This window comes from Callionymus lyra, chromosome 1 (assembly GCF_982586985.1).
Source record: "Callionymus lyra chromosome 1, fCalLyr1.hap1.1, whole genome shotgun sequence".
Taxonomy (NCBI): Eukaryota; Metazoa; Chordata; class Actinopteri; order Syngnathiformes; family Callionymidae; genus Callionymus; species Callionymus lyra.
The window spans coordinates 29535845-29789354 of record NC_141818.1 but is presented as its reverse complement, the minus strand read 5'-3'; the positions used below and the strand labels follow the sequence as shown (position 1 = coordinate 29789354).

At 38.6% G+C, this 253510-nt stretch overlaps 12 protein-coding genes and 2 pseudogenes across 19 annotated transcripts; 12 read left to right on the top strand and 2 right to left on the bottom strand.

Moving 5' to 3' along the window:
* Positions 1–7329: 7329 nt before the first annotated feature.
* On the top strand, positions 7330–17811 carry LOC148088858 (SWI/SNF-related matrix-associated actin-dependent regulator of chromatin subfamily E member 1-like). Of its 2 annotated transcripts, XM_087800556.1 has the most exons (11): positions 7347–7480; positions 7868–7898; positions 8844–8887; positions 8979–9083; positions 12012–12092; positions 12401–12532; positions 12748–12919; positions 14208–14380; positions 14446–14547; positions 15217–15472; positions 16928–17811. In XM_087800556.1, exons 2-11 carry the CDS (start codon positions 7892–7894, stop codon positions 17131–17133), a joined length of 1278 nt encoding a protein of 425 aa, XP_087656682.1. In that variant the 5' UTR covers positions 7347–7480; positions 7868–7891; the 3' UTR covers positions 17134–17811. The 2 variants fall into 2 exon arrangements, with proteins under 2 accessions (XP_087656691.1, XP_087656682.1); XM_087800565.1 differs by lacking the exon at positions 12401–12532 and having other exon boundaries at positions 7330–7480.
* A 5732-nt stretch (positions 17812–23543) lies between these two features.
* Positions 23544–26406, top strand: ccr7 (chemokine (C-C motif) receptor 7). Its single transcript, XM_087800543.1, has 3 exons — positions 23544–23617; positions 24013–24062; positions 25212–26406. Exons 1-3 carry the CDS (start codon positions 23545–23547, stop codon positions 26277–26279), a joined length of 1191 nt encoding a protein of 396 aa, XP_087656669.1. The 5' UTR covers position 23544; the 3' UTR covers positions 26280–26406.
* Positions 26407–26551: 145 nt separating this feature from the next.
* On the top strand, positions 26552–36191 carry LOC148088856 (tensin-4-like). Its single transcript, XM_087800533.1, has 13 exons — positions 26552–27354; positions 27911–28156; positions 28841–29135; positions 29213–29514; positions 29588–29683; positions 30081–30212; positions 30521–30613; positions 31138–31215; positions 31287–31343; positions 33008–33179; positions 33360–33428; positions 33841–33870; positions 35683–36191. Exons 2-13 carry the CDS (start codon positions 27928–27930, stop codon positions 35801–35803), a joined length of 1674 nt encoding a protein of 557 aa, XP_087656659.1. The 5' UTR covers positions 26552–27354; positions 27911–27927; the 3' UTR covers positions 35804–36191.
* Positions 36192–38276: 2085 nt separating this feature from the next.
* Positions 38277–59348, bottom strand: krt222 (keratin 222). 2 transcript variants are annotated; one of them, XM_087800521.1, is made up of 10 exons: positions 59158–59348; positions 58801–58992; positions 54114–54196; positions 52187–52340; positions 50424–50684; positions 46529–46654; positions 44951–45171; positions 42795–43009; positions 42629–42731; positions 38277–39204 (listed from the first exon to the last, which is right to left on the bottom strand). In XM_087800521.1, the coding sequence occupies exons 2-10, from the start codon at positions 58984–58986 to the stop codon at positions 38991–38993; spliced, it is 1563 nt and encodes a 520-aa protein (XP_087656647.1). In that variant the 5' UTR covers positions 58987–58992; positions 59158–59348; the 3' UTR covers positions 38277–38990. The 2 variants fall into 2 exon arrangements, with proteins under 2 accessions (XP_087656647.1, XP_087656639.1); XM_087800513.1 differs by having other exon boundaries at positions 59168–59348.
* A 9112-nt stretch (positions 59349–68460) lies between these two features.
* krt97 (keratin 97) lies at positions 68461–73388 on the top strand. 2 transcript variants are annotated; one of them, XM_087800500.1, is made up of 8 exons: positions 68461–69096; positions 69592–69674; positions 69806–69962; positions 70858–71022; positions 71100–71225; positions 72067–72290; positions 72373–72413; positions 72502–73388. In XM_087800500.1, exons 1-8 carry the CDS (start codon positions 68692–68694, stop codon positions 72606–72608), a joined length of 1308 nt encoding a protein of 435 aa, XP_087656626.1. In that variant the 5' UTR covers positions 68461–68691; the 3' UTR covers positions 72609–73388. The 2 variants fall into 2 exon arrangements, with proteins under 2 accessions (XP_087656626.1, XP_087656618.1); XM_087800492.1 differs by having other exon boundaries at positions 68471–69096; positions 72361–72413.
* Positions 73389–75743: 2355 nt separating this feature from the next.
* Positions 75744–123530, top strand: rims1b (regulating synaptic membrane exocytosis 1b). 3 transcript variants are annotated; one of them, XM_087800462.1, is made up of 33 exons: positions 75744–75936; positions 86975–87188; positions 92221–92241; positions 99007–99296; positions 99643–100520; positions 104064–104104; positions 104184–104294; positions 104867–104966; positions 105610–105733; positions 106004–106050; positions 106125–106240; positions 106311–106441; positions 106525–106696; positions 107798–107951; positions 108093–108149; positions 109918–110068; positions 110183–110293; positions 110604–110666; positions 110897–110974; positions 111810–111929; positions 113016–113102; positions 114265–114330; positions 114599–114712; positions 114939–115045; positions 115777–115880; positions 116386–116546; positions 116719–116880; positions 118416–118633; positions 119602–119746; positions 119925–120037; positions 120188–120289; positions 120372–120511; positions 120577–123530. In XM_087800462.1, the coding sequence occupies exons 1-33, from the start codon at positions 75770–75772 to the stop codon at positions 120793–120795; spliced, it is 4884 nt and encodes a 1627-aa protein (XP_087656588.1). In that variant the 5' UTR covers positions 75744–75769; the 3' UTR covers positions 120796–123530. The 3 variants fall into 3 exon arrangements, with proteins under 3 accessions (XP_087656588.1, XP_087656596.1, XP_087656606.1); XM_087800470.1 differs by lacking the exon at positions 92221–92241; XM_087800480.1 differs by lacking the exons at positions 75744–75936; positions 86975–87188; positions 92221–92241 and adding an exon at positions 96521–96893.
* A 2063-nt stretch (positions 123531–125593) lies between these two features.
* On the top strand, positions 125594–191363 carry LOC148088852 (potassium voltage-gated channel subfamily KQT member 5-like). Of its 2 annotated transcripts, none has more exons than XM_087800627.1 (15): positions 125594–126008; positions 170450–170540; positions 170626–170752; positions 173799–173974; positions 174383–174508; positions 175667–175777; positions 176357–176452; positions 178189–178283; positions 179810–179836; positions 183837–184060; positions 184776–184881; positions 185813–185944; positions 186083–186187; positions 187079–187205; positions 187309–191363. In XM_087800627.1, the coding sequence occupies exons 1-15, from the start codon at positions 125683–125685 to the stop codon at positions 188545–188547; spliced, it is 3108 nt and encodes a 1035-aa protein (XP_087656753.1). In that variant the 5' UTR covers positions 125594–125682; the 3' UTR covers positions 188548–191363. The 2 variants fall into 2 exon arrangements, with proteins under 2 accessions (XP_087656753.1, XP_087656745.1); XM_087800619.1 differs by having other exon boundaries at positions 184773–184881.
* Positions 191364–192408: 1045 nt separating this feature from the next.
* Positions 192409–209725, bottom strand: LOC148088851 (ras and Rab interactor 2-like). 2 transcript variants are annotated; one of them, XM_087800639.1, is made up of 13 exons: positions 209616–209725; positions 207792–207941; positions 204677–204771; positions 204343–204532; positions 204140–204254; positions 203699–203771; positions 202624–202715; positions 199547–200938; positions 197178–197260; positions 196785–197010; positions 196578–196709; positions 195284–195447; positions 192409–194844 (listed from the first exon to the last, which is right to left on the bottom strand). In XM_087800639.1, exons 2-13 carry the CDS (start codon positions 207858–207860, stop codon positions 194515–194517), a joined length of 2961 nt encoding a protein of 986 aa, XP_087656765.1. In that variant the 5' UTR covers positions 207861–207941; positions 209616–209725; the 3' UTR covers positions 192409–194514. The 2 variants fall into 2 exon arrangements, with proteins under 2 accessions (XP_087656765.1, XP_087656773.1); XM_087800647.1 differs by having other exon boundaries at positions 194703–194844; positions 195245–195447.
* A 14665-nt stretch (positions 209726–224390) lies between these two features.
* LOC148088850 (GTPase IMAP family member 9-like) lies at positions 224391–225644 on the top strand. Its single transcript, XM_087811308.1, has 2 exons — positions 224391–224510; positions 224617–225644. Exons 1-2 carry the CDS (start codon positions 224391–224393, stop codon positions 225637–225639), a joined length of 1143 nt encoding a protein of 380 aa, XP_087667434.1. The 3' UTR covers positions 225640–225644.
* A 4296-nt stretch (positions 225645–229940) lies between these two features.
* LOC148088849 (histone H2B-like) lies at positions 229941–230320 on the top strand. Its single transcript, XM_087800442.1, has one exon. It carries the CDS (start codon positions 229946–229948, stop codon positions 230318–230320), a length of 375 nt encoding a protein of 124 aa, XP_087656568.1. The 5' UTR covers positions 229941–229945.
* A 3941-nt stretch (positions 230321–234261) lies between these two features.
* LOC148088848 (uncharacterized) lies at positions 234262–236707 on the top strand (annotated as a pseudogene).
* Positions 236708–236763: 56 nt separating this feature from the next.
* On the top strand, positions 236764–237242 carry LOC148088847 (histone H3). The gene has a single exon (XM_087800392.1). It carries the CDS (start codon positions 236791–236793, stop codon positions 237199–237201), a length of 411 nt encoding a protein of 136 aa, XP_087656518.1. The 5' UTR covers positions 236764–236790; the 3' UTR covers positions 237202–237242.
* Positions 237243–239134: 1892 nt separating this feature from the next.
* LOC148088846 (histone H1 pseudogene) lies at positions 239135–239737 on the top strand (annotated as a pseudogene).
* An 11136-nt stretch (positions 239738–250873) lies between these two features.
* Positions 250874–252719, top strand: LOC148088845 (uncharacterized). The gene is made up of 6 exons (XM_087800366.1): positions 250874–251049; positions 251132–251177; positions 251524–251615; positions 251781–251891; positions 252015–252259; positions 252547–252719. The coding sequence occupies exons 1-5, from the start codon at positions 250883–250885 to the stop codon at positions 252241–252243; spliced, it is 645 nt and encodes a 214-aa protein (XP_087656492.1). The 5' UTR covers positions 250874–250882; the 3' UTR covers positions 252244–252259; positions 252547–252719.
* The last annotated feature ends 791 nt before the right edge of the window (positions 252720–253510 follow it).

Genomic DNA, 253510 nt, shown 5'->3' with positions numbered 1-253510 from the left:
AACGAAAATCTCAGTCCTAGGTCACTCCCATGTCACCCACCTGTATGCATAACGAAAATCTTAGTCCTAGGTCACTCCCATGTCACCCACCATTATGCATAACGAAAAACTCAGTCCTATGTCACTCCCATGTCACCCACCTGTATGCATAACGAAAATCTCAGTCCTAGGTCACTCCCATGTCACCCACCTGTATGCATAACGAAAAGCTCAGTCCTAGGTCACTCCCATGTCACCCACCTGTATGCATAACGAAAATCTCAGTCTTAGGTCACTCCCATGTCACCCACCTGTATGCATAACGGAAATCTTAGTCCTAGGTCACTCCCATGTCACCCACCTTTATGCATAACGAAAAACTCAGTCCTATGTCACTCCCATGTCACCCACCTGTATGCATAACGAAAAACTCAGTCCTAGGTCACTCCCATGTTACCCACCTGTATGCATAACGAAAAGCTCAGTCCTAGGTCACTCCCATGTCACCCACCTGTATGCATAACGAAAATCTCAGTCTTAGGTCACTCCCATGTCACCCACCTGTATGCATAACGGAAATCTTAGTCCTAGGTCACTCCCATGTCACCCACCTTTATGCATAACGAAAAACTCAGTCCTATGTCACTCCCATGTCACCCACCTGTATGCACAATGAAAAACTCAGTCCTAGGTCACTCCCATGTTACCCACCTGTATGCATAACAACAAACTCAGTCATAGGTCACTCCCATGTTACCCACCTGTATGCATAACAAAAAACTCACTCCTAGGTCACTCCCATGTCACCCACCTGTATGCATAAAGAAGAACTCAGTCGTAGGTCACTCCCATGTCACCCACCTGTATGCATAACGAAAAACTCAGTCCTAGGTCACTCCCATGTCACCCACCTGTATGCATAACGAAAAACTCAGTCCTAGGTCACTCCCATGTCACCCACCTGTATGCATAACAAAGAACTCAGTCCTAGGTCACTCCCATGTCACCCACCTGTATGCATAACGAAAATCTCAGTCCTAGGTCACTCCCATGTCACCCACCTGTATGCATAACGAAAAACTCAGTCCTAGGTCACTCCCACGTCACCCACCTGTAAGCATAACGAAAATCTCAGTCCTAGGTCACTCCCATGACACCCACCTGTATGCATAACGAAAATCTCAGTCCTAGGTCACTCCCATGTCACCCACCTGTATGCATAACGAAAATCTTACTCCTAGGTCACTCCCATGTCACCCACCATTATGCATAACGAAAAACTCAGTCCTATGTCACTCCCATGTCACCTACCTGTATGCATAACGAAAATCTCAGTCCTAGGTCACTCCCATGTCACCCACCTGTATGCATAACGAAAAGCTCAGTCCTAGGTCACTCCCATGTCACCCACCTGTATGCATAACGAAAATCTCAGTCCTAGGTCACTCCCATGTCACCCACCTGTATGCATAACGAAAATCTCAGTCTTAGGTCACTCCCATGTCACCCACCTGTATGCATAACGGAAATCGTAGTCCTAGGTCACTCCCATGTCACCCACCTTTATGCATAACGAAAAACTCAGTCCTATGTCACTCCCATGTCACCCACCTGTATGCATAACGAAAAACTCAGTCCTAGGTCACTCCCATGTTACCCACCTGTATGCATAACGAAAAGCTCAGTCCTAGGTCACTCCCATGTCACCCACCTGTATGCATAACGAAAATCTCAGTCTTAGGTCACTCCCATGTCACCCACCTGTATGCATAACGGAAATCTTAGTCCTAGGTCACTCCCATGTCACCCACCTTTATGCATAACGAAAAACTCAGTCCTATGTCACTCCCATGTCACCCACCTGTATGCACAATGAAAAACTCAGTCCTAGGTCACTCCCATGTTACCCACCTGTATGCATAACAACAAACTCAGTCATAGGTCACTCCCATGTTACCCACCTGTATGCATAACAAAAAACTCACTCCTAGGTCACTCCCATGTCACCCACCTGTATGCATAAAGAAGAACTCAGTCGTAGGTCACTCCCATGTCACCCACCTGTATGCATAACGAAAAACTCAGTCCTAGGTCACTCCCATGTCACCCACCTGTATGCATAACGAAAAACTCAGTCCTAGGTCACTCCCATGTCACCCACCTGTATGCATAACAAAGAACTCAGTCCTAGGTCACTCCCATGTCACCCACCTGTATGCATAACGAAAATCTCAGTCCTAGGTCACTCCCATGTCACCCACCTGTATGCATAACGAAAAACTCAGTCCTAGGTCACTCCCACGTCACCCACCTGTAAGCATAACGAAAATCTCAGTCCTAGGTCACTCCCATGACACCCACCTGTATGCATAACGAAAATCTCAGTCCTAGGTCACTCCCATGTCACCCACCTGTATGCATAACGAAAATCTTACTCCTAGGTCACTCCCATGTCACCCACCATTATGCATAACGAAAAACTCAGTCCTATGTCACTCCCATGTCACCTACCTGTATGCATAACGAAAATCTCAGTCCTAGGTCACTCCCATGTCACCCACCTGTATGCATAACGAAAAGCTCAGTCCTAGGTCACTCCCATGTCACCCACCTGTATGCATAACGAAAATCTCAGTCCTAGGTCACTCCCATGTCACCCACCTGTATGCACAATGAAAAACTCAGTCCTAGGTCACTCCCATGTTACCCACCTGTATGCATAACAACAAACTCAGTCATAGGTCACTCCCATGTTACCCACCTGTATGCATAACAAAAAACTCACTCCTAGGTCACTCCCATGTCACCCACCTGTATGCATAAAGAAGAACTCAGTCGTAGGTCACTCCCATGTCACCCACCTGTATGCATAACGAAAAACTCAGTCCTAGGTCACTCCCATGTCACCCACCTGTATGCATAACGAAAAACTCAGTCCTAGGTCACTCCCATGTCACCCACCTGTATGCATAACGAAAATCTCAGTCCTAGGTCACTCCCATGTCACCCACCTGTATGCATAACGAAAAACTCAGTCCTAGGTCACTCCCATGTCACCCACCTGTATGCATAACGAAAATCTCAGTCCTAGGTCACTCCCATGTCACCCACCTGTATGCATAACGAAAATCTTAGTCCTAGGTCACTCCCATGTCACCCACCTGTAAGCATAACGAAAATCTCAGTCCTAGGTCACTCCCATGTCACCCACCTTTATGCATAACGAAAAACTCAGTCCTATGTCACTCCCATGTCACCCACCTGTATGCATAACGAAAATCTCAGTCCTAGGTCACTCCCATGTCACCCACCTGTATGCATAACGAAAAACTCAGTCCTAGGTCACTCCCATGTCACCCACCTGTATGCATAACGAAAAACTCAGTCCTAGGTCACTCCCATGTCACCCACCTGTATGCACAACGAAAAACTCACTCCCATGTCATCCACCTGTATGCATAACAAAAAACTCAGTCCTATGTCACTCCCATGTTACCCACCTGTATGCATAACGAAAAACTCAGTCCTAGGTCACTCCCATGTCACCCACCTGTATGCACAACGAAAAACTCACTCCTAGGTCACTCCCATGTCATCCACCTGTATACATAACGAAAAACTCAGTCCTAGGTCACTCCCATGTCACCCACCTGTATGCATAACGAAAAACTCAGTCCTAGGTCACTCCCATGTCACCCACCTGTATACACAATGAAAAACTCAGTCCTAGGTCACTCCCATGTCACCCACCTGTATACATAACGAAAAACTCAGTCCTAGGTCACTCCCATGTCACCCACCTGTATGCACAATGAAAAACTCAGTCCTAGGTCACTGCCATGTCACTCACCTGTATGCACAACGAAAAACTCACTCCTAGGTCACTCCCATGTCACCCACCTGTATGCACAACGAAAAACTCAGTCCTAGGTCACTCCCATGTCACCCACCTGTATACATAACGAAAAACTCAGTCCTAGGTCACTCCCATGTCATCCACCTGTATGCACAACGAAAAACTCACTCCTAGGTCACTCCCATGTCATCCACCTGTATGCATAACAAAAAACTCAGTCCTAGGTCACTCCCATGTCACCCACCTTTATGCACAACGAAAAACTCACTCCTAGGTCATTCCCATGTCACCCACCTGTATGCATAACGAAAAACTCACTCCTAGGTCACTCCCATGTCACCCACCTGTATGCACAATGAAAAACTCAGTCCTAGGTCACTCCCATGTCATCCACCTGTATGCACAACGAAAAACTCACTCCTAGGTCACTCCCATGTCATCCACCTGTATGCATAACAAAAAACTCAGTCCTAGGTCACTCCCATGTCACCCACCTTTATGCATAACGAAAAACTCACTCCTAGGTCATTCCCATGTCACCTACCTGTATGCATAACGAAAAACTCACTCCTAGGTCACTCCCATGTCATCCACCTGTATGCATAACAAAGAACTCAGTCCTAGGTCACTCCCATGTCACCTACCTGTATGCATAACGAAAATCTCAGTCCTAGGTCACTCCCATGTCACCCACCTGTATGCATAACGAAAATCTCAGTCCTAGGTCACTCCCATGTCACCCACCTGTATGCATAACGAAAAACTCAGTCCTAGGTCACTCCCATGTCACCCACCTGTAAGCATAACGAAAATCTCAGTCCTAGGTCACTCCCATGTCACCCACCTGTATGCATAACGAAAAACTCAGTCCTAGGTCACTCCCATGTCACCCACCTGTAAGCATAACGAAAATCTCAGTCCTAGGTCACTCCCATGTCACCTACCTGTATGCATAACGAAAAACTCAGTCCTAGGTCACTCCCATGTCACCCACCTGTAAGCATAACGAAAATCTCAGTCTTAGGTCACTCCCATGTCACCCACCTGTATGCATAACGGAAATCTTAGTCCTAGGTCACTCCCATGTCACCCACCTTTATGCATAACGAAAAACTCAGTCCTATGTCACTCCCATGTCACCCACCTGTATGCATAACGAAAATCTCAGTCCTTGGTCACTCCCGGGTCACCCACCTGTATGCATAACGAAAAACTCAGTCCTAGGTCACTCCCATGTCACCCACCTGTATACATAACGAAAAACTCAGTCCTAGGTCACTCCCATGTCACCCACCTGTATGCACAATGAAAAACTCAGTCCTAGGTCATTCCCATGTCACCCACCTGTATGCACAACGAAAAACTCAGTCCTAGGTCACTCCCATGTTATCCACCTGTATGCATAACGAAAAACTCAGTCCTAGGTCACTCCCATGTCACCCACCTTTATGCACAACGAAAAAACTCACTCCTAGGTCACTCCCATGTCACCCACCTGTATACATAACGAAAAACTCAGTCCTAGGTCACTCCCATGTCACCCACCTGTATGCACAACGAAAAACTCACTCCTAGGTCACTCCCATGTCATCCACCTGTATGCATAACAAAAAACTCAGTCCTAGGTCACTCCCATGTCACCCACCTTTATGCACAACGAAAAACTCACTCCTAGGTCACTCCCATGTCACCCACCTGTATGCACAACGAAAAACTCACTCCTAGGTCACTCCCATGTCATCCACCTGTATGCATAACAAAGAACTCAGTCTTAGGTCACTCCCATGTCACCCACCTGTATGCATAACGAAAAACTCAGTCCTAGGTCACTCCCATGTCACCCACCTGTATACATAACGAAAAACTCAGTCCTAGGTCACTCCCATGTCACCCACCTGTATGCATAACGAAAATCTCAGTCCTAGGTCACTCCCATGTCACCCACCTGTAAGCATAACGAAAATCTCAGTCCTAGGTCACTCCCATGTCACCTACCTGTATGCACAATGAAAAACTCAGTCCTAGGTCACTCCCATGTCACCCACCTGTATGCACAATGAAAAACTCAGTCCTAGGTCACTCCCATGTCACCCACCTGTATACATAACGAAAAACTCAGTCCTAGGTCACTCCCATGTCACCCACCTGTATGCACAATGAAAATCTCAGTCCTAGGTCACTCCCATGTCACCCACCTGTATGCACAACGAAAAACTCACTCCTAGGTCACTCCCATATCACCCACCTGTATGCACAACGAAAAACTCACTCCTAGGTCACTCCCATGTCATCCACCTGTATGCATAACAAAAAACTCAGTCCTAGGTCACTCCCATGTCACCCACCTTTATGCACAACGAAAAACTCACTCCTAGGTCACTCCCATGTCATCCACCTGTATGCATAACAAAAAACTCAGTCCTAGGTCACTCCCATGTCACCCACCTTTATGCACAACGAAAAACTCACTCCTAGGTCACTCCCATGTCACCCACCTGTATGCACAACGAAAAACTCACTCCTAGGTCACTCCCATGTCACCCACCTGTATGCATAATGAAAGTCTCAGTCTTAGGTCACTCCCATGTCACCCACCTGTATGCATAACGAAAAACTCAGTCCTAGGTCACTCCCATGTCACCCACCTGTATGCATAACGAAAATCTCAGTCCTAGGACACTCCCATGTCACCCACCTGTATGCATAACGAAATAGAGGATTGAAACAGTAAATTGATGTTTGTTTTGTAATGCAACATTTTACGCGTCACCCACCTGTATGCATAACGAAAAACTCAGTCCTAGGTCACTCCCATGTCACCCACCTGTAAGCATAACGAAAATCTCAGTCCTAGGTCACTCCCATGTCACCCACCTGTATACATAACGAAAAACTCAGTCCTAGGTCACTCCCATGTCACCCACCTTTATGCACAATGAAAAACTCAGTCCTAGGTCACTCCCATGTCACCCACCTGTATGCACAACGAAAAACTCACTCCTAGGTCACTCCCATGTCATCCACCTGTATGCATAACAAAAAACTCAGTCCTAGGTCACTCCCATGTCACCCACCTTTATGCACAACGAAAAACTCACTCCTAGGTCACTCCCATGTCATCCACCTGTATGCATAACAAAAAACTCAGTCCTAGGTCACTCCCATGTCACCCACCTGTATGCATAACGAAAATCTCAGTCTTAGGTCACTCCCATGTCACCCACCTGTATGCATAACGAAAAACTCAGTCCTAGGTCACTCCCATGTCACCCACCTGTATGCATAACGAAAATCTCAGTCCTAGGACACTCCCATGTCACCCACCTGTATGCATAACGAAATAGAGGATTGAAACAGTAAATTGATGTTTGTTTTGTAATGCAACATTTTACGCGTTAAACTGACATAAACCCAGCAAACACACGCACCATGACAACGTGACAGTTTTCTCTTCTGTTCTGCAGGACGCATGGAAGCAATGAGCGCATCATCGCGGGCAGTGGAGAGGAGAGGGTGGGGGTGCGATTCTGGAAGATTCTGTTGGAAACCTTGGACCCCAGATGGTTTATTGTTGGGGAGCCTTGCAGCGAGCTAGCGCGCAGTCTCGCGTCAAAAGCCACGACTGTGGTAATGACAGCTTCTAAGGTGAGCGTCGAGTCCATGCAAAAAACAGGGGAAATACACGCTTTTCTTTCAATGGTCGGCGGTTTATATTCGACACAGTTTGGCACAGCAGCGTTCTTCTCGCTCCTAGCTAGCATGCTAACCGCGCACGTCTGGTGTCACTCCGTCCCGCCGTCGAATGGGAATGTCACGTGTTCACGGTCAATAAACGGCACGTACGAGTGTTTATAAGGTGACACTCAGTCATATGTTGGGGATATATCAACGGACATCACTGGTGTGTCGGGGTTCGTACGTCGGAAGCTAACGTCGATGCTAAGCTAGCCGCTCACCGTCGGCATGTCTTTGTGTTCAGCTGTCAATCCCCACTGAATGACCCGTTATTGACCTTTACTTTTGGTGTTTCAGATCGACTGAGCCATCGCTGCTAACATGTCAAGTAAGACCATCCAGAAGCTTTAGATTCCAGAAATGTCTTATCAATAAATGAACGATCAGATATAACTTGGAAGTTGACTCTGATCGTTGCTTAAGATTAGAGTTATAACAATTGTCTTTTTATTGATCTGTTGTGATGTTCAAACACGCACAGGTACGTGCACGTCTTGTCTGCAATCCTACAGTCATAAAGTGTTTTATTACTCTATTGGACGTGTAATAAACTAGAGCTGAACTGATGCTTTTTCTTCTGGTAGCGAATCTTTTTTGTGCTTAAACAAGGGGTTATATCTAATGCTTATGAATTTCACCTTCAATAAGACCTAGTTGATCGATAGAAACGGACAAAATCAGAAAAGAAAAACGATAAAATATGTCACTAGAATTCATTCATTTCTAAATAATTAGAAGTGACCCTCCTTTTTAATTTTTTTTTACTTTTCTTCTTATCATTGTTCCTTATGAAAGGCTTTACATATTTTTCAGACGTATACAATACCATTCTTATTTCTACTCAAGAACGTGTGTTAATAAACGGATACTGCAGAACGGTCACCTTCTGTTATCTCGGTCATGACAGATCAGTTTTTGTTCAAGAATGTGCTTTCGCAGAGTTTTTTTTATGTGATTCAAGTTTAGTGTTGGTGGTTGTTGTTTTTTTAGTGAAATGCATAGAGTCAAACTCTACAGTAGAATTTTTTAATTTGCAAATTGAGATTTAGATCCAGTCAATTAGCCAAGTTTTTTTTTTGTCCAGTTTCAAGAAGTGCCGTCAACTTATCAGTTCGTAAAAATAAAATAATAATAAAATCTACTACTGTTAAATATTAGGAGTGTCGTTTACATTCTCAATGTGGTCATCCCAAACATGAAGATTATACAAAATAATTTTAAGAGGTCAAGGGTGGTGTGGTTGATGGTGTTTTTGTTTTTTTCCTAACATCAGAGAGGCCATCCTATGCTCCGCCCCCTCCCCCCGCCCCCACAACTGTAAGTTGACATTTCTCTAAATAAAGAATTCTGAAGATTTTCTCATGCCTTTATTGTATCTATTTTCTTTCTGTTGCTTTTAAACCATCAGCAAACACCCAATACTCCAGGGTTCGTGGGGTACAACCCGTACAGCCATCTGGCGTACAACAACTACCGGCTGGGGGGAAGCCAAAGCACCAACAGCCGGGCGACGGTATGAATCATTTGTGACGCACCATTCGGTGAATATCTATATTTCCACGTTGTGCAGGAGAATGTGCAAATTTTGTGAACCACATTTCATCACAGAAGACGAGCTTTGATTCCTAAGAAGTCTAGATGAGCACAACGGGCCGAGTTGATTAGTTAGTCATTTCCCGTTTCTTGTTTCCTTTGGGAATTTGATTTTGTAGTTTTGACTGCCTGCGTCAGAGTGCTCTGATGCAATCCTGTGCAATTGTTCTCCTTCAAGTTCATCAATCATACATTGCATATTTTAATTTGATTGAACATCCTTAAGTAGGTATCTTTTTTAATAATTCATCTAACTCTTATGTTATGTATCCTTATAGTGAAAAGAGCTTCTTTGGCAACGGGCCGCGTTGGAGGGAGCTTTGTATTTCTGATACAACTCAAGATTGGAAGAAATCTAAATTTTGCTGTGGAGAATTCTATTATTAGCCTGAGAAACAAATTCCAGAGTTACAGTTTTTATACGAATTTACTCTAATTTGGAACACTTGCTTGAAGCACTAACCCGATCAGGGCTTTCCGTTCCCTGCACCACCGGTTACAGACCTTGGTCCACATAGACTTTAGACTGGGATAAGCTGTGGAAGATGAGGAACGATCACTAATTTAATGTAACAAATAAAGCGAAATGTTGAAGTCAACTGAGTGCATACTCGCTCACCTCTTAAGTGCAAAAGCATAAAAATGGTTTTCCCTCCTCATCCAGGAGTCTACTAAAGTGCTGGATTTGATTTACCTCTGTGTGGTCTCCCACACAGCAAGAGACTCTGAGAAACATTTTTATCATGACTTGGAGAAAAAAAAAGAAAATTTATTGATCTTGTGTTGCCAACAAGTCCCTTTATCACCAAGAATTTTCCAAAAAATGTTTTCATATTTAATACTATTGATTAACATCAGTAACTCAAGAGCTCCTTTAATAAACTCAATATGCTGTTTGGAACATCAAATATTAGAGTTGTGCTATGCTTCAGTCTCCCAAAGAAGTGTCCGATTTTTTGTTAGAAAAAAATGGATCTAGCTGGCCCTTTGTCCTAGTAATGTGATTCATCAGCGGAAATATTTTTCTAAACTGTTTTGAAGGTACACCAAGTAACTTGCACAGAAAAATCTGAGTGGAGAAATATGAAAGTGGGTGAAGAGTTATTCATTTCTCCAGCTTTAAAACTGTTTCCTTCAACTCAAATTTGGCTATAAAGCCACCATTTTTTTTTTAAAGAGTTGTACTTTTGTTATTTCTCAAGAGCTAAGTTTATAGAGTTGGCTTCAGTGACCTTAAAGAGTCGGTCACAAATCATCAACTGTTGTTTCAAACATTGTTTACTTACAATTCTAGGAAAGTCACTTATATATAATAATATCTAATATATTATATAAGTAAGTAAGTAATATTTATTTATATAGCGCTTTTCCAGACCAGGGTCACAAAGCGCTTAAACAAACAAAAAAATACTCAAAAAAGTATGTACACTTTAAAGATCAAGATAATACTTAGAACAACACAGGAGTTCCAGAAAATCAAGGAAAAGCCTGAACAAATAGAAACGTCTTAAGATGTTTCTTAAAGGAGTCAGTAGATCCATCAAGCGCAAAGAGAGAGGAAGATTGTTCCAAAGCTTAGGAGCAACAGCCTGAAAAGATTTCTCTCCTCTGGTCCTGAACCGTGTTCAGGAACCATCAGTAGATTCTGATCCACAGACCTCAGAGCCCGAGCTGGGCTATGTCCATTCATTGCTCCAAAAATTAGTTAAACAAAAAACCCTTCGATATTTGAGATTTTCTCTGAAAATGTTTGCAATATATCTTATGGATGACATTAAACCTCCATAAGTTTGATCAGAAAGAAGTAAATTCTCAACGATTCTCGAGTTTTTTTGTTCTGCCAAAAGGCGTTAGTGAAAACGATACTTTTTTGTAATTAGTGGGCTGTGTTCACTATGGACACGTATAGGTGGGCTGTCCATGCCTCTTCTTATTATTCATTCTCCTCCAGAATAAAAACTGCGATACCTTTCCTAAGAATGAGGGAGGTCAAAAAAGTCCCAATCTTTTCAAACATCTCCTGCTCTGGCATACGTTGACGTAGAAACATCGTTCAAACTTTAAAATGTACATAAAAGTCTGAATTATCAGATTAACGGATTTTAGTCTTTTGTAGCTTTCATAGTTTTTCCGTCACGGAGCAAAGCACACAGCCCACTTTTGCGATTTCCCCGGTAGGGAATTGTATAGTTCTAGATACAAATTTGAGGATATTGTTGATGCATCATGAAGTAATTATGTTATATTTTAAGTGTTTATCGTTAGCTTTTATATGAACTTTATATTCTATAAATATTTGATTTTGCATTACAACTAAAAAAAAATATATATATAAAGAACATCTGTGGTGATAATAAAAAAAGATAAATGTGCATTGTAATGTAATGTAGTGTAAAAATAACACTACATAAGAGAAGAAATAAAAACGGGTCCCAGTGGCGGTGGCCAGGGAAAAGTTTAAACGGGCAGAAGCTTCAAGGCGAATGAGACTCGGTGTGAAGAGCCTTTTGCTTTCACCAGCTCGGGAGGGAGAAGAAGAGAAAAGGGACTGGGGGAGGCGATATGGGGTGAGAAGAGAGAACGGTGTTGGGTCCAGAGAGGGCCGTGGAGAGGTATCTGGATCCGTTGTCATGGCAGCGTGAAGGAGATTCTGGATCCAGCAGCATTCTCTGGGGTTGCTGGGAAAGTAGGTGGAGCATTGAAGAGATGGAGCGGAAGAGGACGCGTTAGATCCACACAGGGGTTGAGACATGACAAAACCAGATGTTGGTTTTATTTACAGTATACTGTACTAACAACCAACTTTAACTAAATGTATCTAAATGTAATTCTTTTCTATCTTAACTAGAATTCCTCTGGGATCAATATCCCAAAACCACCTAAACCTCCAGATAAGCCGCTGATGCCGTACATGAGATACAGCCGAAAGGTAAGTTTGCTGTATACAGTCGGTTCGTTGTGTTCCATCATCTGACATCATCCTGTGCTCTGTTAAAAGACAGTTTCAATTTCTTCTGTCTGTTCCGAGTAAATTGAAAGTTGTTTCTGTGGCATTCATGGTTAAATGGTGTAATAGTCTGGAGTCCACTTCTGGGTTCTTTTTTTTTTCCTTTTTAACTTTGAGATGGAGCTTAAAGCACTCGGCCTCCTCTGGTTTGTGATCTCTCTCTGCGAAGAGATAACCACTTATAGACCCTCCAACCCAACCCCACACCCATGTCTGGTTCTCATCACCAGGTTTGGGATCAAGTAAAAGCCTCCAATCCTGATCTGAAGCTATGGGAAATTGGGAAGATAATCGGTGGCATGTGGAGGGACCTCACTGATGAGGAGAAACAGGATTATTTGAATGACTACGAAGCAGAGAAGGTTGGTTGTTTTATAAGGGTGTCTTTTGTCTGGTGGGTAGATTTGTCTCCCAACAGTTGTGGGTCCCTCCAGTCATCATTCCCTCCTTTCTTAGTGTACCCCCCCCCCCCCCCACCCCCCCTTTCCTCATGTGGACCCTAGATATATTCAACCAACAAAAGATGTTGCTTGCCTTCTGTGTTTCCTCGTCATTCCTGTCATCTCCTCCGCTTTAGATTGAGTACAATGAGAGCATGAAGGCCTATCACAACTCACCAGCCTACCTGGCCTATGTCAATGCAAAGAGCCGCGCCGAGGCCGCTCTGGAGGAGGAGAGTCGCCAGAGGCAGTCCAGACTAGACAAGGGCGAGCCATTCATGAGTATTCAACCAGCCGAGGATCCGGATGGTGAGCACACGAACGTCTCACACGCCCTCCTGCATGCAGTCATCGACCACAGATTGCTCATATCTGCCTCCAGAGCGCGACCATGTTTACACACTCTCGGTCATCATAATGGTCAAATTAACATTCTTCTCATCGTATCCTTTGTTTGGAGAACTGACAGACCAGCAGACAGAATGGTTACACCCACTTCAAGGAAATTGTGTTTTTCAGGGTCAGTGGATGATGACGCAAAGGAAAAACTGTTGTTTAGAAACACCCAAGACTGAGTCGACAGGATTCTAGCTGATCCTTAAAAACCACAAGACAAATCTAAAACAAGGCCTTGATTGGCATTAAACTCCAATTTTCAAGTCTTAAAAATGTGAACACATGATAAGAAAGAGTGTATGTTGGTTAAAAGAAAATCGGTATAATTGTTTTATATATATTTTTAGCAGTGTGTACTCTAGCGATACATTAATCACACAAAACGATATATTCAGCTCATATGGTTTGATACAGTTTTTTGATGCACTTATGTAATTTTCGTAACATGTTACAATAACAATTTGACATTTATTTTTAGTGACGTCTTAGGATTGTACCACTCTCTTTTGGTTGAATAAATGGAACTGAAAGCCAAAATGCGTCCAAACATCACCTTTAAAAGCTGCTGGAGTCGACTCTTGTCCTCAGTCATCGCTTGGATTGAGCATGATTTCATAGTTACTTTAGTGACAGAATGACTGCATCGAGCAGACAATTTATATGCAACACCAAAATTAACATTAATAATATTTGCATGTTATTTCTAATAAAAAAAATGGAATCAAATTGTTTGATTTTACAATTTTTTTAATTGAATTAAAATAAAACATAAAAATATCTATGATAAAAGTAATATGATTTGAAACCCTCAACCACCAAAAGGGTTTTAATATAAGTAATAACCGATGCATTGCTGTTCAATATCAATATAGTTTGGTGAAAAAAATCTCAATATAAATCGGTGTATCGTTTTCTTTTTACCTCACCTCCCTAATCAACACGTTGGGGGTCAAGGAAAGTTTTTCTGTGGACTCAAATGTCATTTTTATTTTAAAGCAGGAAATTGGGTTAATATTTCCCTTAATTTTTTTCAAAAAGTCTTAAAAGGTCTTGAATTTAACTTGACGTAAGCTGACGGAACCCTGGTTGAAGGGCACTTCACTGGCTTTTTATTCTCACACAAACACTTTCTCTTCCTAGATTAAGGAGATGAAACGACGCTGCACACCGAGTTATGTTCCTTGATGGTGTCTCTCCACAGACTATGACGATGGGTTTTCCACCAAGCACTCTGCTGCCGCCCGCTTCCAACGCAACCACCGCCTGATCAGCGAGATCCTGAGCGAGAGCGTCGTCCCGGACGTGCGCTCGGTCGTCACGACGGCCCGGATGCAAGTCCTGAAGCGCCAGGTTCAGTCTCTCATGTTGCACCAGGTACGTTGGCAAACCGATGAGTCCAGGAGCTTCCACTAAAGTGACTCCTCTCTGGTGTGCGACAGCGCAAGTTAGAAGCCGAGCTGCTTCAAATAGAAGATCGTCACCAGGATAAGAAAAGGAAATTCATCGAAGCCACAGAATCATTTACAAACGAGCTGAAAAGGGTATGAAACTCTTAACTCATTTTGTTTAAAGTGATAATTCACCCAGAATTCATGCTTCACTCATTTTCTACTCACTGTCATGTTGACAAAGGGTTGATTATTTTCAAAATAGTCTGTTCTTTTTTAGAGTTAACATAGAGTCTATTGTCTACCCTGGAAGCTCTTGTGATATTTATCCAGATTATTCCTGTCTATATCGCTTGTTATTTTTTAAACTTCTGTCACAAACGATCTTAAAATATAGATTGATTAAGTTTTTGACGGAACAATTCCCCTCGTCGAGGCTTCAATATAGGATGGATCTTACATACGAGCAGTATGGTGATATTTGGATGTCTTTAAGTGCTTCATTTTGGAGGAAGATAAAGATGAAGAGCATGAAGACTGTCATTTGCTTCATTAAAAACTAAACTGAACTAAAATGAACTTACATTTTTGTCTATTACTCTAATAATGAACATATTAATAATCCCAACCCTTAGTTGACATGAGGGTGAGAAGAAAATAAATTGAATTTTTGATGATCTATGACTTTAAAGTTGTCTTTATAAATATTATTGTTGGAATAAGTACCGAAATTGTCCTGCAAGTGGCGCTATTTTTACACTAAAGGTTACTCGCATGCTAAAACTTGATACAGTAATGGAACTTTTCTCTCGTATATTTCAGCTGTGTTGCATGAAGGTGGAGGTGGACATGGAGAAGATCTCTTCAGAGATCTCTGCGGCCGAGGAGGCGTCTCGCAAGCGTCTGGCGGAGCGCGAGAAGGAAGTGTGCGAGCGCAGCAGCAAAGAGGCCCCTGCTTGTGTCCTGGCCGAAGAAGACAAACATGTCTGTTCAACGCACGGCAGCAAGTGCCAGCAGAGCTCTGAGGCCAACAACAAAGAAAGCGAGGACTCTGAGCCCAACCCCACAGATACAGCAGGTTAGAGCCAGCAGCAGTTCGCTGCCACAATGTTGCTCTTCTGGAGGAATGTAAAGACTAGCGAGTGAGTCTACAATGACCACCATGAAGCGCAAGATTCCCAATAATGATAGTGTAGTAACAAGGATATATGTGTTGTATTGTCGAGTACTTGACTCTGGTGTAGTGATAGTGTAGTAACAAGGATATATGTGTAGTATTGTCGAGTACTTGAGTCTTGTGTAGTGATAGTGTAGTAACAAGGACATATGTGTAGTATTGTCAAGTACTTGACTCTGGTGTAGTGATAGTGTAGTAACAAGGATATATGTGTAGTATTGTTGAGTACTTGAGTCTTGTGTAGTGATAGTGTAGTAACAAGGACATATGTGTAGTATTGTCGAGTACTTGACTCTGGTGTAGTGATAGTGTAGTAACAAGGATATATGTGTAGTATTGTCGAGTACTTGAGTCTTGTGTAGTGATAGTGTAGTAACAAGGATATATGTATAGTATTGTCGAGTACTTGACTCTGGTGTTGTGATAGTGTAGTAACAAGGATATATGTGTAGTATTATCGAGTACTTGACTCTGGTGTAGTGATAGTGTAGTAACAAGGATATACAGTATGTGTAGTATTGTCGAGTACTTACTTAACTGCTTTCATTCTTTTTCAAACCAAAATATGTCCAAACATAAGCTTTAAAAGCTGCTGGAGTCACTGTATCCTCTCGTCCTCAGTCATCTCTGGGATCTCAAAGGATTTCATTGTTTCTTTAGCTGTGGAGGATGATTGCCGCCATCTTAATCACAACACAAAGTCAATATATGCATTTTAACAGTAAATAAAATATTGAAGTGTTTTATTTTCATCAAACTTCTTTAAACTGTTAACCAAAAAAGAACTATGGTATAAAATCAAATTAAAAAAGCCAATAAATAATAAAACGATCTAGTGCTGTCAATTATCAATCGTATTATGGAAAGAAATATTGCTATATATCACCGTATCTATATATTCCTACACCTCTATACAGTACTGGATATTTAAACAAAATGTAAAGTTACCGACTGACAAGGCTACAAGTCTGTAGTTTTGGACAACTCGACCCTTGAACCTTGAACTTGACCATCGCCGAATAATTGAATCCTTGCTTCGCTATATATATATATATATATATATATATATATATATATATAAAAAGCAACCAGAATCAAAGGAGCTGTCAAATTTTATGGGGTAAGAAATCATTAAGAATTAATGTTGTTGTTTTTCAGAGAGTATTAACTGGGTGAGAATGCGGAAAGTATTAATGGGAGTTTTGGAAGGTTTATAAAGAATGCAAGGAGGTATTATGAGGCTTCAATATGTAATTGAATAGAGGAACAAAAATGATTGGATTTTGAGTTTATATTTGGGTGGAAGAGGCTTTGTGTTCCTCTGGTGGTTAAACCTGCTGATGTCCTACCATGCAGGGAAGCAGAAAGCCTCGGAGGAGCTGGAGGCTCACCCAGGAAGTTCAGAAGGAGGATCGGAGGACAAGGAGAGCGTCCTTGAGGGAGCCATGGAGGAGGGAACCAGTGACAGCAACACGGGCTCCGAAACCACTTCTGCTCAGACAGAAGATGCTCTGACCGGCGAGCCGTCCGAGGGCCCCATCAGAGCCCGCTCATCCCACTGACAAACCCTCCGGTGAAGAAAAAAAAAGCCACCGCGAGGTCCCACTAATTGCACATGATCATCTGTCAAAGCGTTGAACAAGCCTGACATCAAGATTATCAAAACAACTGCACTTGAAGCCGACAGAGCAAAGGTCCTGTGTAGTGTTGTGGGCTGCTACAAAGATCGATGGCCCTTTCGACCAATCTTACATATCAATACATATCTGCCATGTTGTTGCTGGCTACATGAAAAAAAAAGCTGCCATGTGAATCAAACTTTGCTCAGTGTTAATATTTATCTTCGAGTGTTGCTTTTATTGTGGTTTTTGCATGATGCAATAAGTTGTGAAGGAGATCGTCTGTTTACGTATCAGTATCTCAGTGGCTGTAATGTCTCAGGAGTTTTTAGTCACTAGTAGTAGCTGTTTTTATTTATTTATTACCTGCATTTTAATGCGTATTGTTTGTCTTTTGCCTACTCCCCGCCCTCTCACAAAAAACATCACAATGTTGTAAAATTCTCTACCACCAGTGTTCAAGTTTGCCAGCTGTCAATCAAATCAAAAGCGGTACACTTGTTACTAATATTTACAATTGAACATAGTGTGGTTTACCAGCGTTAAGAACACATTGTTAGTCTTAAAAATCAATTTCCTTTTTGCATATTTATATTAATAAACTTTTCTACGCTAACCAGGCTTTCGCTTGAACTCTTTTAATGTTCGGTTTGCATTTGCCGTGGTAGTTAATGATGATCATTTTAAAGCCAACAGCCATCTTTTTAGCTAAGAAAGTCACGACCTAGCTTGGTGAAGCTTCATAAGCACATCAGTGGTAGTAACTTGGCGGCAAAAGAGTATTCATTGCTGTGCACTGGAGCAGAAATGAAGGGACCTGGAAACATTTCTGAACACATACCAGCCATTTCCATCAGTCAGGGTTCAAATGTTTTTTCATCTGTTGTTGTGAAATAATGTCCGTATTTCCTTTATAGGTCTAACCGTCCTTAATTTGAGGGTGCAACCGGAGGGGCTTGAGTTTACAGGTGTGCACCCAGACCCCTCTCTATATTCAGGCCATGTAAAGTCTTAGAGCTGATCTGATCATATGTCAACATAAAGCTGCCGCAATTGTCCCATAATTCCACGGAAAACCCAGAGCATCTTTGACCTGAGGTGTCTTCTAATGTATTATTTGAAACCGGGTGATCAGGTGACCGGAATATCAGTCAATTTTTTTTAAATTCCTATCACATGTCATTTTCTATGGCAGATATTTGTACCTTCATTTTATCTAAAAACTACAGGTTACAAGTTTGCCGCTATGGTGGAAGTGGTTAAGATCGATTCAGATTTCCTGTTTTCTACATCGAAAGGGGGTCTATTGACTGTAGATGAAAATCTTGTCAAAGCAAAGCAACAAAAAAAAAGTAAATGCTCTCTCTGTAGGTATTTGCAGATGTTGTGGTCGAACTTGTTAAATGTGAAAGTAACCGCAGAGGCACAGGTGTACATATGTCCTTTTGAATGAAGTCAAAAACATTCTGAAAAGGTAGTACATGGTTTACTTTATTTTGTGTATTTCATTTTAATTTTGGATATAAAAAAAGGCATGTATAAGTCGGAGAACAATAGTGCAGGAAAAGATGTAAAACAAACAAAATGACTTTTTAAAATTGTAATATTCTATACTTGTTATGTTTTAAAAATATTGTTAAATAAGACAACATTTGAATGAAAATGACTGGCTTGACACTTCATGAAGCATTGTCCTTATCTTCAAAGCCAGCTAGATGGAACTCCTAGCTTTGAGCCTCTATTTTAATAAGGCCCCCAATAATTTTAAAGCTAACCGCGCCATCTACTGAACTCTGAAAATGATGCTTCATGAAGCTTCTTCGGCCCATCTCTATTGGTTACTGCTGTTCATCTAAAACAGCGAAACTTTATGTAGATTAAAACCAAATCATCCTTGACACCTTCAGCCTACAGTCAGAAAATAGGATGTTATGCTAGATCTACTTCTTATTCTTTTCTGGTTCATTTAATTATTTTAAAGAAGTTTGTGTTTGATGCAGTCCTTTCAGTGAGAAGGAAAAAAGAAGTGGTTACAAACGTAACACTTCACACCTCATGGCTTCAGACGACTTCCCCTAACCAACATGACTCCACTCAGAGGTGATTTCACTTGCTTCATTAAACTGTTTAATACAGGTCATTCTCAAAAAATTAGCATATTGTGATAAAGTTGATTATTTTCCATAATGTAATGATAATAATTGAACTTTCATATATTTTAGATTTCGCAGAAATGACTGCTTCAATGCGGCGTGGCATGGAGGCAATCAGCCTGTGGCACTGCTGAGGTGTTATGGAGGCCCAGGATGCTTCGGTAGCGGCCTTAAGCTCATCCACAGTGTTGGGTCTGGTGTCTCTCAACTTCCTCTTCACAATATCCCACACATTCTCTATGGGGTTCAGGTCAGGAGAGTTGGCAGGCCAATTGAGCACAGTAATACCATGGTCAGTAAACCATTTACTAGTGGTTTTGGCACTGTGAGCAGGTGCCAGGTCTTGTTGAAAAATGAAATCTTCATCTCCATAAAGCTTTTCAGCAGATGGAAGCATGAAGTGCTCCAAAATCTCCTGATAGCTAGCTGCATTGACCCTGCCTTTGATAAAACACAGTGGACCAACACCAGCAGCTGACATGGCACCCCAGACCATCACTGACTGTGGGTACTTGATACTGGACTTCAGGCATTTTGGCATTTCCTTCTCCCCAGTCTTCCTCCAGACTCTGGCACCTTGATTTCCGAATGACATGCAAAATTAGCTTTCATCCGAAAAAAATACTTTGGACCACTGAGCAACAGTCCAGTGCTGCTTCTCTGTAGCCCAGGTCAGACGCTTCTGCCGCTGTTTCTGGTTCAAAAGTGGCTTGACCTGGGGAATGCGGCACCTGTAGCCCATTTTCTGCACACGCCTGTTGAAACGAACTCGAATCTCTTTCCTGTCTAATGAGTTCTGCGCATTCGTTTGATCCAAGGAAGAGTAACATTTTAGAATTAAAACAGTCAATTTATTACTAGTAAAGTATGATTAAAAAAGTAGGCCTTACAAGACCTTAAATACAACAGTTAAACAAAGAAATGCAAATTATTCAAATTGTTCAGAAATACCACAAGTTCCAGCGCTTGGTCCAGTCTCTGTCAGACATCCTGGCTCACCCAGGTCCCTCCAGAGAGTGGCCACTAATCTTTAGGTCGTCCCTTATTTTATAGCCCTCAAGACACTCAAGACACTCCCAGAATTTGTTGAGTAAGTTCCCCAAATCTGACTCCATAATGAACAACAGATGTTGTTCGACCTGATCACTAACCTAAACAAAGAATCTCCAGACTTCCTTCACACCTGTTATCTCAAACCAGGTTCGTGGACCATAAATTCTGTGTCTTGATATTTTAAGAGTCGGGAACGTCCTTGTCTAAATAAGGACGGCATTTCCATTTTGCCGCATCCTTCCTTTCCCAATACATATGTTATTTTCACAGTCAGCACTTTTAAGCAACGGCACCAAGGCCCATAAAAGTTAAGTCACAAATGGCCAGAGCCCCTGAGCCCTGGACATTCGACCCCTGCTGTGGGAAGGGAGCGGTCGTAAAACACAATACATGATGTTTAAGATCTGAACAAGAGATGACATTATCAATGTTTAACAATTGAATACACAAAAGATGACATACATTCAACTCATCAATGGATACACATATAGGGAAGTAATTTAGAATATGTCTTTACTGTGCACGGTGGCTCTGGATGTTTCTACTCCAGACTCAGTCCACTGCTTCCGCAGGTCCCCCAAGGTCTGGAATCGGCCCTTCTCCACAATCCTCCTCAGGGTCTGGTCACCTCTTCTGGTTGTGCAGCGTTTTCTGCCACACTTTTTCCTTCCCACAGATTTCCCACTAAGGTGCCTTGATACAGCACTCTGGGAACAGCCTATTCTTTCTGTGTCTTACCCTCTTGCTTGAGGGTCAACGATGGTCTTCTGGACAGCAGTCAGGTCGGCAGTCTTACCCATGATTGCAGTTTTGAGTAATGAACCAGGCTGGGAGTTTTTAAAAGCCTCAGGAATCTTTTGCAGGTGTTTAGAGTTAATTAGTTGATTCAGATGATTAGGTTAAAAGCTTGTTTGGAATATCTTTTCATGATATGCTAATTTTTGGAGAATTTCTTGAGCTGTATGCCAAAATCATCAGTATTAAAACAACAAAAGACCTGAAATATTTCAGTTGGTGTGCAATGAATCTAAAATATATGAAAGTTCAATTATTATCATTACATTATGGAAAATAATCAACTTTATCACAATATGCTAATTTTTTGAGAAGGACCTGTATATATAAAAAAAGCAACCAGAATCAAAGGAGCTGTCATATTTTATGGGGTAAGAAATCATTAAGAATTAATGTTGTTGTTTTTCAGAGAATATTAACTGGTTGAGAATGCGGAAAGTATTAATGGGAGTTTTGGAAGGTTTATAAAGAATGCAAGGAGGTATTATGAGGCTTCAATATGTAATTGAATAGAGGAACAAAAATGATTGGATTTTGAGTTTATATTGGGGTGGGGGAGGCTTTGTGTTCCTCTGGTGGTTAAACCTGCTGATGTCCTACCATGCAGGGAAGCAGAAAGCCTCGGAGGAGCTGGAGGCTCACCCAGGAAGTTCAGAAGGAGGATCGGAGGACAAGGAGAGCGTCCTTGAGGGAGCCATGGAGGAGGGAACCAGTGACAGCAACACGGGCTCCGAAACCACTTCTGCTCAGACAGAAGATGCCCTGACAGGCGAGCCGTCCGAGAGCCCCGGCAGAGCCCGCTCATCCAACTGACAAACCCTCCGGTGAAGAAAAAAAAAGCCACCGCGAGGTCCCACTAATTGCACATGATCATCTGTCAAAGCGTTGAACAAGCCTGACATCAAGATTATCAAAACAACTGCACTTGAAGCCGACAGAGCAAAGGTCCTGTGTAGTGCCGTGCTACAAAGATCGATGGCCCTTTCGACCAATCGTACATATCGATACATATGTCATGTTGTTGCTGGCTACATGAAAAAAAAAAGCTGCCATGTGAATCAAACTTTGCTCAGTGTTAATATTTATCTTCGAGTGTTGCTTTTATTGTGGTTTTTGCATGATGCAATAAGTTGTGAAGGAGATCGTCTGTTTACGTATCAGTATCTCAGTGGCTGTAATGTCTCAGGAGTTTTTAGTCACTAGTAGTAGCTGTTTTTATTTATTTATTACCTGCATTTTAATGCGTATTGTTTGTCTTTTGCCTACTCCCCGCCCTCTCACAAAAAACATCACAATGTTGTAAAATTCTCAACCACCAGTGTTCAAGTTTGCCAGCTGTCAATCAAATCAAAAGCGGTACACTTGTTACTAATATTTACAATTGAATATAGTGTGGTTTACCAGCATTAAGAACACAGTGTTAGTCTTAGAAATCAATTTCCTTTTTGCATATTTATATTAATAAACTTTTCTACGCTAACCAGGCTTTCGTTTGAACTCTTTCAATGTTCGGTTTGCATTTGCCGTGGTAGTTAATGATGATCATTTTAAAGCCAACAGCCATCTTTTTAGCTAAGAAAGTCACAAACCTTCATAAGCACATCAATGCAAAGCAACAAAAAAAAGTAAATGCTCGTTTCTGTAGGTATTTGCAGATGTTGTGGTCGAACTTGTTAAATGTGAAAGTAACCGCAGAGGCACAGGTGTACATATGTTCTTTTGAATGAAGTCAAAAACATTCTGAAAATGTAGTACATGGTTTACTTTATTTGTGTATTTCATTTTAATTTTGGGTATAAAAAAAAGGCATGTATAAGTCGGAAAACAATAGTGCAGGAAAACATGTAAAACAAACAAAATGACTTTTAAAAATTGTAATATTCTATACTTGTTATGTTTTAAAAATATTGTTATATGGTAAGATAAGATTCTAATGAAAATGACTGGCTTGACACTTCATGAAGCATTGTCCTTATTTTCAAAGCCAACTAGATGGAACTCCTAGCTTTGAGCCTCTATTTTAATTAGGCCCCCAATAATTTTAAAGCTAACAGCGCCATCTACTGAGCTCTGAACATGATGCTTCATGAAGCTTCGTCGGCCCATCTCTATTGGTTACTGCTGTTCATCTAAAACAGCGAAACTTCATGGCGAGTCAAACCAAATCATCCTTGACACCTTCAGCCTACAGTCAGAAAATAGGATGTTATGCTAGATCTACTTCTTATTCTTATCTGGTTCATTTACTTATTTTAAAGAAGTTGGGGTTTGATGCAGTCTTTCAGTGAGAAGGAAAAAAGAAGTGGTTACAAACCTACGTGTGACATTGGTGCTTTTTTGAGGAGGGGGTAACATGCGTCAAACTTTACACTACACACCTCATGCCTTCAGACGACTTCCCCTAACCAACATGACTCCACTCAGAGGTGAGTTCACTTGCTTCATTAAAATGTTTAATGTGTGTTACGACAGGCAGATGAGATAAATGACGGTACTTTCCGAACTAGACAGTATGACTGAGCTTCATTTCGCAAACAAAGGGATTTCACAGTCTGAGTTTCTTTAGTCTGAGCCTCTGTCATTCAATAGCGAACCAGCCCGATCTTAAAAAAAACATTTATTTTTACCATGTCTAACGATGACTGTTAATCCTTATGTTGTAGTCAGCGTAATGTAGTTCTTCTTGATTGCAGAATAGAAACCAGTTTTATCACATTTGTTACAGTCAAACACGTCACGATCAGGAGGTAATGGAAAGTGAATTTGCATGTCTCTTTGACACTTCTGCCATTTTATTCAAAGTTCCGCTTCTTTCTTTTAGTCTTACTTGGATTTTCCCGGGCTTGCATGATATGCCTTGTTGTTTCAAAGGTAAGAGTAATGTACACAATGTACACAACATCATAATGATGGAGGGATTGGGAGTGGATGAGCAGGATTAATGAGGGAATTGTGCACTCGGCCTGATAAAAATATTCATTAAAAATAATTAATGAATTCGTTTTTCTCATAGACATGCCTACATTTGTCAGAAAAATGTATGCTATTGGGCTGTATTTTTATGTTATCAAATTCTTTAATAATAGAAACTTTACATTGTGTCTAATAAACCTAGCTACTCGTGTCTAGTTAATTTTTCCCTATAACTTTTTTTTAGTAGTACTATCTACTAGTCCAGTTTCCACAGCCGAGCTTTCACCTCAGCCAATTCTCCCCAAAACAAATATGAATAAAACTTTTCGCAAAAAGAAGCATACATCAACTTCAGAAAACATAAAGTATCCATCCAGTCAATCATCAATGGATTAGGAATTGTTCTTCCCTTTGTATTATTTGTGGTTCTTTGGCGAAAGGCTGCATTAAAGAACAATGTGAACTTTTTTCACTGCAATTTAAATCTCCCCCTCTAACCACTCTGCTGATTGTCCTTCCTTTGAGTGCGTAGAAAACCCCCTATGCCAGGGTCGGGCAATTATAATTCTTCAAGGGCCACATTAAATTCTGTGAATGTTGTTAGGGGCGGTCAAGCTAAAAGGAAGATGAAAAAATACCTAAAGAAAAGGAAATTCGTCAGTAGGCCTTGACATTTATTAAGCTAAATAAGCTGCAATTTTATTCTTGAATATGATTTTTTTTCAAAACATTTCTTCAACTAACTATGTTTTAAGTGATTAATATATACTCAAAAAATTACACACAAGAAAGGAGGGGGAGGAATTAATGTAATGAAATTGAATAATAAATGCAAAAAACATTTGTTAATGCATTAGAACCATTTATACATGATCAAACTTTGACATTACAGGGGCCGCATAAATACAGTCAAAGGTCTGCCCTATGCTGTGGTCAATAGTCTTAGAACTGTATGAGTTGATAAAGAGTAACGGACAGCTAAATCGTATTAATATAATGAATTAATGTAATTTGTATTATAGGATGTTAATACATTAAGTATTTGTGTGTGGTAGGACATAGAAATGGTCAAATTTAACAATCAAATACAAATCTATTTGTTTGCAGGTTGGCATGTGTCAGAATTCAGAGAATGTTACTTTGGCGAATGACACAGATTACAGCGCCACCACCTTTGATTACGACGACATCCCCGAAATGTGCGAGAAAAAAGACAACCGACAGTTCCGCTCCTGGTTCATGCCCGTCTTTTACTCACTCATCTGCTTGGTGGGGCTAACAGGAAACCTGCTGGTCATACTCACCTTCTCTTACTTCAACCGGCTTAAGACCATGACTGACGTTTACCTGCTAAACCTGGCGATTGCGGACTGGCTCTTTGCCCTGACCTTGCCCTTTTGGGCCACCAGCTTAATAGCAGAATGGATGCTCGGTCTGTTTCTTTGCAAAGTCATGCACACTGTCTACAAAGTCACCTCCTATTGCAGCATGTTCCTGCTGTCTTTAATCAGCGTTGACCGCTACTTTGCCATCGCCAAAGCCGTGTCGGCACATCGTCACCGTTCTCGGGTCGTGCTATTCAGCAAAGTGTCCTCAGCCGTAGCCTGGCTGGTAGCGTTCATGTTTTCGGTACCGGAGATGACATACACCACCGTCAACAACAAGACTTGCACACCGTTCTCAAGCAGAAGCGACTCACTCCGTGTAAGCATCCAAACCAGCCAAGTTGTTGTGGCGTTTCTTATCCCTCTGTTGATCATGATGGTTTGCTACAGCAACATCATCCAAACTCTCTACCAGGCACGCAGCTTTGAGCGGAACAAGGCTATCAAAGTCATCATTGCAGTGGTGGTTGTCTTCCTTGTATGTCAGGTGCCCTATAACATAGTCCTTTTCTGGTCCACTATAGTGATCGTGACAGACAACCTGACAGACTGTGGGTATGAAAACAACTTACTCTATGCTAGTGATGTCACCCAGTGCCTTGCCTTTCTCAGGTGCTGCCTCAACCCCTTCCTTTACGCCTTCATTGGTGTAAAGTTTCGCCATGACCTCCTTAAACTCCTGAAGAAACTGGGATGTCTGAGCCAGGAAACGTTCTTCAAGTACACAGGTAGCAGGAGACGCAGCTCCGGTGCCAATGAAACTGACACCACCACCACTTTCAGTCCATGAACATAGCATTGCCAAAGACACAAAACTTGCTTGGATATTGAAAACGATGCTTATTTCCTTTGAATGTATCTGTATGAAACTATAATGTGTAAATATGCTCATAAATAAACTTGTATTTTCCTTTTAATGTGACTTAATCAAATGTCCTCAATCACGTGATTTGTAAGATAAACATCACATTGTGGCAAAAATTGGTGAGAATCGTTTATACTTAATAATCCAACTTAATTATACTTAATGATTATACTTACTACATAAAATGCATAAATCCAAAGGGACATGCTATACATCTGTATTCCCTCTTTGTTTTGAGAGTGCTGCTTGATAGAGTCTACTGACTCCTTTAAGAAACATCTTAAGACGTTTCTATTTGTTCAGGCTTTTCCTTGATTTTCTGGAACTCCTGTTGTGTTATCAGTTTTATCTTGACCTTTAAAGTATATACATTATTGAATATTGTTTTAATTGTTTAAGCACTTTGTGACCCTGGTCTGGAAAAGCGCTATATAAATAAAAATGACTTACTTACTTACTTACTTGTGTTATATCGGGGTCAAGGTGACCCGAAGGTACTATATCTTGGCCCTGGGATAACACAAGGGTTAACACAAATTTACACCAGATGTTTGACATTTGTCCTCGTGTTGCATTCGTGGATCTGATTCCAATCAATTCTGCCAATTAAAAAATAATAAATATATATACTTTGAATTTAAAATATTAAAAAATAATAAGGGATACATTTTCATAGAATCCTCTTTTTTTCTCCCAAAAAAAAATAAACATAAAAACCCATTTCAAATAAAGTAAATGCATTTGTGATTTAACCTTTCTGGGAAAATGACTAAACTAGTAGGAGTTTAGCAAAGAAAGGAGAGGCATTTCTCCTTTTTTTTTTCCATTCGATGACATCATCAATAGGACTCCCTGGGATTGGTAATTTCTCCTCCTGTGTGGGGCTGGAAAAAGGGGTTGGGATTTAGGAAAAGAAAGCTTGCAGCACACATCAAAGTTAGAACGTCTCCTGCATGAAGCTGAGGAAGCTTTGGAACAGGCCTGATCAGAAGAACTCAAGGTAAAAAAGATTTTCACTTTTCAGCGAAAGAAAAACCTCATTGAAAACTGTTTTACACAAAATGTAACTGTATCCTAAATGTATTTTTTCAGAACTTAAAAACATATTTATTTGTTATTGAAAAAAAAAAACTTTAAATATTTTGAAATAGAAAGTTTTTTTTTCTGCCGTACTTATAGAATAGAATAGCGCTAGATGTTGTGCAGAAAACACTAGCGTTGCCACAGCGACTAGTGTCCACCTCATGACTCATGGAGCACCACGCCTGGCGTGAGACGGCATATAACGCACAAATCATCCCTCCACACCTTCTTTTCCAGACCTATTCATTCTGATATCACAAAAGTAATAGATTTACTAAGGCTGTGTGATTAATGTGTGACACAATCCTATGCACGAAGCCTCCAGCTACTCACCTTCACACAATTCACTGTTCTGGGTCTGAAATCGAGAGTCTGGGAAGTATGTTGTGTTCTCTGATACGGACAAAAGATTGTAATTTCAGTGAGGACCATGTAATTGAACCCCCTCTATTGTGTTTTGGTGTTCTCCAAAGGATAAAGGTGGACCGTTATGCCTGCAACCGAAGTCATGTCGCACACACTATCCAACCATGTTCTGCGAGTGGGTCAAACGGTCCGTCTGGACCAGGCACAGCAGACTATGGCTAAGGACGACAGAAGTCACCACGAGGACATCGACCTCAACATCTCCCTGGACAATCTCAACAAACTTATCTTGGAATTGGATCCAACATTTGAACCCATCCACAAAACCCCCTCAGACAGCGACTCGCCCACAGGTATGTGTCGATGCACTGATCATGACCCACTGCTGGACTTACTTTGATTTCCACTTTTTTAATGTTGACGGAGGTTTTTTTTCGAAGAGAAAACATCATACAAATATGCTTGATGACTGCTAGCATTCAACATTTTGGGGGTTATGATTGTAGCCATTAGCTATTTGTTGTTGTACATATATAGTTTCAATGTTATAAAAGATTGTGGTGCTGCCACAAGACTGAACATCCACATTGAAAACAAACACTGTTGTGTAACCAACAAAACTTCGCCCGAGGCAGCAGGAAGATACCTGCCCAAAATTATGTAATAATTTTTTTTTCTGGCATTAAGAAATGGCTCCCCTGCAGCTGTTAGGGGATTATGGCTCAGACAGCGCGTCCACACCCTGTACTCTACTTGAAACTCGTGAAATATCAGACTTGAAAGATGAGCACAGACACCCTGAACTGCCCGGAATGTGTCAATATTACTTACGATACGAACATTGTTGAGTGGAAAGGGTCACACTTGGTGTGTATCTTTCCAGTAATAACACAGGTATGGTGTACTTTTCAGGGGCAGAAAACACACCTCACTAACAAAGGAAAACTCTTAAATAAGTCAACAAGTCAAGACTCATGGAGTGGGAATTTGACATTAATAAAAAAAAAAAAAACTTTACTTTTTCCTTTGCTCTACAGATGAGTTAGATACTCAGTCTCGAGGCAGACTGGTCCCGAGAGGTCCTTCCCCTGGCTCCTCACCCAGTATCCCTATTCCAACACAAAGCTGTAGTCCTCATGGGTCCCTTGTTTTTTCCGGGTCTCCATCGTCCACGCTCCCACCGTTGCCATGTGGGATTTCACCACGTCGTTCATCTAAGAACGACGTCCGCTACTCTCAAGGATCCCTCCTATCTTCGCACTCCAACAGAAACAGCACCGTGTCTCTTCTCTCCACGTCCACATGCTCGGACACCAGCTACATCCTTGGAAGGTACATCTACTCCTCAGGTCTTTAAGCTGCGCCATTGAGGAATTAATTTGACATGTATTATTTTCATGTCCACACAGCAACTTGTCTCTAGCCAGTGAGGATGCAGACTCTCCAGAATCACTCATGCCCTGCCTGTCTGGGTCCTTCAGCGATGGTGCCAGACAGAGGCACTCTGGGTTCATCCCGGAAAAACCCTCACTGACCAAGCAGGAGCATCTAAAGGTACTCCCTGGCTTGGGTGCACAGAGCAGTCCGGCATCTCTGGCTGGCTCTCTGACCGACATTCCAGTGCTGCTGGTCAATGGAGCGCCTCAACTGGACCTGTCCTTCAACACATCGCCTGGACCAGAATGGGAACAATCAGAGACAAGACTTCACAGTGCGTCTCCAGTGTATCCATTGTGATGTCAAACAATAAAACCTTTTTCTTTTCTTCTTTTTCTTTTTAACAGGTCAAAATTGTCGATTCGATGGCAGCCAGCCATCAATGAAATTCGTCATGGACTCCTCAAAATATTGGTTTCGTCCAAATTTCAGTCGTGCAGATGGTAAAAGTTTTTTTTTTTCTATAAAATCTAAGATAAACTCCTTAATCAAAGGTTTTAAATTGCTTTTTTAAAGCTGAAAAAGATGAAACTGTACTCTGATAAAAGTAATATGACAAAAGTAGCATTAAAGAAAATAATTGTAGCTACCATAAAAAATCCCAAAAGTAGTGATCATCATGTTTGGAGCTCACTAGATGAAACTGTTGGCTTTAAAATGAAGGGTGTGTCATTGAACGTTGCTACGCTAAGAGTGCCATCTAGTTCGCTTTGAAAATGAAATGAAACAATGCTTCAGCAACTTAAAAGGCTAAACAGGATTTTTTCACTTTGATTTCATGTTTGGCTTTTTTTCAAAATGGTAAACGCACACCTAACAGTTTGTGTTTGGATGTTTTAGCGGAGGCCATCGTGAAGGACAAGGAAGCAGGAACTTTTGTGGTCAGAGAGAGCAGTTCATACAAGGGAAGTTTCGGTTTGGCCATGAAGGTGGAACAGATACCGTCAGCTTCCTGTCCGACTGCCTACCCAGGTATACGACAACAGACCCACCACTGATATTGATCTGAGGTCATACATCTTTGTTGTGAGATCGAGATGTCACTCCAGGGTTCCAACCGCAGCTCAAATGTGGGTTGAATGATTAACAAATGTGGTGCAGCGTGAAATTAAAGTAAAAAACAATTACCTCCCACAGTTATCACTCTTGAACATCAGTTGTGTTTAAATGCATATGACTCAAGTACCAACTTACAGTGTTGAAGGAGAAACTAAGACTGATTTTAAGAGTTTAAAATAACAGAATATATTTTTCTTTTCTTCCCATGTCCAATGAAACAGGAGAGAATGGCTCTTACTTGGTACGCCACTTTCTGATTGAGTCGTCGGCTAAAGGTGTCCGTATCAAAGGCTCTTCCAGAGAACCATATTTTGGTAAGTCCACTGCAGTGAGGGCGAACTCACACAAGCAACCAACATCTTTTAGCCGTGCAAGTTGTAGGTCGAACAAAACGTCAACAGAAATTAGGATTTTGATATTCCTTTTCCTTCTTTGATCTTATTTATATCCATTTGTTTTCCTCATTCAAATAAATTCCCCCTTCACTCGTATCATTGACATCCATAATCTCTGTCCATTATCTTATCTTAACACTGGCATACTCAACACCACCATATCAAAATGAACTTTAAAACACTTCTTAACAAACCATCCAGTGGGCCACATGGCGGTGATTCACCATGAAGTTTGACCTCTCCTGATATCAAGCTGGGCTAGATTTGGACTGTGTCTTGCAGAAGTGAAGATACTAGGCTACTTCAGAACTATGTGTAAAATCAAAAGAAAACTAACCTTTAAAAACAATTTTCCAAAAATAAAATCAGGAAAATAGTTTTATTTTTACATTAAAAAAGACAAGCTCACAAACATTTTTTTCCATGTGATTTCTTCACTACAGGAAGTCTTTCAGCTCTTGTGTACCAACACACCGTCTCTGCGTTCACACTCCCCTGCAAGTTACTTCTGCAGTCGCATGGTATGTCTGTGCGTGTGTGTGATAGTTGTGTTGGTAGAGATCGAAACCCGTTTTCTTTTTCACACTCACAGATGAGACCACAGGAAGACCAGGTTCAAACCATAAAGCAACGGAAAACACAGCAACAGGTGAGATGAGAAGCAATGTGTGAATTCAAAGTATATGTATTTATATATCAGGGCCTGCAAAGGCGTCTCCGCTGGCCTAAGAAATATACGCATTACAGACTTATTTTGATTATAATATTTACAAGTGTACTTTTATATTTTCCAAGGCCTTCTTTGCAGGCGTATGGTGTCGTCAGAGTATTCCCGTCCTTTGATTGGCTAATCATAGAGCGTGCTAACCATAGCGAAAAAAATAACTGTTGCTTGCTGGATGAAAAGAAATATAGCATACATGTGTTTATTTACAAAACCTACAATGGCTGAAGGAAGAGAAGAAATAACTTGGTTGCAGATTTGCTATTGAAGCCATTTAAAAAAAATTAACTAGGGCCTCATGTACTAAGAGGTCGTACACACAAAAAACGTGCGGAAATACTTTTCCATGTCAACGTTCATATGTATCAATAATGAATTATAAACAAGTTTGTAGGTTGCGTACGAGTGGATATTGAATTTTTCACAAACTTTATTACTAACTATTTTCTCACTCACCAAACTGATGATCTATACTGTATATTTTAATCCGCTATTTCATGCTAATTTAGAAAAGAATGTAAAGGAATTATGAGCTTGTTTTTATAATATAACGAACAAAGCGTTGGATCGCTTAAGGTCTTCCTCTACGAGCGTCACAGACGTTCTTGTGAATAACATCACGTCAGATAGATCAAAGTAAAGCTGCAGAATGAAAGCAGCTAAAGCCGGTTTACCTCATGTGATCACGTGATCGGAGCGATCTCCTTGAAAAACACACTTATATAAATACACCGTCACATGATTTGGTCATTTGTCATTTGGAAACAAAACACCTTGTTTGATAAATGTAACAAAAATGTGCGCGTGTTGCACAGTTGCGTCACACATTCATATGAAACCAAGACGATCAGACCATCTTCACATCGTCATCACTACTCATTTATTTAAGTTACTGATTTACAGTTTTATTCTTGTTAAACTTAGTAGACAAGCGGTCAAAGGACTTGTCTGCCATTTTTAGGTCATGAACTAAGTGAGTAGATGCAATTTGATATGAATAATGTTGCACTTCTATGAGGTTATGAGTGATGTTTCTGTGTGTGTCGCAACTGTAGCTGTAGTGAAAAGACACTTGTGCACTCGGATTTTGTTTCCTCACTAAAGGCTATTCTGGTCACACAAGTGTTCTGTCCATGATGCAACAGCTCTTTCTACTGCATTTCTGCATAATGGTTTCTTTAAATTGTCAACATGTAACTCTGAAAGGAAGATTGACACCACACGGTTCTCATTCCTGGGAGTCAAAGAGGCTGCTGGCAAACACTGCATTATTGTCATTAATATGATCGCGACTCTTATTGCGACGTGGCTCATTTGGTAAAGCTCTAAACGTCTTATTGACATATTACACAGTAGTAACACAGTCGGATTAACATAGTGTATAAAAAAAAACGTATACTAGTTGTATATAGTTTATATAAAGCTGTCACAGAAGCTCTCCACAGTTGGTTTTGGAGACAACCATTGCTCAAACAAAGGAGCCCTTATCAGACGACCTGCGACTGCATATTGTGGCCACTCATCTGAACATCCATAACTTCTGTCCTACGTGGTTTCGCTTCATATGTTTTCGATGTTTGTGGTCTCAGCCTCCAACTTCATCTACCTGAACGCTGTCCCCACTGAGACGCTGACCGGACCGTGCGCCGTGGAGAAGGCAGTGACCGCCACGCTCTTGAAGCCGTCCGGCACCTTCACGCCAACCATCGTCAACATGAAGGCGTCGCAGAAAGGTGTTACTCTGACAGACGTCAACAGGAAGTAAGAACACACATCCTGTCAACCTCTGTGCACCGTTTAAAAAAAAAGAAAATGACTTTAACACATTGTTATGACTTAACCACAATACACTTTTTCAGAAAGCCTCTTTGTTTCTGATAGTTTGAGGAAGATTAAATTGTTTCTTTGCTCAAAACTAGCGAATGCATTGTTGTCCCGCAGACTCTTCTTCAGGCGCCACTATCCTGCTCACCTGCTCAGCTACGGTGGACAAGATCAGCGCAAACGACTGTGAGTCAACGCTACAAAACCACAAGCGCCATCTACTGGCCGCTTAGTTCAACCACAAGCATTAAAAAGATGGCCTCCCGCCAAAAGTGTCCGGTTCTGACAATGAAACGTTTAAATGACCCGTCTGGACCGTTACTGCCATCTGCTGTCCTGTGGAGCTCAATACATCACACAACTAAAAACATAATATGACATTAACAAAAAAACGACATACTATTATTGGTTATTAAAATGTTGAACAAAATCTTGTTATGCGTGTTGACAGAGGTCTATTAAAAATGCTTTAAGTTGCTTATAGTGTGTTCAGGCGCTCAGTGTAAATATTTTAAAATAAACCAAAAGAAAAGAGAAGAAAACTGTTTAAAGTTTGATAACAAACTGCTTTTGTTGACATTTTCTTTTCTTTTTAAAGGTGGAGAAAAGGCACAACCTTTGACGCCAGGTGAGTTTAACCATTTTTAGATTTCCTTTTTAAGATGATGGTTTAATAAATTATATAACTTATGAAGTGTTTCCAGTTGACAATCCAGAATCTAGTATAATCTGCACTTATATTCTTATTTATACTTTTATTCTTGCTCTTTTTTCCTGTGTCAGCTGCTGTGTGGCGTTTGTAAGTTCCCAAAGAAACATTAAATAAAGAACTATCTTTCTAATAAACAAATAAGAAATAATATATTTTATGATGTTTAAAAAATAAATCAATGGTCATCAGAGTATTGAGTGAAATTCCAACACCACGCTTATCGTGTAAAAATAAAACATCTAAATATTTGTTTAGTTCTGATTCAATTTTTTTTGTTTTACTTTTATACATTTTAACTTTCAATATACAAATTGTTGAATTTAATTATTCACAGTGACGTGCTGTAGGGTTCATGGTTGGTGAAGCAATGACTCCTTTAGTGTCAGATTTACCACCCACAAGTATATAAACTTATTCAATTGACTACTGGTTATTAGAATAGAATAGAATAGAAAAGCTTTATTCATTCCCAGAGACGAAACACACTTTCACAACAGCGCAATTTAAAAAATAAAGTGCAAGGAAAAATAAATAATAAAAGAGATAATACAAAATAAAATAAAAACGATCTTAAGAATATACAATTATTTACAAAAATTAGAAATTTAACACTATTGTTATTTCCGGTCTCAACAGCATTCTTCACACACATATGAAGTTTAAAAAATATATGATTTAATTAATAATTTCTCAACAAGTCTATATTGAATTGTTATTATAGCTTGTCAGGTATTAGTTTACATCCTCTAGATCTATGGCAGTCAACAATTGTGGATAAATATTGATTTATAGCTTCGTAAACCTGTCATCTTTGACATTAAAATAATAATCACAGCTGAAATATTACGTTTTAATTATCAATTTATTTTAAGTTATATATTCAAAATCTGCCATATTTGCAATATTTTATTACACCTTTAAATTGGCTGAAAATCTTAATTCGTTTAACAATCAATGGATGTAGAAAAAGAAGAATGAACTAATAAATTATTCTTGTTCTTATTTTTATTTTTATTTTTATTTTTTTATGAAAAATTGCTGTATTTGCTGTGGCTATTGGAAAAAAACAATTTCTTTAATGAGATAACCTTGTTATCATAAGACACTTTAAATAAAATTTAATTTAATTAATTGGATAAAATTATTAAATGGGTCAATGTAAGCGTGAGAAAAACAAAGAATATTTCATTCAAGGCAAAAATTTAGTTTTTAAATAATCTATCATATTTTTCTTAGTAAGTTGCATGTTTCAACTCAGTGTGTGATGAATTGCACATTGAGAGGCACTGACTCACCTGACTTCCTTGACCGCACGTCCCTGACTAATCAATAATAATTAGACCATTTGATATAGAAACTTTAGAACTCCCTTTTCAAAAATAATGTGATGCTTAAAAAACAACACATTTTCATTAAAAAAAAAGTTTCAACTTTTTAATTGCTAAAAATAATAAAATAATAATCATTCATTTTAATTATAAGGCCTTTTAAAGTACACAAGGACGTCCTTCCATAGTGTCTTGCACATTTTACGTTGTCAGCTCTTTCTCACGTCACCGTCACACCATTATTCATCCGACACGTCCGGCAAACTATTTTCCATGATGTAATTGTAAAAAAGGCAAAATCACAATACAAATCAGTCACACATGTGAATTCACTCTGCATCACCTAGAAACATCTTGTATTAAAATGCTAACATCAACACAATTGAATCTGTTGTTTAAGGTTGTTTGGATTCGTGGCGAAAGGCGTCGAGGCCAACATGGAGAACGTGTGCCACGTCTTCGCCGAGTACGACCCACTGCAGCCGCTCGACTCTGTCCTCAAACATTTCAAGACGCTGTAATCGAGTTGTAGATTAAAATTTGTACTGCCACGTCAGAATACACTGAACACATGAACGCTCAAGACTGAATCATTTACTGTAAATGTATATTGTTGAAAATGTAATGTTTTTATTGTTTAATGTTTCACTTATGCTCTGTAAATCCCTGTCAGTCATAGAACTAATGCACCAAGATGTATACGATTATTTAGGAGGAATTCAAAATAAAAGAAATATGTTGGGGAAAATTCCTGTGCAAACAGTCAGAACAGACAGAACAGACGGAACAGACGGAACAGACGGAACAGACAGAATAGCACTGCAAGTTTTTGCCACCAACAATTGTAAACTATAATCATTGTTTTAAAATGTATTTATTTGACCAGAATGTTTTTATCTATTATCTATAAGTTTCTCAATAAACATGTTAAACGTTCACTTTGTACGTGTGTGATTTGTTGCTATTTTAAAGTCGAGGATACAAATTGTTTGTGAGAGCGTTTTTTAATTATTTTTAATTAAAGATTAATACAAGACATGCATACATTGTTCCTATACAAAATGAAAGATATGCACACACAAGGGATGAAAAACAAAGCCACACAATAAAAGATAATTAAATAATAAAAAATAAATGTAAAATAAATGGTAATAATAAGAGACTTTAATCAAATCAAATTAAAACGCAGAAAACTCAAAGCAATGCAGGATTATAAATTCATTTTAATACTTTCAATACACTTTTAAAATTTAAAGAGTATCATTTATATTATTTCAATTTCGTTTTGTGTTGTTGACATTTGCCGACAAACAAAAAGATTGGATCCATGTGTTGATAATGCAACTATTTTTAGTTAGTCTCGATTTCGTTTTTAATCGTTCATTCTTATGTCATCACACACACACACACAAAGAAAATAATAATCGTGTGTTGTGTTTATAACACTGGCAGTTAAAGTCGCAGATTCTGACATGTCCTTTATTTGGATATTTAGTGTTTATTTCAAAAGAGTTATGACGTTTAAGTATTAGTGAAATAAATGTTATGAATAATTTTTGAATGGCATCAACTTCATTTTAAAATGTGTATGTTTTAAAAGCCATGCATCAAACTAAATATATTTTATTATTGTATTGAGAATTCGGGCGAGTCCACCTTTGTAATGATGATGACGTCACACCCTTAAAAACAACAACTTCTATTTTTTTTTACGAGATAATAAAACTTAAAATGAAGCATTTAGAGTCTCTTTCTGTCGCAAACTCAATGTTTAAATGAAAAAAGACGATCGTTTTAAACCCCAAGCTTCAGTCTGTTCTCCACTTCCTGGTCTGACGCGCCGTGATTGGCTAACATATGCAGGATATTTATTTTCTTTTTAATCGCAGGAAAAAAAACGTATCCGGGATTTATATGGCAATTATTATTTTTTTATTTGAATGAACAATCTTAAGGTAAAAAGCAACATTTCTTCATCTTCAGTCTGAAGTTTTCTGAACAAATAACATGATATCAAGCCCAGAACTGCATAGACAACATTTCTTTACAGGATATTCTGCTCTGACGTCACTACAGCTGTCACTCTTAAAACCACAGTGATCACGTGTTCAATGAGCTGATGACGAACACTGCGACAAAATCATCCACAAAACTGTCAATGCTGGATATGACCTCGGGATCCGGAAGAGCATCTTTTATATCCTGAATATATAGTATGACAGAGCTTCAAGTAACAATACATGAGGTAAATTAAACAAAACATGATCATTAAAAATGAAATAAAACTAATGTAACTATAAAAATCTATCGTTATTCAACATAATCTAAACCTGATTAGATAGTGTGTAATGGGTATGAAATCCTTGATGTTAAATGTTGACATGTAAATATACCAGTTACTGACATATGCACATAGAGAGAGTGTTTTTGTCTGGGAATCTTTCTCCTCTAGGAAGTCCCAGATCTTTGGCATTTATTCTCGTTGCAGGTTGTAGAGGAGTTCAAGATGAGAACTATAGTGCTAACTCTATTGATTTAGCTTTAAAGTGTTAGTTTTCCTGCAGCACAAATGAAACGTGTTGCAACATCAACTGTCATTCGCTCCAGGAACACTGAGTAAAGGGTGATGAAAGAAAGATGGTCGCTGAGTCTACACGTCAACACAGTCATTTAAATCTAGGATTGTCTGACGTGATTTATGAAACGTCTAAAGAGTTGTGGGACTGAAAAAACAAAAACAAAAATCGCAACATCTAAAAGCCTGGCCCTGTTAAAAAAAGGCGAGAGGTAACTTTTACTTACAACACTCCCCTCTGCTGGCACATCTGAACACTACAACTTATAGAATCACTAGTAAAGAAGCGAATGCTGGGGTCTAATGTAAGTGTATAATTAAAAACACGTGTTTTCAAAAGTAAAATAGTTAGACAGTGAATGAGTGGAGGGACCTTAAGACAAAAATAAATTAAATTAAATAAACATAATTGGACGAAATACCTTTTATAAGCGCTGACTGTATAAGTCAGACATTTATATATGCAAACAGAAAAAACTCATAATCATATAAGTGAGTTGAACAAGTCTCCTGGTTTGCTCCACGGCAGTAGGTTGGAGCGGCAGTTCCATTCATTTCTATCGCGGCGGAAGTACTGAGTACTATCCAGGGAGAGAAAAACCACACAAGAGTTTTTTTTTTTTGTAAACAAATGCACATGCGGATTGTGGTAGCAGGGCTGGGGACGCTTCCGTTTTCACGACAATGCAATGAACACTTTTCTTACAGCAGAAAGATACGAAAAAAGTTCTATCTATCTGCATAAAAATTAAATTTGGCAACAGAAAAGTATTTTAACTGTGTGTGCAAACTTGATGGGACACATTTAATCACCAATAGCTCGGTCAAAAGTGCTTGGAGTCTTTCAGAAAACGTGTTCGGGTCAAAGGATGTTGAACCATGTGAACCTGTTACAGAAACGATTAGTCAAATAGTTCAAATTCTTGTTGGAGTACTAACTGCATCTTCAGCTAACAGTATTATGGGTTGTTGTTTGCTTTAGACAGACTTACACCTTTCGTGGCAAAACGGTCTCCACTACAAATCTAGAATTCTTCTACAAGCATCAAACAAATCACAAGAACATTTTAGATGTTTCTTCAACCTATAATATCAGAGAAATCCCGTCTTGAAGGAAGGATATGTTGAGACTCTTATGGCGTCATCGCTGAGATGCTTCTAGATCTTTTCATGATGAGACGCACTTCCACGTCGGGAAGGCTGTCCTGTCGAGTCTGGGCGCAGCCCTCGTCCGCCGCCGCCATGTGCAGGTCGAAACGCAGGGATACGGACTTCTTCCGGAGTTTGGGATTCCCTCTGAAGAAGGAGCCTTCCCACTGCTTGATCACCTTGTCGATGTTCTCCGTTCTGGTGGAGGAGCAAGAGATGACATCATGATAATGTTAAAGTAGATTATACCTTTAATCCCATTTAGCCATTTAGCCAAGCGTCAAAGGTTATGGAAATATTTGAATGACAAATATGAAGAATCAAGTTTCTTTCCTGGAGCATTATGGTCTCATGTGAAGGTCTTTTCTACTGATATCGTCGTCCAGTGGAACACATGACTTATTTTGGTTAAGAAGCTCAAGTATATTTAGAAAAAGAAAAAAACAAACTTGAATTCTATGTAAATATTTGTGACACTGACACAAGTTTTCTTTAGCGTTCATACACATGTCGAGAAAAGTATGGAGGTAAATTTATTTTCTTTATTATTAAAAACAAAGTTACTTCAATAAAAACAAAAAACATTTAAAAACATTTGCTATAATCTAATAAAAAGTTACTTATATTTTAACAGAAAAAGGTGGCTTTAATAAAAGTTACTTCAAAATTTGCTTAAATAAAAAAAAAAATTAAAATTGAAAACGTATTTTATGGATTTAAGACTTTATTCATTTTTTATTAAAGTCACATTTTTTGATTGAATCAACTTTTCTTTTGATTAAAAAAATATTTTTGGATCACAGTAACGTCTCATTTGATTAAAGCAACTTTTTCTATTGCATAATAAAGAAACATTCTACCTCCATAGAAACAACTGACTAAATCCCAACACCAGTGAAGGGTCGATTAAGCTTTTTGAATTTCCTGAGCCCACCAGATGGCGATACTTGCAGTTACATTTTTGGCAACCATATAGCCTGATCATTTCTAATCCTACTCAGAAAGTGATGCTTCATGAAGCTTGTTAGCCCAACACTGATGACATCATCCTCTGAACACTGTCATCAGTGAGCAGAGAAGTAGATGGAGCACGAATGCTCATCCCATGATGCAACACTAATAGACTCAGGGACTCATTCGTTCCTTGTGCTATTAGATTCTTTAATTTTGAGTTTGGGGGCAGGAGTGAAAAGATGATTCTATTCTATGTTAATCTTTGTATCCTTTAATTGTTCATTTCCTTTGATCTACAGTATGTTCTTTATCTTTAGACTGTGTCATCTTGCACCTTCTTGGGCCATTTTGAATTTTGAAAAAGGGATGTGAAAGTTCATGCTGTTGACACAATAGAAAATCAGCAGCTGTGTGCGGTGGACTTGTTTGGATCATAAACACAAGTTGTTTAGTGGGAGAGAACCATGTGAGTGCTTTTGTTTGAGCACCTGAAGCCAGAACAAAGATTCCACCCGAGTCTTGTCCTACAATTACGGCGGCCACACCCCGACGAGCTAGACGACGGGCGGCAGCATCAAACGTCAGTTGTTAGCGAGTCGCGTTCCCATGAAGAGTCGCCCATGGGAACCTGACACCGCAGGATTCTCTTGCTTTCTCTAAGTATTAAAGCGTCGTGTCTGTTAGAGCAGACGTCGCCGTGGCGACCTTCTGTGACTCACAGACATCAGTATGAACTAATAAAGCCGTAGAAATTCATTGGCGTCGCGTCTGAGAGGTGGCGCTCTTTAGTGTCACAGAGGTCTAATGAGCCTTGAAACATGTCATCACGTAACAGCTAAACAGACTCTTAAACGCATCGTCAGACGGTCATAACTTGTTGAAGATTGTGAGCTCACCGTTCCCGAGGAAACTAGCAAATACTATTATCGAATATCAAGTAAATATTTTGGTATTTTAGTCTCATAGTATTAAGTAAGTAAGTAAGTAAGTAATTTTTATTTGTATAGCGCTTTTCCAGACCAGGGTCATAAAGCGCTTAAACAATCAAAACAATACCCGATAAAATATATACTTAAAAGATCAAGATAACACCGAGAACAACACAGAAGTCTCAGAGAATCAAGGAAAAGGCTGCATGAAAAAAAATGTCTTCAGATGTTTCTTGAAGGAGTCAGTAGATCCATCAAACACAGAGGGAGAGGAAGATCGTTCCAAAAACCTGGAAGGATTTCTCTCCTCTGGTCCGGAAGCGTGTTCAGGAACCATCAGTAGATTCTGATCCACAGACCTTAAACCCCAAGCTGGGGTGTAAGGCTGGATCAGATCACTGATGGAAGGTCTGAACATGAATAGATCTGAAAGTAAGAACCATAATTTTAAAGTTGATCCTGAAAGAAATTGTAAGCCAGTGAAGAGTTTTAAGGATCGGAGAAATGTGAGTTCTTCTACTACAGCAGGTCAGAATTCTCGCTGCAGAGTTCTGTATTAACTGCAGGCAGCTCCTTCTTGTTAAGACACTTAAATAAACTGTAACAATAGTCCAGACAAGAAGACACAAAAACATGGATTACAAGCTTCAGATCGTGTTGTGAAAACATTTCCCTAAGTTAAGAGACACACGTGGGTGGTTTTACCCTATTTTAGTCTCTTTTTGCTTTTCTTTTTACAGCTAGAAAAAACATTTAGACCATTTCCCAAAAAAGGTTATCTTATTGTTGTGTTATTGTTACCTTACACTGTTACATTGTTACTCATGCATCCATTCTGCACATGAAAGAGACTTTCATTTTTAATGTCAACTATTTAAAACGAGATATTAGAGAAATTATATTTTCATTCCTTGAGGCTCAATTCACTGTAATTATCTTTGTGTTTGTTCGACCCTGAAGAAATTCCAGTTTTACTGGTCCAGTTGACGTTGATCAACTCAGTCTTATCTTAAACACTCACCATCGAGAACATGAGTCTTTGTTGATGTTGAGCAAACCACATGCAATGAATCGAACCCAGTCTGTGGCCTGAGGGGTCATGAATAATCTTAATTCCATCATCATTTGATGATGTTGCCCAACGTGAATGATCCGTAGTGAATCATGAACGGGTACCGAGTCACTCAGAAAGCTCTTTATGTAATAAGTGTAGATCTGATAATGATTCATGACTCACAGGTTAATCAGAGAGTCAGAAAACTACTAACACTTTTTAATGTCGCTTTGCAGAAGAAACAGCTAATCTGACTCACAAGATCTCAATAATGATTAAATCCCAACATTGATTAATTTATATTTTGACTCGTGAGTCATTAAAAAGTGAATCATCCAGAGTTGCTCTGAGAGTTGACCAGGTTTAACATCACACTCAGCAGCACAACAAAAAAAGATTTACTTTTCAACTCTCATTTTGGTTGTGAATTCAGTTTAATAATTATTAAAGCTCCTGATGGTTGAAGGTTTAAATCCCAAACAAATGGCTTCCACTATTAACTTGTTGATTGAGTTACACTGAGTAAATGTTTGTTTTTGTATAATATAATTTGTCCCATGCTGTTGAATGCATCATCGCTGTCCAAACATTACTGAATGCACCACACTCACTGGTAGCGATGGGATGATGAGGCTTTGTGAAGCTTCATGAAGCTCAAGAGACGTCAAGAGACGTTAACACCTACTCAATAGTTCCGTGACCCTCCGCACTCTCCCGGACCACGTTACCCTGGAGGATCTCCTGAGTCTTCACCGTGGCGATGGGCAAGTCCTTGTCCTGCTCGGGTTCTGTGGGGATGTGACCAGTCACTTTCAGGTCGAGGCGTTTTCTGTGCGTTGGTCAGATCTCACCTGTGAGTATCACGAGACTCTGGTGTCGGTACAGTCGGGACTTTCTCTTGAGGTCCAAGTCAACCGACGTTATCTCTGGCAGGGGTTCCGACTTGGGCTCGTCCGGAGTCACTGCCAGGTCACTGAAACCGTTTTCCTGGACGCTTGCGCTCGACTCAACCAAAGGGAATCTCCAGGGCCGCAGACTCAATGGTGGGCCACTCTGGTCCAAGTGTCTGAAGGTGTGAAGAAGTAATGACAGAAGTTTAGTATAAGTTAGTATATCTTTGTACAGATGGTCTGTGAGTAAACATCACTTTCTTTTTATATACCTTTGATTCTTTGGAATGAGATCATTCTTACCCCTTGTGTTATCTCAGGGTCAAGGTGACCCGGATGCAAATGTGTTTGTTTTATCCCTTGTGTTTTCTCAGGGTCAAGGTGACCCGAACCCAAATGTATTTGTTTTATCCTTTGTGTTGTCTCGTGGTCAAGGCGACCCGAACGCAAATTTATTTGTTTTATCCCTTGTGTTGTTTCAGGGTCAAGGTGACCCGAACGCAAATGTATTTGTTTTATCCCTTGTGTTGTCTCAGGGTCAAGTTGAATGACCTCCACCACCGCATATGTATTTCTGGAAGTCGGGGAGGTCGTTCACCTTCACCCAGAGACAACATAAGGGATACCTCAAACACATTTGTTTTCGGGCCTTTGGGTCACCTTTGTCCCCTGAGATAAAACAAGGGTTAAGTAAACACTAAATAAACCAAAAATAATGCTCTGTTTTCTAACTGTGTGCATAATTTGGAAATATCCATTATTTTTTTTCGTTGCAACACAAAAGTACACAAAATAGTACACAACAATATGTGAATCATAACAAGGTGTAAAAAAACAAATCAGTCCCAACAAGGGTTTGGATCATGCGACTCAATCTCTAGACATTCACATTATGTTTTACATGGTCTCTATCTATGAACCTCAATCTTTAAAAAATATTTCCAGAACTTATGTTGGATCCCGGTCGTAAAACCTGTTGCATTTCCAAAGATAATAATGACTGTTGAGCAAAGGAAACAATGACGCAATCGTCTGCAGCAGAAACCACAGAGTGAAATGTTTGTGTAACACAGGACCACCCACACACTCCGCTACAGGAACCTCACATCTCCCTTGCCAGAAGGTCCGCAACCTTTGGCCCGGCTGATGTGCGTGACTGAATCCTCGGCCTTTTGTTAGCAGAATAAAGGGTTATGAACGATCCTCACACACATAATTTATATTCAGGGCGTATCTGAAGAACACACACCCTCTCGCCTGCTTTTTGTCTGTCCGCTGTCTTTGAAGGTGTGTTTTCGTTCAGCCTCTACATTTAACCATCTCTTGGCTCAGCAATCGACTGTGGTCGATGGTCGTCTGCTTCACTATTTCTTACTTTATTAACAAATAAAATATAAGAAATACTAATTGTATAGTATAGAACATGAGCTATCAATTTACACTTTTCAAAGCAACTCTCTTCATGGTACTCAATATATTATATTTATGTATTTTGCTTTACACACAAACAATGAAACTTCAACTTTAATTATTTAATTAATAATTTCGATCATAGAAACATGTACCATTCTTATATGTTGCCTTTTTTTTACTCTTTTTTACTTGGTTAACAAATACAATATACTAAACATTTTACATTTTTTTCACTTTTATCAATATTTTATTTAAATAAAAAATAATTCCGATAGCTTTTTTGTTTTCCCCAATTCCTTCAATTTTTGAACAAATTACAATCAGTTCATTATAGCTATTATTATGTAGTTTAAACATTAGTCTGTATAGAACATTAACTATCAAGTACACTGTTTTAAAACAGCTCTATTCTTGTTACTCAATATTTTATATTTATGTATTTTGTTCACACACAAAGGACACTCAAACCTGAACTTAAATTAAATATGATTGTGGAAAGTGGGAATTCCAAAGCTGTCTGCGTCTCCTGCAAAGCGAATAAAATGTAATGATGATAACGTGGCGGCTGCTACGAAAATACGATGTATCTCAAACTCTGCCAGGTTCTGCCAGGACCTGAACGCACCGCCTCAATTTCCCCCCTTACGATCATGGTGGTTCTGTGGAAATGGACACGCTGGGACCTGAACCTCACATGAACTCACCTGCCCTCCTCGCGCTCCAGCAGTCGCCTGTAGGTGGCGATCTCTTGCTCCAGACGCATCTTGGTGTTGAGCAGCAGACTGTGGCGCTGACGCTGGGTGGACAGGCCGCTCCTCACCTGCTCCAGCTCCGTCTCCAGCCCCGCGATCACCTGCGAGAGGTCGTGGAGCTGGCTGGAGTAGAGGAGCTGGGTCTGTTGCAGGGAGTTCTCCAGACCTTGTTCCTGGACGTGAGACCAGTTCCATCACTTAGTTACACCTTTAATACTTTGGTGCCATTTTGCAACTATGCCAATAACACCTCTCTTTTACAAATATTGAAACAATGATTAATGAGGAAAACAAAACAAAAGGGTTTAGGAATTTGACAACTACACATAAAAACAGATTTCAAGGAAATATGTTGTTGAACTCAGCGAGGGTCCACCTTATAAATGTGTTGCCCAAACCCACTGAGAGCTGCTTACGGTGCTTCTTTGGCTTGACCTTGAGGTTCTAAGATGGCAGTAAAGAATGCTTTTTAGCACTCCTTCTTAGCTGAACACTTCTTAAGAGCCTTCTTGGTTCCTAAAAAACTTTTAAACCGGGGTTAACACTTGTATCTTAGCACTCCTTCTTAGCCGAACCCTTATTAAGACCCTTCTCACGTCCTCCAGAACTATTAAATCTGGGAAATGCTTGTTTCTAACCACTTCTTCTTAGCCAAACCCTTCTTAAGATTCTTTTTACGTCCTCAAGTACTATTAAATCTGTGAAACACTTGTATCTTGGCACTCCTTCTTAGCCGAACCCTTATTAAGAACCTTCTTACGTCCTTCAGAACTATTAAATCTGGGAACCACTTGTCTCTTAGCACTCCTTCTTAGCTGAACCCTGATTAAGAACCTTCTTACGTCCTTCAGAAATATTAAATCTGGGAAACACTTGTATCTTAGCACTCCTTCTTAGCCGAACCCTGATTAAGAACCTTCTTACGTCCTTCAATACTATTAAATCTGGGAATCACTTGTATTTTAGCACTCCTTCTTAGCCGAACCCTTATTAATACCCTTCTTACGCCCTCAAGAACTATTCAATCTGGGAAACACTTGTATCTTAGTACTCCTAGCCGAACCCTTATTAAGAGACTTGTTACATCCTCAAGTACGACTGAATCTTGGAAACAGTCGTTTCTTGTCTCTCCTTCTTAGCCAAGCACTTCTTAAGAGCCTTCTTACGTCATGAAAAATAAACAAATCTGGTCATTCTAAGTTCCCTCTTCTTAATTGAATTACCATCAATTACGTAAATATAATTATCAGTACAGCAGAAACTCTCAGATAGTCTTTCATCATCATCTCAGACTCGTTCTTCCACAAATCTAGAATTAATAACTGCTCTCAGAACAAACAGACAAGTTTGCTTGTCTTAAATTGTTTAAATAATGTTCCACGATGTGATTAAATGAAGAAACGACTGGGAGTGTTCGCCTTTGAAAAATCGTCTAACTTATATTTATGGACTCCAACTGATTTATTATCAAACATAAACCATAAACTTTTTGTTTCCATGGATACAAGAGAGGTGAGTGTGATTTATTACCAAAGCGTGGAGTGTTTGGATCTCCACCTGAAGGGTGTGCCACTGTTTCCTGGCCTCGGCCAGTTCCGTCCGGGCCTCCCTCAGAGCCTCGCCCCCCAGGCTCACCTGAGCCCACGCCGCCTCCTCCTGGAACGAATCCAGAGGAGAAATAACACACTTTCATCAACTCTGGCAAACACCGGTTATTAAACGCTGAGCAAGAGGAGGCGGGACATCAGTCGTCAAGTCAAGCAGTCACAACAGATGTGTGTTCAGCTGTTCCACGCATCCGCTTCCCAGACGATCACTGGTAAAAGGTGGTGGAAGTTTTCTGTAAATTTATGTCACAAAAAACTAAGGAAGAATCTAAACCAACAAATGAGCTCTTCAAATGATTTCTGGATCCAGATGGTAGTTAATAAACCCCTCCAAAATTCAATCTTATTTTAATTTTAATTTTCAACATTCATTGAATTTAATTTTTCAGTTATTTCTGAAGACAAGTCTCTATATTTGTCGGGTTCATCCAGTTCAGTCTGGGTTACTGTGGTAGATTTACCTACTTACCAAAGTGTTTTTTTTATTTTTTTATTTATTTTTTCATATATATATATATATATATATATATATATATATATATATATATATATATATATATACTGTATATATATGGCCCCATGATTTAATAATTTGTTTTATCAAATTTGCTTGAATTATTGTCCAATTATTTTTTGGTCCTGTTGCTCACTTTTTATATTTGAAACTTTATTTTCAAAAGCAGGTACAGCGTGATTGACAAGGTGTTCGTCGTTTTTAATATTTTTATTTATTTTATTATTATTTCATTTTTTAACTCAATTTTTTTTATGCAGAGTTGTCTTACAAGGATCACATAAATGTCTCAACATTTCAACATAGACATTGACCAGGGACGGATGATGAAAAACTAACAAGAGTACACAGAAGTGATTAAGATTGAGATGAAGAAATCTTGGATAGAAAATCAGTGGCTTTACTTCCTGTCGCTGGCAAATGACTGGCATTAAACTCCAAAAATCCAACAGTCTTAGAATCCAAGAGATTTGAAGACAGTCGAGCCGGAGGAATGTGGGTTGAAGCCAAAAACCTTTCCACAAATCAGCAGCTTCTTTATTATTGATCGCTGAGACAACATCGTCAATTGCGGCTGCGCTTGTTTTTCCCCCTTGGCACATCTTACACCATTTCGTGGCACCAGCTGTTTATGAAATGTTTGGCCACTTAAGGTTCCCAAAGGCAATAAAAAGGTTACCATTGCCTAGCCCGCCCCCATGCACTGTTTCTGTTTAAAATAAAAAAGGAATGGCATTAGCTATAAAATGAAGAAGCCGTTATATAAGCATTTTTAATCCCTAAAAATCTCTTTTAACAAAATATTCAATGTTCTAAGAATATTACATTACATTATGCATTACATCGCATACGTACATTTTCTAAAATGATTCTAGAAGTTTCCTTCGTCCCATACACTCAACCTCATGTCATACTTTTGACTTGATTTGGGGAATTATGTTTGGCATTAAAAAAAACATTCATTTATACGGTTTTAAATATGAAAACATTTGTTGACCCTTAGCACAGATAAAACCTGTGATTTGATATCAACACATTCTTATAACCACATAATAATGTCATTATCGTTAATTACATTTGAATGGACAGATTAACATGACTTGATCACAATAAATAAAGAAAACATTTTCAAATCTCAAGATCCCAGCATTACAGTCTTTTTAATTGCTTTGCAAAACTGGTGTGCGGTTAATATGTTAAGCCCGTAAATATATGCTTGTTCACAAGTTTGATCTGTTATTGTCAAAGCTCTTGCACACTTTCTGTATCTCAGAGATGCCTGGTATTCGCGCACATGCTGCTGTGAATGTAGCGTCATACCTGAATGTTGACCTGACAACATTCTTCTGCTCAACTATTTTACCTTCACTACAGTGTTCTTAAGTAGCAGCTTTCATGCCAACCTAAAGTATTTGCAGCTAAAAATAAAATACGATGCGTTAGTGTCATGAAGAGATTAAACATTTTTATTTATTTTTAATATCAATTAATAAATTTAATTCAGCTTTATTAAATCTTAGCTTAATAAAGCTGGTAAAGTCCTTAACTAACATGCAAAAAAAAAGTCTTTATAAAGTCATTTATTGTTTTAAAAAGACAATCCTGGAGGTTTTTCATTCGGGTGTTTACTGTAGAGATGGATGAAATGAAAATATATACTGTAGGGACGATAAAAAAATCACCTCATTTCTCTCAATAGTTTATATTTATTATACGATAATAAGATGTTTTTTTTATATACTTCTTCTCATCACCACTTCCACTACATCTATCAGAAAAAATGTTTCAACCACCACTTTTTAAATTTAAAATAACTCTCTGTAAAAAAAACTTTATTCACCAAAATTATGTGTTTTTTAATGAAGGCATTGAAAGATATCAAAGTTAAAAAAAATGTAAGTAAGTAAGTTAATGTTATTTGTAAAGCGCCTTTCTAGACCAGGGTCAGAAGGGCTTTAAAACCTGGAAGGATTTCTCTCCTCTGGTCCTGAACTGTGTTCAGGAACCATCAGTAGATTCTGATCCACAGACCTCAGAGCCCGAGCTGGGGTGTAAGGCTGGATCAGATCAGTGATGTAAGGAGGAGCCTGACCATGAATAGATCTGAAAGTAAGAACCAGAATTTTAAAGTTGATCCTGAAAGAAACTGGCAGCCAGTGAAGAGATTTAAGGATCAGAGAAATGTGAGTTTTCCAACTAGAGCGGGTCAGAATTCTGGCTGCAGAGTTTTGTATTGACTACAGAAGAGAGAGAGTAGTTGTATCTGTATTAACTGACATTCAGGTTACGTGACAGAATAGCTCTAGGAGGGAGAAAAAAGGAAGCAGCTTCCACAGTATGTAAGTACTTTTCAATTGTATTTAATATAAAAATACGTGGTCTATTCTTATATAAAATGGTCCTTATTGAAATAGATGAAGATAGATTTTTTATGCCTGCAACCTTTGGTTTACACCAGCAGGGCTGGTCGTTTTAACATCAACAACTCAAACACAGGGAGAATTGAGTTTACAAAAAATGTTTTTAAGGGCTGGTGGGCATTTAAAATTCTGGAGGGGTCTGTGCTAAAGGAACAGTTAAATAAGAGATAAAACTTTTTTTTTTTCATATTTTTCAAAAATAAAGAACCATATTTTATAAAATGGTTTTATAAAAATGCGATTAGAATACATTACATTACATTAGAGTGTCCAAAATAAAGACGCAAAAGGTTGATAAATAGGACATAATAAAAATAATCTTGCAACTAAGTGTGCACAAACAGTACTTACGTTAGTAAGTCTGATCCTAAATCTGGTTCTTTAGAGATTTTCAGAGCTTTTGTGACTCATTTTTACTGCCAGAACTGTATGACCATATCATGTTAGCAACTGGTAATCACTTTTTCCACTTTTTCCTCGACATAAGGAATTTTTGGGCAAAAATTCAACAACTCTTTATTTTCTATATTGTTTTTAAAGAAAGCTCCGAGTTTTTTTTACGTTAATTTTGCATCCACAACTTTCACTTAAGTGAGCCTGACCGTAAGTCTGGTTCTTTCAAGGTTTCTGTCCATATACTGTAAGTAATGTATAAGGTCTCACTGTTAGACACCTTTTATAGTGTGGATTAAGAAAACAAAGTTTAAAAGTGACAATAAAGGAAAGATATCATTTTTTCATCTTCATGTGTCATTTGTCATGTACCATAAAAGAGACTTTTGACCTCCATGCCAGGATTTCTGAAGCAGGGCTAGAGGGTGTGTCGGCGCTGCTACGGACCAAGAGTAAAAAAAAAAAAAAGGATAATGAAATAGAATGTTTACCTCAGCAAAAGCTGCACCCGGTACCCTGGCTGAGGCTCCGGAGCTGCAGGCCCCTGCGGAGCCTCCCGGCGGATGTGATCCACCGACCAGGCTGCGGCGTCCATCACCCGAGTCGGGGAGTCTGCTTAGGTCGCACTGCGCTCGCATGCGCTCAAGAAGATGGGTGAGCTCCATCCCTGTGCCATCCTTCTCTCCTCCTGCTGCTGTGGCTATCAGGGCATCGCAGGAGGTGGCTCGCTGCAGCTGCAGAGCCCGAGCTGTCTGCCAGCAGCCAACCAGAGTGGGCCGAGGAAGGGAGGGCGGGGGGAGAGGGAGGAAGAGGTAACAACACTCGGATACACATGAACATATCGGGGGAGTTGGAGCAAGGGACTAAAAATAGGTCCAGGATGGAGAAGATATATGGATAGGTCACTTTTTATTTGAGTTTCATTTAAACTGTGAATCAGGAACTACGGCATTTACAGCCCGATCCAACGATTAGTCAGCAAAAAATGATGAGGTCAAAATTGGACAAAAGAGGATCATCAACGAAACATAAAAGAAGAATATTTTTTCTTAACTAGATACAAATCAACCCCTAAACTTACAGAAAGTATTTCCCCAATGCCCCCCACCCCGTACCCAAATTGTTGTAAAATTAACTGTAAATGTCTATATAATGAAATACAGACATCCATGGCCTGTTAAAATTCTTCTTCTTTTTTTGACCAAGAAATAGGTCACAGTCTATGGACTAGGATCACTTATGTAAGTAAGTAAGTAAGTCATTTTTATTTGTATAGCGCTTTTCCAGACCAGGGTCACAAAGCGCTTAAACAATCAAAACAATACTCAATAAAGTATATATTTTAAAGATCAAGATAAAACTGATAACACAACAGGAGTTGCAGAAAATAAAGGAAAAGCCTGAACAAATAAACACTTCTTAAGATGTTTCTTGAAGGAGTCAGTAGACTATAACTCCAAAAAGAAACAGATTACTCTTAAAATAATCCCAATTTTAAATCGGCATGAGGGCGAGTAGAAAATAGATATTTAAAAATAGAGACTATTTTAATGGGAATTAAAACAAAAGTTAATTGAATACTATGGTTCTACAACAAACAAAAATTGGGAACCGGAAATGGGTATAAAAGTAAATGGAGACAAATGGAGAAATGTATGTTAAACCCAGAAAACAAATACATTCTTCTGTGGTGGGAAAAGAACACGGATGGACGAACATCATTCATCTAAGGAAATATCAGTTGTCAATGACCCGATCATGCTGGTGAAAATGTAAGACTAGATGTTGACCATTACCATCAACACTTTAGTTGAACTTTGAAGAAATGGTAACGTACTTTGATATCATTTTCCATGTACTTTCAAAAATATGTTTCATAGCAATCTTTCCCACCATACTGAAGTAGACACACTGTGGCTTGAACGAAAACCATCACTAAGAACTGAAAATGCTGCGAGAATTGGACAAGAAATAAATGTGTTTGACAAATGACAATTTGAACTGTGTTTACCCTTGTGTTATCTCAAAAACTTGCCCCTCTGGGTCACCTTGACCCTGAGATAACACAAGGTTTAAATAACCAATAAATTTTTTGCTTTTTGTAGTGTTAGAAAAACAAAAAGTATCAACTGTAAACTTTGTAAATTCTTTGTAGTCACACAATACTAAATTATTTAATTTTTTTGTTGTGTCTGTATGTGTTGCATTGAAAAAAACAACAATTTTCTGGTGACATGCATGAGAAACATGGTACCTCGAACTCCTGGTGAACATCCTGCAGCTCAGTCAAGGAGTGATGAACTTCTTCCTTCAGTATCACGTTGCTCTGCTCCACACTCTTCTTCGACTCTCGCAGAAAAGTAACATGTTTCTCAAGACGCAGCGTGTTTTCCTCCTCGGTCTCACACCTGTTCACACCAACAGATACATTCAGAAAACCGAAAATGTATCCCTGATACCATTGGCTATTGAATAACCGACCTCGAGAATGTTGGTCCCAAGATTGTGGCAACACTTTGCTAGCTTATCTTCCAAGTATAACAAATAAGACAAGCAAGTTATTAATAAATACACTTACAGTACATAAGAAATATGAACGACTAAAAACGTGCACTTCACACGTGATGACATGTGGCACAAGACTTTTTCATAATCATTACCAGAGCTGTGTCTCAAATAACATACTTCTCTTAGTGCACTGGAGGTAAGTATGCATCAGGATAGTGTACGTACTAACTAGTAACAAATTCTCGACAGATAGTATGTCTCAAATCAAACACTGCTGCTACACACTAACAGGAAATGACGCGACAGCTTCTTCTTCTACAACTATTTAACGATGATTTTAACCAGCTGTAGGAACACTATCGACACCTGCTGGCAGCACGTTTTGTTTGGATCAGGAAATATGAGAAACAAAATGCAACGAAGACGTGTCATCCTCCTACTAAGATGGCGGCCGTTTAATGAAGAAAGTGTCTCTAAGAAATGAGACGCACTTATGCACTAAAAATTCTAAGTTTAAGTACGTAAGTATGCGATTTGAGACACAGCTCAGGTATGAATATCTGCCAATAAATAATCCCCTCAAGGCCTCAGAGTGTGATCTAACATCAGTTGCTTCGGAGCAATTTTCTCGGTCATAAATCACAAACAAGAACATGTTCTGTTATCGTGCTAATGCTATTCTGTTGGCATTAAGTTTGACAGGTGTTTTTTGTTTCAGGGTGATGTTGACATTTGTTTTTGATGCACCGTTCAGAAGAGACAAAAACTGAATTTAAATGTGCAAGATCGCTATTCAGAATCAGAAGCTTTTATTGCCAGAGCTGAGAGAAAAACAAACTTTTTTTTTTTTGTGGTGACATTAAATAATTAAATAGTAAAAGAATATAAAGGAAAACATGAGTAAAATAAAGTATAAGCATAACCTAGCATATATAGAATTCATTTTTAATAAAAAATACATGACATTTTAAAGTCTATTAGCTTTTTACATGCAGTGACATTTATTTAGAGGAGTTAACTAGAATTTTCTCATAATCAAACACATTTTACTGATTCAGTTGTAGAAAAAGAACATTTTTGGCATTTTAAAAAACTTTTTTTTTAGAATACATTATCAAGGAGTTGATGATATGTCTACTTAAGTAGTAATGTCAATTATTTTTCCATTGTAAAATAGTCAAATAAAATGCTCTGAAGACAACTAGGCCTCTTTTTTATTACATTTTTTGCTGGCGAATGGAGTTCTTGAAGCCATTTTCTTTTGTCACAAACAGAAAAGGTTTAAAGAAGGTGCTTTCTCAATAAAATAACATTAATATTATCAAGTTACATGCAGCTCCTAAAACACTACAATCATGAATCAAACTGTTCTCCTGCAGTCGCACACAGAGCAGTGTGTAAGTGTGTGTATCTAGACACGTGTGTGTGTGTGTGCACAGTTGGTGTCACGCTGAATCCATTCTGACAGTGCTGATGCGGCACAACGCTCAGCATGACTCTGCGTGAACTTCGGCCGCAGTCTCTGCAACTAGCTTGCTCTTTGTGGCCGTGCAGGAGTTCTCTGGACGATTATGAATGACGGACCTGTTTATTGGACGAACAGTCAAACGTGTTTCTGGAAAGGGTTTAGTGTCTCACACACACACACGCACACGTACACACACGGTTCTGACCTGGCCTGGATGGCAGCAGCTCTGTACTTCATGCTGTCCGACTGTAGCGCCAACTGAGCATTCTCAAGCAGGAGTTTCCCGACCTGATAAAAACACATCTGTTAACTAAACAGGTTGATGGTTTAAATTACTTTCTAGTAAGAAGTGAAATTCTGTGTCTCTTAGTTTTTAGACGTTATCATGCATAACTTTGTCATGTCATTTGTGCTCTTCTGCAAAACTTCATGCTTGTGAACCGTTGAATTGCATTTGAAATCCTTTTAACTGGCAAAACAAAGTCACAAGGTTTGCTCCGTGCTATGATTTACTCAAATGAGCTAAAACTTTGCTTTATTTTGTGTCTCTATTATAAATTAACTCAACGTCTAACTACTACGGCTTTAATATAAGTATATCATGGAAGAATAATGTGTTTAATCCAATAAAACAAAGCAGCGAAAAATAATGTCATTAATTGTTAACTCACATTATTAAAGCAACTCTATGCGATTTGACGGGAGACCACATTTCCCATGAGCACACGCTAAACGTGGCAAAAGTTTCCATGTCCCCGTTTGTAGCAGTTGGACGAATTTTCTGTTTCCAGACTTTTATTGTCTGGATGAAGGATGGATATCGATGAGGTATGAATCAGATTGTGGATAATGAAATATGATATGACGGCTTTGTAAATAAAATAACTTTGACTTTGTTTGTACCGTAATTCACCCCCAACCACAACCAGCGTTATATGTAGCATGTTCACACCATCAAGAAGTTTTACAATGAAAATAAAAATCACACAAAACACCTCAAGTCACTGTATATGAGTCATTCAACTAGATTTAAGTTGGTGTGTCATCACAAGTTATTTTAGTACAAATATATTAAGGTACACAAAACTACCCAGTGTTGCTTTAACATTATTGAGATATTGACTTAAACTTTGTTTAATGACAGATTTCTGACAACTTAGATACCTAAATAATCAATCTTATATTTCAATTAAGAACAAATGGAGCCATCAGCTCAATTAACTTGCGATAGGCTGTGAGGCTTCGTGAAGCATCGTCCTCATACTCAGAGTCCACTAGATGGCACTCTTGGCTGTATAATCTTTGGCTATTTCAATGAAACCTCCCATCATTTTAAAGCAGACCGTGACATCTATAGAGCTGATGATGACACTGTTTCACGATGCTTCATCAACCGATAACTACAAGCTCATACATCGGCAGAAATAAAGAACCCAACTGACGATAGAACCAATATCACCACACGTGGTAAACAAGCTGCATTGATATCTAACAACTTGTTAACGTTATTAAGTTCAAGTAATACCAGTCATTTACTAGTTTAAGGATATTACATTAAAACAGTCAGTCGGGGCAAGTGTTAGCCAGTCGGGCCAAGTGTTAGCCATGTGGCTAACTAGCATGAAGCACTGGTATTCAAAGTAACCAAATCAAAGGATTAAAACAAAATCTCCTCTTATTAAATTCCTGGCAACTTAAGTCTAGTAGCTACGTCACCTTACGACTGTTGACAGATGAGCTTGAAAAACCATATCTGCTATTAACCATGGGTCTAGTATTTTAATCACAAGTTGATAGACGGTGATGATTAACCTTCAATGGGAAAACTTTAAAGTAAATACAGGTATTTGTCTCCATGTACTAAAAACACATACACACCCTTGTATTCCTTTGTTTTCTGATGAGTGCATCATTTCCACGAGCAGACACACCCTTGTTGAAGTAAAGCCAAAGAAAAACAAAATATTCCAGAACATTTGTTGAATAAACATGGAAACATGTAGTGTTGACTCTTTTCTTGTTTTTTTTATATACAGTTGAGCAGAAGATCTCTTAAAAGCTTTCTTCGCATTACAAGGTGTTAAAATCAAACGAACATGGCAGAGTAATCCCTAATAAATTGCGCCGAACAATTCCTGGGATTAACCCGTAATGATTTACTCAGACTATTGAAGAAAGAAATTGTCGAGGCGACGTGTTGACGTCAGTGTGAGTCACCGTCTCGTTCCTCTTTTGAAGAACACATAGTTCCGCATCGTAACCATATCTGAGAGACGTATGGTATTTTCCCGTTGACACGGCTCGTATGTAATTGCTGGTTGTAGTTCAAGCATCAGGTTATGTTAACTATCCCACTGTCCGTCTACTCTAACTAAATACCAAAGTTTACCAAAATTCTTCTGTTCTTAATGATTCAACCAACATTTTGTTGTTTTATTGATTATTACTGTTCAAGTTCAAAGTTGTTTTGGTTACACTTTTGAATGGGGAACACATATTAACTAGTAATAAGATACTTATTTGTATGTGTATTAGGAACAAATTAGCCACATATGAAAAGTTAATAATTAACTTTGTTTAAAACTTATTTATCTATATTTATCCCTTACTAGATTTATGTACCACGAGAGAAGTTATTCAATATTAACAATACTGTCTCTTTTAAAGGAAAAAAAGCCAAAATATACTAGTAGAAAAACATCCTAATTTCTCAAAAATAAGTCTCCGTAATTGAGAACATGATCCCTATTCTAACATGGCGGCATATTCATATTTAAGTCAAATTAATTATTATTAGTAAGTATTTAACAGTTACAAAAATGTTTATACATTGTCATGTCGAAACTACATATTCACATCAGATTTTTTAATTATAATGGTGATATTCATACTAAAATAATAATAATGATGATAATAAACATCATATTTATATAGTGCTTTTTTGGGACACACAAAGACACTTAATACTCATATATTTTGTTGTTTTATTTCCTTTAAAAGAGACTTTAGAGAGTATTATTAATAATGAATGACTTCTCTTGTGGTAAGGTTCATCTTTAATTACTATATTTCCTGTTTACCATAACCACATCAGTAATTAAGGTGTAAATATGATATTAAGGGTAGAATACAATCAAATGAACAAGGTTTAAGTTAGTACATTATAATTGTGAATAATAGGCTAATTTGCTGTTAATACACATTTGAATAAGTAGCTATTTAAAAATCAGATAAAATAAAACAAATATCAGAATCTACTGATGGTTCCTCGCACACGGTTCAGGACCAGAGGAGAGAAATCTTTTCAGGCTGTTGCTCCTAAGCTTTGGAACGATCTTCTCTCTCTTTGCGCTTGATGGATCTACTGACTCCTTTAAGAAACATCTTAAGACGTTTTTATTTATTCAGGCTTTTCCTTGATTTTCTGGAACTCGTATTGTGTTATCAGTTTTATCTTGATCTTTAAAATATATACTTTATTGAATATTGTTTTGATTGTTTAAGCGCTTTGTGCTATACAAATAAAAATTACTTACTTACTTACTTACTTACTATTTAATAGTTAATATGTGTTCCCCATTCTAAAGTTTTACTATTTTTGGTTAAATTTTGTTATGAGCCTGTGACTATTGACAATGAAAAACAAGACTGTCAACGAATGAAAACGAGTAGAACAAAAACCAAAACCATTGAGACCCCCAATTTAAAATAGAAAAATAAAGAAAACTAGCTCTGATTCACCTTTTTCTCAAGTTACCCAATTTATTTATAAAATATTTTCTTATCCCATTTCCTTGCCTATGCATGCATTTTTATTGTGATTTTAAAACTTCTTTGATCATAATCCAATGCGTATTTATTTATTTAATGTTTCGTGTCACTGTGAACTGTTTCATTTTAAATCGATTAAATGGAGCATTTCAGAATATCATCTCATAAAGCCGCACATATATAAAATAATTGCTAATCTATAATATACAAATCAGTGACGTATGGTGAGGTTCATGGTTGGTGAGGCACTGACTCCTCTAGTGTCAGATTTACAAGTATATAAACACAAAAGAGAAGCTTATTCAATTGGCTACTGGTTATTTCATATCTCATCAGCATTCCTTACACACATATTAAGATAAAAAATAAACATTATTTAATTGATAAATTCACAACAAATCTATTTTTAATTGTTGTGATATTTTGTGGGATGTTAGTCTACATCCTCTAGATCTATGGCAGTCATTGATTGTGGATAAATATTGATTTATAGCTTCATAAACCTGTCATTTTTGACATTGACATAAGAGCCAGAGCTAAAATATTATGTTTTAATTATAAATTTATTTAAAATTCTAAATTTAAAATCTTTAACTCATATATTTATTGATCTGAGTCTTTCAATTGGCTTAAAATCGAAGTTTGTTTTAAACAATCAATGAATATAGAAACAATAAATGAACTAAGAAATCATTTAAAAAAGGATTAGCAAACGTGGATTCAAACAGTATAGAGAACGACCGTCATAGTAAAGGATTACAAGGAAGACGCAACTGATTCAATGCTCTTAATTTGAAAGTTTATTTCCTCCTATTAAATGGCGTTTGGGGAATTTATAACATGAATAAAAAAACGTTTTATTTTGGAAAGCTGAAATCCAAACGCTTGACCGTGATTGGATGGAGAGTTTTTCTGCTCCTGGCTTCCTGGCTTAAAAGGTTCTAGCTATGAAAGACTTTTTAGCAATGTCAACATGTTAGTCATTGATCACGTTATGTGTAATCAGAGGATGTAAGACCTCATCTGACACTGTTGAGACTCCCTCACATCGCCGCTCGCCCAAATGACGTTCAAAAGAACCCCGTCCACATCCCATCACAGTGAGAACAGTGAAGGCCTACCTTAGCGCGGAGCTCACTGACGGTCCGCTCCTGGTGGGACCAATCCTGAGAGCGACAGCCGGCCCTGACCCCCCAGTCCGCTATTTGTGTTTCCAGCCTCCGGTTAGCCTCCTGCAGCCGGGTCACCTGCTCCATGAAGCTCTGTAACCGGACGTTCAGACGGCGCAACTCTTGACCGGAATCCATCGTGACCTGAATCGAAAGAGACTCACATTTCCATAAACATGAAAACTGGTCTTGCCGGTCATGTGCTCGACATTGACCCGCACGCTTACAGAAGCCTACTGAAGGAGACATATCGAGATTTTAAGAGCTCACACGTAGTCAGAGGCGTTAACTAGGTAAATGTTTACCCACCTCACCTCACCTTGAAAGGATAACTGCGAATGGAGTGTCAAGGAGGCGAGAGTCCCTCGGCTCAGCAGATCACACAAGGCCGGTCCACCTCTGTTTACTTGTCAGGGACATTCTGTCAGTCTTTCTGCTGCTCGCCCGCACAAGACACAGCACAGACACTAGTCATTAGCTGCTTAAGTCATCACTTCGTTGCTTACAGTGACTGACTTCACCCAGCGAGCAGCGTTTGGGACAGGTAGGAGGGTCAGTGGGGGATTACATCACCGGCACTCGGGGGCCCTTTGTCCCCTCTGATCCAGGATTACTGATGTGCTTTCAAAAACGCAGTAACACAAGCGAATATTCAGGGAGAGCAACAGTCTCTATGTGAGCGTCTTTTGTGCATCTGTGCAGTGACAGGTTGTTAATGTTGTCGTCATCATCGTTCCCTGTAACACTTCAGCGCGAGTGCCCGGGAAAATTGCGACTTTGTGGGTCAAAGTTCAATCATGTGAATGTTGACGCGAGGTCACATGATCGCTAAAGCCGAAAACGCTTAATGACACATATTTTGTAGCTTTGTTTATTTCACATTTTACATGAAGGGAATAAATCCTAATTTTCATGTCAAATATTATGACATTCCCATTTTGCCAAATCTATTTTTTATGTTATTTTAATTGCTTTGTTTTTTTTGTATTTATTTCCTTTTCCAAATTTCATGCTTAATTGTGAATATGCTATTTAAATATATGCAAAAATGGGTATGGCCCATTTTAAGCCTAAAAGGGGCCAGTATTAGCAATTATATTTCCTTTAAATTCATGCAAAAATGTCATATTCCATGTAGGTAAATATGGCATTTTAATTCTATTAACTCCATCAAGAATGTTATGTATTTTTTTTAGCAATTTAATACCACCTGTCTCAAAACTCAAATATTTAACCCCTGTGTTGTCCCTGGCTTCCATAAATACATATGCAGTGGTGGAGGTTGTTCTTCTTTACCCAGAGTCAACACAAGGGATACCACAAACACATTTGTGTAAGGGGCTCAGGGTCACTTTGACCCTCAGATAACACAAGAGTTTGATATTTTTAAGACATAATGTGATGAGTAACTGATGATTGAATTGGTTTGGTTCTGTTATATTTCTTTTATTTTAGGGATGTTTTTGAAATGTTCTTAAATTGCATTTCCAATTCAAATAATGTATTTTTAAATTCAGATTAAAATAGATTAAAATAAATGTTAGGAAAGAATATTGTTTCAGTTGAAAAATTCTAATTTGACGGACTGAAAATGACTACAGTACATTTCTAACAATATTTCTCTCAATAATACATTTTACACTTTCTATTATTTCCTTGAACTTGGGGCCAGTAAAAAACAAAAAACAAATCAGGAAGATATTTCCTTTGTTGTTCAGTGAGCTTGAAACGACTCTTCATGAATTGGGTGTTGAAGGAGTGAGTAATTCTTCTATTGACATGATGCAGTTATAGTTAGCTAGTAGCATTGTAATAAGTCAGTTAATACGGTTTACAAGCACGGAATATATTGAGTATTGAGTAACTCATAAACATTCATAGTTTTAGGACTCTGGCTTATTTTTAATTTTTTTTGTCTCCCCAAAGCCAATATGAATATGTTTTGTCTATAGTTCCAATAAAAAAAAAACCCAAAGTACTCATTGATGACAATGTTTCCTCAGTCTTGTTGTACCAAAGCAACAAACTCAAACTTTTGGAAACAAATGACATGGCAACACGTCTGTTACCCCTAAAATAGACTGTTTTGTAAAAAAATGAATTTGCAGATGCTAAATTAAATAGTTTTTACTGTTCTCATTGACATGCAATTAACCCGGATCATTGATCCCAGAGTCAAATGTTTAAACAAGTAAATTCTTACATGGAGCTTTGACTGTTTAAAGTCAAGAAGTGGCTTCACTGGTGTCATAGAGGAGAAGTCATTGAGAAAGTGATAAGTGAATACATGTGAAATGTGTGTGAGAAACTCTCAAAGATAATTAGAATGACATGTAAGCAAACAGACAGCTTACTAATCAAACAACAACCAGCTCTTCCAGGTTACTTACCATAATCACACTCCCACACCCCGTGGCTTTGCCTTAGCACAAGGATATCAGTGATGCTGGCACGGAAAGAAAAAAAAAGGTTGACTGAGGTCCTGGGAATCTCTTACTGTTGAAGCAAAATATAAACAGGGTGTTGTCGCTTCATGCTTTCTGCAAATCAAGATTGTTGCTGTCGTGCTTTCATATCAACGATCTGCGCTGCACATGCCTTCTGTGTCGGCGCCTGGGTTATCGAGGGGAACCGTCAGTGATACAGGTGTTTGGGGAGGTAAGCAGGAAAACAAAAACACCAAACTCCAGATTATAGGTTTACGCCTGAACCCAGGCTTGCGCCTCTGACCCGACATTCCTGGGTTCTCCGCATGAGTTCTTTGATCGTGAGTCATGTGACGCCTTGTTTTCTGTACAAACCAAGGAGGTGCTCGGCACCGGTTATAAAAATGCTGCGTGACTTTCATCCCTTCTGTTCGGCAATAAGACAAGACCTTGGCAAGTGTCAGGTCGAAGCCGCCTCAACTTGAATGTACGATCCAAGGATGTCAGTTCTTTGATTTCATCGTGACTTCAATGCAACTTAATGATTTTTTTACAAAAGCTTGTTAGTGGCTGGAGGCAATAGTAATATAAGACTCACATAAGACATCCAAATATACTAAAACGTGTCAATTGTGCAGTTTCTTAATCACGTTACATCGACAGAAGTACCTGCTTTGGTCTCTTTGCCTATTGTCCCAAGTTTGCTTCAAATGGCTCATTTCATGTACTGTACCAAAGGCATTGTCAAGTACAGCCCAGTGACCATTTGCAATTGGCCCGCGGTCTATGGTATTATTTAACCAGAGGATGTAAAAAACACAACAGTTTATCAGGATAACAGACCCCATCGCAACCTTCTTACAAATATTCACGTCCATACTAGTGGAAATAAATTGTTAAAGCAGAAAAATAGAGTAGATTTTAACATAGTTAAGCCATTTTAATGATTAAATAGCAGAGTCTGAAGATAATCAAAATGTATCTAATCAATACCTTAATTGTATAGTCTATTTAATAGGCTAGTCACTTCCAAGCAGATAAAACCAATCCTAAAATGAAATCCATGCATATGGATTTGTGAGAGCACATTCATGACTATCGAGGACCTCAGTTGAGAAGACCAAAAAAGCGCTGAGACAGCAAATACCTCTGCCAACGAGTAGAGTAAATCTAGCTGAAGAGTAAATCAATGAAACGTATTCTATTGTCTCTTGGCAAAGAAAGTGGATAGAGGGACAGGCAACAATGGGAAAATTGTGAGAGAGCTCTTTCCACTTGGACACAGTTGGTTTGTGGTCTTAAAACTTATCTAGAACAAGTCTCAAGAGTTTAAAGGGTACATGAGCAGAAGCAGTTAGCATTCATACAAATTAAACAAGACTCCTACATACAGAAGAACTCAAGAAGATCATCTTTTTATTATCCTATTATTAAAGAAGTAATAGTGCTAGTAACGTAGACTACATCCCAACAAGTGCGACAAAGAGGAATGAGAACTCTTGAGCAAGACACTTTACCCTTATAGCTCCTAATTGTTGAACTGGTGCGCTGCATCGCGGCCTACTCCCATCAGTGTGATTGTGTGTTTTAATGTGTGAATAGGTAATTTAGTGTAAAGCGCCTTGGGTGCTGAATAAGCATAGAAAAGCAATATATAAGTCAGAGCTATTTACCCTTTAATCTTCTTTCTACTACCTCCAAACGTTCTTTTTATGGTTGAAGCTTAATTATCTTTAATAACAGGGACTCCACGAATAGCCAGGACTCCTATTTATCACAGATCTATTTGTCTGTTGTGTTATGTGTAGCTTGACAACCATTCAAAATTGAAAACGAATAAAGGGCGGCACTTTGGTTTCTATGTGGACTTTCTATTTCCTACATCGGCAGCTGATGGTACTAATTCAATTACACATCTCGTTTTGAAAAAAAATAATGATTTGACAATTTCCTCTGAACATCCAGGAGCATTGTTTCTTTAGCTAGGATGTTATGAGCGATGTATGACTTATTCTTCCTGAGACCACTGGTTTAAAAAATGGAATGAAATTATTGGTGTACTTCAAATATTTATGTATTATAAATGTATTTACCAACCTAATCCCCCTGGCACTAGCCCTAGGAACAAGTCTAAACTGTTAGCTGTATAGCTTCTGGAATAAAAGCAGCACACAAATGAGCAAAGCAGCCAGATAAACATCTTAAGATGAATGGTATTTGTCAAGAGGCCAGAACAGTCCTCTTGTGCTTGAATGCAGACGCAGGAAAGCTAGACAATGTGAACGTGTTTGAACTAGATGTATACTTGTGCAGTAACAATTCATAGATCAAGATAAGATATTTTGGCTGAAAACAGATCATCCCAAGGAGACTTTGTGGGACAGTATAGTGTTGTACTGTTAATTTTTTAGCCCAGAAAGGCAAGAAGAAACAATTTCCCCATTGCTTTTAGTCTCACTAATACGAGAAAATAGAAGACAAAAGCTACAGAAAAACGGATAGAGAGATAGAAGCATCAGAATACAGTTAGGCAAAATATTTTGGCCTCTTGACAAATGCCTGAGAACTGGTACAAGGCCATGACCCAGGGGTTGGGGACCACCAATCATGCATATCTTGTTGCAATTCTAAGCATGGACGTAGAATCTGTGACATACCTGTCTGTTACTGAACCACAGTTTTGAGGCTGATCCCCAGTCGCTGCCATCTTGGAAATGCAGTCTTTTGGTTAAGCCTAACTGTGCTCCAGAGTTATGCTGAATTATGATTGAGCAATGAAACCATGGCGGCAAACATACTCTCACATGTCAGTCAAGTCAACCACGCCGTTGTTAAGCATATTAGACGGTAACATACCCAGGCTGCAAAGACAAAAAAATGGTTTTACATTTCTGGGTTTTTTTTTGGGGTGATTTCGGTCTTTTTGCAGCCAGCCTCAAGTGAAAACTCCATGAACTGCAGCTTTTTGTGTTACTACGTGCTTTCAGGCGTCAATATACTACAGCCATTCTGTTACTCCAACTTAAAAACCGAAAGATTTCTGTGTGAGAAAGCTCAAATTCATTGTACCTGAGACGATTGTGACCTTTAATGGAGTCTATGCACGGAATATATCTCAGATAAATAATGAACTCCCACCAACAAATTAACTTAAAGACTTTGTCTGGAACCCAATAAGCCACTCCTAAGCTTATTAGAATGATCTTTTGGTAGACTTGGTTTGAGAAGAATACCAGAACCAGATAGGGCACATTTTACGCCAACTACTTTTACTTATCATTCTGACTCTATCAACCAGAAGCACCACGCCTTGGACTGTTGCACAAGAGCCAAAATAATAGCTCGGTTACTAGTTGCCCCGCATCATTCCATGAATTTTATTGTTCAGTTATGAGAGATACTTCACACGCAGAAAATACCATTTGAGGGTGTTTTACAACTGCCCAACAATCAACAGGGAGGGAAACTATTAAGAAAATCTTAACCTACTGTTGGACGCAGCAGGTTCCTCCAGGCGGACGGGAAAGGTTTGTAAATAATTTACGTGACAGTTCGTCATTAACCTCTATCAGAGATTTAATTTCATGTCTCTCATGTGTCAACTAATGGTTATCTGTCCCCTGAAAGAAAAAGGACCTCAATACACAGGTTCAAGGGGGCACGCCATATACTTCTTTTTTACTGAAATTCCACAGGACTAACCTGACAATAGGAAAGAAAATTCTTATCTGTAAATGTTTATTTTGCCTCGACACAGACAGTGAAACGCTCATGCCTATTATATCTGACGTGTACCGCCTGAGGGAAACATCACAAAAAACAATTAGACAAGGTGTGCCTCAGTATGTGGGACAAGGATCGTCAGACACGTCAATCGTGGCTACAAGTCTGGAAGAGTTTTTTTGGGAGTTGGGAGGTGGAGGGGGGTCTTTATGGCAACTGTCGACATAGGGTCAGATGGTCAGAGTAACTGGCTTATGCTTGTTAGAAGAAGGTGGTTGATGTTGGCGGTAACAGGACTGAGGTTACATGACAAGACAGACCGATCCGATTTCCTTGAGGAATTTATCTCTGTATTTAAGCGGTAACTCGTCTTAACTACATGTAATGGAGCGTCTGAAAAAGATGACTTTTGTCTGTGAGATCAAAAGTTTACAGTGAAACCAGAGCTTAGAACCTGAGCTATGTATAAATAATGACCCGCTTTGCTCGGGTCACGTCAGTTTTTCTTGTTAAATCTGTTAAATGTTCGTTAGATCTGGTGAAACAGTATTATCTTGATCTTTAAAGTATTTACTTTTTTTTGAGTATTGTTTTGATTGTTTAAGCGCTTTGTGACCCTGGTCTCGAAAAGCGCTATATAAATAAATATTACTTACTTACTTACTTACTTACAGTTCCATCTTTAATCCAAATCTTGCCCTTTAGCTCCGACTTAGACTTTGACCGGTTGACTGAGAAAAAAGGCAAAATACTGTAATTTTTTCCTTTTAAAATCAAAAATGACCTAAACACAACAAAAACTAAATTCCTTCACGTGTTAATGCTCTGCTGATTGACAAGCAGTTATGAAATGTCAGATACAAATAAAAATGAAAAAAATGAATAAAAAGCTGAACGACTGCAGGATATTTATTTAATTATCTTAGACACCATGACTATGACATGCATTTTGCTTCAACAGACAGCAATGTTGTCAGTTGATCGTATCTGATTTTCTTTGTGGTTATGCAGTCAATGGCAGACAAAAAGAATGTCATATAAACACTTAATGGCTTCTTGTACAACAAGGATAGTTTGAGGTTTTCCCCTTTTTATTGCTTCCTCTCAATGTTTGATTAATCTGTGTTTGGCGGTTTCAAATTGTTAAACAATAGGTCTACTCCCAAAAATGCAATTTAGCCCTTAAATCCATACACAACAGTTCTGACCTTGGATTGTGTTGAACTTTATTTTTTTGTCTTTGATTTTAATGTCGATTTGAAATGTTGTGAGGAAGGCAACAAAAGTAAAGGCACTTCGTTCATAAGCGTCTTTATTTATTTACTATCTAAGATGTTTAATAACTAGAACAACATTAAAAGGGAAAAAGAAGACTACCTTTTATTAAATTTCAAACAATGTCACACATCCGTAATATATATTATTTATTGCTTGTAGATAAACATACAATTCTAGCAGCACAGCTTTGAAACTAATAAAAGTTTAGACTTAAATGTATGAAATAAAATTGCGACAGATTTTTGCACCTTTGAATTTGGTTTCATGATGTCATTTAAATGGTGTTACATGTTCTTGGTTGGTAAACCTGTATTTTAATTTAAAAAAATGTTTATGGTAAGAACATTCCCGGAAATCATAGCTATTTTAAAAGGCCCCCCAAACTGACATTGTGCTCATGTGTTTCTTTCTCTGTTCTTCTGTGATAACAGTAGAGTGTATGTCCCTAAAGGAACTTTGCTCACCTGTATTCAGATGCAGTGTTTGATCCACGGTAACTTTTGCCCTGTAGTGTTGGCTGCTGGTGTTATGCTTTCCATGTAGATCAATGACAGATTAAGCGCTTTACATTTCTCACAGCCTCGACAAAAGTCATCGAGTGCCAAGCATTTGTTGGTTTGGTTGGGTTATATCAGTACACAAGGTCACGTATGTTGACTGATTTGACATCAAATCAAGAGTTGTTGATAGATCAGATTTCTATGTTTTGTTTGCTACATTTGCTTAGTCGTCATTTTGAATAGAGAAACGTATGTACTGTGGATGAACATCACTTGACTTCAAAGTAAAAAATGGTATATATTGGTTTTGGTGAGAAAAACTAAAAAAAAAAACGCATTTCTACATCAACAGTTACTTCATCTGCAACATTTTTTTCTTTGCTTTAACTATTGAAAACTGTGTGACAAGAACGACAACATTAATAAATGAAACCCAAGATGAAAACATATCTATTACACATGACAAAGAAAAGCCTTAATCTTGGTTCTTGTTGGTGCATGAAGGAGGCAGATGCGTTTTATGACGCAGATTTCGCTGTCAATCTTTAGAGAAAGATGAAAAATATCAGCTGCTGTGTCCCGAGGGAATACAGTAGTAAAGCAACATGTTTTATCAGCAATTTATCAAAGTTGTTGCTCAAACGATCACATCTGTCACTTCAATGATTTATTTCATTTATAAAAAAAACAAAACACAAAGGTTAAATGAGGCAAGTAAGATCACACTCAGATCACTAACAGGTTCATATATGGGACACCATTAAACATACTAACACAATAATAATAAAACAATATATTACAATTGTAATTAATACTCACTTTAAGTCATAAGGAATTAATATATCTACTTCTATTTAACTGCTTGAATGAAATCTGCATAATGTATGTTAATATTCTGTTGCGCTTAAAAAAGAACATCCATTAAAATATACAAACAAAAACTGTTAGTTATTTTCTATGTAAATAGTAAATTAACAGATGATCTATACTCTCCAGGATATGTTTAGTGGAAGTTCAAATTTACTTTACTTTTGGAACATTGTGGACAAACTTCATGTCAAATATAGTTGAAATTGTTTTAATGTGATTATTGGTAATTATCATATATATTTTACATAAAGGTATATTATTTGATTTGCGCAAAATAGTATATAATGGAATCAGTAAATTGTTTTATTACCACAATGTTTAATAGTTCCCAATCAATAAAACTTTTTAAAACATGATTTTTTATAGATTTATTTCGTCTGAGTAAAGTCAAATTATAACGTTTCATTAACGACAGTTTAAATCGTACATTAAATTGTCCTATTTAGTCAAAATCAATGGTCAGGAAAACTAGGTTATTTTTTAACAGTTAAAAAAAGAAAAAAGGTGTGAATAACATTTTAAGAATTCTTGTTCACGTGACCGTAAATAGACGGTGTGTATATCGCAACGCTATAATCATGGTGTTTCCGTCCGCTTTAAATTTTGATTTTTAAGATTTTTTTTCTGGCCCCAAAAAACTCACTGAACCACATTTTTCGTATTTGTAAAAAGTGTATTGACACATCTGATCATAAATGTTATACCCAAATCCCGACGACCCAAAGAGTTGCCATGGTGACGCCTGAGATTGACATATTTATTTTGCCTAATAATGTGGGTACCCTGAAACCAAACCACAAATGAATGAACTTCATTTTAAATTTGGAGGAGATGGAGAACATGGAACACACCTTAATAACTGAAACGTACCCTTCGTTCGAAACCGTGGGCAGCGAGCGCATCACGCCCTGAGGGCCCACACCTGTATCACCACCCCACCTGTTCCCGCCCCCGCCGCGGCCGGATATAAACGCACCTACGGCGGCTCAGGCTCCATCTCCTCCTCACACCGGTCCTTGAACGCAGCACCTGACTCCCCAGTCATCATGAACATGAGCGGCTCCTACCGATCATCTGGACTATCCTCCCTTGGGATGTCGCCCTTCCCGCACCGTAGAGGGACCAGCGTCCACGGCGGCGCCGGCGGCAGGAACGTCAAGATCTCGTACGCGTCCGGCGGCCACGGCGGCCACGGCGGCCACGGCGGCCACGGCGGCTACGGCTTCGACCTGGCCTCGGCGATGTCGGGGGGCAGCAACTCATCCACCAACGAGAAGGCGACCATGCAGAACCTCAACGACCGCCTGGCCTCCTACTTGGAGAAGGTTCGGTCCCTGGAGTCCGCCAACGCGCAGCTGGAACGTCAGATCCGCGAGTGGTACGACAAGCAGACCCCCACCGTCCGAGACTACAGCAAGTACGAGGCCATCATCCTGGACATGCGCCAGAAGGTCAGCGTCACCCCTCCATGGCTTTCATTACTCTCTTGAAAAGTTACATTTTATTGTGAACAATGACAGCACCATCATGGCTGGACGTTCAAAGACAACTTCACTTGTTTTGAATTTAACAGATGTTTTACAATAAGTTGTCATTTTGTGGTCTCTATATTATTATTATATTATATATATTATTTTTGTCAAATCACATATTTATTAGCTTGACAAAAAAAACGTGTTATTTATATAAGTATACTGTTATTCAGTTTTCCGTATATGATGCTGTTAAGAAAATATACATGATTTAACAGTTTTTTTTTTATGAGAATTCATACCAAATATAACGACAGGGAACTTAATATTTAAGTGAATTTTTATGTGCTCATTAAATGAAAGTGAGCTGTTAAAACAGCGCTGGGACACAATAGCAAACATATTTCCTTTAACAGCTGGTGCGTCCGTTCAAGTAAAATAAACAAAAACATCTTTAAATCTTCAAACCATCAGATCAATGCGGCCACGCAGGACAACGCCAGGTTGATGCTGCAGATCGACAACGCCAGGCTGGCCGCTGAGGACTTCAGGATCAAGTGAGTTATGAAAGGGTCATGATTCATCTTCAGGTGATGTGGGGCACAAGTCGAGATGGAAGTTCAGACTGGTGGAACTGGTTCCCTTTGTTGATGCTGACATCAAACTCTTGCTCTCTCTCCGTAAACAGGTTTGAGAACGAGTGCGCCGTGCGCATGTCCGTGGAGGCGGACATCGGGGGCCTGCGGAAGGTTCTGGACGAGTTGACCATGGCCCGGTCTGACCTGGAGATGCAGGTGGAGGGTCTGAAGGAGGAGCTGGTCTACCTGAAAAAGAACCATGCAGAGGTGAGATTGGAGGGTCCCACGATTGTCACTCTCATGAACCTACGAGGGACCTCTGGATAATGGTCAATTCCATTTCCTCAGGGGCCACATTATTTACTGTGACTCTTGTGAGGGGCCGTCAAGCCAAAAGACAAGAGTGAAGAGTGTCTACGTGAAACACAAACAAGGGAAAATAAACGTATTTATTTAGAAAAATATATATACAGGTTTAACCCTTTCATAAAAAACTAAAAGTAAATATTATTTAAATATTTACCCAAATAGTTAGGGTTGCATGACCTATTCACAAAAGTACAAAGAAACAAAGACTTTAACAAAGTATTGATAGCTTTTTAATCTTCTTGACAGTTACAGTGGCCCTGGGGGAGGTGGGGGGGGGCGGGACATGTCATTGCAAATATTTAAATGTCAGCTAATGTTTTTTTTGGAGAGGGCCTTCGAGGTTGACCTACTGCTCATCTCGTCTTTGCATAAGCAAACGACATGTTAACACGTCTGGATCAGTCTGGTCCCTGCATGTTGTGTTATAAACTGCATTTTTTGGTGAGATTGAAGGACCTGTAGATGTTGTTCCTACCAGTTTACTATTCAATGTTGATCTGTCATCAACACGATTTGAATAAAACAGGTGTTTTTTCACATTTGAATTTGACAAATAGAAAAGCAAACGTGAGAACCATGCCATTGGAAAGATCACTGGTCAACAAAAAAAAGTTTAATTGAATAGCGAAATTGAAATTATGTTTGCTTACTTCAGCGACTGTATCGTTTGTTTATTGAGGGCGGCTCATCCTGTTTGTTCTCCTTCAGGTTTGCCGTCCTTCGGCTGTTTCCACCTCTCCTCCGCCTGTTTGCTCGGGGAGAGACCTGTCTTCTAACCGCTTGTGTATTTCAGGAAATGGCTGCCATGCGCAACCAGGTGAGCGCCAGCTCTGTCAACGTGGAGGTGGACTCCAAACCCCAGATGGACCTGAACAGCGCCATAGACGAGATCCGGAGACAGTACGAGGGGATCTCTGACAAAAACCGGCGTGAGATTGAGATCTGGTACCAGACGAAGGTGTGTGCGGTGCGACGCTGCCGTCCGATGTTGTGTGGGGTCGCGACCCTAATGGTGTTGGGGTCATCTGTCGACAGTTTGACGAGCTGAACAAGCAGGTGGCGAGCAGCACCGAGAGTCTCCAGACGTCCCGCAGTGAGATCAACGACCTGAGGAGGACTCTGCAGAGTCTGCAGATCGAACTCCAGTCCCAGCTCAGCCTGGTAAGCACAGCAACCTGAAGACACACTTTTAACAAAAGTCTTAGACGCACAATCTCCGTCACCACCTGGTGGTCAACGATGTATTTAAGTGAAAATTCGCCCAAATTTAAAACAGGCAAAAATGTATGTTCATACAATAGTCGCGACTCAGTTTTGTTCGTCCAAAAACACAAACTTAAAAACATCCAAAAACCTCCAAACTGCTTGTCAGTAACGTCTCTCTTGTATTGAAGCCTTGACATCAGAAATTGTTCCGGAAATAATAAAAAGTAGTGAAAGCTAAAAGGCTGACATGCTACACATATAACAGGAAACACTCTGTGTGTTTCCTGTTATATGTTACCATATTAGCTTCTGCTATAAACAAGATTAAAATGATAACTTGTACTTTCTTCTGAACAATTTCTGATGTCGAGGCTTCAATACAAGAGGGATGTTGCAGACAAACACCACGGAGGTGTTTGGAATGTTTTTTAAGTGTCTTTTTGGACGAAGAAAAGAGAGCTCTGGTCACAACTGTGATATAGAAACATATTTCTGTCTATAACTCTAAAAAGTAGCAGGTCACTTGGAAAATAATCCAAACTCTAAGTCGACTTGAGGGTGAGTAGAAAATGAGTGAAATATCCCTTTGAATTGAATTTGTTCAGACCAGGCCAAAGATTTAAATGGCGATTATTCGCACCTCACCTCCAGATAAATCGCAAATTAATTACACTTTTATTCTATCGGTTCTCCGAGTAATTCCCCCAGACAGTGAGAAAACTGTATTATTTCACGAGGTATTCACGCGTTAACTTTGACAGCTCAACAACCAACATGTCTCTCTCCTCGCGTCCAGAAAAGTGCTCTGGAGGGACAGCTGGCGGAGACCGAGTCCCGCTACAGTCTGCAGCTGAGCCAGCAGCAGATGACGGTCCACTCTCTGGAGAACGAGCTGGGCCAGATGAAAGCGGACATCGAGAGACAGAGCTCAGAATATCAGATGCTCCTGGACATCAAAACCCGACTCGAGATGGAGATCGCTGAGTACAGGCGACTGCTGGACGGAGAAGATGGCGGCAGGTGGGTGCTGCTTTACTGTTTCAGGATCACATGCATGTACATCTTGTTCCTTTATTAAAATGAATTACAGTTCTTCTTTTAGGAAAGTCCAGGTGACAGCATCAGCACCAGCACCAGTTCCGGGTAAGTCCAGCCCTGGATCTTTTTTTAAAATGTATTTGTAAATAGACAAAAAAAAGACAAATATTGAGCATGTGATTTAATTCCACAGCTAAGCCAGTCATCACCCAAAGGAGAAGGATAGTGGTGGAGGATATTGTCAATGGAAAAGTGGTGTCACGGACAGAAGACATTGACAGTGAAATCATCAAAAACTGAGCAGATCGGATGACCGTGGAGGAAAGTGGCCAAGAAACATGACCTGTTTTGAGTAATCTAGACAAACATTTATCAGCCAAGGAAGCATAAATACCCACAATGATATATAAGTAAAGATTTAGACAAAATAAAGTCATTCACTAGTTCAGTTAAACAAGCTTCATGAAGTATTTTTTTTTTTTTCTGTTGGCTTCAAAATAATGGAAGTTTTTAAGGAAATAATTAATCATAGCGGGCGCACGTCACCTCAAAGCAAGAAGGTTGTTGGTTCAATTCCAGGCCAAACCAACCTTTCTGTGTGGAGTTTGTATGTTCTCCCCATGTTGTGTCAGTTTACTACAGACACTCCAGTTTCCTCCCACAGCCCAAAAACATACAGAGGTTCATTGAGAACTTTGGGAAAATTGTACGGTATGAGGTATGAGTCTGTCTTTGTGTGCTCTGTGACAGACTGAAGCCAGTTACAAAGCTCTGAAAAATCAAGCAAAAATAATAAAAAAAATTGAATTGTATTCTTTAAAAAATATATATATAATGATGAGTGTGGATTTAATTGTTATATGTGAAACAGGGTTTCTTATATGGTTGCAAGTCTGCGTTGTGATTTTAATATTTGTTCTTTAAGACTCTACAGCTGTTAAGGGTGAGTTAAAAGTGCTCTATCAATATAAATTACTTACTTACTTATTGTTATCAACCGGGACCTTGTTTCATGTTCTTCCCAAATGTTCTTTTATCATCTTGGTTTTTTTGACAAAATAAAGAAAGACCAAAGCCTGATCTGACAAACGTGACTGTTGTCTTGTTCACTAAAGAAAAATCGAAATTAAAAAAAAAAAAAAAAATCATCTAAAAAAACTGTTCATACACAACATCTACAATAATGTTGTTGATGTTGGTTCACTTGCAGCTCAGGGCAACCTGTTGCCTTTCTGTGTGCTGTCTGTGTGTTCTTTCTGTGTTTTTGCTAATTTACTTTGCCTGACTCACACAAAAACATACAAGAGCTGGTTATGAACCTGTCAAGAAAATTGACATTTGCGTCAGTGTGTGTGTGATTGTTTCGCTTTAAAATTTATGATGCATTTTAAAACAAATTATTGATTTTTGTGAGAGATTTTTTAAGTATGATTCACATATTTCGATGGTGATATTAAAATCTTTCCAAATATTTTCTCTTTTTTCCTCGTAGTTTATTATTTTGACAAACGATCTAATGTTTATTTAATTTAGATGTGACGTGAAGGCTGATATACAACATGAGGATAATGTCGTATTGGTTAATTTCAACATCTGACGAACTTCGAGCAAGGTTGGCATAGTCCATGATCATAGCTAGATCTTTCCAGCAGAGGGCGCGCTTTCACAACTTTGTCACCACAATTAGGATTCAAAAATCAAGTTTTTCTTTTTGCTGTAGTTTGTTTTTGCTGTGGTCTAAAGAGGATTCGATATTTCTCTTCATAGCGTTTCTTGAAATTACATGAAATTCTATTTGATGTATTTTCTTTCTAGAATGCTTTTGAGTATTTAATTGAGTATATATTTTAACTGTGTATTGTTTAGATTTTTTAAGCGCTTTTTGACCCTGGTCTGAGAAAGTCGTTTACAAATTCCCATCACTTACTTACTTACTCTATAGTATACAGTCACATAATAAAATGTGGTTATCTAAACTCAAAATCCAAAGACTAAAAGTGAGTCACACCTATGTGAACACGTCACATCCTTTCTCCTTGATTCGCGTCAGTCTGCTGCTGCCCTATCACGACTTCCCGTCCATGTCACGACATAAATGCTGACAAAATTCTGCACCACGGGAAGCTGACGTCACTAAGGTACAGTCATCTCCCCGGTGACGTCATCCAATGGCCACGGCAAGAGTCGAGTGCGACATCTGCTGGAGAAGCGAGGGACAGCACGCGGCATTGCGTCACCGGAAGACTACGGGGCCATCCCCTGATTTGTAAACCCTGAGAAAGTCGGGTTCTGAATTCTAACGAGCAGACAAAGGGGCTGTCCCGGGCTAAGAATAGTTTTACACCTATATATATATAATTCTGTAAGCAGATACATGTTGGTTGTTTATTCCACTTACATAAATAAAAAAAATATTTTCATTTGTAATACATAATCAGAATCAGGTACTGAAGTTGTTTTTTTTGTTTCTTTGTAGTTTTAATCTTTATTTATATTCAATTTGTTGTATTGTCTATAGACTCCCCCAAATATTATATCCTCATCTAAATTATAAATACAGGTCCAATGAAAATAGATGTCATTATTTTAACTTAAAATAAAAATATAATCTCTTTAAAACGAATTTGTAAAGTCGTTTTTAGGAGGTAAAAAATAGTTTTTTTCTACTGGTTCATCACCTGTAGGACATGTTGTACCACCTGATGACATCATCGAGACAGGTAAATCTGTGTGTGGCAATGGAAATGTACCTATAACCACAACCTTGCGGGATTATATATATGTTTTTAACCCGATGATGGTCGTAATAACTTCCCCCCCAAAAAAGAGAATCACAGAAAGTCGCGTCACTAAAAGCGAGCGTTACACCTGGCGTGAGTCATGAAGCCCGTTTATATGTGTGTGTGAGTAAAAAAAATATAGTGCGTGTTGGTGAGAGAGGACGCGCGGCTGTAGATAAGTGCGCGTGCTTGGCAATATTATCACATGAGTAAGCGCGCTCCCGCCGAAAGACGGAAGGAAGCAGGGCTGCATCGCCCCCATTGACTGAGAGAGGGAGAGAGAGGGGGGGAGGGGGCGAGCATGCGCCGCCCCACACACACACACACACACACTACTCATCATCTTCACCCAGTAAAACGCTGGTGGACCCCCCCATCCCACCTTCACTAAACTAGGAGACCCTTCTGTGATTGATGGCCTTCCGGTGACTCTGGACGCTGGGGGGTGCTGGTGGGCATCGGGGGGCGGCGGAGGGGGGGGTCGACGCGAGAGAGGACAGCGGCAGGTGCACGCGTTCTTGACCGGTGCGCCGCGGCCGCTCCGCCCGGCCAGCATGTCGTGAGGTGTGGCTCGGAGGACGACCGTCAGCCGACACGACTCGCCGAAGAGAGGCACGCGCAGGAGGAGGAGGAGAGGAGGAGGGTGGTGGTGGTGGTGGTGGGCCGGCGGCGGAGGAGAAGATGTCCGCCTCGGTGGGGCCCCAGGGCGGCCCTCGCCCACCCGCCGCGCCGCCGTCCATGCCGGACACGCCGGACCTGAGCCACCTCACCGAGGAGGAGAGGAAGATCATCCTGGCAGTGATGGCTCGGCAGAAGGAGGAGGAGGACAAGGAACAAGCCATGCTAAAGTAAGAGCTGCTGCCTCCACCGGGCGTCACACACACACACACACACACACACACACACACACACACACACACACACACACACACACACACACACACACACACACACACACACACACACACACACACACACACACACACACACACACACCCTCCATCATGTCATCTCAATACACACGTCTCTGGGGCTGACCACAGATCAGGTCTGATGGACAAAAGGTGCCAGGACCTGCTGGTGACTGAAGTGTGTTGGGGGTCCCTTCTTCCACCCTGGACGCTACCTCTGTCACACACACACGCACACGCACACACACACATGCAAGTGTCCTGCACACCTTCATGGTGGAAACATAAGCGACACACACGGCAAAAGAAAAAAAACCCTTTTCTAGACTGTTTGTGCTGCTGAAGAAGATGGGGTGTGGTTAGGAATATTAGCAGGCCTGACCTGAACACGACACACACACACAAGACATGTGGTGCGAGTGTGATGTGCTCGTGGGATTGTCACAGCAAAGAGTAGGACTCGAGCGTCACGGGGAGTGAGATCATCACCTGCTGCCCAGATGTTGGTACGTGTGAGGAGATGTTCTGTTCGTCGGTGATGGATCTAAAAGTGTCCTGAGATACTAAAACACAGGAATATGTCCAATGGATCACTGTCTTCATTTATATTTATATGGCATCCCAGTGAAGCACTATAGTAAATACATGGTAACATACTTTTTTACGTGAGGCCCAAAGCAACCTCCGACATGATGGGAAAATGTCACAAAGATACTTTACTGATCCGTTTTGCTTTCACACACATTCCTGGTGACACCGTTCTTCTTCTTCTATAGTAAGAGTGTTCAGGATCTCACACAGCCGTAGATGAACAGTGTTGTTATCGTCTGAATTAAGAAAAATGATAATAATGTGAATCTCCAGTCAGATTCACTTTCATCTTATACTGAAATGTCAAAATGATCCGTCCACAACTGTGTGGCTGTTACTGTGTGTTTCTCTACATCGCCCTGTAACAGGCCACGCTGATGGATGATTTATTGCTTTAAGCCATCAGAAAATCCACAGAGAGCTTTGTAGCCATTAAGGGAAGCCTCAGTAATTTGCTTCGGTCACACACACATCCATTTAAATATGCATTATTCTCAGCAATCCATCTAGAAATGTAGGTATAAGCAGCGTCCATCGACTGTTGTCATGACAAGAAATGCAATAAAAGCTGACGTTTGTGGTTTAAAAGTTACACACAGTGTCATTCTGAATAACACTTTATAAGATATATACAATAAGTCTGATAAAGTTACGTCTGTCTGTCTATCTGTCTATCTATCTGTCTATCTATCTATCTATCTATCTATCTATCTATCTATCTATCTATCTATCTATCTATCTATCTATCTATCTATCTATCTATCTATCTATCTATCTATCTATCTATCTATCTATCTATCTATCTATCTGTCTGTCTGTCTGTCTGTCTGTCTGTCTGTCTGTCTGTCTGTCTGTCTGTCTGTCTGTCTGTCTGTCTGTCTGTCTGTCTGTCTGTCTGTCTGTCTGTCTGTCTGTCTGTCTGTCTGTCTGTCTGTCTGTCTGTCTGTCTGTCTGTCTGTCTGTCTGTCTGTCTGTCTGTCTGTCTGTCTGTCTGTCTGTCTGTCTGTCTGTCTGTCTGTCTGTCCGTCCGTCCGTCCGTCCGTCCGTCCGTCCGTCCGTCCATCCATCCATCCATCCATCCATTTATCCATCTGGTCACTGCACAGTCATAGTTTCATAGAAGACCTATTGTATATCTCATGTACATCTCAAGTGTCGTTCAGCTATAAACATACACCGTCAGCAGAATGGCAACAATGGTGAGTCGATGACAAACAAGCTTGTTTGTGTCATGTGTGTTGTGAAGCAAAGCAGCTGTGATTCTATTGTGGATTAGACTGATGTGGCTGCACGTGTTGTTGTAAGCTGATTTACAGAGCCACGTTTACACAGTTGTAGAAAGCAAAATCAAGTGTCCACTATTGTAAACACAGAGATCAGCGGGTGATACCAAAGGTCTGGGTGTTGCCTGATAAAGTTATGCCGGGAAAATACTTGTAGTTCTAGGGATCCTGCTTAAGACTAGAAGTCCCAAAGAGCAGCCATTTGGCGTTTCTACCTTTAAAACCCAAAGGGCAGCCGATGTATCACCTGTGGACACTCATTTTGTTATGTAAATGAAGCGATCATTGTCAAACCACAGGAGGCAACATGCTGAGAGGGAGGGGGTGGCTGTTCAATTCTAACCCGGCAAGGTAACTTAGAGGGGGTCACAGGCCAGTGCAGACAGTAAAATAATAATAAAGAATGTGTAGATAAAGAGAAAAATAAACAATACAACATAAATGTAATGTCTGAATATTAGAAATGATAGAAAAAGTGGTTAAGGTAAGGGTAAGTGTTGGGATGGGAACATAGATAAGGTGATTAATTAGTCAATATTGTAGGTTAAGGTAGTAAAAAGGGTCTAGATAGTAAAATGCTGGGACTTCTAGTGTTAATGGCTATAGAACAGTAGGTTAACATTTATTGATTCTCAATGTCTTGTGCTTGTCAAGTGTATAAGAATTAGCTTCATGAAGTTTCATCAGCACTTCAGTACCAAGTTTGAGTTTACCTTAGGGAGGTAATACTTGCTCTGTGTTGCTATTTGTTATCTTTCGTCTGATGTTCCGGATCTCCACAGTTTTACCAGGCGCGGGACGAGGACAGCTGGTCTTGACAGGGTTTACTGATACGACGTTCACCTCGGTATAAGCAGATGTGTTTTTTCTCCTTAATGGTTAATTATTTACTCTCGTCACTGCTGGACACCTGTGTTGATTCACAAACTTTTCTAATTCTATGTCTACATCTCTAAAGGAGAAGTCTGGGAGGCGGGAAACGCTGACCACAGCAGCCGAGAAACAAGTGCTCTTCATCAAAGCTTTCTTCTGAAAACAAGCAAAAAACATGAAAGCATTGCATTTTTCTGAGACTTGGATTCCAGACAATTATTAATCATTAATATGCTGTACGTGCACATGATTCACAGTTTGACAAAAGTGCATTTTTAAATAGAAAAGACACAGTAATGAGCCTTCAAACTCAATACAATTACAAATTATTTTAATTTTTTATTTATACTCCAGTGTTCTTAAAAGCGTTGATATGAAAAGTATAACAGGCCCCAGGTTTAACTTAAATAATGTCTGGTGAGGACTGTTTAGTGCCAGCATCAATAGACTATTGTTTTTATCAAGGTTAAAAAATATACATTTTTAAATAGTTGTAATTTTCAGAATCTCCTTCATGTCAGCTGACAACGTGATCCTTTTTTGAACCCTGTTTTTCTTATTCATCAAAAGGAAATTGAGACTTTTTTTTATAATAAGACAAGGAGGGATAAGAGATGATCAAACCAACACAGAGATAACGTTGGAGTTTTGTTCAAACTTGGGTGTTTCACCATCCAAAACTCAACATAAAAACAAAACTACAAAACTAAAATAAAATACAAAACGGCAATTTCCATAAGTTAAATTTGAATCCCAAATATATGTTATTACACAATTTAAAAGTATTTGAACAATATAGTGTTGTATTAAAGAAAAAACAAGTATTAAACTTTGAAAAATAAAGATTGATAAAGCTTATTTACGCTGTTTTATTAAAAACAACAGTCTTGAATTGGCAGTTATTACGTAGGTCAAGTTGCAGGTGGACATTTCAATCAAGCCACTTGCATTGAAGAGAAAAACATTAGAGTCGATTTCACGAGCTAAAGTCTGCCAGCCAAGGATAATGCGAGCCTACCGCAGCTATTGCAGTATACAATATTCGTGCTATTCACAGCTAACAATAAAAGAATACTGAAAAGATACATTTGGAACAAGTTAAAGGTTATTAAAATAACTGGCTGGACTTACATAGGTACCGTAAATGATGTATTAGCACCTCACTAGAACCTGTCATGAAGGTCCAGGTGTAAGTAAGTAAGTAAGTAAGTAAGTACTATTTGTAAAATCAGGGTCACAAAGCGTTTAAACAAGTAAAACAATACTCAAAAAAAGATATGCTAAAATGGTCCACCGAGACAAACACAGGAGTCTCAGAAAATCAGGGTAAAGGATAAATAAAAGTGTCTTCAGATGTTTCTTGAAGGAGTCAGTAGATCATCAAACACAGAGAGAGATGAAGATCATTCCAAAGCTTAGGAGCAACAGCCTGAAAGGATTTCTCTCCTCTGGTCCTGAACCGTGTTCAGGAACCATCAGTAGATTCTGATCCACAGACCTAAGCCAGTGAAGAGTTTAAAAGATTGGAGAAATGTGAGTTCTTCTACTAGAGCGGCTCAGAATTCTGTATCAACTGTAGGCGAGACATCTCCTTCTTGTTAAGACATGAAAACAAACTGTTGCAATAGTCCAGATGAGAAGACACAAACCATGTACGAGACCATGTTCCGTGATAAACTATTTCAAATTATCATGCGAATAAGGTGTTTGAGTAATGAGATTTTTGACAACCCTCGCTCATATCATATAGATAGCATATCAATCCTGTGCTGCCTGGTTTTGAGCTTTTTATATCTTGTTAAAATAATTGAAAAGTAACCAAAGAAATTCCAATAAATTAATTGTCTATGGGACAATGGTAGGTTTTCACCTGAGTATAAAAATCCTATCATTCATTTGTTATTGTAAAGCTGTCAAGGTTGTGACCCGACGACACAAACTTGAGTGCTGATTTGTTGTTTGCTGATCGCCAGGGATTTTCGTACAAGTTTTGTTTCTTAACACCAGATGGACAGGGAGGGGATGGACCTGAGGCACAAAAGGAAGGAGGGATTTAGGGGTTTAAAGATTAGAGTGATCAAGAAAGAGGGGAGGGGAGTGAGAAAAAGGAAATACAAAACACTGCACACATATAGGTCGCTGACCAGGGTTTGAAGAATTTCAGTCCGAGCTTCTTGACTTTTGCATTTAGGACGCCCAAATGCTCCAGAGCTGCAGTGACACTGTATTCGCTGGAATCAATCTTTTTTTTTTCCGCTTCCTGATCCACTGAAGCATTTCATCACGATCATGGTCCAATTCCTCACAGTGGCTTCAGTAAACATGCATGTCCAAGAAAGACGAGTAATGATTCTACCACAGGGTTCGTTTGTAAAGAAAAAGTTGGACGATCTCAGGGACAAATAAATGTCTGTGGGTTCTTAACAAAGAAAAGAAAAAATATCAGGAAATAAACAACAATATGAAAATAATACTATAATAATATGAAATAAATACTACTTAAATAACCCCCCCTAAACGTTTCTCAAAAAAATAATAACACCATTAAGGAAAGACACTGCAAATAACAAATCATGATTTGGTAAAACTAGTAAAATTAAAATGTTTTAAATTAAAATATTGCAACTACCACGGTCGCTTTTTCCAGCGGCTCGAAATCAAATTCAGAGACGACGACTTCCTCAAACACACAAAACAATCATGAGGATGATTATTTTCAAACTTAAAAAAAGATAAATTATTATAAACATTTTGAATTAAATTAAATATAAAAAAAAGATAAAGAAAATAAATCTGTGGGAGGGCGGCGCCCCAGCGCCCTCTAAGGGCCATACGCCAATGTTCACAATCTTACCAGGTTAAAGTTCAGCTGGCAATACAATATGTATATGTTTCAAAACAGCACAAATGGGTGGTGGTGTATTTTTTGTCACATAGTGTATATGAAAAAATAAAAAATATAAATGCGTCTCTGGGCCACATCTGGAGGAGGGCTGGATCCGGACCCGTGTTTGGGGACCTGACATAGAGGTTCTGTCAAAGCCAGAAGGAAGCCCACATTTTTAATGTAAAGCTTTTCCTATCAGTATAAAAATGTCTGACCTCCTTAGCTACATTTCATGAAGATTTGATGGCTACTCCCGCCACACACACCCTCTGACCCACCTCACATCTGTCTCTGCATCTATTTCCGTTCCAGCTTCCTTGCTAGAAGACAGTCTAGACGTGTTCCTAAATCACGTCTCCTGAGGCTAAAATAAGAAACCCGAATCTTTTTGCTTAAGTTACATATGATAAGACATTTTTCAAGCGTGTAGATTTTTCACGTTTCCACAGGAAAAATGTTAATGTTGAATTATGGATTGGGTCATAAAAATAGCACACACTTGGAAGCAGCTGCTGAAATATTTAAATATTCAATTTCCTCGCTGTCGCCGACGTTCCAAAGCTTTATTCCTCTTTGTTTACTCTTTTTTTTTTTAAATGTTAAAATCTCCACTTGAGGCGTTTACCCTTGTTTGTCAAATAATTGCCTTTCTTGTACAGTAAACATTTTCCAATATCACTGTTGTGACTAATACCAACCACTATTTACAATTAAGAAGACCGGCCACTATTTATGCTTGAGGACAATGAATGCTCTGAATTAGAGCTGGGCTGGCGAAGCTTCATGAAGCATAATTTTCTGAGGATGCATCATGAGGTTCCATCAGCCCACTTCCACTAAATACAGCATCCGGGTTGTCTGAACTGTTTTAGAGGAGGGACATATTTGAGTGAAAAAAGCAGGGGCCATGAACCAAGACATCTAACTAAAGCTCCTGTATCATAAACCTATACATCACACATTTTATATTTATTTTTACAGACAGAAAAAAATATTTTAGAAATAGCATTGACATTGCTTTGCTTTACTTTGTTGTTTTATGGTGTGGCATTTAAAGGTTTTCTTTTGTCTTACTTATACAATTTCCTTCATTTCTCTCATTCAATTGTAAAGTTTGTAAATCTGCTACAGGTTTTACTCAGATCCTTAAAAAGTCTTAAAAGAAATTAAACCTTCTTATATGTGTTTTAAATTTCTGAAAAAGAAAAAAAAATCCACATTCGAAATACGTGAACACATAAGATCATATGTTGCCTTTTAATCTCAAACCATATGGTAGCTTTTAATTATTCAAAATAATTTATTGATTAATGGGCAAACAATGGCAGAACAAATAAACAAAAAACTGCAGATTTTGTATTACTGGAACTACTTGCAGTTACTTTGGAAAGAGACGTTTTACTTTTGGCAACAGAGAAGGTGTGATGTTTTTTCGCATTCTTTCTTATTTTGTGCAAAAAAAGTTTTCATTGCATGAATAATCGACGTGGTTATTTTTCCCCTCCAATTCTGACGACAGACGACATGTTTTTTTTGTTTTTTTTAAGGATTTAGTTTATTCTGTATGATGTATTTAAGAGTATAATTAAAAAATGTTCTCATTTGGAATGTAACAAGGAGCATTATGTACATTATTATCCATCATGAACTTAAAGTGTGACATTAAGTGCACTTTACAAATAACCTTTACTTACTTACTATTCATTTTTTGATTTGTACATTTAATATATAGGATAGGGGGGGAAATGTACTGGAAAAGAGCCCCACCTAAACTATTTTTCACCAGCCGCCACTGCAGACGGCATGTGTCTGTATTCTCACAGCTCTGTTCCGTCTCCTTACTCACAACACAGATGGTCGGACTCTAAGAAAAAAATTGAAAAGCGTATGGTTATACACTGTAGTTTTCACAGCACTTAGTGTTTGCGTGTGTGTGTGTGTGTGTGTAATACGTTCTTCTTAATTAAATGAAGTTAAAGTTAGTGGTGTGTGTCTACAGCACCTGCCTTAAGTAGTTGAAGTGTGGAAAGAAGGACTTGTGATTGTCTTGATTCATGTCATTTGTTTGATATTTATCAGACACTCTGGCATGTCTGCCTTGTTTTCATATCGAACGCTTAGAAAGATTATATAATAATTAAATCGTTATTGTGAATTGGATCCGAGGATAGTGATTGAGGTATCTGACAGTGCCTTTTTTCTTCTAATACCCAGCATCATCATCTGCTTTTTCATTTGGTGGTCAGTCTCATATGACTCATGGCTGCTGTTTAACAATGCTACAGTATGTTTCAGTGCATATTTTAATCTGATTGTGAATCATTTCTTGCACAGTGGTCCCTGACAAATGAGCTGAGGCTCAGATTACTGACAGAAAGCAACAATTTATTATATAATATAAGCAATAATTTATATAAAAAAATATTTTTATTGGATTGTAATTGAGAAAAATCCATTATCTCAAGCTTGCCTGGAGCTTGTAATCCCGCTGTCTCGCCTGCAGTTGATAGAAAACTCTGCAGCAATAATTTTCTGAGACGCTCTAGTAGAAGAACTCACATTTCTCCGATCCTTAAATCTCTTCACTGGCTTCCAGTTTCTTTCAGGATCAACTTTAAAATTCTGCTTTCAGAGTTATTGATGGTCAGACCTTCTATCAGTGATCTGATTCAGCCTTACACCACAGCTCGGGCTCTGAGGTCTGTGGATCAGAATCTACTGATGGTTCCTGAACACGGTTCAGGACCAGAGGAGAGAAATCCTTCCAGGCTGTTGCTTCTAAGCTTTGGAACAATCTTCCTCTCCCTCTGAGTTTGATGATCTACTGACTCCTTCAAGAAACATCTTAAGACACTTTTATTCGTGCAGGATTTTCCTTGATTCTCTGAGACTCCTGTGTTTGTCTCAATGGTGTCTTGATCTTTTAAGTATATCGTTTATTGAGTATTGATTTGATTGTTTAAGCGCTTTGTGACCCTGGTCTAGAAAAGCGCTCTACAAATATTACTGACTTACTTACTTACATTAAATTAACTAAATTCTTTATTCTTTCTTTATATGCCACTCCTAGTATGTCTTTTTTTTAATCTAAAATAAAATTATGCCAACACCTCACACCTGCAAAAAACGTTGGGCTATCATATCGTTAAGAGTGATATTCCTATTAGAGTTATGCTTCTGTTAAGATGTGTTTAGAGCCGTGTGATACAAACTGAGTGGAAAGAGCAGGAGTGAGGGAGGGGTTGGATGGGTGCTGGAGTTTGGCTTGAGTGAGGGGATTAGAGGTTGCCCATGATTATTCCACCAACCAGAGTCATAGCTTATACGTCACCCATCCGGCTGTGTTAGGTCAGAGGCTCACTGCACTACATGTCACTTATAAATGTCTGCTTGTGTGTGTGTGTGTGTGTGTGTGTGTGTGTGTGTGTGTGTGTGTGTGTGTGTGTGTGTGTGTCCGTGCGTGTGCGTGCGTGTGTGTGTGTGTGTGTGTGTGTGTGTGTGTGAGAGAGAGAAAGGCTCCCAGACAAGAAACAAAAGGCGGAGGATTTAGATATAGAGGACACAGATTCAAAACACACAAACACCAGAACATATTTATCTACGTCCTGATGTCGGGATTACGGTTGTCACGACTACCCAAAAGTCCACTAACTTACCTTGTTGTTGTGTATACATCAAATCTACAGTTGACTTATGGTCTTCTCATATTAGATTCGGCACATACACATCGACTGTTTGTGTCATACGACTCAAGCATCAAGCCATGAAGGATCGAGCAGATTGTTTGAGGAATATCTGGGCAACAGGAATACACACACTGGCCATCTGTTGACTTTATTTCTGTCAACATGTTGGATTCTTCAGACAGATATGTCAAAGTCTTCTTCAAATTAAACACTGGACTGTTTGCTTAATCAGCCATCTGCTGCTCTTTCCTGCTTCAGACTCTTTAGACACTTCTCCAAGACGCCGATCGCTTGACATGAGACGGCTCTTATCTCTGTCAAGGATCACCTCGGCACTACAACATTAACATTCTCCCCCCCAAAAAATGCAGAACGATCTGGTCTGTTGACAGAATGACTTTACTTTAAGCTTCTATGTTTGTGTGTCGATAAGAGTCGTCACTAATATAACACTGATACACAGATCTTAGGATGGGCACTGGTTCCTATCATTGGTTTGAATGATACAGCACTTGGATGCCTCAGTATCACAGTCACAGATATCTTCATCTTCATCTCATCAGTCCCAAAAACTGATGCGACTTTGGCAATCGTTTGCATTTAATTCCAGACCCACCTCATTCTTGAAGGGCAACTATGTGTTGATGTAGGTGTCTCTTAAATAGATTTTGGATCAGTGTGTCTGTTTGTCTCTTTTCATCGAGATATTTACATTAGAAAATGATCTTAAGCTCAGTCCACTGAAAACGCTCTGTTTTCCTGGAGATTAAATCTTGTTTACCCTAACCACGCCCACTCTGCTGTAATTGGTCAACATTTAGGTCTGTCACCGCACGTCATCAATCCAGGAAGTCGTGGTTGTATAAAGAAAACGTGCTTACAGCTGGCTGGAGGAGGAGTGAAGCCATTATTACATCATAATGGACTCCGCTCTCGTAACCTCTCGTTCGCTCAGAACTCACACAGGTAGAACTTTATAAAGTAATAAGTTGAAAACATGTTCATGATGAGGGACTTACTGCATCTTGGAGAGGAAGACTTCAACATTCGAAACATGTGAGTGAGTCAGTAGAGCTTCTTTTTTTTTTTTACATTAGTTGATCCTTTCATTTTAAATATCACTTGTCCATTTAATTAGTTTGTCAGTTTGACCAGCAGGAGGCATCAGTGCCTTACACATCAGAGGCTGATGCTGTAGAAGAAGCCTATCAGTTTGATTGTTAAGTAACACACTGAAGCTACGCTGAGATTAACACGGCTCTCTGTTGTCCTTGACAGTTTCCTTTAATGAGTATGTCACTTGAGACTTGAGTTGGCCCATTATTTCTCGAAAGTGTAATAAGACCTTACAGACGAGCAGCATGCAGGTATTTGGATGTTTTTTAAGTGTCTTTTTGGACGAAGAGGAAGACAAAGGCAACTGAGCATCAGTTGCTACATTAAAATGAACAAACAATGTTGTCTATTACTCTTAAAAGGAACAGATTACTCTGAAAATAATCCCAACTGTTAGTCGACATGAGGGTGAGTAGAAAATGAGTGAAGTTTGAATTTTTATCGACTTTAAAGGTCGATAATGGACACACCTGCTTTAAGATCGCTAGATAGATAAAGAGGTTCACAATGTGACTTTAATGAAACTTTTTCTTCCTCAGAACACTGCACCAGCAGTTTGAGAGCTACAAGCAGGAAGTGCGTCGCATCGGGGCGGACACCCACCGCCAGCAGACGCTGCAAAAGGACGACGCTCCCACCTGTGGCATCTGCCGCAAGACCAAGTTCGCAGACGGCTGTGGTCATCTCTGCTCCTACTGTCAGACCAAATTCTGTGCCCGATGCGGAGGCCGAGTCTCCCTGCGCTCCAACAATGTAAGCACCTGACATTTGCCCTACCAATTTCCTCTGTCACACACCATCTCTGCTCATGAAGGGTTTGCTTCTGTGTTTGTCAACGTCTGCTTTATTCTGCCTCACACTTTGTTGACACACAAAGTGTATTTTTTAACTATTATTTTGGCTCTAATTGCAACACATCCAGGTTTGATCGTTTGGTGACGGCTGTGCTTGAACTACACTTGAACGCTTGGCTGAATCTTACTGTTGACCAGTTAGAGCATCTGTGTTGGTGTGTGTGTGTCCTGCAACTGCACTGATCTACAAAAGCAACATGAACATTTAACTGTATCCCAAATGTACTATTTAAGGTTAAAAATGTAATACTATAACATTTAATCATCATATTTCATACAATATTTTCACAATAATATGTTCCTGTTATATATATATATATATATATATATATATATATATATATATATATATATATATTATTTTATATTAACCTAGCTATAGTTAAATTAGAGAGAATGCATGATGATGCAAAAACTTTAAACAATGTTGTATCGCAATCAGGTGATGAAGGAGAAATGGCCTAATTAAGCTGAACTCTCTGTTAAAAAAACCCTGATAAACCCACATTGACCGGTCTTTATTTATGTAGTTTTCTGGAAAGACCATTGAAAATAGGTTGAATTCAATGGACAACATGCAGTTTTTTAAAAGAAGGAAAGGTAAAAAAACAGCAGTTCATATTGTTACCCCTGCAGAAAGACAGAAATACTTTAAAAAAAAAGAAAGAAACATATTTACACCCTGAACACTGTTGCACTTTTGGCACAAACTGTACGTGGATACATTTTTCCCTTTTAATACAATATTTTCAGAACTGTAAGGTAAACTTAGAATACTTTCTTTCTATTAAAAATCAACATTGTGCCATATTAATGATTGTACTTAGTGACCTCAAACTAGTTTGATGTGGTACTTTAAGTAGGAAATTGATAAGCAACGAAGCGACACAGCAAGATGCTCTGTAGTATTACTCCACACGGCTCTGTAACATTACTTCAGGAAGCTCCAGTCCAAAGTATTGCTCCCCAGGCCTTTAGTTTTAGGCTGAGCCGCACTGCAAGCCTTTTATTGCTCTGTGAGGCTTCATAGTATTACTCCACAAGGCACTTAGTATTACTGCATAAGGGTATGGCGCACCACAAATCTCAGAAGTATTATTTCACAAGGCTCAGTATTTTTACTTTGCAAGGCTCTGTACTATTAGTTCACAAGACTCCGTAGTATTACTCCACAAGGCTTTGCCTCAACAAAAATGTCTGTAGTATAATTTTATTATTCCATAAGGCTCAAAATTATTACTCCTCAAGGTTGCATAGTTTTACTCCATGAGCCTCCGCTGCACTGCAAGACTGTATTACTCTTACTTCACAAGACTCTGTATTACTACTTTGCAAAGCTCCCTAGTATTACTTCACAAGACTCCATATTATTACTTTGCAAAGCTCCCTAGTATTCCTTCACAAGACTCTGTATTACTACTTTGCAAAGCTCCCTAGTATTACTTCACAAGACTCCATATTATTACTTTGCAAAGCTCCCTAGTATTACTTCACAAGACTCTGTATTATTACTTTGCAAAGCTCCCTAGGATTACTTCACAAGACTCCGTATTATTACTTTGCAAAGCTCCCTAGTATTACTTTACAAGACTCTGTATTACTACTTTGCAAAGCTCCCTAGTATTACTTCACAATACTCTGTATTATTACTTTGCAAAGCTCCCTAGTATAAATTCAGAAGACTCTGTATTATTACTTTGCAAAGCTCCCTAGTATTACTTCACAAGACTCCGTATTATTACTTTCCAAAGCTCCCTAGTATTACTTCACAAGACTGTGTATTACTACTTTGCAAAGCTCCCTAATATTACTTTACAAGACTCTGTATTATTACTTTGCAAAGCTCCCTAGTATTCCTTCACAAGACTCTGTATTATTACTTTCCAAAGCTCCCTGGTATTACTTCACAAGACTCTGTATTATTACTTTGCAAAGCTCCCTAGTATTACTTCACAAGACTCTGTATAATTACTTTCCAAAGCTCCCTAGTATTACTTCACAAGACACTGTATAATTACTTTCCAAAGCTCCCTAGTATTACTTCACAAGACTCTGTTTAATTACTTTCCAAAGCTCCCTATAATTACAAGGCTCTGCTGCGTATTATTGCTCTACAAGGCTCTGTAATAAGACCTTGCAAAGCACCGTAGTATAACTCCACAACGCTCCATAGTATTACTCCATTAAGCTCTGCCGCTCCAAACTCCACCTCTTGACCAAAGTCTGGCTGAACAGGAAGACCACATTTCCGAGATGGCTGTGACAGGGAATTGCCTCCAAAATGGGGGTTCAGTGACAGATGGTGATATTACAGATACGACGTCCATATTTGATACAGTCTGGGGTTTAGGAAACTCCACTGCATGCATGTAAGTTTAACACGTTTTCGTCACATTAGCATTAAAATAAGTGCTGACTTCATGTGGAAAATACACCTGTGACCTGGTTGATTACTATTTTTGAAGGAAGTCCATTGAGTGTTAGCCGTTATAAGTACGTAGGTATTAGTATTTGTGTGAATGGTTGTATATCTTTGTGTGTCCTGTGACAGACTGGCCTATCCAGGGTGTCCCCCGCCTCTCGCCCAAAGAAACTGGGATAGACTACTACTAAAACTACAAACAAAATGCTAGATAGATTTATTTTTCTCGTCAAAATGTTTACATGATTTCTACATATTTTTAACAATTTGTATTATTATTTTGATAAATAGCGAGTGAACCTCAAGTGGTTTTGTTGATGAAAGCAGTTTTGAGTTCACAAGCATGACTTGTGTGTGTGTGTGTTTGTGTACATGAATTACACTTCATATATCGCACTGGCCATGTAGAGTGGCTTTTGAAAAAACAAAAATGATGAAAGGCAGAAGTAAAAAAACAAAACAATAAAAAACTCTATATATATATAAGGTTGAACACTGAAAAACCACACCAGCTAAATGGATCAAAGTTACTTTCCGTTCCATCTTTTCCTGGGCTCGCCTCCAAACCCTTGAGAGCCGACAGCTCACCTGACGACGGCCCTCTTATCCTTCGCCTGCTGATCCACAATCTGCTCCGGATCTGAACTCATAGGCCGAGCCTCAAACAGGGTAACCTGTGGTGATATTAAATAACAAATACTGAGACTCTTTTCATTTTAGATGAATAGGCAATGATTTATAATAAGGGGATAACAAATTGATATCAACATGGCTGAACATGATTATTCGATTCCCGCCAAGTTTCTATTGCATATCAGCCATTTTTGGGAAAAGATACAAAACAGGTTTTGAACATTAGAGTATTTCGACCTTCTTTACCTTGAGATCCATTATTGAATGAGAGACGGGCCTGCTTGTAAATAAATGTTACTTTTATTGACTTTTTTTGATTAATTGGAATCAGGCTTTAACGGAAGAGTACACATTGGAATCCAGTAGGATCTGGAATCCTACTACTAAACTGGGATCTGAATATTGGAATTCCAATCTGTCCTAGGATGAATGGGAATTCTACCAGGACAATCTCCAATTCTAAAAATGAATCAAAATGTTTTAAAATAATAGACTGAATAGAAATGTATCATGGAATTCCGATCCTACTAGAACAGATTTGCTTTTGGAATTCCAATCTGTACTAGTAGGATTCCAGATCCTACTGGATTCCAATCTGTACTCTGACATATAGATCTATATATATAAATTCTATTTATATACTGTATATACACTCTGCTGTGATTGGTCAAGCAATGGGGTTTATCACCACGAGTCTTCAATCCTGTAAGTCTCTACCACAAAGGGACTCGTTGCATAAACAAAGCAGGATGTGATTACAGCTGGCTGGAGGACGAGTGAAGACATTATCATGTCATAATGGACTCTGCTCTCCTAACCTCTTGTTTGATCAGATTTCAGACGGAGGAGAACTTTATAAAGTACGTTTTGAAAACTATTATAAAACACATTTGCAGGTAGGGCTGGGTATGGAATGCCAGGTCTTTGGAGGCACCGACCGAAATTCATCTGTAGTACCAAGTTTCAAAACATCCTTTTTTCTTTCTGTAGCAACATCAAAATTGTATAAAGTTAGGATTCTCTTTAAAGAAAAAAAGATTGGACCAAATAAATACATCTCAGATTGATTTGTAACTTGTTGACTCATTTTTTGCACTGAATATTATTTGTTATCTTCATTTTTTATGTAAAGAAACATATTCTCATACCCAGCCTGTATTTGCGGGTACATTCACTCTTCAAGTGCAGAGTCGAGCATCTGAGAAGATGTGCGCCATGTTGCTTTTCGCATCCCAGTTTTGTCACCAGCAGTGCACTGTGACACACGGATGATGATGTCACACGGAGATCATGCCACGCTGGGCGGTGCATGCTGCTGCAGCACATCCATCCTCGCCTCCCTCCAACCTTAGACTGTCAATATCAAGTTTTGTGTGTCAGTATTGTCAGGATGTGATTAACAAATGTTGCACCACAGTCTCTCTTTCCCTTTCCTCCATTTTTGATTTTTCTCTTCCCCATCTTGTCCACTTTTCTTCTGTTGCTGTTAATCGTTTTTATTTACTTTCTCTTCTCTCCTGCTTCACCCCCTCACTTCCTCTCTCTGCTTCCTGGACTGCATGCCACAAAGGAGGACAAAGTGGTTAGCATCTTTTTCTGTGTTCTCTCTGTGCTGTGACTGTGAGGTTTTTATTTCTGAAAAATGTCAATCTATTATCTTTTCTTGTTTGCCCAAGAAAAAAAAAGAGCTTTACTGTGTTAGCGTTGGTTTTATGAGGTATATCCAGTATATGTGGGACATTGATCGGTGTCCTCAGGGGTCACTACAGCCGGTAGTTTTCTGAGGAGTCGAGGTCTCTCCTGCGCCCCCTGAAGATTCCTCAAGTGTAAACCTCTGACTAACTGTGTGTCATATGTGTGCTCTACCCCTGCCAAGTGTGTCATTGTGAAGGAGAGGGTAAGACTTGATGGGTGATGGGTTTGCTGCATGGGTCACAAGTGTTGTTTTCCTGTCCACACTCAGGTCTGTGCTCATTCACAGTATTGCAATTAGATCAACTCTGAACCACGTTCGCTTAGTTTTGTCTTCAGGTCTCCAAAACACAGTTCATGTTTTTCACCAGGGAAGCATTCGCTTCTGTCCAAATGTTTCCTCACAACAAGAAACAAGATTTTATTACTTATAACAAGGGCTTCACGACTACAATGATAACGAAATATTTACTATTTTTAACACAGGAAAAGATGATGTTAAGGAAAACATCTCAAGTTCTATCATAACAAAACAAGATACAATTTTAAATACCATTAAATCAAATTAAATACATAATATAATAACCCCCCAAAAAATCCAAAAAAAGTACAAAATGCAACTTACATCTGTTGTTTTATTCATTATTTGATGTTGTTCACGCTTATAGGACAGTTTACAGGTAAATGCGCATTAGTGCCTCCTAGTGGTTGAGTTATACAAATTTAAATATTAATTGAGTTCAAAACCGTGATCATGATTAAAATGTGAGCTATTTTATAGCCCTTCTTATTTTTTATTTTTTTTTACCATTTCAGTGTATATGCAACAGACGTCAGTTGCGGGTTACCGATTTTAACCCTTGTGTTGTCTCTGAGTCAGGGTGACCCGAAGACCCGAAAACAAAAGTTTACCTTGACCCTGAGACAACACAAGGGATACTAGTAACACAATTGTTTTCAGGCCTTTCGGGTCAACTTGACCTTGAAATAACACAAGGGTTAAGAAAAGGTAAGATAAGATATTCCTTGGAAATGTTAGTTGTCCAGCAGAAATAAAATGACAAATGGAACAACAAGAATAAAAAGCTGTAGAGTTGCAACAGAAGTGGGGTAAGGAATTATAAACACTCAAACATTATACATTTCTGTTTTATATCCTGAGTGCAGTGGACAGGAAGGAGCGCCGGAATCTTTCCTTCCTGCAGCACATGTCAATAAATCCAACAAAGATTAGTTTTCGTAAAATAAAAAAAAGAGGGTACAAAAGTAATGCAGCTCAATGGACGTCTCTTTGTTCAAATGTTTCTTAAATTGGTCCTAACATTTTGTCTAGCCATCCATTACTGCTTATTCTGAGAATGATTGCAGACCCTGAAAAATGATCCGACACATAAAATGCATGAGTCACATTTTCCGGTCTGTCTTTAGGAGGCACTTGAAACGTTCCAACCCATTCCAACCCTTCTTCGAGCAGCAGCAGCAGGCATGGGTGTGCTGGGGAATCCTAACTGGTGGGAGTGGATTAGTACAATTTAGACAATCAATTATAATGATATATATAAAAATGATATGTGCCTTCATGCCTGTGCATGCTTCCCTTATGTGTGTCTGTTATTTTCTCGCTGTGGAGAGGACAAAATGCAGCCTGGATATATATGTGCGTCTCATATCAAGACATGTGCGATGCTTGGTCACCGTTTAATATTTAAAAATTGTTGCGCTTTCTGTTAATTAGAAGCTATGTGCGTACAATGTCCACCACTTTGTTTGTCTGAATTATAAATAATCATAAATAATTTATGAATGAGGGCAGTTTTATTAAATGTTTGCATACACTAAAACATATGCATTTTTTTATTTGCACAAAAGCAACAATACGTTCTTTAATTCTCATGGCAGATGTGTTATCCTCTGAGGACCACACAAGCTATTTAGTGCACGCAAACATGGATCTTAATAAATGAGCCTTGAAGTGTTGTTTTTTTGTGTGGTCCTAGCACCTCAAGGGTTTACTGTCTCACACACAGCTGTGTTTTCATCAGGTGTGATGTTTTATTAATAGGAAACCTTGAAATATGAGTAACATTTCACATTCACGTCACTGTCGACTAACAACGAGTTTGCGTGGTTTAATATGCTGAGTGGGTCAACTCAAGAGCTGTGTCTCAAATCGCATTATATATATATATATATATATATATATTCTTTGGTGCTGATACCGGCAAAAATATGTCGTTTCTCTTAATTCTTGATGCAAACAAAACGTGCTGCCAGCAGGTGTCGATAGTGTTCCAACAGCTGGTTGCAATCATGATTATTATTATTGATTCGAGACATACTATCTCTCGAGAATATGTTACTAGTTAGTACGTACACTATCCTGATGCATACTAACCACCAGTGCACTAAGAGAAGTATGCGACACAGCAAAAGAGACAGTTGTTAAATGTGATCCTTCAGAATCCTCAGTGTCAAACGCACAGTTTCTTCCTCCCTTAAATCGAGTAAATGAAAACAGGTTTGCAAGCAGTGTGCAATCTGTTTTAATGTTATTATATATACATTTGTATAAACGCTATTTATAAAAGTGGCCAAGAGATATTCCTTCTAAAGTCGTGCATATCTTTGGGTCAGATTTTTCTAGTAGATTAACGCCATCTGTTCGCTACATGGAGGAACACTGCCTCCAAGTGGACAAGTAACACACATGCTCACAAAATCTTGATCGCATTGTGGCCGCTTTAATATCGTGATCATTTTTTAATTTATATTTTAACGCACATTATCACGCATAGTTCTTCTGCTTTAAAATAACTCAAAAGAGACACACAAAAGCTTTTTTATGTTTATGTTTATGTTTTAAGTTTATGAACAACTTATTATGGATCTAATTTCTCAGTGTTATTCGTTTATTAATGTTTCAAGGAATTATGCATTAAGCATGACCCACAAGTGCAAACATGAATTTACAAAGTTGGAAACAAATTAACCATTTTGAGAATTATCATTTTGTCTCAGGAAATTGTAAAATTGGATTTGAACTTTTAGGCCACTGTACAAAATAGATCTAATAAGGAATGATAATAAATCATCGGTAAAATAAAACTTATTTAAAGTTATTTACTGAGCAGTTTTGTTAAACTAAAAGTAAATGGAATTTAATTTTGCTCTCCAAGGTGTGAAGAGTTGAAAAAACGTATAGCCACATAGTCATAAACCAAAGGATTGTCCAACATATCCTTGTCTTTCATAAATCAAAAAACACAAACGTGAAATCTAGCTGGGTCCTCAGACCAGAAACACAAGGAAGACAGAACAAGCAAGGAAGACAATTACTAAGAAAAAAAGACAATTGTTAGGATACAAAAAGAGATGAATAACTACCTCTATAATTATTAAACGGTATAAAAGAGTTTGGATGCCTTCAGATTTAAATGTGTAAAGATAAAAGCTAGAAATATAAGAGGAATGAGCAGAATTTAGATTAAAATAGAATTGTATTTTTTAAGAAAAAAAGTGAATAAGTTACCCTCGATGAAACTTTAATATTGTGATATTTTGTTCCTCATACTATATTGTGATTCAAATGCACTTTAAATTTACAATTTCACATCCAAAAAATTGAATGAATTAAATAAATTAAATCATGCAGGATACTTGTGAGGGCTGGGGACGAAAGGATACAGTTGTCCCCCACAGCTTTTAAAGCTGATGTTTGGACTAGTGTGGTTTACAAATCAAATAAAAAGAGTCGACGAGAGTCAAGAGAAAGTACTTACAATACCACAACAAAATCACTGTTCCTTCAGTATCGCAATGAATCCCAACATATCATATCGTTGCCATGGTAGCGAGATGTTGTGTACCGATGAGGCTGTAAGCATGACCTCAATGACATTAGAAAAAAACTTCTAAAAAATCCTTCCAAGACATTAGAATAGATAGCAGAAGAAAACATTTTCTCTCTCACACACACACACATACAGGGATTATGTTACCATGGAGAAGTCCATTTTTAGAGAGTAGTCTGACATTCATATGTGACAACGATGGCACTCTGTATTCTCAGCACAGACGCACACGTCTCAGCCACGGGCCGTCGCCCCCGCACACTGCACCGCCAGGTAAAAGTGTTGTCGGAGCGTCTTAGGAGACACACAAGAGATCCAGTGTGGATTAATATTCAATTAAATATGGCAGCTGTACGCTGAATTAGGAAGGACACACACACTCAAACAATGATACAAAAAAAAGGGGCAAAAAGAAGAATGAAATATTCACCTTTATATCAAGAGTATATTAAGGGCACATGTCCCGTCACCTTTTTTAGGGGTCAGTTAAGTTGACTCATGGAAGTGCTCGGTGAAACGATTTGTGATTTCCCCGCTACCGATGATGATGAGTTGAATAACGATACAGAGCTGAAGGGATTAAGGACCACTGATAATCTGCCGCCCCTTCAGCTGAGGTAAAGAGAAAGACAGAGAGTGGGAGGAGAGACAGCTGTGAGCCATGTGGACAGCTGATTTATCTTAGATTAGTCTGGACATGCGCCAACCAGCTCTCAATCAGGCCACGATGAACGTTCTTTGGCGCGAGGTGAAGGCTAACTGCTAAATGCTAAAGAGCCCGCCATTCGTCTGACCCACTGACTGACAAGGAGTTACAATAAGGTTTTTTTTTTTTTTGTTCTCCGGAGGTGCTGCGTTTGCATCCGCCGCCAAGGATTCCCATATGAGTTTGCCGTGTTGGATTTAATATGCGCCAAATAAACCGCTGGGATTATAAAAACGCACGGAGATAAATCCTGTTTTTCTGCAGTAGATGTGAGGTGATATTCTGTAGCCATGGATGAATGTGAGTATTTGCTCTGGTCTTTATCATAAAAATCAGCAAAAATGTTTTGATTTTTTTGCTGCAACACAGAACAGATGTTAAAAGTGATGTTGGAGGAATGAAGAAGAAAATACTTTCAAAATAAGAGGTCTAAACCATACGTAATACTTTTCATTATTGTCTTGGGAATTCCTTGCTGCATCACTATCAGATATTATCACAGAATAAACAATTAAATAAAATGTACTGTGAACTAAAATCAATAAACAGTTCCATGCAAAAAAAAAATAGAGGTAAGGAACTCATCATCAGTACAAGATAATGTAGATTGAAGCAGAATCCAATATTGTAGATATTTGCTGAGTCAACATCTGGAATTCTGCTCTAGGGAGGGACGGAAGAAAACTTGATTTACACGTGGAAGTGTAATATTTATTTTTTTGAAACTGTATGGAAAAAAAAGGAAACTTTATGAAACAAAGGTCTATTTTTGACTTAATATTATATTATCAGTTCTGTGAGTGGAAAATTCCATTAACAGCAGAAACTGAAACACTATAGAAAAAAATACTACATTTAAAAAGTAACATTTTGAGCATCAAAAAATGCAAAGAAGAGATTAATAAACATACACATAAAGACGCACAGAGGTCGACCCTTATATTTATCTCTTATTTCCTGGGAGCTTAATTTCATGCAAACTGTGTGACACTCGGCATGATCAATGTTAATGCCGGGCGAGATAGAGCATTGCCTTCCGTGTAATCCCTGAAGATAAGGTCAAATGTCATCCCTTGAATGTAGAAAAATATGATGAAATGGACCGAGGCCGTTGTTTGTCCACATGAACAGAACTATTGAAATCAAGATCAGGGTTATATTAAGATTAGTTTGCTGCTGTCACATGGACCCACAGCATGAAATATTATAATATACCTATAATATAATGTAGATTAAGACTATAAGAGTGTGAGATGATCAATATTTGTCTTGATTTTGGAACCTAATGTATTATAATACTATATAATAGCACTGGTTGAAAGATTGAACTGTTTTTTGAGTTTGTACTCAGCGTAACAACGCATTTAATTGTTGACATATTCAAATTCTTATACAATAAAAAAAGCTGGGAATTTTGCAGCCCAGCTCTTTGACGCCCCTCTCTAGATAAAAGCATACATGTATAAGAAAGTAATCAAGTGCCACACGATTTGTTTGCTGTTCCTGTTTCTATTGACATTTTCAAAGTGTTAACAAATGATCCCTTTCAAATTCTGCTTCATCTAAGAGTATCTAAAGTTATTTACTTTTCTGTGTATTTTGGCTGATATTTCATTTCATGCAGGTTTTAAATAACATTTTGCACAGACACAAGGCATTGTTAATGGTCTCTGAACTTCTCCAATGAACTTCATTGTGTAACTGCAAACTCAACCTAGGATTGCTATGTATTAGTTTACATGGTTTTATTAAACATTTTAACTAGACGTTTCTCATTCTCATAGAAGAGATTTGCAACACAGACCACAACCAAGTTTTCATGTTTATTTTGTTTAGTAAACTAGACTGAACCACGCATCTTGACGTGTGATGAGCCCCAAGCTAATGTAATCAAAAGTAGTAATGAATAGAACGGAAATGACATACATTTTTCTTTGTGTGCGTCCTGATGACAAATGACTCTTGGACCGGTACTATAATACTGTTATATCATTTAATAATACTGTAATATCATTTATTTATAGATGAACACATGTGCTGATCCTGGATCTTGTGCTGAAAAATATTTATTGACCACAGCCTTAAATACATCTAATGCTCCCTCAGAAGCCAGTCATTAGCCCGTCCATGCACTATTGATTACATGAGACTGACAGGAGAGCCGATTTACCTTCACGCACCACCAAAAAATGGTGCCAGTTTTTTAACTTTTTAATGAATTATAGAGACTTTCAGCTCCAACAGATTTTAAAGGTACATACTCAGCGTCGTTTGAAATGAGTTGCTGGTTCTGAAAGTAGTTATACCATAGTTGACGAACAAACAATTACATATTTTGATAACAAAGGGTGTGATATGATTGCATATTTTAATAACACAATGTTGCATAACTAATTTTGACTTTTACCTCCAGGTTATGTGGGTATGCAACTTGTGCCGTAAGCAACAAGAAATCCTCACCAAGTCAGGAGAATGGTTTTCAGGGACTGGGGTGCGGCCCGGAAGCCTGGGCAGCGGCTTGAACGACACAAATATAGGAGGTGATAACCAACAAGACAAGAAGCTACTACGCTCCAGGTCACAAGCGCCGCCGCCAAGCTCCAACAGCAACGCGGTGCAGCTGTACGATAGTCAAGCGCCTGCTCTGAAAGGTGCTGACACCATGTCCGGCTCCCGCTCCCAGAGTGAACCGCCAAGAGAAAAGTAAGTCAGCAACTTTGCATGCATGGTATCTAAATTCAAGATTGAAGATAGGGATTTGAATCGGAAAAGCCTTGTTTTTCTTATCAGCTTAAGCTTCAGTTCTTTTAATCCCTATACTTAAAAAAAAAAAAAAATGTTTTTTATTTAGCTTAGAGGGGCTTCCATGATTCTGTTAGGAGACTGCATCATTGCAAGGTACGGATTACAATGAGGTTAAATCCGCAGTAAATTGTTGGGACACTGCATATGGAACAACAGAAACCTACCAGACAGTGACAGTAGTGTTGCTGAACTCCGATACTTGTAAATGTGTTATATTTACACAAGTGTTTCCCATCTAATTCAGGAAAAGGCCAGTTTCCCTCCATGAACAAAACGGGAAAGGAGGAATGGGGCGTGGAAGCGGCCGTAGGCCTGCCGGGCAACTCTCCTCTCAGTCATCACTCGATGAACGTATGACCCCAGGAGATCGGGACAAGCCGGCAATGGGTGGACGTAAATTAGAAAAGATCCACTCGCAAGCCTACGATAATGTGGAGAATTCCGTACACTCAGAAATGCACAGGAGACGTCCAGAGGATGAAGAGCAAAGGGAGCGGAAACAGCGGGAAGAGGAATTTCAAAACCGATACCGGAGCGATCCCAACTTGGCTAGATACCCGGTGAAACCACAGAAAGAGGAGCAGGAGATGCGTATGCACGCCAAGGTCTCTAAGGTTCGTCATGAGCGACGGCATAGTGATCTTGCCATCAACGAGGTTGGACTAGGGCCTGGAGATGGAGGAGTGGGTGGCTGCCGGGCCAGCGAGGGACGTGGTAACCGTCTGTCTAGAAAGGGAGGAGATGGGGACCGCAATGCTCTTTTGGATAACTATAGAGCCTATTCCTCAGACAGGACGCTGGAGGGTGGAGAGGGACTACTATCTACTTCAGGTGGTGTGAGAGGGGGAACAGAACCCAAAGATTGGGGCGTTCACAAAGGCCACCCTGAGTCTGGTGCAATAAGGACACCAAGGGACATAGGTGGGGAGATCCTATTCAGAAAAGACTCTCAGAGTTCAGACCAGTCTGAGTCTATGCGGCCACTCTCGGCCCGGTCCTACAAGAACAAACGTGGAGGCAACAAAAGGCAGATGTCCATCAGCAGCTCCGAAGAGGAGGGCGGCTCCACGCCGGAGTACACCAGCTGCGAGGACGTCGACATGGAAAGTGTCAGTGAGAAAGGTCAGTCACATCCTGTATAGTTGGTGTTTTACAGGATATTGTATAGCTTGGGAACTCACATTTAAATAGTCAACTGCCATTTATTAATTTAACAACTGGATATGGTTCCATGTGTGAACCGATACTTGGTTGCAAAGCTAAATCAAGATGAAACATTTTGACCCCTTTGTGTCACTTTACTAAGGTAAACCAAATTAAGACTTAATGAAACTGTACACCAACACCTGTAACACCCTGCTGCTTCCACTACAGCTCTCAGAAATTCCTAATCATTTAGGCCAGCGGATTCTAGGAATTAGGTCAGTAGCGCTCCTGCTATGTAACGCACAACATCAAAAAGGAATTACCTTTAGTCTGCTGTCTGCCACCTCTGTGCTGCTTATTAGCAGAAATTCTAGCTCCCTCCTTACCACTACTTATGTATTAATATTCAAAATACAGAATCCAAATGAAATATGTTGATAATCTAATTTAAATTAACATGTTTAGCCTTTTAACCCTTGTTTGATCTCGGGTCAAGGAATCCTGTGTTGCCACCATAAAACACGTTTGTTTTCAGGCCTTCGAGTGACCCTGAGATAACTAAAAGGTTTAGAAGTAAACTGAAAATCCAACAAAGGGATGTCATGCTCTACATACATTACATTATATATACTGTACATTTATGATTACTGGAGAAAAAAAACTATGTGGGACTATCTTGTTTTATATAGATATACATAGATTTAATTAGTTGGCTGTTGTGGTAGGTTAGCTTCACCAGAACTCAGACACTCTAACTCTGAGTTTGGGGGCAGGAGCAGAGTGGAGGGTGATGTTATTCTATGCTTGTTCTCTTTTAGGTCTTTTGTTATTTCATTTGATCTATCTCTTTATATTTGCCCTTTGGCATCTCTTTGCATTTTTCTTTTTTTCTTTTCACTTTGTTGTTGCTTTTATGAAACTTGCTGTACCTTCTTTTGTCTGCTGTGAACTGGAAGTCTAATTCCCCAAACAAGATCTCCATAGGGTTTATTAAAGTCAGTCTAATCAAATCGTATCTAATCTAAAACTCAAAGTTTATAAATATAAACATAAGAAAATATCAGTTAGCTATAATTCCCATTAGCTTCTTCGCCCCTTGCATTGAACTCAGAAGTCAAGGACAAAAAAAGAAAACGATACATGCATCTCCACAATCAACCAATACAGGTGTCATTTTTTCATTGTATAGCGCTTTTCCAGACAGGGTCACAAAGCGTTTAAACAATCAAAACAATACTCAATAAAGTATATACTTTAAAGGTCAAGATAAAACTGATAATACAAAAGGAGTTCCAGAAAATCAGGGAAAAGCCTGAACAAATAAAAACGTCTTAAGATGTTTCTTGAAGGAGTCAGTAGACTCCATCAAGCACAAAGAGAGAGGAAGATCGTTCCAAAGCCTAGGAGCAACAGCCTGGAAGGTTTCTCTCCTCTGGTCCTAAACCGTGTGCGAGGAACCATCAGTAGATTCTGATCCTCAGACTTCAGAGCCCGAGCTGGGGTGTAAGGCTGGATCAGATCACTGATGTAAGGAGGAGCCTGACCATGAATAGCTCTGAAAGTAAGAACCAGAATTTTAAAGTTGATTCTGAAAGAAACTGGAAGCCAGTGAAGAGTTTTAAGGATCGGAGTAATGTGAGTTCTTCTATTGGAGCGGGTCAGAATTCTCGCTGCAGAGTTCTGAATCAACTGCAGGCGAGTCAGCTCCTTCTTGTTAAGACATAAAAATAAACTGTTGCAATAGTCCAGGCGAGAAGACACAAACGCATGGATTACAAGCTCCAGATCATGTTGTGACAACATTTTCCAAAGTTTAGAGATTTTTCTCAGTTGAAGGAAACAGTTTCTGGTCAGTTTTCTGCAGTGTTGAACAAGAGACATGTCTTTATCAAATACAACACCCAGGTTTCTCAGGCTCAGTTTGACAGACTGACTTAGTCACCCAAGTACTGACTCAACCCTGGAACCTTATCATCAGGAGCAATCACCAGAGTTTCAGTTTTGTCCACATTTAGCTGCAGAGTGTTTTCACTCAGCCATTGTTTGATTTCTAGCAAACAATTGACTAAGCTGTTCAGCCTCTGGGGCTCAGTTGGAACAAAAGAGCAGTAGAGCTGGATGTCATCAGCAAAAATGTGATAAGAAACATCAGGAAATCTCTGAATGATTTTACCGAGGGGAATCAAGTACAGCAAAAACAATAAAGGGCCCAGAACAGAACCTCGAGGGAGTCCACACAACAGATCTGCCGATTCAGACCTCATTTGATTGGCAGATTCACTACAACTGCGCCCAGAAAGGTAAAATGAGAACCATTCTAACACATACCCAGACAGTCCCACTTCATCCATCAGTCTTCTTAGCAGGATCTGGTGATCAACTGTGTCAAAGGCTGAGGACAGATCCAAGAGAACCAGAGCAGTGAATTTACCCGAGTCAGCCGACATCATGATGTCACTGGACACTTTCAATAAAGCTGTCTCCGTAGAGTGATGTTTACGGAAGCCAGACTGAAACTTCTCATGGATGTCGCTCTGATCCAGGAACAAAGACAGCTGTTCAGACACCACCTTCTCCAAGATCTTGGACAAGAAAGGGAGCTTAGAAATAGGCCTGAAATGACTGAGGTCAGTTGGGTCTAAGCCTGGTTTTTTGAGCAGAGGCTCCACAATGGCATGTTTAAATGCATTGGGAAAACTGTCGTGTGAATGGCTGTCAAAGCGCTTTGTGACCCTGGTCTAGAAAGGCGCTATATAAATAGAGATTATTATTATTATTATTATTGGGAAAAACCCCTGTGGAAAGGGAGAGGTTCACCATATTGGTAACCCAGGGGCCAATTACATCAAATACTTTGATAAAAAGCCTACAAGGAAGGACGTCATCTGAGCAAGAGGATGGTTTCATCTTGTTCACTAGTGCCAAAATATCACCCAAAGATACAGCAGTGAAGGAAGACCAAGAGGAGTAGAGGGGCTCAGAGACTGTAGGGGTTACAAACAAAAGGGGAGAGATTTTCTCTTTGATCAATTTAATTTTGTCAATGAAAAATCTCAACAATGCATTGCATAAAGTTCTCCCTTTTCTGAAATCTCGATGAATGAGAGTTTACAAGAGCTTCTTCTCCAGCCAGCTGCTATCCAGATGCTTTGTCTGTATAAAGGGTCGTATATCAACAAGATTGACGATGAACGGTGACAAACTTCAATTCTCAAATCAACACATTAGTTGCTCTTAAATCTGCCTCACATGTTCAGCCCTCTAATATAAAAAAAACAACCTATTCAGCTGCACAGTCAGAATTCCTCCACACATATATATTCTTGAGGGACTTTCAGATGAGCCCTCAAGTCAAATCAGTTCATCTAGTTTTAGTATCTAATTTCGACCTGATTTAACCCATCTCACACGCAAATCAATTATTATTGAGTTTGCACTGAACAGTAGGTTCCTTTAAATTGTATCTTTTGTTTCTCTTGAGAAAGTGGTTCTGATTGATTGGTTTCTCGCTCCCTCTAGGCGACTGGGAATGTCATCCCTTAGATCCTGCACTTTGGCATGTAAGTCCCTTTCTTTCCTGCTACGTAATTGTTGTTCCAAACCTTAGATGGTCCTCTAAATCATCTTTGATGTGTGCAGCATCCTGTTACGTGGCAGCCGTCTAAGGAGGGCGATCACCTTATTGGCCGGATAACATTGAGCAAGAGGTCGGCAATGCCTCGTGAAGCCGGCTCCCTTCTTGGACTTAAAGTAAGTTGTCTGTCTGTCTGTCTGTCTGTCTGGCCACTGTACCCTAATTTGACATTAGCCAAATTAATTCAATGTTAATTCTGGTTCTGGTTGATCAATTTGCCTTTCGAAAGTAAATATAAGCCGAAAATCTGACTAATCCTGTTATACTTGTATTTTGTGACAGATCTAACTTTAATACACAATTAAATGGGGATAAAATCGAAGTGAGGACACAGTGGAAAGTCAACTTTAAGCAACACAAATTCACAATATTTAAAAAAACAAACCAATGTGAATATCTTTCAGGTATCCCTTTTGTTATCTCGGGGTCAAGAAGAACGACCCCCCTGGCTTTCGTAAATACATATACAGTGGTGGAGGTCACCCAGAAGAAACAGAAGGGATACCACAAACACATTTGTTTGTGGGCATTTGGTCAGTTTGACCCTGATATGACACAAAGGTTAAAAAAACAATGGCAACTTGTTTTTGTAAAGGACATGCTTAGGTCAGTTTTGGGGGATTCCAGGTAAAGGAAAGCGCAATGAACTATCAGCAAAAGAAATGTGTTCTTTTGTGATTTTCGTCAGGTTGTCGGAGGAAAGATGACACAAACAGGGAGACTTGGAGCCTTCATTACCAAAGTGAAGAAAGGAAGCCTGGCGGATGTGGTTGGACATCTACGTGCAGGTAAAGGTCCAGTGATCCGGTGCCATAATAACTCTCCCGCAAGCCCCAGTTGTGAACAATAATGTGACAAAATATTCTCATGACAAAGCTTGGCTTTACCCCTGTCCAAAATGTGGGCGAACAAGGGGTTACGAGTCCATTATGACGTAATAACGGCTTCACTCCTCCTCCAGCCAGCTGTAATCACGCCCCGCTTTGTTTATACAAGGAGTCCCTTGGAGGAGGAGACTTCTGGGATTGATGACACGAGGTGAAAAACCTCAATGCTTTAACAATCATAGCCTAGTGGGCATGGTTATAGTAAACACAATTTAATCTCTAGGAAAACAAAGTGTGTTAAGTGGGCTTGGCTTAAGATAATTTTGTACAAACACAAACTGATGATAAAATAGAGTCCAACATCTATTTTAGACACACTTAAATCAACATATTAGTTGCCTTTTAACAAAATGATTTACCTCAATTAAAACAGAGACATTGTGAGTCTGTTGCACTCAACAACATAGGAATTGCTATGGTGCATTCAAAGGTGTAGGACATATTTTATTGACTGAAAAAAACAAAATAAGCATGTAATGAATAAAAACAGCCTGTGATTTGTTTGTTCTTTAGCTAGATATTAACGTAACAATCTCTGCTCAAGGTGATGAGGTGCTTCAGTGGAATGGCAAGTCGTTACCTGGAGCCACAAAGAAAGAAGTGTACAATATAATTCTGGAATCTAAGGCTGCACCTCAAGTGGAGCTCATTGTTTCAAGGCCTATTGGGTAAGATCAACGTTGTCATCACTGAATGATGTGCCTGAAAAAGGCCCAGGACCAATATCATACTGAAAATGTTTTTATTTAGAGACTTTATTTCATACAATCTCAAATAAATAAAATACTGACACATTGACAACAAAACGAACACGAATGGAAAAAAAAGAAGAATCTCTGAAATGTAATATGTTTATTCTGCAATGCGATAATTAGTCAAGTACGAAGTAAGTTTCTTTACCTACTGAGATATAAAATATATCTTGTTTTTATATCCAGAGACATACCAAGGATTCCTGAGTCCTCCCACCCTCCCTTGGAATCAAGTTAGTATCATTATTGTCATGTTAATCATCGCTGAAGAAGTGAACTGTTACTTAGTCAGTTCTTTGTCATGTAGCTGGCTCAAGCTCGTTCGAGTCACAAAAAATGGACCGTCCATCCATTTCTGTGATGTCCCCAACAAGCCCAGGGACAATAAGAGAGATGCCTCTTATACTTCCTGGTCAGCTCTCTGTGAGTACACGTGGTGGAGGAACTCATCGAGATGGTCTTTCTGTATCTAATGCTTATTCAACTGGTCCAGGTGAAGCTGTGGTACGACAAAGTAGGTCATCAGTTGATCGTCAACGTCCTTCAAGCCATAGATCTGCCAACCCGACCTGATGGACGACCTCGGAACCCTTACGTCAAAATGTACTTTCTCCCTGACAGAAGGTTTGTTGATATTGTCTACGTCATATTGAAGATACATTTCGTAGGACACACATGACTCGGGTGCTTTATGTTCCCTTCTCTAGTGACAAGAGCAAACGACGGACAAAAACAGTGAAGAAGAGTGCTGAGCCCAAGTGGAACCAGACCTTTATCTATTCACACGTTCACCGCCGGGACTTCCGAGAACGTATGCTGGAGATCACAGTGTGGGACCAGCCCAGAGTCCAGGAGGAGGAAAGTGAATTCATGGGCGAGGTAAAAGACACGTCAACTCAATCCTGTTGGTATTGATGGGCTTATGAAGCTTCATGAAGCATTGTCATCATTTTCAGAGCTCAGTAGATGGCGCTGTTGGCTTCAAAATTTTTAAAATGCTTCGAAATGTGAGGCTAAATTTATCTCAATAATTGTGTTCATTCTTCTTCACCAAACAAATTCCTTTTCCACTCATATCAATCGAGTGATTCTTAAAATTCGAATTTCCTTCAAGTTCCTTTTTAGAGTTATAGACAAACATGTGTGTTCATTTTAATGTAGCGACCGGAGCTCAAGTTTTCATCTTCATCTTGTATCGAAGCCTCAAATTGTTTGAAAACTTTTTTAACAATGTCTATATTTCAATGTCATTCGTACCAGAAAGGCTTACATGTTACACAGACATGTTAAATATTGGGCAGGCTCCCAGTATAGAAATAGACTAATGGTAGATGGAGAATGACAGCAATGCTTCATGAAGCTTCATTAGTCCATCAATAAACATTACAATACAATTCTTTTGTTTATAATTAACATATAAATTGTGTGTACTTAAACATTTTTACCTGCATTGAATGGAAATGTTTAATTGTAAACATCAAATTGTTTTCTATCATAGTTTAAGATAAAACAAATGACGAAACACAAGAAAGCTTAGAAAGTGTGGTAGATGGCAGCCAGTATTTTAATGTACGTAATGCTGTAACTAAGATCGTATCACACCAGATTAACTGACATGTGGAAATCAGTTTTACCAAATTATTATATTATAAATTATTACTAACTCCGTAGTTGAGGTTTTTCTGCAGCTTTGTTATTTCATTATTCTATTCTATACTGCCTACACAAAAAATAAGAAAATGTTGTGTTTACAACTGATCTGATTCATATTTTATGATATGTTTATATAAATATCCCTGTTGGATTCAATAATCTTAAATAATGGTGGATTTTTATTCATGTTTATACTGTATGTACGTGTGCTCTTGAATGAGCTTCATTCTTTCTTTCATTGATGGAAAAACAAAGAGATTTGCATTTATAAAGTTAGATTCACCCACTCGATGAGCGCAAGACCGTAACTTCTTTCTTGATTTCTAGATCCTCATCGAGCTGGAGACCGCTCTGCTGGACGACGTCCCTCACTGGTATAAACTCCAGACACATGATGCGTCCTCCATCCCTCTTCCCCAGCCGTCACCGTACCTCCCTCGCAGACACGTCCACGGAGACAGTCCCAGCAAGAAACTACAGAGTATGTTCCTCTGGGCGTTTGGAGACGATATATTATTATTTTGGTTAATAGGATGTTTGAGTGTGTGCTTGCTAACTTTCTCCTCTTTGTCTCTCTGAGCGCCTAAACCTCGTGTGTATGTGTGTGTTTCTGTGAGCGCAGGATCTCATCGCATCATTGATGCAGAGTTTGATGATGGTTTGATGGTAGTGACTAAAGGTGGGTGGGGGGCATGGTTGCTAAGCATTATCTTGTAGTCGCCAATTAGGCGTCCAGCACTGGATCAATTATTTTATCTTTCTGCCTATATAATAGTCAAACTACTTTACTGAAGTCTGGCTTTGTTTTAAAAACATGTCATTACTTATTCCTGTAACACTTTGTTAGCCGTGAAGTTTGATAGTATGAGAAGACCTCCACAAGTGGGTTGCTATTGTGTCAAACACATACCAGTGTTTATAAATATCGATAGCTCCTGAGTAGTCGCTGTAAAACATGATGTAATCGAAACACTAGCACAATGCTAGTGGAGCTAATGACGCTGATGCTAGTCGCCTAGGTGCCACCTCAAACAATACCACCATAAAAATTCAACTGGCTCCAGATGAAAAAGCATACCCTTCCTAGGTCTCGGTCATTCTGTATTAGATTTAAAAAACAACTTATACATACTTTTGTTATTACATCCTTGTTACTATGTTATGTTGAGAGAATATTAATCAATTATTTGGTCTATTCTTTGCATTGTATTTTAAAATTAATATAACAAATGAAAATAAGTTTCACAATCTACAAAGATTTACAATACTTGTCTTCGTACAAAAAGGTCAACTGCAGCCAGACTCTCTACTTTGTTCAGCTCAAACGACCTGTGTTTATTTTATTATTTATATAATGTATCAGTAAGAGACAAGTCTTGAGTCAGTCTTTCCTTTCCTCTGCTGGCCTTAGAAACACAAGTGCACCGAGTGCATGTGAAATTGTAGACGACACACAAGCTCATCCACCACATCACCATTCCCCTTCCATGCATGTGTTTCTAGTCTTGCTTTCCTCACTGAAGTCTTCACCAACATTATGTGGGAGAGTAGATGAACAACCACTGGGTTTTCTGACTGTTTCTGCTTTGGCTTCATTTACAACCTGCAGTCAATTACCCATTAGAGTGACGTGAGCAGGAAGTTCAGGCTTCTCTTTAAAACAAAACAAAACCGTCCAGAATGATAGGGTGCCAGGTAGGGCGTGTACCTTTTCATTCTGTACTGGAAAAAAAACCTGACTTCTAGGCATTCCATGTTTTTATTAGAGCCCCTTTCTACTACATAGTTCAAGCCCTACTCGACTCGGCTCACCAAACTCTTTAGTGTTTCTACCGACCATGCTATCTACGAAGGGCATCCTTACATAGCACTTACATAGAAACTTTACTTACCAGACAAAAAGGTTTGGGACCTTGTCCTCGGACCCAAGATCCCTTTTTTTCGGATTGACATACACTAATCTTTCTCACAATGTTTTTTTTTAAATGGCTGGTACAGTGACGTCACTCTCTGACCAATCAGACGCCGGCAGTCGGTCGACCTCACATTTGCGGTGCCGACTCGAACCAGATCGCAGATCAACACAACACATATTAGATAGTGTCAAGTTGAATAGAATAGGGCTAACACCTAACCAGTAGAAAAGGGGCACTAGTCACATGGAATAGACATGAGTTATTACAGTTATTAGAAGTAAACCACGCTTCTTTGATGATTTTCTTTATAAGCAACTTTAAGTTTGACTACCCCTGTGCCCTAAAACATCTTGAACATATGTTCTTGATGTCCAGATGACATTGTAGAAACAGTCACTACTGAGCTAGCTCATGTTACACTCTCTTTAAAGTGTCTTGGAAATGTTCCACAGCTGGCAACTGTAGTGGATTGGAGTAGATTGTTTGAATGTTTATAATGTTGTTTATTAGCAAGTGTTATCATATATTCAGATGCAGAGCGTAACTCCAGAGAGAGGGAACGGGGTAGTACTCTGGCCGTGCCCGAGCAGCGAGGGATCCAGCACAGATCCCGATCAGTGTCGCCTCATCGCGAGGATACTTGTCGGGCGCGCTCAAGGCCAGCACATGTGCCCATGCAGAGGTGAGACTCATCAAGACAGAAATATGTAGATTAAATTAAGATTTGGCGTGCCACAGGGTACATGTATTGGGCCCCTAATTATTGAGCTTGATGAACATGTTTTTTTTTACACAGGAGTCTTGATGAGATCCATCACAATCGACAGCCCTCACCCTCCAACTACCACGACCGCCATTTGGAGCACCAGCGCTCCGCCGACTCGGATTATGAATACTCTGAGGACAGGTAACCTTGTTTATGGACGATAAGTCAAATAAAAAAATAAAAAATCCACGGCTCTGGTGCGAGCCAAAAAACACCTAAAGATAAACATTATGTTAGTTTGGTTGACAGATGTTTTTATATTTAGAAAAACCAATGTGTATCATGAACAACTAATTCTGCTAATTAGTGCTAATTGAAGATCTTCTGTAAGAGTCCAAATTGTGATTTCTCGGTTTGTCTCATTCATGAATCCATTGTTTTTTGTGTCCATTCTCTTCTTTCTTTCCCCCCCCTCCCGCCATCCATTCACCTATCGTCATGGCACTGGCAGTGAGGTCTTGGAGATGCACCGGTCCATCCGAGGTGGGAGTGCAGAGTGTCTGCACACAAACAGGTAAACTGAAAATGAAATAGAAAGAAAAGCATTATTCAACTTGAGTTACATTCACCTACATCTTCACGACACAAAGGCCTGTCATGTTGCTTTGCTGTAAAAGGAACTGTGTAATTATTTGTGCGTAGAGAAAAAAAATTAGGAAATTATATAAATCAAAATGTTTTATTGCCTTTCTTTTCATGTTATGATGTCACTCCCTCTCTATTTTTATTTTTTTGCATGGTCAGAGGCATATGTAGAGTCAACAACATACTTCCCCCTAAAATGCCTCTGTTAGTTAACGGTATCCATAAAGACCTTTACAGGTAAGAATCATGTTTTGGAAAAACAAGTATTGTGTTCCTTTCCTGACCGTACTCAGCTCCCCCAGGCTGGTTAAGACTTGTAACCGCTCCAAATGTGTCCCAGAATGCTTTGTCCAGTTTTATTTGGGTGACGTGCTTATTTGCTCAGTCATAATGTTTCTTTCCTTTAAGTTTTCCTTCTTTCTTCATCCCTGATACAGCCCTGTGAACGTAACGAAATCTTCTTGGTCTCTAGAGTCCTGAATGGTCTCTTTAAAGTCTTAGATTATCGATGACAACAATCTGAACTGATTTCACAAGCTAGCCAATTTGCTTTCTGATATTTTCTAGAATTTTCCTGAAAACACATTTATAACCAGTTTTCCGTTGATGTGCCGATGAAACATCACAAAACATTGTCCTCATTTTAGCCCACTAGATGGTTTTGGGAAACATTTTTTAGAAACCTCTGTCCATTTAAAAATAAACCGTGTTATATAAAGACCTGTGAAAAAGGACACTGCTTCATGAAGCTTCATCAGGCCGTCATTACTTTTTAATTTTTTTTGGTTTGGAACAGCAGCTTGTTCTTTGCCACACCTAGTTTCTGAATTAATTAATCTGGTCACATCACATAACCCTTTATAACAACCCAACCCTATTGGTGATTGACCAATCGTATCACATTAATCTTTAAGCAAAATCTACCTTTTTTCTTAATGGGACCAAAAAATAATAACAGCTAGTGAACTGGACCAAACAAACACATGATTTTTCCTTAATTTTTTTGTTTGTGTCATTTTGTTTTTCTTTTCTTTTCCTTTGTTTTTTCTCACACAACATCTGTGGTGTTCAGCTCCACCCTTCCTGCATGTCTAAAGAACAACTCATCCCCCAGCAAAGAGCGGGACAATCACATGCCTCGTAGCATCCTCACACACCGCGTGCTCAGATTCACAGATGAGGTCACAGATAGGTAAGACCCCCCCATCCTAACCCCCAATATACCACCATGAGATCAGCCAGTAAAACCCATGTTGTGATATTATTGGTCAAGGTTAACTGCAACAGTCATTTAACTATTACAATGATGTATTATATTGTAATGAGTGCTTTAAAATTATATTCCTTTTGCCAAATAATATTTTTTTAATTTGATATTGAAACACTATTTAACTCAATTTTTCTATCTTATCAATTTAAAAAATATATCTATTTTCACAACCAACAGTGGCATCTACAGAGCTTGAAAGAGTAGACTGCTTCATCAGCCCAATACTGAGTTTTTACTGTTTGTTTAGACAACATGCTTTGTCTGGCAACGGACCAGCAGAGGCTTCTCAAAGTTGTGATTAAGAAAATCTATTTTTTTATTTAAAAAGAAAGACAGTTTAGGTGTTTCAGGTGTGCAGACGGAACAATACAGTTGTTGTCATTTTTTTAAATTTTTATTTAATACATTTATGTTTTGTACCCCGGGTTACATAAAACACAGACACGGCAATCTGTAATATATCCTGAATATATGACTATATAAAGGGTATTCTTTGTTGCTCTGTTAATCTACTGGTTGACACAGAACATTAAACAAACACTAAAAATTGTCAAAGCTTCATCCATGTGAGCCCTTTAGCCCTTTTATAATGCTGTATGCTTCGTCAAGCAAGAGCCCTGAACCAACCATCTGTCACATGTGACTTTAACTTACATGACAAGCCGGCACTTCAGAGTTAATGTAGTTCAAGTCACTTTTCATCCATTCTCTCTCTCTCACATGAACACATCGTGTTAAAACAAGGATCTGATTTCCATGGCAACCTTGCATTTGAGTGGTCTCCATTTGTAGAGCTGCAAAATTGACGAGAGCTGTAACACGTTCTGCAAGGTCTAAGCCTCTTTCTCCTTCTGTCTTTTTGTCTCTGTCTTTTCTCTCTGTCAAATCCCCTCCTACTCGTAACTGTTCCCTTTCTCACGTTATCTTCTTGACATTTCTTGTTACCCCCTCCCATCTCCCCATCCCCCTCCTTTTCATGCTCTCTGCTGTCACCCTGTGGCGATGCAGCGACCTGCAACCTGTGCTGGACAGAGTGAGGAGTGCCAGCACCACTTGTCTGAGGCCTGGCAATTTTTACTCTCCTGACAGAGAAAGGTATGGATGATAAAATGTACACCCTTAGCGTTACTTTTTATTTGCAGTTTTATTTACTAACAACCAACGATTTAAGTCTTTGCAGTTTTCACTATTATTATTTTGTGATACATCAGGATAACTGTGCATTCCTGCACATATAGGAAATTCACCAAACAAAAACAAGGAAATTATCTTAAACAGACAAGGGGAAGAAATTAAAATATAAATAACTTTCAACAGTAAAGAAACCACTGGGGGAGAAATTAAGAGCATGCAGACGACAAAACCACACTCACTTAAGAAACTAGAAAACCTTAAAGGCACCTGGGAGATGATGCAAGAGTTAAGGAACAATTAAGAGGTCAACTTTTCAAGTAAAGGAATAAGTATGATCTGACACCACGGACTGGAACTAGGAAGCTTAGGAAGAAGCTGCAGAGGCGCTAATTGCTGATTGTTTCCATTAACCTTTGTCATTAACCTGTCAAGAGAGCAGTAGAGTTGAGGGCCTTGTAAAATAAATACAAAAAGACAAAACATATAATAAAATTATACCTGCATTACTTCCATTCAAAAATGAATTGATGATTAAATATATATTTTACCTAGCGCCAGGAGAAAGTCCCTGTCATCACTCAGGAATAACCTACACATATAGGTTTGTTTTTAGGTCAGCGATAACCGACAATCTTTTAGTGCCCCCCGTGTTTCCCTCAATGTATTGTCCTCCATGCATCTCACTGTCAAAGGCACCTCATATTCATGCTTTCTTGTATTTTGGAAGTGGAATTACATTTTGTCCATCCTAGACCTAGAGGGCACATCTCTGGAAACACCACCTTTTTTACACTCATACTTTCATGAAAACATAGATTCTCCTCATAAAATAATGCCCACATTTCTGCCCTCCCTTACTTCAAATGTGTTGGTCGAGTACATAATTCCTTGTTGTTCATTCATAGTTTTGATACCTTCAGTGATAATCTACAATCTATATAGTTGTGAAAATAAAGAAAACACTTGGAGTGAAATGGTGTGTCCAAACTTTTGGCCTGTTCAGTGCATCCATAACTATTATCTACCGCCCCATGTGCATCATAATTTGACCACTTTTCATCCTCATCATTACATTTGTTTTCTTTCTTTCTCTCTCCACGTTGGGATGTATTTGTCAACATAGGCAGTGCAACAATTCGTCCAGTCAAAGCTGTGTCAGGGGAAGCAAAGGAGTATTGGAAGGTGATAGGTAAGATCAACAATCCATCCATTCCTCCATCTATCCATTTATCCTTCCATTTATCCATCCATCTGTATCCATGCAGTCTGTCATTATTCACAAAAAAGTTGGAGGCATCTATCAAATCCATCCATCCATCCAATCTTAAACAAAGAAAATAAAGTACAAAACAACGATTTAGAAAAAACACCCTACAAAACTGATTATATCAGCGACAGCTATACATATTTCAAAAAGCTTTCTTTCTTCTTTTCTTCCCGTCATTTGCGAATGAAAGCCGTATCCAGCCCACGTCTATCCTGCGTGGAAGTAGGGGAAGAGGAGGCCCACTTAGGCCTTTTTGCCAAACAACATTGACTGGGTCCTGTCCTAACTCTCCACAACCAGACAGGTGCACGACCCTGGCTCCCTCCCTCTGAACCACATCTGTTGTAGCCCTTTCCGACTGTCTTTCCTTCCTAAGTCATGTAAAGATAGTTGGCGGGGATCCTTTTAAACAAGCACACTCACTTTAAAACTACTTTAGCCTTCAAGTCCCTTTTATACTTTACCTTGTTCCAGGTGGACACCTGATCCTTGTTCTTTCTTTTGAACGTCTTTTTTCACCTGTCTCGCAGAGCTCACCCTTACGCCTACCCTTCATCTCCGACTGCGACGTCATCATCAGGTCGAAGAGTCCGACAGCTACCTCAACTGCCTGCCAAAAGCAGTAGCATAGAGCAAGGTTGGTTCTGTTCGATCAATTGCTATTCATGGTGATATGGTGACCAGTGTTTAAGATAAATTAAGGGACAGAGGTGGAAACAATACGAGTAGAACTGGATTTTTTTTCATTTAATTCAATTCAATTTTATTTTGTGTGTCTTATGATAACAAAGTTATATATAGTTATATATAAGAAGTTATAGTGGAGAAAGGAAAAACCGATCCGGCAACTCAATAATGAGTAAAGCACAGTGTGGCTTTGGCGAGGAAAAACTTCCTTTTAGAAGGCAGAAACCTTGAGCAGAACCAGACTCATTGTTGACGGCCTCCTGCTGTGACCGGCTGGGAGGAAGGATGGGGGGAAGACAGATGGATGGAGAGAAGAGTGAGGGGGGATACAGTGACAGAAAAGAGGAGAGTATAGAAGAGTCCAAGGACATGATATGTCAAAAGCCAATATATATATATTTTTAAACAGATAGTGTCTAGTTTTGAAAGGTCGTTTTACACATTTTTACAACAAACTAAATTTACGTTATTTCTTACATATATGAAGCAATGACGATGACGCATCTTCTGTGCAACTTGTAGAAGTTACACTTATGCAGCAACACCACACGCTGCCGGATAATTGCTTATCTCCCATCCCAACAGTTTCCAAAATGGGCAAAATTTAGAAAACTCAGCATGTCACCTTTTCTAGGACGATAAGAACTACATGTTCTCTGTCTCACGTTTAATTTCTCGCAGCGCTTGCTGTCGAAGAGCGAGCCAGACAGCTGCAGATGAAAGTACATCCCTGCCGGCCTTCTTCCTCACGAGACCCTGACATGGACGTCAAGACCAAACGAGAGGTGAGAGTCCCATTCCTACACAATTGTTGCAAAAAAGGTGGATTTTTTTAACCAATTTTGTTATCGATTGTTTGGAAAATCATACTTTTGTAGCTATTCTACAACTTTTTTATGAGCTGGACACGGGATTTTTCATATACTTTTATATCATATGTACAAATTTTGTAGATTAGATTTTATTATTTTTATGTTAATTTGCTATTCTATCTAATGAAATAATACAAATTTAAACTTTATAATATCTGTTTCTTTAATTATATACTTTTATATTATATGTACATATTTTGTTGATAGTTATTTTATTTTTCATGTACAAATAAAACATAAATTGCTATTCTATCCGATTACATAATACAAATTTTAGCTTAATAATATACCTACTTATAGCATGTTATTATTATTATTATCATGATTGTTATTGAAGTATTTGGTCATTTTCTTCTGTTTTTTGACTGTGACTTTTCAAACTTTTTTTAACGCTCTTTGCTTACGTGTATATTTATAGATGTATGCAGAGCAGCGGAGGAGCAGCGACAACATGTCCGCCAGGTCATCAGATAGTGACATGAGTGACATGTCGGCCATCTCCCGTGCCAGCAGTGCCTCACGTCTTAGTAGTGCGAGTTACATGTCCATCCAGTCCGAACGACCGGGCGGCCGACTCAGGTCAGTCGCTGATGTTCACCGCATCACTGTTTCCTTTCACAAGCATGATCATCTTTTGCATGCTAATCAATTTCTTTTCTTTTCTCCTGTGCATGTTGCATGCTACTGCCCTTCCGTTTTCACATTCTTCTATCCACAAATAAACCATATACTGAATGGGTTACAAACTTAGATCTAAGTCTTTAGAGGAAGAGGAAGAGAGGAGGGACAGCAGGAGGATTTCATGGGGGGTGAACGGCGAGGAAGAAAGAAGGAGGGCCGCAGGGAAGAGACGCTTTTCTCAGGAGTTGCAGCGCAGGAGACACACAGTCACTGGTGACACCAGTGAGCCAAGGTAAATGTGCTATAACATGGAGCTGCACATCAAATCAAACCTCTTCACTCAAGTTGGTCATCGAACTGCCGCTGGTCCTGAGGCACAATAGTGTAGGATTACCAGAGATAGAGAGACCACCATATCCCAAGTGTTCTGTGTTGAATCCTCCCGTCATATTTAAGCCAAAAGCGTGTTCAGGAACCATCAATAGATTCTGATCCACAGACCTCAGAGCCAGAGCGGGGCTGTAAGGCTGGATCAGATCACTGATGGAAGGTCTGACCATGAATAGATCTGAAAGTAAGAACCAGAATTTTTAAGTTGATTCTGAAAGAGTCAGTGAAGAGATATCAGGATTGGAGCGGGTATCTACTAGAGCGGGTCAGAATTCTCGCTGCAGAGTTTTGTATAAACTGCAGGCGAGACAGCTACTTCTTGTTAAGACATGAACACAAACTGTTGCTTTAGTCCAGTGTTTAACCACAAGGGGGCCTAAACGTAGTTAATTGTTTGTTTTACGCTTTCTGGGTTCTTCACAGAAAAAAAAAGTCAGGAAAGATATAATAAGACTATTTATCAAATAAACAAAAAACATCTCTGGGTTCTTTTCAGAACATTAACTTTCATTAGACCCTAGAACATAGTCTATATTTTTATTTAGCTACTAGCTAAAAAAATATTTACCTCCTAAAAATTGTGGGTCGGATATTTTTTGTCAATTACTGTATTTATAATTTTAAAAAATCAAATTGACCATCCATTCATTGAAAGACCCGCTCCGCCCACCTCATAAACACCCTGTGAACAAACTTAACTCGAGTCAGAAGGCAGGAAGAGTAGAAGTAACTGTTGTCTCCTCCTTCCTTAACCTTGGCTTTCTATTTCGATTCTTCTTTGTAATTTCTCGAGTGTTGCACTAGTTTGCTTCACCTGTTGGTTTGTACCTAAACATGGGTTTGTTAGTAACCGTGGATAAGTGTAACTCTGCATGTCTTAGATCCCTCCTTGCATGCATCCTGTGCTGTGACTGTCTGGACCCCCTCCTTCATCCAGAACGGGACCCACCCCTTCCATCCAATTCATCTGCTGCACCTAACTCCCTCCCTCCCGATCAGTGGGCAGCGGAGAGGCCTCAGTCCACCCTGCCTCTTCCCCTCAGTTCTCTGTCTCGTCCCGGACACTCGGTCAGTCTCCAACATGTAGATAGTAGTATGGGCGACACGGGAAGTGTCTCCAGACTTTCAGTCGTCACACTGACTCCCTCTGAGGGGACAGACATTCGCCTGCTTCTCTACACCCCAGGGAGACGCCGGCGGGTCCTGAGCAGCTTTGCTCCTCGACTGATAGAATGTCTGAGAGCGATGAACAGTTGAAGAGGTCATAGTCATCTGTTTATGCTACTTAAAGAACGACTAATAGAAAATTTAAAAAAATGGTCTGAGTAATGTGTCATGGTCAGTAACTTCACTATGTGACTGACTGAAGGTAGAGTTATACAATCCTCACTCGTGAAACCCCTTGGCTCCATGTGATTTCTCTCTCACTCCCTCTAGTCGTCACATGAGGGCGTCCGTGGGTCGCAACATGATGAAGAGCTCCAGCGTGAGTGGCGAGATCTATTCCCAAGAGCGCACCGATGGCAGCCAGTCAGACACCGCCCTGGGCACTGTGGGCGGAGGCAGCAAGAAGAGACGCTCCAGTCTGAGTGCACGAGTCGTGGCCATCGTCGGCAACCGCCGCAGCCGCAGTACGTCACAGATCAGCGGCACTGGTAGGTTGGGCCAATGCTTTGGCAACTACTGGGTTAATCTTGGACCTCTATTGTATCATCAGTATGTGTCCGTACAAAACTCTCTTTTCATTGAACGATTACTTAAGAAAATGTGCTTCTCCCACTGAAAGCACTTGGTTTTTCTGGAGATGTATCAAGATTTGTGACTGGGCGTCATCAATCCAGGAAGTCTCCACCTCCGAGGGGCTCGTTGTATAAACAAAGTGGGGCGGGATTACAGCTGGTTGGAGCAGCAGTGAAGCCATTATTACGTCATAATGGACTCTCGTAACCTCTCATTTGCCCAGATTTCAGACAGGAACTTTATGAAATAATACATTTAAAACATGATCATGATGAGGAACTTACTGCATCTTGGAGAGGAAGACTTCAACATTTGAAATATGCAAGTGAGTCAGGAGAGTTGGGTTTTCACTTTAGTTTGCCTTTAAGGGGGGGGCGTTCCCCTTTTGTTTTGTTTTCACCAAGGAGTTTAATGTGGAAATTATCGACTTTGTTGTGAGTACATGAAAAATTGCTTCACACTAACACGCTGATCAGCAGGATTAAGGCCCCGAGGAGACATGAATGTAATTTTTTTTGATCTCGAGATATCAGTGTCTTGAGATATTTGTCTCTCATGATGTTCTTATGTTGAGATATTTGCATCTTATAATTGTCGCGTCATTGATGTCCCAGTTCACTAAACCAGATTAACCAGACCAGTGAAGTCGCAGTTCTATTGTTTTATAATTTAGTCTTTTTTTTCAATCTGTTTAATGATCCTAACCGTTGTAGTCCTTTTAGAGAGCATTCATCAATAAAATAATCAATACACTATTCTTTTATTATTTCAAACGTACTAGTGTTTTAGGATTTTCTAAAGATGTTTTGTTTTAGTACATTTCCTTATACAAAACGGAGAATTAACTCTGACCAACTCCATCGTCATTTTTGTCTTTCCAAAGAGGGCAAGAGTAAGAAGGAGAAGGGGGCCCCCATCCAGAGGAGCACAGAGACCGGGATGGCAGTAGAGATGTCCAGGAACATGAGTCGACAGCCCAGCAGAGAGTCCAACAATGGCAGCATGAACAGCTGCAACTCTGAGGGAAAGTTAGTATTTTCTCATAATACACTTCAAAATCACAATCTTTTGACTTTTAGTCGCATGTGTTTTCTCTTAAGTCTGGACCTTATGACAGAAAAAATACTTCACACTGTGTAGTGAAGAGGTAACTTATTCAAACAGTTTTACAGACTGACTTGGTGCTTTTCTCCTGCTTTCCCTCAGTTTAATCTTCTCCAGCGTGAATCTGGGAGCCAGCAGTCAGTTTAGTGACTTCCTCGATGGACTGGGACCAGCTCAACTAGTGGGTCGGCAAACTCTGGCGACACCTGCAATAGGTAAGTCGCCTCTTTGAATTTCTCTTTTTGTTTCCCTTGTTTGCAATAGAAAAACACCCCCTTTGGTCCGGAGAATATTCTGAAAGGATCGGCAACATGCTTCATTAATCAGGATTCCAGATTTTTAAATTGTGCTCTCGCCACGTTCAGGTGACATCCAGATTGGGATGATGGACAAAAAGGGCCAACTGGAGGTAGAAGTCATTAGAGCGCGAGGGCTTGTCCAAAAGCCTGGATCAAAGTCCCTCCCTGGTAAAAAAAAAAAAAACACAAAAAAATGTCTTCTATTATTTTAATCCGCTTCTTCAACTAAAAAATGTTTTTGAACCTGTAGCTCCGTATGTCAAGGTCTACCTGCTTAATAACGGAGCCTATGTGGCCAAAAAGAAAACAAAGATTGCGCGCAAAACTCTTGACCCACTGTACCAGCAAGCACTGCTTTTTGAGGAGAGTCCACAGGGTAAAGTCTTACAGGTACGCAGATCAAAGGTTTTCCATCACGAAGTGTCAAAGTGCTGAAATGTGGATCTTGTCCTCAGGTGATCGTATGGGGCGACTATGGTCGCATGGACCACAAAAGCTTCATGGGAGTTGCACAAATTCTCTTGGAAGAACTAGACTTGTCAAGCACAGTTATCGGTTGGTATAAGTTGTTCCCGCCCTCGTCACTAGTGGATCCGACGCTCGCCTCCATAACACGACGAGCCTCGCAGACATCGCTGGACAGTTCCTCGGGACCCCCCGGGGTCCGATCCTAGTGGACCAACAGCTCTACACTGCTCATGAAACATTCTGTAGAGAAAAACGACCACGTGGCGCCGACGGCAACAATCAGAACAAGGGGAAAGCTTTGTTGAGATCTGACAATCACTTCTGTTGTTGTTGTTCTTTTTTTTTGGATAAAGCGCCGTGTTCTGATTTCTCACGTTCATCAGAGAAACATCTTATGGTTTTGCCCGAGCTGCCCAAGCTCGGGGTCAAGCAGGAAGGAGCTGAATCAACAACAGCGAAGAATTGTACGTTATTGTTGGAATGTATGAACTTGCAAGTGGCGGCCTCGTCCAGAACCCGAACCGTCTTGACTGCCAGGAGCTCGGCCAGCAGGCCAGCTCAATGCACAGCGCCTTCTACCGGTGCCTCGCCCTCGGAGCCGCTTAACTGGTCCCGTTCTCCGTCGAAAGAGCTTCAACATGTTTATCATGACCGCTCTGAGGCTTTTGTCCTTCTTTTTTGGTTCCCCTTTGTTAGTAAGGGCACAATGTTTCTTCAGTGCTAATGTTGTCGGTGTGATGTGTGCATGGAGAGACCACAAAAGATTAACAAAGTCTGTGTCTGTAATACAGGTGGGATGTTTGCTTTATTCTTTTTCACCTTTCTTTCACTGCTGGAAAACTTTGTCGTCTTTGTAAAGATGTCTGACAGCGCATTATGTCAACTGAAATGTGTAAAAATAAAATGTGACTCAAATACGGTGCCACATTATGTACTACGTATGGTTTAACAACAAATTGCTTATTTTTTTTCATAATAAAATGTCAAATATCGTGACAAAAATATAATTTGAGGTTCTTCTCAAGTAAAGCAAGTTTTTGCTCTACATGGCAAATCAAATCTGCCCATCAATCCTAATTCGCTATCAAACTTTAGTGCCTTTTATAGGTTATTACTGTTCTCGTTCTTTCCTCCTGAGTATACTGTAAGTGGCTTGAGAAGCTTCATGATGCATTGTCATAATTTTCAGAGTCCACTAGATTCTTTGCTGTATAAACTTTTTAAATTTAAAGCCAACAGTGTATTCTACTGATCTTAAAAAAACAATGCTTCTTGAAGTTTCTTTAGCCTTGTTACGTCCCTCTAAACCCATTGTCCCTCAATTGTTTATTTGAGTCATGGATAATGTCTAAAAGGACACTTCCTACTACTACACAAATATATATTTTTTGACATAATTATACATTCTGTTACAGAATGTGGCACCTTATTTCAGAAAGTCTGTTTTCCTACCTAATGAATTCAGAATAAGGGTCGAGTCAACGATATTTGTTCCACCAGTTGATGTCTCTTTGTACCACTGCAAGGAACATCACTGTAAAAAAATAAAAAATAAATGACAAAAGATAAAAAAATGTTTATTAAATAAAGATCAAATCATTCACGTTTATGTTTCACAGGGTTCTGTATTCATTCCCCACCTTCATGGTTTCCAAACACAAGCACAAGAAATATCTATTTGCGTTTATTTTGTACGACCCTTTTTGGAGTATAAATTATTTTGAATAGAAAAAGAAACAGAAAAGAAATCTGTGAATGTCAACAAAACAATATGAATCGATGTGTCCATGTGCTCGTCGGAAGGGGAGTGGGTTTAAAAATGAGTCGCCGTTATCTTCTTCTCTCTTAAGTGTCAGGATTTTATTTCTCTAAATTTCGTTCCACAGTAAAACATTTGCGAAGAACCAATGAAGCTTCATGAAACATTGTTCTCATTTCCACTTTGAGCAACTATTTGAATGCTAACAGTGCCACCAATAAGAAAAATGTTTCACAAAGCTTCATCACTAGGAAATATAAAATGAAGATGCTCAAGAGTTTTAGTGTTTGTCTCTGTGTCAAAGGATAAACTGGCGAGCTCTCCCACATGTCGACTCCTTCATATAACCTGGTGTCAGATGACGGATAGCACTATTGAAATGGGCAAGACGTGACAAATGATTATTTTACGTTTTGGAAAAACAAGAGTCTCTGACAGCACATGAACACAGACAACGATTTCATTATCCTTTTGACGTTCCATCCCCTCTAGTGGGGCTGGCATGGCTGGAACCAGGTCAAGCTGCATGCACTTTATCTTTTATTGATTTGTTATGTTCCAGTTTTATTCTTTGACAAACAGATAGTGAATAAAGGATTTAGATGTTAGTTCCGCATACTGTAAGACCGCTTGTATGTTGCATGCAGTTGTACAGTTGGCTCGTACTTGAATATTAAATAGATAAAAACAACCAATCAAAGCCATTCCCATGTTGCAGAGAACCGTCTTATGTTCCAGTGCTGAATGTTTAGCAACTGATGATGATGTTGATGTCTTACCTGGTCTGGAATCACAGTTTACCTCATTGATTCAAGATAACTATGTAAAAAACAACAACAGGTGTATGGACTTATCTTTAGAAAAAACAAAAAACATTTGAGATACTTGAGATATCTTCAAAATGGAGATACACACACACACACTGTTAATATTTGCTCACTGTTCATTCGTTAGGTAATCAATAATTGGAAAAAGTTGGCTTTCACAAATGATTAGACTGTTTAAATCTTAACACACTTCCCCCCAAAAAATATTTTACGATCCGATATTATCAGGAAAAACAAACAAACAAAAAGAGTGTTTACGACGTCAATAATATGGAAGAAAATAAAGTAAAATTTACTTTAAAGGGTTTCTGGCTTGTATAACAGCCGGGCTCAAATGATGTGTATGTTTTATATTTTCAAATAATGAGGGGGTTGGGGGGTTCATTTTTATTATTTACTAATAAAGAGAATGTGTGAAAGAATTGCTGTGTGACGTTTTCTTCTTATCACTTTCTTCAAAATAACTCTTGATCACTGGTATCAAAGATATATTTTAGATATCTTGAAAAAAACCTAAATTGTCAAACTCAACAGCAGATTTTTCTTTTAGCAATATTGACATATGAAACTATTTTGTTTTGAAATGTTTAATCCATTGGAATAAATGTCTTTTAAATGACCACAGTGTCATAAATATTTCTGAAACCAATAGAAACTGCGCCACTGGCCAGCAGATGGCGCAGTTTGCCGGTTGAAAGACAAACGCTTCACTGTCAAATTTACCAAACCACGTGTCCTAGGGGGAGAGAGGAAGTCCCGAAATAACGACTTTATTTATCTAAGTGTAAAGATCACAACCGACATTCGCGAGTGCAGTAACCACACTAGCGACTGTTTGTAGGTTCACAACGTCAAATTGCACAATTTCAATGTATTATTTTGAGTTAAAGACAAGGGAGAAACACATTTGTATCTACTTTAACACCACTTGAGATTACAATTTTAAAACTTTACTTTTCCTTGAAACCTCTTTTTTTTCAGTCTGCGAGGATGTATTCCATTTTCCGGACATAATCCTTGACTTGCCGAGGGCAATGAAAAACGATTTCAACAGGGAATTGAGCACCATGAACTGTCAATCACACCTAACACTCTTGGTCCCCAGAGCGATTCTCTCTCCTTCACCCACCTACTGTTGGGAGGGCTATTATTTCTTAGCAACATAAAAATAACTACCTTTAATATGGTGTTTTTTTTTTTAAATTGCATTTATTATTTTCATTTTCAGAATAATCTGTTCCTTTCTAGAGTTATAGGCAAAACTGTTTGTTCATTTTAATGTAGCTGAGCTCAGTTTTCTTCGTCTTCATCTTCGTCCAAAAAGACACCTAAAAACCTCCAAAAACCACCATACTGCTCGTTTGTAACGTCCTTCTTGAACCATCGACATGAGGAATGGTTCAGAAATATGTATATTTTTTAGTGATTTGGGCTGCTAGCTTAGCAGCGTCTGCTAAGAACAAGCTTAAAATATAGACTTGTTGGATTTTTCCCAGGAAAATTCCTCTTGTCGAGGCTTCAACAGAAGATGGCCATTGCAGACGTGCAGTACGAAGGCATTTTGATCGAATCGCTTCATTAAAATGTACTCTAAAAAGGAACTAATTACTCTGAAAATAATCCCAACTCTTAGTCGGAAGTTTCATTAGTGAAGTGTGAATTTTGGGTGAACAAACAAACTACAAAAAACATCTTGTCATTTATTTGAGGCTACGAAGGAACAGATTTCTAAAGAAAAAGGCCAAAAATACACAAAAACCACATCATATTAAAGAGAACAATATAAATCCAATTTGGATCAAAGACATACATAAAAAACAACAACTAAAAGACCCATTGACCTCCTGCAACTTGAGTTTGTATTTCATGGAATTGCATTTGACCTCACAATGAACAACCGACTCATCAATATGTGTCGTCACTATGACGTACAATCCCCCCACGCCCCCCCAACAGATTCTCACTAATCCGGTACATTTTACAGGTCCCCTGCGTCATTAAACATCCCTTTGAATTAGAAACACTTTTGAACTTCCACCATAATACTTTCTGCAGATGTTCATCCAGCCGCCTCGGCGCTGACTTTTCCACTCGAGTGAGTGGAAAATGAATTTGTGTTACCTGATCTCAGAAAAAAAAAGAAAAGAAAAAAGTGCAGCGTGTTCAAGTCAGTGGATTCAACTAGTGATGCCACCGGAGGAGTTGGCCCCCGCATGTTGATGCGCATCTCTCGTGGATCAATAGATCAGAAAAGGTATTGATAAGTTTTAGTGTTAGTACGTCCAGGGATGGTTGTGTAGCTGGTTTGTATCTGCGCTGAAGTTTCTGCGCACACTTGGGTCTTTACGCGCAGCAGCTTCTGCGAAGAGGCTGATGCAGGAAAGAGGGCGGTCAAAGTGTGACGGCAAACACACCGCTGTTCCCCCAGCAGCTCCCGCCGAGCTCTGCAGCCTCACACGTGTGACTCCAGCCTCCTTCGTGCACTTGATGCCCGCGTCGGTGATGCCATGCCTCGGAACCACAGCGGAGATGAAGGCGGCGCCGGGCTCTGGATGAGAACGTCGCCGGGGCATCGCGCCGAGGGCTCCAAGGATGTGGAGTCTGGAAGAAAGATGACCAACAACGCGGGAGACTGCTTGCTCTCGGGCCCGGGCGCGGGTGGTTCCGAGAGCCGGCGGGGGAAGCAGGGGGCCCGGCTGAGCCTGCTGGGGAAGCCGCTGATCTACAGCGCGCAGAGCGGCCGCAGGAATGTCCGCTACAGGCGCCTCCAGAACTACCTGTACAACGTCTTGGAGAGACCCCGAGCATGGGCGTTCATCTACCACGCTTTCGTGTGAGTTCCCCATTTTTTATTACAGCAAAGTTCTACACCTGTTGATGCTGTTGCTGCGTCTAATGAAGTCCGCTGCTGCACCTGAACACACCACTCCTCCTACAAAGTGTTCTTCACCTCACGGTCCACATAAACATCACCGGCTATGTCTGCAAACATAAAAAAGATGTATATCACAACTTAACTCTTTAAATTCCCAAAGGTAGCCATGCTAGCTAGCAAGGGACAAGGCGTCCATTTGCTAAAATTGGAATGTGGATTTATTGTGATTTCGACATTAATAAGTCTCAACTCAGTAATACTGTTTTTTTCTTTTCTGTTTACCATTGTATTAGCAGTCCAACTGACCTTTGTCCATTCCTCTACCGTACCCACTGGTATGCCTTCAAGCTTTTCTTGATTTTTAATTAACAAAAAAGTTATGCACACATAACTTATTAGAACTTAAATTCAAATGACTTTTTTCGTTTATTTTTGTTGAGTCTCAAAAAACATTTGTTGAGTCTCAAAAAAGAGTGACAAACACTTTATTCACCTTAAACATGTTTTTTTTCTAGCTATGATTCAAAGACAAGTCTAGCCATTCCTTCGCCTGTTGATGTTTTGAATTCCAGCAACACATGTGAATAGACACTACTTTTCACTTCTAGGTTTGAGATTTCCTGGTTCCAGTTGAATTCTGTTGATCAGTAAATTTGAGCCCTCGTGGTATCAACACGGCTCTAGCGTTCTGTCGCTCTGTGACAGTTGTTTCACTATCAAGACGGAAGGAAGTTGAATCACTTGCTGACGTCCTTTTTTCCCCCCTAATGTGTGTGAGAGTTGTGTGTTACGTCATTGCCTAGACGCTTCTTTACAGAAGTGTTCCTTTTTCAGCAACATTTCTCGTTTTTGCTAAAATACACAGTAGCTCAACAGTTGATAGTTAGCTGTACAATCAATCTTCATTCGTTTCAATAGTCAGTTTAATAGTACTAGAAAAGCTTTATTCATCCCCAGAGGGGAAACACACTTAAATAAAGCTTTTCTAGTACTATTAAACTGACTATTGAAACGAATGAAGATTGATTGTACAGCTAACTATCAACTAGTATTTTTCGCTTGAATGTAAACAATTATTTACACGTACATATGTATTCACTATATTTCTTCTCTATGGTGAATACAGCTATGATTAGTTCAATGAATCAGTCAAGTCTTTGGAGCCATTCGTTCGTCATGTGCAACACTGAAGGCTGTTAACCCCAAGTAGTAACCTATTTATCTGGGTTTCCCCAGACAAAAGAAAATTCAGGAAAGAGTGGAAATAATTAATTGAGTTCCAATAATTTAAGTAAAGTTACCAATATATTTGACTTTGTTTTTATTTAAAATTATGTTTATCTGTACCATTACCTCTTCAAGATAGAAGCTATAAATACTTCAATATTACAGCCAGTGCTTAAAATAAGAAAAACTGTGCTGGTCAGGCTTCATGAAGCCGTGTCCTTCTTATCCGAGCTCAGTAGATAGGGGGAAAAATGATGGGATGCTTCATAAAAATAGATTACACAGCCATCGATTGGTCTATAAAGCGAGGAAAATGCATCAAAAAGGTTCATCAACCCATAAATATATATGAATGTGCTGATGGTAAGAAATGTACTCCAAAAAGAATCTACTTCTATATAACCTGTATCATTTAAAATATCAAGTTTTCTTGAGAAAAAAAAGATTTGTGATCTAGAGACAAACATAAGTGACTGTTTAGAAAGTCTAAGTCTAAATGTTCAGAGGTTTTATCCATTTGTATGTATTTGTAATTTTTTTTTACCCCATACAAAAACCATATCATTACATTTTACCAACCTTATGACTCAGTGACTATTTATTTTTCTTCTAACATTGAAAGACCGAGTTTTTGATGACTATCCTATATCATCCTTTTCTGTTTGCCAGTCACACACCCTTGGATCTAGTTATACATAGACAATAGAGAACAAATGTATGGGTCCAGGAGTCCCAGGGATCCACAGACTCCCCTTACATGAGCGCTAATGATTGTGAAGAACGGTCCACTGACTCACCAGGAAATTGCTGAATGACTTTCTTTCATCGCTCTTTCACAAGCTTGTTTTGCAGGAGTCCAGGGGACTGAGCTCAGTTCCTCAGCTGTCTCTTTCTTGCCTCTGAATCAAGCCATTATAATCTTCATTGGCCCTGAAGGTAACTCCATTCTCCTGATTGCACAGGAGTGGCATTCATCTGTTGGCATGCGACTTATTTGCAACATTTGACGATGTTTTGTTTTTCGTGTTTCACCTGCTGATATGTTATTGTTGAAGAAGTTCCTGGAATGTTTGGTCAAGCGTCTGTTTAGTCTTCTTTGGTCTATCTTACAACACAAGGATTTAAAGATTCAAGGACTATTTTTGTAATTTGAATTAACAAAAGCACAACAAAGAGTAAAAAACATGTAGTAGGATTGTAATAGTCTTGAAAATAGGCTTTGTAAAGAGTGTTGGAATTGGATATTCGCTGGCATTGAGCTTAACTAGAAAGTATGACACCTTGCCTATGATTTATCTCTAATGTTCCTTTGATCTCATCTTTACTTCAGAGCTCATCATATTCATATTTGATAAAACCTCTTCATATTTATGCTATTATTTTTGTTTATCTCAAGAAGCTGCTGCACTTTCTGTGAGCCGCCATCTTGCAAAACAAACTTTTGGATTCTCCATTTCGATTGGATTAGATAGATTAGATCAACTTTATTACTCCCTCTGGAGATCTCTTTTGGGAAATTAGATTTACAGGACACAGCAGACGATAGAAGGTACAGGAAGTATCATAAAAGCAAAGCGCAAATAAAAAGTGCATTGATCGAATGGACTGTAAAGTACAATAGTTAAGTTGCAATATTTAAAGAACAATTAGAATCAGTATTGATCATTAATCAATTATTGAATTTTATATCTTGGGAACTGTACTGTATAATGTATTTATAATTTGTACGCCTATCAGTATTACAACTCTGGGAAAAATTAATCATGACAAGCAAGTAAAGCTTCAAACACAGAGTGAATTGTTCTATGGAATACATTGGAATATAGGGCTGCATGATATATCAAAGAAATATCTATATCGCGATATTGGCACGTGCGATATGCATATCAAAAACATGTGTGATAATTTATAATTTTTTATTGTATTAATCAAGCATTTATTAAATGTGAACTTTGACCAATCAGTGTCACGTTCTGTAAAGTTGTCAATTTGTACTTCTATGTCTCGTTGTTGTTTACGTCTCGGAAGTAAGACTAACTTATTATCTACTCAAACACTAGTGATCCAGTCACTCATCTCTTTCACCCTCCTTTGATAAAGAAACATATTGTAAGGACTTTTCATCTCGTCTCAGTTGTTTTTTTTTATAAGATCCTGAACTTCCAAACAAGTGTAAACCTGTCCGTCTTCACTGTATGCTAATGAGCAAAGTTGTTAGCGTCAGGTCATTTATAAACTGTTATGTGTGCATGTACTGTACAAGGTGGTGGATTTATTATTGATATGGTGATATCGCGACGCGCCGGCGGCTCCTCTCTGATGTCGCTCAGTTTCACAGAAAACCGATGCGAGTCCCGAATAACTGAGCGTTATAAGTCTTTTTTTTTCTCTGATTATGTCGGCACAGAAGCGTGGAAAAAAAGAAAGACAAACCGCATAATTTTCCTTCTCTAAACCCTCGGACCTCCCCTAAAGTATTCGCACCTGCTGCAACATTTTTTGGTGAAAGAAAAAAATATTGCATTAATATTCAAGACACCAATACCGAATATCGCACATATTTCCAATATCGTGCAGCCTTATTGAAATATATCTGTCATTTTAGCTCAGTGAGTTTCTACCGTTTTCATGGCAGAGGAACAATCTATAATCTGGTGCTTGGAAGTCTTCACTTTACATTATGTGTGGAGTGGATTATGACAAGGTGGCTTTAGATCTGCAGGATCTCTGCTTGGGTGCCACTGAGCACTGATTCTGCCTGTTATGGCGTTGTATAAATCAGTCAAAAGAGGAAGCTGCAAATGGAGATTTTTGGTGATTCCTTTAACCCTCCTGTTTGTTAAAAACAAAATCAATTTTAGTGGGGGTCCCACCAACCAATTTTACTGTCATAAGCCTAATTCATTACCCTTTTTTGTTAAATCAGTAGTATACAAGTATATATATATAAGTCTGAAAAAAGAGGCAAGGGACACATTGGAAATGTCTCCAGTCCATCTTGAGCTGATTGAGAAGTCTTCATATAAGACGCAAACATATGTATTTCCTTTAATAAAATACATACAATAAAGAGGATTTCTTAGGGGCAGTTGTATTACCTCAACTTTTCATATATATGACTCAGATGTCTTCAAACATATTTGATTGCGATTTCACAAACAATAAATAAAAATAATGTGAAGTTGTTAATGGAACGCAATGTATGGAAAAGCAAAATAATTGAGTAAACACAAATGAAAAAAGCAAATTTGTGATGTCAAAGCGCATTGTGACCCTGGTCTAGAAAGGCACTATATAAATAGAGATTATTATTATTATTATTATTATTATTATTATTATTATTATATATAAACTTTAAAATAGTATTACTTTTGTTATTATTCGTGCTTTGTAGGTTCCATGCAATACATTTTAGAAACATCTATGTGTTTTAAACAGGTTGGTTTGTTCTTAAAAATAACCCATTCAAGCATCTTGATCCTTGACACATTTAAAAAATAGATTTTAACATCTTTCTGTGTTTTAAAACGTTTTTTGAAGATATATTTTAGCATCTGCACAATATTACATATCACACTTTAAATATCTTTACAACATTTAAATATAATTTGCCTAAAATGCTTTGATGTATAGAATCATGTTTTCCTCAAAGTTTTTGTTCTGATCATTGATTTTTTAACTCCCTGTTGCAATCTTTTATTGCAGTATGGAAGATTTGAATAACCAATTCAGAGTGTTCTTTAGATATAGTGTTATTTGCTTTACTGGCAAGTGTTGAGTGAGGCAGTAAAATCTCCAGGAAACACATAACAAAAACACACAACGACTACACATATATTATTTCTCCTGCATACACATGCCAAGACTGTCCAGAATCCATCTACCTAACTTCTGTTTGACATGCCTGCATAGCACATCCTCAATTACTTTAATACTACTCCATCTGCACACACATATACACACACAGACACGCAGAATAGAAGGATGATCTCTCCTCCTTAAACACATGTGACCAGCAGCTGAGAGTGACTCACTGATGACCACCTCTGTTATGTACATGTGCAGTACAATAAAACACAGCTTGATTCCGACCTCTGTGCAGCAGCACTATGGGGTCGTAGCTCATCGGTGGCGACTAAAATTTGCTCCCGCCCTCACCAGGGGAGACGTTTTGGAGACGTCGCCACAACGTCTCCTCGCTCTTCTTGGTCTCAAGAAGGTCACGTCTCCCCGTCAAAGACACAGTAAGTCTCTGCGACTTCGTCACAAATGACGTCCCCGAGACCTGATATGGACTTGAAAACGTCTCCAACTACATAGAACACATTTGAATTGCCTGCGCGACTGGACCGTCAAGGAGACCTCGAGAAAATAAAGTCGTCGCCAGGTCACAAACCAGTCCAAGGGCCGGTGAGAGAGGCCCTTAAGCCTGCCACTGTGCCGGGATCCCCCCTGCCCCCTCTCTCACCTCACTCTCAGACACACTCATAAATGTAGAAACACACACAGTGCTGCCATTCATCACACCTCTGGATTAGCCACTTTTGATCCTTGCAAATATGTTCAGAGGCAGGAAAGAAACGTGGAGGGAAGGATACAGTATTGCTTCATAATTCAGAGCCGACTAGTTTGCGGTGGGAGACATGAACCTGCAGAGGTTCAAGACAGGCTTCATATTATAACACATGAGATGGCTATGAACCATTTTTTCAAACATTACAAACAAAAATGTGGTTGATAAAACAGATAATCCACAATCGTTAGTTGCATTTTTTAAGGGTAAGAAAATGCATAATAGTGGGTTTGACACCAAAATCTAATCATACCTTTTATTCATTTCCAGCGACCTTCTTGCTCTTATTAGCTGCTATGTCACTCAGCCCCCGAAAAATGTGATTCGGCATTCATGAGAGAATGTTTAACATTCTATGAAAATGATTGGGTTCTCAGTTCTTTGTCTTGGCTACAAGATGTTTCTTTCTTGGTGATGAATTGGAGGACAATGTCATATGAATCCTTGTTGTACAAAACCTGTTGAATTTAGTGTTTATTATGAAAGAAAGATTGGAGACAAATTCAATTACTATTGTGAAAATCACCGCAAACCTCAATTTCCAATCATAAAAATTTTCAACCTTTCAGTTCGTCCTCTTCACTTGCTCTCGAAGTCTCTTACGCTCTTGAAATTCTCTACCATCGTCTGCTTGTGTCGTTAATCGAAAAGCCAGCTGTCAGCAAGCAAACAATGTAGGAAAGCTGAGTGGCATTCCCATACTGACAGCATAACTCAACATCTTGACAGGATTTTTCTTGAAACAACAAGATCAGTGAGGATTATATCATCATAAAAATGAATGTCCATGTTGTCAGGCGGATTGGGGATGCATCAGCAGTTACGCAGACACTGCAGTAACCCGGAAGGTTGCTGTACTTAAAGATGTAGGGTTGTTCGCTATGTCCTGGGTTGAGGAGCGCGGTCATCCCCAAGAGCCTGTATTACTGAAGCTTCTCTCCGTTGAGAGGATTTAGTTGAGGTGGCTTGAGCATCTGTTAGGATGCCTCCTGGACAAGATGAGGTGTCCAGGGCATGACTTTCACATCCCTTTCACTCTGACACACTTGTCACAGTTTCTCCTGCCAGTCCACCTGCCCCATCCTACCAACATTCTCCTCTTCGCATCTCTCTATCATCATCCGTTAATCAGGCCGACTCATTATGTATCAAAATGGAAAATGCACGTCAAAATTGTTAAAGCCATTCATCCATCCATATCTGCAACAAGGTCTGGCTGCAAAAATTGGAGCAAAAAGGCATAAACCTACCCCAGTTCGCTAAGGGCGGATTTAAAGGCCAACCAAGCATATATTCCCTGTAATGGTATCTTGAGATTGAATTCTTCCATCTTGCACTGAAAACCCCGCCACAGTAGGGAACCAAAGTCAATATTTTAACACTGATATTGGATCGGTATCGTCAATTCTGAAACCCTAGGTCAAAGTTGGATCATTGCAGCCCTCGTCATGCATGGGTGCACATTGGATTTTAGATCAAGCAGTGAAAAAAATGTATTGCCTTTTGGCTCAACTTTTTTCTCCACCACAGAAAACACAGATCTTCTTTGCTTAAAGGGGGGAATTTTATCCTGTTGCTCTAAGGTCTGAATTCATACTTTTATATGTATTTTCTAGTCATTAAAAAGAGATAACATTTTATTTATTATCTTTTTGTATACAGTTTTTATTTGGTATGATTTATAATATTCAAATCAAACCCTAAGTTCATTATTGTCGTTTATAATTCTATATAATAATAACAATACAATTTTAGTTATAATAATTCTTATTCTTTTAGAACATGTACAATATGATTTTTTCTGTAACCTGTGTCCAAATTCCCTCTATATATCCAGCAGTTTTATCTTACATTAGTAATTAGCAACACAATTTTCACAGCTTTCTCATTTTAATTTATTTACTGTGACTCCAGAAACAGAAGGAATTATATATATTGGGTTTCTTGTATTTTCTAACCTCTGACACAAATGTACGTCTTAGCAGCGCCGTCAGCACAAGCCGTCACCTTCGGAGTATGTGACTCAATGGAAAAGAAAGCTTCTTATAAACAGCAAGAGCCAAACGCTGTAAACAAGGCTGAACTGTTTGCTTCAGGACAAGCGTCGGGAAAGGAGCTTGACGATTTGATCCTCGCGCTAACATAAAACAGAGGGATGATGTTCTTGTCTGAAGACTGTGATGCATGGACAAGGTGCAACAACCTACGTCAACATGGATTTGAGCTCTGCTATCAGACGCTAGAAACATATGTTTGACGGCTGTGGTTTGTTTAACAGCTCAAGCTCCTGGATGGTTGCAATAGATTGCCGTTGATCTTTCTTTTTAAACATCATGAAGGTCCTTACTGTAGCTTCACCGTGAGGTGAAAGATGCCCATTGAAAAGGTCGACCAACGGCGCAGTTTTCGAAAAAAACTGGGGCCAGGCTGCCTGCAGGTCTTACTGTCTGATGAGAGGATTTTATAATCTGATTTCTCAACATCATCTGCCGCTTAGTTTACTCCTTCATCCCCTTCATAGATTCTAAAACGGCCTCTGAGATTTAAATGACACTTGGCAGCCTCTTGTTCCTCTCTCATACAAGAAATGGTTTCTTCCTGAAGGGAATGACTTTAGAATGACTGCCAGCTTTGAGTGTTCCTTACTATCTCCACCGTCTGAAGTCTATTTTCCCTTTCCATCGCTACCCTGCTCTTTGCAAAACTATAAACTCAAAATTGGGGATTTTCACCTGGCCAATTCATTGTCTTGTATTAAATATCATTAACCCAATTGTTGTGGTAGAATTGGCCCTAAAACCTTAATTTGATGAAAAAGAATTAAAAGCTAAAAATATTATAGCACAAGTGTCTCATTTAGTTTGCACAGTGGTGCAGTGTAAGCACGATCGTCTCTCAACAGCAACGTTGCAGCTTCACTTCCAGGTTGGGGAGGAGGAAACTTGTGACCCTATTGTGTGGAGTTTGTATGTTCCCCGGGTGTTGCGTGGGTTCACTCCAGGTACTCCGGTTTCCTCCCACAGTCTAAAAACATACAGAGGTTGATTGGGGAATTTGTCGGTAGGTATGAGTGTGTGAATGGTTGTGTGTCTTTGTGTGCTCTGCGACATAGACTGGCGTCCTGTTTAGGGTGTCCCCTGCCTCTCGCCCAATGAAACTGGGATAGTCTCCCAGGGGATTGGCCTTGACATTTTTTGGTGAACCTCAATTAGACAAGTGCAAGACATAAAAAAATGGTTTCTAGCCATATCCGTTAATCAAGTATTTCAACACTAGTTCAGTTTTCTACAGTTTTTTGCAGGAAGCTATTGTTCTCCATCTCCACCTATCTCACTTATTCTCCACATGCACACATCACCTTTATGTCTGTTTCTGCGGTAGTTGTCTTCATCTTCTACTTTTACATCCTGGTAGCTCCATTTCTAATATTCATTTGGTCTAACATGTCTTCTGACCACATGTCCAAACCATCTGAGTCTGGCTTCCTTTGTCTCTAAACCTTTCTATGTGCTGTCCAAGGAGCAACACCTGTTTTTAAAATGAAGCAGTTTATCAAGTGTCCACTTGAGGCTAGCTGCAGAAAGGCAGACATACAGTATACGCTGTGTTGTGGAGATTCACCGGCACAAAAAGACTGCATTGGTAGATTAAAGGTGCATCAGATTTAATTTGCTGGTGGATTCAAGATGCATCAGCTCTAGCCTTTTTTGCATCAGCAAATACAATGGTATCATGGATTCCTGAGGCACCCTAAACGCACCATTGTCCTCAAGCACTGACGCAGAAGACACGAGACAACAAACTTGAACAAAGATAAATGAACGAGCAATAACACTTTTGATGATCCTGAAAAGACTCAGGGGACAATTTTGTGAAATTATTAAGTTTTTCCTAGTGTGCAGGTCACCCTGACATGACTCACGGCATATTCAAACAATGCTGTGGATCTATTAAATATGCAAGTCCCCCTTTGGATTAAATCAGGAACTGACACTGAGATCATGTCATGAAGTAGGTGTTTTGGAGAAATTTGTATTGTGTAATATTTGTTAAGTTTTTTTGTTTATATTGTTCAAAGCTTTAAAAGGTTTGGAAATGTTTACATTACGTGTGATTTCTAATATTCTTATTTATCTAATATAATTCCATCGTTACTGCTGTGAATACATTTGAGTGCTCTGCCTGAACATACAGAATTATGTAATTTTGTTAATATTATTATTTTGCTTTATTGAATGTAGCGAGATGTGTATGGAACAGCTTTAGTGGTGGAGATATATGTATACATCCCTAGTATACACACAACAAAAACTCTTATGACTTAAAAAATAAATAAATTACAGCCCGATTAAATAAAAGCTTAAGCCTTAAACAATTATTTCACCATAGGCACACGATGAACTGGGTTAATTTTGAGCAAACAACGATACAAAAATAACCAGCATGAAAATAGTAAAGATGTTCATCTTTGATAATAATCACCAAAACACAAATTAGTTTCAATGTTTCCCTATTATCACGAGAGATTGTGCTTCATTCACAGAAAACATTTGGATTGCTGGGTTTCTGGGCGGGATCTTATGAAAGTCTGCATCTCATAAATAAGATAGCAGATGCTTGCCTTCAGGTGTTATGGGCAGAAGGAGGCACTTTGCATGGCTAATGTGAAGAAATGTTTTCTGTTATGTATGTAATAATGTAGTAAGATATTGGAGAGGACATTCTTGAAGTAAAAGCCTGGAATCGTCCAATAATCCCTTTAGTGTGTTATAGAAAAAGTTAAAGAGGATGACTTTCTGTGTTGCCATAGAAACCGAGATGGATTGTCAAGCAAGCTGAAGACTGAAAAAAGACTCAATGTTTTATGTTTTTGTGTCTGTGGGCCTGCTTTGTTAGTCTTTGTGGTCATTGACCATGTTACCTGCAACATGAAATTCAGACTAAATATCTATGGCTTACTATTGGATTAACTTGGGATATATTTGATCCAGCCATCTGATCCATCTTTTGCTTTATTGAAAAAGAAGGCAAAAACAAAAGAGAATGGAATCAGATTTGTTGTCAAAAACAAACAATATTTAAATGCCTGAAGACGGCTCAAAAATAGCAGTGTGCCTGGTAGTATTGTGACGTCGGTAACGCACTAATGTGTGGGGTGAGGAGCCACTTCCCAACAAGGACAAAGGCTTCACCAACATCTATGCTCAAAGTCGGCTGGGGTATGCTGGAGATGGGTCCCAGAGGGTTTAGGGGTGATTTGTAGCACATCAGGGAGTTTGCTCGACCAGGCCTTGCTGTGGGCGCTCTGCTTGTCCTGAGCCTGGTGAGGCTGTTGCGTAGAAGTTGACCTGCCAGAAGCCCTTTGACCTCAATGTCTTACACCGCAGGGGGGGTCACACTGCAGCTGGGCTGCCAGGCTGTCCTTTACCCCCCCCCCCCCCCCCAACCCCCCTACAATGTGCCTCAGATAATGAAGGAAGTGGAAGACAGACGTGAATAGAGGCTAATTAGTACGGAAAGAGAGAGAAAACAGAATGATTGTTGTGATGAGTCCTTCCTGTCTGTTTCCCTGTTTTCTTCTTTGAAGCTGACTAAGAACTTCAACCTACAATTCTTAAATGTGTATTATGTTGTTCATTTACAAGCACTTATTTTAAGTTAAATCCTACATCAATGTTTCCCTGTTGATTCAACTTCATAATAGTGAAAGAGCAGTTTTAACTGATTTGGGAAAGAGATCAAGATCCACCTGTACTTGCAGGCTCGTTTTAAAACGTAGTCTAATTTATTAAACGTGTCTTCACATAAAATAACAGTTAGAAATTATAACTGTTTAATTATTTTTTTTATTCCAATTGTTCCACTGGGCTTCATCAATAATCAATTTTATTAATTTTTTAACAAATACAAATCAATATTAATGGCAAAATCAGTGTTTTAAAAGAAGGATCGCAAATGAAATCCTCAAAAGTTCACAATACCTTCTCCACATTAAGAGTGACAACATAAGTAGTTTTCACAAATCAGAGTGAATATTTTCATCTGTATAATTGGATGTTTGGTTGAACTGATGGGTCAGTCTATTGCCTTTTTGGTTAGGGCTCAGAAAAGTGGTGACTGTATCTGATATGCCCCATAACAAATCTCTATATTTTTGGGCAAGTCTGACCATGTTAGTAAGTAAGTTATTATTATTTGTAAAGTGCCTTTCTCAGACCAGGGTCACAAAGCGCTTTAACAATCCAAACAATACACAGTTAAAATACATACTTTAAAAGACAACATAGAGACAAACACAGCAGCCCCAAGAACATTTCAAAAAAGCACAAATAAGAATGTCTTAAGACAGTCAGCAGCTCCATCAAAAACAGAGAGAGGAATATTGTTCCAAAGCTTAAGAGCAACAGCCTGGAAGGATTTCTCTCCTCTGGTCCCTGAACCATGTTCAGGAACCATCAGTATATTCTGATCCACAGACCTCAGAGCCCGAGCTGGGGTGTAAGGCTGGATCAGATCACTGATGTAAGGAGGAGTCTCACCATGAATAGCTCTGAAAGTAAAAACCAGAATTTTAAAATTGATCCTGAAATAAACTGGCAGCCAGTGAAGAGTTTTAAGGATCAGGGAAATGTGAGTTCTCCTACAAAAGCATGGATTAAAAGATCGTGTTGTGACAACATTTTCACAACATTTCAAGTTTAGAGATTTTTCTCAGTTGATGGAAACAGTTTCTTGTCAGTTTTCTGCAGTGTTGAACTAGAGACATGTCTTTGTCAAATACAACACCCAGGTTTCTCAGGCTCAGTTTGACAGACTGACCTAAGTCAACCAAGTACTGACTCAACCCTGGAACCTTCAGACGCAATAACCAGAGTTTCAGTTTTTTTCCACATTTAGCTGCAAAATGTTTTCACTCAGCCATTGTTTGATCTCTAACAAGCAAAATGTTGAACAATGATTTAACAGGTGTCCCTGTCAATCAACGGCACAGGGATAATTTGGACTTCAGTATACTTCAACTTCTGTTAATAAAAGTCTTCCTGAATGTTGTAGCAGACAAGCTGCCAATGAGTCTCATTAGGGACTAGAGGATGCTGTCTCCATAAGTGGAGGCAGAGTATGCCTTTCTGATGCTAATATGCTCTACTTTAGAGTGAAACATTAGAACTTGAGATTGATCATGGAGGTTTCACAGAGCATGAGTGTCCCACAGTTGCTTAAGCTTTTACTTTAATGTTTTACTTATGGAGGATATTGGTTTATCTCTTATCGACCGATGGCCTATGTAAGGCGGAGGATGTGATTTTTGGTCGCCCTTTTCATGGTAAGCCCCTCAAAGTCTTTACACATTCCTTTTGTATTGATGTCCCTTCATTGTAAAGGGCATCATCACATTTGGTACGTTACATTGCTCATTTACACTGGTTTTCTCTGAGCGTTCTTCTGATTTCAAAGGTTTCCCAGCCTTGGTGGGCCAAATGGGTCTTCACAACATTCCCATATCCAAAAGTTACACATTTGAAGGGCCTGCAGGATCTAGTGTGAAATGCTTAGGTACAAACAACTTAACAATTGCTGTGCTTTGTTTGCACTTTCTTGTGGTGGACTTGTCAGAACACATTAGTGACACGCTTGCTGCAGAGGTCACCACAGGCAAAGTGCCTTGTCATCTGGAGTAGAGTTGAACTAGAGACTGGGTGTTGGGCAGCAGGAGCGAAGAGACCTCAGACATGGTGCTTCATGAACCTCCTTGAACACGATCTCTCCTCTGTTCCCGATCATGATACTGTTTAAATTTTCTTCAAGCCGACTAACAATTCTGTCAGGGAAAATTGTACTATTAGGAGAAGCTCTACTGTAAAGATTTAACGAAGCCAATACTAGCCTAACTAACAAATTCTTAATAAATTAAATGATGAATCTTAAAAGAAGTCGGGTAAGAGGCAGATATGTTATTTATTTTCATTGTATTACATAGTGTTCCAAGTCTTCTCACTTCTCAGGGACCAATAAATGTAGCAGGTCTAACAGCCCTTTCTCCTCATCCACACAACCTTGACTGAACCTGGGGGGAACTATTGATATTATTGGTGAAGGTCAGGGCTGTAGTGATAAACAAATCTCATGATATGATACAATACCATTTATTTAGCTCACAATACAATTTCCATACGATATATTTCAATCAATTTGCATAATTTTCGTGAAGACTTTAGGAGACACTACATTTTAGTAACATTGTTTCACTCACCTTTGGTTGAATAAATAGAAATGAAAGCCTATTAATGACCAAACATTAGCATTGAAATCAGCCTGAGCCGCCTGTGTCCTCTCATTCTCAGCCATTGCTCGTAGGATTGTTAGCTGCAGAGTATCTAATGAGTCTTGTAATAAAGCTGCCAGATGTCAATTGCAACACAAAAGTGAACAAGGGCTGTGAACTAAAATAGCCCCAAAAGATCTATGATTAAAAAACAAACAAACATAATTAACATATACAGCATCAGTGTATCTATCTTTATCCTCACATTCTTAGTGATGTTGTTATTTAATATTCAGGAGAAAACAAAATTGTGTGTAAAAGTAAAAACGTCTCACTCGTTTCCAGACAAGCTCAATGCAAGACTCAAACACAAGGGAATCGTGGCAATGCAAGACAAAAGTTGTGTACTGTCAACTCTTTCACACTTGAGTGATTCTAATTGGACTGTTACTTTTCATTTGGTATGGAATCACAGAAACATCTCTCTCTCTCTCTCTCTATATATATATATACAGTATATTTATATATATATATATATATATATATATATATATATGGTCGATGTATGTATGTCAAAGTCTGTGCGGTAAAAGCCAGCTTTGCTGGGAGAAACTTAAGTTCTGGACCAGCTGGCATGTCTTTTTTAATATCTGTATGGCTAGCTGCACAGGAAGAAGCATTTAATCCACAAGAGTATTTTTACATTGAGCAACATTATCACAGCTGTAGCCAACCTCACTTCCAAATCCGGTGGCTCCCTCATGTCCACTAACAAGCAAGTGTTAATGACCGTGTGTGAGAAAGTTTTAATCTGGCTGCTGTTTCACCAGGAATCTGGACAGATCCACAATCCAGTCCTTTGGTTGTCAAATTGTTGTCATCACCTACGGATTCATGTGCGATCACAAAAACAATCGACCATCTCGTGTGTCGATTTAAAGGGAGGGACGTCGAATTTTAGGAATCAAGCTGAGCAGGAACACACAACAGCTGCTGGTTGGAATAACAGAGTTTGAAATGAGTGCAGCTTGTAGCTCATATTACCCACCAAGGCTTTTAAAAGGCAAGCTTGACAGTGGAGAGAAAAGATTATGTCGAGTACAGTAGCCTGATCACATATCATGGATGAAAGCGTTTTCAAATGTTTGTTGACAGAGAAATACATTGCCTCCCCATGCTCTTTGACGAGTTCCTCCGAAAGCCAACAGCCTTTTATTGAAGCCATTTTCCAGCTATTCTAGAAAATTATAAAAAATATATATGTCATGCTCTGTGTTGCTACCTTCATCTAAGTGGCTTTATATGATGACGTCATGTATCTATATTTTTTGTACGCAGTGGCTTTAAAAACAGGCACATAACCGACAGGCTAAGATGGAAAATAGACCTTTATTATTGGAATATTAAGGGTATTTAAGAGGTTGGGGTTATGACATATTTAGATTGCAGACTTGGCATGTTTGCTCACCACAACTTCCATAGTTTCTCTCTGACTCTGAACTGAATAAATCTATTTACCTCTCAGTGGAAAATACAAGTTATTGGTGTAGACTCTCCCACACACGCACGTGCACGCGCACGCGCACACGCACACGCACACGCACACGCACACGCACACGCACACGCACACGCACACGCACACGCACACGCACACACACATAGAGACACATACAGACAAATGTAAAACACACTCTCTGTAACACACACTCAGAGACACACTCTTACCAACTCTGGCTTTTTGAATAATCAATAATGCTAGGAACTACACAAATGTTTCAGTTTTGTAGGTTTAAACTGTAGGCCACTGTGTGTGTAAAAGATAGTTCTGACTTCTTTATCACTTCAATTCAAATTCATAAAGGGGTTACTTACTCAGCATGTTCAGTCCGTAGAGTCACAAAAACCCATTTAAATCAGTGAATATGGTCACAGGCTACCATTAAAGTCCATTCTCAACAACTTATGTGTAATAAATTTGAATCAAAATCCATCAGGCCATTAAGGTTTTAGAATAACATTTCCACCAGGATTTATCCTTCGTATTATTTTATAATTTTAATTCTTAAGTTTTGATTTTGAACAAAGTTGTGAATTCTTTGTTCCACACTAATCTGGTTCATATCACGAAAGACAGTTTGGTACTCCGTGTTAAACCTGACTCGACTGGAAATACAAACCCAAGATAGTTTTCAGGCGGTTTTTCGAGTAGACTTTACAAAGGAAACAAGCGTCTTGATATGTCAACAGTCCAGACTGTAACAATCAATACAACTGACTCACAGGCCAGTGCTTGGTACTTTAATATATAGTACAATATAAATGAAAGGTCAGTGCTCCAAAGCCATAAGCCCTCTCTCTTTGCTTTATTTATTTAATGTCCACTTGATGGTGTAATAGATCAAGTGAAGCGCCGTAAAGCGTTGACCCTATGTTTTAGACGAGCCAAACAAACAAACAATCTTTATGAAGGTTCATCTTTCCAGTGACAAGTCTGTGAATAAATGGCTTTTATTCTGTAAGAATGTACATGTCAACGAAGAACTATGTATAATACAAAAATTAATAATCCTTTAAATATTTAGATTTAGGAACAAAAATAACTTTCTTATACTGCCTTTAGTTTGATTAAAAAGGATGACTACACATGGAATGACATTAACTAAAATATATTAAAATTGTTAAAATGTTTCAACCCATAATCGTACAATGTACGATAAACAAAGTAACACACGTACAAAACACTGCAAGTATGAGGCTCTTTAAAGGGCAACTAATGTGTTAATTGAAGTTTCTCTGAAATCGATCTTGGACCTTTATTGTACTCATCAGTATGTGTCTGAAAGTCTTCACCTCCAAGACACTTGTTCTATAAACAAAGTGTGTGTGTGATAACAGCTGGATGGGGGAGGACTGAAACCATTATTCCGCTCTTATAACCTCTCGTTCGCAGAGTTTTCAGAACTTTATAAAGTTATAAGTTCAAAACATGGTCATGATAAGGGACTTACTGCATCTTGGAGAGGAAGAGCTTCTTTCTACTCTGTAGAACAAATGTGGCTTTGTGGGTCTTCTTCTTTATATGCTAAATTAAGTTATTAAAGATGAATCGTGGCTTCTCCCCACCTTGAAACATCCTTAAATATCCACACTGCAGTGTTTCATCTGTTAGCAGCTGCTGCTGGACAAGTGCTGGTGCGTGACGTCAGCACAAACATGGAGCTGCGTTGTAAATCGACCCAACATATCTGGATCCTTTGAATCGGAAACCGATCCAACTTTGAGAGGCTGAATCAGACCAAGACCTGATTCCAAGATCAGATCGTGCATCTATAGCTACTACGTATTCACTTGTTATCCATGTCAACCACACCCTTATTCTGCAAATTCAGGACAACTGACACATTTAAAAATAAAGTCCAATTTATGGCAAGAAGTAGGAGTTTTATATCCAAACTGTTTAATGCCATTCATTTTTTGTAGCATGATGTGTATGTGACTTCCGGTCCTTCTGCAACCAGCCTCAAGTGGTCACTTGATGAACTGCAGCTTGTTTGCACCCTATTGGCATTGACCTTTTTAAACTTGATGTTGCCTACTACATCTGCTGAAACCTTTAAGTTTTGGCTTATCTTTCGTCTTCTCTTGCAAACAACCTATTTCGCTACCCTTTGCTTTTGCAAGCATGCTGCACCCAAAATCCCTATGGGTGCATCTGTATCCTGTTCCGAGCCACAGCCTCTGTTCGTCTCCAGTGTCGACAGAGTTATGACCTTCGTCAGCGGAACAACTTTCACTCCACTGAGCAGCTGCTGTTTACTCCTCCAAACAAGCAGCTGAACCTCTGTCAGGACATTAATGAATAAAATTGCATCTCATCTCACTACTGTAACTTGATGACGCCCTGATCTCTCAAATATTCCCTGTAGTGGCTTTGAGAGGGCCCACCCACCTCTCTTGCAGGCGTTCTCTGGGATTAGAGCACTTCACAGTTCCAGGCGAGCGTCTAGAATACTTGTCTGTCACGGTTCATTTTGGGCTGTAAAACTACCGCTGTGAGCTCTTAACTGAGCCCTTACAACCGTCTTTCTTCTGCATTTATGTACAACCTCCAGATGGGTTTGTTTGCTTCAGTTAACTAATTTAGTGTCATAAACTTTTACACCATGTTGTTATGCGCCTGTTAGATCACAGAGGAGTGTGTGCAAATTGGTAACAATTATGCTTTTTGGCATTACACGAATTAATCAAAATCTGCGAAGAACGTAAATGCTTGCAAACGCAGTGTGCCTGTATTTCCTGTAACTCTAAGATTGGTATCCTTTTGTGTAAAGCACCGCTGCTGAAGCTTTATGAAGGAAGGTTTCATTAAAATAGCTGCTTGACGCAACAGATTAACGTGCCATCTAGCAGCCTCTGAAAATGTGGACAATACTTCATGGAGATTTAACAGCTAATCTAGTAAGAAGGTATAAGTGTCATTAAGGGGGGAAAATAACAGCCACAGCCCATCATGCTATGAAAGTACTATTGCCCCTGGCCTATTTTAGCCCTACCCTACTCGACTTTTTGTAAACTGGTCCGTGGAAGAGGTTATGACGGTCCTGGACCAGGTCAAGAACAAGACCATGGATAAGGTTTTTTTAAACTGTTATCACAACACTTATTCTGTTCATAACAGAGCAATATTGCCTCGAATGAACATGCAGGGGAAAAAAAGGCTTCGTATTGTTGTTATTCCAAAACACTAAACCACCTCAGAAAATATTAAAAAACATGTTTTAAAGGGTGGATTAGGCAGACTACACCCACCTGCTGTGTGTCACCCGTCTGCTCCTCAGTACATCATAAATTTCAGCTGGTTCCAGCCCACAGCAACTCTACATGCTCATTATGTGGACCAGCGCTAAATCACTGAGGGTGGCATCAGTTGCACTGGAGGGTAATTCTTACTCGCCATATGCTTTGTTTTGATGCAGACACTGAAGAGCGTGTTGAGTTTTGTCTGTGTGCATATGAAGGATGAGCTGTACCTCGGCAACAGCAACAGTATCCCAGTCCTCTAGGTTCTGATCTCATGCACCAGTGTGTAAGGTTGTTGACATTGTTATGCTCCATCAATTGTGCTGGATTGACTCACACTGATGCCCACTGAACAACCACTTTACAAAGACGCTTCTTTCGATATATATTAAAATGAACATTGAGGGCTGTTCGCTTAAAATAAGCTACTATACTATAGTTTACGTTATCTGTTTCTTTTATTCATTTTTCATATGGTTGGGGTCATGGGTTGTTGACAGTCATTTATAGTTAATAACGCTTTTGACCTATATAGCTGAGAAGCCGCAATATTCTTCAAGCATGTTTACAAGCAAATAACTTCCTGAGATCCAGCGTAGAAATGTCCGTTCTATAGAAGTATTTACAAAACAGTGTAGTATATATAGAAATGAATATAATAAAAACCACATCAACATGTGAAGAGCATGTGAGTTGCATCAGCTCTTTCTGTCAGAGCTCTCAGCCTCCAGGTTTTCTCCCACACAGACATTGTCATGTTAAAAATGTGAGCCCACCCCACACACCAGTAGAACCACATTAAAATACAAACAAGAGCTTCATCGCCAGCTGTCTGGGCTGGTGATTCCTATGGGAAAACAACACACATTTATAAATACATCTGTCTGATATCCCGGCTCACAAAATCTCTATTTTGCTTTCACGTTCCTTTCATCACCTGGATAGAATCTGAATGACAGTGTTTGTCTGCTGCTTTGATCAAATTAAGCTTTTGGGGTCACTTGTAAGTCAGCGGGTATAAATACCCATAGTCAACCTCTACCGGTGGGCTGGCATTGCTGCCATAGTTGGCCTGATCCGCGATGATCTTGTCCTTCACTGTTATTAAGTGAAGGGTAGCAGGAGGAAATCAAGCTGTAATGAACTGTGTGGGTGATGAAAATGTAAAGATCTTAACACGCAGCAAACGTCAGGAGAAAAAACAAAAATGAGCAAGCAGGACTGTTTTCTCTGTTGGCTATTAATGATCAGATGATGAAGCTTCATGAAGTGTTAAGCTAGTTTAGTCCACTTTTAAGCACAATATCTCCAAATGAAGCCTTGATAAAACATGTTTGCTATACTGGCCTTCCATTTGGCTTCACCACCACTTTAAAGGCTTTGTCATTCACCTGTGCCCTTGTGCTTTGCATGGCTACTGTGCACCTGAAGGACAATAATATGAGAAATTTAAGTTAAAATTAAAACTGTAACTGGATCAATAAAATAAATCACCATTTTGATTTGACCAAATTAGTTTTTCAAGCAGTAGTAAAACCAGCGCTTGGAATGAAACTGTATTTACCAAATATTTTTATAATTAAAAATTGATCTTTTCTGTGAAAATCTGCCACCCTTTGTTGAACTAGGTTCAACCCTATTGTGTCTTTAATGCATCCATCCTCCACCAGTCAATTAAACGCAATATTCCTTTTTTATAACTTCATGTTGGACACCATTTCGATGTTCCCTGGACTGGTTTTACACATATGCATGATGTGTTACATGAGTCACATATGGTGGGCTTCTCTCAGAGAGCGCTTCTAGCTGAGTCTCCGAAGGGAGAGAAAGTCAGACCTTCATTAGCAGCCAGATTTAACAGGAACATGGGTTGATAGGAGAAAACCGGGAGGGTTGCTCGGGCTCAGTGGACTAAAAATAGCTTTGAGGCGAGATCTCCTCACAGCTGGAAGGTTGCAGGTTCGCTTCCCTATTGGGAGGGAGGCAACTTGAGCCTTTTCTGTGTGGAGTTTGTATGTTCTTCCCATGTTGCATTGGTTTACTCGGGGCACTGCGGTTTCCTCCCACAGTCCAAAACATACAGAGGGTTTTACCGTAGGTATGAGTGTGCGTATGAATGGTTGCTTGTCTTTGTGTGTCCTGCGACAGACTGGTGTCCTGAAACTGGGATAGGCTCTATATGTGTACTGTATATATACTGTATATAAAGAGGGTTATGTTTAAGATTAGATTGGGAAACATTGGAAACATTAGGTTGGGAGATAATTGATGAAAGAAACGTAAATAGAAACTTGAACGGAAAATGTATAATGATGATGAAGTGACAGAAATAATTAATAATTGAATGATAAAACAATCATTTAAGGAATGGAGCATTCAAGTTTTCATGTACACGTCTATATTTGCTCTTAGTTTAGCTAGACCTGTGACATTTGACAGCTTAAATATTCAATGTCGCCAAAATAAAAACAAAACATACTTACTTATTGTATTTGACTGAACATATTTCCCAACAACAGGGCAAATACCTCACTTTAAGCGAACAAATGAATGGATGAGGATTTGTCAGTTATACTGGCTGCTCCATGTGAAAAAAAAAAGGCTCTTTGACAGGCGACCAAACTGATATTGTGTTATACGTCTTTTCATAGGTCTTCAGGAGCTGTCATACCCGAGTGTGAAAATAATTTGTGATCCGGTTCACCAGGTAGATGTGCTGCTCTTCTGAGCTCTATTCATGCACTAATGTGAACAAAAGGAGGATTTGCCTTTCCTTAATCTGTCAGTATCAAGCTGATTGAATGCATATATCTAAGCATCTAGGCTGAGGAAAACGCCCTATTGAGCCTTTTATTACGCCATGATGGTAGTTAATGAAGTAATAATATCAATCATGATGAGGGACTTACTGCACCTTAGAGAGGAAGACTTCAACATTTGAAACATGTTAGTAAAAAAAAAAGATAAATGTGATTACAAGCCCCAAATTTAGCTAATTATGCAAATTAGGGGGGTGTATTTTTATGAATCTGGCTATACAAATCACGATACATGGACTACGATACGATACATTACGATACTGAAGGAACAAGGATATTATTTATCATTCAATGTTGGTGTTGCAGAATTTACAGACCACATGATTCTTGAAGAAGTTTTAAATGCTTTCATTTGTTTTGAAAACCAAAATACAGCTTTAAAAGCTGCTGGAGTCAACTGTATCCTCTTGTCCTCAGTCATTACCAGGATCCTGCAGGATTTCATTGTTCCTTAAGGTGAGGAGGAGGTAATGACTGTCGACATCTGCCGAACAGAAAAAAAAAAAAAAGAAGTATAAGTAGTAATTTTTGACACAACATGAAGTAGGCTTTGAAAGAGAAGGATCTATAGGTAGCATAAACTAACGGCTACTGTAGCAGGGTTTGTGTCCGTGTAATAAGGAACATTAGACTGGTTTTGTGAAGGTCAAACAAGACAGTAAGATGTTGTTGACATTCTCTATGTGCTACTCAACATTTCTATTGCTTCATGCAAGGCTGTTCTCTTTGTTTCAATGGCTCTGTTGCTCTGTTGCTCTCCAAATTATTTTTTTTGTGCACCTGAACATCTGAAGTCATGGTTAAAGCATACCCTACAAATCCTGCAATGTCGTTGATATCATTCTGGTTCCTCGGGTGCATCATCCATTTTTTCTTCTCTGCTAAAATAGCATCTTGACTTGTCAATACTAAAATGACGTGATTTATTTGACATCCCGAGAGCGGCTTTTTAGTCAGGGTGTAGGCGTGCTGTACGGTCTCTAATAAATGCAGAATACTCTTTTAGTTTGCTAGAGTGCAGTGAGTCACTGAAAGTCTGCGAGGAGGCGAGATGAGTGATATGCATTAGGATTTCGACCAGTACAGACGTCTGTTGCAGAGGAGCTCCCTCAGAGACTGACAAAGACACACAGACCTGTCCAAGCCCTCCGAGTCATGTATTAGACAAAACACATACACAAAATGTAGCTCACAACTAAGAAGAAGCACTGTTGACAATATGGAACCCTGTAATTACACAGTAGAAGCTCATCTCTGACATCTCTGATATGAGTGTTTAGTTGTTTATAAAATAATAATTTATACAAATTGGGGTGTAAGGTAAAACCCAATACACCGATATATATCAATATTTTTCTCACGTTGCTGTATAAATATTCAGCACTGTATCAATTTCTTATTTTTTTTAAAAACAAACATTTTGTCATTATTATTTTAAGGTTTGTATTCCAATTGTGAGAGTAAAATAAAATATTGACTTTTTTTTGTCTACATTTAACTTAGCATGTTTTGGTGTTACAATTAAGCTTTCGGCCACTGGATGGCAGCATCATTACGCCCTCAGCTGCTGAAGGAACGATGACACCCCACGAAATCCCGGGGATGACTGAGGACGAGAGGATAGTAAGTAAGTAAGTAAGTAAGTCATTTTATTTATATAGCGCTTTTCCAGACCAGGGTCACAAAGCGCTTAAACAATCAAAACAATATTCAATAAAGTATATACTTTGAAGATCAAGATAAAACTGATAACATAACAGGAGTTCCAGAAAATCAAGGAAAAGCCTGAACATATAGAAACGTCTTAAGGTGTTTCTTAAAGGAGTCAGTAGACTCCATCAAGCGCAAAGAGAGGAAGATCGTTTCAAAGCTTAGGAGCAACAGCCTGGAAGGATTTCTCTCCTCTGGTCCTGAGCCGTGTGCGTGGAACCATCAGTAGATTCTGATCCACAGACCTCAGAGCCCGAGCTGGGGTGTAAGGCTGGATCAGATCAGTGATGTAAGGAGGAGCCTGACCATGAATAGCTCTGAAAGTAAGAACCAGAATTTTTTAAGTTGATCCTGAAAGAAACTGGAAGCCAGTATAAAGCCGGCTCCAGCTGGTTTTAAAGCTGATATTTGGACATGTTTTGGCTTTCAGTTTTATAAAAAAAAGATCCAAATTAAAGTGAAACAATCAGAAGACATCAGAAAATTCAGTGTTCTATAAAATTTTGGCAAAAAAGTGTATTGAAATATATCGTGAGCTGAATATATCTTGTCGAATCGTATCATGAGATAAGTGTATCACTGAGGGGCTGATGATCTTTTTATATCTTAGCCCAGTAGATGGCGCTTTTTTCTTTGATTGAAATTGTTTCTCAGAGCCAAAAATCTAGGGAAATAAGAAAATTCATTCAGCTCATCTACATTGGAATTTTTTTTTAAGGGACCTAATGACTATGGGGGTAAATAAAGACATTTGGGAAGTTTGACTTAACATTGGTTCATAAAAAAAGGGGGCGACATAGCTCAGATGGTAGAGTGGTTGCCTGCAGTCCAAAAGGTTGCAGGTTCAATCCCAGCTCCAGACAAGCTTGTGTCGTTGTGTCCCTGAGCAAGACACTTCACCCTGATTGCTCCTGATGGTGAACTTGGCGCAAGTGTGCAGCCTACTCACATCAGTATGTGTGAATCGCGGGACTAATAAGGGATTCTAAAAAAAAAAATAAAAAAAAAAAATAGTTACATGTTCAACATGTTGTTTGACCTTATATTGGATTCAAATTTGCCGCCTTCTGAAATGTAAACTCAGCCATCTAGAAACTGCTTTAAGACTTGATGGATTTGCGTCTTCACTTTCAGTGTCTCAACAATGCTCTCAGAGTGATATTCAACACAGTTTGGACCAGGCTCAGGGGAGATCTCTTTGCCGCTTTTCAATAATCTGCCTGACAATAATTGAACATCCCACTTACATATTCATGACAAGGGAATTGACATGACTTCAGTCTGCAGCTTCTTGTCTGGGTATATCAAATAAAATACCCTGTTGCTATTCCTCAGTGAGAGAATGTTAATAGTATTCCTTTATTTAAGTCGTATTGCTTTGTTGCAAATGTGCATAATTACACTTTCATTGTAGCTGAAAACACATTATTTAGTTTAAATAGCCAAACCTTGGTATATATAAAACTAAATATATTGATAAATAAACAATAGATTGTTATACTTAAATGAACATGGTATGATCAAGTGTTTCCTCTCCCAATTTGGGAACAGGAAGAAGGGTCTTGTGATCATTCCTCCTCCATAATGACCCGTGACTGACAGAAGAGCTTTAGATATGACCCCAGGGGGATGATCGCACTTAAGGGGGCGGGTCAGCTTTGGAGGCTGGTTCAAAAAATGTATAAACATTTGTGGTTTTGAAATAATGTGAAACTACATGGATAATATGAAATCATCTATATTAATATAAAACTGTATGTGTGTCTATCTGCTAGTATGCCTGTGTGTGTGTGTGTGTGTGTGTGTGTGTGCGTAAGGGCAAAGTGTTCAGTCTTTTAAAAAAATACACACAATACATTTTATTTTGGTTTTAATGATGAGTTCCAATAAAGCTTTAACATTGTACCAAGTGTACATGTTAACCTGGAAATGTAATACATAAATAGTAAATAGTAAATAAAAAAACTTGTAGAAATAATTTATATATAATTATATATAATATAATTAAATAATAAAAGTAAGTGATGCTAGATCAACAGATCTGGGTCTCCTTGGCGCTTAATCTGATGAGCATGTCCATGCTAGGTGATTTATTATTCCGTAGTGTGGGTTTTTACTCAGGGGTAAATTTGCAGTGTTCTTTTCTCAAAAAAAACATCATGTCTATGAAAGATAAAACAAGTATGATATGATTCACCAAACCAATCGATGCGGCATAACACAGCAACAATTCAAACATAATTTGGTTGTTAAAACTGATGCCTGCTTTTATTGGACCTTTGAGCATCTTGAACGATTCCCCTAGAGTTTACTTAAGCACCATTTTGTCAGTAGTTCAATCTCAATTAATGATGTCATTCAGGGCTTTGATATTTTCAAAGGCGGAGTAAAAGCCTAATTCTTGATGTAGTCTCTGTCTGCCTCTGTTTGTATACCGTGAGGCCCAGTTGTCGCAGCCAGCTGTTCCACTTCAGAGAGAATTAAAACAAGCTGTTCTCTGCTACTGCTGCGGTTATTTTTGTCTGTTTCAGCCGGTGATCCCTCTCAAAAAGCTACAGTATATTGACCACAACACTATATGAAAAGGTTTAATTTTTCATTGCCTCAAATTAGGGCTGAACAATGAATTGCACTTGCGCACATTTTAAAATGTTTATTTTCATATGGCAAAGGTTGCGATTTATCTGAAATTTTGACTTTCTGCCCATCACCCAGTCACGTGACTTACAAGCGGCGCCCAGCACACCTCAACAGAAGAAGCAGAGAGAGGCGTAAATACTCCGCTTTCACTTGTTGCTCAATGTTGGCATCAGCCTCTACAGAAGCTGCTATAGAGCAGCAGAACATGACAGCCATATTTCTAAATGGCTACCAGTGAATCAACTTAATGGAAGAAAAGTACCAACAACTCAAAACAATACACAGATATATTAAGTAGTGAGTTCGTAACACACGAAGAACACATCTAATATGATGATGGCAGCACAGATGAATGAAAGTGTTTTGAGCACCAGCAACACCCTAATACCGGTAAACACATTATAGTATTGTAACTATCTTTACATTTAAATATTTACATTAGAAAATATGCTTAAGCCCCGGCCACTGAAACACTTTTTCTGGAGATGAGATCTCGTTTTGCAAAACTACACCCACTCTGCTGTGATTTGTTAAGCATTGAGGTTTGTAAAGCAGTGTAATCGATCTCAGAGGTTTCCACTTCCAAGGGACTCGTTGTGTAAAAAAAGCGGGTCGCTGAAGGTGAAATAAAGCACACTTTTAAGTTAACACTAAAAATATAGACCTACAATGATAATTTTGTCCTAAACAACAGCCATTTTTTTTTAATCAGTCCATTTTTCAGTTGATAATGTTCAATACCCAAATCAGTGCCTTGCCAACATTGACGTTTCACTTCACATAAAAGGCCATCTCATGTGAAAATCCAACTCTCAGGACTCATTCACATGTTTCAAATGTCGAAGTCTTCCTCTCCAAGCTGCAGTAAGTCCCTCATCATGACCATGCTTTGAACGTATTAATTAATTAAGTTGCTCTGAAATCTGGGCAAACAAGAGGTTTCAAGAGCAGAGTCCATTATGACGTAGTAATGCCAGCTGTAATCACACCCACTTTGTGTTTATACAACAAGTCCCTGGGAGGTGGAGACTTCTAGGTTTGAACCATGATGTTTGACCAATCACAGCAGAGTGGGTGTGTTTATGGTAAATGAGATTTCATCAAATACTTCAATGAAAAGAGAGTTTTGTTTACGAGCAGACACATACTGATGATACAATATATCACCTCTAGTTCAGCTTTGGATCGACGACACAATTTTTTCTCTTTTTCCTCGTAATATATACAATATAAAATAGATGTGTTTGGTGCTTTCAACCGCTACTGACACCAGCAGTGAGCCGACTAATGCTGGACTAATAACTACCTTCTCCGGTCACTGCCATCTGCAGCAATTATTCTTCAATTTATCTCAATTATGCTGTCTTAATCGCCCCGGATAAGTTAGAGAAGGTGACAATTCTGAAGGCCCATGATTCTGGAAGAGAAATACGAGTAAAACACACTTTAGGGTATAAGAGATAATGGAAAATGTATGTTGTTCCTTAATGCTGCAAAGTAGTATCTTAGGAAAGCAATCATTGGAATAAATGGCCTTAAATATACAAAGACAACCAGATTAAACTTTGGATGTTGTTAAACATGGTACATATCTGAGCCACTGATGCATATGGATGATCATATTGAAAATTTAGAATTGTGCCCAACTTGTTCATTTGATTGACAGATTTTCCAATTATATATCTTAGCTTGTGCAAGTTTTTCCTAAACCTTTATTGAATTAGGTTGAGCAACTCTTAACAGTTAGTTCTACTCTGGCATCATATCACTTCTTCGCTAAGGACTCATGTCAGAATGAAAAGAAAATGAATCATTAGAAATTGAGTGATGTTCTGTAACAGACTTGCCAAATGTCAAAACTGTGGTTTCTTCGTCATCTGGGTTTGTACCACTCTGTCTGCACCAATATTGGTGTTACTCAATAGACTAACCAGTCGCGTATAATAGTAGAGGATGTAAGAAAACACTGCTAAAGTCATCAACAATATCTTTCCATGTGGGTTTCCTAGCTTCTCTCTCTGTCTCACTATATCTTTAAGTCCTCAAGTGTACAGCACGTCACCATCTCATCACCTAAACACTGTAACTATTGAGGTATGATCATGTGACGCTCCGACAGGCAAATTAGAATCCCTTATTAGTCCCGCGAGGGGAAATTCAACATGTACAAGTAACAAAAGCTACTAGCACTTGCCAAACTGGCCATGATTACATCTTATTTTTGGCCAAATTAGCTTTATAGTATTTTCATTGGGAATAGACATGGAGGTAAAATGTATAAATATTGTGATGTAATAAAATCCCTTCAATGCATTTTCACAACATCTGCATTCTCAACTGTCACCTACTAGCATTAATTCTTACAGATTATTCTGATTGATCCACAGCCAGGATGTTAACCAATGACTATGATCTGTATCTATCAAGTTCAAGTCTTGTATTCAAGAATCTCAACGTCAAGTCAAAGCTGTATATTTTGGTTTGAAAACAGAGCCTTCAGCCTTTCTGACAGTTCGAACAACATGATCTAAGCAGGTTGGTTGAAGAGGGGAGTTTAAATGGCAGCAAAGAAGATTCCACACTTTGAAAAAAATCTGAAAAAAGGGATTTCAGGGAAAAAAATTATAGGTGCTACACGTGGATGATTGGACGAGCATCCAAGATGCTCTTTACTATGTTGAATGAAAAGCTTCCAGATGGCATATTAACTTAACTTCAACAATGTTCATTAACTTTTTTCTCAAGTGACTGTTGTAACCTGTTGTGTAGGTTTGAGTAGGAATTATTGATGTTAGTTAGTTATGAAGTGTGAAAACTCTGGCTCAAATTTTGGCACGTTGCTAGTACAAACTTTCTTCATCTTGCTCCCTTTCGTCGTTCTGATTATTGCTGGTGTCGCTCACAACTACCATCTAATAAGACTGAGAGCTGAGACAGATGGCGAAAAAATAAACACTATATGATCCAATGCTCTTGCATATTCTGGTAAATAAAAGTGGGTGACTGACAGTTGTTGGTCTGTCGTTACCAGAAAAGAGAGATGCACTTTAGAAAGTACTGCTCATTTGTTGAGGTGGGAAATATGTTGCATATCTAAATGTGCTTGTCAGCCAAAGAAATAATGTTAAAACACAGGTATTAACAGATTCTAGTAAAGCTTGCCAAGTAGAGGGGTTTGGATGACATGCAAGTAACACCATAATTTCTCACTTGTGGAAAAAGAAAGTTCTGGCAGACACAAGATTCTGTTTCCCTCACACTGAAGCCACGACGGAAATTCTTCACCTTCCAGTCTGCAAAGAGCTGAGGCCTGCTCTCTTTTACTGCCACTGGAAACTCAGCAAGTCTCCCTCAGTGGCCCCAGTCGTCTGGGCAAAGCATCTACGCGTCCTACACAGTAGCTGCTCTGTTGCCTTTCACTTCCAGTACTTTTGGTGTTTTATTTTGATTGCATGAGGTCAACACTCAGTCAAACTCATATTCCATTACAGCACTTATTGCTTGTTATTCACAAAAATGAAAAGTGCAATAAATTGCAAAAATAGAGGTAAGCGATATTTAGTGAGTCACATGCCGAACTGGCCGCCTTTTTAAGCGTAATGAGGTTTAGAATGGAAGGGAGTTTGAAGGAAAACATCCAGACAAAAAAATAAATAAATGGTGGAACAGGGACGCACCCGAGGGGGACACCTGGCAGGAACTGGGTGTGTCTGAGATACTATTAAGAATCCATCTAATGGGCCTCAGAGGGAAAATAACCTCATTTCCTTTGTCTCCTTCCTCTACTGCGTTTAAGCTAGATATCACAGTGGTCTGTAGTTTAGTCTTCAAAGCGATGCTTGATGATCTTGGTCTGATTGTTGACACAAGATATCAAAATACTAATGCGAAACATTACAATCTCAAATTTGAATGGATTCATCTCAACTGCAATTTCTACATAGTTTTGTTTCTTTAAACCATGTCATGAGTACCGGCATGTGAGTAGTGCATTTTAGTGTAATTGGCGGGCGGGGGAAGAGAAAAATATTTGTAGATGACTCTAAAGAATTTCTACGCGTTTGTTGAATCCTGATGTATTTTATCCTCTCATTGGAAATGAAAATACATTTTTCAAAGTAATTTAAAAATTAGATGAATGCACTATGAGGTTTCAAACAAGGTCACGATTTTGTTTTGTATGTTTCAGGTGTGTAAGACTGTCCATGTTCCCAAACAGTATCCTATTAGATAAGGGATCAGCGAGGAGTGCTGATAGACCAGTACAAACACCAGTGCTGTGATTAGCACTCCGAACTGGAATCAGCTCCATCATCTGCACCTGATGGTATTTGCAGTAGGTGCCTGGGCTGACCGATGCTTATAATGGGGCTTCATTCGGCCAGATTTAATAAGCTCTGTTTGTTGAGACAGAGGGATTATTGGGTCTGTGGCGAATAAAGGCCATTTGGCGCAGCAGACTCTTAACATTGCAGCATTGTTTGGTTGGGTGATATACTAATCCCAATAAGAGACTGTGTGTAGCAGTCACAGATCACAAGTCTAAGAGGGTCACTACATTAGTCATTGATGCTAGATTAAAAGACCACTTAAAATTAAAGATTTTGTTGTATTGCTTTATGTGCAGAAATGTATTATTTATATGTTTATTACAGTCCAGTTTTGTCTGTTAGTTTGTCGTGTTTTGTAATTATGTAATTATAAGCATTCGGTTTTTTCCGTTAAACTTCTTATTTTTTCTTAAAAATGTTCTTGTTTGCTTGCAATTGTAGTTTGTTTTGAAATTGTTTGTGTCATTTATCCGTCTACTATTTATATGATATTGTCTTTGTTTTATTTTAGATAATAATTTAAAGGGATAGTTTCCCCCGAAATTCAAATATCACAAGTTTTCTTCCCACCCTCATGTTGACTAAGGGTCCCTGTGTTTCCACAGATCACAAACACACACTCAGAACTAGCTTTGTAGCCTCCGCTTCAAACAAGCTTCATATATGGACTCATTTAATTCAGAAGAATTTGGGGCTTCGTCACTAGAAGGAATTACATAGGAGCAGTATGGAAGTATCTGGATGTTGCAGTGCGTCTGTTTAGATGACAACGAGTGAGCACAGTTGGCTACATTAAAATATACAAACATTTTTTGCCTATTACTTAAAACAGGAACAGGATACACTGAAAAATAATCTCAAACCTTAGTCAACATAGGAGTAAATAGAAAATTATAAATGAAAAGCAAACTTTTTTTTTTGACTATCATTTTAATGTTTCAGTAAGTAAGGAATTTAGATTGTCCTCAATAATAGGCTTTTGCACTTATTTATTATATTATATACTGTATATTATATATATATTTGCATTATAAAGGAGTTTTTCCAACGTCAATCCAAATCTGTTTAAAATTTCTTTAAGTATAACATTTAGTTTTTTATAGAATGCCATATGAACTGAAATGTGTGAATTAAAGATGATGTTTAGAATGAAGCGTAAGTGTATGTCCATTGTAAGGCTTTATTTTCACATTTTAACCTGACTTTTCCCACACAAAAGCTCCTGTGATGATGTGCCAACAATAAATGAGTTGACTAGGGACTCAGTAAAGCTTTGCAAACAGTATTATGAATTGAATAATAACCCTGGTGATTAATTATCACTGACCAAAGTTTAAGGGTCAACTTCACTCAGGTAACAATAGACCATCAAATATTGGTATGCATCAGATCAGATGTGAAAATACAACCATTCCTATTATTAGTACTTTTGTTTTCAAAGGGCTTTAGCTTCCAATAAAAACAAAAAACGATATTGTTGTTAGTCCACTGGCTGATATTTAAACAGTCACAAAGTCAAATCATTAATCATAATTTGCTTTTTGTTTGTTTGTTATAGACTCTTCTTAGGATGTTTTTAGTGCAGGTTGAGACACTTACTTATATAACTAGATACTATTTAAGCTGGTAGCATTTCAGGTTGGAAAACTGGGATCAGTTAAAACCGACTTCCTAAAATTTTATATTTCTTTATCCTATTTTCTCCCTTTCATTGGTAACAGCAATGTCAGCTGTCAGAGAGTGATAATGCTGCATAAACCGCAACCAAGGCATGTGTCGGATGCCAGAATTTATTCTTGCAATGTCGATGTAATGCTTCTTTTCCTACTCTATTTTGTTTAATATTTGGGCTGTTTCCTTCCTGTTACCTTCTTCATCCATTTGAGCTTCAAGAGAAAAGCCTTGTCATAGGCTGACTTTTATTGTTGACATCCTTTAAGAATCAAAATTGCAACCAAAAAGCCTTTGAGATACATATAAAATGAACCTTGACTACCTAAGGAGGTGGACACACTTGAACCAGTTGTCAAGATTTAATGGTTTCATTTCAGCTGGATTGAAAATTATACACATAAAACAATCAGAAATCTTGTGCTCAGACACTTTTCTCCACAGGAGGTTTGGCTAAGCTCAAAAGCCTGCATATGTTCCACCATTCCACATACAGAGGTGATTAGGTAATGTTTAATATTAGTAATTCATAACAGGGATGTGTATCTGATTATTGAGGTCACCCTTTGCACTGAGGACACTTTGCAGCTAAATGTGGACAAAACTGAAACTTTTAAGTTTGAAGTAATTGCTCCTGATGAAGGTTCCAGGGTTGAGTCAATACTGTTTCCTTCAACTAAGAAAAATCTCTAAATTTAGGAAGATTTTGTCACAGCATGATCTGGAGCTTGTAATCCATGCGTTTGTGTCGTTTAGACTATTGTGACAGTTTGTTTTCATGTCTTAACAAGAAGAAGCTGTGTTGCCTGCAGTTAATTCAAAACTCTGCAGTGAGAATTCTGAGCTGCTCTAGTAGGAGAACTCACATTTCTCTGATCCTAAAAACTATTCGCTGGCCGCCAGTTTCTTTCAGGATAAACTTTAAAATTCTGGTCCAGCCTTACACCCCAGCTCGGGCTCTGAGGCCTGTGGATCAGAATCTACAGATGGTGCCTGAACATGGTTCAGGACCAGAGGAGAGAAATCCTTCTGTTGCTCCTAAGCTTTGGAATGATCTTCCTCTCTCTCTCTGTTTGATGGATCTACTGTCTCCTTTTTGACATTTTTATTCGTGCAGGCTTTTCCTTGATTCTCTGAGACTCCTGTGTCTCGATTGTTACTTGAACTTTTAAGTATATATTTAATTGGTTATTGTTTTGATTGTTTAAGTGCTTTGTCACCCTGGTATAGTCAAGCACTCTACAAATATTACTTTCTTACCAACTTATTTACCATTCTATTTTAAATCGACTGAGAAATACATACAAACTAAACAATTGTACAGGGATGGGTATCCTATATGTTTTGATGTGTTTGATTTGGGTGCCAAGATGGTCCTTTTGCTGAGGCGCTTTTATGGATTTATTTTGGATTTGGAATAGGATATGTGCAGGAGCTGATTTGCTACTTTAGCATGTAACAGCCATCAATACAATAAAAAAACGCCACGTTTCAGTCGACAGGCATCCCTAACAGCTTGTATGAGAGTAAACGGCACAATTTAATTACTCTATAATCAGATTAGATATCTGATTTTATATAAGTTAACCATATGTATGCAAGCCTTGACGTCCATTTTTACTCCTATGGTCATGGTTAGGGTTAGGTTAGATTAGGTTTTTCTTTTTTGTGTTATTCAGGTCAATTTATAGACCAAATCAGCTGTTACATTGTTATTTTTAAGAATGATTGCTACAAACATTACAAACGAGGGGATTCATTTACTCACATTGTCCGTATGAGAAAAGGTTTGATAGCAAATACTGTCTTCTATTGCTGGCATCAATGCTCTGTGGTCAGACAGGGAAGTTTGTATTTTTCATTCAAAGTCAACGGTACAACGAATGGAAAAAAAACTCATTGTCACAGCAATACAAAGAGAAATGTCTGGTTCAGTGCAGTTGGTGTGCTCTTTTGAAAAAAGAGTAACCAAAAGAAGAGACAGTCGTGTCGCTTTTTGTTGTGGCTTTGTACAGTTGAAGATATATGGCTTTGCATTGTATTTCAGGGGTCATAAACCTTTAACTCAAAATGAAAAAGTGGTTGCTGACAAGGTTATAGGCAGTAGAGTTGAGTGAAGGGGTGGAGATGAAACTATTGACGTTGATATTGGGAGTAACTAACAACAGAGGAGTGAGTGGGAATGTCTTGTGTGAGTTGTCAGTCAGCACTTTTAAAATACTGAATATACTACTACTTTTATCACTACTTGCCTAGTAGTTTGGCAAAGGGTGTGTTATTTTTAATTAGGGTGATCATATTCTGATTTTCCAAGAAAAGAACATTACTTAATGAAGTGACCTTTTTGTGTTTTTTGTTTCTTAGTGTCTTTAAACTCAAATTAAGGTTAAATTCATATTTTGAATTATTAAAAATACGCTTAACCAGGCCTCTTGGAGAATATAGTGTTTATAAATATAATATTCATTTATCTAAAGCATTTCATAACAGAATGATCATCAACAAATAAATGTCCACAACAACATTATGGTCTGTAATAGTAACATAAGAAAATTCAGATTATTTACAAGATAAAATGTGTATATATTCTGGTATAAAAACTACCGAGGTAGAACATTCAACAAATGTCTTTTATTAATCTTAGTGCAAAAAACACAAATAATGCCTGAACAAAAAGAAAAAAAAAAAGATGTTGACAGGAGATGTTCTTTTCACATTGTAAGGAATGCCAATTAAAAACCCTTGAATAAACAAACCATAAATATGCCTTTTAATTAGTCGTACTATAACTTTCATTGTAACAATGTGATGCCTGCTATTTTATCATTAGAATAAGGACCTTTGTCCCACATTGCACGAGGGAGCAGAAGTGAAGAGGCCGAGAACCTTATGATAGGGATGAGATTAGCTAGTTAAGTGCAAATGTGAATGATGTGTGTATCTAAAGCTCATGAAACCAAACCTGTCTTTTTAGAGGGTGGGTTGTGCTGACCCAATGACAGAATCCTTCCAGTTAGAGACAATTGAATTGTCAAATGTCATGAGGACAGTTCGAGAATATTAGGGACACGCTGACAGTTCGTTATAAACATCTTTTTAGATTCTAAACATCCTTTTACATTTTTTAGAGCTGACAGATTACTGCACATCAAGGGGGAGCAAAACAGAAGAAAACGAAACGATAGGTTAAATATAATGTATATAGGTATAGACCAGGGGTCGACAAGTACAACCACTGCATGTATCCTGGGCAAGACAGAACATGTTTTGTCAGACTATTATTAGCACACACAGAACTTAATTGGGTGTCCGGTTCCTAATTCTATTTAATAGACAATCCAATGAGAAGGGATGTCATGTGTTTACCACTTACTCCATCTATTATTATAGATGTATCACCAGTGAGCTTATTGAAGCAGAAGGTGTTGTCCTATTTATATATATTTTTTATTTAAAATATAACTAAAGAACCATTCAAATAACACAAAACATGAATAAAAAGTATTTTGTATTTTTAGAATGCCATCCATTTTCTTTTTTGAAAGAACTAACCATATCTCATCGCTAAAAAGGATTACAATGATGGCGTTGCAATGTATTATTAATTATATTGTTCTTGTGTATTTATTCTTACCTCTTTATTTATTTATTTGATGATTTTCTTTCAACCGTTGTGCACTGCCTCGACCCAGAGGCAACACAAGTGATACCTCAAATAGATTTGTTTTCAGCCGCTGGGTCACTTTGACCCAGATGCCACACAAGGGTTAAGAAAGAATAACCATATGGGTTGAATTCCATGTTTGGAGACAATTTAGACTATGACCAGACACCAAAGACATTATTAATGACTACATCACATGTTCCAACAGGGGGCTGCCTTGAGACAAGAGGCAAATGCTTACCCTCGCTGTTCAGCCCCATCTGTCTGGGGTAATGGGACACCCAAGGTTCCGTTGGCTTCTCATTCCTCTTTCCCTTCAGTGAAGATAAATCGGTTGCTTGCTCTTACTCCTGTCTTAAATTATGGCCAAGTGGCTATGTAATATTTTTTTGTTGCAATGTGTGTTGTTCAGGAACAATTGGTTAATTTGAGTCATTAACCCTTGGACTCATTGGCTTCCAGAAATACAGGTCGTTCACCTTGACCCAGAAACAACACAAGGGATACCTCAAACACATTTGTTTTTGGGCAAATGGGTCACCTTGACCGAGACACATAACAAGGATTAAAATACGTCAGACTGAACAAGTTTCAAATTATTTATATTCATATTCAAAGTTGTCAGGTTATGAACCTGACTTCGCTTTAAACAATTATAAGAATTCTGATCTTGGTTTAAAGACACACATTATAAAAAAAGGGTCCCAAATCGCTCACTTCTCCGAGTGCACTGGTTTATAGTAAGATAGTGCACGTACTTGGCCAGTGCACAAATTTGGACAGGGTAGTACAGTCTCGAATCAAACACTACTGCTACACACTTACAGGAAGTGACTCGACAGCGTCTTCTTCTACTACTTTTTAACGCTGATTGCAACTGGAAGTTAGAACACTATTGCCGACACCTGAAACAAGTTAGGAACAAGTTATTAAGTTGTGGTTACTATTGTTGTTGTGCCGTGTTAAAATTAGTGTTTTCTCGAGACATTTACATGGATATCTGCTCCGAAGACGAGTCGTCTGTGACGTGGCTTCAGTTTAGCGTCATCTACAACACTAAGATGGGGTCTTTGAGGGTGGAAAGTGTCCATCGATCCACACTCAATTTTCTGGCCGTTTAAGTGCGGTAAGGTGGCTGTTTTATCTCCATCCCAGGTCTGTTCATTATGGTACTGCAAAGGTTCTCCAGCTTGAACAAGCTCTAGACAGTTCAGAGGTCAGAGGTGCTTTACTCTTCAGTCCAGTTCCTGGCACAAAGACATCTTGTCTAAATCCTTACATTCCACCAGCACTGATAAAACTGTTATATGTGGTTGCGTAAATTTGATAAACATTTAACATTTTTCAATCAAAATTATATTATATAATTATCGCGTGTCTGCTAAATCAAGTGTTCATTACTTGACATATTCCCTTCTGTAACTCTAGAGAATATTTTTCTGATCATTATTAATAACTGACATTTTTTTGGATTCTTAACTCTCGGGTGTTCCACTGGGGGTCATTTGTCTTCACAGCCTTATCACATTTCCATTTTCTCCCAGCCCTGCATTTAGGATTTGAACCGGCACACTTTCTAATCAAGGATTTAGTTTAGTTGGTCTGTTTTGGAAGGTAATCCCATGTGAAATCCTCAGCTACAGTATGTATGGATTTGTGTCTTGATACAAACCAGTAAGCTTGATTATTCTACGCATACATCATTTTTGTTTGGCAGTTAGAGGCCCCTCTTTACTGGCTTGTCTGATTACCATCTTTCTCGTGGCCCCTTGTTTCCTGCTTATCACACATGTTTGGCCTTGCTTGAGGCTTCCGGTTCCTTTGGGAAACCCTTGCTCAGTATGTGTCGCCTTAAGGATGTATCCTGATCTATTCACAGTCATATGCCGTAGTCTTCACTGTATTTGTTCTGTTCAGTTTTCAAGAAACAAAACCTTGCCTTGTTTGTTATTTTTCATGAATAAATTCAGCTACACAAGTACGATGTGTCAATAAATAAATTATCTCATCTCAATTCTGAATAATTCTCGTCAAAATCATCATATTTAGCTTTGAGCATATTTAGCATTTATTTTTTTCATGATCAAAATGAGGAGAATATTGGGTATTGTGGTTCATTTAAATATGATTGACATATTGAAATGGAGGCGTGGAAAGGGATAAACCTGTCTGAAATCTAGCTTGATTTGGATCAACAAAGGAAAAGTGCTTGGATTTGTGTCATGCATTCAAACGTTTGAATATTTTGGTGCATCCTTTTCTGGGTTTGAGTGTATACCGTTTTTTTGGTAGGAAATCAATGAAATTCTTAAGACAGGCTCCTGAACTTTCCTGCAGTGGAGAATGAGATGTTGACACTACAGGCTATAATAGACCTCAAGGCTCATGTATACTTTTGGAAGTTACTTTTAAAAGTAAAAGTAAATGATTAAATCCACACAGTCTTCCGTCGTAACTGATTGTTCATTCAGTGCAAGTCATCTAAGAAAAGCATGTACTTACTTATGTCGAGCAAATCGGATGAAAGTAGATCTTTTGGACTAGATCATTTCGAAAAGTAGCTCGCGAACCGAAAAGTGTGGGCACCCTTGCCATAAATCAAATAAAGAGAAAGAGTCCAATATCTCATAGAATAAAAAGGAGTCCAATATCTCATGGAATGTCCAAAAATACAATTAAATAAATAATAAATTGACTGAGGAATAAAATAGTAAACAAATAAGGAAACGTATAAGAGAACAGAAAACTTGAAGATCAAAACAACATTTAAAAAACTTTGAGGCAGGAAAGCAAATATATTTAATCCAGGGTATGGAGGACAAGGGTAGAAAAACTGCAGGTGATTCCTGATCAGCTCCAGTCGTGTGGAAGCGATGACACAAAATAAAACTTAAATAAAAGGGAACCAATATGCTTATTATGCAATACTGTTGTATAGTTATGTAAATATTCAGTTGTAGTCGCAAATAAATACGATTTTTGGGGTCACGATTTAATTTTGAATTGATTAGACACAAGTTAAGGTGCAGTGTGTTAATGCGCATCAATATATAAATGTAGTTTAGTAGCAAGTCAAACCGGTACTTTTGAAATGTAGCTGGTGCTTTAACTGTGCTTAAACCTTGTGTTACCTCTCGATCAAGGTGACCCAGTGGCCCAAACAAATTTGGCCGGTAATAAATTGTGGTAATTAACCACAGAGAAACCATTCTTGGTCTCTAAAATCTGGATTTATATTCAGTTTGTAACTAAACTTTAAAAATTAAGTTAGTTATTTTTGTTTTCTGTCCCTCTTTATTTGATTTATGGCAAGGGTGCCCACACTTTTTTCGGTTCGCGAGCTACTTTTCGAAATTATCTAGTCCAAAAGATTTGCTCGACATAAGTAAGTACATGCTTTTCTCAGATGACTTTCAGAATCAACTTTAAAATTCTGGTTCTTACTTTCAGAGCTATTCATGGTCAGGCTCCTCCTTACATCAGTGATCTGATCCAGCCCTACACCCCAGCTCGGGCTCTGAGGTCTGTGGATCAGCATCTACTGATGGTTCCACGCACACGGTTCAGGACCAGAGGAGAGAAATCCTTCCAGACTGTTGCTCCTAAGCTTTGGAACGATCTTCCTCTCTCTTTGCACTTGATGGATCTACTGACTCCTTTAAGAAACATCTTAAGACGTTTTTATTTGTTCAGGCTTTTCCTTGATTTTCTGGAACTCCTGTTGTATTATCAGTTTTATCTTGCCCTTTAAAGTATATACTTTATCGAGTATTGTTTGTTAAAGCGCTTTGTGACCCTGGTCTGGAAAAGCGCTATACAAATAAAAATTACTTACTTACTTACTTACTTTGCATATTTCTGTGTAACAAAAAGATATAGAGCTGCTGGGTTAAATTTGTGTGGGATGGATTTTCCGATGAATATCCACAGGTGCTGGAGCTTAGTCATTCTCTACAGCCTCAGTAAAGGTGGACCATCATCAGCATCTTCTAGTGCCCGGAGACATTATGGGCCAAGAGCAGATGGAGATAATACATTCATACAGATGTAGGGTCCATCTGGCAAACAAGTGGAATGCACATACAGTACATATACTGACTAACGTTAAACATATGCTTCACATACATATACTGTGTAACGTTAAACATATGCTTCACATACATTTACTGTGTAAAGTTAAAATATGCTTCACATACATTTACTGTGTAAAGTTAAAAATATGCTTCACATACATTTACTGTGTAATGTTAAAAATATCCTTCACATACATTTACTGTGTAAAGTTAAAAATATGCTTCATGTGTCCGGGGGCCGCTCCTGAAGTCATTCTATGACTCAGTAGTGGCCTCTGCCATCTTCAACGGTGTGGTCTGCTGGGGGAGCAGCATGACAGCAAAGGATAGGGCTAAACTGGACAGCCTTATTAAGAAGGCCAGTTACGTCCTAGGGCGCCCCCTGGATCCTGTGGAGGAAGTGACTGGAGGGAGGATGCGGAGCAAGCTGGGCTCCATGAGGAGGAACTTGTCTCACCCTCTCCAGCACACACTGAGGGCATTGAGGAGCTCCATCAGTGATAGGATGCTCCATCCCAGGTGTGTGAGGGAGAGGTACCGCAGGTCTTTCCTCCCTGCTGCCATCAGACTCCACAATAAGAACTCAGCAAGATAAATATTTAACAGCACCTTTTCTTCTTGTTATTTTTGTAAATATGATTGTGTAAATATTATATAGCGCAGATTTATCTTTTATTCCATTTAGATTTTATTTCTCGTTTTTATTTCTGGGTGTTTTTATTTCTCTTGCTGCTGTTAAACCGAATTTCCCCTCGCGGGACTAATAAAGGTTTTCTGATTCTGATTCTGATTCTGATTCACATATTGGTCATCACTTGCAACATGAAGCCCATGATTGAAATGACCTCTTATATCTTCTGAAAATGGCCTAAACTTTAAATGTTGTAGTCCATGGCGGAGGAGTTTTATTTAACTGTGCCTGTGACCTTTTTGGATCTAGCTGTGCTCACTACAGGGAAGCGTGCGTGGGTAGCTGCTGGACTGGAACACCATCTGGACCGGTGAGGTCTTTGGAACCATAGCTAAAGGAACCATAACTGATTTAATGAGCCGTACGCAGTTTCACTGTACATGCCGTGTGTACTTAGACTTGCATGGCTTTCATGGCATAAAGATATTCATCAGGTGTGTGTTTGGTCGAGCCTTGAGTCTTTGCCGCTCTACTTCCATGTGCATCTTTAACCACCGTTTGACAATGGAGACTCTATGTCACTGGCTCCGTCACATGGGACTAAGAATTTGCTTGAAAAGCTTTTGAAGAGGGGATAGGTTGAACTACAGCTGTCCGTCACACATTGACCAGGAGGACAATAGTTTAATGGTGGTGACTGATGGCTAGAAAGTGAGACGCAGTAAAAGTATCAATCTTAAGAAGTACAGGATGTGGCTTCTGACTGTTTGAACAGTGGAACAAATCCATTTTGAAGCAAAGACATGAATCACTCCTAAGTACAATTAGTTTGGAAAATCACTCAGAGAAAAGAAAGTGCATAGTTTTGAGAGAAAATCGAAGTATTAAAGTGTTTTCTTGATGGCCATGTCTGTTTCTGTTAACAGCAAGGTCAGCGTTTTACTTTAAGTCTTGTATTCAGTTTAGTCTGACAATTATTATTTATTTCATCTATTTACTTTTGATAAGTTGATCAGCCTTAATGTATTAATAATTAATAATGTTGTCACTAATTCCACTTGTCCACCATTTTATCTTCCTGGTAACTTTGAAAAATATCCTAGTACTTCCTATAAAAAACGTTGTAACGCAGTGAAGAGCAATGTTAAAATAAAGAGAATTCTACTCATGGGTCATGATCGTTCAAAATGAATCAATCATGAAGTAAATATGAAAAAAATCACAATAATAGAAAAATGCTACCTATTGTTGCTTTGAACAAAGTGCTAGTGACAAATCAACAACTCGGTTAAATTAAGTAAGTAAGTTAGTAAAAACTATTTGTAAAGATCTTTCTATACCAGAGTCACAAAGCGCTTTAACAATCCAAACAATACACAGTTAAAATATATACTTTAAAAGATAAAGACACAGAAGACAAACACAGGAGTCCCAAAAAATCAGGGAAAAACCTGCACAAATGAAAATGTCTTAAGATGTTTTTTGAAGTCAGTAGATCCATCAAATGGGAAGATGCGAGTTCTTCTACTACAGCGGGTCAGAATTCTAATAATTTAATAAGTTTAGAGATTTTTCTCAGTTGTTATTTTTTTTGTTCACTTTTGAGATCTTACTTTTATTATATAACGGAAAATATTAATGGAACCTTTATCATTCTTAATGCTATAAGTGTAAAAAAAAACAACCTTAAAATGCAGTTAAAAAGTCTTTATTTTCATGCACTAGACAACTGGAGTGGTTTAATGCAATAAAACAAATACAAAATAAACTTGTTTATTAAGAACAAAAAGCAATGTGGTGGATTAGGAATCTTGGTTGTTTCCTTACTCTTCCGTAGTTGGACAAAATAATAGAGTTGACTCAGTGACTTTGAGAGAAGCAGGTGCTTAATAGAAGGAGCCTCAGCAGCAGTTTATGCATCTTTAAGTGCAGAGGAGGTTAATTGCCGTGTTTAGAACGTATAAGTCTCACTGTGCTCGACCCATCTTTTACATCTCCCATCACAGCCGCGCCGTAAAAATGTGCTGAGTACACTGAGGAGGCCTGTAAACAGAACACACTGTCTAAACCTAAGACAGTGATGTTTGAATTCACACATCAAATTCATCACATGGCTGGGCATATTGATCGACCAACAAGAAAAGTCCTTTGGTCAACTTTGTGCCAAAAGGTTGTTTATCTTACTTGATCTAATAATACAATGTACATTCTGAGCATCACACTGAATCGCTCGAAGGGTTTCTTGAGCAGAATTAATTTTCAATTGCCTCTAGCTCACCCGGGACTGTGTACACATAATGGAGTCGAGGGGGTTTTACATATGGAGTACGTACAAGAATGAATTACAGCGATTTCAAATGATGCTTCTCACCAAGAAAAGACAAAATACTTACTTTTTTTAAAACAATGCTTTTCTTTTCAGACATAGAAGCCATTTCTGCTGCTGTCGTCTGATTGGTTGTCACTTACATTTTTGATCCAGTGGGAAACAGCCGTCATTATTACTGACATCCCTCAATATGCTGGTACAACCCAACATCCTTGGGTACAAGAATACTGTTGGTACTGTCCCTATGTGTGAGATGACACACATGTAAGAGGATAATGCAACATATATGTGCGTTTATTATGTGCTGAGAGGATGGTTTGTAGGTGGACTTTTGAGTGCACCTTTGTGTACAAAACCATTTGTTCTGAATGTGATTGAAAATGCAAAAAAAAAAAAAATCTCTCAGCATTAATCAAGAAATGAATACTAGTCGAGACAAGCCATTGAGTATAATTGGTAGTGTGCGATTTGCTTTGTGACAATGTTGTAAGTTGGGTAGGTGTGCGACTCATGCAGAGCTGCAACACAATGCTTGTCACTTTTTTTCCGGCAATCAAAACTGCTAATTCAAACCACTCAAAAAGTCAGTACAAGCAAAAAGCTGTGACTTTGATTTTGACATGATTAAAAAAAAAAAAATCTTCAGAATGAGACGGCTACTCTACGGGAAACGACATGAGCAAGTTCATATGGAAAACGTTGACCTCTTATTTGTTTTTCAATTACAGTCTTACATCGAACAGTGACCCGCCGCTCACGCCCACCCTTTTCACACAAGCACGTTTAAAATGATGTCCTCCACATCCTTTTTTTTTCCCGAGCTTTCCGGCTTTTCCGTGTACTGCACATGGAAACAGCCAGATGTTACTTGTTTCCAAAATATCTTCCCGGCTCTTTCAAATCATGTTGCAGGAACACAATTTAGTTCTTTTAAGTTGCTATTGTAGGAAATTGTATAATTTCAGTGTTTTTAACAAATGTATTTTTTTCTTTATTCTGTCCAGTGGCTGAAACAATACGTTCTTTTTTCACACTTTAAGGTTTTGTTGTCACAGATAACACATGGTTTGTTGGAGAAAAGAAAATCATTTTCACACAGGAACAGTAATTTGGGGTTTTTGATTGGGAAAAAATATATATATATCAAATCTAAATATATAAACCAAGGGCTTTCTAAGTATATTATCATATCACTATAAAATACACAGCAGTAACAATATCTATTTATTCACCTTGTATTTTGTTTTTATTAAATCATTTTTTATTAAAGTTTTGCCAAAAAAAACAAAATAAGTTCCATTAATGCATTTCCTACAAAACAAAACAAAAAATCATCAGGTCAAGATTAATGGCTACACTGCACACATTCCTGAAGCTGAGGTTTGAAGCTGGATTCTCTGAGATCCTGATTAATGTTTAGCTCAGGAGTTTTATTCAATGGCTGGTGATGTGTCGATGAAGCTTCATGAAGTATTGACCTTATTCTCAGAGTCCACTAGATGGCACCCTGGCTGTATAATCTTGGGCTTTCAACAACAATTTCAATAAAAACTTACAATATGTTTATGCCATTTACTGAGAAAATGATTTCTCATGAAGCTTTCTTTATTACCGGTGTTTGTTCAAATTTATTCAAATTCTTCTAATTTTCTTTTCTATACTTTGCAGGTTCGTCCTGGTCTTCAGTTGTCTGGTTCTCTCTGTGTTTTCAACCATCCCAGCTCACCAGGACTTCTCTTCTCACTGTCTGCTCATTCTGGTAAGTGAGAGTCATTTTATTTATATGTTTATACACTGCATATTCTAGACTAATACGGCTGACGACTGTGCCTGACATTCAACAGGAGTTCGTCATGATTGTGGTGTTTGGGTTCGAGTACATCATCCGTATCTGGTCAGCAGGATGTTGCTGTCGCTACAGAGGCTGGCAGGGTCGACTGCGTTTCGCCAGAAAGCCATTTTGCGTCATCGGTGGGTCTCTGCAGCACACGTCTGTTTTCCACCTTCTTCTTCTATCGTCTATCTGCCTTCTACTTGCCCTCTGCTGGAACACGGTGGTCCTGTCTGCGAAAGCAATTTGATAATCGCAGAGCTCCGCTGCACGCTATTGACCAGAGTTTTCTCATGTGATTTCCAGTTGTGGTCAGAGCTCATAAGCAGAGAGCATTTACGTAATGAGGTTGAATTAGCAACCTTTTATTCTTTCCAGTGTTCCGACATGGATCTCTCTGGTCCTCAGTGGAAAGCTCACCAAGGCACCCGAGGGAAGGAGAACAGGGTCTCGAGGTCACACGGGGTGCTTCCATTGACGCACTATGTAGGAGCTGGAAGCAAAGTAAAATAAATCCTGTTGAAGAATTAATGACTGAACCATATTATACTGATATCAACATGGAGCTGTACATTTGGGCCAACTTTGCAGGCCTTTCAGCCCTTCAACCCATCGTGTCTCTGTCTGCCAAACACAGATAAGATTTCAAAAACTGTAACTCCGAAAATATGAATAAATGTCAGTGTTTTATAGAAAAAGGAGGAAGAAACATGTTTTAAATCTGGCAGAGCTAGTAATGCACCACTTCTATAATAATCTGCCTACATTTCCAGATGAATGAACAATTAGAATTTTACTTCCAAAAAAAATTGAATTACAAAATTGATGTCAATGATCAAACAGGAATGCTAAATTTAAACAATTGTATGTGTTTGCTGAAACAAACAATCACTTTCATCCCCTTTTATATCCAGATTTTCTTCCAAGTAACAAACCTGGGCTCTGCCCCTCCAACTCGGAAATCAGAGCTTGGATGTCGGAGAAAACTAACCACCCTTCTGGTGACTATCCAAGATGGCTTTATTATTCACATCCTATTTTCCAGAAAACTGCTATCTAACAAAAATTGACAATTTGCATAGATCTGACTATCTGTCCATATACAGATGAAAAATATGTTTCTTTTTTCTCATCGTCCACATATTTATCTCAAAATATATATTCCTTATTCAGAAAACCATAAACTGGTGAGCTGGGACTTTAAACAAGTCATAATAAGCAAAAATACAGTCAGAAACGTAGCAATTAAGCTGAATCCTACCTTTACCAAAGTACATTTCTTTCCGCAAAACAATATGGTTAGCGTAGATAGCTTGAGTTTGTTGTCAGGACTAAGCAGCATGTATGGTCTAAAGAACATCATGATCCACATCATATATCCTGCATATATGCTGTGGCTATATTTCATAAGGTTAAAGGAACATATTTTTCAAATGCGTAGCTGTAGAAAAAGCAGGCTTTAATCACCTTTAATTTCACCTCCCTTTGATGAAGTATTAGCTCTGCAGGTGCTGCAGCAAAGGTGCTCCCCTTCTGTGTTATTAATCTATTTTTCATGCTTTCAGGGGAAGCGCTTCATTGGTTGCAATTAACTTTTGAGTCAAAGAATCCTCCTGCTCATAAGTTGAACTGCTCAAATTTCATATTGGACTGTCTGTGGAGGAAACCAAGTTATAATAGCTCTGTGGGTTTGATGTTATTCAATTGCTTGGTGTGGTTTCCTTGTGAACTTCCTCTGGAATGAGTCAATAAAATATTTGTTTGGACTATGTGATGGACGTAAAGCAGAATCAATTCACAAGTTCTTGGATTTATTTTGGCATAGATAAAGATAGGTGGCGCTACATTGTGTCTGGATCTGAATCTTTGGGTGTCTTAGTTCATTCTCGAAGGAAAAAAATGTTCACAGTAAAGTTCGTCCAAAAATATGAATTGATATTTGTAAAATAATGTTGAACATGTTCGCAGAGTAAATGGCAGTTTTATTTTGGGGCTACACTTTGTCAACTATAACCGGCTGAGTTATGTTCTCTCGGTATTATCATGTGGCAAAATTATCTAAAATTTTACGGATATAGTTATGTTCTGTCAGTTATTTTTATAGGATACAGTTATGTCAAACGTAACCAATTTAGTTCTGTTCTGTCCTGGGCCTAATTTGTTCAGTTAAAACATACTCATCGTTGTTCTCTCAGTATTATTATGGGGCAAAATTGTGAGCATGAGTTGGGGCGAAATATAATCCTGCTCTTTTGAACCATTTATTTCTGGGGGCACACTAGATGAAAAAGGGCAAAAATAAAAAACTTTTTTCTTTATGCCCTTTATGACAAGGCAACTTGTAACTTCCCAGCTGCTGTGCAGAGAAGATGTGATACTGAGTGGTATTTTGTTTTTCATGGAAGAGTGCTTAAGGGAATTACTTCCTCCTTGCTGTCGTGTTTATGTCAGCAGCAGATCAATCCAGTGGGGCAGTGGCCGCGGCATGGATTTTTTTGGCATGACAAGAGTGCACACTACATTACTATCAGAGTTGCCGTCGGCACATCGTGTCAGCTGCTGGTCTCTTTTGTCATTTGCACAGTGAGAGGTGACAGTAATGAGTTGCAGTTCTTACACCACCAGCAGCATTGACATGGGCTTCCTCTTTGTCTGGCTCCAGTGCTTGATAAGCTTCCAGCCACAGTGAAATCAATATTACATTGCATGGAAATGAAATTAGATTGTTAATAGTGAGGCTTGAATGATCGGTCTTATCCTTGTTTAACATTCATATCCCTTATGATTGACTTTAATATGACTTGTTATAAACATTTATATGTTTTAGTCATAATGCAATAATAAATCAGCGAAACCTCAGCGCAGACTAAACTTACATGCAAACACTGGTCAGTCATTCTGCCCTTTTCTTCCAGCTTCAACATTGTTGCACAGTTGCTCTTGTTCCTCTGTAATCTTTAAATTAAAATAATGTCATTTATACTAGTTGAATTGTTTGATGGTACAGGGTAATGGACTCTCCGCTTGCTCTGCTCAGCCTCGCTCGTAAGTCATGTGACGGACCGAAAGTCAAATAAATATAAAATTAAATAAAATCGTGACCTTTGAGATATGAAAATGGCGTTTTTAAAAATCCGGCAAATGCAATTTATCATTCAGCCCTACTTTTTTCTGCTCTCTCTGCAGACATTATAGTGCTGATAGCTTCAGTAGCGGTGGTGTCAGCAGGGAGCCAAGGAAACATCTTTGCAACTTCAGTGCTGAGGAGCCTGCGTTTCCTGCAGATCCTACGTATGGTGAGGATGGACCGGAGAGGAGGAACATGGAAGCTTCTGGGATCAGTTGTCTATGCTCACAGCAAGGTAAGGACATTGTTATCAATACACTCTTATTGACTGACGATGTGGGATTAAACAAGTGTAGTTTTTTTCTCACCAACTTTGCAGATAAATGTGTTTTTTTCTTGTGTTTTGTTTCCACTGTAATAGCTTTTTCTGAACACAACTTTTTGTTTTTTGATCTTAAATTTACATCTGTTTACCCCTGTGTAATCTCAGGGTCAAGGTGACCCGGAAGCAAAAGCATTTGTGGTATCCCTTGTGTTGCTTCAGTTTTCCGGTCTCCGGGTCACCTTGACTCTGCGATAACACAAGGGTTAACTAAACTAATAGCTGTTGTATTAGATAAAAGGAGACTTCAAAAAAACATTTCAAAAATGTTCTAGTTAAATAAAATGTCTTAATTTTCTCTGTGTTTACTTTTGTCCTCAGGAACTCGTGACTGCCTGGTATATTGGCTTCCTGGTTCTAATCTTCTCGTCATTTCTGGTCTACCTAGCTGAGAACAAGCAAAACAAAGAATTTGCTACCTATGCTGATGCGTTATGGTGGGGAACGGTATGTTTTTAGGAGCCTCTGCCCTTCACTCTTTGCGACAAAGATACAAAGGAGTAGGGGTCCAATGTTTTCTATAGTTACTCTATGTGGAGATCGCTACTATAAATTGTGAACATATTGCTCTCACAGTTTGATGGATATTTAATTTTTAGATCATAAAGGTTGTTTATTTGTAAAAATAATGGAGCCGGATTTGAGAAAAAAAACAAAAACAAAAGTAAAGACGCACAAAAAAAAATACTTTAAGTTTATATAAAATAAATCTCATTATTATTACGTGTCCTGTTTTCTAAGCAACAAGATGGTAAACATTGTTTTGCTATTTAACAAGGAATCAAGGGTCTTTATGTTTCACAAAGAGACAGAGAAAAAGAGTACAACAGAAAAGACAGTAGATATATGTCATGCTTTATCATTTCTACGTGAAATTGCATCAGCTTTTGCTGATATCATGTATAGATTTATTATCAACGTACAAATGGTACTAATGACAAGCTTTGTTGCGAATTGCAATTGGAGCCTCAATTATCATCTTTCACATTGAAATGTAATCCAGCCTTTCCCTAAGTACACATCTCCATTCAGTCATCACATCTTTATAGGCCCCGCACAATAACAGATAATTACAATGAATCTCTTCTTTCCTTTATAAGACAATGTCTATTTACTCATCTCATTTTACTCCTCTCTATGGTTGACCTCGCTTAGTTTCTTTGTCCATCAACCCTTCAGAGAGGAGAAAGAACCGCCACAGATAAATGATTTATGTAAACAGATATGAGCTATCGGCTTTTATCCAGAACGATCATGACTCAGTAGAACTCTGTAGCTGTTATTTTAAAGATTCTCTTCATATGTACAAACTGCTTGACAGCAGTGGGTCGGAGAGAATGTTTTTATTTCCTATATTACTAAGAGACTGTTTAAAGTTACCAGGAAGATAAAATAGGAAATTAAGTCAAAAAGAGACATGTTTCCCTGGGATGGGTCTAGTGAGGTAAATCTACCTCCGGTTTTGAGTGATGTTGTGTAGACACAAACATTTGAGTTCACTATAAATATACTTGAACTTTAAGAATGATTTTTTTTCTCTTATACAGGTATTTTTTTCAGCTGATGTAAATACTGACAACAGCATTCTGCTTCCATCTCCATCAGATTACCTTGACAACCATTGGCTATGGAGATAAAACCCCTAAGAGCTGGATTGGACGGATGCTGTCCGCTGGGTTTGCCCTTCTGGGTATTTCATTCTTTGCTTTGCCAGCAGTAAGTTTGAACAAATCGTGTTGATTCAGATTGTATCGTTGATAAGGCTTAAAAATTTGTCTAGGTCAGCGACTTTTCCAAAGATGGCCTCGGTTGATGACATGCAAAAAAGTGATATCAAAGCAAGAGTTATCTAAAAAGGACTTTGTTGTGTCTTCAATTGAATCAATGGATCTTGTCATTAAAAAACATTTCAGTGATTTTATTCTAAATATTTCAGTTTAAAAAAATAAAAATAATGAACTACACAGTAGAGGGTGTAAATGGCAGATTTGGACATGCCCTTTTTAGATTGAGGAGTGATGGTGTTCTATACAGAAATGCATCAGTCTGCACTACTGTATTGTTTATTTTTTAATCTCATCTTGTAGGCTTTTTCTTGTTGGGTGGGGGGTTTTAACAGCTAATGTTACTATATCTTAGAAAGACGACAACTCCAGCATCAGGAGGAATATGCCTGTTTTTTGTTAAACGCCCTAAATACTGATTGAATACAAATATTATCTGTGTTTCTTTTAATCCAATAACAGTGATGGTCCAAATGTGGACATAGTTAACGACTCATGTTTTCTCCGTTAGGGTATCCTGGGATCAGGTTTTGCCTTGAAAGTGCAAGAGCAGCATAGACAGAAACACTTTGAGAAAAGAAGAAATCCTGCTGCTTACCTCATCCAGGTACAGTATGTTCATGACTGTAGTAGTTCAAAAATATTGACTGCATCAATAGTTGCAATAAAAAAAGTGTTTGTCTCTTTGGTCACACTTCTTAAAATATATATAGAAGATTATCTATGTTTTGTAACGACAATATTAAGGTTATCTAAGGTCGCAAACACAGCTGTAGATGAACTGATTGGAACCATGCGAGCACTCTGCCTCTATGAGCTATCTCAAATAAATGGTGAACAGAAACACAAGCCAAAGCTAAAAACAGGAAACAGGAAAAATAAATAGGCTGGAGCATACAGCTGTGAGGACACTTTACATACTTTAAATTCCATAACAATCTGGTATCCTTCCGACGGCTCTTGTAATAGTTAGTAAGAATTGTGGCCTAGTCCTCCTGACACGTCAATGATCCAGGTTAAGCTGCCCTGATCTTTAAAGCTATTTCAGCTCTGCCTACAAATTTTCTATGGAATTGAAAACTGAGCTACGGGATGGTTACTTTCAAAACAACTACTTTGTTATCTTCACCACTTTGTTTATACAGTATCCGGTCTAAAACCATCGTCACGTGTAAGTGAGGCATTCAAATAGCCACAAGATATAAGATAGATATACAATTTACTTGTGAATGGCTGATGAAGCCTAATGGGCAACTATTCACTACTATTAAATCTTGGCGAACAAGAGGTTACGAGAACGTAGTCCATTATGACGCGATAATGGGCTCCACTCCTCCTGCAGCATTGAAGAACGCCCAGCTTCTTTCTTTATACACCTGAAGGTGGAGACTTCCCGGATTGATGACACTGCAACAAATCTTGATGCTTGACCAATCACAGCAGAGTGGGTGTGGTTATGGTAAAATGGTTTTAGCTTTTTCAGTGGGGCTTAAGGGCATTTTGTAATCAAATTATTTCAATTAAAAGAGAGTTTTGTACAATAATTTCCATTCAATTGGCAAATACTGATGAGTACTGATGAGGTCCAAGATATATTTAAGAGACACTCAAATCAACACATTAGTTGAACTTTAATGAAGCAGTGTCCTTGTTTTCTGAGATCAGTAGATGGCGTTGTTGGCATTGTTGGCTGAAAAATAAGGGGAGGTTTCAATTAAATAGTTGCTCAAAGCTAAAGATTTAACAGCTCAAACTGCCTTCTAGTGGGCTCTGAATAAAAGGACAATGCTTCATTAAGCTTCATCATCTCATGTTACCTTTAACCTCTGCCCTTTGGAGAATTTGTAATCTGTAAATCACACTGAGAATTAAATGCTTAAGTTCATCTTCTTCATTTATCACGCTTGACTACTTTTTTTTATAAACTATCCTTCCTTTCAGCCTCATCCATTCATACATGTTGTCCTGGTGGTCCCTCAGTCTAAGTTCCATATCATTATCACTCTTTCACCTCATGCTTCTTTGCGTTTCTTCCTCCCTCCACTGGGTTCTTGGCCCAACCTACTTCATGTTCCCTCTCACTCTGCATCTTGATGTTGTACCAGGCTGCGTGGCGTTATTACTCCACTGACAGCACCAGGCCAGACCTGGGCGCCACGTGGCAGCACTATGAGAGCCTCCTTCCCTACCGAAGGCATGTATTCATGCCTAACCTCCGCTGCAAGCACAGGAGTTTGACACACCTGTGTATTTGTTTGATACTAATCTTTGTTCTTCTTCTACACTCACTTTGATTTGATTTTCATTTGATCCTCCCTCTTGTTTTGTTTATTCTGCATGCAGTGTGTTTGGCGTAGTTATGCGGCTGACGAACACTCGGTTTCCATTGCTACCTGGAAGCCTCACTTGAAGGCGTTGCATACCTGCAGCCCCACAAAGTAGGTACAACTATGACAGCTGGTGTCTTTTCTTGGTCTCTCTTTCCCACTGAGAGTTTGATTTGGGATTTTTGAAAATGTTGCACACTGTTCTTTGTCCGTACAACCTTTGTTTTTTTCTGTTAATTTGATTGTCCTCTTCCAAGAAACAAGACACATGTGGACTTGTTAAAAATTGAGCAGCCAAACTTCTGTAAAAATTACAGATATATTATTCACAGTGTAATTGTTAGCTGAAATAGATGACAAGTAAGAGCAAAATCACTCATCAACTTCTTCATAGTTTATCAAATCTTTAACCCATTGAATTTCCTGTGATCCAGGAACTGATAAAGCTTTGCACATATTAATGTATTTATATAAGTTAACAAGAAGGAGCTGTCTCGCCTGCAGTTGATACAGAACTCTGCAGCGAGAATTCTGACCCGCTCTAGAAGAAGAACTCACATTTCTCCAATCTGTCAATCTCTTCACTGGCTGCCAGTTTTTCAGGATCAATTTTAAAATTCTGGTTCTTACTTTCAGAGCTATTCATGGTCAGGCTCCTCTTTACATCAGTGATCTGATCCAGACTTACACCCCAGTTCTGGCTCTGAGGTCTGTGGATCAGAAACTGCTGATGGTTCCTCGCACACAGTTGAGGACCAGAGGAGAGAAATCCTTTAAGGCTGTTGCTCCTAATCTTTGGAACGATCTTCCTACTGACTCTTTCAAGAAACATCTTAAGACACTTTTATTCTTGCAGGCTTTTCCTTGATTCTCTGAGACTCCTGTGTTATCTTGACCTTTTAAGCATCTATTTTATTGCTGATTGTTTTGATTGTTTAAGCGTTTGGTGACTCTGGTCTAGAAAAGCGCTCTCCAAATATTACTGACTTACTTACTTATTTCATGTTTAAAGTTCTTGTTTTGTTTCAGCTGACAATTCTTATCTGCGGTTATCTGCATGCTTATCTCCAAGTTTTTAACTTCTCTGTTTTTCTCATTTCCTGGAATGATTATATCTGTTACTGATGTGTAGAACTTATGTCCAACCTCAGTTATATTGGAACGACTCAGTGTCTTTTCACAGTTTAAACTTAGTTTATCAACAATTAGCCAAAGATTGAGGTATTATGGTGATCCTTATTGCATTTTTGTACTTTTCAACCTTTCTTCATTTTAAATTGCTTTGAAGGGATTACCCATTTTTTAATCAATTTGATTCTGGGATGACCAGTAACAAATTTAACAAATTGTTTTTGAGAATAAATTAATAATTTACTCTTTTTCTCTGAATTCCAAAATCTCAGGAGACGCATCACACATCTCAATTATCGTACACAGATAATGATTTCTCTTTTTTTCTCAGTAAATGGTTCAGATGAATATAATTAAACTTCACCCATCCCTTTCAATACCTTAATTTTCCGAATTCGCATGGTGTGTGATTAAGAGGCACAGATGTGATTCAATAGATAGAAATTGGTATACAATGTGGCAAGAAAATAATTCTAAATAAACGTTTTCTTTTTGTAATTTGTCAGGAAGGACCAGGGAGAGCCAACCACAAGGTTTGTGACCTTTGGTTTCTATTTTCTTTAAGTCTCTGTATCAGACACATTAACATATACACGAGAACAGGACAGCATCCCAACCACAAACACACTAAACCAAATGTTTATTTGCATGTCAAGGTATATTTTACAATGTATACACAAATAAAGAGTTTGTTGTTAAAAAAAACAACAACTGTAGATTGATAATTCTGGAAAACTTCATCTAGAAAACCTCTCAGAGAAAATTGTCCATTTTTCACAACATCCTTGAACAGTTCCTTGCTTTATTTTTTCCACATAACTTTTCCTTGTTGCATTTATTGTCAAATCTGGGTGATGAATAGAACAATGGCAGAACATTCTTCAAGGAATTTAACTGGATTTTCAGAATTTTCTGGGCACCACTGATCTAACATATTCAGGAGGATACGTATACACAATTGAATTTATATTTGGTTAATTTATATTTGTTTTATTAACGGCTGTATTCTTGGATAATGGAAACAATGTTTGCACACTATCCCTCTTCCTGACAAAAATGTACATCTCTTCCCACTCTTATAATCTAATATTGTTATTATCATGCCCATTACAGTTCAAAAAGGCTCCCACCGATATTCAAACTATGCATGAATATTTAGTATTACATTATTTTACATTGACCATCTACATAATTATTATTATTTAAAGACTCCAGTTATTTAATGCCTACATTCCATATTCGCATGCGATAGGAATAGATCTGAACACAGTTTTGTATTAAAATAATCCCAGCCCTTAGTCGACATGAGGGTGGGAAGAAAAGTTTTAATTTTATATTTGATCACTTTAACCAAAGTAGGTCACATTTAATTCTTCTGAATACTTTCAGCAATGCACACAGTTAAAGCTGATTATTAAGTTTATTAGGTTAACTATTGACATTTTAGAATTTTCTCCTGTCATGTTATCTAGAAAACCTGCATCAATGACCCAAAAAAGTACATAATAATTATGACAATTCCACTTGTCAAAGTTGCCAGAAAAGTATTTGAGTTAACTATTTATAAAGGCTTTAGTCATTCAAATACTTTAGGGATGTTAGTGACTATGATGTTTAATCATGTTTGACAACCTGTTGGACAATTTCAGTATTTTTGTATCTGATGCTATCATTGGTTAGGCAAACATTAATTTAAAATAAACACATTAAAGAAAGACGTTGGTGTCAACATTTTGTACTTTCACATGTGATTGATAGATTTATAGAGTCATAGGCAGTTATGTTATCTTATTTTTTATTTGTGACATTTCAACATTTTTACCCCATGTAACCCATCACCTTATGTATCTCTCCCCTAGTAAAATTCATAATGATAAACAAAGGCTACTGAGGAGGTATACTGCTCGGAAACATAGGTATACAAATTCTGTGACTTTTCCTTAGAGAATGCTGACTTGTTCTCAAGTGCATGACTGACTTCAGGGAGCTCCAATTGCTCTATTATTTTCCAGATCTCTGACCTAGAGCAAGGAGTATGAGCTTTTGCTTGAGCAATTTTTCTGCACGTTGTGATACTTCACAATATCACTACTGATTGTATATTTTCTAATTATAAAGCTATAGTTTGCACCTTGAATCATGTGCATCATTTGGGTTTTATAGTATTGTTAAAATTCTGCCTCTAATATTGTTTATTGTGTAACATCTTAGACAGTGTTGGTTATATGTTACTAGTTCAGACAGAGCAGGGCCTTAGTGTACTTAGTTTCACTTTTTGCCACTGCTACCTTATGTTATTTTACAGTTCTTGACAGACTCCCCACCGGCCATGGCTGTAATCAAACAGAATCCACTTTAGGAAAAACAGTTGTTTGAAAATGTCCATGTCCATATCAGTATACACAGGCAAGGATACACTATATTGTGATACTGGAGAACAATGATATATTTGTAATATTTGACTCTGGTGTTGCAGAAATTATAGACCACATGACTGTATCCTCTCGTCCTAAGCCATCACGATATGATGGCTGCCATCTGGTGGTTGGAAGTTTAATTGCAAACCCAAAATGAACATGGTGTGAATATTTGCATTTTAATTTAATAATAAACCCACTTTACTAAGATTTTAAATTATAAAAAGCTATGATAAAATATGATTTGCAATTCAAAATTGAAAAATATTAATAAATAAAGTGCTGTCGAATATCGTTACAGTGTATTAGAAAAAAACATTGCGATATATTGCAATATCAATCAGTAAAGGGTCAGATGATCCAGAGAGGATAGTTTATTCAGGAGAGTTGATAAAGATACTCTTACTTGAAGGGGTTATGCTGATGTAGAGCTTGAGATCCATGCTGTCCCTCGCAAAACTAACAACTAATAACTAACTTTCAGTCAATGTCACGGCTCATTTGCCTCCACGCTGCAAGTCTTGACCGGCTCTGCTTCTGCATTTCCCTTTGCCATAGTTCTTTAAAAATCAAAACAGTTTGGTTTCCTATCCATCGATCGTGCCTGGCTAACAAATGTTGGCTTTGTTTCAGTAATGCTCCAAGCCTCTTGTGCTCACTATTTGCATCATGTGCAGACGTGGATTGTCACACTCAGCATTCTAAAGCAGACTGCTCAACTCCATTGGCTTTCAATTCCTTTTATTTTTTTTACTTGTGCAAATTTCAGAGCTTGCTTGTAAAAAATGTTTTGCTTTGAGTCTTATAATTCTTTGGTTCCCATTTGGGTGTGAAGGGTGGTTTTGTTGAATTCAAACTATAATGAGTGAGAAAGAATTCATAAGTGTTTTTTGTCTGTCATGGTTTTATTTTGAAAACTCATGACTGGCACGGTGAAACTCTTTTCTACCTAAAGTGATAGTTTACACAGAATTCAAACTTCACAAATGTTCTATCTACCCTTAGTATCTACTAAGGGTTGGGATTATTTTTAATCTGTTACTTTTTAGAGTTTTAGTTAGAGGAAAAAATGTTTGTTCATTTTAATGTAGTGTCTTTGTGTCCAAAACTCACTAAATATTGCAAGCGTGTCCAGCGTTGACAGTAGACTGGAAGCACTCGCAATATTTACCCAGAGTACTTCCTGTCCATGTAGGATGTCGGCCTAGCTACTAGCCTAGCAGCTTCTGCTAAAAACAAGCTTAAACATAGACTTGTTTAGGTTTTTCCAGAACAATTCCTCTCGTTGAAGTTGAAGACAACTGGGCGCCAGTTAAAATAAACAAACATTTAAGTCTATAACTCTAAAAATGAACCGATTACTCTGGAAATAATCCCAACCATTAGTTGACATGAGGGTGAGTAGAAAATGAGTGAAGTTTGATTACTGAACCTGGTTAACCACATGGTTATCCGAACTTCATTATGGCAGTGGGTTGGGGGCAGTGATTGTAGCACCGAGAGTATTTGTTTTTTTTTCAAGATAATCTCCCCAACCAGGCCTTCATTTTATTTGTTTTAAAAATTCCACATGGGAAGTGTGCTAGCAATGCTGGAGTTTTTCACGACATAACAATTATAAACTCTTTTAACACTTGTTAACACGCTGTTTAAAAATGCATTTTCATTATAAGAACATAGCGATGGCATATGTTTTAAGTATATTACTTTTTTATATTTAATGTGTGATGAAAAGTAGTCATGTTTAGCATAACTTAGCAATCCGTTTCTTTGTTGATTTGGTAGACAAGTAAACAGTGGCTTGAGAGACTTTGAATAGAAAATATAGACTGACTTTTGGAAATTATTTTATTTAGTTTTAATTTAGAGTTTAATCAAGAAACTAACAAACTTTGGACAGTATACCGAAAATAACTCTTTTAGCATCTATATAAATAGTTGAGAGATTTTTTTCTGCTGACATGCATGCTGCTCTTGGCACATTACACAACTTATTTAAACATTTTACAAAAGCATTTTGGAATAACAGCTGTGTTGAGTGTGGTTGACTTGATTTTTCATCAGCACTATTGCAAAAACGGTCTAACTTCTCTATTTAAAACCCCTCCTTCCACAGCCAAAAGCTGAGCTTCAAGGAGCGGGTGAGAATGGCCAGTCCTCGCGGTCAAAGTATCAAAAGCAGGCAGACGTCATCTATGAACGATCGGAGGTCTCCGGTGGCGGACTGCGGTACTGAGGGAACAAGTCCCTCCAAGGTCCAAAAGAGTTGGAGCTTCAATGACCGCACGCGCTTCAGGCCTTCACTGCGGCTCAAGAGTCAGTCTAGATCTACTACTGACGGTGGGTACCTCTGTCTTCAATCAAAACATACTTGTTTTCTCATTGTTACATCTCCAAATATCTCTAGAGACAGCGAATGATGAAAAGAAAGAATGCCTTGTCCGAGAAATGAAATATATAATGACTTCCCCACGTGGAATCTTTGGCCAACTAACCATAACTATTTCCTGCTAATTCATACAGCGAAGGAATGTTAATGGTCAGTTGCCCTGCCATGGTCTGACCACACTGTGGCACTGTGGACTGAGCAATGTAGAGTCGTGGGCCAATGATGTGAGTGATGGAACTTGAGGAAGCTTATGGGTTGACAAAACCATATGTGTGGTCTGGGCTTACTTAGTCTACCACCGAATAATTTAGTGCAAGGAAATATGATCACACAATTAATTAATGTTAATGCTTTTCTATCATTCATAACAAAATATACATATAAATATTTTCCTGTTCATAACCTTTTGCATAAGTAGAATTATTATCATAAATTGTTGACAGTCTGGCTCTTCTGTTTCTCTAGCGCCCTCAAGTGGCTAGAGTGTATGACAACTTTTTTTCCCACATGACTCACGTCTGGTGTTTCACATCTTTTGTGTAACTAATCCTAGGTAGACAAAGATGCTGAGAGGATTGAGGGTTTTGGATTCCTATCTGTGTGAATGATGCAACAAATTCTAAAATACTGTATGTGTAACCAATGACCTTTTGTCTGAAGCAGCAGATTCCAGTGTGGGTGGAGAAGAAGGTTTTGATGAGAAAGGCTGTCACTGTGAAATTTCAGCGGAGGACTTGCTGCCCAGTGTCAAATGCGTCATTCGCGCTGTAAGGTGAGACGAGCGTACGAGTCTTGCACGAAGAACTTTTGAGTATCTTGTGTTTTGTTTGAACAGATAATTGCACCAGTCCTCTTCATCCTATTAGCCCTGATTGAATGTGCTGTAGGGATTGAAATGAGCGGAAGATGTATTTATAGACCATCTTGGTTGATGTGATTTGTTACAGTGATGAGAGACAGGAAATATGGTTAGTAGGCCAATTGAAGGTGCAAACTACTTAGGCTTTGATATATGACATCAAAGAATGAGAAGTATAATTATAAACAATTAATGATGAATAATTACAGATTTATTGTAAATATAGATAGAAAGATATTGATTTATTTTATTATATTAATAAAGTGTGAGAAATGTTGCTTTTATATATTTTTTAAATTAAAACTATGTATTTAAATCTATCTTGTCCATCAGTTTCAGTTTATTCTTCAGTATTTTTTATAAAATATTTTTGTATACATCATACATGTACAACTGAAAACATTTGCAACTGTTTTAAAACCAAGGTGTTGCAATGAATTGTTTAAAGATAATTGAAAACAAACTGTTATAAACTGTAAATAAACAATCTTCAACTGTATTCATATAATTTTTCAACTTTATTCAAAACCATTCTAAATATAATCAAACCAACTGCATTCAAAAACATTTCAACTATAACAAATAAACATTTTTCAACTGTATTCAAACAACTGTCAACTATAATTTAACAATTTTCAATTCAAATTCAAATTATTTTAAAACTGTAAACAGACAAGATTTCTTTTTAAATGTACATTGAAAAGGGCCAGGGAGAACTATTATAATTTATTACCCATACTCAAACTTTTCTATTTCACAGTAAACAATATTAACATGACTTCACTGTAAAAAACAAAGTCAACAATGTTACTTGTCATGAAATTCAATGCAACTTACTGTGCAGGATAATGAAGTTCCATGTAGCCAAGAAGAAGTTTAAAGAGACGCTCCGGCCTTATGACGTCAAGGATGTTATCGAGCAGTACTCTGCTGGTCACCTGGATATGCTGTGTCGAATCAAAAGTCTGCAGACAAGGTAGGAGATGCCGTCTCAGTAAACCATAAGTCTGATCATGCTCATTAGAGATTTTCATCGCATTGGTTCGTGTCTGTGTATGTTCTGCATGTGTAAATGGCTCACGCAGATGTGTGTGTTCATTATGCTTCCTCACAGACTGGACATGATAGTAGGCCCCCAGCCACTGAGCAGCCGTGTCAAGACTTTTTCCTCCTCACTGCCTGTGTATTACAATCAGGGCAGAAAAAACTCCATCCAGGGGTCAGCGCTCCCTCCCTCCCTGCCTTCCTGCCTTCCTGCCTTCCTGTCTTCCTCCCTTCCTCCCTTCCTCCCTTCCTCCCTCCCTGCCTCCTTCCCTTCCTGCCTCTTAATGCTGATGATTTCGCCTTATTATGCCTTGCTCAATTCAAGGACTCTTTGCTTCACAGAAAACCATTGTAAAAGTTGAATATTAGTTTTTGATGCATTTAATAAAAAATAATGAATAAAAAACCCCAAACAAACTGAAAAGACTAGCTCTAGATTTTAGTTCTTGCATAACACTTTGATTGCCTATGGTCAAGGTGACCTTGTGAATGAGAACAAATGTGTTTGAGGTATCCATTGTGTTGCCTCTAGGTCAAGGTGAATGACTTCTTTGGCTTCCATCAAAAGATCAAACACATTTGTTTTAGTCCACTGGGTCAACTTGACCCAGATATAACACAAGGGTTCATTCTTAATCTTCTTCCTCATTCTCAGTCTGCGCAGGTATTCTGTGAGGGCCTCATTTTTAGAGCCTACTAAATGGTGCTGTTGGCTTTTAAATTATTATTCTGTTAAATTAGTTAAGATCAAGCCTTAAGATTATATTGCCAGGACTGCCATCTAGTGGACTCTGAAGATGAGGACAATGCTTCTTGAAGCTTCATCGGACCTTTACTAGTAGCATCGGTGCATGAAATCATAAAAATAACTGAATGAAGTTGCCTCTACTGAACTCTAGGACACTGTCTCATGTTGCTTTATCAGCCCACCACCATTGCACTAATACTGCTACAGGTTGATCTTTAAATTCTAAACACGCTCTTCAATGATGACTCTTCCAATTCTGTTTTTCTGTACACTAGACTATATCTTTTTGATTTATTTGCTAATCCAACTGCTCCTCAGGGTGGACCAGATATTGGGGAAGGGCCAGATCCCACTGGACAAGAAGATCCGAGAGAAGTTGTTGTCTGAGGGAGACATACTGGAGGATTTGAGCATGCTTGGACGTGTCTGCAAAGTAGAACGGCAGGTGGTGCAACACAGTTAACATTAACATATATTCATGTCTTATGGAATGTATAAATCTGAATTTAATAAGAAGTGTTTAGAGTTCTTGTTTTTCTCTTCCACAGGTTCAGTCTATTGAATCCAAACTTGACTCCCTCCTGGACATTTATCGTCAAGTCTTACGCAAAGGCTCGTCCTCTGCTCTCACGCTTTCTTCTTTGCCTCTTTTTGAGCTGGAACAGACCTCTGACTACCACTCATCTGTCTTCAGCAAAGAACTGTCCTGTTCCACTCAGGTTAGCGGTAGTGGAGCTCATCACCCAGGTGGCTGTATCACACACTCCTCTACCAACTCCCATCTCTCCCAGAGAGGACTTCATCTCATCCTGGCACAACCACCAGAGCTTAGCCCTAATATAAACGCCTCCTCCTCCACACCTCCATCTGGCCCATCCTCTTTTAGCCCTTCACCACTACCTCATCACTACCATTACCGGCAGAATCCTCCTCATTACCAGAGTGTACAGGCTCACGCTACAACACCTGAAGGTGGCAATGACAAGGAGGTCGGTAACTCTCCGTTGGCCATTTCTCCAAATAGTTTAGGCAGTTGTGGTGGGCTTGGAGATGATGGCTTTCCTCTTATAGCAAGGCTTCCACCACCTCCTCTTCTCAGCAGATGTGGGGGACAAAACAAATGTGTACAAACAACGTCTCTGGAAGTGTCTCCTGGCTTAGAGGACTTTTGTGGAAGTCTTAAAATGGAGATAGAGAAAAATAGCAACATGGGCAACTTGGACCCAATAATGCAGCAGGTGTTGTCCAAGACCAATGGGAATGGTAGACCTAATAACAAGGAGGAGGGTTCCTGGAGGCGGCACATGAGTTTGGAGCTAGAACCACTTGTGCCATCTGCTCTTGTGTGCAGCTCATGTCCCAGCGAGGCGGACCATGGACTTGGAAAAGCTGTGTCTGTACAGAACTTGATGCAAACCGTTGGAGGAAGTACCTCAGATACCCTCCATGGCCTCTCTTCTCCAAGCCCTAGCACAGGTAGTGACTCCCCCATTGGTCTCCAGAGCGGAAAGCATGGGTTTGGTGGCAGAACTGGAAGGGGAATCAGTGGCAGTTGGGGTGAGGAGGACCTTTTTATTAGCGATAAAGACATTGAGACACAAGGGTTCAACTTTCTGTCATCAGGGACGGTCGAGACTTCCATGTTCTCATCCGAGTTCCTCAGGACAGGGAGCAGAGCTGGGGCAGGATCCCAAGAGGTCAACCAAAGCATGACTGTCAGCCAAACATCATTGCCCCATGCTGAGAGCGGCGAATTGCTCAACATGCCACATGTGCGTTTAAAATAGCCTTCGCTGCAAAGGCTGGATGGAATCTTATATGATAGTTTTCATCAAATGGGTAAGAAAGGGGTTGAAGATTTTTTGTCAGATTGTTTTGATGTTGATCCATTTGACATTGATAATGATGTTTTCATAAAGGCTGATCATATAGCTGCATGAGTGCTTTGTATTTTTTAAAGGTTTTTAGTTAAAAAATAGGCTTTTTGAGTAGATTTAAAAAGCCTGAAGACAACTATTTATGACCCCAACTGACGGTTGGTTGACGACTTAATGTTTTGGTGTTTACATGGATCGGTTTGGTTGTGTATGGATTGATACACTGTTGAAATAATGCACTAGGTCACTAGACTTTTCCAAACTTAAAAAGGTGAGAGAAAACAAATAAACAACATATCAATGTATGTTGAAGCGTTAAATGGTGGGAGTAGCTTAACTAGGAGCTGCTGCATGTCAAAGACCCCTATGTCTGTATTTACGTCTGTCACACAGGGTTATTACAATATGATATATACTGAATCGAGTACTGTACCAAACTTCGTGGGTTTTTTAGGGTAGGGTAACCAAGTGTATCTTTGATCGGTCGAGTAATTTTTAATATCTCATTTTAATTTAGGTTATTTAAGAACAGCCAGCATTTTATTGTCTGTAAAAAATGTCGTTTGTGTAATGACACATCACCAGACTGGGTTTGTTTCCTGTTCTACTCTAACTCTTCGCTTTGAAGCAGTTAGTGGTCGTGTGGATACTTACCGACTCTCCAGACAGAGTTACTTAGTTAAGAATAAAAGCAAGCTAAGGACTCTACAATAATCATGACTCACAAATAAAAAATGTTACATACTTCCGTAAAATCTGGTCATCTTATGTATGTACATTGATTACAAATTACAGTAGGAGTTGTTCTTCCCCAGTCATAGTATGAAATAGTAATGTTCATTCATAAACAGAATGTACAGATTCATAAACCGAGGGTACAAATTCATATAATGAGGGTGCGGATTGAAACTCTGAAGGAAGAGTCAGATGGATATACAGGGGGTACATATTCATAAACTGAGAGTACAGATTCATGCACTAAGCACACAAATTCAAAAATTGTGGGTACAGATATATACACTAAAGGTACATATTAATTGACTGGGGGTACGGATTCATACGCTGAGTGTCCATATTTATGAACTGAGGGTACAGATTCCGCATGTATACACTTCTTTTAATGATAAAAGTAATGGACGCGCTATTTCATACATGATGAATTTAATGAAGCGAAACTTACCTGGACGTGTTCTAGTTGAGGTGATCCGACCATGTGACTTATACAGCTCTCTTTACTTATTTGTGTGCACGGTTTATTAGGTAAAAGATTTTATCAGACATCGGTGGGATCCGTAAAAAGACAACTACAATGTGCTTTAAACATGGTACATTAGCTATATAATACATACCGAGTATAGATTGGCCCAGTGGCCAAAGCAGATCACCTGTTTGAGCCTTATTTTTTTCAATTCACATGAAACATACTACTACTAACTGGACATTAATATATTAATATTTAAAAAACAAACAAACAGATATTTACCCTCAGTTTATGAATATGTTAGCATGGCTTTTGTTTCATTTTTTCAGTAGACATCACTTCAAAACTACAATAACGCTGTACATAGAGTACGCAGGTAAACAAAAATACGAGTAGACAAGTATGCCAACAAGGGATTATTAAAACTCTCCGTGTTAGATTACACAATGTTAAAATCGTAACGAGAATCACCCTTGAGTGAAGTCATACTCATGCAATTTGTAATTTCGCCACTAGATGTCTTTAACGCATGATTGATGATTTGTCAATTTTGCTTTACTTTTGTTCTCTCTTTTGGCAATGTTTATTCCTATGTTTTCCATTATTATTATTTATAAATGTATGTAAAGTTAAATCAAATGTTTGTATTTTCATTATGGGACAAATCTAGGACAATCTTTTGGCTTTTATATATTTCCTGGAAATACATTTGAAATTTTACTGAGGCAATCTTATTCAGTTTTTGGATGAACTTTTGTTAAACAGGTTTCAGCTAAAAAAAAAAAAGTAAGCTAATATCATAGAGCTGCCAAACAAGTTTGTCATTATTTTATGCTTTTATGTGACCCAGCCAGAAATAGCCATTCATTTAAGTAGTTAAGCACTCTTTAATTCCCCTGTGTTAAAATAAACATGACTTGATGATGATCAAGATCCAGGCCTTGTCTAAAGCAGATTCAGGGATTTTTTTTTTTTTTAAGTCAGAAGCAGAATGTATCTCGTTAAATTACATTATTAACAGGAATAGATAACATGTTGTTTGAGCACACCTGAAGTCGCACGACTTGTTGTTGCATGATGCACTTGAATGGGATGTTTTAGTCCTTTCTCTGTCGTGGACTCTACTGATAAATAATGAGACGCATCGTCTGTACCTCAAAGTAAAGTGACCTGATTCATTTAAAATATATCATGCATGAACTTGTTCCCCGATTTATACTTTTACAACTGATAAAGATCCCCATTGATAAACAATATTCATATTGAACTAATGAAACTCTTTGTCTGGATGTGAGGTCAGAGAACTGTGTCATTCATAATGTATATTGGTGCCTTGCTTTGTGTGCAACAGCTTCATTCAAGAATCTAAACAGAAACCTAATTTTCTCATCAGAATGACTTCATTACATTTTTTTGCCAGAGGTCATCAACATGGCATTAAAACAATCCTATTTTTAGTTTACTTAAAATGATGTGCACATATAAACTTGGAACGGTTTCAGATCAACAAGGACTGTAATGTGATGAAAACTGCAAGCATTTATCAATAAAGAAAGTCGATGACTCATTTGTTCTTCATCCTGAGATAAGGTTATTAAAGCACATTGCGTGATCGGCAAAAAGAAACATTAAACATTAAGCACAAGAAAAATGAATCTCACCTAGCGCTGAATAAGCAGGAGTACTGGTTCCACAGCAACAACTTCCAATATAGAGTTTGTGTTGTTAACATTTTTACTTGTTGAGAGGTTTATTTATTGAGTCACAGGCCACTGTTATTTCGAAGAAAACCCAGTCCCTTTCTAAGAGGAAAAAAAGATTTCAGACAGTGATATAAATTCAACAGCATCAGATAAATTGATCTCGATAGCCTACATTTTTACATGATCCATCTTATAGCTTTACACTGCATTGATACAATATGTTACAATATAAGATGGTCCCAACAGCCATGTATGGCCATGTACATGTCTGAAAATGATTTAGGTGTAAATCACCATAGGACTTTTTTCAACCACATTTTTCCTTAAAAGACGACGGGATATAATCTATTCCAGACACTTTGATCACCCTTGAAAGGATGACATTACAGAGTACAGAGTACTTTGAGACTGATTTTCTTTCAGGATTGTGGGAGGAAACAAAATGTCCTGGGGGAACTGTATAAACACATATAGACTCAAACAGAAAGTATTTTTAATTTAATGTTGACATTTTCAAATCAGTTTTTTTTTAGGATTAAAAAAGTAAATGTTGGTAAAACCATAGATATTTCCTAGTTTAACAATCCTGTTTATTGTGATATGTAAGTTGTACTTTTGAATAAAGATAAATATTCACTCAATTATTATTCAGTGTGATTTAAAATATAATTTTTCTTTTTTTTTCAATTTCATTTAAATAGGTTATAAAACAAACATCAGCCCTGATTATTATTAGAGTCCAGATCTTACTTGTCAAAAACACATTCAAATAAAGACAATCACTCTTAAAGCACCAAAGGCATTTTCTGTCTAGAACAACATTTTATTCACCAACAATGATCACAACATCAAGGTGAATTTCAAAACTGCAATAAAAATTATATTTATTGTTTCAACATGACGCTCATTTTAGACATTTTACAAAGCAATTTCATAATTAAAAAAATCATTATTTGTAATTTTTCCAAACCATGCAGCATATCTGTAATTGTGTTTATATTAATCGTTTTTTTTCCATCTTAAACCAACCGTTGCCTCATTTTATAAGGGACAATGACAAGTAAAGGTGAACAAAAAATAATGTATGCACCCTTACATATTAAATCGAATACATTTTAAGTTCTTCTTTATCAATTAACATCGAAACAACTTAATATCGATGTTCACAGGTTCTGATGTGGCAGACAAAAAGAAAAAAATAATTCGTTTTATACCAAAGAATGTATACAATAAAAAGCTTTTTAGTTCAACTTAATGTGCAAAGATTGTATGACTGATCACAAAGCTTTAGAATGGGCCCTTTTAATCAGGTCTACTGATGGTATTAAGGTGCATATTTGTAAATGTGCTGCTGAAAAAAAAGAAGAAAAAAAAAGGTATACAATATAATATAAACAATACAAAAAGCAATCCCCTTTTCTGTAACGTAACCTGCTGTGTTCATAAAATCTCGACCAATAAACACACTTTCCTTTAGGGTCTCTTAAGAATTAAAAGCACTGGCAGCCCAGCACTTAGTCCAGTGAAATAATACGTGAAATAAAATAATTAGCTAGATTAAAAAAGTTCTCCAGAGCAATATAAAGTACAATTGACCAGCAATTGCTACAAAAAATATATAGATTTACAAGTGTTTTGGGATAATTCTGATCACTGGCTCACTTCTTTGAAGGGAAAATGATAAGATAGGATCCTTTTTAAAGGCATAGCTACAGCAGATGAGTCTGTGGATCTTAGTTACTAAAGGTTTGTGTATCCTAAAACGTGCAAAAATGGCAGGGTTGTTTAAATTGCATTAAAACAGCAAGACTTCAACATGACTCGCGATTCAAAATGAAACCAATAATGACATAAAATAAGAAAAAATAACAACTTTGTCTAATTGTTACATAGTGTTAATCGAGGTCTAAACACATCGTTTTTAAATAGTGCACGGTAAGTAAATTAGTTTTTGGGTTCAGCTCCTCTGAAGAATTCCAGATTGTGTGCTATATTTAGAAAATCAGCCACTACCAGAGTTACTTAAGCAAGTTTTACCGTGATAATTGATGAACATGATACAATGTTTCATCATATACACAATTTTCCATCAACCTTAATCATATACAAGATATCCATCAACCTGCACATCAATCACTTCCATCTGAGATTTGCTTTACTTTCTATAAACCTACAATTAAATCCATCATATACTCTATAGATCACATTCTAAGGTCCTTCCTCAGATAAAAAGCAATCCTCCACTAAAAAGTATCCATAAGTGGTGCGCCTAAGAAGCTTTATGAGGCACTTGGTTTTTTCTGGAGCTAAAATCTTGTTTATCGTAAGCATCGCAGTTTGTTGGGAGAGTTTCACATTAGTTGCCCTTTAAAGCAACTGTTTTAATAAAACCTCTCATTATTTTCAAGCCAACAGCGTCATATGAGCTGAGAAAATAAGCTTCACGAAACTTAATCAGCCTAACATTACTGTAAAGGCCAGGCCATGTGCTCACCTGTGCTCACACGGTTCGACAGTGAGGAACTGATTGTTTATACTAACACACTTCTAACAACTGAGTCAAACATTATCAATGAATCTTACTTTCTACAAACATGGATTGGATTTACCTTCATCACTCTGGAAAAAGATGACTTAGCAACGTGTTGTTGTTAAAGGATAATAATAGCAATGACTTTTCATAGTTCGCCGAGGACAGTTGGGTCACATCCAATGACTCTCATTAAATATTATTTGATCATCCAATTGCTGATTGCCATCACAAAATAATTCACATTTGACATTATTACCCAAGTATGCCAATAGAATGTAAAAAGTCAAGATCATTGCCTGGTGCACTTCCAGCTGCGCACACTGCAAGGTCTCTGATCATTTAGGATTTATTATGAAACCACAATACAGCTTTAGTATTATTGTATAACAAAAAAAAAATAATCCAAGAGGATTGTTGTGAGTCACAATGTTTACTGGCCATTACTCAACTTTAATACAGTTTCCATTGTGTATGTCGGCAGCTGGAATGCAAAGGTTCAAGTTTGACATCCTCCTGTAGAGGAAGTGGAAAATCTGAGCTCGAGGGTGACCGTGGAGCTCAGCTTTGATTTTTTGAGGGTGTGTGTCAGGAGCCAACTGTTGACTAGTTTCCTCTGTGATCAGAAAGAGAGCATAACTCTCTGGGTCTGAGATCTTGAACTTGTAGGCACAGAGAGCACAGACTTCCTCTGTGGTGGTGTGAGGATGGACAATGAGTGTTTTTGCTGTGCAGCCTGTGTCCACCTCCTGAAGGGCGACGCGGAGATAATTCTGCAGAGTAAAAAAAAAAGAAGTTCTGTGACCAAAAAAAACACGTTATTTATGTGGTTGTCATAAGAGGAGAATTTTATTTAATGGAAATAGTTAAGCTAAGCTTCAGATATGCATGCTGTGGGGTCAGTAAAAGCCCCAAAATAGAAAAGAGTAGTGATGAAGCTTCATGAAGCATTGTCCTCGTTTTCAGAGCCCACAAGATGGCACTATTGGTTGTGTAATAGTTTTCCTTAGAGCAACTTTAAAATTAGCATCTTAACTCAATCCGCCGCTCCGAAAACACTGCTTCATGAAGCATCGTCACCCATCACTATAAATCAGCACTGGCTCTTCCTTCATGCACCTTTCTGAGGCCCAAACCGCAGGTGTATATGACGTTTGCACAACTTAAACTCACTGCTGGATGTTTAAGGTGGGTTCAGGTCAGGCGTGATACCTGGAAGTCGTCAACTGTAGGCATTGAACGCTGGGCAGTTCGTCTGCGGTGCCACTGCTGGAGGGTGTTCCTGGCCTCGGAGATAAGCACTCTGGCAGCCTGCTCCTCCTGGAAGTTCTTGATAAGGACCATGGCTCCGTAGGCACTTGTTAGATAGTACCCACCTAAAATTTAAAAAAAGACATAAAAGTAGCAAACATCACACATCCGGTTCCGATACATGTCTAATGTGACGCCCGTTTTTTAAAATCTACATATCTTTTCTATTCCCCACCCTATCTACTTAATATTCTCCAACCAAATTCTTTGTGTTCCTTCCACCGACAAATAACTTCCCCTATGATCGACTCGCCTTTCATCTGGTACGGAAATGGGTGGAATGACATTTTTCTCACACCACACTGTAATGTGTCCGACTCCTTGAATAAGATGCTACACGTGTTGAGATTTGTGTCAAAGTGCTATTGAGAGTAGCTTTGTGTCGAGTTTTATTGAGGAATATTCCACTGGGAATTCAAAGTAATCATACATTTTCTTTCATCAGGAAGTTTTCATTGCTGTTGGCTTTTCAAATACTACTTGAAATTATGTAAACTTTTATATGGAATTTTAACATTAACTATGCTATGGTCTTCAGGTCAATTGGGCCCAAAGTTAATCTTCCACTGAGGTTTATACCCAATATACAAGAGTCATATTTTAAATGGATCATTATTTTTCTGCCATTATCCGTTTATGTAGGTTTTTATTTTGTTTACTTCTTTCCATGTCCCTGTACTCTCTCTTTTTCTCTTGACAGGTATTGACAAAATGCAATCAACGCTCCTGCATTCACAACACAAGCTTCCTGGTTCCAGTCTGTGGTGTCTAAACTCCTGAATGTTAAAGTTGACCTCATCATTGTCTGTTTACAAGCTATCTGTTTACACATTATCGTTCCTGTTGCCATTCGTTTAGTTGACTGCTATGCAATTATTTGGTTTATTTTATCTTTTATTCTTGCCGTGTATTTTTATTTCACTGTGTTCTGTTCTGTTACTTTCTGGGGTTGCCCTGATGTATGGTTTAATTTGTGTGCTTTCTTCCCAGCTCAGTTTATATTTTATACATGTGCAAATCAATTGCTTAATTTTCTCTAGTTGTGTCTATTCTATATTCCCTTCAATCACTACACACACTTGGGTCCAGTTAGTTCCAGGTTTCTCGTACATTTTTAAAGAGTTTCCAGATTTCAGATCTAAGTTCAGATCCCGATATCATTTCACATGTTTATCTAAAAGGGAACAGTTCTCACCTTCTCCTTGAAGCAAAGATGGATCAAGCAGCTCCATCATGTATTGAATATCAGAATCCAGTTCAGGCATGTCACATTGAGCCAAGACATAGGTCAGCATTGGTAGGAAGTCATCTGCGCCATACATCCTACCTGGAATAGAACAGATAACATGAGAGGGAAACAGGATCCAAGAATGCTGGTATTGAAAGAAGCTTGTCTCTGTACCCGAGTTGTCCTGCATGATGGTGTAGATTAATTTACAAACACGCAACAGTAGTGACACTTTCTTCTCAGGGGAATACATTTTTCTCATGTTGAGAAACTTGTGTCGGATCCTCTCAATAGCGACAGGGTCAGGCGGCACTGCTCCATCCACCCCTAGCTCCTGTGGCCGTTTCGTCTTTGCTATAGCCAGATTTTCCTTCAACTGCTGCCAAACTCCACTGTTAACCTGACAAGAGCAAATGATGTACCGTTAGATATTGAATCTTGGCGTATTGAACAAATTCATATTAAAAACACACAGCACAACATATTCTTTTATGCATCTTTTTAAATGAACTAAAATTAATTATACAAATCAAGTAGTGTTTACATAATACAAGGTTTGAGAGTCACCTGGAAATCATGCAAGGCCACATCGATAACACCTTTGAGGGGCTTCAAAACACATTTGTGCATGGCCTTCTCGAGCACCTGATCTGTAAAAGAGCACAAACACATCTAACATTTAAGTTCAGTGATTGTAAGACTGTATTTATTTTCAAGCACTCCAAGCCTGCTTCTCCTTTTAAAATCCACTAGCTAGTGTTTGAATTAGAAATCTTAAGGAAATAGAAGAATAGGTTGATACATTATTAATATATTAACATGAACCTGAACGATTGTTGTGACAATGTACTTTCCAGGAAAGAACAAAAGAGTGCTGCATGAGAAACGGTGAAATATACCTCACACATATCCTAAAACTATAGAGTTTTGTTTGGTCCATAAGTCAGAAGGCAGAAGAAAGATGAACTCAACGCTGACCGCGAGGAGAAACCCTGGTTTATTTTGTTAGTGTGACAGAAAGCACTTTTCAATGAATGTTTTGTTAAGGCATCTACAGACTCAGATAGTGTACCACACAGACAAGTATAACTTGTCTAGTCACCCTCATAAAACAGCTATACATCATCAAAAACAGTGGGAAACTACCAAAAAAAAAGAGGTTCCCAAACATCATTGTAAGCCTACTTTATATACATTTAATTTTACGCACTAGACAAGTTGAGATCAATGCATAACATTAACCATTCCAATCTGAATTAAATTAAATACATTACCTAAAACAATATGCTAAATCTTTCTTTACAGTGAAACAACAGTTTTTAAACCGTTTTTCTAGTGACTATTTTCACGAATCCTTTGAGTTACAGAAAAATAAGATGAATAGTTTTAGTAAAGTACAAAATGAAAATTTTGTATTTTGGAGTTGTGTAGGAAAAGAGCTGTTTATGCACCACTTTGTGTCACCAATTATTCATGACTAATGGCCTTGAAAACTATCCGAACTGTCATCAAGAAATATTTGTAATACTTTGGCATTCAAATTAATAAAAGATAAGCGACAGAAATCATTCCACTTTCATCAGTAGATTCTTACAGCAGTGACAAAGGCTCTTTTCTCCACCTACGCGGTACCTCTGCCTACTTCAACTATGTCCAGAATGTCATATTCGGGCACTTTTGTTGCATTATTCACTCTTAGCACAGAAACTGTGATTCATTCAAGCATCTGCAGCCTCCAGGCATGTTATCAGCTATTGTTGCGCAATTAATTCTGTGGAATCAAAACATATTTCCTAACAGCATGAAAATACAAGTGTAAGCTTCTTGTGAAGACTAATATAAGGGACAACATCAGAGAAGATTATTTTTAGACTAAATAAAGATAATAAAAAGGAGAAGTATAAGAAGACACTGCACAGCTACAACATTTTGTGCAAGTGTAAACAAGGGCTATTAAGGAAACATGTCATGTTGTAAACTTCCTTGTATTCTTGGGATTCTTTTTCCATTTTATCCGGGCAACATCCTGTTTGAGGCTCTTCCGTACTACTTATCCTTATCTAGTGAGCAGACAATAATATAATTTATCATAGACTCTAACAATCTGCCTGCGGATGCCTTGCCTTTGTGGATGTACAACTAAAACCTTGTAAAAGTATATATATATACAAAAGTAGTATAAAACACATTAAACATGATATTAGTATATTAGTCAGTAGCAAAAATGGAAACTTAATAGAAAAAAAGAAGACTATCAATAACAAGTAGAGTTGTAGGCACAAGTAGTCACTATTTTATCTTGGCCTTTAAAAGTTCATAAATTTGTACATATTTTCATACTGAGTATTGTTTTGTTGTTAAAGTGCTTTGTGACCCTGTTCTATTCTGCGCTATAGAAATACAGCTTACTCACTTACTAGTAAATACAAACATTTAAAATATAAAGAAATATAAATGAATGATTTTCATAACAATCTAATTTATTCACAGCCTTATGGTTGTGGTGGAGATATTCATATACTATGACTTATCAGTATGATGTTTGCAAGAGAACTTTCTATCTATCTAGAGAACTATCTCCCTCTGTATCTGTTCAAACTTCCTGTAAACATAAGTTGAAGGAAAAATCAACAATTGGTGTAAAACCATTTTTTTCATGAATGTGCTGGTTTAAACATGGTGCAACCACCTTTTTTTCCCAATTTGTTTAGGGTCAAATGTTTTTTTCACACCCTGTAAAGAAACTTTGCCATGAGGCTGATGGGAAGCTGAATGAGTCACACAGGCTTTCACACTGAAATGAGCATGACTCATGTGGCGAGGTGGTCACGCAAATAAGGTTTAGAGAAGGTTATTTCACTGTCTAAAAAATATAGATGGATTGAAAGTTATATAGGGTCATCGACGAATAGAGGGATAATGATTTCAAGACTTACCAATGTGATCTTCTGGAATGAGTGACTCTATCGGAGGGTCTAGCTCCGAGCTCTGGCACAGGTAAGCCTTCATCTGGGTCATGAACTGCCTGAGTGTTTGCAAAAAATCCACCCCCGACGTGTGGCAGCCCCTGTTCTCTTGAACAAAGTTGATATAGTCCTGAACCAGGGAACCGAAATAGGAGCTTTTGTCCCTAGATAACTGTGAAATCCTTTTCACCATCCTTCTCTCGGGTGTCACCAAAGAACTGAGCATGCCGCTCACCTTGCGAAAACGTCCTTTCAATGCTCTCGGGAGAATAAATGATCCCCCGCTCAGTCTCACACCAACCTTTCGCCGTCGTACTCTGAAAGATGGCCGGAGACGCATCTCTAGATCATTTTCCAAACTAACCCCGTAATCCTCTTCTTCCTCATCTCCGTCCTCATCATCTTCACTACTATCCTCAGCTGGATCCTGATTGCTCAGATGGCAAGACGGGTTTTGTGGAAATCCCAAGGAATATCCAGGCGATTGTGAGTATTCCAGAGAATCCGACGAGGAAGTAGACATGCTCACGTCACTCAGACGCTGTCGGCTCCTCACGATCTGGCTGGAGTGACTCTCAGAGTTTTTCTCCAAAAGACCCTCATCAGGAACAGAGGATGGTGAAAGCTTGGCACGTGACAAAGCTTTTGCGATCGTCTCGTCATCAAGAGCCATGTTGCAGCGATAGGCGTCGATATCTGGTCGAGCTGGCATAGTTGGTGTCGGGTTTTTAGGCACCGCAATCGGTGAGCTAACAGTTTTAGAAGAGCTGTGGCTTTGCTTGGCACCCATTGGAGGTCTAGTTGGCGCCTGGCGTTTGGTAGAGGGTTTTTGCCTTGAAGATGGAGTGACAGCCTCTGACATGCTCTTTGGTCTGGAAGTGATTGCTGGTTGACCAGGTGGAGGGGGTGCTGGGCGCCTCCGTGGCATTAGGCGTGGGGGTGGGGGCCGTGGTGGCGGGGGTCTGGATTTGCTGTTGACCTTTACTTTGGTCGGGTGTTGTTCCTTCTCTTGGCTCGCCAGCTTTACTGGTGCTTTATTTGCATTCTTTGGGTTCTTCTCTGAGGTCAACGCATTTGCAGAATGCTCCTCCTGGAACTTGTGTTGGTGTGTTTGGAGAAACAGAGGATTGACGAAGCAGAGAGGGCCACTTGGATACTTCTTCTGAAGACAATCCAAAGCTGGTGATATATCAGGCCTTAATGTTGACGGCGCGCTGTCAGAGTGGGAGCCAGCTTTTCTCCGAACGGGTCCTTCTATCGCCTCGTTCCTATTACTCCGCCGCGGGCTGAGAGTTCGGCTCAGAGGACGACTGGGACGGGGGGAGGTGCGACAATGAGTGAACAAGGAAGAATTCCAGAATCCTTAAAACACACAAAAGTCATACAAAGTCATTTCACGATATATACTAGCATTCCTTTTAAGTAGATTGTAAAGGATTATCATCTCTCACCTTTAGTTTAATAAGTTCTTCAAAGTTTCTCTGTCTATTTTTCTTACTCTCGCTCTGCCCTTCTCTCTTCAGCTGTGTGTGACTATGTGTCGTCACTCACACACACCACAAGGGAGGGAGTCATTCATGCTAATCATAGAGTAGGCGTTCACTAAACTCAGGCTGCTGATCCAGTTCCTGCTATAATAATTTGTGTTTTGTTGTCCTCCCTTTGTTCCCTCTTCCCTCAACATCCCCTTTAGTACCTAAAGGATAGTTTTTAAGTAAGGTAAGGTAAGGTAAGGTAAAACTTTATTGATCCCTCAGGAGGTCTCCTTTGGGAAATTGTTTTTTTACAATAGCCAGCAATTTTTCATAAACAATAAAAAATAATACATAAATAAAAAATAAAATAAGAAGAACATAAAGAGGAAGAACAAGATGACACAATCTAAGTCTAAAGACAAAGACAAAGATACTTTTTAGAATTTTACAACTTTTATTTACAATAAAAACCAAACAGATTTCATGCTTAAATGAGAGCATATATTAGAGTTTTTAAGTATTTCTGAAATCAAAACGTACACTCTCAAAGACATTTGCTATAAAGGGATTACATTTCTGTTCTATTTTGGTTTCTTTTTTCGTGCAGCTCTAAGCCCAGTGATGACTGAGCCACGCTCTAAAAATGGAAACTGTTAATGATACCGGTGCAACTGTGTTCATATGTCAAAGTCATTTTCTTTAGGCTTGTCCAGTTTGCATAGGGAGAATAAAGTTACCTCCACAAATGAGTTTAAAAAAGTTTTTAACAAACACCTACAGTTTGGATACACGTGTAAACATGTGAGTTACTTACATTCATGAGTTGCTGCTGAGGTTTTCCTCTTTAAAGTACAAGAAAAACTGCTTCATAATTCGAATCATCTGCACTCTTTGTCAGCAGCAATGACCGGTTTGTGACAACGTAAAGAATTTCTCTTTGCCTCTCTGAAGGCTGTGCCTTTGTTTAGACAGCACTTTGCCTTTAATACTTTTCCACACCCAGCTGTCATTTTGTTGGACTATGACTCACAGCATCTGGAGTAAAGAAACCCTTAAGTAAGTAAGTAACCTGGAAAGAAAAGAAGAAAAAAAGAAACTTGCACACAAACTATTGTAGTGTTTGTTCTTTAAAAGAATAGTTTTAAATTTGTGTTTTTACAGATTTTATCTAGTGACTATTCCAGACATTTTTTTTTTTTCCATTGAGGGCAGTAAATAACAACGTGAGCTATTTCGCCACAGTGGATGTAGATTTGTAGCAGTCTAGAAACGGCAACGTAAGCAGCTTGCATCAACAAAATGAGAGACAGAAACGTGACTGGAGAAATAGTTCCTCAAAGTTCCAAACTCTGTGTAGACACCTTTCACGAAACCATCATTAATTTGTTGTATTGTACCTTATTTAATAAAGAAAAGTCTGACGAGAGGATGATGCACAGACCTGAGGTGTCCCTACATTCAGGTTTTGGGATTTGTTTTTTTGCACTTATATGTATAAGCCATTTTTAATTTAGCTCTGATACTAACATTTTTAGGCCACAAGTGTCTTCCAAATTTAAATGAACTGCCTACCTGCTCCCAGCTGAGCCACCTCCTCCAGATCCTTCTGGGTCTTTGCAGATGCAATGACCTCAGGAAGCTTAAGAGTGAATGGCAGGACATCCCTAAGATAAAAGGAAAATAAATATATATGTGGTGAAACGTTTTTTTTCATCAGTTATCAGTTGTTTTTTTCATTGCAAATGTCATGAATTTATTTTATGCAGAGATTAAAATGTTTTTGTTGCACTATTTTTTACATGCACCTTATAATTTGACTAAAACAAGTGCTTCATTCAATTACTTGGACAAACTGCTGCCTTCCTCCAAATATATGTACATATGCAGCAAAGAATAAATCATATTAATCAGCCATGTTGCCTCCATGACAAAAGCTGACACTGGGGACTCCGTTTCCCAGCCAAATATTCCTGTTTGAAGGCAGCAGAGCAGTAACATGTAGAATTTTGAAAAGGATGATATCAAATTTCCTCATTATCAATGGGGTTTAACCATTTCATTCTCTTATACCATTTTTAAAAAAGGAAAACATTCATGTCAGTGTGCCTGTGAAAATTAGGAGACCATAAATAAAAAGATCTACAAAAGAAAAATAAGTCAGAATCAGTTCACAGAGGGACTTTAGTATAAAATGTAAAATGTGGATTGATCCCTTGAGTTATCTCTGGGTCAAGGTGACCCGGTGGCCGAAAACAAAAATGACCTTGACCAAGAGGCAACACAAGGGTTAGATCAGACTTGGGAAATAATTAATTTCTCTCTGCTGTGATGTTGTCCATGACGACAAGAACTGTGGCTGCAAACATTTGGAAGTTCCTTTTAGTTGATTTCAACAGATAATCCAAACACACAGTTTTCTTTTCTTTTCTTTCTAAATCACATCCTGTTTTACGGTGGACATCGCTAACGCTACCCCTCCGTTTCCGGTGTATGCCGTTAGATCCTGGCTGTGTTCGCGTGACTGAAGCTAAAACAAGAAGTGAGAACCTTGGACAAAGAGTCATTTGCTTGCTCAACAGATACTATTTTCCTCCTTAGCTTCTATTCTTATGGCACAACGAGATATCGAGAAACGAGACACACTTACCTGCTGATACAGTAAAAGGCCACCAGGCGAAAAAGATCAGCAAAGCTTATTCCTGATCCCTCCAGAGAGAAGGCTACGGAGAGATGGAGGGTGGTCAATAAAATGTCAAAGACATTATCTTGTTGCACAAATTTAAAATAAATGTGTTTCAATATTCATAGTTGCATTATTTATTGCATTGTTTATTATGTGTACAAAACTTAATCAAAATGGAAATATATAATATATATATATATATATATATATATATATTTATATATACAGTATATACAATTTGGGGGGAAACCGGAGTGAAAATTAGATAGATAATTCAGTTGCTTAATAAAAACAGCAGCAAAATTATAATAATAACTATGATAGTATTGTTATTATTACTTACGTTACGTTCCCAACTACAGTTATGTTTCATTTTCCCGTGAAAACTGAAATCATGAAACTCACTGTATTGACTCTCTCTGACAGGGAAGTTGCTTATTGGAGTTTCGGAATGATCATTTTGCTGACGGACGGATAAAACCTTCCTCTGAAGACTGACAGACTTTGTTACCAGGAATCCCTTAGAAGGACGAGAGGGTTAAGAAATCAGGGACTTTTCAGTTTTGTTTCATTAGAATACCGTCTAACATGAAGAGCATCCCTCTCACCCCTGGTGCTTGTTTGTACAGTATGTGTTCAGCCTCGTCCTCGCTCACTGTCAACAGGAGCCAAACCGGGTGCGTCTGGGTGAGTCGGTCCAGCACACTCATCCTCCTCCGCAATGAGTCGTAGCCGGAATCCCTCTCACCTCCTTGCGTTCTGGTGCAGGAGGACTGGAGGTAAACGCCACTCGCCAAACTGTTAGACAAATAACTGCACTTTAGCGCCATCTTTTGGCAAACACGTGTTAAAACAAATTTGTATATAAACACTATTATTTGATGCAATAAAAGAAGCACACAAACGCTGACTCATGAATATAAAAAATAGAATATATATTACCCATTTGTTTCCACAGGCTCTGTCTTACAGGCAGGTGATGTTTGGACCATCTCCTTTGTAAGTTCATCAATCTCCAGGGTGAATGTGTCAATCAGCTATGAGGATAACATTTCAAATGAATACAGGGAGGAAGTAAAGAAACAGATAAACGTCTGAATCATAGTATTTACTACTAAAACAGAATGAGTGTCCATCATCTGGAACAAAGGAAATGAAGGAAACACAGAGTGTCATTTCCCACAGGAAGTGAGGACACAAAAAGGTATTGTCCCAAAATAACATTCATTAATAATCCTGCGGTCTTTTTTTGTTAGGTTCAATGTCAGTAGATAAGCTTTGGTATTTCTGTTAACTGAAATTAAAGCACTATTAGGGTTGTAGCGACACAGTAATCTTACAATTTGATACAATATATTCAGCTCACAACATGATTTGATACGTCTTTTTGCGCCCTGTGACAGACTGGCTTCCTGTCCAGGGTGTCCCCCGCCTCTTGTCCCAATGTCCTGGGATAGGCTCCAGCTCCCCCTAACGACTCCTATAAGGGAATAAGCGGTAGAAAATGGCTTATATTTTATAAATGGGGATTATTTTAGTGACGTCTTGTGATTGTTCCATTCTCTTTTGGTTAAATAAATAGTTTTTTGAAAGCAGTTGGAGTCGCCATCCTCTCATCCTCAGTCATACAGGATGCACTGTTCCTTGACTGCTGCCATCTATTGGTCAAAGTTTAATTGCAACACAAAAATTAAGAAATGCCATAGATATATGCATGTATATTGTAAATAAAATATTTTTTATAATTTATTTCTCACACTTAATTGAAATATAAACCGTACATGAATAAATAATAATTTGAAAGCCCCTCTCACCAACCCCAAAGTGTATTTTTTATTAAATAAAAGAAAAATGGATATAATGCTGTTATACATAACATATATATAATGTGAGAAAAACATTGACGTATATCAGACATTAATTTTTTTTTCTTCACATCCCTACACACTATAGGCGTCACTTAAACCTTGTAATATCATAGGGTCAAAGTGACCCGGAGGCTTGAAAACAAATGTGTTTGTGGTATCGCTTGTGTTATCTCAAGGTCAAGGTGACCAGTAGACTTTAAAACAAATGTGTTTGTGGTATCACTTCTGTTATCAACTTGACTCGTAGATTAAATGGGGGTTAACAGATCCATATAAGGAAATCAATACCTAAAAAGTAAATTTTATAATTTATAATTTGAAAGTTTTATTTCATTCTCTTCATTAACATTCGTTTTTTTATTTTTGAGGAACAATAACAACTTTTATTTTGTAATCGGGCCGACAGGAAGTAAGCCTTATAATTAAAACCGCCAGCTTCACAGCCGACCACAGTTATGAGTTTATTTTTATATGAAGCCCCACTCACTTGACAAGTATTAATATGGTGCACCACTTTCCTAGTGGTAACAAGATTGCCCAATAAAAGAAAATGTAAAGGCAGGGAAACCAAATAATGTCTCGTCTGAAACTTCCTTTGCAGCTTTTTCCATCTTCACCAGGCCTGTGAAAGTGCTGCGAGTATGTGTCTGAGTTAAAACCAAACACATACTTTCCCACTGACTCCACCAATATAAATTACAGCTGCCCATGAAGGAAATCACTTACCTGCCCCCCTTCCCTCCTCTCTCGCTCTGCCGGGCTCTCTCTACTTTTATTATATTTTGCATTTAACATTTTGTTGTTTCTTAATTCCTTTTCAGATTTTAATCTGTTTGTTTAAAAAAAGTTTGATTTACTACTTGGTTGCACTTTCTAAATAAAAAAGCGTTGTAATGTGAGCTTAAATAACTCAATGGTTTTGAACACCTTTCAGTGCACATGAAAGCAGCTTTGCCGACCTTGATCAGGTATCAGTGGAAAGTCTGATGGCAGGAGACCTAACAAAGAACAGGGGGAAGGGTAGAAGTTGGGAGTATTTTTGAATGGCTGCCAACAAGTACAGCTGGCATTCCTCACGTCTAACACGCCTTACTTTTGGTCAAACAGAGACAGGGAATTGAGACATTTAGCAACTCCTGATGATATACCCCTCTGTCCCCTTTTATTTTTCGTTTCTGCTACTTGCTTATTAAGAGTGTTAATTCATCTAGTGAAAAGTTACGATGCAAATGTGCGCAGTTCATTGAGTGTCCACTTGAGGCTGGCTGCAGAAAGTACAAAGTACTCAACAAATTAACGGACTTTTAACAACATTAAAAAGGTTCTTGACACAATACATTTACTATTAGATCACACTGTATGGTGGTGATATTTCCTATAGTTTCCCTTTTTGCCAGTTTTAATGAATTTGCATCATAACATGCATAGTGACTGACAATTGAGTGCATGAAAGCCACTATAGCCTTAACTAAATGGTCATGATTTCATTGTAATTAACTTGACTTGAATTAATTTGACTAAACGACGGCCAGTAACATACAGGTGAGGTTAAGCCCATATTTTACACATTCTATTGTAAAGGGTCGATACTGTTTTACGGCTTTTAAGTTTAAGTTTATTCACATTGATAAAATAATGCTGAATTAACACTGGGTAGCATAATAGCTAATGCTCTGTAAAGGTCGGCTCTAACACTATCCACAACACGGCTGAAAACCAGTCTGGGTATACCTGCTTTCTTACATACTTTTGCTTTTCACAGGTATTTTATTAAGCACGACTGTCTACAGGCATGAATGTACACAGTCAATTCCTTGTGAGTTCTTATTTATGTTTCTGTCTGTCAAACACTTTTAGAATACATTCTGAATAATTGCTGAATCATTGTGTGTAATTATTGTTGTTAATTTTAATTGCGTCTGTTTACAAGTTGCATACGCGCAAAACTACTTTTTTTCTGTTGTTTTTTCCTGTGTTTGAGTTTTTGTCTACAAAAAACCTAATTGAAATGGAAAAAAAGCTAATTTCAGGTGAGAAAAAACAACAACATTTGGATAAATGAATTACAGATATTCATTTTTCTTTCTGACAGCACTATGAATCTCTAAATATATCATATCCAAATGTAAACTCTTGTAAAATTCATTTGGATGTGGTTCCCCAAACGATCCAAAAAATGATAATCTTACTTTGAAGAAGCTGCTGCTTCTGTTTGAAAGACCAATGTTGGAATTGGCAGGCAGCGAGCTGTCCGCCATGTCGCCTTCTTATTGACCGGACTGGATCCGACTTTGACGCTGGCGTGTGTTTACATCGGGCAGTCAGCACAGGCCACAGTTCTGTGGGTCAAACACACCAATCAGTGCAGATCCTGAAACCAGAGGAAATTCTAGTCTTGGCCACAGCAGAAACAACTGTGTGATTGTTTTTCCCCCTTCGATGAACCCCTCCCCCTACACACTCCTTCTCTACCTTGCATTCTGCTTTTTTTTATGCCATTTGGATCTTTTTTCATTCCCAGTAGTTCTTTAATGTCTATGATTACACATTAGAGGCGCCTTAGTCGTCATTCCTCAGAGATATTAATGTCATCATCCATTCCTGACTTCACGTTTTATCCTCTACCCACCTCTCTGTTCACATGTTTTGCTTGTTTTTCTCTCTTTGCGTGAGATCTATTCACTCCCTTAACCACACACTCCTCCCTCTGTCTCACCAAGAAACTCTTAGGTCAGCCCTTTCTCTGCCTGGAAGCTACTCAAAGTGCTGTGTGTTGCAAGGGAGACGCTCTATTCAGATGTACACAAATCGCCCTTTTATCCAACACAGGAAGGAAGCTCCCTCCCATTGGGGACTGGCAGCAGATAACAAAAAAGACAACAGCGTTGATAGCGGAAATCAAATTAAACAAAACCACTATTATGCTGATGTGTCTCTGTGGAAACATATTGAGTTTTGTTTTCATGTTGGAAAGAAACACTTGGTGTGCAAAACACCTGATCAATGAATGAATACAATTAACAATCAGTCAAATAACAATAAAACAATCAAAATCAACATCACACAAAAATAAACAAATTCTACAAATGCAAGGTTAAAGAAGTGTATTCACAAATTAATCATTGTAAATTCGAGCAATTTCACAAATTAAGATAAGATAAGATTTAAAAATAACTCCCACCAACAATAAAAATCCTAAAAATATTAAATTATAATCTTCTTATAAGATTCCTCTGACGCTTATGTGAACAAACTGGCTCTCTAGAGCTCTGATAAAGATCAGCACAAATGCTCTGCAGAAAAATTGCCAGGGGAATTAAACATGTTCAAACTGGTCCCTTGATAAAAAAAAAAGCAATCGTGAAAGAATGTATTTTGGTAATTTACGCATTTAAAAAAACTAAAACTTTTGAGTTAATGACACCATACTGATATACAATAAAATAGACTAGAACTCATGTTGTTAAGGCAGCTACAGGGACAGGAAGTAATTTTATTGTATCATATACATTTATTTATTAATCACATATGTTTACCAAATATTATGGTAATTAAATAAATAAATAAAAAACTTTTATGTAGAGTAAATGTGTATCAAGAATGAATACAAACTATAATAACAAAACACTAGCTTATAAAACGAGTACTGCGCACAAAGGTATTGAAACACAATAACATCAACCAACCCGCATTAATAAAACATACACATAGCGAAAATAAATAGTTTACACATACACATTACATTTAAAAGGGTCACCACTAGGTTGTATTTGTTTATTTACAAGGTATTAGCCTTCTTTCTCTGAGTAGAAAATAATGGTAAACACTTAAGACTAACTGACACAGACGGATGGTTGCCTGTAGTCCGCTGGAAAACAAGGCTTTTCAGATTTACAGACGAAGGAAAGATCCGACCAAGTGCGAGTTTTAAAGCTCAGAGAAGACATAAAAAAACAATAACCAACGTGTGACACACTTGTGGTTTCAGTTTAAGTCAATTAGTGAAGACTTACGTTGACGTGTTTCGAAGTATCCACTTAGATTTCCAAAGAACGTAGTTTGAAACTCGAATAGTTACCTCTGAGCAAGTCCATGCGATTGTTTTCATGTCCCCCCTTCTCTTTGTCTGACTCCCCGTTTGTCTCAGCTACTCTGCCCTCTGCAGGTACTTTGGTCACATTGCAACTTCTGATGTACGCCATGTGCAAAAATATCTGTTTGTCTGTCTATCTACACCCACCGAGCCTTTATGTTCCGACTATAATCGTGCTCTATTTTTGACCAAAGTATAGACGATATACATTTTTTGGAAAATATTACATAAAAAATTAAAATAGGTCGTTTTAATTCATCATTTACCCATCATTTATACAAGTCCAACAGTCATGTATCAATTGAAAGTGTATTTTAGATTTAGATGTCTAAATCCAGATATATCGAATCAACGTCTCTTTTTAAACCAAAACTAGACAATTTAATTAAATAGTATAAATAACGAGCACTGACGCCTCAGTAGATCTGATCCACAGACCTCAGAAAATAAAGTATTACAATTTACCATGAGAATTTGGATATTTTTTCTTAAATCCTCATGGTATTGAAAACTGTATAGAAGTTAAAGTTCAAATTACTGTAGTTCTGCTCTACAAGATTTTTTTTCAAAATGAACGGGCGATACTTGTTATTTGGGCCTTTGACGTCTGCCCTGGTTATGTAATAAATGCAACATCAATACAGAAGATTTCTTTACAACAATTTCATATGCCATTTAGTGTCATATGTGAAATGTCTAATTACTTCTGTAATCAAGATCAATCCTATAGTCAATCTGTACCTCGTAGAGTCCGGCGGGTTCTTGAGACCGATGCTCTTGTACAGTGAGGGCTAGGAGTCTCTGAGGAAGGGGGGTAGAACGTAGTCCTTTTACTTAACAAGGCACCTGTTAAACTCATTACACTTTTAACTTTAAATATTTTTTAACTTGAGTTCAATGCCATGTTGAGCATAAAACAAAGTAAATTGTAGAATTGAATCATCCCAATCATCATCAGAGCAAATCAAATGGACCTCTTGAGCTCACACCGGAGCCAAGGGTCACTAATGAAATTAAATGACTAAATTAAATTGTTGCCATGCCATTTGAAAATCTCGGCCATGGCTTTTTTAAAGAGAACAAGATCGAATCGTAAGTGTAGCTGGCATAGTCGGCTGCCGACATCTTAGAAAACAATTCCATCATTTTTTTAATCTCTGAACTGGAGTGCAAACATTTTATTGTGGATGATAAATAACTGACTTTTGATTCACCCTTGTGAATTGCATATGTGACAATTAATTTCTCTACCCGCTCACAACAGAAACCTATATTTATTACTCACTTAAAGTGTCACTAGTTGAACATTTGCGTCAGTCTGACATTTTTTCGTTTCCATAGAGCTCTCTGGCAGGTCCATGTAACTCTCTGATCTCTTGCTCTCAAAGATATCCATTGGACTCAGTTTCTCTGGCCCTAAATATATATATATATACAGTATATATATATGAAACACCAATTAAAGCAAATAAACCCAAAAGAAGATCAATGAACTGTATACTGTTTTTTTCACACTAGCAAAATACACTGCCATCACGTGAGCCCGCAGTCAGCGAACGACTGTCACGTCAGCCCGCACTGAATAAATCTTGCGCATCTATTGCTAAGCTTACGGTAAAGAAGCTGAACGCTACCAGATCGTTTGAGAAAACTTGAAAATTGTTTTTGTCACGCAATAAATTAACTGTAATAATGTTTTATGTTGTATTTATTCAACCTGATGCAATTATGTTCTATTTTCTTTGGACTAAATGATTATATAATTTATTTATATTAATTATGTTTCCATTTATTTATTTTAACCAACAGTACGAATTAACTAATTTAAATTGTGTTAATAGCGCTATAGCGGAAATCTATCTTAAACTTCTATGGGGTAAATTCAAAGTTATATCATTATAATCTGTCAATTACCACACATTTATTTTAAATATCATAGAATGAAACTCTTAAAAGTTTAGTGAAAAATTCCACTGGATTATGATTCATGATGACCTTGACTACTATCATGGTAAATTTGGAGAGATTTTACTGTAGAAATTATAGTCATTAATGAATATATTTAAGGAAGGCAGTAAAATCTCTCCAAATTTACCATGATAGTAGTCAAGGTCATCATGAATCATAATCCAGTGTAATTTTTCACTAAGCTTTTAAGGATTTTTTTTAATTCAATTTTGAAAATGTCGGCATTAACATATAATGACTATATTTAATGATCATTTATTTCAAATTTCTACAGTAAAATCTCTCCAAATTTAACATGATAGTAGTCAAGGTCATCATGAATCATAATCCAGTGGAATTTTTCACTAAGCTTTTAAGGATTTTTTTTAATTCAATTTTGAAAATGTCTGCATTAACATATACTGACTATATTTAAGGATAATTTATTTCAAATTTCTACAGTGAAATCTCTCCAAATTGACCATGATAGTAGTCAAGGTCATCATGAATCATAATCCAGTGGAATTTTTCACTAAGCTTTTAAGGATTTTTTTTAAATTCAATTTTGAAAATGTCTGCATTAACATATACTGACTATATTTAATGATCGTTTATTTTAAATTTCTACAGTAAAATCTCTCCAAATTGACCATGATAGTAGTCAAGGTCATCATGAATCATCATCCAGTGTAATATTTCACTAAACTTTTAAGGATTTTTTTTATTCAATTTTGAAAATGTCGGCATTAACATATAATGACTATATTTAATGATCGTTTTTTTCAAATGTCTACAGTAAAATCTCTCCAAATTTAACATGATAGTAGTCAAGGTCATCATGAATCATAATACAGTGAAATTTTTCACTAAGCTTTTAAGGAATTTTTTTTAATTCAATTTTGAAAATGTCGGCATTAACATATAATGACTATATTTAATGATCATTTATTTCAAATTTCTACAGTAAAATCTCTCCAGATTTAACATGATAGTAGTCAAGGTCATCATGAATCATAATCCAGTGGAATTTTTCACTAAGCTTTTAAGGATTTTTTTTAAATTCAATTTTGAAAATGTCTGCATTAACATATACTGACTATATTTAAGGATAATTTATTTCAAATTTCTACAGTAAAATCTCTCCAAATTGACCATGATAGTAGTCAAGGTCATCATGAATCATCATCCAGTGTAATTTTTCACTAAACTTTTAAGGATTTTTTTAAATTCAATTTTGAAAATGTTGTCATTAACATATAATGACTATATTTAATGATCGTTTTTTTCAAATTTCTACAGTAAAATCTCTCCAAATTTAACATGATAGTAGTCAAGGTCATCATGAATCATAATACAGTGAAATATTTCACTAAGCTTTTAAGGAATTTTTTTAAATTTAATTTTGAAAATGTCGGCATTAACATATAATGACTATATTTAAGGATCATTTATTTCAAATTTCTACAGTAAAATCTCTCCAAATGTAACATGATAGTAGTCAAGGTCATCATGAATCATAATCCAGTGGAATTTTTCACTAAGCTTTTAAGGATTTTTTTAAAATTCAATTTAAAAATATGTCGGCATTAACATATAATGACTATATTTAGGATAATTTATTTCAAATTTCTACAGTAAAATCTCTCCAAATTTAACATGATAGTAGTCAAGGTCATCATGAATCATAATCCAGTGTAATTTTTACTAAGCTTTTAAGGATTTTTTTTAACTCAATTTTAAAAATGTTGTCATTAACATATAATGACTATATTTAATGATCGTTTATTTTAAATTTCTACAGTCAAATCTCTCCAGATTTACCATGATAGTAGTCAAGGTCATCATGAATCATAATCCAGTGTAATTTTTCACTAAGCTTTTAAGGATTTTTTTTAACTCAATTTTGAAAATGTTGTCATTAACATATAATGACTATATTTAATGATCGTTTATTTTAAATTTCTACAGTAAAATCTCTCCAAATTTAACATGATAGTAGTCAAGGTCATCATGAATCATAATACAGTGAAATTTTTCACTAAGCTTTTAAGGATTTTTTTTAACTCAATTTTGAAAATGTTGTCATTAACATATAATGACTATATTTAATGATCGTTTATTTTAAATTTCTACAGTAAAATCTCTCCAAATTTAACATGATAGTAGTCAAGGTCATCATGAATCATAATACAGTGAAATTTTTCACTAAGCTTTTAAGGATTTTACTTCATTTCAATTTTGAAAATGTCGGCATTAATATATAATGACTATATTTAATGATCGTTTATTTCAAATTTCTACAGTAAAATCTCTCCAAATTTACCATGATAGTAGTCAAGGTCATCATGAATCATAATACATTGGAATTTTTCACTAAGCTTTTAAGGATTTTATTTTATTTCAATTTTGAAAATGTCTGCATTAACATATAATGACTATATTTAATGATCGTTTATTTTAAATTTCTACAGTAAAATCTCTCCAAATTTAACATGATAGTAGTCAAGGTCACCATGAATAATAATCCAGTGGAATTTTTCATTAAGCTATAAGGATTTTTTTTAATTCAATTTTGAAAATGTCTGCATTAACATATAATGACTATATTTAATGATCGTTTATTTCAAATTTCTACAGTAAAATCTCTCCAAACTGACCATGATAGTAGTCAAGGTCATCATGAATCATAATCCAGTGTAATTTTTCACTAAGATTTTAAGGATTTTTTTAAACTTAATTTTGAAAATGTCTGCATTAACATATAATGACTATATTTAAGGATAATTTATTTCAATTTCTACAGTCTTCTATGGGGTAAATTCAAAGTTATATCATTATAATCTGTCAATTACCACACATTTATTTTAAATATCATAGAATGAAACTCTTAAAAGTTTAGTGAAAAATTCCACTGGATTATGATTCATGATGACCTTGACTACTATCATGGTAAATTTGGAGAGACTTTACTGTAGAAATTATAGTCATTAATGAATATATTTAAGGAAGGCAGTAAAATCTCTCCAAATTTACCATGATAGTAGTCAAGGTCATCATGAATCATTATCCAGTGTATTTTTTCACTAAGCTTTTAAGGATTTATTTTTAATTCAATTTTGAAAATGTTGTCATTAACATATAATGACTATATTTAATGATCGTTTATTTCAAATTTCTACAGTAAAATCTCTCCAAATTTAACATGATAGTAGTCAAGGTCATCATGAATCATAATCCAGTGTAATTTTTCACTAAACTTTTAAGAGTTTCATTCTATGATATTTAAAATAAATGTGTACTAATTGACAGATTATAATGATATAACTTTGAATTTACCCCATATAAGTTTAAGATAGATTTCCGCTATAGCGCTATTAACACAATTTAAATTAGTTAATTCGTACTGTTGGTTAAAATAAATAAATGGAAACATAATTAATATAAATAAATTATATAATCATTTAGTCCAAAGAAAATAGAACATAATTGCATCAGGTTGAATAAATACAACATAAAACATTATTACAGTTAATTTATTGCGTGACAAAAACAATTTTCAAAGTGTCTCAAACTATCTGGAAGCGTTCAGCTTCTTTACCGTAAGCTTAGCAATAGACGCGCAAGATTTATTCAGTGCGGGCTGACGTGACGGTCGTTCGCTGACTGCGGGCTCACGTGATGGCAGTCAAAATACGAAGGATGAGTCCCTCTCGTCACAGTGGAGACTGGAATCTAGGAAAGTCCGGAACTCTCCTAGTAGAGATTGGAATTCCTATCTCTACTAGGAGAGTTCGGGATTCTACTAGTTGAGATTGGAATTCTATATTTTAAGATTGTTTTGAGTGGATGATACTTGTTTGTTAGCCTTAATCTCTTATGTCAGACAGTAAAGCAGTTTGAAGGTATTTGGGTGTTGTTAAGTGTCTTTTTGGATGAAGATGAAGACGAAGACAACTGAGCTCCAGTCGCTACATGAAAATGAGCAAACATTTTTCGCAAGATATTACAATATAGTCATCTAGTGTAGGGGTCCCCGAGTCGCTATGTTTTATTTTGAAAAGTTAACAGAATATCTTCTCACATCTGGGTCACGTGATATGTTAGCGGTGTTATGGTGAGTAAAACATGCACTTTATACCCGTTTCATGGTGCGTCGGTATTTTACCTGTATCATTTTATTTTGAAGGTATGTTTACACGTTACCATAGGGACCAGAGAACATGCGATGATAAAGACTACAGAGGGGCCGGAGTGGATGTTACTTTCTTTTATGTTTTTGCCGTGATTTTACGAGTACGCTGTAAATAAAGTTGTAAAAGAGTTCACAGTGGGTTCAGGTGTATTGTTATTATATTGAACATACAATAAACAGATTTACGATGGTCATATCGTTTCTGTATTTATCCGCCACACGCTGCTCCAGTCGCACCGGCATTTTCCAGCTCACTATTTTGGTCACTTCCTACGTGGTGACGTCACACGTTGCAAACGTCAATGTCTTTAAAAAAAAAAAAGCGTTTGATTAGTGAAAATAACTTCAATTGTGCGATTGAAGGACACTTTCTACAACATATTTAACATTTCGCCCGGACTGAAATGGTACCTGTACCGCTCCGCGAAATCCTGTCTGACATGAAATACTAATAACTGTACTTCTTTAGTTGAGCCACTAGGTGGCGTTTGAAGCTCAAGTCAGAGCAGAGAGTGCAGTTATTAATCAAAATGTTTATCTTTTGAGAACAGCTCCAGCCCAGATATCAGAGCGACAAACTTTTAATCTGCTGACATGTTGACGGTCAATCTGTAGAGTAAGGTTTTCAATAACTTCTGAATCAGATGCGGTTCTAAAATGAAAACGGAAAGGGTATTGTTAAATGAAAGCATATACATTTAACAACAATAAACCCCACTGTGGTAGTGTGGACATTTTCTTCCTTGGTATTCTTTGGAATATCAGTATTATAATCACAAATGTCTATTTCTTCTTCATTCTAAATCATTAGTGAATACAACTCTGAATATTTTTAGATGAAAAAACACAATTTTCATAGTTAGTGTTTTCAAATTAATAATACTTTGAAACTGTTATTTGAGAAGTTACAATATCTATAACTGTAAGATGGAAAGTAAGTTCTTATTTACGAACCTTAAAACACATGTGACATGTTAGTACATTTTAAATATGTATTTGAAGTGTATATTACTAACATAATGTTCAAGCTTTAATATATTCTATTGAACATAGAATGCACTAATCTTGTTTAAAAAAAAAGAATCATGGCAGTTGGGTTCCGTTTCTGACCACATACAATGTTATGGAGACAAATGAAAGAGTCCAGAAATCAATACACGTATGTCCATGAAATATAATGTTACTATCCTAATGTACAGTATCCCATGCCTTTGACAGGAATGGTCATTTGAATTGATGCAAATACTTTTCGGTCTTAAATGTCACTGTAATCAGGAAAAGAGCTTCACCTTAACTTTTTTTTCCCCACTACATGGTTATCTGGGTGAAATGTAGACAACTTGATATATATTTAATGTGTATTTTTCAAATGCAACCAACGTATAGCATGAAAGCATCTTGTACTTACCAGTGTTGTATGTAATTCTGAACTTCTGCTTGTGATGATGATCCCATTTCACCCTGAATAAGTGTCCACAACTGTGAAAATCTAACGATATCAGAACACACTTCTAAGTTAGAAATTCATCTTATACAGGCAAGTTCCAGAGTACAAAAATACACAGTATGCGTTGATACGCCTCCCCCACTGCTTCTTTACAATAAAGAGAATGGAAAGTTTGTCTCTGTAATATTTAGAATCTTTGTAACATCAGGTATGGCAGAAGGGGGCATTTTGATAGAGACCCACAATTCTGGCTGCACTGTAAAATAACTTATAATCTAGCCCTTGTTTAAAAGAAAGAGGGAGTACTTTCCTCTCACAGGTGTCAGGACACCATCTTTCATCTGCATGAGGTCGACTGAGATCTACGTGGAAACACAGAAGACTTATTGTTAAGTGTTAATGGATGCCTGTTGACTCTCCAGTTCATCTTTGAGGCTGTTTTATAGATGATTAAAACATTCATGCATTTTTCCATTATTTTTATTGTACGTCCTTTATGTGGAAACCCCGAAATCAAGATTATCAATTCATTAGTAAAACATGTGTTTTTTTTCTGGCTTTTTCACGTTTGTATTGTCTTTAGGATTTGATTAAAACACAATTGAGTGAATGGTTTACTGTTAAACCAGTTGTTTCTCTTTTCAAAACGGCTGTGATTTCCTGTAAACGTTAGTTGGAGGGGTTGTAAAAAAAAGGTTCTTTCTCTGAATGAAGGAATTTCTTGTGGATGAAGTAGAAATGAGACTTGAGTCTGGAATCAGCGATATTAGTGTATTGAAGAAAAAGTAGATTACAAGAATCTCTGGTACAACAATCGCTGCAGAGAGATCTCTTTCGCCTCATGGGGGCACGTTATCTATAAGAGGAGACATTAAAAAGGAGTGTTTTGTCCTTCACTTATTCTTCCGAGGACAACTGTAACTCTATAGTTACAAATATATATATATATATATATATATATATATATATATACAAATATCTGAAAATTTCCTTAAGGGGTGCGTTTTTGTCCCTTCCGTGAACCCGTGACAGCTTTGCACAAATTATTATTAGTAGAGTATCTTGAGAAAATATATAATGTGGGGATTTTGTCTTCTGGTGGAGGAAACACAGATTCATTTAATGAATACAATTATACATTATGAGCATTTCTCTTAAATCAAAAAAAAAAGAAAATCCCCCCCAAAAAATGATTCCAAATTATGCATTAAAACTGAATAAATTGAATGCTAAATAATCAAAACAAACATTTTTACACTAACTAAAATCGAATAAGCCCATATTGAAGTAGAGATTTTGTTAAAGTATATGTGGATATAGAGCCAGTATCCACTTCTTTGAAAAACCTCTTTAGCGAGGTAAAAAGGAAGCGGCAGCCCCGTTTTAGGCGACTTGGATTTCAGCTCTTCATGTGAGCTGTTGTTGACGTACTCCCCCATCAACAGTGCATCATTAAGCTCGTCCTGCAACATAGGAAAGAAATAAACAGCATCGCATTCTTTGGACAAATGAGAAACAATACATCTTTAAATCATACTTGATATTCATAATTTACTCATACTACTTCATGTAGACACAATTAACCCCTTCCTATTAACTACCTAAGTTAGAGAGATAGTCAAACACAGTCATACCTTATTCTCAAGCTGTTTTCTTCACCAACAATTTAAACTAATTGAATGCAATCTGGACAGAGCCCCCTTCAGCAGTGTTGATCGGCAGAATCGTGCAATAAGAATCACCGAACATGTAACAAACCTATTATCCAGCTAAGTCCTCCCCCTGAGTGACAAATGAACAAACTTATTTATTTGTATTTAAAAATGTTCTTCTTGACAAACTTTATATTCCAATCTATCTTCAAATCATTTAATTAATCATAATACTCTTGGTATTAACTCTCTTAAATTTGACATCAATTAAGGTAAGGTAAGGTAAAACTTTATTATATGACATTATCAGCTACAAAGATAATTTAAGTTGAATTATTATTATTCCTCTAAGATTTTGTTTGAAAGTATATTGCTAAAGTAAATGGATATTATCAAATAGAAAAAAGTGTCTATGTCCAACAATTTCTGCAGCCGTTTATTTATTTAATTATGTTTTTTTTCTTCTATATGAGCATTTCTGTTGTTAGATTTCTGGACCTAAGTTTAACCAATTAATAAAAGACTAACTAAGACTTACCTTATGAATAAAATAAAAAATAAAATAAAAATAAAAAAAATAAAAAAGTAAAAATCTACTCTATAAAATACTTTTCCGATTATAATTATAATGATTCATTCTTTTATTTTATTTTCTTGTCTTTTGTTAGATATAGAACTGTATGTTCCATTATTAACCCATTTATTATCTTTATATTGAAGTTGTCCTCCAATGTTACAACTATTAGACTCTAGTATTTCAAATTGGTATTTATTTTAGGTTTCCTTTGTTTATGACTTAAATCAAATAATTTTGTCATGTGGATGAAGACTAGTATTTTCCAATGCTTATATAATTCAATTCCTTCAATAAATTTCACTTGCAAGTCCATATTTTAATTTTAGAACTCAACTTGTTTATTTTCCATCAATCTCTTGCTCTAGTACTTATTTTTGATCAATTTAGATTTAAGGTATATTAATCTTTAACAAAGGTAATTTAGGGATTGATATGAATTTGTCGTTTCTAAATAGATTATTTACTATTTTCTTTCTTGAAGGCATCGTTTATTAATTTATTTATTTATTCTTACATTTTTCAGAGTCAATTCTTTTCCGTGCTTTTTATTTTGTTTAATGTTTATAGTTGCCTAGAACGTTAGAAGCAGCTTTAGAAACATATTTCCATTTCTTATTGAACTTTTTCAATTAAACAATTACATTTTTAAGTTTCACTTTTCATATTGTGTATTGTATTGTTGGCTGCCACTGATGTAGATAAAATTATTATTTAAATGTATTAAAAAACACATGTTTTTAAAATGATTAATTCTGAAAATATGTTTTAATCATAACAAGATATTTTCTGTTCTTATCCAATGTTTGATTAGTTGCATATATATATCGCACAATTGACAAAGAGGAATAAGAGTGATTGTCTAAAGACCAAATACAACATATAACTTAATATTCCGCCAATAATTAAAAAGATAAAAATCCAATCCATTATTTACTAATTGTTAAAATAATAAAATGTAATTTTATTTCATGTAATTTAAATGTATTAATTGAAAAATTAAGAAAACAAAATAAACTGCAATTGATTCAATTTATAAAAAAATTAAATAATTACACCAATTGAGTCAGAACAAGTCAATTAAGAAGTAAACAAAGAGAAAACCAGCAGGGGGCAGCACAGCAAACACAACTCCAAAGATCAGAAATTGAGAGTAGAAAAAGAGACAAAAACAGGAACTAGATATCAACAAACATACACACGTGCAAGCAGTCAGTGACACCCTTGTTCCAGATAAGCAGTATTAGACAAAACACCAAAAGTTACACGCAATGTGACCAATTGTGAGTTGGTCAATTGACAATGTGAAATAGGAAGAGAGGATGGTCAAGATCATTAATACATACAGCAGTGTGCCAACAATCAATGTTAATTGTGTTATTGTTATTGAACACTGCAGAAGAAGGAGAACATTGAAATGTGAGTTGTTTTTGTTTTTCTTCTTAAACCAATTATACCACTAATTAACTGTATATATTAATATATACCTCAATTAAGACACAGGATTAATAGTAAAAGTCAACAAAGAATGTTACTTAATAAAGAGAAAAGATAATTATATCAAACCCAATCCATATACTTAAGAGAGAAACAATGAATGGAAGAAACTAAACTAAAGAAAAATGGAAAAGGATAATACTGATAACAAGTAATAATAGAAATCCATAAAAAATAGAAAAATAGAAATGACAACAATGGATAAAGGTAAGAGAAAACGTAATAAGTCAACAATTAAATTACACATTAACTTTAATTATAATTGTTTTCTTTCAGAAACAAACAGTCTAGTAAAATAGAATTCAAGATGACGTAAGAATGTGTGTGCGTTTAGAGAAGACATGAATACAATGGGAGGGTCGGTGAGGAAAAGAGGGAAGTCTTAAAAGTTCAACCTCCAAGCGAAACCACTCCCACAAACAAGAAAACGCTTTCGGAGCTCATTCGAACTTGCAGCTGCTGACCAGAGACGTCTGCCAAGAAGCAGTGTTCTTATCAGCAAGAGATAGTGTTCAAAGACACACCATCCTGGACTCTCAGCTGAGTCACAGAAAGTCAAGAGATCTCACACAAAGAATAACACAAATGAATGGCAATTTTTACAAGAAGATAAAAATATAATTTTAACAAAACAATATGTCATGACAATACGACGACAACAGTATTTTACCAAAACAGGTCAGAGAGACACACTATGCTATGTGGAACGAGACTCTAGACCAGCCTGTCGCGTCTAAAGTGTCGAAGTCATAATGGCGAGAGTCCCTTGATCGCTCAATAAGCTTCCAAACACCCTTGATAGGAGACCCCTCAACTATTCCATCTATTCCAACCCCGTCAAACTAACTCTAAACTTATCACCAATGAGACTTAATCCATCACCGTGATTTTTCGGAAAATGAACTAGCCCTGACTGTACTACCAAATACCTGCGGAGCCTCTCAACACAGAAACACAATGAGATCTAACTGGCCTACACACCCACAGCTGGCAGAGCCTTCAGACCAGGATATTGGGAGAGACCCCTCAAATCCCACATATCCCCAAATTTATGATAGCTACTTGGCTTACCGAAAAAGTACGTCTACCATAATCAACAATAGGCCAAGTATCCTAACTAGTTTAGGAATCTGAAATAAAAATGTCAGACGCCTCGTAGAGGGAGCCACTTATACTTCCACCTCTACTCTGAATCCCAGGGGTTACCAGGTCGTGTAACCGTCTCCTCTGCCTATTAATTCAACTTAAATTCTAATCAAAGTTTTTCTTCAAAACTTCACAATTTTTTTTCTTCAACACTTCACAAAGTTTTTTTCTTCAAAACTTCAACCCGGTGCACAATAATGTCGTCTAAACTTAATACAACAACAAACAACAACTGACCATGCAATACCCCAAAAAACGAGCATCATCTTATGAAAGCACTACTGAAATATATAATCTAAATTTGAGACAGAATCAGAGACTTATATTATTCTTCCAGGCAACCAAAACTAATATAAAACATAAATATATGTAATCTTTCCTAACCAAAAATATAAACTTAAAAAATCGATGTAAAAAATAAGACAAAATCTTTCTCACCTGATTCCTGAAGGTATAGTGGGTACCCTGGTTGCCTGGAGAACAATCAGCTAAGAATTTGTCTCGGAATCGAAAAGGCCTTCAGACCACCAGTCCACGCCAAGGGTCACGGCAGCAAGTTGTGGGGATTTTGTGTTCCGGTGAACCGACCCCTCCCCAGTCTCGTATGTGGTGGTTGAAAATGAAGGACAGACACATGGAGTTTAAGAAAAATTCTCGTTTAGTGAATTATGCAAAAGTCAGAGACAAACTTACGTGAACACGGGCGCTAGCAAGCAGAGAGAACTATCGCAGGCATCTTCAAATGCCAGAACGCAAAGATCTCACAAAATGGTGGATCTTTTATAGTAGAATATTCAAGTTAACGCCTGTAGTCACATGTACATGTAGGATTGGTCAGTAACTGTAAACACTTGATTCTAAGATGGCCGCCGCACGTGGTCGTCGTGGAAATTTACCAAAGGTTGTTGTCTACTAGAGAGAATCCGCTCCGGCAGACTTGCTGGGAATCTGGGATTGTTTAATCTTTCTGTGTGTGTGAAAGGCTTTATTTGACCTAGGCCTGTGAGTTGTTACAGTGAGTGAATGCAATGCATGACAATTATTATTTAATATGAATTAAATATGAAAGATTATCAGTTAATCAAGTGACTATTTGAAATGTGTGTTAAATCTAGATGATTGATTACAGTAAAGTTGTCATTTACTTATATAAGATATTATAGGGTAACGATTTATGGTGGAAGTCTAGTTTTTTGTGTTTTTTTTTTTTACATTTACAATACAGACAGACACTTTATTAATCCCTTAAGGAGAAATTCCATTGTCCAGCAGCAATGACACAAATCATATAAACAAACCATAAATGCATACAAAGCATACAAAACACATACATACATAATTAAAAGGTCGTCAATATGAACATACAGAACATAGATACACAACTGTATATTCATGTTGTACTTCTCAAACCTTTAAACCTATTTCTTAATTTCCTTTCATGGATAGACTAAAAATATAGCTATTGAGCCGAAATGCAGTGACTTACTGTAAATGGGTGAGGGAGGGAGGGAGGGAGGCGCTTGTGTAATAGTATCTCTTTGACTGAGAGGTCGCCAAAATGGGCTGGAGTTCTGTGCTATATATGTTGAGTTGTCCTCCTCATCAAACTTCATAACCTTCTAAACGTGACAACATGGACCCTCTGAGAGGCAGACAGGAGATCGCGCAGGAGCTGGGTGAGTGTGAACTTCATTACCAGCTTCAGATGTTCGAGTTTTGACTCAAACATCACCTCACTTCTGTTACAGGAATTACAGCGGAGCAGCTGAGGGCTCTGCAGGAACACGAGAACGACAGTAAATCATTATTTTTTAGTCGCACAAATCATCTACACAATAAAAAAAAATTATAAACCGTTTGTTTTCAGATTAGAAATGACAATATTTCTGACATCGAGCTGGGATATAATGATTTTAAAACACCAAACACACAAATTCAGTTATGGAACTGTTAAAAAAAATCCTCCGCTGCCTGTTTAGAAAGATTGTTCAATGAACTGTTTCTCATTTTTGCAATTCCTAATCTGACACGAGAGGTGTCATATTTTACATATCGTAATAATTGTTATTATTCAATATATAACGTTTTTGTGATATCTTATTCCGTTAAAGTGATAGTTCACCCACAAAAAAAATTAAAGAGTCTGTATTTTAAGCTTGTTTATGGCAGAACTTTAAAGATCAACCAGCTATATGGACCGGAAATACTCACAATCAAGAGAGATTGAATCCAAGTTCAAAATGGAGCTTGAGAGAATGGATGCCCAGATGAAAGCAGAACAGGAAAAGAGGAATGAGAGGAAAAGGATGGATGATGAGATGAACAAGGAGAAGGCTATGGTGCAGGAGATGAGAGAGAGTGCAAGCACACACACACTCTCTCTGACCGCTTTCCTAGTCTTACATTTTCTCTCGGACTCATGGAGCTTGTGATGGTCGACTGACTGTTCATGTTGGTTCCACACAGACTTTTTTGACCAATGAGCAGGTGACGAGGATCGTGCTGGTGGGGAAGACTGGCAATGGGAAGAGCACGACCGGAAATGTCATCTTGGGTGGGAACTACTTCCAGGCCAAGTTCAGCCCAATATCGTTGACCGTCAACTGCTCCAAGGCCAAAGCTGTGGTGGACGGAGAAATGGTGGCCGTCATCGACACCCCGGGGCTCTTTGACACGCGGTACGGTCTTGGCCAGACCACCCAGGACATCCGTCAGTGCATTGGCTACTCCTCTCCTGGACCTCACATCATTCTCGTGGTCATCAGGCTGGGGAGGTTCACCGATGAAGAGCGTCAGTCAGTGCAGAAGATTCAAGAAATCTTCGGCCCAGCAGCCAACAAGTATAGCATGGTGCTGTTCACTCATGGTGACCAGCTTGAAGGAAGCTTCGAAGATTTCTTCAGGGAGAGCAAAGAGCTTCAGGACCTGGTGTCCAGGTGCAACGGGCAGTACCAGGTGTTCAACAACAAATCAAAAGATAGATCCCAAGTCACAGAGTTGCTCCAGAAGATCCGTACAATTGTGTTGAGAAACAGTGGGCACCACTACACCAACCGGATGTTCCAGGAAGCAGAGAAAGCCATCGAAATGGAAAAGCAGAAGATCCTGGCAGTGAAGGCAGAGAAGATCCACCAGGAGAGAGAGCAGATCAAGAGAGAGATTGAATCCCAGTTCAAAATGGAGCTTGAGAGAATGGATGCCCAGATGAAAGCAGAGCGGGAGCGTGAGAGGAAAAGGATGGATGATGAGATGAACAAGGAGAAGGCTATGGTGCAGGAGATGAGAGAGGAGCAGGATAGACAGAGAGCGCTGGACCTGAAGAAGATGGAGGAGGCTAGGAAGATGCTGGAGGAGCAGATGAACAAAGAAGTGAGCAAGAAGATGCAGGAGCTTGCGAAGCAGTACGAGGAGAAAGCCAGGAACGAAGCTGAGAGCTGCGACTACGTCTTTGTCAAACTGGCTAAGGTGATCAAAAGGATTTTTTTTTGAGGTGAAATAATGTTTAAACTTTTAAACAATCATAGTGAAGGTCCAAATACTTAATGATCTTCCTGTTATCTGATCCACATATACTTTTCAAATCTTACAATAAATATTCTTCTTCTGATGTTTGTGAGTTATTTCATCGTTCATGGCTGACGGTGGAGACTTGCTGTGATGCATTAATTAAAATAATCTCTATGTTGGCTCTCTCTCTCTCCTGAGTGTCTTTGTGGGAACGTGATACCATCAAATGCAAAATAAAGACAATATATTATGTATACTGTGAAAAATATGTGAGTATGGTTAATGTGTGTTTGGAGACAGTAGTTACTTTTACTTGTGATTATTTCTAACCATCAGTGATTATATTGCAGCGATCCCCACAGTTCACGAGTGGTTACAGCACTGAATATATAGTTTTTTAATTATCTACATTCTTAAAATGTGAACAAATGTAATATGGAAGAGTTGGGGTTTTTCTAGTTACAAATTCATTGTTGTTAGTGTAATTGTAGTATGGTTGTAAAGATCTAACTTTATTATTGCCTGTGTTGTGTCTAAAACGCTGGTAATACAAGTTTATGATTCTGAGTATAGCACAATTTTATTTAGTTTACAATAATGGATTTAGTTAAACAAAGAGTCCACTAGATGGGAGAAGAAGAAAAAAAGAAACAAGAATAAAATATGATTGTTGAGAAATCTTAATATTTTGTGCAACACTAAATGCTACTTCATTTGTATTTTGCGATTTCTAAAGACTTGTTTTTTTTTTCATACAGTCGGAGTCTACTATTCTCTGTTATAATTTGTTAAAAAAGATCAGGAGGTATTCCCTTATTGAGAATTGTCTCAACATTGTCTAAGACCACCTTGTCCCAGTGGCAGGACAAAGTGTGCAACTCCTCCATGCTATAATCCAAGTCTTTTTCGTGCAAGTCGCTTTGTCATCCATTTATTTATTTGTATGTTTTCCCCTATTCAAGAACCTTTAGCGATGGGTGAGCGCGAAGCGGCAGGTGTGGGTGCACTGGAAGCCGTAGCAGCAGACCTACACACGGTCGGCCCAGGCTGGATGGTTGCTTCTCGCAGAACGGCAGCAGATGTGGAATGGCAGCTAATCTTTTAGCACGTCCTTTCTTTTAAAGACCTCAAGACCCTCCTTAAGCACGTGAAGTAAGTTGAGTAACCGTTTACAACCTCGGGGTACAGAATGATTTTGCCAAACCTGACTCCATTATGAACAACAGATTGTTGTATTCATGCCATTACCTCAACATTTGACCTAAACAATGAATCTTCAGATTTCCTTCGCACATGTTATCTCGAGCCAGGTCTGTAGACCATAAATTCTGAGTCATGGATGTCCACATGACTGTATCTTCCTTACAACACAATATATCTTTCACAGCTTTGGAACTTATTGTAACAATGAGGCCTCTGTCAAATAGTATCGAAAACATATACAAAGGTTCACACAAAATTGAGGCCCAGATGCTTAACTTTCTTCTTAAGTTAATTTATAAAATGTATTGTAAAACACTAATTCAACAACAAATTCTGAAAAGTTAAAATACACCATAGTCTAAACTTGTCTCCACTCATGTCCATTGTCTTTTAAGTTCTGTTAAAATTTGTATAAAAGTGACGTCATTTGATACCTTATTATGAATTATCATCATGCAACGTGTTCTCCAAAGTTTACAAACGACAATACAAATGATGAACCAATACAAGTGTTTTTGTTCTTGTGGCATGTTCGAAAAGACTCAAAAATATAAATTTAGACAAAACAAAATTGATTGAAATTCTTAATTTGTAATTCATCGTTTTATTATTCCATTTTCCAAGTTCTTCTATGACCTCTTTTTCTTTTTTGTTCCAGTTCTTCTCGTAGTTACATACATGAGAAAATGTGATTCCAAAAATACAAACTTCATTTTGGTCTTTTATATACATTTTTGGTTTGTTATTTATTTCACCAAACCACACACTCTCAGTTTTGTTTTGGTTCAATTTAGCTTCAGAGGCTTTTCCGTAATTACATAGATGTTCATTTATAATGTCCAACTCTGTTTGGTTATTTACGACTACAACAATGTCATGTACGTACGCCATTATTAATACTCTGTTCCTTTTAACCTTAGGTCTTCTTTAGTTCGTCTCAAGAGAGGGTTAATAGCGAGGACGTACAATGCTGCAGAGGGGGCAACACTCTAATGTTGTGTTCTCCTGACAGGCAACCAAGACCCTGGAACAGGTCACTGTAGTTTTTCATCATCTCATCATAGTCGAGGTCATCCTCAGTTTCCACCACTAGCACTCTCTTAACCAGGTTCAGTCTCTCACATGCCTTTAAACCTAGTATGGGCTGCACATTCTTTGGCACTACGATGAATGTATGAGTGTATGTTCTTTGTCTTTGTGTGTCACTTAAACCACGCATTTTCCTTTCCAAGTGTTTGTGCTCCTGAGTACAAACTTTCACTTTAGCTTCATGTTTTTTCGGTCTGGGTCTGATTTTCTTGAACCCTGCTTCTGAAATGATGTTCGGTGGGCAATGTAGCCTCCACATACGTGTCATTTACTTTGAATTTCATCATCCAATCCTTTTTTTCCATTTTGTTTTCTGTCACAGCATCTACATAGAATTCCTCTGTGCCATCTTCATCCACTGTCTGGTCTTTGCTTTGTTTTGGGGTTGGATTTCTGCAGCTCCGAGCATAATGGTTATTTTTGTTACAGTTGTTGCATGTTTTACCACAAGCTGGGCATTTTTTAGGAGGATGTTGCATGCCACATTGACCACAGATCTTTTCTTTACTGTATCCTGGCGATTTTGATTTCTGTTTATTTTCTGAGACAGCACTTTTCTCTCTCTGTGTTTTTTACATTTACAGCATCTACTTTGCAGCCATCTCTTAACAGTTATTTTGGTTGAACTTTCACTACTTCTGCTGCTCTGCATAGTTTCATTGCTTTTTACAGGTTCTTTTCTTCTCTCAATTGACGTTCTCTTAGACCATTATCAGGAATCCCACACACCAGTCTGTCTTTTATCAAAGAGTCAGTCAATTCTCTGACTCACATGTTTTGCTTTCATTTCATAGTTCTGTCACATACTGATCAATTGTCTCTCTGTGCGCATGTGAAGAATCTTTGCCTTTCAAATGTCACATTTGTCTTCGGAATGCAGTACATTTCAAAGATTTCTATCATTATATCCATCTTCATTTCGTCTTCAAGGCATCCTCACCGAACACGTTTAGAAACACAGCCGCTTCTTAACACTGGCATTGTCGAGTCCAATTGCCGACATGTACAGTGCAAAGCGTTGTTTAAATCTTCTCCAATTTTCAGCAACATTTCCAGTAAGTTGAAGAGCGGGTGGTGGATGTAGGCCTTCCATGATGTTGTCGATATAATTCTCACTCTTGCGGCGAGTTATCAACTCAAACGTTTACTTAGCTGGTGGTTGGCTGTGTTAGTTAGCTCGTCCTCGCTATTAATGTCCATCCATCACCTTTCTTCAAGACCGTCTTCTGACACCATGTGTTGTTCTCAATTGTAGGTTTAAATATAACACTCTTGCTTGAAGGAAGGTACATCAGGAGTATTCAGCAGCATGTAAACAAGCAGTCCAGCGTGTACAACTCGACTTGCTCTGGTCACGGGCTCGCGACGCCCCCTTGTGTCCGGAGTTATAAAGAACATGAACATCAGTTACTTAAACCAGGCACACCTATATAAGCTGTCATCGTTACAGCTGGCTGAGTCGTTCGCTGACGCCGAGGGTTCAGTGAGTCATAGAATCCCTCCCACCGGCACCGGCCGCGGCTGAGCTCAACCGAACTGAGAAAGGAACGAATTAGCACTGACCGACTAATACAAAAATAAATCAAATAAACAATTGTAACTATAATGCGTTGATTTGCATGAGGAAGGAGATCCACTATAACTGATGTGTTCACCAGCCCTTTGGGCATTTATTCCCATTGTCCGGACATTTGCAGATATAAGCAGATCCAGTGATAATAGCGATCAAAAAAATATACTCATTTGTGTATTCACACACGCTCGTGAAATATAAATAATAATTTGACCATGTTACATAAATTCAACCTAATTGGACCGTTACATACAGACATAAACTATACACAAAGCCCCTAAAACTATTGAGAAGCAGATCAGCCCGCCACTTTTTGAAGCAGCCAATCAGGATAAGGAAACCACACACTTGCCGGAGCAGCAGCACGAATATAAAAATGTCCGCTGAGCTGAAGCCAGTCACCCGGTATCGACCAACGTCATCATGCCTGATCCAGCCAAGCCTGCGCCCAAGAAGGGCTCCAAGAAAGCCGTCACCAAGACCGCCGTCAAAGGCGGCAAAAAGAGGAGGAAGTCCAGGAAGGAGAGTTACGCCATCTACGTGTACAAGGTGCTGAAGCAGGTCCACCCCGACACCGGCATCTCCTCCAAGGCCATGGGCATCATGAACTCGTTCGTCAACAACATCTTTGAGCGCATCGCCGGAGAAGCGTCTCGCTTGGCTCACTACAACAAGCGCTCCACCATTTCTTCCCAGGAGATCCAGACTGCTGTGCGTCTGCTGCTGCCTGGTCAGCTGGCCAAGCACGCTGTGTCTAAAGGCACCAGAGCCGTCACCAAGTACACCAGCTCCAAGTAAACCTCGCTCCTACAACCCAACGGCTCTTTTCAGAGCCACTCACTTCATCTCTTGAGCTTTCGTCGTTTAGCTCCAAATATTAATTGTATGGTTTCAGTTTGCTAGGTTAATGCTAAAATTCAGTGTGTGATCATGGCAGTACATCATAACATGCCTTTTTTTCCCCCCTCTCCTTCTCGTATCTCGATTATTTTGTTTTTCATTTTGTTAGTCTGAGATGCGGTGCGGCTTGTTTGAGGTGAGCTTTCGTGGGTGTTTGCTTGAAGGTGCTGATATCTTTTCTTCCGCAGTGATGTGACCGTATGATTCCCATGTTTACAACACTGCCAATAAAAGTTTCGGTTTCTGATAAACCACATCCTTGCAAATATTTGATTAGCCCACCTGCTGGGTCAAAACCGTATTTTAATCAGTATGTTCTTTCCAGTGTTACAAATTGAAACTTTTTTTGTTTTGTTTTATGCACTCATAATTAACAGCCATACACTACATTCATTGATCAATATTTAAGTAGCTCTAATCTTGTGTTAGATACTGATAAAATTTGCTCCCAAGCATGTTAAGTTCGTGTCAGGTCAAAAATGCACCAAAGACACTGTTTTAAAATCTATCATATTGCGCTTTGAAATGCGCACACTGCAAATGTCACAACCAAGAGAAGAACATTAATTATATATTCAACTCGGCTCTCACTTTTGAAATTTATCAAATACACACGTGTATCAGATCCGAGTGTTTCAGCTTCCTTCATCCATACAGAGTTGTTTTCTCTTGGTGGAGAACTTTATGTGAAAATCTGTACGTATGCCTCATCAACAAAACTATTTATTTTAGTTAATAATTAATTCGTTATAAATTACAACAAGATGCATGATGGTAATTCATAATAAGGTAATATCTAATGATGTAATTGTGACAACAGTTTTTTACAGCACGTGTGGTAAGAGATGCGTGTTTTTAACGTTCAGAAAGTTAATTTTCACCTCTTAGACATATGATCCAGGAGGTTGATTCGCTGTGGCCACCCCTGAAGGGAGTAGCCAAAAGCAAAAGTATAAAGTATAAGAAGACGTATAATCCACGATAAATATGAATTAAAAGATTAATTTATTATAAATTAATGTGAACCCATCTTCAAAACGGTCATTGTAACGTTTGTATTGACTGGATTTCTTTTTAAAAGTGACGTCATCGCATTTTTGGCCTTTATTTTTAAAACCACTGCCCCTGTCTTTAAAAACGTCCGCTCAGTTTAACGAAGTGCAGCGGCTTCACTGGCGCTCAACACTCGCAGTTTGAACACCCAAACTACAACGATGTCTGGACGAGGGAAGGGCGGCAATTAAGTAGTATCTTTGGAAAGTGACAAACAAAGTAAATCAAGCAAACATATCAACGCGCTTTTCAAAAAAAAGTAAGTGCGGATCTTTACTTGTGAACGAACATTGTGCAAAGACAGTCAGTCGCCTGGGACATGGCGTCCTATGGCTCACGTTTCACCCAGAATTGGGTGAGGCTTAAATATACAGGAGAAGGAGGACCTCCGTCCCGAGAATATGTGGGAAAAGAGCTCTTATTTAAATCTGGCTGGATAAGTGCCAAGGACATTTATTCCTTCATACCACTTCCGAACAGGAGAGAGTTCGAGCTCTGTTTTTACCAAGAATCCGAATTTAGGAAATTCTTAGAAAAGTACACGAACAACATAAAAGACAGCAGATGGAAAGTGTGGCAGATCGACTCGTCTGTCACAATAGACATCATCAACATAGTTGTGAAATTTTGGACAGGCAGAGTTTCTGATCAGGATGTGGCTACTTTCCTGGGCAGATTCTGCACAATCCTCGAAGAGCCCTATAAACCTTTGGATGAGTTTAGAATCTGGTATGGCATCCGCAAATATAGGGTTAAATTAAACAACACCAACTCTGGAGCCGCACGGATTCCAAATGCAGTCTCTCTTGGCCCTTACAGCGGAATAATATTCTACCCCGGTCAAGCTACAAGGTGTTTTGTATGTGACAGCACGGAGCACCAGGTGAAAGACAGTGTTGAAATAAAGTGCTGGAAATGTGCGGGCCTTGGCCACAAAGCCAAGGAGTGCACACAAGCAGCTACATGTAGCCTGTGTGGGGGGTCACATACCTTTTTCCAGTGCCCCAAATCATACAATAACATAGTAAAAAGCCAGAAACGATCTAATCCAGTTGCCTCTACTGGGATCACCAAGTCAATCCAATTGCAATATTTTTAAAGAACAAAATTGATATTTTTAAAACGAGGGAAATAATCCCAGGACGAATTTTATTAGTTGATTGTTTTTATATGGGCACTAAATTAAGAGTCATTAATGTATACACTCCACCAGACGCTGCCACCAAAGTAAGGATTTTTAAAAAAGTACAAGAATTGTTTTCTGCCGGGTATAACACTGTATTGTGTGGTGATTTCAACGCGTACACAGACGAAAAAGACCCCTGAAACTGCCGAGAGAGGGGAAAGCACTGAAGGAGTTGAGTGAAAGTTGTGACATGAGAGATGTTTTTAGAGTTTTGTACCCGCACAAAATAGATTTTACCCGCTTTGACGTGAAGGTTAAGACACGGATAGACCGAGTATATGTATCAAAAGCGAACAAAGAGGTTATTGGAAGTTAAATATTGATATACTACAAGAAAAAGACGTCATAGAGGAACTAATCGCTGAAATACATCTAATCAAGAACCTAGAGGTATTTTTTCACTCTAAACGAGAACTCTGGGAGTATATGAAGGAAAGATTAAAAAGGTTCTTCAAATACAAATGTAAAGTTTTGAATAAACAAAAAAACCAAAGGTACAAAGAACTCATGATGGCGTACATAACTAAGAAAACAATATAACGATGGAAGAAGAAGAAGAGATGAAGGACATTAAATCGGAATTGACCAAAATGAATGATGTGTCACAACATTTACGAATACAGGCCGGGATAAAAGATAAAGATGTGTGCAATATAAACCAATTAATTAAAAAGTACAGAACTAATCTAAGTAATAAAAACATTTCAACGATAAATAATGAAAATGGTGAACAGATCACAGAAGAAAAATGAAAAAGGGAAACGATCAAAGCACTCTGTGAAGAAATGTATAAAGAAATCGAAATATCAGAAGCGCAAATGAAATATTTTATAAATGACATGACAAGAAATACCAAACCTTCAATACAACAACTCTGAAATCGCTATACATGAAGTAAAAGAAGCCATTTTAAAATTAAATCGAGGGAAAGCTCCAGGTCCGGATGGACTTCCTTGTGAGTTTTATCAGTTTTGCGTTGAAGACATTTCTCCGTTACTTACTGTATTTTTTAATGAAGGAATAACATCAAGGATCCTCCACCCCTCCTTTTACAAAGGTGTGATGGCACTTGTTTTTAAAAAAAGGAGACTGCAAAGACCTCAACAACTGGAGGCAAATAGCTATGACCAACATTGATTACAAAATATTAGCAAATATCATAATGAACCGACTGAACCCGATTTTGGGAAAAATTATTGCACAAGAACAAACCTGATCAATAAAGGGGAGGTTAATGTGGGACAATCTTGCAACTCTCAGAAATATAATGGAAAACAAACAAAACTTTTACATTCTAACACTAGATCAAAGGAAAGCTTTTGACTATGTATCCAGAGATTACTTGTGGCATGTTTTAAAGAGCTATGGTTTTAAACAAAGTTTTATTGATAAAATCAAACTTTTGTATGCTGATTCCACTGTGCAAGTTAATATAAATGGCACTTTAACTGAACAGTTCTGCATAAAAAGAGGCTTAAAACAGGGCTGCCTTCTGTCTGCAGCATTGTACGTCCTCGCTATTAACCCTCTCTTGAGAAGGATTAAAGAAGACCTAAGGTTAAAGGGTACCGACACAACTGATTGAGAGAGGGGGGTAATAATGGCGTATGCAGATGACATTGTTGTAGTCGTAAATAATCTAACAGAGTTGGACATTATAAACGAACATCTATGTAATTACGGAAAAGCCTCTGGAGCTAAATTGAACCAAAACAAAACCGAGAGTGTGTGGTTTGGTGAAATAAATAACAAACCAAAGATTAATATTAAAGACCAAAATGAAGTTTGTATTCTTGGAATAATGTTTTCTAATGTATGTAGCTACGAGGAGAACTGGAAGAAAAAAGAAAAAGAGGTCATAGAAGAACTTGGAAAATGGGACAATAAAACCACAAATTACAAACTAAGAATTTCAATAATTAAGACCTTTGTGTTGTCGAAATTAATATTCTTAGCAAATATCTTCCCTCCAAAAGCCCATACGATGAAGAACATAAATAAACAGGTAGTACATTTTATTTGGGGAACCACCAGAGAAGTCACGACACGTAAACTAGTCTATAAAGACCGTAGATACCGGGGACTCGGAGCAATGGATTTGCAATTAAAATTAAACATCGCTTTTTGTAGGAATATTGCTTCAGCTATCAGTCGAAAAACAATATGGCGATCCATATTGTTATTGTTTTTTGTCTTAAATCAAGATGGGAAAAGAAGAAGGGAAGAGCAAGAAGTGGTTTCCCATATTACCATCTCATATATAGTGACTTTGTAACGAAATATGAACAATTGAAAATTAACTGGATCAATGACTCAAGTAAAAAGATTTACAAGTTAATTTCAGACATGTGCCACGGTGGTTTCCACGAATACAAGCAGCTGCAAACGTGCCACTTCAAAACGTGTGTTAAAAATGTTTTCTCTAAGGATCTATCTGAGATGCTGGTTTCGGTCGGTAGACTCGCAGTCCGCGGAAAATGGACATGAATGAAAAAAAGTGTAGACAATGGAGTATTTTAACTTTTTATAATTGGGTGTTAAATTTGTGTGTTTTAGAAATGTATTCACTGAAGTGTAAACATTTTTTTGGCTCTTTGGTGTGTTTTGGACATGTTGAATATGTACAGTTTTATGACTTTGTTATGTTTGTTATGACTATGTAATATTCAATAAAGTAATTTAAAAAGCGGAAGGGCGGCAAAGGATTTGGAAGGTTCTCCGTGACAACATCCAGGGAATCACCAAACCCGCTATCCGCCGTCTGGCTCGCCGTGGTGGAGTGAAGCGTATCTCCGGCCTGATCTACGAAGAGACTCGTGGTGTGTTGAAGGTGTTCCTGGAGAACGTCATCCGTGACGCCGTCACCTACACCGAGCACGCTAAGAGGAAGACCGTGACCGCCATGGACGTGTTCTACGCTCTGAAGAGACAAGGTCGCACACTGTACGGCTTTGGAGGTTAAATATCAGCGACAACGAAATGACAAAAAGGCTCTTTTAAGAGCCACACACTCCCTTTTAAAGAGATGAGTCCGTGTTCACTAGTTTCACTGCTCTCTCGATCTTATTTCAAATGAACAAACTTGAATACTAATAATTAAGTCTCATTTCTGTTTAAATCCGTGACTGATATTCTTTAAACGTTGGATGAAATTAACAAATTATAAAAGGGTTACTTATTATCTATAAAACATGTTATTGAATCGCACAAACTGACCTCGACCTCAACCTCGAACAGTGAGTTGAATAAAACTGAACCAGACTCGTATGTTTGTAACCTGATCCGGACTAATTTTGTAATTTAATTTATTCTGCTGCAAAAATAGAAAAGACTATATATACTATATATATATATATATATATATATATATATATATATATATATATATATATATATATATATATATATATATATATATAAACCCCCTTACGTTCCATCAATGACATTGCATTATTTATCCGAGTTAATTGTTTAAAATAACAAAATTGACAAAAACTAATTGAAGTTTAAAGAAAATGTATTTTTCGTGTTAAATTCTTGTGTGTAAATATATTTGTTTTTTGAGTAATAAACTTGTATATATTTTATATATGTGTCTCTATGTTGTATTTACTGTTATTGAAAATATCTTCAAACTAATGTAAAGAATGAATATTGCTAATCTGATTCCTCCAATCAGTAGCGACGTTATGTTCCTGTAGGCGGCAGGCGTGCACAAGTGACCAATACAGTTTTCTTTGTTATATCAGTGCATTCACATAATATTACTTTTGATACTTATATTAAAAGTAAAAAATGGTTTAAGATTAGATAACTAACGATGACTAACTTAGTTTCTTACAATTACAAAACTTTGACAAAAATAAATGTAGAAATTCCAGTCTTTAAACTTTTAAAAGAGCTTAATGTCTTCTGTTTTTTGTAATTCAATGAATGAATAGTTCAAATCAGATTCCTCCAATCAGTAGCGACGTTATGTTCCTGTAGGTGGCAGGCGTGCACAAGTGACCAATCAGGCGGGAGAGAAGAACAAGCCGTCTCGGTGACGCGCGTGCGCCTGACGGTTTAAAAGAGGAGCCAACGCTGCTCTCGCTCATACTTCTCTGTTGAAGAAGACAACTCTACTACAATGGCAAGAACCAAACAGACCGCTCGTAAGTCCACCGGAGGAAAAGCTCCCAGGAAGCAGCTGGCCACCAAGGCAGCGCGTAAAAGCGCCCCGGCCACCGGCGGCGTCAAGAAGCCTCACCGTTACAGGCCCGGCACCGTCGCACTGAGAGAGATCCGTCGCTACCAGAAGTCCACCGAGCTGCTGATCCGCAAGCTTCCTTTCCAGCGTCTGGTCCGTGAGATCGCTCAGGACTTCAAGACCGACCTGCGCTTCCAGAGCTCCGCCGTCATGGCTCTGCAGGAGTCCAGCGAGGCTTACCTGGTGGGTCTGTTCGAGGACACCAACCTGTGCGCCATCCACGCCAAGAGAGTCACCATCATGCCCAAAGACATCCAGCTGGCTCGTCGCATCCGCGGAGAGAGAGCTTGAAGCAGCCCCTCCATCACAACGGCTCTTTTCAGAGCCACACACATCCAATAACGAGCTCATGTTTCAACACGCGTTACTCAGGAAGTTAATTTACTGTATAATCAAAACTTTATACATCTCTGTAGATCGTGGGATCTGAACATCAAAGCACAATCAATATTTGTGGTTAAATCTGTTAACTTCATTTGACTGAACCTGCAGTAGGTGGATTCAAATTACTGACTTGAGCAGAATTTATGTCGCAACAGTAGAACATGAACATTTAATCACACTTGTAGATGACGCTTCAAAACGCCAGTATAAAGTCAAATATTTAAAACTTTTCAAAGGTTTGTTAAATGATCCAAGACCAAGCTTCAAACATCAACTTTTGTTTATTCTTGTTCAAGGTAAAGTCTACACCTCTGCATTGGCAAGCACCTAGCATGTGTCCTGCAACATTCTTACAAAACATGTTCTTTGTCTTTGAACCAAGGTCAGCACTGAAGGCTTCAAGAAATGTCAAACATCTTGAATCAAACTTTCATTTCATGTGAGAAACACATTTTTTTTTTTTATCATATTTGTATTTTCTTGACTATAACATGTGAAGTTAACATTTCTTTTCAGTGGTCTAAGATCACATTGGTGGTTTTTGAGAACAATTAACTATCAAAATAAAAGTGACAAAACAACTTCAGGCACCGTAGAATAGCTGCCTTGGTGCTTGGTTCTGTTTTTCTGTTTGTTTATGTGTTTTCTTGTTTCATTGTTTTATTCTGTACTGACGTGAAAAACAATTCCTTGTTATTTTTACAACACTGGAAATAAAAGTTTCTCTTTGTTTAACTTTTGTTGGATTAATTGAAGTTCAAACCACAAGTCCTTCCAGTGATGACATTAAGTGTTTTTTGTGTCTTTTAGTGTTTTCTTGCTGCCACTATAGATAGACCAACATTGTAAATCTAGTCAAAAGAAGTAATTGGACAAAACGAGTGTACATTTTAAACAATCAATAGATGCTCAAAGAAGTCAGGATGATTAAAAAAATATATGTGGAATATATTTGTTGATTCATTCCTAGTGAACAGAACAAAGTTAGATTTCACCCTCAGTTTCATATCAGAAACTTTGGTTATTAAATAATGTACAAATTAATGTTTATTTACTTGAATATTAAATACAAGAAGTCACCTGTGTTCAGTGATCTTATATCACATTTGAATTTTTTTTTATTGTCTGTAAAAATCAAACTTCCAGACTATCAGCTTCAGAGTGGAAGTTAAGATTGTTAAATGTCCAAGAGAGAATATATACTGTATATGAAAATAAAAGCGGCATGAAACGATGATGGAATTATTGACACAGTTCTCTATTTCTATTTTGTATTTAGAAAACATGTGTCGTGTAATCGAGCAGCAAGTAAGTCAAGTGACATCAAGCGGCGCCTGTAAGTGTGTGTTTGCTACTTGAATCAAACGTCAAATGTTTCAACATACGTCGAGAAAAGTCACATTAAAGACATTTAGATGTGAGACATTAAGACGCTTCTACCTCAACAACGTGGTTTGAAGATGTTTTTATTTATTTTACAATGTTTATAGGAGAAAAGCGAGGAAGAAATCTGCGAGTACGAGCGCTGAGGACAGCAAAGAGGTGAAGTTATGACTCACAGCAAATATTGCGAATCTAGTTTAAGTGTTTGTGTTTTAAACGGGAAAATAAACATGTTTACGCTTTCACACATTTTCAGTAAAATAATCTTTTATTTGACCCATGTTGTTGTTTTTCAGCTTGAAAGATGAAGAGAAAACACAAGAGAGGAGCAGTGAGACGCTGCTCGCTGGAGCTGCAGCCGCCTTCACTCTCCACGGTTCTCATGGTGAGTTTAAATCCATCCCACTCCCCGCGCATTACAGTCTAGTCTGACCCGCGTTAGATTGAGAATCTGAGATCATGGCAGAAGTCGCTCCAGCTCCCGCCGCCGCTCCGGCCAAAGCCGCCAAGAAGAAGAAGACGACGAGCAAGCCCGCCAAGTCTGGCCCCAGCGTCAGCGAGTTGGTCGTCGATGCTGTGTCCGCCTCCCAGGAGCGCAGCGGAGTCTCTCTGGCCGCCATCAAGAAGGCTCTCGCCGCCGCTGGATACGATGTGGAGAAGAACAACGTTCGCGTCAAGACCGCTGTTAAGAAGCTGGTCGTCGCAGGAACTCTCGTCCAGACCAAGGGCACCGGAGCTTCCGGCTCCTTCAAGCTGAGCAAGAAAGAAGCTCCTAAGGTCAAGAAAGCTGCACCTAAAGCCAAGAAACCCGCAGCAGCCAAGAAACCCGCAGCGGCCAAGAAGGTCAAGACTGCCGTGAAGAAGACGGCAGCCGCCAAGAAGTCCCCGAAGAAGGCGGTAAAGAAGCCAGCACCGAAGAAAGCAGCAGCCAAGAGTCCCAAGAAGGCCGCAAAGAAGGTGGTAGCCAAGAGCCCCAAGAAGGTGGCGGCGAATGAAGAAATCTCCCGCCAAGAAGGTCGTTAAACCCAAGGTCAAGAAAGCAGCTCCCAAGAAGAAGTAGACGCTGAAATCTCTGCTTCCATTAAAGGCTCTTTTCAGAGCCACCCAACTCCTCTACAGAGCAACTGTCACTCAACATGTCACATGCTGTCAATAACACTCATTATTCAAGTACATGTAAGATGTTATTCGTTTAGACCCATGTTCACCTGTATAGTTTATTTTCACCTTATATTGAACTGTTTACATTGGTCATTCAATATCAAATTCAACAAAAAAATACATGTTTTAAATAATATATATATATATACATACATACATACATAGACAGAACACATTGTATATGTACGTACATAAAGTAAATGAACCATGTAACCATGTGTAACCCAGGTGAAATTAGCCTTAGGTTAATAAATGGTTAATAAATTAGAATAAATAAATACATGAAATTCATCATTTAAATAAGTTACATTACTGACATTAAAACATCTAAAATAGATAAATACGATTTAAAACATTATTTCATGGCGCGGTATTTTGTTGTTTTTCATTGGTTAAGAGGTTGATATCCATTAGCGAATCACAGCGCTGATAGTTGGTGATGCGGACCCGAAACCAGGAAGTGAGATGCAGGTGCACTCGCTCGTGTAGAACTCCGGAGAAGAAAACGCTAAGAAAAGAGCAGAGACGTGTTTTGACGATTTATTTTCCTATTGCAAGTGTTTTCTTTACCTTTCTGTCTATGTCGATAGACTGTGGTTTTGTTTACCGTTTTAGTTTTGAGTCATTGACGAAACCCGCGGAGGAAAAGTTTTTCTTTTGAAGATCACGCACCCAGCGCGTGCTCGTGAACAGTGGATGGCGAGCTAACCCAACTAGGAGCTACGACTGAACTGTGTGTTTTGGACGTTGGAAGAGACACTTTTCTCTCGTGTTTTGGGAGAGTGGACATCGCGTTCCCGTTGTTTAAGTTTTTCCCCCCTTTCCCTGCCGAGGAATACTCTCCAGGACCGCGGTAAGACTGTTCCGGTTTAAACCGCATTTTCCCCTCTGGATTACGTGAACAGTGCGTGGACTGCTTCGCGCTGTTGTGTGGAAGGGTAACGGTTTCCCTTTTACCTGCTAACGGACTGTTAAGCACTAAAAAACTGATTGAATAGACACTTGAACAGTTTATTATTTTATGTTTCATACTATGGTGCATATTTTGAATGTTTTGAACTGAAATGTTGATTGCAACTGCATTTTCTCATGTGGGTTTTGTGAGATGCCCTGTGGTTCATGGTTGTAATACTTGAAAGAAACTAGTTATGTCAAAATAACTTCAAAATTACTGGATACTAGAATACAAAAGAGCTCTGAAATAATAACTAGACTACTGAAACTAACTAAGGTTAAGTTAACTAGAGACTGAAGGATTCAAAAAGGTTTCTTAATCTAAAAGGTAACTGAGTAAAACTCAGGTTCTTTCGAATTCACAAACATTTATGCGAAGGTCATTGGTGCTCCGCCCTCTAACGGCTTCGCTATTGGTTTACCCCGAGGCACCGCCTCGTCTCTGAGAAAGCTTAATGAACTCGCCACCCAGCAGGGGGCAGTCCACTTCCTATAAAGGCGGGAAGCACCCGCCGCACTTTCTCCATTTTCAACTCGGCGAGAAAGCTCCTGGATACAGCATGACGGACGTGAACATGAACGTTGACGTAGATATGTCTTTGTGCCTGACGTGTGACACCCCCCTGGGGAGGGGGGACACGCATGCTCTCTGCTTCGTCTGTCTAGGCCCGGATCACGCACTTGCGGATTGTGGGGCCTGCCGTATGCTTCCCGAGGAGGTCCGTAAGAGACGGGGAGCATACGAGGCCCGTCGGCGCACGCCGCGTCCTCCAGTCAGGTCGTGGGCCGACTACGATGAGGAGGACGACCGGCGGTGTTATGAGGCGGATCCGAGCACCCTGTTCGGTTCCGAGCTGGGGGACGTCGAAGCGGTCGGGGGAACCGGGCCGGTTCCTCGCTACCCGCTTGACACCCTGCCGCGCATATTCACCGCCGCGGCGAACCGCATGGAGGTCGAGCTCCCCCCCGCACCTCCACTCGCGCCACCACCGTTTACATGCGGAGTGAAGGTCGGGTGGAACGAAGCGCGCAGGCCTACGGTTCCGGGGGTTGTCTGTCCTAAACTGGACGAGATCTGGGGCTACGCGCTGCGGGGGTCTGCCTCTCCCATGGCTTCAGGGCCTCCCGTAGGATCCTACGGACCCTATTGCCGTGTGGACGGGGTGGACTGGCGGCGCGGTGTCCCGGAGCCCTCGGATACGGTACGTGCCGCCCTCGACCCGGGAGCTCGACTTTGGCCAGGCCGCCCTGTAGCTCTGCCTAGAGCTGAAGACGCCTGGAAGCTCTCCTGGACGGACCCATAACGGAGGACTCTCTGTTTGGTCCGGAGCTCCGGAACGTCGTGGCTCGGCAGGAGGCAGCGCAGCAGCTCCGCCATCACCTGCATGGACGTGAGGACGAGGCGCTACGGGGGTCCGGCGCTCGGAGACGGAGAGCCCGTTCGTCGGCCCCATCATCTGGTGCAGCAACGGCAACAGTAGCGGCGGGCGACGAGCGAGCGTCGCCGGGATCCGCAGCAGGAGCCGGGGAGCCAGCAGCCGCAGCGGAGCCAGCGAAGACCGAGGGACCCGCGGCGGCGAGGACGCAGAGGCGGCGAGGCTTCTTCTCGGGGGAGCCCTCCTCCCCCCTACTCTTTCAAAGGGCTTTATGTAAATAAATCTAAGAAAACGTATGACGTTTCTGTGGTTCGTTCTGAGAGAGATGTTGGTAGCGTGCATGTGTTTCCGCCTGTGAGTGTGACGTATTCACAGGCGTCATTAGAGACTTTCGCCGCTAATGCTAAGCTAACATGCTCCACGTTTGGCGGCGGAGAAACGCCATGGAACTGACGCAACCTGGTGTTTTTACGTGCGAGTTTTCTCGCCGTCCTGAGACCAGGCGAGGGCGAGGAACTTCCGTCCCGTCTGGTCGACCAACTGGAGAGGTGCGTGGCGGTCGGATCTCACAAGTGACGAGCAGGTCTGGACCGCCAGCGGGGCTTGAGAATGTACGGGACCTGGTGAGTGATGCGGTGCCAACGCGCGCACGACCTAACTCACTTCAGCTCCGGTTTAATTCTCCAGCACATTCCTCCACATCGCGGGTTTTGTCAGCTCCGGTGACACTAAGAAGTGCTCAGGGAGTTGGGAAGACTTCCGGGGGGGGAAGGGAACACGCACGACGCGCATCTGAGGTGTCTCACGCGCACTTGCGCGCTTCTCCCACAGAGCCGGATTTTATGTATGAGAGTGGGGGTTCTAGTGAATCCAGCTCGAGTACATGCTCTGTTGATTCAAGAGATAGAGAAGCGGCTTGTGTGATGCCCTTTCGTCTACGGCCCGCTCTGGGATGTTCGCGGGGGCGGGCCGGAGGACAACCCAAAGTTCGTCAGGGCTGTGGTTCTGACAGAACATTATTCGGCTTGGAGTCGCCTGGTTTTACTTCATTTCAGATCTCAGAGGGAAGTAATCAGGCTGGGTATGCGCTCCAATTTGCCTGTCAACCCCCGCGTTTTTCAGGGATTTTCTAGACACGCGTGGCGGAGCAGGAAAAATGATCCTGTCTAAGAAACGAGGTCTCTACTCTGCTGCAGTAGAGCTGCTTCCTGCAGCAGAGATGATGACAGGGTTTTACTCCCGGTACTTCCTTGTGCCAAAGAAGTCCGGGGGTTGGAGACCCATACTGGACCTCAGCTATTTGAATAAATTCATAGCTACCCGCCCGTTTCGTATGTTGACGGTCAAGAAACTGCTCACAGGTGATAGTCCAGGCGATTGGATGACATCTATCGACCTGACCGACGCGTACTTTCACATTGAAAGTACTGGCTTTTGCCCTCGGGAATCGTGTGTTTCAATACACTCAGCTCCCGTTCGGCTACGCTCTGGCACCCAGGACCTTCACCAAGTGTGCGGAGGCGGCACTGGAGCCATTAAGAGTGAGTGGGGTGAGGATCTTCATCTATCTGGACGACTGGTTGATCCTTGCCCGGTCAGAGGCAGAAAGTTACACTCACACACAGAAGGTGTTGAGCCATATTGCCACCCCGGGGTTTCACGGTGAACCTCAGCAAGAGCGCTCTGACTCCAGTTCAATAGTTACTTTACCAGGGTGTACTGTTGAACACCGAGGAGCAAATTCTCCGACTGACAACACAGTTGCTCGGCGTCATGTGACGAAAGCAGGCACTGTTATGTCCCTCCTGGGGCTCATGGCAGCAGCTCACACGGTAGTTCGGCTGTGCTTGCTGCATATGAGGGAGCTTCAGAGATGGTTTGGTCGTTTCAAGCTAGACCTCAAGCGGGAACAGGGTCGAAAAGTGCGCCTTCCCGCTCGGGTTTTGAAGGACATCCAGTTTTTGGGACTCTCTAGCCAACCTCAGACGGAGAGTTCCATTGGGTTGTGTCCTTCTTTACACTCAGGTGTTCACAGACGCTTCTCTGACAGGTTTGGGAAGCACCTTGGGTCAGGCCTACGCCAGCGGGGTAGACCAGTGTACAGTCACATAATCTAGCGCTAAAGGCAATTTACAACGTCCTGCTTCACCTCTCTCCCCAACTGTCACGGTCCAACGTCCTAGTGCTATCCGACAGCTCCACCACTGTGGCGTACATAAATCGCCAAGGTGGAGCCAGATCCCCAGCCCATCTGAGTGTGGCAAAGAAGATTTGGCTGTGGGCAGACCGTCACTTGCTTTCTCTCAGAGCTCAGCATGTACCGGGCGAGCTGAACGCAGTAGCGGACAGACTGTCGAGTTGGGGGCCGTCCACGACGAATGGGGTCTGTCCGAGGCAGTGGAGAGCCGAGATATGGTCTCAGTTTGGTCACCCGGTGGCAGACCTCTTCGCCAGCAAGGAGAACTTCAGATGTCCTCTCTGGTTCCCCCTTAGGGCATCGGATTGCCCCCACTAGGTGTGGATGCTTTAGCCCACTTGAGTTGGCCGGCCGGACTACTGTTCGCCTTCCCTCCTCCGAGGCTCCTCCTACCCTTAGTTCGGAGGACAAGGCGGAAGGGGCTGAGGTTAATACTGGTAGTGCCAGACTGTGTGTGGCTCCTGCACGGGACGAGCTGAGCTGACCCGGGCGTTCTCCACACGCTGGAGAATGCCTGGGCCCAGTCGACACGCAGGCTTTTTGCCTCGAAGTGGGGGATTTTCTCCCGCTGGTGTGCAGACAGGTCCTTGGACCCCAGCTCCTGTTTGGTCTCTGCTGTCCTGTCTTTCCTGCAACTTTTGCTGGATAGCGGACGGACTTTAGCGAGACTGATGGTGTTCGCATCAGCCATAGCAACGAGGCATGGCGGGTTGAGGGTGCTTCGGCTCGCGCCTACCCTCTGGTGGTTCGTTTTTCTTACGGGGTGCCTGCAGGCTTCGACCTCCTGCAAGGCCTTCCAGCCCTCAGTGGGATCTCCAGTTTGTACTGGACTCTCTCTCACAGGCCCGACCTTCGAGCCCCTTGACCAAGTCCCACTGGATATCTTGTCTTTCAAGGTATCGCTCCTTCTGACACTAACAACCACGAAGAGAGCCAGTGAGCTTTGTGTTCTCTCCACTAGCCCTGGGTGTCTTTTCTTGGCGTCGAGGAGTATTCGGTGTCATTGCTGCGGGTGGCTGTGTTTAGGCACTCTGATGCCCTATTCATCTGCCGATAGATGCCGACGGGGTGAGCCGATCTCCTCCCAGGGGTTTTCTCATTGGGCGAGATCTGCCATTATCCGGGCCTACCAATCTGCTCCTAGCGGACTGAGGGCACATTCCACCCGTGGTGTGGCAGCCTCAGTGGCTCTTTCATGGGGTGTGGCAGCAGAGGACATCTGCTGAGCATACGGTTTTGAGTGCTGCTGTGCCCCCCTCGAGGCCCACGGCTCCAGTAGACTTGGATCCTGGGCCGGCGGGGCCCTAGCGATGCTGCTTCAGGAGCGGCGTCCAGCTGGGGGTACATTTATCCCGTCAGACTTCGCCTTGGGTTTAAACCAATAGCCAAGCCACTAGAGGGCGGAGCACCAATATGAAGTAGAACCCCTGATTTATCTAACATAATCTCAGGTTCTACGAATTGGTGCGAAGCCCTCTAGCCTCATCGCCCAGCGGCCGCCCTTCTCACTGAGTTTTCAGTTGGAGGAAGTGCGGCGGGTGTTTCCCGCGTTTATACGAAGTGGACTGCCCCCTGCTGGGTGGCGAGTTCATTAAGCTTTCTCAGAGACGAGGTGGTGCCTCGGGGTAAACCAAAAGCGAAGCCGTTAGAGGGCTTTGCACCAATTCGTAGACCCTGAGATTATGATAGATAACTCAGGGGTTTTAAAGTTCAGAGAAGACAAAAAAACAATAACCAACATGTGACACACTTGTGGTTTCAGTTTAAGTCAATTAGTGAAGACTTACGTTGACATGTTTCGAAGTATCCACTTAGATTTCCAAAGAACGTGGTTTGAAACTCGCATAGTTACCTCTGAGCAAGTCCATGTGATTGTTTTCATGTCCCCCCTTCTCTTTGTCGGACTCCCTGTTTGTCTCATCTACTCTGCCCTCTGCAGGTACTTTGGTCACATTGCAACTTCTGAAGTACGCTATGTGCAAAAATATCTGTCTGTCTGTCTATCTACACCCACCGAACCTTTAAGTCCCGTCTATATTCGTGCTCTATTTTTGACCAAAGTATAGACGATATACATTTTTTTGAAAAATATTACATAAAACATTAAAATAGGTTGTTTTAATTCATCATTTACTTATCTTGTATACAACTCCAACAGTCATTTATCAACTGAATGTGTATTTTTTATTTAGAAGTCTAAATCCAGACATATCGAATCAACGTCTCTTTTTAAACCAAAACTAGACAATTTAATTAAATATTTTAAATAACGAGCATTGACCCTAAAAATAATTGCACAAAACGTTTTAAAACTGGTGTCCAAATATTGGACTTAAGTGACTTGAATGGCCATTGCTCAATATACATTAAAGTTTAGATTTAGTCTTTATTTAGATGTTTAATCAACGTCTAGATTAAGACCAGGTTTAGTATTTGTACATTTATGCATACAATCATGCCAACCGTGTATATAACAATGACTATACAGTATATCACTCACTATCGATCTATGCTCAATACACTTTATTACAAACTGTCTAGATAGGTTATTAACCTAAAGATAAATAAGATAGTGATATTTATATTTATACGATCATGTATGCTGTATGCAAGTACTTTAACATGTTACCTGTGTTAACGTATATAATACATTCTGGCATGTACATCAGCAGTTTAAGAAACATATTTTTAATTTTCATACGTTTGTCCGAACTCTAACATGTTTTGATATGCATTTAAATAAAGCTTGTTTATACATTTTCATTTAGGATTAACTAACCTAGCAACATATTGGGCATGCCTTTGTTTTTAGTTCAGTGTATCTCTACTTGTGAACTTCAGTAGATACATAAACAGACTTTATTATTCCCTCTTCGGGAAATTGGGTTTACAGTTGACAGCAGACCATGAGTAACAGCCACCAAACAAACAATGTTATTTTGACATTTTAAAGGAATTGACTTAAAGGAAATTGGGCACCACCCATTTAAAACTTACTAATTACTTTGTAAAGAATAATTAATAATAAAGTCTGACCACAACTGTAGTTTTATAACATTTCATGAAATTACAGCAATTAAGTTTAATAATTATCACTAATAGAGAAATTGTTAATATCACCTCAGTCACATTTTTCTAACATAAAGAGTAAATCACCAAATACCTAGTAGACATTTATTGTATTTACCAATGAGGATAGAATAGTTTTTTTTAGTGTGCCAACACATTGCATATTGAATTTCCACAACAATTCATTTGTTTGCAAAATCAACAAATTGAAGATAACTGAAAACAGAATCTCGGTACAGCGTGTTCGTGTGCAGATGGCTGTAGCTGCGGTTTGTGTATGGATGTGGACGCGCACCTTGATTTGTTACAGTTGATAACAACTTTATGTTTATATGAATCACTTTATGTCTAGTAAGATTTGTTTTATAAATCACTACAATCTCATATAGTGCAAATATTAACAAATTCCTCTGTATATTGGTTTTGTATTTGTTATTTACAGATACCATTCACTGGATCATTCATTACATTACAAATATATTAAATCTGATGTCCTCATTGGCTTGTTCAGGAACCATCAGTAGATTCTGATCCACAGACCACGGAAAATAAAGAATTACAATTTACCATGACAATTTGGCTTTTTTTTCTTAAATCCTCATGGTATTGAAAACTGTATAGAAGTTAAAGTTCAAATTACTATAGATTTGCTCTACAAGTTTTTTTTTCTTCAAAATTAACGGGTGATACTTACTAACATCAATACAGAAGATTGCTAACTTTAGTGACATATGTGAAATGTCTAATCACACTGTGTAATCAAGATCAATCCTATAGTAAATCTGTACCTTGTAGAGTCCGGCGGGTTTTTGAGACCGATGCTCTTGTACGTGTTATGAACGTAGTCATTTTACTTAACAAGGCACCTGTTAAAATCATTACACTTTTAACTTTAAATATTTTGAATTTGAGTTCAATGCCATGTTGAGCATAAAACAAAGTAAATTGTAGAATTTAATCATCCCAATCATCATCCGAGCAAATCAAATCGTCCTCTTGAGCTCACACCAGAGCCAAGGGTCACTAATGAAATTAAATGACTAAATTAAATTGTTTCCATGCCATTTGAAAACCTCGGCCATGGCTTTTTTTTTAAAGAGAAAAAGATCGAATCTTAAGTTTAGCTGGCAAAGTCGGCTGCCGACATCTGAAAAAACGATTCCATCATTATTTAAATCTCTGGACTGGAGTGCGAACATTTTATTGTGGATGATAAATAACTGATTTCTGAATCACCCTTGTGAGTTGCATATGTGATTAATGCAATTCATTTCTCTACCCGCTCACAACAGAAACCTATATTTATTACTCACTTACAGTGTCACTAGTTGAACATTTGCATCAGTCTGACATTTTGTCGTTTCCATAGAGCTCTCTGCTCTCTGGCAGGTCCATGGAACTCTCTGATCATTTGCTCTCAAAGATATCCATTGGACTCAGTTTCTCTGGCCCTAAATATATATATATATACTGTATATATATGAAACACCAATTAAAGCAAATAAACCCAAAAGAAGATAAATGAACTGTATACTGTTTTTTTCACACTAGCAAAATACGAAGGATGAGTCCCTCTCTTCACAGTGGAGACTGGAATCTAGGAGAGTCCGGAACTCTCCCAGGAGAGTTCGGGATTCTACTAGTTGAGATTGGAAGTCTATATTTTAAGATTGTTTTGAGTGGAAGATACTTGTGTGTTATCCTTAATCTCATATGTCAGACAGTCAATCAGTTTGAAGGTATTTGGATGTTGTTAAGTGTCTTTTTGGATGAAGATGAAGACGAAGACAACTGAGCTCCAGTCGCTACATAAAAATGAGCAAACATTTTTGTCTATAACTCTAAAAAGAACGTATTACTCTAAAATTGGAATTCCAATCTCTCCTAGGAGAGTTCCGGAATCTCCTGGATTCCAGTCTCTACTGTGACATATACATATATATATATATATATATAAATGACAAACGACAAAATGTAATACGTTTATACAACAAACAATATATATGGCGTTTCATTTGTGCCTCTATGTTGAGCGTGCAGAAAGACATTTTGAGCATCTTAGAAAATGTTTTGCGCGTATGTAAGTGATAGTTTGCATTTTATTTTTACTCGCGCGAAAAATAAAGTGGTTTGAGCAAAGAAAAAATTATTTTACATGCAATAAATCTCACTTTGCGCACGCTTTTTCTGCTTTACGAGTGCTCAACTTCATCTTCCTGCGGGCGCTCGGATTTTCTTTTTGCGATCGCTCAACTTCTACACAGCGTTTCATTTGTGCCAATGAGTCGACCAATCACAGAGACCGGAGAAAGCTTGTTTCTGATTGGCTGTTTGGTTACCAACGGCAGCGAGGTGCCGGGAAAAGTGTTGCATTCAAGTGTTTCTGAACATTTAACAGTTCACTTCGGACCGACGGAAAAAGACGAAAAAATTAAAAATGTCGACTGAACAACAGGCAGAGCCACAGGTAAGTTGTTTTATGACTTTTATGTGGTCTTTATGCTGCGTCAAGGACTTAATAACCCCTCATAATCCCTGACGTTTAAGTACTATATTTACCACGCTAACCAGTGGCTAGCCGATAACGTATGTTGCTAACACTAGCTTATTTGAAATTAGACTTTTCGCTCCTACAAATAACTATTACTATCTTACTAAAATGCACTTGCTCTACGTACAAAAGATGGAGCAGCGAATCACAGAAGCTAACGTAGCGAACCCAGCATTTGGCACCTAACTTCGAGGATAACAAAAACAAAACATTTATTTAGTAGAAGTTTAACAAAAACAAGGTCTAATGATTGCATTGCACACAATGTCTTTCATCTCATTTGTTATTATTCTGTTATGAAGCTCTATTGAGTTGAATCATGGATACTAGCCTGTATTACAGGAAGTTTAAATGTTACATTCTGAATTTACTCTTTCTGTCCAACAGGATGTGTTGCAACGACAAATGATGGAGAGACTTCTCACCAAATTGCAATCTGCATTAGAACACCAGCCACTAAATCTAGATTATTTGGAATTCCTGACACACCATGAACTTATTCTGTTCCAACACTTCTCTCTGGAAATAGGTGGTGTAACGGAAGTCATTGAAGGTCTTCTAAACCTCTACCATACTGTACAATCGGAGATTAATCAAAACTCTATGCCTGTCATAGAACAGGAAATTGTAAATGGCCCAGGCCCAGGTCACCCCAAAATTATGATTGAAAGGGAAAAGCTAGAACATTTGTTGGACATGCACCTCCCTGTTGCCTGCATTGCAAAGTGCCTCAGCGTTTCAAGACGCACTCTTTACAGAAGAATGACTAAACTTGGCTTATCAGTAAGAGGAAAATATAGCATCATGACTGATGAAGAGTTAGACAGAACCATTTTAATGATTAAGGGTCAGATGCCAAATGCTGGTTACAGATTGATACAAGGACATTTGGTGTCAATGGGTGTACGAGTTCAGTGGCGTAGAATGATGGCCTCCATGCATCGTGTTGATGCTGCTGGAATCTTCTCACGAATCAAAGATTTTGGGTGTGTTGTGCGTCGAAGGTACTCTGTCCAAGGCCCTCTCTCCTTGGTCCACATTGACACAAACCACAAACTGATAAGGTAAAGTAAAATGTTCTGCAGATTCAGCATGGCATGTATAATCGCAAGATGGACATAATTATATATTACCCTTCTGGAACAGGTACAATATCGTGGTCTTTGGTGGAGTGGATGGCTACTCGAGAAAGGTAACTCCTCGAGCTGTTGATGAAGTTTTACTGAATGTTTTCTTCTGGTTTCCACAGCTGGTCATTTGTAGGAATTTTATAATTCCTACAAATAAATATTTGCTATGTCTTTCTGATCAGCAGCTGTGATGTTTTCCTGTGCAGGGCAATACAATTATTCTATACATGTGTGTAAGAAATACATTACTTGTAAACACATGATATATACAAGTCACGTTGTACTTTGTTGTACAATACGACTTGTATATATCATGGATTGTATAGGAAGTATGTCAAGCACCGGAGTTTGTAATTATTTTACTACAGAGAAAACCTATCATGAATATTTCTTATCGTTTCATTTCAGGTCTTCTATTTGGATGTTGCAACAAATAATAAAGCGTCAACTGCGTTCACATTCTTCTTGAAAGCAGTCCAGCTTCATGGCTTACCATCAAGGTATTATGGCCTGACAACTTAATTTGTGGGGAACGTAGAGGTTCTTCAAATCTCATTATTTTTATCACTTAATTTAAAACAGTATACTTAAACATCTTTAAATTAATTTGTTACATGTTACCATGTCAAATTATTCTTGTGAATAAAATACCTTTTCTCTTTTAGGGTAAGAGGAGATCAGGGAGTAGAAAACCTCAGGATTGCGGAGTACATGTTCACCACACAGGGAACAGGACGAGCCAGCTTTATCTCAGGAAAGAGTGTCCACAACCAGAGGTACAGTGTGTTGGTAAACCAATGATATTTTGGATGTAAAGTATATATTGTAGCAGGTTGGAATTTTATTTAAATTGAAATCTGAGGTATAAATTAAAGTCTACCTATTTTACTTCTTTTCAGAATAGAGCGTCTTTGGCGTGACGTCTGGGTTGCAGTTAGCAGCAAGTACCATGATGTCATCCACTCTCTGGAGGAAGATGGTCTGCTGGATACATCTGATGTGGTTCACCTCTTTGGTGTGCACTACATATTTCTCCCTCGAATCCAAGCTGACCTCAACACCTTCAGTCAAGGCTGGAATAATCATCCTCTACGGACAGAGGGAGGTCTAACTACAACATCTAGATGAAGCTGTGAGAGTAGAGGTATTTCCTCCTTCCTTCCTGTAGACCATAACTAGTGTTTGCTATGTGGGGCACACACATCATATTTTCTAGACATGTTTGTATATGCAAAAATCATGTTGAGATTATTTGGCTGTTCATTTTGTCTTAAACATTTTCAACTGTCACTTGACACTTTTAAAAATGTGAAATAGTACTTAGTAATACACAAAAAAATAATACCTTGATCCCAAAACACCACACATGTATGGTTGTCATAGAAATCATTAGAGGCCTATTGAACTGATTGTTTTTTGTTTTATCTGAAGGAACTTCAAGACCCTGGAATTGAATGGGAAAGTAGTGTACAACGAGAGGACCATCACGGAGCTGTTGTAGTTCCAGAGATAATGTGCCCACTGGATGATGAAGCCCTGGAAGCACATTCTTTGTCACATGGCCGCGACTTGTACATTCAATTCTTGCGCTGTACTTCGACATTGACAAGTCAATTAACAACAGATTGTCATCCAAGACAAACTTTAATAACACTGTATCAACTTTAAGAGGTCAATAGTAAACAATAAACGATATCTATTGTCTCTGTTTTAAAAAAGAACGCTTATTAACAAATACAATTACTCTTAAACTCTGTGAAATCCACCACCATATTGCACTGCTTCTGTCAAAATTTTCTGAAATTCTTTGTACGTGCCAAGATGTCGCACTGGAAAGGTTATGGTCTGAGTGCACGCACTCACTATTGGATAACACACAGAGTGCTCTCCAAGGTGTTCCACACAGTCATGGTCAAAATTGCACGTTATTTTAAAGAGCCTTTTTTCAGAAGGAAGGATGGGGATGTGAGACTGCCCCGACATCCATTGGAGCACATGCGGAATTGTGAGACGCTGCACTTCAGCAGCAGTATCGTCTGGTTCATCATCTGTAATGGATATGCATGTCAGGTGGCATGAACAGTATGAACTCAAAGCCTTTTACATATTCTAGAACATGGTTGGCACATTAACTTTAACTGCTGAGGTAAAAGCCATTTTGCTTGTCACCCAAAAGTAAGCTAGTAACTAGTGATGGGCTGATGCAGGTCAGCATCTTCATTTATAGCATTTATATTTTTCTTTATTTTTAAAGAGGTTTAATTATAAAAGTGTTTCAAAGGCAATGGACAGATAACAAACTGCCATCTGGTGGGCAAATGAAGAAACTTAAATTCAACCTCAGATCCTCAATATGCATATTGCATTACAAACTACTAAATAAATAATTGGGGGA

Excerpts from the sequence above, each read along its gene's own strand:
- LOC148088858 (XM_087800556.1), top strand. Across the intron at positions 9,084-12,011 it reads GCACCAACAGCCGGGCGACG|AATTCCTCTGGGATCAATAT; the intron begins GTATGAATCATT and ends TATCTTAACTAG. Across the intron at positions 12,533-12,747 it reads ATGACTACGAAGCAGAGAAG|ATTGAGTACAATGAGAGCAT; the intron begins GTTGGTTGTTTT and ends CCTCCGCTTTAG.
- ccr7 (XM_087800543.1), top strand. The coding sequence starts at position 23,545 with ATGCGTCAAACTTTACACTACACACCTCATGCCTTCAGACGACTTCCC. Across the intron at positions 23,618-24,012 it reads CAACATGACTCCACTCAGAG|TCTTACTTGGATTTTCCCGG; the intron begins GTGAGTTCACTT and ends TCTTTCTTTTAG. Across the intron at positions 24,063-25,211 it reads TATGCCTTGTTGTTTCAAAG|GTTGGCATGTGTCAGAATTC; the intron begins GTAAGAGTAATG and ends ATTTGTTTGCAG.
- LOC148088856 (XM_087800533.1), top strand. The coding sequence starts at position 27,928 with ATGCCTGCAACCGAAGTCATGTCGCACACACTATCCAACCATGTTCTG. Across the intron at positions 28,157-28,840 it reads AGACAGCGACTCGCCCACAG|ATGAGTTAGATACTCAGTCT; the intron begins GTATGTGTCGAT and ends TTTGCTCTACAG. Across the intron at positions 33,871-35,682 it reads GGCACAACCTTTGACGCCAG|GTTGTTTGGATTCGTGGCGA; the intron begins GTGAGTTTAACC and ends CTGTTGTTTAAG.
- krt222 (XM_087800521.1), bottom strand. The coding sequence starts at position 58,986 with ATGGATTCCGGTCAAGAGTTGCGCCGTCTGAACGTCCGGTTACAGAGC. Across the intron at positions 42,732-42,794 it reads GAGTCTCGTGATACTCACAG|AACCCGAGCAGGACAAGGAC; the intron begins GTGAGATCTGAC and ends ACATCCCCACAG. Across the intron at positions 39,205-42,628 it reads GAGGGTCACGGAACTATTGA|AACGGAGAACATCGACAAGG; the intron begins GTAGGTGTTAAC and ends CTCCTCCACCAG.
- krt97 (XM_087800492.1), top strand. The coding sequence starts at position 68,692 with ATGAACATGAGCGGCTCCTACCGATCATCTGGACTATCCTCCCTTGGG. Across the intron at positions 69,097-69,591 it reads TCCTGGACATGCGCCAGAAG|ATCAATGCGGCCACGCAGGA; the intron begins GTCAGCGTCACC and ends TCAAACCATCAG. Across the intron at positions 69,675-69,805 it reads GCTGAGGACTTCAGGATCAA|GTTTGAGAACGAGTGCGCCG; the intron begins GTGAGTTATGAA and ends CTCCGTAAACAG.
- rims1b (XM_087800462.1), top strand. The coding sequence starts at position 75,770 with ATGTCCGCCTCGGTGGGGCCCCAGGGCGGCCCTCGCCCACCCGCCGCG. Across the intron at positions 106,697-107,797 it reads AAAGTGAATTCATGGGCGAG|ATCCTCATCGAGCTGGAGAC; the intron begins GTAAAAGACACG and ends CTTGATTTCTAG. Across the intron at positions 110,069-110,182 it reads GCACATGTGCCCATGCAGAG|GAGTCTTGATGAGATCCATC; the intron begins GTGAGACTCATC and ends TTTTTTACACAG.
- LOC148088852 (XM_087800619.1), top strand. The coding sequence starts at position 125,683 with ATGCCTCGGAACCACAGCGGAGATGAAGGCGGCGCCGGGCTCTGGATG. Across the intron at positions 176,453-178,188 it reads CTGCTGCTTACCTCATCCAG|TGTGTTTGGCGTAGTTATGC; the intron begins GTACAGTATGTT and ends TTCTGCATGCAG. Across the intron at positions 186,188-187,078 it reads AGAAAAAACTCCATCCAGGG|GGTGGACCAGATATTGGGGA; the intron begins GTCAGCGCTCCC and ends ACTGCTCCTCAG.
- LOC148088851 (XM_087800639.1), bottom strand. The coding sequence starts at position 207,860 with ATGGCGGACAGCTCGCTGCCTGCCAATTCCAACATTGGTCTTTCAAAC. Across the intron at positions 196,710-196,784 it reads CATCATGCAGGACAACTCGG|GTAGGATGTATGGCGCAGAT; the intron begins GTACAGAGACAA and ends GTTCTATTCCAG. Across the intron at positions 194,845-195,283 it reads CTACAGTTGACGACTTCCAG|AATTATCTCCGCGTCGCCCT; the intron begins GTATCACGCCTG and ends TTTACTCTGCAG.
- LOC148088850 (XM_087811308.1), top strand. The coding sequence starts at position 224,391 with ATGGAGCTTGAGAGAATGGATGCCCAGATGAAAGCAGAACAGGAAAAG. Across the intron at positions 224,511-224,616 it reads TGCAGGAGATGAGAGAGAGT|ACTTTTTTGACCAATGAGCA; the intron begins GCAAGCACACAC and ends GGTTCCACACAG.
- LOC148088849 (XM_087800442.1), top strand. The coding sequence starts at position 229,946 with ATGCCTGATCCAGCCAAGCCTGCGCCCAAGAAGGGCTCCAAGAAAGCC.
- LOC148088847 (XM_087800392.1), top strand. The coding sequence starts at position 236,791 with ATGGCAAGAACCAAACAGACCGCTCGTAAGTCCACCGGAGGAAAAGCT.
- LOC148088845 (XM_087800366.1), top strand. The coding sequence starts at position 250,883 with ATGGGTGTACGAGTTCAGTGGCGTAGAATGATGGCCTCCATGCATCGT. Across the intron at positions 251,178-251,523 it reads TGGATGGCTACTCGAGAAAG|GTCTTCTATTTGGATGTTGC; the intron begins GTAACTCCTCGA and ends GTTTCATTTCAG. Across the intron at positions 251,892-252,014 it reads AAGAGTGTCCACAACCAGAG|AATAGAGCGTCTTTGGCGTG; the intron begins GTACAGTGTGTT and ends ACTTCTTTTCAG.